The 288,358-nt window shown below is 41.2% G+C and overlaps 5 protein-coding genes and 1 long non-coding RNA gene across 10 annotated transcripts; 4 read left to right on the plus strand and 2 right to left on the minus strand.

Moving 5' to 3' along the window:
* The first annotated feature begins 23,369 nt into the window (after positions 1–23,369).
* On the plus strand, positions 23,370–81,364 carry LOC117507061 (LIM domain and actin-binding protein 1-like). 2 transcript variants are annotated; one of them, XM_034166814.1, is made up of 10 exons: positions 23,370–23,473; positions 39,318–39,452; positions 41,959–42,004; positions 63,781–64,194; positions 68,813–68,864; positions 69,018–69,124; positions 71,549–71,621; positions 74,226–74,257; positions 74,368–74,501; positions 79,518–81,364. In XM_034166814.1, exons 2-10 carry the CDS (start codon positions 39,331–39,333, stop codon positions 80,587–80,589), a joined length of 2,052 nt encoding a protein of 683 aa, XP_034022705.1. In that variant the 5' UTR covers positions 23,370–23,473; positions 39,318–39,330; the 3' UTR covers positions 80,590–81,364. The 2 variants fall into 2 exon arrangements, with proteins under 2 accessions (XP_034022705.1, XP_034022706.1); XM_034166815.1 differs by having other exon boundaries at positions 69,018–69,115.
* Positions 81,365–89,890: 8,526 nt separating this feature from the next.
* Positions 89,891–140,237, minus strand: LOC117507062 (SPRY domain-containing protein 3-like). Its single transcript, XM_034166816.1, has 11 exons — positions 140,123–140,237; positions 136,835–136,981; positions 136,553–136,628; positions 132,081–132,205; positions 120,734–120,869; positions 120,346–120,534; positions 104,812–104,961; positions 101,403–101,460; positions 95,636–95,755; positions 91,327–91,442; positions 89,891–91,226 (listed from the first exon to the last, which is right to left on the minus strand). Exons 2-11 carry the CDS (start codon positions 136,960–136,962, stop codon positions 91,092–91,094), a joined length of 1,233 nt encoding a protein of 410 aa, XP_034022707.1. The 5' UTR covers positions 136,963–136,981; positions 140,123–140,237; the 3' UTR covers positions 89,891–91,091.
* Positions 96,977–112,609, plus strand: LOC117507063. Its single transcript, XR_004559611.1, has 3 exons — positions 96,977–96,989; positions 108,087–108,093; positions 112,448–112,609. It is a non-coding gene; the product is annotated as an uncharacterized LOC117507063 (long non-coding RNA).
* Positions 140,238–146,217: 5,980 nt separating the features above from the next.
* LOC117507791 (insulin-like growth factor-binding protein 6) lies at positions 146,218–150,513 on the plus strand. Its single transcript, XM_034167591.1, has 4 exons — positions 146,218–146,548; positions 150,062–150,090; positions 150,177–150,296; positions 150,400–150,513. The coding sequence occupies exons 1-4, from the start codon at positions 146,218–146,220 to the stop codon at positions 150,511–150,513; spliced, it is 594 nt and encodes a 197-aa protein (XP_034023482.1).
* An 8,717-nt stretch (positions 150,514–159,230) lies between these two features.
* LOC117507943 (phosphatidylinositol 5-phosphate 4-kinase type-2 gamma-like) lies at positions 159,231–180,590 on the plus strand. 3 transcript variants are annotated; one of them, XM_034167697.1, is made up of 9 exons: positions 159,231–159,510; positions 159,588–159,685; positions 161,217–161,313; positions 162,425–162,557; positions 169,556–169,702; positions 173,674–173,787; positions 179,793–180,036; positions 180,178–180,281; positions 180,432–180,590. In XM_034167697.1, exons 2-9 carry the CDS (start codon positions 159,634–159,636, stop codon positions 180,510–180,512), a joined length of 972 nt encoding a protein of 323 aa, XP_034023588.1. In that variant the 5' UTR covers positions 159,231–159,510; positions 159,588–159,633; the 3' UTR covers positions 180,513–180,590. The 3 variants fall into 3 exon arrangements, with proteins under 3 accessions (XP_034023588.1, XP_034023587.1, XP_034023586.1); XM_034167695.1 differs by having other exon boundaries at positions 159,233–159,510; positions 162,408–162,557; XM_034167696.1 differs by lacking the exon at positions 180,432–180,590 and having other exon boundaries at positions 159,232–159,510; positions 162,408–162,557; positions 180,128–180,241.
* Positions 180,591–215,028: 34,438 nt separating this feature from the next.
* Positions 215,029–285,921, minus strand: LOC117507064 (arf-GAP with GTPase, ANK repeat and PH domain-containing protein 1-like). Of its 2 annotated transcripts, none has more exons than XM_034166819.1 (20): positions 285,129–285,921; positions 283,495–284,671; positions 256,448–256,506; positions 251,501–251,588; positions 251,319–251,404; positions 250,966–251,107; positions 250,747–250,881; positions 247,552–247,673; positions 247,306–247,458; positions 244,050–244,133; positions 243,711–243,815; positions 242,301–242,460; positions 240,216–240,344; positions 240,001–240,138; positions 238,132–238,191; positions 229,457–229,608; positions 221,149–221,239; positions 219,983–220,205; positions 219,585–219,888; positions 215,029–216,360 (listed from the first exon to the last, which is right to left on the minus strand). In XM_034166819.1, the coding sequence occupies exons 2-20, from the start codon at positions 284,582–284,584 to the stop codon at positions 216,100–216,102; spliced, it is 3,582 nt and encodes a 1,193-aa protein (XP_034022710.1). In that variant the 5' UTR covers positions 284,585–284,671; positions 285,129–285,921; the 3' UTR covers positions 215,029–216,099. The 2 variants fall into 2 exon arrangements, with proteins under 2 accessions (XP_034022710.1, XP_034022708.1); XM_034166817.1 differs by having other exon boundaries at positions 283,495–284,795.
* Positions 285,922–288,358: the final 2,437 nt, after the last annotated feature.

Below are 288,358 nucleotides of genomic sequence, written 5' to 3' on the forward strand. Positions count from 1 at the left end.
GATTGTGATATGGATCTGTGTGCCTTACTGGGAAATCCGGTACCAAAACCAGAAGTGACTTTGTTGGTAAATGGACGACCAGTGACATTCCTTTGTGATACAGGAGCATGTAGAACCACATGTAATGACAACATACCTGTCCATCAACTGAGCAACGAAATTTTTAGGGTTCGCTCTGCAAATGGACAAACATCAGACGTCCCTATCACTAAACCCATAACGTTGACAGATCCATTTGGCCTGACATGTACTATGTCAGTGTTGAACATGCCACAATGTCCAGTTAACCTTTTAGGACGAGACGGATTGACTGCATTGGGCTTGTCCATAATTGTGGAACAAGGGAAATTAGTTGTTGAACGCAAAGGAGGTGTTAACATGGTAAGAGAAGAAAGCGATGACCCCACATTCCACTATTACTATACATTTGACATTTCAGAAGAAGATGCTGCAGGATGGGGTAAAGATGTCGTCTTGCAAGCGACAGCCCTACTAAAAAATCCTGAACAAAAGATGTCACCACCTGACCTGCATGTCACAATGTGGCATAAAGATCCTCCAGGTCCGGATGGTGACTATGAAAACAAATTGAAAAATGTTTCACCTGTGAAGCTGACAATGACCGATTTGATTCATGATGGCAACTCAACAGCTGTCATAACAGTGACAGATGCCACTGAAGACATTTTAAAATTGAGATTCACAGGTATGCCTTTGCATGTGTCACTTTGTAAGCCATATTTGACAGAATGGCAAGAATTGGGACTGACAGTCATAACAGCTTTGTCAGCTACTGATTGGAGCAGAGTTGGACCACGAACGGAGTTCAGTCCATCAACTAAATTGTATAAAGTGCCAGTTAATGTCTCATTGGTGCTGACAGCTGGAACACACATTGATGTGTCCACTTCACAATCCTGAGTGTTTCAGTTGAGTCCTGAAGAAGATGATTTTCTCTCTTCGGTACCATCAGGATTGTGGACAACAGGTCCTTCAGACGTAGGACTGATAAAAAATGCACAACCTGTAGTTATAAGACCAAAAACAGAATACAGACCATGTGTAAGACAGTATCCATTGAAACCTGATGCAATTGAAGGAATCAGGCCAGTAATAGAGAATTTATTAACAGCAGGAGTAATAGTGCCATGTCCAGATTCACCATGTAACACACCCATATTTCCTGTGAAAAAGGCTCCGCCCTCAGTGGGGTGGAGAATGATTCAAGATCTGCAGGCAGTAAATGCTGCTGTGATTAAAAGAGCACCATGTGTCCCAGATCCACACACCTTGTTAAATTCGCTGAGACCAAATTCTAATAGTTTCTCAGTAATTGACATAAGTAATGCATTTTTCTCTGTGCCAGTACACCCAGATAGTCAATTCTGGTTTGCTTTTACCTTTAAAGGACAACGATATACATTCACCAGATTACCGCAGGGTTACGCAGAGAGTCCAACTATTTATTCTCAAGTCATGTCAGCATGTTTAGCCAATTTCGTTCCACCGGCAGATAGCCAACTATTGGTGTATGTTGATGACATCTTGATTGCCTCTGACACACGAGAAAATTGCATAACTGACACAGTAGCATTATTATGTTTCTTATTTGATAATGGCCACAAAGTGAGTAAAAACAAAGTTCAGTTGTGTAGGGATAAAGTAAAATATTTAGGACATGAATTATCAGCCACAGGGCGCACAATCCTGTCTGACAGGAAGGAAGCAATTTTGCACGCTCCAAAACCACAAACCAAAAAGAAGATGATGTCATTTCTTGGACTGACTAATTACTGCAGGGCATGGATTCCCTGCTATGCAGAATTGACTAGTCCACTTTCTGATTTGATGTACAAGGATGATATTTCAATGTCAACCGTGTTGGAATGGAACAAAGAAGCTGAGGAAGCTTTTGTAAAAGTAAAACAAACATTAGTGTCATCCACAGTTTTGGCACTACCAGATTATAGTAAACCTTTCATTCAAACAGTTGATTGTAAGAATAAGTTCATGACTAGTGTTTTGGTTCAAGTGTATGGCTCAAAATTGAGGCCAGTTGCCTACTACTCATCTAAATTGGATGCAGTAGCAAGTGTTTTACCACCATGCGTACAGGCTGTTGTTGCAGCCTCTATGGCTGTTCAAAGTAGCAGTAACGTTGTTCTATTCCATCAGTTGACACTGAAAGTTCCACATGCAGTTTCTGCACTTCTGTTGCAGACAAACATGAGCCTTTTGTCCCCAGCAAGACATCTTTCGTGTATGTCCTTGCTATTATCACAACCACACCTTACGGTAGAGCGCTGTACAACATTGAACCCGTCCACATTGATACCCTTACCTGAGGATGGTGAGCCGCACAATTGTCTTGATGTAGCTACAGTCTGTACGAAAGCACGCCCAGACCTCCAGGACACACCCATCCCAAACAGTACAATTGTGTATGTGGATGGTTCTTCCACTAAAAATGCTTATGGACAACCACAATCTGGATATGCTGTTGTCACAAATTCAGAAGTATTGGATTCTGCTTCATTGCCATCGTCATTTTCAGCACAAGCAGCTGAATTAGTTGCTTTAACTGCAGCTTGCTATCTGTTTAAAGGTACGGCTGTAACAATTTATACAGACAGCCAGTACGCTTTCAGCGCAGTGCATGTGTTTGCAAAACTGTGGGAAGAGCGTGGAATGGTGACATCATCTGGAAAGCCAGTGACTCATGCCACACTCCTAACTGCACTACTGAAGGCTGTGAAATTGCCTAAACAAATTGCTATATGCAAATGTGCGGCTCACACCAAAGGCTCTGACAGTATTTCAAAAGGAAATGATTTTGCTGACAGAGCAGCAAAAGAGGCAGCAGCAGCTTCTTCTATTTTTGTTATACAGGACACTACTCCAGATTTGCATTTAGGTCATACACTGCTTGCTGACATGCAACAGCAGGCAACTGAAAGAGAAAAACAGATGTGGATAAATAAAGGAGCTACGTATGCAAATGATTTGTACGTGTGACCGCAAAAGAAACCCATATTGCCAAAAAAATATGTTTAAATGGGCAGCTATTATGAGCCATGGCGTGACGCATGTCTCATCAGGGGGTATGATATCGCAATTGCAATCTATTTTTTGTCTTTATGGGTTCGATGCATATGCAAAACAGCATTGTAGAGCATGCATGATATGTGCAAAACACAACTCACAAGGCAATTTGAGACCCCAAAGAGGCAAATTTCCAACACCACAATATCCCTTTCAAGTGATTCATATGGATTATACACAGCTGAGTAAACATGAAGGGAAGGAATTTTGTTTAGTCATAATTGATGCCTTCTCAAAATGGGTAGAATTGTTCCCTACAAAACATGCAGATGCACTTACAGTGGCTAAGGCATTGTGCAAAGACATCATTCCACGATTTGGAATACCAGAAACAGTCTATTCAGATAATGGAGCGCATTTTGTTAATACAGTAGTGCAATACGTAGGAGAAGCGCTACAGGTCAATCTCAAAAATCATTGTGCTTATCATCCACAAAGCGCTGGATTAGTGGAAAGGATGAATGGAACAGTAAAAAACAGACTTAGAAAGACAATGGAGGAAACAGGCAGACCATGGACACATTGTGTAGATTTGGTAAAAATGTATATAAACATAACTAGTACCATGGGGTTGACACCGTATGAAACATTGTTTGGCAGAAAATATCGATTGCCATATTATGGGCAAATTTGGGATGTACCTGAGGAAGCCAATTTGGCGGATTACATGAGAAAAATGTTAGAAGGACAACGAGGGAGAGTTCCAAACACTGATGATCCCATTTCTCCACAGGAGGACCCTAAAGTGGTACCTGGAGACTGGGTGTTGATAAGAAGCATCAAGAGAAAACACTGGCATTCACCTAAATGGGAAGGGCCCCATCAAGTACTACTCACAACACCCACAGCCTTGAAAATTGGGGAAAGAAGTACATGGATTCATTTGACTCACTGTAAGAAAGTCATTTCTGCAGACACAGACAAACAGTAAGAACAGTAGGACAAGACTAGTAATAGTGTGTGAGCTTGGTGTTAAGATCCAGGTTAGACACGAAAGCTAGCAGAAGACATTAAGAAGCCACTGTTCTGAACATAGGTGTGCTGTAGTGTGCAGAAATGGCGAAAGAAAAAAAACAAAAGAACGAGGGTTTCTGGACCCCATGGACAGTCCTTGTTATGCTACTTTTCTTTTTTGGATTGGGCTTATTATTAAAAGCCATAAGCACGGGACATGATAAGGATCACCTCCGCAGATTGCAGAGACCAAAAAGAAGTAACGAAGACCCCAGTCCGATAATAAATGCCACAGTACATAGCTGTGATAGGAACAATGCGTACCGATTTGGTGTACAAGCCTGCATTCCTAGAAATGCTTCTGTGGTCATTTCTGTACCATATAGTGCTCTTACCCATGGAATATGGGATGGTGGGGATGGTGACAGAGGGACTAATTACGGAAATAGTTTCTCATGGTATATGACCAATGATCAACAAGATAAGAGATGGGAAACGTTGGTAGCCGATGAATGGAGTAGATGGACACCAAGATGGGCACAAACCGAGTGGGCTAAGTACCAGAGTCAAATTCTCAAAATGTATCAAACAGATGATAAGCTGTCTATAGTGGTGAATACCACAGAAAAAGGAACCATATTCCCACCTGATATAGAGGGAGACTGTTGGTTGTTCCTCCTTTGGGTATACAAACCAGGAAAAGATCCGTATTTCCATTTTTTCCTCTGTGAAACAGATAGAGTACAGCAACCAATATTGACAGAATTAAGTACGTCAAAGGGGGTGTCCATACAAGCAAAGGGGGTGCCCATACAAGCAAAGGGGATGTCCGTACAAGGCACAAAAGACATGAAGGCAGATGACTGGTTCCTAGTAACTACAGGAATTAGTGGACAAAATAACAATTGGCTTTTAATGGCAGAACAAGCAGGACTAGCAGCAAAGAAGGACTGTGTTGTATGTATGGGACCCAGACCTATATTACAGGTGATACCGGCAGCATTACCCAAAGACTGTCTGCTGACTGTTATGACACAGACATACATTGCAGCAAACAACAATTGTTCTAAGTGGGACAAGATCTATCCATTGACCAAATTGACTAAGATCAAACTTTTATTTTCAAGCAAAGTTGGGCATGCTAACCATACATGTGTACACTTGACAGGGACAAGTAAGACTTTGGGTAGCTTAAGCCACACTGCCTGGTGTAAGAATGTGGTCCGTAGTACTCCCACATTCAAACCTGTCGGGAGGAGTGACGTATGGTGGTGGTGTGGTGATAACAGAATCTTTGACAGACTGCCACGAAATGTGTCAGGTTATTGTGCATTAATATCATTATTGTTACCAGTTAAAGCCATACCCATGACCCCTGAAGACGTTACGACATATGCAGCCTCTCTTATTCCTGAAGATTGGCAGAAAGGCATAGCCAGACATAGAGTAAAAAGAGAGTGGAAAGGAGTAGGAAATCCAACATATATTGACGCAATAGGAGTCCCCAGAGGAGTGCCTGACGAGTATAAACTGGTTGATCAAATAACAGCTGGATTCGAATCTTCCATCTGTTGGTGGTGTTCAATTAATAAAAACGTGGACAGAATAAACTACATCCACTACAATGTACAGAAATTAGGAAATTGGACTGAGGAAGGATTTAAGGCTGTCCATTCACAGTTAGAAGCCACGTCCCTTATGGCCTTCCAGAATCGTATTGCTCTGGATATGTTGTTGGCGGAGAAAGGAGGTGTTTGTGCCATGTTCGGAGAACAATGCTGCACATTCATTCCCAACAACACGGCTGCAGACGGCAGTCTCACTCAAGCCATTGACGGGCTGAGGACGTTGAACAGGAAGATGAAAGAGCACAGTGGAGTAAACACCGAAGGCTGGGATTGGTGGCTGGAAGGGATGGGAAGATGGAGGTCTTTGATTTCTTCACTATTAGTGTCTATAGCAGTATTTGCTGCAATTCTAACATTGTGTGGATGTTGTTGTATTCCATGTCTCCGAGGCCTTGTAAATAGAATGATAACCACAGCAATAAGTCCAGGACCAGGAGGGGGACCAGCATCATATCCACTCCTGGGGCAAGACGACACCGAGGAGGACGATGACTCCCATGACCTGTACCCAGACCAATGGAAGTATGATGACCCAGACACCGATGATGGTGACAATGATGACATCACCTCTGGGGTGTAAGCCTATAGAACATACCATGATGAACCTCTTAGTGAAAATCTCAAAAAGAAGTGCTAAGCTAGGTGATAACTACTACTGTATGTTTAACAGGCGATAAACAGGAGGGGAATGTTAAAGATTTTGCATATATGTTATCACTGTTAAACATTTGGACCTTTGTCTTCTTTCTCATGAGAACGGTGTTGTGCTGTTTTGCACCTAACCCTAAGACTGTATGTGTTATTCAACCTTGTTTTAGCATGCTGGGGTCAATCTGAACTGGGAATGAAGAGCTGGATGTACTTATTATTATTATACAACTTGTTTTTGTAGCCGCTAACAACTGGGAGTGAAGCATGACGGGGTCAGTCATGAACTGGGAGTAATAGACCTGAAGGTTGTGTTGACTGTTGTGATGTGATGCTTAGTGTGAAGACCAGGACACTCCAGGCAGATGCACAACAGCTGATAACTGCAACAGACGAACGAGATGTGCTGACCTCCGACGATAAGAGTAAAAGAAAGAAACTGTTTTTCCTTACAGCTGCGCTTATTGACGTATGTGTTTATGTTACGGGAAGAAACTTGTCTCGCGTTGTCCCCCCCCCCCCCCCCCCCCCCCCTTAGGACAAGTTTTATGATGTAATGAGGGCTTCTCTAATAAAAAGAGCGGGAGCACAGGCCAGACTTTAGTGTAGCCTTGGTGTACAGCCTGGCCGCACTCCGCGCGTGATTAATTTGACTTTTTGTCTCACTGGTGTTTCTTGACTCTGTTTGTCTTATCAAAGGTTTTAAGAATGTTTGGAGGAGAAAATACCCAACAGTTATGGCCCACCCTTAGCCCAGTCTCTAAGGGCGGGCGTTGTAGTTTGACCGTTTGGGCAATTTCTCTATATATGCTCAGCTCCGCCACAGGAAAAACACCTCTGTTGGAAGCCTTAAGGACAAGTTGGAACATGTCCAGCTGTTAAACAATTTCTCATATACTCACTCCACTGAAAGCCATCAAAAGCCGCCTGGATTTTACAAATGGTTATCAACACGGAGGTGTTTTTCCTGTGCCGCCGCACCGCGCCGGCTGCGTCCCGACGCGCGGACCCGTCCGCACATCTTTCATTAAAAAAAATCTCCTTTAACAGTGGAATATCCGGATAAAATGCTGAAACCGACTTCTTCTGAAACGTCTCTGTTCTCTCATGACGTCCTGGATCAACAGAGCCTGAAATGTGGAGGTTTTCAGCTTGAAACAGGCTGATGACGGCGCCTGAGAGCGCTGCACGACGTCTCACACCGTGGGAAGTCCTTAAAGCGACAGTATCACCTCAAAATCTCTCATCAGCCGTTAAAATTTTCCTTGAAAACCAGCTTAATTTTTCGAACCGTGTCCACTTCGATGTGTCTCACAGGTTTAGAAAAAATTTTGATCAAACAAAGCGCCAGTCTCTCAGCAACTTCTCAGACAAAGGAATTCCGACGAGGGGCTGGACGACTCCTCCCACAAGGAGTGCTCACAGGCGAATGATGTCACCGACAGGCGTGGAAAAACTCACGCATGTGCACGAGGGTTCAAGCATGTCTGACGTAAAAACATATGAATGAAATCCATATAGTTTTTGAAAAAAATAAAAAGGACCTATACTTTATGGACAGACCTCGTATATATATGTATATATATATATATATATATATATATATATATATATATATATATATATATATCAGGTCCATCCTCTTTTCACTGGTCATCCTTGAGAAATTTACACAGCTTAGTTGGAGTCCACCTGGGGTAAATTCAGTTGATTGGACATGATATGGAAAGACACACACCTGTCTACATATAAGGTCCCACACAGTTGACAGTGCATGTCAGAGCACAATCCAAATCAAAGGAAGTCAAAGGAATTGTCTGTAGACCTCTGAGACAGGATTGGGCAAGGGTACAGAAACATTTCTGTTGCTTTGAAGGTCCCAGTGAGCACAGTGGCCACCATCATCTGTAAATGGAAGAAATTCAGATTCACCAGGACTATTGCTAGAGCTGGCCGCACGCCTAAAGTGAGTGATCGGGGACAAAGGGCCTTAGCCAAAGAGGTGACAAAAGAACAAAATGGTCACTTTGTCAGACCTCCAGCATTCCTCTTTGGACAGAGAAGAACATTCCAGAAGGACAACCATCTCTGCATCAATCCACCAGTCAGGTCTGACCTGTATGGTAGAGTGGCCAGACGGAAGCCAGTCCTTAGTAAAAGGCATGTGGCAGCCCACCTGGACTTTGCCAAAAGGCACGTGAAGAACTCTCAGACCATGAGAAACAAAATTCTCTGGTCTGATGAGACAAAGATTGAACTCTTTGGTGTGAGTGCCAGGTATCATGTTTTGAGGAAACCAGTCAACATTCCTACAGTGAAGCATGGTGGTGGGAGACTATAGTCAGGATTGAGAGAAAGATGAATGCAGCAATGTACAGAGACATCCTGGATGAAAACCTGCTCCAGCACGCTCTTGACCTCAGACTGGGGGGTAACAGTTCATCTTACAACAGGACAATGACCCTAAACACACATCCAAGGTATCAAAGGAGTGGCTTCAGGACAACAGTTACCTGCAGTAGCTCAGCCAGAGCGCAGGCCTGAATCCGACTGAACATCTCTTGAGGGATCTGAAAATGGCTGTGCAGTTATGCTCCCCATCCAACCTGATGGAGCTTGAGAGGTGCTGCAAAGAGGAATGGGGAAAAATTGCACAAAGATAGGTGCACCAAGCTTGTGGCATAATTTTCAAGAAGACTTGAGGCTGTAATTGTTGCCAAAAGTGTATCAACAAAGTACTGAGCAAAGGATGTGAATACTTACGTTCATGTGATTTTTTATTTCATTAAATTAAATAATAATAATAATAAAAAACTCTTCCATCTTGTCATTATGGGGTGTTGTGAGCAAAATTTTGTGGAAAAAACATGCATTTACTCTGCTTTGGAATAAGGCTGTAAGATAACAAAATGTGAAAAAAGTGAAGCACTGTGAATACTTTGTGAATGCACTGTGAGTCAAATCAAGTCTGAGAGCATGCGCTGGTGCTGTACTTTGCCACATCTGCACCATGAAACCATCCAGGCAGACAACCGATCCGTTTCAACATCTACCATTCAAGATAAAATCACAAAGCGCTGTACAAGAATTTAAGAACACAGAAATAAAAATACAGAAACAGTAATGACATAAAACTAGTTAAAAGCAAGTCTGTACAAATAGGTCTTGAGCTTCTCCTTAAAAGTTCCAACAGAGTCCACAGAAGGTAGGTGTAGTGGCAGTGCATTCCACACTTTGGGTGCCATGGCCTCAAATGCACAGTCTCCTTTGGTCTTCAGCCTTGACCTTGGTACAACCAACAGGTTCTGGTCCAAGGACCTCAGAGACCTGTTTGTCACATACAGGTGCAAGAGTTCACTGATGTAAAGTGGCATTTGTCCATGCAGAGCTCTAAAAGTCATCAGCAATATTTTAAATTGCATTCTGAACTGAAATGGGAGCCAATGCAAAGAGGACAGAATGGGTGTTATGTGAGACCACTTAGACGACCTTGTAAGGAGCCTTGCAGCCACATTCTTGTCCATTTGTAGGCAGTCCAGGATTCTTAATCACTAAGGGAACAAACTCCTCAGAGGCCTACAAGGACTACAGTTTTTTGTGTATTAAGTGACAAATAAATAGCATCCATCCAGTTTTAATTATGACATCAATACACTTTTGAAGAACAGATACCCTAGAATCATTTTGTGGAGAGAAGATGTACAGCTGTAGGTCGTCTGCATAACAAAGATATGATACATCATTAAAGGCACTCAAAATATGTCCAGGTGGGAGCAAGTACAATGCAAATAAAATAGGTCCCAGAGCGGAACCTTGGGGCAGGACAGAATGGCAGAAGAGGATGTATATTTAGCTGCAGCAACTGAAAAACTTCTATTAGACAGATAGGATAAAAACCAATCTAGGGCTGACCCAGAAATGCCCACCCATGTCCTTAATCTCTCAATTAAAACACCATGATCAGCAGTGTCAAAAGCTGCAGACAGATCCAAAAGTGCAAGTACTGAATATTCACCTGCATCTCTGTGGATTAAAATATCATTTGAAACTCTAAGAAGAGCTGTTTGAGTCGAATGCAAGTGACGGAACACAGGTTGAAATTTGTCAAGAATATTATGTTCAGGTAAAACGTCGCTAAGCTGTTTGGCCAACACTTTTTCTAAAATTATGGAGATAAAAGGCAATTTTGAAATTGGTCTAAAATTCTGAGGAAGAGAAGGGTCAAGATTAGTCTTTTTTAATGAATAACAGCCTGTTTAAAATACTGAGGGACACAGCCAGAAATACTGGGGTCCTCAACACTCAGCGACCTGCATGCTGCATGCTGCATCAAATCAAATCAATTTTATTTATATAGCGCCAAATCACAACAAACAGTCGGCCCAAGGCGCTTTATATTGTAAGGCAAAAGCCATACAGTAATTACAGAAAAACCCCAACGGTCAAAATGACCCCCTATGAGCAAGCACTTGGCGACAGTGGGAAGGAAAACTCCCTTTTACCAGGAAGAAACCTCCAGCAGAACCAGGCTCAGGGAGGGGCAGTCTTCTGCTGGGACTGGTTGGGGCTGAGGGGAGAGAATCAGGAAAAAGACATGCTGTGGAAGAGAGCACAGATCAGTCACCAATGAATGAATGAATTACAATAGTCCAGCCTAGAAGAAATAAATGCATGAATTAGCTTTTCAGCATCACTCTGAGACAAGACCTTTCTAATTTTAGAGATATTGCGCAAATGCAAAAAAGCAGTCCTACATATTTGCTTAATATGCGCATTGAAGGACATATCCTGATCAAAAATGACTCCAAGATTTCTCACAGTATTACTGGAGGTCAGGGTAATGCCATCCAGAGTAAGGATCTGGTTAGACACCATGTTTCTAAGATTTGTGGGGCCAAGTACAATAACTTCAGTTTTATCTGAATTTAAAAGCAGGAAATTAGAGGTCATCCATGTCTTTATGTCTGAAAGACATTCCTGCAGTTTAAGTAATTGGTGTGTGTCCTCTGGCTTCATGGATAGATAAAGCTGGGTATCATCTGCGTAACAATGAAAATTTAAGCAATGCTTTCTAATAATACTACCTAAGGGAAGCATGTATAAAGTGAACAAAATCGGAACAAATTCGGTCCTAGCCAAGAACCTTGTGGAACTCCATAATTAACCTTAGTCCGTGAAGAAGACTCCCCATTTACATGAACAAATTGTAATCTATTAGATAAATATGATTCAAACCACTGCAGCGCAGTGCCTTTAATACCTATGGCATGCTCTAATCTCTGTAATAAAATTTTATGGTCAACAGTATCAAAAGCTGCACTGAGGTCTAACAGGGCGAGCACAGAGATGAGTCCACTGTCTGAGGCCATAAGAAGATCATTTGTAACCTTCACTAATGCTGTTTCTGTACTATGATGAATTCTGAAACCTGACTGAAACTCTTCAAATAGACCATTCCTCTGCAGATGATCAGTTAGCTGTTTTACAACTACCCTTTCAAGAATTTTTGAGAGAAAAGGAAGGTTGGAGATTGGACTATAATTAGCTAAGATAGCTGGGTCAAGTGATGGCTTTTTAAGTAATGGTTTAATTACTGCCACCTTAAAAGCCTGTGGTACATAGCCAACTAATAAAGATAGATTGATCATATTTAAGATCGAAGCATTAATTAACAGTAGGGCTTCCTTGAGCAGCCTGGTAGGAATGGGGTCTAATAGACATGTTGATGGTTTGGAGGAAGTGACTAATGAAAGTAACTCAGATAGAACAATCAGAGAGAAAGAGTCTAACCAAATATCAGCATTACTGAAAGCAGTCGAACATAAAGATATGTCTTTGGGATGGTTATGAATAATTTTTTCTCTAATAGTTAAAATTTTATTTGCAAAGAAAGTCATGAAGTCATTACTATTTAAAGTTAAAGGAATACTCTGCTCAATAGAGCTCTGACTCTTTGTCAGCCTGGCTACAGTGCTGAAAAGAAACCTGGGGTTGTTCTTATTTTCTTCAATTAGTGATGAGTAGTAAGCTGTCCTAGCTTTACGGAGGGCTTTTTTTATAGAGCAACAGACTCTTTTTCCAGGCTAAATGAAGATCTTCTAAATTAGTGAGACGCCATTTCCTCTCCAGCTTACAGGTTATCTGCTTTAAGCTGCGAGTTTGTGGGTTATACCACGGAGTCAGGCACTTCTGATTTAAGGCTCTCTTTTTCAGAGGAGCTACAGCATCCAAAGTTGTGCTCAATGAGGATGTAAAGCTATTGACGAGATAATCTATCTCACTCACAGAGTTTAGGTAGCTACTCTGCACTGTGTTGGTATATGGCATTGAAGAACATAACAAAGAAGGAATCATGTCCTTAAACCTAGTTACAGTACTTTCAGAAAGACTTTTACTGTAATGAAACTTATTCACCACTGCTGGGTAGTCCATTAAAGTAAATGTAAATGTTATTAAGAAATGATCAGACAAAAAGGGGTTTTCAGGGAATACTGTTAAGTCTTCAATTTCTATGCCATATGTCAGAACAAGATCTAAAGTGTGGCTAAGGTGGTGGGTGGGCTCATTTACATTTTGAGCGAAGCCAACTGAGTCTAATAATAGATTAAATGCAGTGTTGAGGCTGTCATTCTCAGCATCTATGTGGATGTTAAAATCACCCACTATAATTATCTTATCTGAGCTAAGCACTAAGTCAGACAAAAGGTCTGAAAAATCACAAAGAAACTCACAGTAACAACCAGGTGGACAATAGATAATAACAAATAAAACTGGTTTTTGAGACTTCCAATTTGGATGGACAAGACTAAGAGTCAAGCTTTCAAATGAATTAAAGCTCTGTCTGGGCCTTTGATTAATTAATAAACTGGAGTGGAGGATTGCTGCTACTCCTCCTCCTTGACCCATGCTTTGAGCATTTTGACAGTTAGTGTGACTCAGGGGTGTTGACTCATTTAAACTAACATATTCATCCTGCTGTAACCAGGTTTCTGTATGGCAGAATAAATCAATATGTTGATCAATTATTATATAATTTACTAACAGGGACTTAGAAGAGAGAGACCTAATATTTAGTAGACCACATTAGGTTAAGGATTGTTAAGAATCTGCATTCTTGCATCCCCTCTTGCTTGCCTCTACTGGTGGTTGGCTCTCACTGCGGTATTGTATCACTTCCTGTTCCGGAGCACAGCGGTGTTTTTTTGTATCTTTTAGCTGTTTAATCTGCGCAGTTAGATTGATCTAGTTATCTAGATTACGATTTGTTTCCCAGTGTAATCTTTACGTGCCTTAACTAAAGCACTCCTGCTGAATCACCTCTAAATTATTTACACATTATTCACTTTGCGTGTTTTTAGGAATCCACTAGCTTAGCGTAGCTACTAGCTCTTAGCCAATTTAGCATGGCGGCTTCTTCTGTCTCTCCCGCACTTTTCTGCTCTGGGTGTGAAATGTTTAGTTATTCCTCGGCCTCCTTTAGCAGTAACGGTACTTGTAATAAGTGTAGCTTATTCGTAGCTTTGGAGGCCAGGCTGGGCGAATTGGAGACTCGGCTCCGCACCGTGGAAAATTCTACAGCTAGCCAGGCCCCTGTAGTCGGTGCGGACCAAGGTAGCTTAGCCGCCGTTAGTTACCCCCTGGCAGATCCCGAGCAGCCGGGAAAGCAGGCTGACTGGGTGACTGTGAGGAGGAAGCGTAGCCCTAAACAGAAGCCCCGTGTACACCGCCAACCCGTTCACATCTCTAACCGTTTTTCCCCACTCGACGACACACCCGCCGAGGATCAAACTCTGGTTATTGGCGACTCTGTTTTGCGAAATGTGAAGTTAGCGACACCAGCAACCATAGTCAATTGTCTTCCGGGGGCCAGAGCAGGCGACATTGAAGGAAATTTGAAACTGCTGGCTAAGGCTAAGCGTAAATTTGGTAAGATTGTAATTCACGTTGGCAGTAATGACACCCGGTTACGCCAATCGGAGGTCACTAAAATTAACATTAAATCGGTGTGTAACTTTGCAAAAACAATGTCGGACTCTGTAGTTTTCTCTGGGCCCCTCCCCAATCAGACCGGGAGTGACATGTTTAGCCGCATGTTCTCCTTGAATTGCTGGCTGTCTGAGTGGTGTCCAAAAAATGAGGTGGGCTTCATAGATAATTGGCAAAGCTTCTGGGGAAAACCTGGTCTTGTTAGGAGAGACGGCATCCATCCCACTTTGGATGGAGCAGCTCTCATTTCTAGAAATCTGGCCAATTTTCTTAAATCCTCCAAACCGTGACTATCCAGGGTTGGGACCAGGAAGCAGAGTTGTAGTCTTACACACCTCTCTGCAGCTTCTCTCCCCCTGCCATCCCCTCATTACCCCATCCCCGTAGAGACGGTGCCTGCTCCCAGACTACCAATAACCAGCAAAAATCTATTTAAGCATAAAAATTCAAAAAGAAAAAATAATATAGCACCTTCAACTGCACCACAGACTAAAACAGTTAAATGTGGTCTATTAAACATTAGGTCTCTCTCTTCTAAGTCCCTGTTGGTAAATGATATAATAATTGATCAACATATTGATTTATTCTGCCTTCCAGAAACCTGGTTACAGCAGGATGAATATGGTAGTTTAAATGAGTCAACACCCCCGAGTCACACTAACTGTCAGAATGCTCGTAGCACGGGCCGGGGCGGAGGATTAGCAGCAATCTTCCATTCCAGCTTATTAATTAATCAAAAACCCAGACAGAGCTTTAATTCATTTGAAAGCTTGACTCTTAGTCTTGTCCATCCAAATTGGAAGTCCCAAAAACCAGTTTTATTTGTTATTATCTATCGTCCACCTGGTTGTTACTGTGAGTTTCTCTGTGAATTTTCAGACCTTTTGTCTGACTTAGTGCTTAGCTCAGATAATTATAGTGGGCGATTTTAACATCCACACAGATGCTGAGAATGACAGCCTCAACACTGCATTTAATCTATTATTAGACTCTATTGGCTTTGCTCAAAAAGTAAATGAGTCCACCCACCACTTTAATCATATCTTAGATCTTGTTCTGACTTATGGTATGGAAATAGAAGACTTAACAGTATTCCCTGAAAACTCCCTTCTGTCTGATCATTTCTTAATAACATTTACATTTACTCTGATGGACTACCCAGCAGTGGGGAATAAGTTTCATTACACTAGAAGTCTTTCAGAAAGCGCTGTAACTAGGTTTAAGGATATGATTCCTTCTTTATGTTCTCTAATGCCATATACCAACACAGTGCAGAGTAGCTACCTAAACTCTGTAAGTGAGATAGAGTAACTCGTCAATAGTTTTACATCCTCATTGAAGACCCCATTCCTACCAGGCTGCTCAAGGAAGCCCTACCATTATTTAATGCTTCGATCTTAAATATGATCAATCTACTTTGTTAGTTGGCTATGTACCACAGGCTTTTAAGGTGGCAGTAATTAAACCATTACTTAAAAAACCATCACTTGACCCAGCTATCTTAGCTAATTATAGACCAATCTCCAACCTTCCTTTTCTCTCAAAAATTCTTGAAAGGGTAGTTGTAAAACAGCTAACTGATCATCTGCAGAGGAATGGTCTATTTGAAGAGTTTCAGTCAGGTTTTAGAATTCATCATAGTACAGAAACAGCATTAGTGAAGGTTACAAATGATCTTCTTATGGCCTCGGACAGTGGACTCATCTCTGTGCTTGTTCTGGTAGACCTCAGTGCTGCTTTTGATACTGTTGACCATAAAATTTTATTACAGAGATTAGAGCATGCCATAGGTATTAAAGGCACTGCGCTGCGGTGGTTTGAATCATATTTGTCTAATAGATTACAATTTGTTCATGTAAATGGGGAATCTTCTTCACAGACTAAAGTTAATTATGGAGTTCCACAAGGTTCTGTGCTAGGACCAATTTTATTCACTTTATACATGCTTCCCTTAGGCAGTATTATTAGACGGTATTGCTTAAATTTTCATTGTTACGCAGATGATACCCAGCTTTATCTATCCATGAAGCCAGAGGACACACACCAATTAGCTAAACTGCAGGATTGTCTTACAGACATAAAGACATGGATGACCTCTAATTTCCTGCTTTTAAACTCAGATAAAACTGAAGTTATTGTACTTGGCCCCACAAATCTTAGAAACATGGTGTCTAACCAGATCCCATATTGGCCTCTCTTCATCGGCTTCCTGTTAATTCTAGAATAGAATTTAAAATTCTTCTTCTTACTTATAAGGTTTTGAATAATCAGGTCCCATCTTATCTTAGGGACCTCGTAGTACCATATCACCCCAATAGAGCGCTTCGCTCTCAGACTGCAGGCTTACTTGTAGTTCCTAGGGTTTGTAAGAGTAGAATGGGAGGCAGAGTGTTATGTGTCGGACGCAGCCCGGAGAACCGACCAGCGTTTGAAGGACCCAGTATAAAATAAGCAGAGCACGGTACAAAGGATAACAGAGTTTAATGAACATAACAGTGCTGTGAAAAATATAAAAGTGCGCGGTCTGGCGTGGTGGATTGCGGTGCGCTCCCAGCAGCGCTAACGGTCCGGAGCCAGAACTGGTTCGGACCCAAGGACCCCGCCGACACCCCCCAGGTGGCCGCGACAAACCGAGTCTGTGAAAGAAGGAATCATTATGTGAGTCCACACTCAACACACAGAGAGAACGCTCAAAGGTGCACAAACAGCAAACACTTCCTGGCTTAATTACTAATCAGCTTCCCACCCTGCAGGCATAGAACATCCAGTTCACAAACTCACTGCAGCGGAAGCTGATTTAAACGACCAACATACAGCTCAATATAATAAGGTGTGAGGGACACCACATTTACTGACTGTATAAATGTTAGTCACAAAATCTAACGTACCTCAGGAAGTGTGCTGACGAGCGTGAGACCTCACCCTCTCCTCTTTCACAGACCATGCATCAAACCTGGACGTTCTCTGCATCCACTGATGATGAGATGGCTCCCGAGACGACGATCTCACCCGTCTGGTCACAAGGTCGAGTCTCTGGCAAATACACACTGTGTACTCCAGTCTTAAATGCCACCATGTTCCAATCCATGTAGATGCACCACAGCTGTGAGTCCTGATGAGCCGCAGGTGATCAGCCTCAGGTGATCAGGGTGAGGTCCTGATAAACTCAGCTACACAGCCACTCAGTCCCAAATGCAAGCCACCTGGAAGGAAAAACAAAAGACAGAAACAAAAAGGCAGCCAGGCCCCCCAGCCATACAACACAGAGCCTTCAGCTTTCAGGCTCCTCTCCTGTGGAACCAGCTCCCAATTCAGATCAGGGAGACAGACACCCTCTCTACTTTTAAGATTAGGCTTAAAACTTTCCTTTTTGCTAAAGCTTATAGTTAGGGCTGGATCAGGTGACCCTGAACCATCCCTTAGTTATGCTGCTATAGACGTAGACTGCTGGGGGGTTCCCATGATGCACTGTTTCTTTCTCTTTTTGCTCTGTATGCACCACTCTGCATTTAATCATTAGTGATCGATCTCTGCTCCCCTCCACAGCATGTCTTTTTCCTGGTTCTCTCCCTCAGCCCCAACCAGTCCCAGCAGAAGACTGCCCCTCCCTGAGCCTGGTTCTGCTGGAGGTTTCTTCCTGTTAAAAGGGAGTTTTTCCTTCCCACTGTAGCCAAGTACTTGCTCACAGGAGGTTGTTTTGACCGTTGGGGTTTTACATAATTATTGTATGGCCTTGCCTTACAATATAAAGCGCCTTGGGGCAACTGTTTGTTGTGATTTGGCGCTATATAAAAAAATTGATTGATTGATTTAACTGTTTTAGTCTGTGGTGCAGTTGAAGGTGCTATATTATTTTTTCTTTTTGAATTTTTATGCTTAAATAGATTTTTGCTGGTTATTGGTGGTCTGGGAGCAGGCACCGTCTCTATGGGGATGGGGTATTGGGGGGATGGCAGGGGGAGAGAAGCTGCAGAGAGGTGTGTAAGACTACAACTCTGCTTCCTGATCCCAACCCTGGATAGTCATGATTTGGAGGGTTTAATAAAATTGGCCAGATTTCTAGAGATGAGAGCTGCTCCATTCAAAGTGGGACGGATGCCGTCTCTTCTAACAAGACCAGGTTTTCCCCAGAAGCTTTGCCAATTATCTATGAAGCCCACCTCATTTTTTGGACACCACACAGACAGACAGCATTTCAGGGAGAACATGCGGCTAAACATGTCACTCCCGGTCCGATTGGGGAGGGGCCCAGAGAAAACTACAGAGTCCGACATTGTTTTTGCAAAGTTACACACCGATTCAATATTAATTTTGGTGACCTCCAATTGGCGTAACCGGGTGTCATTAGTGCCGACGTGAATTACAGTCTTACCAAATTTACGCTTAGCCTTAGCCAGCAGTTTCAAATTTCCTTCAATGCATGAGGAAGCCTGGATAACCCCTGCCTGTGGTGCAAACACATAGTAAATTTTGCTGAGTAAAATTTACTCTGCTGGGATAACATTTGATCCCAGTCTAAATAGAGTAAAAACACTATTACTGTTATATGGCTGGGGGGCCTGGCTGCCGGTTTGTTTCTGTCTTTTGGTTTTCCTCCCAGGTGGCGTGCGTTTGGGACTGAGTGGCTGTGTTGCTGAGGCTGTCAGGACCTTACCCTGATCACCTGCGACTCGTCAGGACTCACAGCTGTGGTGCATCTGGATGGATTGGAACATGTTGGCATTTAAGACTGGAGTGCACAGTGTGTATTTGCCAGAGACTTGACCTTGTGACCAGACGGGTGAGATCGTCGTCTTGGGAGCCATCTCATCAGCAGCGGATGCTGAGAACGTCCAGGTTTGATGCACAGTCTGTGAAAGAGGAGGGGGTGAGGTCTCACGCTCGTCAGCACACTTCCTGAGGTACGTTAGATTTTGTGACTAACAGTTATACAGTCAGTAAATGTGGTGTCCCTCACACCTTATTGTATTGAGCTGTATGTTAGTCATGTATCAGCTTTCACTGCAGTGGAGTTTTGTGAACTGGATGTTCCATGCCTGCAGGTTGGGAAGCTGATCAGTAATCAAGCCAGGAAGTGTTTGTTGTTTGTACACCTTTAAGTGTTCTGTGTGTAGAGTGTGGACTCACATAATGGTTCCTACTTTCACAGACTCGGTTGTTGCGGCCACCTGGGGGGTGTCGGCGGGGTCCTTGGGTCCGAAACACCTTCTGGCTCCGGACCGTTAGCACTGCTGGGAGCGCACCACGCCAGGCCGCACCTTTTGTTGTTATATTATCACTGTTATGTATTAAATTCAGTTAGCCTTTGTACCGTGCTCTGCTTATTTCATACTGGGTCCTTCAAACGCTGGTCGGTTCTCCGAGCTGCGTCCGACACATAACAATTACAGAGTGAAATCAGTTCAACCGTTGTCGCCAACCGAACGGTTCCCCTCTCCCCCCAAACATCAGTCTGCCCCGCCTCCATTGTGCATGCCTCATTTTGGAGCTCAGCAGCTCGTCTGAGACAGACTCTCTTCACCCAAAGTGATCAAATGGATTAATGGGATTATTACCCATCAGATGACAAGGTAAAACCTCTTAAGTCATTCTAAAGTCAGTTTTAAGCAGAAACAAGGCTGTTGTAAGCAGGAAAGAGTCATTAATTCGTGACGCTTTGAAATGGTGGACGGTCAGTGAATGCAACAGCTAGCAGCTCTTGTAGCTGCTGCACTCTGATCGCTTCCTCCATCTTTTCTGATGAAATAATGCTGAATTTATGTGGAGATGATTGTTGTACAGAAGCTTCAGATATCTTTCGCTGAGAGAGATGATGACTGGAGTGCAGTTTTAAGCAGAAATGAGGTGATAATTGGTAAACTGTGGCTGATGACGCATGCACAGTGAAGGCAGTGCGGACTGATTTTTAGGGGGGACTGTTCGGTCGGCGACACCGTATAGTCAATGCAAGTGGTTCTACTCCAATAAGAGCTGATTTTACACTATGTTGAGTTGATTTAGCCCCGTGGTAGAGTATATTTAATTCTATTTAGACTGGGACTGTTATGTGGGCTGCTGAAGAGGAGGTACTGCTGACCACCACCAGATGGCGTCCTACCACACTGGCACTTTTTGGTCCTTAGAGGGCGCACGGGCCGGTGGGCCTCTCTGACTTCTCCAGGTGCACTCGTAGGCTGTCAGCAGTTGTTCATCATCATCATTCACTACACCCATAAAAGCTTGGAAGAGACATCATAACTCTGCCGAGTTATCAGCTTACCACACAGGTAAACTTACTCAGTCTTTTGTGCTGTTCACGCCTTCATTGTTACTGAAGTCTTTGCAGTTGTGATTATATACTTGCAGCTTGGAGCCGAGTTTGTGGGAAGTTTGGAGGAGTTGGCGTCTCCACTCCTCACCTCTTACTTACTAAGTATAACAATTGACACTGCACGTTTTCCAGTTTTCCTCTGCACTCTGGGAGTATCTGGATTTATTCCTTCAGGAGGATTTCTGTGAGTTGCTGACTGTTTGCTGGGTGAACACTCACCCACCTTAACCTGTTTTTGCTCCTGCCAGCAGTACCGGTCCGACAGCCTCGAGCGGTGGTCACCTGGGGAATCAGGTCTTGGCGGCTCTGGTGGATTGCAGGCCTCCGATTGGCGGTGGGGCTTCGTGGGTTCCGGCTCCTCTCTGGATAGGCGTCTCCTACCCTCGGGCCTGCCCACGTGTCACCATTTTGTTGTTAATTGGACTAAGCATATTTGACTTTGTTTGTACATTGCATAATAAATTGTTATTTATTTGAACTCCTATTGACCATTCATTTACGCCCCCTAACGTGGGTCCGTGCATTCACTTTCCCAACAGGGACCAAATGTTATCCCAGCAGAGTAAATTTTACTCAGCAAAATTTCCTGTGCACCTGCATGGACTTTTCATTAAACAATTTTTTTTCTTTTGTAAATTTGTGTTATTTGATTTCCTGTTTTCAGTTTCTTCAGCTTTGTAAAACTTTGCAAAAAAACTTTGTAACTGTTAGAATGGTCTAAGCAGTGGGTCACCCGTTTGAGTCTAGTCTGCTTGAGGTTTCTTCCTCAATATCATCAGAGGGAGTTTTTCCTTACCACTGTCACCTGTGTGCTTGCTGTAGGGGTGGGTAAGGTTAGACCTTACTTGTGTGAAGCGCCTTGAGTTAGCTTTGTTGTGATTTGGCGCTATATAAACAAAATAAATTGAAAGTGAAATCTTCCAAGATGCAAGACAGCTCTAACAAAAACACCCACATGATCTCTAAATGTTCTGAGATCTGCAGGTTTCCCCAAGGCCACAACAAAGGCCATTCCATCAATGACCAGGCAGGGTTCTTCAAGTGTTAATTCTGCTGGACACACAACATCCTGGTAATCCTCCCCGGTTCTTATTGTAATACTGTCCCTCACAATGTACAAACTCAAACTATTTCACACTTATAAATTTATTCAAAGTCACAGTGGAAAAATAAAATCCTTTCCTTATTGATCCCCGTGGGCATTTAAGGAAGATGCCTGAGCCCTGCCCATAGTCCGCGTGATAACGGGACATATGATTTATATTCTAACCTCAATCTCTTTGTTCTAAGTGGTTAAACCGGTTCAACCCAGTTCGACATGCACATTCAAACAAATAACAGACTAAAAGTTTATCAAACTACAATATCATTTAAATAAAGTAATTACTTAATACCAAAACAAATAGCAAAGAAAACAAAATAATAGCTAAACACACTAATATATCTAACAATCCTGTGTAATCATTTCAGCCAACAGTGCTTTGTTGTAGAGGTGGGCGGATTGATCCTAATATCAATAATATCAATACCAACGCTGGTATTGATATTGAATGATCCTCGTGTAAAAAGATTGATACTCAAACTTTTGTCTCTCCCGCACGCACTGACTGCTGCGCATGCAGATTCATCAAAGTCTGCTCTCTGTCTGTAAGAGCAGCGTTGTGCTGTGTCACACAACACGGAGCAGCGCACCCTCCCCCTCTGGTCTTTTGTTGTTGCGCCGTCACGTGGCTCAGCAGCGCCAGCCAACAGCCATGCAGGTAGGCTCAGCCTGGCCCGCCCACTCAGCGCTCTCCTTGAGTTAGCCCTCTACGTCAGGAGATTTTGTTTTAAGTTGTGTCGAGTGATATTTTTTTAAACAAAAATGTTGATTGTGATAATAAAGTATTTTGTTGTCATGTACAATGTTTGGTGAAATTCTATCCCGGGTCTTTTGGATCCTTTGGATCTATGAAGCTTCAATATGAAAAAGTATCGGTATCAGTATCGATATCGGCGATACTGGGCCTGTATTTACTTGGTATTGGATCAATACCAAAATTCCTGGTATCGCCCACCTCTAATTTGTTGCCACCTTGCAGTTCTCCATTTGTCTCTGCAAGTGACATTTGAACAGGCCCATTAAGAAACCAAAGTGAGACATTTTTAGGAAAAGCTGACAGACACTTTTTCCACTTTTAAATGATTGTAATAATGTAGTGGAGAATGAAAAGATGCCTATTAAGAAACCAGACGCTAGAATGGCTTCTGAAAATATAGTAATTTTATTCCTTGGCTTTGAAAATGTATGTTTGGACCCCAAAAGCAGCTCTCTATCACTTTATTGTACTGAGATAGGCGATTCTGATTATTGGTGGCCATTTTGTTTTTTACTAATTTGAAACCTTAAATGGCAAAAATGACGGGGACAAACAAAATAAAATCACAGTCAGCACCCCAAAATCCTTTGGAAAAAAATCTGTCTGCTTTTCCTCAAAAATGCCTCCAGGGTTCACTTTTGGCAAAATGGGCCTCGTCTACTACAAGGTAATGGCTGAGTCCAGTTGTTGTTGGTCTTTTTTTTTATTTTCTATCCTCCCTGCTCTTCCCTCAGAAACTTCTGTGTTCATGGAAATGAATACACACGGGGAATGTGTGCGAGCGTGGACGAAACCAGGTAGGAGACAGGTAGGTCCGGAGCTGATTGGTGCATAAAGATCACGTGATCAGTCTCTTCCACTCCGAGGAGGACACCTTGGTGTTCCGCTCCACCTGGCTCGAGCCACACCGCGGTGACGCACGAGGCGCTCAGTGTCAAGTGTCTTCAAGTTGCACCGAAAGGAGTGACGCGACAAACTTCCAACAGGTAAGACAAAACTCACATTAACCACTTTAAAACACCAGAAGTACGCGGTAACTCCAGCCAGTATATATTTTTTGAAAGACGTATGTACAAAGCTGTATCTTTGTCGCCGAATCCGGTCCAGTAATTGAAAATACCGCCAGATAGCATTATCTGGAATAAATCACAGTCATTAAAAACAAAACAAAACAGATTAACTGTATTTTCTCTCCTACAAGCTTCAGATGTATCTCGACAACTATTTATCAAAACATTTCATCTAGTTCACCAGTCAGTGTTATAAACCTGTAATTAAACTTCATAAATATTGGTCCTTGACGCTTTATTGTTTTATGGCGTCATGACGCATACCTATTTTCCCCAGCTGTACGAACGTATTTCCTCAAAGCATTTTATTAAGATTTTTTGAATAATCGCACAGTAATATTCCTTTACTGAGCCATACGTAAGTGTTTATTGTTGACTTGTTTTTATTTAAGTTTTAGTGGCCCTGTAAGTTGAACAAAAAAATAAATCATAAATGATTTATGTTTTAATTGTGTTCAAATTGGCATACTATTTGTATTTTTATTTATTATTTATTGCCTTGATGTAATAACATGTTTAAGATTTTTGTTGTTATTTAATAGTAATGCCAGTGGTACCTTTCACTGTAAAGAAATAGTAAGTCCCTTCGGCTGCTCCCTTGTTTGCACTCGGGGTCGCCACAGCAAATCCAAGGTGGATCTGGATCTTCTGGATCTGCATGTTGAATTGGCACAGGTTTTACGCTGGATGCCCTTCCTGACACAACTCCATATTACATGGATAAATGTGGCAGGGGTGGGATTTGAACCCAGAGCCTTCTGAACTGAAACCAAGCACATTAACCACTTGGCCACCACCCCTGGTTTCACTGTAAATGATGGAGCAAAATGCTAACGTTCAGATTATCTTAAGATCATATAATAGTAGTTTGTAAGGGTTTTACTTTTCCAGTGTGTGCCTCACCTCCTGCTGAAACAGCATGACCGTTGTGTCTATACGTTTGGTTTGATATATTTGTATGAACATATTTATAAATATAAATATAAATGCTCTACTGGTGGTTGGCTCTCACTGCGGTATTGTATCACTTCCTGTTCCGGAGCACAGCGGTGTTTTTCTGTATCTGTTAGCTGTTTAATCTGCGCAGTTAGATTGATCTAGTTATCTAGATTACGATTTGTTTCCCAGTGTAATCTTTACGTGCCTTAACTAAAGCACTCCTTCTGCTGAATCACCTCTAAATTATTTACACATTATTCACTTTGCGTGTTTTTAGGAATCCGCTATCTTAGCGTAGCTACTAGCTCTTAGCCGATTTAGCATGGCGGCTTCTCCTTTCTCTCCCGCACTTTTCTGCTCTGGGTGTGAAATGTTTAGTTATTCCTCGGCCTCCTTTAGCAGTAATGGTACTTGTAATAAGTGTAGCTTATTCGTAGCTTTGGAGGCCAGGCTGGGCGAATTGGAGACTCGACTCCGCACCGTGGAAAATTCTACAGCTAGCCAGGCCCCTGTAGTCGGTGCGGACCAAGGTAGCTTAGCCGCCGTTAGTTCCCCCCTGGCAGATCCCGAGCAGCCGGGAAAGCAGGCTGACTGGGTGACTGTGAGGAGGAAGCGTAGCCCTAAACAGAAGCCCCGTGTACACCGCCAACCCGTTCACATCTCTAACCGTTTTTCCCCACTCGACGACACACCCGCCGAGGATCAAACTCTGGTTATTGGCGACTCTGTTTTGAGAAATGTGAAGTTAGCGACACCAGCAACCATAGTCAATTGTCTTCCGGGGGCCAGAGCAGGTGACATTGAAGGAAATTTGAAAGTGCTGGCTAAGGCTAAGCGTAAATTTGGTAAGATTGTAATTCACGTCGGCAGTAATGACACCCGGTTACGCCAATCGGAGGTCACTAAAATTAACATTAAATCGGTGTGTAACTTTGCAAAAACAATGTCGGACTCTGTAGTTTTCTCTGGGCCCCTCCCCAATCGGACCGGGAGTGACATGTTTAGCCGCATGTTCTCCTTGAATTGCTGGCTGTCTGAGTGGTGTCCAAAAAATGAGGTGGACTTCATAGATAATTGGCAAAGCTTCTGGGGAAAACCTGGTCTTGTTAGGAGAGACGGCATCCATCCCACTTTGGATGGAGCAGCTCTCATTTCTAGAAATCTGGCCAATTTTCTTAAATCCTCCAAACCGTGACTATCCAGGGTTGGGACCAGGAAGCAGAGTTGTAGTCTTACACACCTCTCTGCAGCTTCTCTCCCCCTGCCATCCCCTCATTACCCCATCCCCGTAGAGACGGTGCCTGCTCCCAGACTACCAATAACCAGCAAAAATCTATTTAAGCATAAAAATTCAAAAAGAAAAAATAATATAGCACCTTCAACTGCACCACAGACTAAAACAGTTAAATGTGGTCTATTAAACATTAGGTCTCTCTCTTCTAAGTCCCTGTTGGTAAATGATATAATAATTGATCAACATATTGATTTATTCTGCCTAACAGAAACCTGGTTACAGCAGGATGAATATGTTAGTTTAAATGAGTCAACACCCCCGAGTCACACTGTCAGAATGCTCGTAGCACGGGCCGGGGCGGAGGATTAGCAGCAATCTTCCATTCCAGCTTATTAATTAATCAAAAACCCAGACAGAGCTTTAATTCATTTGAAAGCTTGTCTCTTAGTCTTGTCCATCCAAATTGGAAGTCCCAAAAACCAGTTTTATTTGTTATTATCTATCGTCCACCTGGTCGTTACTTTGAGTTTCTTTGTGAATTTTCAGACCTTTTGTCTGACTTAGTGCTTAGCTCAGATAAGATAATTATAGTGGGCGATTTTAACATCCACACAGATGCTGAGAATGACAGCCTCAACACTGCATTTAATCTATTATTAGACTCTATTGGCTTTGCTCAAAAAGTAAATGAGTCCACCCACCACTTTAATCATATCTTAGATCTTGTTCTGACTTATGGTATGGAAATAGAAGACTTAACAGTATTCCCTGAAAACTCCCTTCTGTCTGATCATTTCTTAATAACATTTACATTTACTCTGATGGACTACCCAGCAGTAGGGAATAAGTTTCATTACACTAGAAGTCTTTCAGAAAGCGCTGTAACTAGGTTTAAGGATATGATTCCTTCTTTATGTTCTCTAATGCCATATACCAACACAGTGCAGAGTAGCTACCTAAACTCTGTAAGGGAGATAGAGTATCTCGTCAATAGTTTTACATCCTCATTGAAGACAACTTTGGATGCTGTAGCTCCTCTGAAAAAGAGAGCTTTAAATCAGAAGTGTCTGACTCCGTGGTATAACTCGCAAACTCGTAGCTTAAAGCAGATAACCCGTAAGTTGGAGAGGAAATGGCGTCTCACTAATTTAGAAGATCTTCACTTAGCCTGGAAAAAGAGTCTGTTGCTCTATAAAAAAGCCCTCCGTAAAGCTAGGACATCTTTCTACTCATCACTAATTGAAGAAAATAAGAACAACCCCAGGTTTCTTTTCAGCACTGTAGCCAGGCTGACAAAGAGTCAGAGCTCTATTGAGCTGAGTATTCCATTAACTTTAACTAGTAATGACTTCATGACTTTCTTTGCTAACAAAATTTTAACTATTAGAGAAAAAATTACTCATAACCATCCCAAAGACGTATCGTTATCTTTGGCTGCTTTCAGTGATGCCGGTATTTGGTTAGACTCTTTCTCTCCGATTGTTCTGTCTGAGTTATTTTCATTAGTTACTTCATCCAAACCATCAACATGTTTATTAGACCCCATTCCTACCAGGCTGCTCAAGGAAGCCCTACCATTATTTAATGCTTCGATCTTAAATATGATCAATCTATCTTTGTTAGTTGGCTATGTACCACAGGCTTTTAAGGTGGCAGTAATTAAACCATTACTTAAAAAGCCATCACTTGACCCAGCTGTCTTAGCTAATTATAGGCCAATCTCCAACCTTCCTTTTCTCTCAAAAATTCTTGAAAGGGTAGTTGTAAAACAGCTAACTGATCATCTGCAGAGGAATGGTCTATTTGAAGAGTTTCAGTCAGGTTTTAGAATTCATCATAGTACAGAAACAGCATTAGTGAAGGTTACAAATGATCTTCTTATGGCCTCGGACAGTGGACTCATCTCTGTGCTTGTTCTGTTAGACCTCAGTGCTGCTTTTGATACTGTTGACCATAAAATTTTATTACAGAGATTAGAGCATGCCATAGGTATTAAAGGCACTGCGCTGCGGTGGTTTGAATCATATTTGTCTAATAGATTACAATTTGTTCATGTAAATGGGGAATCTTCTTCACAGACTAAAGTTAATTATGGAGTTCCACAAGGTTCTGTGCTAGGACCAATTTTATTCACTTTATACATGCTTCCCTTAGGCAGTATTATTAGACGGTATTGCTTAAATTTTCATTGTTACGCAGATGATACCCAGCTTTATCTATCCATGAAGCCAGAGGACACACACCAATTAGCTAAACTGCAGGATTGTCTTACAGACATAAAGACATGGATGACCTCTAATTTCTTGCTTTTAAACTCAGATAAAACTGAAGTTATTGTACTTGGCCCCACAAATCTTAGAAACATGGTGTCTAACCAGATCCTTACTCTGGATGGCATTACCCTGACCTCTAGTAATACTGTGAGAAATCTTGGAGTCATTTTTGATCAGGATATGTCATTCAAAGCGCATATTAAACAAATATGTAGGACTGCTTTTTTGCATTTACGCAATATCTCTAAAATTAGAAAGGTCTTGTCTCAGAGTGATGCTGAAAAACTAATTCATGCATTTATTTCCTCTAGGCTGGACTATTGTAATTCATTATTATCAGGTTGTCCTAAAAGTTCCCTAAAAAGCCTTCAGTTAATTCAAAATGCTGCAGCTAAAGTACTGACGGGGACTAGAAGGAGAGAGCATATCTCACCCATATTGGCCTCTCTTCATTGGCTTCCTGTTAATTCTAGAATAGAATTTAAAATTCTTCTTCTTACTTATAAGGTTTTGAATAATCAGGTCCCATCTTATCTTAGGGACCTCGTAGTACCATATCACCCCAATAGAGCGCTTCGCTCTCAGACTGCAGGCTTACTTGTAGTTCCTAGGGTTTGTAAGAGTAGAATGGGAGGCAGAGCCTTCAGCTTTCAGGCTCCTCTCCTGTGGAACCAGCTCCCAATTCAGATCAGGGAGACAGACACCCTCTCTACTTTTAAGATTAGGCTTAAAACTTTCCTTTTTGCTAAAGCTTATAGTTAGGGCTGGATCAGGTGACCCTGAACCATCCCTTAGTTATGCTGCTATAGACGTAGACTGCTGGGGGGTTCCCATGATGCACTGTTTCTTTCTCTTTTTGCTCTGTATGCACCACTCTGCATTTAATCATTAGTGATCGATCTCTGCTCCCCTCCACAGCATGTCTTTTTCCTGGTTCTCTCCCTCAGCCCCAACCAGTCCCAGCAGAAGACTGCCCCTCCCTGAGCCTGGTTCTGCTGGAGGTTTCTTCCTGTTAAAAGGGAGTTTTTCCTTCCCACTGTAGCCAAGTGCTTGCTCACAGGGGGTCGTTTTGACCGTTGGGGTTTTACATAATTATTGTATGGCCTTGCCTTACAATATAAAGCGCCTTGGGGCAACTGTTTGTTGTGATTTGGCGCTATATAAAAAAATTGATTGATTGATTGATTGATAAGTTGTTATTAAGTGCTTAGGCAAATAGGTTGATATTACACAGTATTACAAAAAATTCCTCAGTGGTCTTTACTATGTGTACATTATTGCCCTTAGAATGCTTATCAGATGAGGACAATTTGACACAATATCTTCCTCATAATGGAATGTGCTAAAAACAGAAACAAATTACAATTTTTTCCTTGTCATTCTTATTCTCCAGTGTCATCAAAAACTATTGCTGAGTTCATTGTATAGAGGGTTTTCATGTGACGTATCGGTCACGTCATTTTGTGTCCCGCGGTCATTCTGGATTACGACATGATGCCGCTGTGATACTCTACATGCATTTGGCAAACACTTGCAGAAGCTTCAACGTCAGTGTGAAGAAGCCTCATGGCACCGTGGCGCTGAGAGAGATCCGCCGCTACCAGAAATCCACTGCTCCCAGAATTTTATTTTATTTTATTCGGCAATAAAATTATATAAGAATACATAAAAATACAGAGATAACACAAGAACGCTTCCAATACGGATGCTTATTTACATTGTGGTCCTCGAGTACCGAGCTGCTGATCCGCAAGCTGCCCTTCTAGTGCCTGGTGAGAGAAATCGCTCAGGACTTCAAGACGACTTCCACATTCATAGCTCCGCTGTGATGCTCTGCAGGAGGCCGGCGAGGCTGACCTGGTCGGCAGCTTCCTAGTTCACAATATCACAGTGTGACACTGTCGGCCAGTTCGTTACATCACCACTGAATTCACTATCTGGTACAAGATACGGATCCACTGAACCAACTGCTACACATCTATCATGATAAATAGCTTTACCTCGAGGATTTAAAGCATCATAATAACCATACATTCTCTCCATTTTTCTATCACGCGCCAGCCTCCTTGTAATCCAAATCAAATCAAATCAATTTTATTTATATAGCGCCAAATCACAACAAACAGTTGCCCCAAGGCGTTTTATATTGTAAGGCAAAAACCATACAATAATTACAGAAAAACCCCAACGGTCAAAACGACCCCCTGTGAGCAAGCACTTGGCGACAGTGGGAAGGAAAAACTCCCTTTTAACAGGAAGAAACCTCCAGCAGAACCAGGCTCAGGGAGGGGCAGGCTTCTGCTGGGACTGGTTGGGGCTGAGGGGAGAGAATCAGGAAAAAGACATGCTGTGGAAGAGAGCAGAGATCAATCACTAATGATTAAATGCAGAGTGGTGCATACAGAGCAAAAAGAGAAAGAAACACTCAGTGCATCATGGGAACCCCCCAGCAGTCTAAGTCTATAGCAGCATAACTAAGGGATGGTTCAGGGTCACCTGATCCAGCCCTAACTATAAGCTTTAGCAAAAAGGAAAGTTTTAAGCCAAATCTTAAAAGTAGAGAGGGTGTCTGTCTCCCTGATCTGAATTGGGAGCTGGTTCCACAGGAGAGGAACCTGAAAGCTGAAGGCTCTGCCTCCCATTCTACTCTTAAAAACCCTAGGAACTACAAGTAAGCCTGCAGTCTGAGAGCGAAGCGCTCTATTGGGGTGATATGGTACTATGAGGTCCCTAAGATAAGATGGGACCTGATTATTCAAAACCTTATAGGTAAGAAGTAGAATTTTAAATTCTATTCTAGAATTAACAGGAAGCCAATGAAGAGAGGCCAATATGGGTGAAATATGCTCTCTCCTTCTAGTCCCCGTCAGTACTCTAGCTGCAGCATTTTGAATTAACTGAAGGCTTTTCAGAGAACTTTTAGAACAACCTGATAATAATGAATTACAATAGTCCAGCCTAGAGGAAATAAATGCATGAATTAGTTTTTCAGCATCACTCTGAGACAAGACCTTTCTAATTTTAGAGATATTGCGCAAATGCAAAAAAAGCAGTCCTACATATTTGCTTAATATGCGCATTGAAGGACATATCCTGATCAAAAATGATTCCACGATTTCTCACAGTATTACTAGAGGTCAGGGTAATGCCATCCAGAATAAGGATCTGGTTAGACACCATGTTTCTAAGATTTGTGGGGCCAAGTACAATAACTTCAGTTTTATCTGAATTTAAAAGCAGGAAATTAGAGGTCATCCATGTCTTTATGTCTGAAAGACATTCCTGCAGTTTAAGTAATTGGTGTGTGTCCTCTGGCTTCATGGATAGATAAAGCTGCGTATCATCTGCGTAACAATGAAAATTTAAGCAATGCTTTCTAATAATACTGCCTAAGGGAAGCATGTATAAAGTGAATAAAATTGGTCCTAGCACAGAACCTTATGGAACTCCATAATTAACCTTAGTCTGTGAAGAAGACTCCCCATTTACATAAACAAATTATAATCTATTAGATAAATATGATTCAAACCACTGCAGCGCAGTGCCATTAATACCTATGGTATGCTCTAATCTCTGTAATAAAATTTTATGGTCAACAGTATCAAAAGCAGCACTGAGGTCTAACAGAACAAGCACAGAGATGAGTCCACTGTCTGAGGCCATAAGAAGATCATTTGTAACCTTCACTAATGCTGTTTCTGTACTATGATGAATTCTAAAACCTGACTGAAACTCTTCAAATAGACCATTCCTCTGCAGATGATCAGTTAGCTGTTTTACAACTACCCTTTCAAGAATTTTTGAGAGAAAAGGAATGCTGGAGATTGGCCTATAATTAGCTAAGATAGCTGGGTCAAGTGATGGCTTTTTAAGTAATGGTTTAATTACTGCCACCTTAAAAGCCTGTGGTACATAGCCAACTAATAAAGATAGATTGATCATATTTAAGATCGAAGCATTAATTAATGGTAGGGCTTCCTTGAGCAGCCTGGTAGGAATGGACATGTTGATGGTTTGGGGGAAGTAACTAATGAAAATAACTCAGACAGAACAATTGGAGAGAAAGAGTCTAACCAAATACCAGCATTACTGAAAGCAGCCAAAGATAACCATATGTCTTTGGGATGGTTATGAGTAATTTTTTCTCTAATAGTTAAAATTTTATTTGCAAAGAAAGTCATGAAGTCATTACTAGTTAAAGTTAAAGGAATACTCGGCTCAGTAGAGCCCTGACTCATTGTCAGCCTGGCAACAGTGCTGAAAAGAAACCTGGGGTTGTTCTTATTTTCTTCAATTAGTGATGAGTAGTAAGATGTCCTAGCTTTACGGAGGGCTTTTTTTATAGAGCAACAGACTCTTTTTCCAGGCTAAGTGAAGATCTTCTAAATTAGTGAGACACCATTTCCTCTCCAACTTACGGGTTATGTGCTTTAAGCTACGAGTTTGTGAGTTATACCACGGAGTCAGGCACTTCTGATTTAAGGCTCTCTTTTTCAGAGGAGCTACAGCATCCAAAGTTGTCTTCAATGAGGATGTAAAACTATTGACGAGATAATCTATCTCACTCACAGAGTTTAGGTAGTTACTCTGCACTGTGTTGGTATATGGCATTGGAGAACATAACAAAGAAGGAATCATATCCTTAAACCTAGTTACAGCGCTTTCCGAAAGACTTCTACTGTAATGAAACTTATTCCCCACTGCTGGGTAGTCCATTAAAGTAAATGTAAATGTTATTAAGAAATGATCAGACAGAAGGGGGTTTTCAGGGAATACTGTTAAGTCTCCAATTTCCATACCATAAGTCAGAACAAGATCTAAAGTATGGTTAAAATGGTGGGTGGACTCATTTACATTTTGAGTGAAGCCAATTGAGTCTAATAATAGATTAAATGCAGTGTTGAGGCTGTCATTCTCAGCATCTATGTGGATGTTAAAATCGCCCACTATAATTATCTGAGCTAAGCACTAAGTCAGACAAAAGGTCTGAAAATTCACAGAGAAACTCACAGTAACGACCAGGTGGACGATAGATAACAATAAATAAAACTGGGTTTTGGGACTTCCAATTTGGATGGACAAGACTAAGAATGAAGCTTTCAAATGAATTAAAGCTCTGTCTGGGTTTTTGATTAATTAATAAGCTGGAGTGGAAGATTGCTGCTAATCTTCCCCCTCGGCCTGTGCTACGAGCATTCTGACAGTTAGTGTGACACGGGGGTGTTGACTCATTTAAACTAACATATTCATCCTGCTGTAACCAGGTTTCTGTAAGGCAGAATAAATCAATATGTTGATCAATTATTATATCATTTACTAACAGGGACTTAGAAGAGAGAGACCTAGTGTTTAATAAACCACATTTAACTGTTTTAGTCTGTGGTGCAGTTGAAGGTGCTATATTATTTTTTCTTTTTGAATTTTTATGCTTAAATAGATTTTTACTGGTTGTTGGTGGTCTGGGAGCAGGGACCGTCTCTACGGGGATGTGGTATTGGGGGGATGGCAGGGGAGAGAAGCTGCAGAGAGGTGTGTAAGACTACAACTGTGCTTCCTGGAGCAGAATGGAGACAGCACCTGTCCTGCAGCAAATCGGTCATGTGATTGAAAACCCTCTATAGTCATATTCTAATGGTAATTGGATAATTAAAATTACCAAAATTTAGATGGCTTACTTCTTTCTTCAACTGAATATGGAAAAACTAAAGTTCTTTGTGCCAGCATTGTAACTACAGTGATTGAAAAGCTTGGCTGTATTTCAACCTCAGTTTGTCCAACTGTCACATGTGTAGGTGTTATATTAGACTGGGCCTTCAGTGTAGATAATCATGAAAATTGTTTCATACAATCTTGTTTCTCTTTTTTTTCATTTAACATTGCCTACCTTAAGCTTTTTATACCCCATAATGAATTGAAAATTATTTTTGTCATGTTACGTCAAGATTATTGCAATTCATTGTTTTTCAGTCTTCTCTAAATTGCTTACAAATAATTCACTTTTTTTTTTTTTTTTTTTTTTTACTTCAGGGCTTCTAATGAGGCCCTTCCATCAGGTTCCGTGTGATAGAATTTTGTTTTGTTTACACATGCTTCTCTTAAAGCTGAGACTTCATTGTAAGATTTTAGTGATCACTCATGATTTAATTGGAGTCCACCCGGGATAAATTCAGTTGACTGGACATAATTTGGAAAGGCACACACGTGTCTACATATAAGGTCCCACAGTTGACAGTGCATGTCAGAGCACAAATCAAACATGAAGTCAAAGGAATTGTCTGAAAAAATTGTCTGAGGCACAAATCTGGGGAAGGGTACAGAAACATTTCTGCTGCTTTGAAGGTCCCAGTGAGCACAGTGCCCCCATCATCTGTAAATGGAACATAAAATGTGGTAAAAGTGAAGTGCTGTGAATACTTTCCATATGCACTACGATCAACTCTGAGGCACAATTATGACAATGCATAAGGTCTAACACAGAGAGGGTACCAATAGCACCTTAAGAGTTACAAAATATAAAACAGAGATCTTTAACACTCCAGGTTTTGCTGTATAACCTGCCCTGTCCCCTTTTGAGTTTCCAGTTGTTCTTTTAATGAGAATTTGCAAGGTTTTCTAGCTTTCTTGCACAGTTCAAGAACATGCAAATCTAGACCTGAGACTTTAAATTCATTCTGTCTGTATTTGCCTTTGGTTGATCAGTGACATTCAGGGTGTGCCCTGCCTTTTCAACCTGTCTATTAACTTGCAGTGACTTTGTACTTTGCAGTGTAGACAAAGGTGTCCAATAATAATTTTACATAAGTTTAGCATTAGACAACAAGGTATGCTAACTAGCGTGACAGACCACAAAACCTTAGGCAACAATAAAGCAGCACTTGCTTGAGCACTAGTTTGACGTTGATATTTTATAGTGCTTACGTAATTTCCTTTTGAAATTTCTGTCCTGTGTACGCATACAACCCTAAACATTACCAGACAATACATGTAATGACATACCTGTAAATATTATGCATTTGATATACAACCCCAATTCCAATGAAGTTGGGACGTTGTGTGAAATATAAATTAAAAACAGAATACAATGATTTGCAAATCCTCTTCAACCTATATTCAATTGAATATACCACAAAGACAAGATATTTAATGTTGAAACTGATAAACCTTTTTGTTTTTGTGAAAATATTTGCTCATTTTGAAATGGATGCTTGCAACACATTTCAAAAAAGCTGGGACAGGTGCAACAAAAGACTGGGAAACTTGATGAATGCTCAAAAAGCACCTGTTTGGAACTTTCCACAGGTGAACAGGTTAATTGGAACCAGGTGAGTGTCATGATTGGGTATAAAAGGAGCATCCCCAAAAGGCTCAGCCGTTCACAAACAAAGATGGGGTGGGGGTCACCACTTTGTGAACAACTGTGTGAAAAAATAGTCCAAACAGTTTAAGAACAATGTTTGTCAACATTCAATTGCAAGGAATTTAGGGATTCCATCATCTACAGTCCATAATATAATCAGAAGATTCAGAGAATCTGGAGAACTTTCTACACATAAGCGGCAAGGCCGAAAACCAACATTGAATGCCTGTGACCTTCAATCCCTCAGGTGGCACTGCATTAAAAACCGACATTGTGTAAAGGATCTTACCGCGTGGCCTCAGGAACACTTCAGAAAACCATTGTCAGCTAACACAGTTCGTTGCTACAAGTGCAAGTTAAAACTCTACCATGCAAAGCGAAAGCCATACATCAACAACATCCAGAAACGCCGCCACCTTCTCTGGGCCCGAGCGCATTTGAAATAGACAGACACAAAGTGGAAAAGTGTGCTGTGTTCTGATGAGTCCACATTGTTACCAGCACAAAGTTCAAAAGCCAGCATCTGTGATGGTATGGGGGTGTGTTAGTGCCCATTGCATGGGCAACTTACACATCTCTGATGGCATCATCAATGCTGAAAGGTACATCCAGGTTTTGGAGCAACACATGCTGCCATCCAAGCAACATCTTTTTCAGGGACGTCCCTGCTTATTTCAGCAAGACAATGCCAAGCCACATTCTGCACGTGTTACTGGCCTGCCTGCAGTCCAGACCTGTCGCCCATTGAAAATGTGTGGCGCATTATGAAGCACAAAATAGAACAACAGAGACCCCGGACTGTTGAACAACTGAAGTCTACATCAAGCAAGAATGGGAAAGAATTCCACGTACAGTTAGTGTCCTCAGTTCCCAAACGCTTATTGAGTGTTGTTAGAAGGAAAGGTGATGTAACACAATGGCAAACATACCACTATGCCAGCTTTTTTGAAATGTGTTGCAGGCATCCATTTCAAAATGAGCAAATATCTGGGCAAAAACATTAAATATCTTGTCTTTGTGGTGTATTCAATTGAATATAGGTTGAAGAGGATTTGCAAATCGTATTCTGTTTTTATTTACATTTTAGACAATGTGCCAACTTCATTGGAATTGGGGTTGTATCTTCCTGGGTATGATTAGTGAAATGTGTTATGAAATCATTGCCAAGTGTGAGGATGTTTGTCCTCATCGATAGTTGGAATCCAAACAAATCAGTGTAATATCTTAAAGGAAAACAGGCAGTGAAGACGTACAAATGAAATATTTGTGTTTTCTCTTGAAATCCAGTTCAGACCAAAGTTCTCACAGCTCACTGCATCTGAGTGACGATGTAATAGGTGCACCAGATATTCAGAGAAACATTTGTTGGTGAATGTTGTCAGCTGTCCACAGCAGTGATTTATCCTTAAAGTCAGCTTTATAACTTACTGTTTGCATTAAAAAGAGATCCATGACATGACTTTACAACCCTACAAGACTCAGAAGACCTATTCAGAGGCTCACAATCTGACTGTGGCACTTCTTTAAGTATGGGCTTGTCAGAGGAGAATGAAAGCTAAACTACAGCTGTGGGTTTTAAAATGTGTGTGGGTGTTAATCAGTCAAGAGTGTTGCTATGGCACACTGATTTTTTTCATGCTCTGTGAGTTGGCAGAATAATAATATGCTCAGATTCTGATAATAACTGTTTCACTGCTTGTACTTTGTGTTTCTAGATAATAATCAAGCTACACAAGCTGTGGTACAAGTGTGATCATGTCAGTTTGACCACAGGCTGGAATTTGTACATGGCATCAGTATTTTAGCAGTGCAAGTGCAACGTTCAACAAAAATGCCTTTGTCTGTGTTGGTGTTTCCAGCTGTGTCTGCTGTTTCGGGCTATAGATTTAAGTCCATACATATTTGCCTACACAGTGAATTGGAAATAAAAGCAAATAATGAAGCTGAGATCATAGGGCAGACCACCAGCTTTGATTTCATTGTAATTGCATTCCAGTCAGTGAGCAGTGTGGTGTTTTGTATTTGTGTTTGGATGGCGGTACCCCGGTGTCATAATCATCATGTGTGCTCATCAGTACTCCTTTATTTGAGTGACAACTAACAAGTTAAGGGAAACAAAATAATGCAATAGCTAATAGAAACCTAATATGGAAATAATGCAATAAAACAGCAGTGGTGGGCACAGCTAACCAAAAAGTTAGCTTCAGTAGCTGTTAATCCACAAACTGAAAAGTTAACTTTCATAAAGCTAAACCGATAAATCCCTAAAAAGTTTAGCGGAAGTTACAGATAAAAGCTAAACTAATAACTTTCAGTACTGACTTCAGTACACGGCAGCTACTCACACAAGTGAGTACTTCTGTCTCAGATCAGCCTTCTCTCATCAAAAGAGACCTAGTGACCAGAGAGAAAGGAGGGGGAGAGAGAGAGATAGAGAGAGAAGAAAAAAAATATAATTTCTCTTCATATCATACAGACCTGGCCGTCATTTCACTGGAGTCTTGCACAGGGAGACGGTGTTGACTTATGGTTATAATTTTGAACAAACTAATTGTGGACAAGTTATTGAAATTAACATCACGTCTGTCATTTTACAAGGTGAAAATATCAGCTATATGTTTTAGTTTTAAAGTAATGCACTAATTTTGAAGGTTTTAGCATTTAGACACACATGCCGCATTGCATTATGGGTACATTAGTTTCCTGACGTCAGTGGTTGGCTGGTATGGGTATAACACACTGAAACGTGTGGTGGGTTAAACAAATAAATCTGTATTTGTAAATATGTAATTTTTTTCATTTGTAAAAAAAAAGAAAAAGCCAATTTGAAAACTGAAAATTCTGTTTGTTAAGTCCGTCACTTTTAGCAAATGTGTGGCTGCTCACATTGCCATGAACACTGCCATCTATTGGTAACTGTCTGTTATACCAACCAGCCAACCACTGAGATTGTTAGTTTCTTATGTTTTCAGACTCATGGCTGTCTGTTGCTACAAAACATATAACAGACAGGCACTAAAATCTTTCATTTCAGACTTTACAAATGTTTTTAACTGTAAAGCTTTATTCACTATGCCCATGCCCGCAAAAATATGTTAGCGGTCTAAAAGTTATCGGAACTAAATTTATCAGAAGCTAATTTGTCCGCTGATGGTTTTCAGAGTTATCTGGAAAGCTAATCTGCTCATGCAAATGTTAGCTTTGATAATTAGCAGTTAGCGGATTAGCGGAACTGTGCCCACCACTGTAAAACAGGAAGGTAAAACCACAATTAAAGAATGGATATAATGTGTGGCTGGCGATAATATACCAGAAGGTTTCATCGATACTGCAAATCAGTGATGGCAAACTTTCAGTGCTATTGCAGAAAGTTTTGAAACCTGTGCAACATGTTTCAGAACATTGTTTCGGAGTCTGTATCAAAAGGAAGAGATCACATGCTGTGCTATGTGACCTCATTACATCATCAACTGTTTCAAAATAAATATGTTAAAACCTTTGACACCAGCCACCGACACCAGCTTGTTACGGAGTTACTTGTGGGAATTATATGGGCTGATTCACTGAATCACTAATCATCTGTGTCAGTCATCGTGACATCACAAACACCTTTCATAAAATAGAGATCTGCTTTTTGAGGAAATCATGTTTGGATGTTGTAGAGTGACAGGCAGGACTCTATGGCAACATCAATTCTTCAGGCTCAACCATATATCGTTGTTTTCTGCAGATTTGTCAGACATATTACGTAAGGGTGGGAGTTATTTCTGACACCAGAAAGAAGAACTTGGCTTGTTTTGATTTCTGTGAGTTTAAAGTGAAGATTGTCATGAGTGCTGCTTAATTTTCTCCTGCTGAGAACACTGTGAGGGAAATATGGTTGTCACTGCTTTAGAAATGAAGCATTACCACAGATGTGGTAACACAGTGGCTTAGTGATGGGTGTGTGTTTTTCAGGTAGTTCCCAGAGATGGCAAGCGGTCCATTCAATCGACGATCTTTTGCGACGCAGTCCCTCCGTATCACTGCGAAGGAGCTGTCTCTGGTCAGTGGTCGAGGAAAAAACAGTGCCATTGCTGAACGCTTCTCCAAGTGAGTAGTAATGCCACAGTTCCTCTTGTACTTAAAGGGGAAAGCTCTGAAACAAAGGGTGTTACTACAGTGCAAAACAGATGATTGTAGCCTACTCACGGTTTCAAGTGTTTAGAAAATTGTTGATAACATAGAAGATTCTGATCTTGTATTATTTATGTGACTTTAAAAGTGCCCTACTTCGTCATTGTTAAAGGGCAAAATAGCACTTGAAAATCTATCCACTGTGGCCTTATTTTTGGTTGTAAGTGGACATATTGTATATTGTTTCAAAACAGAAGCAGTGACATGAAACCAAAATTGTTGTGAAAGTGTCGTGACATGGACCCACAACAGGGGGGCGGTAATGAACGGACAATGGGACAATGGATAAGCCAAAAACTAGCAATTTAATGTTGTGAATCGCACAACGAAGTACAGACAATAACAATATGGTGGAATGTCAATTATACACAAGGTGACGTGTGGGCAGGCTCAACGATAGAAGACGTCTGGCGAGAGAAGACGACAGCTTCCACCACCAATGGATCTGAAGAACACCGGAGCCAGCAAGCCCTGCGCCCCAGGTGGCCACTGTCTTCAGCAGTCAGACCCGGTACTGCTGGCAGAGAACAGAAACAGTATTGATGAGTACGAGTTCGCATACTCAGTAATCCCACAGTCTGTGTTTAGTTAGGAGGGAGCACCGCCACCTCCAATCACACACTCGTGCAGCTCCTGTTTAATCACTTATCTGGTTTGGGGTGTGAGGCGAAGCCGTCGCAGTCCACACCAAACGCCAATCCCACAGATAAGGACACACCACAGGAAAACGGCTGCAAAGAAGTTCAGATTATTACTCAATGTAAGTCAGCAGAGAAGTTACCTGAATGGTAGCTGATTTCTCGGCGGGGAGGTGGAGTTGCAGTCCGGCCTTTATGGTGATGGTGTTGAGTAGTGGATGAGTGACAGCTGGTACGGATGATGAGTGACAGCTGTCACTCCCGGTCGCTCCGACGCCCTCTCGTGCTTGAAGCCCGCACTTCAAGCAGGGCGCCATCTTGTGGTGGTGGGCCAGCAGTACCTCCTCTTCAGCGGCCCACACAACAAAAATGTCAGATTTCTAGGTGCTACTTTGCACTTGAAAAATTTTGAAGGTGTGTCCCTTGATGTCAGATTGTTGGTTTTGATATCTGTACTGATTAATTTTATAGCCGTAAGAAGAACAACATTAAATAGTGAAAGAGTGGTGTTTTGAATAGGGTAATGTCTTCAGAGTTTCAAATAAAGGCAAATAAAAATACAGGAAAGAATTTGACTTTACTAGGCTTTACTTCCATTTTGATTGTGCTCTACTACTTGAAAAGCAATGTCCAGAGTGTAGTACAAAGCAATGTAATATTTGTCATTACTCTACTTCAAATACGGGAAGATAAAGTTAAAACAATCCAATACTCGGCTGAGGTCCCCCACCTATTATGCAATGTACATATGATGTGTACTTTCAGGTGCTAACTAATAATTGTGGGTAGTGAAAACATTAGTTTCGATAGAATGATATGCCAGACAGAGGCACTTTCATTGAAGAGAACAAATCACTGCTGAAATTGAAGTGCATGTGTACTGTTAAGTTTAATTTTTACTTAAGACCAAAATGTGTGTATAAAAGTGAAAATAACCATTTCTGGGATCAGACGGTGCCTTTTTTCACTAATTGTCATGTTTGACATTGACATTGAGGTCCAAGGTCAAATGCAGTCAGGTCAATGTAGTCGGGATGCATGATTTCCAATGGGTGTTCAATACAGCTGTAAGCTGTAGATGTAATATTTGGAGAGCTACAGTGACAGTCTGGGGTTAGGCAGTGAGTTTCGTTGACAGCCATTATCTTGGATGGCCTTGAAAATCTGGGCCAAGGTCATATGTCACATTTGTGTCTGTGTACAATGTAGTATGGGTGTGTACTATGTATGCAAGGGGTAAGAGGGAAATGTAGAGCACTCAAAATGGAACAGCCAGACAGACGCAAGGACAGAATCCATTTCAATGGTCAGCTTATTTCATAGCGGGTGACAAAAACTACATCAGAGATATGAACTTGAATAAACTGCCATAAAGCGCAGGGTAGTTAAAACCACTATTTACTTGTTTGCTTTATAATTCAAGAAAGAAAAGCTATTGACAAGCTATGAACAAGGCTGAACAAGGCAGAGTTCTTGGCAAGAATTTCTGCCTTTGATAATGTCTTGTGTAATGCTAAAATGTAGATGTCCCTACCCTGTTAAAGTAAATGTTTGGTCAGATGGTATTTACTTTTTTTGACATATTTAATTTTAGACACACTGTATTAAAAAATATATGAGAGAAAATGTAGTGATTGATTGATTGATTTCGAAATCTCATATAAAACATAGATGCTTTTTGTAGACGTTTTTTGTGACGTATACACAAAATGTAACCTGCTTTATTCGTTCACTGAATTTTCTTATTTTTGATCACTAAATGGATGTGTTATTTTGTCTCTTAGGTACCAGAAGGCTGCTGGGGAGTCAAATGCAGAGAGAAAAAAAGCAGTAAGTGTTTCAGTTATTACAAGTGGTGGATATAGTACTGAAAAAAAATAAAAGTACAATTACTACAATAAAAAAAGACTCAAGTAAAAATAAAAACCTGAAGTAAAAAAACAACAAAATACCAAGTTAATAAATGACTCAACAAACAAGTTGGTTTTTCTTTTTACAATTGTTTTGTGAAAACTCTAAAACCTGGATGTCTGGCACCCCCCAGCCCCTCTGTTTCTGCCATCTGTGTAAGTGCATATGTTGCCTGACTCCAGTGTGGGCTATTACCCGTAAAGAAAGGTAAAACATTTATGTGTGTGTTATCGCAATGCACATGCCCGTGTGCACCGGTTGTGCTGCACTAATGTACTTTGCACTTGTGTCTGAATATTTACAACAGAAACACGTGTCGTGTGGTTGACTGAACTTTGTTTCAATGCTGATGTGTTGAGTCTTAAAACTGCAGAACGCATTACACATAACACCCGCTCTCTGCTTGTGTATGCATATTTATATTTTAGTGGACATTTGAGACTTGATTGCGTGCACTACAGCTCGACAGTAAATATGCAATATTCTACTCTGCTTAACGTCTGAGGGGATCAGGTGTACAGAGCAGATTGCCTGCACATAACAGTTTTGTGTGGTTTTCGTTATTAAGATTTTGGAATAAAAACTGTTTTCAGATGTGACCAGAGTTTGTTACTAGCTGCTTCTTCTTTCATTTCATACCACTTTGATCGGTTCATCAAGTGGATCTTCTCTTTCATTCACACAGCGTATCTCACCACCTGCGAAAGTGCGGTGTGCTTTCTCCCTCTGGTTTGAAACAGACTGCTGTAATGAAAGCATTATGGCAAAAATACTGAAGCAAAAAGTAGACTACTAGCTCAAAGAACGACTTGAGTAAGAGTTGAAATACAGTTTTAAAAAAGGAATGTGAAAAGTGCTCGATTGCTCCAAGGTAACATTATCATTGGTAAAAGCTGACCAAAAGAAAATGTTGCAGTGGTGTTAGATATAAAGAAATTAATTTAATTAATTCATTTTAAATGTTGGCTTGTGTAGAAACTACTAAAAGCTTAACTATTTGGAAGGATTATACTAACTTCTTCTTCTTAGCTGCTTGCTTATGTGTCAACACAGCATCTCATCATCATACTGTCATAGACTGGACAAATAAATTTTAGCACAATGCTACAACCTCAATTCCAATGAAGTTTTGACGTTGTGTAAAATTTAAATAAAAACAAAATACAATGATTTTCAAATCCTCTTCAACCTATATTCAGTCATATACACCACAAAGACAAGATATTTAATGTTCAAACTGATAAACCTTATTGTTTTTGTGCAAATATTTGCTCATTTTAAAATGGATGCCTGCAACACATTTCAAAAAAGCTGGGTCAGTGGTATGTTTACCATTGCGTTACATCACCTTTCCTTCTAACAACACTCAATAAGCGTTTGAGTGCAGGTGTTCTTCACATCTTTTTCATGTAAAATTTGTTTTAAGTTAGCATCGCTAACAGACGCAAACCCGTCTTCTGCCATCTTGTCAACAAATTGACAGCCAAAGTAGGCATTGTATCGCGTTATCTGGTTGGTTGTTATCGATAGAAGGCGTCCTTCGATTAGCTAGCGCTATGCTGCACGTGAGGTGTACTCGTTTCGCACGCGCGGTCTACTCAGCTCCACCAGCGGTCAACTCGGCATGTGGTACAGCTCAGAAATTGGCGAATGGGCCAATCACAAGTTGGCAAAATCCCATACTATATAATAACAGTTATTATTGACTAGTTACTTTGCGGAGTAACATCACTCCGCTTAGCGTCGTGGTGTTTTAGACTCCGCGTTGTGCATTCAAACCGTACAATGCACAGCTTCAAGTTGTTTAATCCTTACTTGATGAATGCATATGTTTGTATTGATTTTAAATGTTATTTGTACAACTAACTGACAAATTGCTTCACCTTTGTGTGTGTGTGTGTGTGTGTGTGTGTGTGTGTGTGTGTGTGTGTGTGTGTGTGTGTGTGTGTGTGTGTGTGTGTGTGTGTGTGTGTTGGGGGGGGGTGTTGGAGAAGCCCATGAAGTTTCGTGAAAAGAAGTTATACTACATGCCTATTCCATTAACAGTGTTGCAAAAGAAATAAAATCTGATTGTCTCATCAATTAAATTATTAAATACTTCTGTTTGTTGTAAGCCAGAAAAAAGATCATTTCAGTAAAGGTTTGTCATTGAGGAGTTCACGCATGCACACACACACGCATGCGCACACACACACTGTCTGGCCCAAGTTTCACATCCTGACTGTCTGACTTCTCATTGGCTACTTGTTGCATGGACCTGGCTATCAAACCTGTAATCCTGCAGCACTGTAATCCTTCATCAGGTCTCTGCAGGTCCATCTGCAGTTTATCACTGCTTAAAACTAAACTAAACTTGCACTGAGATTAAATTATCCGCTGATCATTTGACATCATGGAGAAATTGAAGGTAATGTTATAATTTGGTATTTAATAATAATATTAATAATAATATGGTATTAAGTCATTCAGAGTTTGAACTGTAATGTCTGTGATGTTGAGAATGTTTTTACTCCAGTCGTTCATTCATATGGTCTAAAGTATGTGTTCAGTGGGAAGTTCAAAGACACTCAGATGAAAATTTCTGTCAGTTCAGGTCAGTAGGATCAATTTTTTCTGTATTAACGTACAGCTGCCTGATTCATCATGTTCCAATGGTGCTCTGAGCCTAGTTTAGATGATCAGTGTAACACTGTACTGTCAGACAGCGCGTGAATCTGTCTGTGTGTTTGTCATGGCCCCTTCACACATAGTGCGAAGTTTGGACGGTGTTTGGACGAAAACGGTGAAACAGCATGAAACAGTTCGAAATTAGCACATGAAACATCGCACTGACAGGCAGGCGTACATGAACCCGGTGCGAGAGTTCGTGCACGCGCCATTGTCTTTCGAGCAGGAACAGTGCCAGATGCAGCATATGGCGCCGCTTATGTGGTATAAATAAAAAAATAAAACCAGCCCCAGTACCTGTGGAACTACATGGCACTGCTTATGTGGTATAAATTAAAAAAATAAAAACCAGCCGGTACCTGTGGAACCACATTGCAGTGCTTATGTAGAATAATAAAAAAAGAGAGAAAAACACACCACCCACTGGACGCGAACTTGCACCTTTCAAAAGCTTTGATTGCCAGTCAGCGACATTACCACTGAGCTATGGAGCTGTTCTTTGAAAACTGCAGGAATCTGCCACATATCAGGAAGGACATGGAAGTATTACAAAAAACACAAAACACTGCATTTATCAAGCGAGCAATACAAATATCATCTGTTCTGTTCCTCTGGTGATGACCCATGGTCAGAGACATACAGTCATGAAATGACATGAATGAGAAGCAGTTTGCTTGTCTCATTCATGTCCACATCTGCTCGCGTGTCTCCAACCGGCCGCACGCATGTTTTGTGGATGGCGCACCGCAGGACACCGTGTCGTGGCACAGAGCTCACGTGGGTGACGTGACAGTCAGAACACCTGCTTTGTGTTTTGATCTGATGGTACATTTCAACCATGTGCGCGCACTCATTTGCTGCAGCATGTCGCCACAGTGATATATGGGTGATTCTTAGACTACGGGCACTTATGTCCTTTGATCATACTGTATGAAAAACAGAAAAAAGGGGAAATTTCACACTTTTATAGTTATCTTTACAATGAAAGTGTGTTAAGAAATTTGTTCTAGTAGTCTGTGATGACTTTTTCACCTTTTTTCACCATCATTATATGCAAATATTGCCGTTTTGTGCTTGTCCCACACCCAGACTTTTGATCTTCAATGATAAAAATGAATGGTAAAGAAATGTTTTTTCTAATGTTTTAAAATATCTCTGAATAAAATATCAGTAAAATAATCAAAACATAATTGGGGTATTCAATGTCATACAACTGTTGTGATTTTTTTAAACAAAATGTAGTTGTCCCACACTATTGCCGTAATTTCCACCACAACACTGTAATGTCCCAACAGTTTGTATGAAAGATTGTTTGGGTAGTTTCTGTGGAGATAAACAGTGACATCAGAGCACATGTATATAGCGCCAAATCACAACAAACAGTTGCCCCATGGCGCTTTATATTGTAAGGCAATGGTGTGGTGGAAATTACATTTACAAGGCCAATAGTGCCCGTAGTTAAAGAATCACCCATATGTTTTTATTTATGTCCACTTGATAACAGCAAACAGATACGAGGTCTGTCCGTAAAGTATAGGTCCTTTTTATTTTTTTCAAAAACTATATGGATTTCATTCATATGTTTTTACGTCAGACATGCTTGAACCCTCGTGCGCATGCGTGAGTTTTTCCACGCCTGTCGGTGACGTCATTCGCCTGTGAGCACTCCTTGTGGGAGGAGTCATCCAGCCCCTCGTCGGAATTCCTTTGTCTGAGAAGTTGCTGAGAGACTGGCGCTTTGTTTGATCAAAATTTTTTCTAAACCTGTGAGACACATCGAAGTGGACATGGTTCGAAAAATTAAGCTGGTCTTCAGTGAAAATTTTAACAGCTGATGAGAGATTTTGAGGTGATTCTGTCGCTTTAAGGACTTTTCATGGTGCGAGACGTCGCGCAGCGCTCTCAGGCAGTGTCATCAGCCTGTTTCAAGCTTAAAACCTCCACATTTCAGGCTCTGTTGATCCAGGACGTCGTGAGAGAACAGAGAAGTTTCAGAAGAAGTCGGTTTCAGCATTTTATCCGGATATTCCACTGTTAAAGGAGATTTTTTTAATGAAAGACGTGCGGGCGGATTGCAGCGTCGGCTTGCAGCCGCCGCGACGCTCCGCCACAGGAAAAACACCTCTGTTGGAAGCCTTGAGGACAAGTTGGAACATCTCCAGCTGATAAACAATTTCTCATATACTCACTCCACTGAAAGCCATCAAAAGCCAACTGGATTTTAACAAATGGTTATCAACACGGAGGTGTTTTTCCTGTGCCGCCGCGCCGCGTCGGCTGCGTCCCGACGCGCGGACCCGTCCGCACGTCTTTCATTAAAAAAATATCCTTTAACAGTCGTCCAAACTTCGCACTATGGGTGAAGGGGCTATTAGCATGCATTGTGTGTGCATGCATGCGTGCGTGCGTGCGTGTGTGTGTGTGTGTGTGTGTCGTATCCTACCAAGGACATTTGATTTTTTTTTACCTGTGTCTCGGTTGGTTGGGTTTTATTACTGAAAAAGAAAATAAATTATTTAAAGAATAATTGGAGATTTTGGGGCCATATAAAGCAGCACATTAACACCACATGCTTCCACAAATATATTGCTGCATCTAGTAAGAATGACACCTTAGCACTAGACCCATTATCACCCTCATGTTGTTTCAAATTGGGTAAATGTTTCTGTAGTTCCTGGAATTCTAATCCTATCACCAGCCACTGTTTAGGGCCCATTCACACATAGTGCAAATTTGGACAAATTGCACATGAAGTGCGCATGAAGCAGGAATTGTATGCAATACGTGTAAAATCGTAGCTGCCTCCAATGCCTCGTACACCTGTTGCTACAACTATTTGTGCACACCAGCAGCTGAAAGACACAGTGCGTGCTGTGAGAGCCCATTGAACCCTCTCATGGCAAATGTCGGCCAAATTCCAGGTGACTCGCATGAACATCTGACACCGCTTGCTTAGCACTTAGAAAATGTGTGGCCATTCGCACTTTTAGCACGAAAACAGTCAGGAGACCATCACTGTTGAGCTGGATGTGAAATTTGTCTAAGTTCTCCCACGAGTTTGGCTGTGCAAACAACAACACACATGTGGTCTGCATGTGTATCACACGTGTACGCATGTGTCATGATGCCCTCCCCAACACATGTGGTGGGCCGGTGGGAGCACACTTGCATAAAATGCTGATATATATGCTGCACAGACATGATCACATGGGGACCGGACAGGCAGGTCAGAGCGCACACAGCACGTGGAGGTGCCTGTCAGCTGCTGACCACAGACTCACTGACAGCTCACATAACACAGACACAGTGACACGTTGGTGTGTGCATTGAAATGACAGGGGGTGTGGCTGCCGACAGAAGCTGCTGTGGAGATTTCTGGTTCTGGACGTCAAAGCTGGAGAACACATACTGTATTTCGACGGACATGATCTAACAACTGTCCACTGTGATGCGCATGTCTGCTCGCTGTCCTTACGTGGACATACATAAAAACATACATCCCTGTTGCGACGAGCTGCAGCGAGGGAGTGCATGGCGTGCACATTAACAGGCTACCCCAGGTGAAACGGACCGTCAGATCATAACATGCAGCAGGCGATCTGAATATCACGTCACCCACGTGAGCTCTGTTCCACATTACACAGTGTCAGTCCTGCGGCGCGCCATCCACAAGACACACGTGTCGGGCTGGACACGCACATGGGGCCGACTGGACACACCGGGCCAGCAGATGTGGACATGATAGGAGCGCCCTGCTCCATTCTTGTCATTTCATGACTATATGTCTGTGACCATGGGTCATCTACAGACGAACAGACGGTTCATACTTGTTTTACCCACTTGATAAGAGCGATTCAATAAAATGCGGTGTTTTTATATGGTGTGTGGTTTTATTTTTTTTAAATACGTCCATGTTCTTCTTGATATCAGGCATTTTCCTGCACCTTTTACAGGAAAGCGATGGTAGCTCAGTGATAAAGTTTCTGGCTGGCAATCATAGCTTTTGGAAATTGCAGTTTTGAATCCCGTGGGTGGCATGTATTTTTTTATTATTTTTATTTTCATAGTAGCTGCACGATGTGGGTACACATGCTATTGTTATGCATTTGGCCTGCCCATTGGCTCGATGTTTTTGTGGTTCGCTCATACAAGCTGTTCTGCCATGATTCGCCCTGATTTGTGCTTATTCATACTATGTGTGAAGAGGCACTAATAAACCTCCTCTTCACACATAGTATGAATAATGGTGGCCCCATCCTCAGCATCCTTCTCCCTATATACCCTGGGTCCCATCTCTGCACATGTCCAAACCATCTCAGTCTTACCTATCTGACTTTGTCTCCAAACCGTCCCACCTGAGCTTTCCCTCTGATATGTTCATTCCTAATCCTGTCCATCCTCATCACTCCCAAGGAAAATTGCAAAATCTTCAGCTCTGCCATCGCCAACTCTGCCTCCTGTCGTTCTGTTAGTGCCATAATCTCTAACCCATACGACATAGCTGGTCTCTGTATTTCTTGTAAACTTTGAAATCACTCCTGCCAACTTTCTCCACCAACTCCACCCTGCCTGCACTGTCTTCTTCACCTCTCTACCACACTCTCCATTACTTTGGACAATTGACCCCAAGTATTTAAACTAATTTACTTTCACCACCTCTACTCCTTGTAACTGCACTCGTCTGCTGGTCTTCCTGTCATTCAACCGTGACTATCCAGGGTTGGGACCAGGAAGCAGAGTTGTAGTCTTACACACCTCTCTGCAGCTTCTCTCCCCCTGCCATCCCCTCATTACCCCATCCCCGTAGAGACGGTGCCTGCTCCCAGACTACCAATAACCAGCAAAAATCTATTTAAGCATAAAAATTCAAAAAGAAAAAATAATATAGCACCTTCAACTGCACCACAGACTAAAACAGTTAAATGTGGTCTATTAAACATTAGGTCTCTCTCTTCTAAGTCCCTGTTGGTAAATTATATAATAATTGATCAACATATTGATTTATTCTGCCTTACAGAAACCTGGTTACAGCAGGATGAATATGTTAGTTTAAATGAGTCAACACCCCCGAGTCACACTAACTGTCAGAATGCTCGTAGCACGGGCCGGGGCGGAGGATTAGCAGCAATCTTCCATTCCAGCTTATTAATTAATCAAAAACCCAGACAGAGCTTTAATTCATTTGAAAGCTTGACTCTTAGTCTTGTCCATCCAAATTGGAAGTCCCAAAAAACAGTTTTATTTGTTATTATCTATCGTCCACCTGGTCATTACTGTGAGTTTCTCTGTGAATTTTCAGACCTTTTGTCTGACTTAGTGCTTAGCTCAGATAAGATAATTATAGTGGGCGATTTTAACATCCACACAGATGCTGAGAATGACAGCCTCAACACTGCATTTAATCTATTATTAGACTCTATTGGCTTTGCTCAAAAAGTAAATGAGTCCACCCACCACTTTAATCATATCTTAGATCTTGTTCTGACTTATGGTATGGAAATAGAAGACTTAACAGTATTCCCTGAAAACTCCCTTCTGTCTGATCATTTCTTAATAACATTTACATTTACTGTGATGGACTACCCAGCAGTGGGGAATAAGTTTCATTACACTAGAAGTCTTTCAGAAAGCGCTGTAACTAGGTTTAAGGATATGATTCCTTCTTTATGTTCTCTAATGCCATATACCAACACAGTGCAGAGTAGCTACCTAAACTCTGTAAGTGAGATAGAGTATCTCGTCAATAGTTTTACATCCTCATTGAAGACAACTTTGGATGCTGTAGCTCCTCTAAAAAAAGAGAGCTTTAAATCAGAAGTGCCTGACTCTGTGGTATAACTCACAAACTCGTAGCTTAAAGCAGATAACCTGTAAGTTGGAGAGGAAATGGCGTCTCACTAATTTAGAAGATCTTCACTTAGCCTGGAAAAAGAGTCTGTTGCTCTATAAAAAAGCCCTCCGTAAAGCTAGGACATCTTTCTACTCATCACTAATTGAAGAAAATAAGAACAACCCCAGGTTTCTTTTCAGCACTGTAGCCAGGCTGACAAAGAGTCAGAGCTCTATTGAGCTGAGTATTCCATTAACTTTAACTAGTAATGACTTCATGACTTTCTTTGCTAACAAAATTTTAACTATTAGAGAAAAAATTACTCATAACCATCCCAAAGACGTATCGTTATCTTTGGCTGCTTTCAGTGATGCCGGTATTTGGTTAGACTCTTTCTCTCTGATTGTCCTGTCTGAGTTATTTTCATTAGTTACTTCATCCAAACCATCAACATGTTTATTAGACCCCATTCCTACCAGGCTGCTCAAGGAAGCCCTACCATTATTTAATGCTTCGATCTTAAATATGATCAATCTATTTTGTTAGTTGGCTATGTACCACAGGCTTTTAAGGTGGCAGTAATTAAACCATTACTTAAAAAGCCATCACTTGACCCAGCTATCTTAGCTAATTATAGGCCAATCTCCAACCTTCGTTTTCTCTCAAAAATTCTTGAAAGGGTAGTTGTAAAACAGCTAACTGATCATCTGCAGAGGAATGGTCTATTTGAAGAGTTTCAGTCAGGTTTTAGAATTCATCATAGTACAGAAACAGCATTAGTGAAGGTTGCAAATGATCTTCTTATGGCCTCGGACAGTGGACTCATCTCTGTGCTTGTTCTGTTAGACCTCAGTGCTGCTTTTGATACTGTTGACCATAAAATTTTATTACAGAGATTAGAGTATGCCAGAGGTATTAAAGGCACTGCGCTGCGGTGGTTTGAATCATATTTGTCTAATAGATTACAATTTGTTCATGTAAATGGGGAATCTTCTTCACAGACTAAAGTTAATTATGGAGTTCCACAAGGTTCTGTGCTAGGACCAATTTTATTCACTTTATACATGCTTCCCTTAGGCAGTATTATTAGACGGTATTGCTTAAATTTTCATTGTTACGCAGATGATACCCAGCTTTATCTATCCATGAAGCCAGAGGACACACACCAATTAGCTAAACTGCAGGATTGTCTTACAGACATAAAGACATGGATGACCTCTAATTTCCTGCTTTTAAACTCAGATAAAACTGAAGTTATTGTACTTGGCCCCACAAATCTTAGAAACATGGTGTCTAACCAGATCCTTACTCTGGATGGCATTACCCTGACCTCTAGTAATACTGTGAGAAATCTTGGAGTCATTTTTGATGAGGATATGTCATTCAAAGCGCATATTAAACAAATATGTAGGACTGCTTTTTTGCATTTACGCAATATCTCTAAAATTAGAAAGGTCTTGTCTCAGAGTGATGCTGAAAAACTAATTCATGCATTTATTTCCTCTAGGCTGGACTATTGTAATTCATTATTATCAGGTTGTCCTAAAAGTTCCCTAAAAAGCCTTCAGTTAATTCAAAATGCTGCAGCTAGAGTACTAACGGGGACTAGAAGGAGAGAGCATATCTCACCCATATTGGCCTCTCTTCATTGGCTTCCTGTTAATTCTAGAATAGAATTTAAAATTCTTCTTCTTACTTATAAGGTTTTGAATAATCAGGTCCCATCTTATCTTAGGGACCTCGTAGTACCATATCACCTCAATAGACCGCTTCGCTCTCAGACTGCAGGCTTACTTGTAGTTCCTAGGGTTTGTAAGAGTAGAATGGGAGGCAGAGCCTTCAGCTTTCAGGCTCCTCTCCTGTGGAACCAGCTCCCAATTCAGATCAGGGAGACAGACACCCTCTCTACTTTTAAGATTAGGCTTAAAACTTTCCTTTTTGCTAAAGCTTATAGTTAGGGCTGGATCAGGTGACCCTGAACCATCCCTTAGTTATGCTGCTATAGACGTAGACTGCTGGGGGGTTCCCATGATGCACTGTTTCTCTTTTTGCTCTGTATGCACCACTCTGCATTTAATCATTAGTGATCGATCTCTGCTCCCCTCCACAGCATGTCTTTTTCCTGGTTCTCTCCCTCAGCCCCAACCAGTCCCAGCAGAAGACTGCCCCTCCCTGAGCCTGGTTCTGCTGGAGGTTTCTTCCTGTTAAAAGGGAGTTTTTCCTTCCCACTGTAGCCAAGTGCTTGCTCACAGGGGGTCGTTTTGACCGTTGGGGTTTTACATAATTATTGTATGGCCTTGCCTTACAATATAAAGCGCCTTGGGGCAACTGTTTGTTGTGATTTGGCGCTATATAAAAAAAAAATTGATTGAAATTGATTGAATTGACATGATGCTGTCATGGTTTAAAATCTTGCAGGGCAGCAAGGTCCCCCTGCTCAAGCCAGCACATGTCCAGGCCCGTTTGAAGTTCACCAGTGACCATCTGGATGATCCAGAGGAGGCATGGGAGAAGGTCATGTGGTCAGATGAGACCAAAATAGAGCTTTTTGGAATCATCTCCACTTACCATGTGTAGAGGATGAGAACAACCCCAAGAAAACCATCCCAACCGTGAAGCATGGGGGTGGAAACATCGAACTCTGGGGGTGCTCTTCCGCAAAGGGGACAGGACGACTGCACCATATTGATGGGAGGATGGATGGGGTCATGTATTGTGAAATTATGGCAAACAACCTCCTTCCCTCAGTAAGAGCATTGAAGTTGGGTCATGGCTGGGTCTTCCAGCATGACAATGACCCCAAACACACAGCCAGGGCAACTAAGGAGGGGCTCTGTAAGAAGCATTTCAAGGTCCTGGAGTGGCCTGGCCAGTCTCCAGACCTGAACTCAATAGAAAATCTTTGGAGGGAGCTGAAACTCCATACCTGAAAGATTTGGAGAAGATCTGTATGGAGGAGTGGACCAAAATCCCTGTTGCAGTGTGTGAAAACTTGGTCAAGAACTACAGGAAACGTCTGACCTCTGTAATGGCAGACAAATGTTTCTGTACCAATTGTTAAGCTCTGTTTTTCTAGGGGGTTAAATTACTTATTTTATGCAATAAAATGCAATTTAATTATTTAAAAATCATACAATGTGATTTTCTGGATTTTTTTTTTTTTTTGATTCTGTCTCTCACAGTTGAAGTGTACCTACGATTCTTTGTAGATGGGAAAACCTGCAAAACAGGGATTCAAAAATATAAACGCAACATTTTTGGTTTTGCTCCCATTTTGTATGAGATTAACTCAACGATCTAAAACTTTTTCCACATACACAATATCACCATGTCCCTCAAATATTGTTCACAAACCCGTCTAAATCTGTGATAGTGAGCACTTCTCCTTTGCTGAGATAATCCATCCCACCTCACAGGTGTGCCATATCAAGATGCTGATTAGACACCATGATTAGTGCACAGGTGTGCCTTAGACTGCCCACAATAAAAGGCCACTCTGAAAGGTGAAGTTTTGTTTTATTGGGGGGGGGATACCAGTCAGTATCTGGTGTGACCACCATTTGCCTCATGCAGTGCAACACATCCTTCGCATCATCCGTGAAGAGAACACCTCTCCAACGTGCCAAACGGCAGCGAATGTGAGCATTTGCCCACTCAAGTCGGTTACGACGAGGAACTGGAGTCAGGTCGAGACCCCGATGAGGACGACGAGCATGCAGATGAGCTTCCCTGAGACGGTTTCTGACAGTTTGTGCAGACATTCTTTGGTTATGCAAACCGATTGTTTCAGCAGCTGTCCGAGTGGCTGGTCTCAGACGATCTTGGAGGTGAACATGCTGGATGTGGAGGTCCTGGGCTGGTGTGGTTACACGTGGTCTGCGGTTGTGAGGCTGGTTGGATGTACTGCCAAATTCTCTGAAACGCCTTTGGAGACGGCTTATGGTAGAGAAATGAACATTCAATACACGAGCAACAGCTCTGGTTGACATTCCTGCTGTCAGCATGCCAATTGCACGCTCCCTCAAATCTTGCAACATCTGTGGCATTGTGCTGTGTGATAAAACTGCACCTTTCAGAGTGGCCTTTTATTGTGGGCAGTCTAAGGCACACCTGTGCACTAATCATGGTGTCTAATCAGCATCTTGATATGGCACACCTGTGAGGTGGGATGGATTATCTCAGCAAAGGAGAAGTGCTCACTATCACAGATTTAGACTGGTTTGTGAACAATATTTGAGGGAAATGGTGATATTGTGTATGTGGAAAAAGTTTTAGATCTTTGAGTTCATCTCATACAAAATGGGAGCAAAACCAAAAGTGTTGCGTTTATATTTTTGTTGAGTGTATATATATTCCATCTGGATTCGCCACTGCTTTGGCGTTTGAGCACAAAGAATGGATAACATTTATTTATGCAGAAAACATGACCAGATTTAGGTAAGAAAGTTTTATTGTGTTTTCACATCATGTGGTCCTCAGAAAGAGAGTTTAGGTGCATTTGAGTGGAAAATAGTGTTAGTTGATGACACGTCGCGGAGGATCAGCTGTTTTTAACGAGATGATACGGAGTGGCTCAGCTCAGAATTCTAAATAAAGGAGAAAAATAAAGCATAAAAATGACTTTGTAAAGCTCAGTGCAGGTGTGCTGTTTTCACCGCACTTTAAGAGGTGAGGACGAGTCGTAGCTGATGAAAAGCTCACAGCTCGCTTAAAGTGAGCAGTTCAGTCGAACCCCGACCCCCTGCCCATGGACCAAGTTTAATGCTGCTGTCGACCCACAATGCAAAAATAATAGTAACGCACAGTGACTTGGAGAAGTAACTTTAATCTGATTACTGATTTGGAAAGATTAACGCGTTAGATTACTCGTTACAAAAAAAGTGGTTAGATTAGAGCAACGCGTTACTCTAATCTAACCGGCATCACTGTGTGTGTATATATATATATATATATATATATATATATATATATATATATATATATATATATATATTTGAAATGGGACAGTGCATATTAATGGACATAGTTACATGTAAATATGCTGGATTATAGCAAGGTGCTAATTTCCATCCGTAGTCCCAACAATTTTATTAATCAATCTGGTTTGAAACTCCATTGCTATCTCTAGAGATAAAATGAGAGATGAGATAAGATTTATTGTCATAGTAATTACACGAGTGCAACAACAACGAAATTACATTTACAGTCTAATTACCTCAAACAGAATACAGCAATTAATCCACAATTATTACTAGTTGAACATAATAATGGCACACATCAGAATTAAAGACAACATATATACATTTGACATTGTTTATGTGCACTCAACTTGAAGCAGTCCTTCATCTGAAGTGAGGAAAAGTGGGTGAAGGCCGCAGCGGGGGGGCCTGCGCCGCCCAGCTTAGGGAGTTGAAGACTACAGCAGTAAAAACTGGGCTGTCTTCAGGGTGGCAGGGAAGAAGTCAGGGTGAGGGGAGTGGAGAGACACAAGGGGGTAATAGGGATGGAGGGAGGGAGATGTATGTTGTGTGCAGATGAGTTAATTTTGTGTCAGTTTCTGTCCGTGTGTGCGTAAAGTCTAACATTGCTAAGCAACAGCAGGCTGGGGGTGAGTAGATAGATAAGAAGGGGGAGCTGAATTCCTTCACCAAGGCCGTAAATCCTTCTGGGGGAAGAGCAGGGCATTTGACCTTCAGGAGCCGATAAGGCTGCCATATTGATATTTGGTGGAGAGATACAGAATTCCATTTACTGCTCCTCTGACCATCTAGAGTCTGAATTTATGAAGAACATTCTCCGGTCCTCAGCAGCACATTCCTTTTGATTGCATCAGCCAAGCTTGAACCTTCGTGCGCATGCGTGAGTTTTTTCACGCCTGTCGGTTGCGTCATTCGCCTGTGAGCAGGCTTTGTGTGAGCAGTGGTCCACCCCTCTCGTCGTTTTTTTATTGTGAATAAATGTCTGAACGATTTGGAGCTTTGCTGCATCAATTTTTTTCCAGAAACTGTGAGAGACCTCCAGGTGGACACCGTTCGGAAAATTAATATGGCTTTCAGGGATGATTTTATGGGGATTACACAGATTAAGGAGTGCTCCAGCCAGAGTAAAGACCGCCCACAACTGCTGAGAGTGCGCTGCGCTCCGAGTGCTCTTCGACAGGCTCACACCCCGCTGAAACAACCAGATCATTTCCAACGTGAAGGCTTTGTTGATCCGGGACGTCGTCTGACTTTCACAAAAAGGCAGAAGGCGTGGACATCAGCACTTTTTCGGCACATTCCACTGTTACAGGAGTTTTTTTCATGGAAAGAAAAGCGGAGGGACGCGTCACGGAGCCGTTCATTATGCGGCACAAAACCATCTCCATGTTGGTCTCTCAGGACGGCTTTCAGGTGGATTTCAGATGGCTGTCGGTTGCTTTTCAGTCGTGTGCTTATCCGAGAAATTGAGCATGAGCTGGACATGCCCCAACATGTCCTGTGAGGCTTCATCACGGCGTTGCTTTGCGCCATGCTGCTCCACCGCGACGCGCGGAACTCCTCCGCACGTATGTCTCAATGTGCCGAAAAAGTGCTGATGTCCACGTCTTTTCACAATTCCTGTGCTAGTCAGACGACATACCGGATCAAGACAGCGTCCAGTTTAGAAATGAACGGCACATTCCACTGTTACAGGAGTTTTTGTCATGGAAAGAGGAGCGGAGTTCCGCGCGTCGCGGTGGAGCCGCATGGCGCAAAGCAACACTGTGATGAAGCCTCACAGGACATTTTGGGATATGTCCAGCTCATGCTCAATTTCTCGAATAATCACACGACTGAAAAGCAACCGACAGCCGTCTGAAATCCACCTGAAAGCCGTCCTGAGAGACCAACACGGAGGTGGTTTTGTGCCGCGTAATGAACGGCTCCGTGGCGCATCCCTCCGCTTTTCTTTCCATGAAAAAAACTCCTGTAACAGTGGAATGTGCCGAAAAAGTGCTGATGTCCACGCCTTCTGCCTTTTTGTGAAAGTCAGACGACGTCCCGGATCAACAAAGCCTTCACGTTGGAAATGATCTGGTTGTTTCAGCGGGGTGTGATCCTGTCGATCGGCGCTCGGAGCGCGGCGCGCTCTCAGCAGTTGTGGGCGGTCTTTAAACCGTCTGGATCACTCCTTAATCTGTGTAATCCCCATAAAATCATCCCTGAAAGCCATATTAATTTTCCGAACGGTGTCCACCTGGAGGTCTCTCACAGTTTCTGGAAAAAAATTGATGCAGCAAAGCTCCAAATCGCTCAGACATTTATTCGCAATAAAAAAACGACGAGAGGGGTGGATCAGTGCTCACACAAAGCCTGCTCACAGGCGAATGACGCAACCGACAGGTGTGAAAAAACTCACGCATGCGCACGAAGGTTCAAGCTTGGCTGATGCAATCACACGTGATTCAAATCCATATGGTTTTTGAAAAAAATAAAAAGGTGGGATACTTTTCTCACAGACCTCATATATATATATATATATATATATATATATATATATATATATATATATATATATATATATATATATATATATATATATATATATTAGCTTAAGTAGTTTACAGAATTCAGTTTACGGATCAATTACTTCAGGAAATCTTGATTGCAAACCCTATCGCTGCAAAAATATTTATTTACTTATTTATTTTTGTGTTGTGGGGGGATCACTACAGCCGGTGAGGTGTGGAGGTGAGCCCCAAGAGGGCCTCCAACAACCTCCAAAGTATTTTATCTGTTTCTTTCTATATTTGTGTTTGCCTTATCTATAGCCTTTGCTAGCTGTGTTTTAAGTGTAATTCTATGCTTTAATAACAATTTAGCATTATCTCCAGAAAACATTTGTGAGCTGAAAATGTCAAACATGACGCGTAGTGAACAAAGCGTTAACTTTTCCTGAATGTATCATTTCCTGCTCTGGTTTCCTGGGTTTCTCTCTTTCTCTCTTCCAGTGGGCAGGGCTTACTCCTTTGTGCAGAGTTTTGTGTAGCACCGGTTAACATCTGGCAAATCTCTCACTGTGACCTGTAAAGAAGACGGACTTTCACTTTTCCTGCTGCCTACTCGGGTTATACATTGTTTGACCTCTCCATCCTGCACATAGAGGTTTATTTTTTTAAATATTTCTTTTTGTTGTTGCTGCCGTTTTCTAAAATCCAGGAAAAGTGGAACAATCTTGTCACTGTCTAGCTCTTTTCATTCACTCTGGTCTTGCATCACAAAAACTGCATTTGTGCCTTTCTGTTTAATTTGGAGTTTTGCTTCCTTTTCTTCAGTATTTTATTGTAAACTGTTTTCTGCCTGTATTTATGTTAAAATGACTTATTTTGGGATATACGAGATGTGCGAATTAACCGAGGGTCTTAGCTTGATCATTATATCTGTTAAGGTTGTTCATATCATAAAATAATAATGTGTGATACTGTTAAAACTATAAAAGTATACTTAACAAAAGTTTTGGTTTTTGACAAAATAATTGCTCCATTGTTTAGCAAAACTCAGTTAGAAAGCTTTCATGACAAACCTCCTATTGTTCACTCAGATGTAGCTGGTGATTAGTTGTCCTCCATCACAGCCATTGACTCTCATTTCCACGTCTTCTTCCTTCTATAATTTAAGAAGTTCCTGTGGGCACACAGCAGAAATAAATGCCCCTGTTGTGCAGCTCAGTGTGTTTTTGATGTTTTGAGTAGCTTAGGGGCAAACAGTGAAGTTAGGTAAAAGGAATGTTTGTCAAAAATCTGCCGGTTCAGCTTTGCTGTCTGCATCCTCTGTCAGTTCTTCACCTCACTGGCCACAGCAAAGGTTCAGTCTCCTTCTGCAGCTTCGCACAGCTGTTCCCTAGATCTGCTGGTGAAGCCTGGTTTAGCTCTTTATTTCATTTTGCAGCAGTTGTGGTTTTACTTGTGTACTGCAGGGTTCCATATTATGTGCTTCTGGAGCAAGCTAATAACTGTCTTAAGGACCGGTCACACGGCACTTAACAAAGGGAAACAAAGCCCAAATGAAATAAGAAATCTGGACTTTCATTGACTTTCGTTGGCATCGTTTAACCTTTGCTTAGTTTTGGTCCTGCAGTTGGCGCTTTGTCAGGATTTTTAAACTGTTGAAAAATTTGAACGAATGCTACCGAAAACCTCAATTCGTCCATATTTTGTTTTACTGTAGTTCTTGACGGTTTATTATTGTTTGCTTAGTTTTTGTAACGTTAGTGTTTAGTTTGACTTCGTTCGACCAGCTGAATGTTTTCATACAGTGCAGAAGCCGGTTTGTGATCGCTGCTACTGCCGCTGCGTTCAAGTACCGTTGGAAACTACAAGGCAAACTCAGCCAGTTTGCTTAGATTTGTTTATGGGGGGGGGGGGGGGGGTCAGCTTCACTGGGTCCAGGCACCTTATATAGACCAGAATTAATCTTTTGTGTGGATACAATAAATTATTTTACCAAAAATAAAATGAAAACCATGATCCTGCCACAAGCAACTGCTGAATTGGAAACAACAAAGTCGTGTAATTTCTGATGGTGCTGAATGCAGCTTCAGCAACAGCAGGCAGCAGCAGCGATTGCTTTCTGCGTGCACTTATTATTTTTACCTCCACCAAGGTTATGTTTTCGGTCGCGTTTGTTTGTTTGTCTGTCTGTTTGTCAGCAGGATAACTCAAAAGGTTTTGAATGGATTTTGATGAAATTTTGTGGAGTGGTTGGAAATGACAAGAGGAACAAGTGATTAAATTTTAGTGGTGATCCAGATCACGATCTGGATCCAGGAATTTTTTAAAGGATTCTTCACCATTGTGGGATAGGGGGAATTTTGACATTCTAGTTTCTAACTCCACAAAAACAAGGCAGAAAGGCTTGAAAAAAAGTAGGGTGTAGTATAGTCAAATGTTCTATCAAACAACAAAGTTTGGTGATGATCGGATCCGGATTCCGGATCCGGTGATCCAGAATATGCAAAAATATAGGGAAAATAGAAAATGTGTCAGTGTGAGGTGACAAATGAAGTTAGAGATGCACAACTAACACCAAATTGCAGCTGAATCTGTACTGATTCAGTAAGGTGTCATCAGATTTGATGTAGCTTCAAATGTTATGGAGCTAGATCCAGAAGAAAACTGCCGTTACCGAAAAATCGTTTTTATACAATAACTTTTGAACTAATAAAGACATAAAAGTGATTGCAAGTTCTAGTGGTATGTTTTCATGGTCAAGGATGTCAAATATAACAGAAAGAAAAGTGTATGTATCATCGTTTTGGTTGTAACACTGAATTGCTGAATAGATCACTGTGCCAAGGAGGGAATCTCTTTAGGGTCAGTGACCCTATGGCCTTGTTTAGAGAAGTGTTTCATAAATGTTAAAAAATTCATATATTTGCAGTTTAGTTGAATAATAAATTGAATTTTGTCTCTTATTTGTTTTTGTCTATAAGCACATGCAATATCAGTATCAGTGCTCAGATGACAGTAGCTTCTGGGAAAGGTGCAAGTTGCAATAAACTGTGATGCCAAGCGCTAAGGATACATGCTATCCAGTCACAGCAGATGAAACTTTTTTTTTACTATTGAGCAAACATCATTGTTAGACTTTTTCAGAAATACAAACAGTGTAGTACTTCATAGTAAATCTGTCATATAGGCAGTTCTCAAAAACTAAATGTCCATGCTGGAAGGAGACAAGTGAGGGAAGCCACCAAGACACAATTCTGGAAGAACGTTTGGCTTCTGTGAGTGGAAAAACTGGGAATAGTGCAACATTTTTAATTTCATCTTCATTACCTCTGCCAAGGAGGTTATGTTTTCAGTCTTGTTTGTTTGTTTGTCTGTCTGTCTGTTTGTCAGCAGGATAACAAAAAGTTTTGAACGGATTTTGATGTGGAGTGGTTGGAAATGACAAGAGGAACAAGGGATTAAATTTTAGTGGTGCTCCGGATCACGATCCGGATCCAGGAATTTTTTAAAGGATTCTTCACCATTACGGATAGGGGGAATTTTGAAATTCTAGTTTCTGACTCCACAAAAACAAGGCAGAAAGGCTTGAAAAAAATTAGGGTGTAACATAGTCAAATGTTCTATCAAACAACAAAGTTTGGTGATGATCGGATCTGGATTCCGGATTTGGTGATCCAGAATATGCAGAAATATAGGGAAAAACACCAAATTGTAGCTGAATCTGTACTGATTCAGTAAGGTGTCATCAGATTTGATGTAGCTTCAAATGTTATGGCGCTAGATCCAGAAGAAAACCGCCATTACCGAAAAATTGTTTTTAACAATAACTAAGTTCTAGTGGTATGTTTTCATGGTCAGGGATGTCAAATATAAAGGAAAGAAAAGTGTATGTATCATAGTTTTGGTTGTAACACTGAATTGTTGAATAAATCACTGTGCCAAGGAGGGAATCTCTTTAGGGTCAGTGACCCTATGGCCTTGTTTACAGAAGTGTTTCATAAATGTTAAAAAAAATTCATATATTTGCAGTTTAGTTGAATAATAAATTGAATTTGGTCTCTTATTTGTTTTTTGTCTATAAGCACATGCAATATCAATATCAGTGCTCAGATGACAGTAGCTTCTGGGAAAGGTGCAAGTTGCAATAAACTGTGATGCCAAACGCTAAGGATACATGCTATCCAGTCACAGCAGATGAAACTTTTTTTACTACTGAACAAACATCATTGTTAGACTTTTTTAGGTTCAATGATTCCACGGCGTGTAGATGTTATGGCGTCAGTGACCCCATGGCCTTGGCGGAGGTTTGCACTCTCTGAGTGCTTCTAGATTATTAAATATAACAATATGAGTGTAGCAATGACAGTCCAGCCCTTCTGTATATGTGGCAACAGGTAGATGACTCAGATGATTATATAAGAGCTGTTCTGGAAGGCAGAATTCATGTTGTGGATCCGTGGCTAGTGAAATAACCGCAGTGCGCGGCATTCACATGGACTAATCACTTTACTGCTCTGATATATTCAGTCATCTTTACACTTATATTTATTCCCCCTTTTGACAGTTTTCTGTTATAAATCAATATATATGGCTTAGTAACGTAGTAAAAGTAAGTCCCTTCGGCTGCTCCCTTGTTTGCACTTGGGGTCGCCACAGCAAATCCAAGGTGGATCTGCATGTTGAATTGGCACAAGTTTATGCCGGATGCCCTTCCTGACGCAACTCCACATTACATGGAGAAATGTGGCAGGGGTGGGATTTGAACCCGGAACCTTCTGAACTGAAACCAAGCGCATTAACCACTTGGCCACCACCCCTGCATATGGCTTAGTAACGTAATACAGCGAAATAGCTGCCAACACGGCAAACCAGCGTTTTTGTTTTTGTTTTTTTTTAATTGGAGCAAGATGGAGCACGCAATGCACCATCAGTCTGAAACAGATAGTGAGGATTCTGATGAGGAGTTGATCCCTCTTTTGTTCTGGACGAGGGACCAGAGCAGGATCCACCGACATGTGCACAGGTCTCCACAGTTGCAGTTTCTCTAGGACTCAGGCACTACAGAGCTCTGTCCCAACGCTGAGTCCTGGAACGCAGAGATGCAGACACACTGCTCCAGCAGTGGCTCCAGGCTTTTGTTTAAAGCATGGAGATCAACGTTAGCTTCGTTTTTTTTTTTTCCGCTTTCGTTCCCTTTACGCTCTTAATTTGCAGGCTAGTCGGCAATAAAGCTTGTTCGTCGACCTTTTCTCAATGATTTGTGACTTTGTGACTTTTTTCCCTTTGTTCAGGAATTGTCGTGTGCCATGTGTCCGAGCCATTAAAAAGCCTTTAATGTCTGTAACCACAAAACAGTGCATAGAACCTGTGTGAAGGTATCATAAATATGTTTGCATTACTCCGTCTCTCACAGACCATGTGGTCGCGTCATACAGAGCAAGTAGCAGTTGCGATATGTGCTTCTGTGACTTATGTCAAAGATGTTTAAAGTGAGCCATTTCAGTCCTTAATTTAGTTTACAGGGTAGTTTCTTGATGCAAAGTCTCATAAATTAGCAACTTTGAGAATGCTTAGCATAAATTCCCAAACATATTTAACTGTCATCACAAGATTAAAAAAACCAAACAGTTTTGCACATTAATGACTCATTTGCAGTCTGACTGCAAATTAATTTCATGAGTTTGTAACATTCACTGCATAACCACTTTCATCTTTTCTTCCTCATAGTGTTTGGAGAGTGTGAGCCATTCCCTGAGGTCTGGTAACTTGAATGTTTTGAAGAAGCGCTGGGAGCAGGAGGGAAGCTCCACTAACCAGTCCAGCTCCCGTGCTGCACCTCCTGCCCTGCGACGGCCTTCCCCACTCACAGAGCACTGCCCTCCACTAAAGAGCCCTGACCCGCTGACTGCTGCGAGAGGTCAACAGACATCCAGCTGCTCCCCACAGCCCTCAGCAACTCCAAAAACACCCAAAGCTGAAGAACAGGGAGGGATGGACAGAGATGAGCTGACACACAGTAAAAGACCTGAAAAACCTGAACAACTGGTTCCAACCAGCCCCCGTGCCACTACTGAAAAAGCCAGTGTACCATTAAACAGCCTGAAGATGAAGTTTGAGAGGGGAGAGGATACCACAGCAAAGGTATATAAGTAAATAAGATTCATAGTGTGAAGTTAAAAAAAAAAGAAAGAGAAAAAGAAAGGTATTTGGATTTAGTGAAACAATATTCACAGTCAAACAAGCATCACATGCTCTCTTTCTGATTATCTTGTTGGTTTTGAGAAAACATAATAATATCTAAATTCCCAGGAAATGTCATTACTTTTATAGACCAAATTTAAAACAACTTCCACTGTTCAAAATTGGCTAAAGATTGTGAATACATAAATAAACATAAAATTATTGCAAATCACAAAATCCTGTATATTCTAAGCAATCTGTCAGATTGACAAATTAATGTTGGAATTACAAAAACATACAGTACTATGAAAAATTATAGCCATGATAAAAAAAAAACATGCTACGAAAAGGATGAAAATCTTTAAAGTACCAAATTGTACAAATTTTCATAGTTTAATATGCTGCTTGCTTTAATAGAATATCCGAAATTATCTGCATAACAACAAACACTAACGCTTTTTTTTGCCCCCCAAAATATGCCTAAAATCTCTTTGTGAGGATGGCATGATGTAAAATGTAGCTCTTAAGTAACCTACCTATAAATAATAGGTAGGTTACTTTAAGAGCATTGTTCTCTTTTCAGGCACACCTTGTTCACACATGCACAGTTTTTCCACATTCATTACTCTGCCTGTAGTCTAATTGATTAGGTTGCGCTTTCTGAATAAATACATAAATTCTTGATTGTTCCTGCTTAGAGACTGCAAACCAGGGGCAAATGCAGACGGAAAGAGGTTGTTCTAGGGGACACCCTCCTTAACACCCCTTGATTAAAAGTCCACTTTTGAAGACACCTAAGTTTTGCTATAGTTCTGGGTTCTAGCTTTAAAATCAGGTCAGTTAGGATGAGGGAAGCCAAATATATGAAAATGATTATGGCTCTTGTGTTTGGTGATCTTATCAAACAAACATGTAGGTTGTGATATCAATTTTGGTAAAAGGCAAAGAAAAGGTGAAAATGTGCAAAATACAACAAACATTAAGCAGTACAACTAAATTGGGGGGTGTTGTGGAGGGCATGTCCCTCTAACAACAGCCCTTAATTAAAGGTCCACTTTTGAAGACATTTTTTATAGTACTACTACTTCAAAATGATAATAATAATAATAAATAAATAAAATAATAATAATTTTAACAACTAAAATGTTTAAATCAGTTTTACTATAGTATACCAGGCTTCATCTCTCTCTCTTGCTGTGGCTTTTCACCTTGGATCACAGGCCTCGGTAACGAATGTTCCTGAATTCCTCAGGTTCATTTTTCTAAGTCTTATCTCTGTCTTTTTCTGACTTTATATTTGGCAGAGTTTGCTGTGGAATGTTTTCAGCACAATTGGGGTATTGCGTTTTAGGCGTGCATATGGTGTTTCTGCACAGCTGTTACACAGATTGCGTGGCATGATGTTCTTGAATGATCTTATTAGGTTTGTTTCTTTTACAAGTGTTTGAATGTTTTCAGAACTTTTTTGATATCGACCATCTTTTCCTGTTATTTCTTCAGTGAGCACTCTTTTGTACTTTCGCCACAGTGTTAGCGTGTCAGTTGTGCAAGTTGTCTTCAAGAATATTTGTATGACTAACACTGTTAACCTCACCACAAGGACAGAAGATCCGAGTGGAAAAGAGAAGTGCAGATGTTAAATGCCTACGTTGTCAGTATTTCATGTATTGCAGGATACATTTGCAGCAAGTGATGCTTTCGGTTGCCATTTAGATTTGTAGACAGAATCACAAAACAGCTCCAGATTACTTCTGGTTATTAACAGGAACTCTTATTTTACTTGAATTGGACCACATTTCCCCAGAGCCTCTTCAGGCTAAAATAGTTTTTTATTCACAAAATAAATCTGAGTTAGTTTTTATTTAACCTGTAAAGGGTCCAAGTGAAAAAGTGGTAGTTTTTAAGGGACTGTGGTGATCATTTTAGTGTTTGTGTTTAAAGCATACAGTACAACATGTACATTACACTATTGGCATCCATTTTGCAGAGATGGAGTAGTTTAAAGCATGTTCACCTTCCTTTTCTGGGTGTCACTGGCCTCACTTCATTCTGGCTCACCATTAAAATCATCAAAGTCTTCACATTTTAGTGTGACATAGTTGAAGCATTTTGTTTTTGAACTCTTTATTACAAAGTAACCTACCTATAAATAATAGGTAGGTTTCTTTAAGAGCATTGTTCTCTTTTCAGGCACACCTTGTTCACACATGCACAGTTTTTCCACATTCATTACTCTGCCTGTAGTCTAATTGATCAGCCATTGATCAGCTCCATTGAAGCAGATGTTTTGATGAACGTGAGCTGGGTGAAGTGCTGTTCTTTCAATTGTCCTACCCACAAAATCTGCTGGTTTGACAGTTGAATTGATGACCTTTGGCTTTAGCTGAATTTGCAAGATTTATTGTGATGGCCAAGAAGTAATCCTTAAGGGCCCCTTCACACAGAGTACGAATAAGTACAAATCAGGGTGAATCACGGTGGACAGCTTGTATGAGCGAACTATGCAAACATTGAGCTGACGGGCAGGCGTGAACGATCCCGCTGCGACGGTTTTGTGCACGCAAACACAGTGTGAGCAGCTGGAGCATGTGTAACCACATCACACAGTTGCTGTGAAAAAAAAAAGAAAAATACATGCCACCCCAGGGATTAGAACCTGCAAAGCTCTGATTGCCATCCAGAAACTTTAACACTGTGCTACCATCACTGGCCTGTAAATGTTATGGAAAAATGTCTGAAATCAACAAGGACACAGATGAGGTGCACTCTGTGAGGCCGCTGCAGCCCGGCTCAAAGGCAAAAGGCTTTTTATGTATTTCCATGCGACGACAGCAGGCAGAGACACATGCCTCACGGAGGAATGTTGTAAGTTCATGCCCTTCAAAACACAGTACAAGTTCTCCAGCTGGGACGTCCAGGAGCAGAGATCACAACAGCAGCGGCTGTGGGTGGACATGCCCCCCCTTGTCCGTTCAGTGCCCAGACCAGCATGTCACTCTGTATTATGTGGGCATTCATTTTTGTTATTTATGTAATTGCATATGTCGGTACTGTCGTAATTATTTATATACCTGTCCTGACGGTGGTTTCTGTGTTATTAATGTGTGCACTGAGCCGTCATCCAGCTGTCAGTGTGCTGCGATTAGCTGACAGGCACCTCCCCTTGCTGTGTGCGATCAGACCTGCCTGTCCAGCCCCTATGTGATCAGATCTGTACATACATATCAGCATTTTATGCCAGTGTGCCCGCCCAGGCATGCCATATGTGTTGGGGGTGGGGGCGACACACGCGCATGTGTGTTACTTTTTGCAACTCCAAAGTCAAGTTCACATCCAGCTCGACAGTGATCGTCTGCTGACTGTTTTCATGCTAATAGTGCGAATCACCACACATTTTCTTTTTCATGCTAATAGTCCGAATCACCACACATTTTCTAAGTGCCAAGTGAACGGTGTACATGTTCATGTATGTGACCTGGACCGCGAGAGGGTTCGATGGGCTCTGACAGGGCACACTCTGTCTTTCAGCCACTGGTGTTGGGGAAGTGTAATGACACGGACCCACAACAGGGGGCGCAAATGAACGGTCAATAGATAGTCCAATAAATACAATTTATTGTGGCAAATGTGCACAACAGGTCGAATACTGCTTTTAGACAGTCAATTATAAAATACAACAGGTGACGTGTGGGCCGGCCCGAGGGTAGGAGACGCCTATCCAGAGAAGAGCCGGGGCCCACAAGGTTCCGCCGCCAACGAAGACCTGCAGTACACCGAAGCCACCAAGTCCCGAGTCCCCAGGTGGCCTCTACTTCAGCTGTCAGATCCGGTATTGCTGGCAGGAACAAAAACAGGTTAATGGTGGGTGTGTGGACACCCAGTAAGCAGTCAGCAACTCACAATGTTTATCCACTTGGAGGGAACACCTCCACCTCCAACTCTGGAACCAGTTAACGGCAGAGCCTGAACTACTACTTAACGTAAGTGGAATGAGGAGTGAAGATCGTCACTCCCCCACCGTCCACAAACCCAGCTCCAGCTGTGAGTTCCAGGTACTCCTGCAAAAAGTTCAGAACAAACAAGGTATGTGCGTTCGGCACAGAAACAATGGCTGAGAGAATTACCTGAGTGGTAAACTGATATCTCGGCAGAGATGTGGTGTCTCCTCCAGGCTTTTATGGTGCAGTGATGATGATTACTGACAGCTGGTAGTCCTGGCTCCTGGGTGGTGACTGCGCCCTCTGGTGCCTGAAACCCGACTACAGGCAGGGCGCCCTCTGGCGTTGGCCAGCAGTACCTCCTCTTCAGGCGGCCCACATAACTGGTGTGCACAATTAGTTGTAGCAACAGGTGTACGAGGCATTGGAGGCAGCTACGATTTTACATGTATTGCATAGGATTCCTGCTTCATGCGCACTTCATGCGCAATTCGACCACATTCATACTATGTGTGAAGGGGCCCTAAGTGACAGTAATGATGATCGTAAACAGATGTAGCAGCAGATTTTGCCATCAGTAAAACTACAGTACACATACTTGTGTAAACAGACGTGATGACAAAAATGTTTCTCTCTTTCAGGGTGGCCACACAGCACTCTGCAGTACTTCATCAGAGGACATGGACTATCATGGTATTAAACAAACAAACAAACAACAAAAAAACACCTGCATTTTAGTGACTTTATGTACATAACACACCTAAGTGAACCCTTCACATTCACATTCACATGGTCATAATTTCAAAATAGTTAAAGCTGTCTGTGCAAATCGCTCTTGTATTTTAGGTCCGTCTGTGACTGACAGGGTGTTGGAGAAGATGTCTCTGAGGGACAAGATGAACAAATATCAGGCAGCTGTTTCCAAACAAGGTGTCACACGATCTGCAAGATCTGTGAGTGTGTAAATATATATATATATATATGTGTGTGTGTGTGTGTGTGTGTGTGTAAAGAAGCATGACTACAATATAACAGCTTCTTACAATACAGAGGAGATATTTAAAAAAATGTATCCACTTATGCACTACTTTAATGAAAGGATGAATGGCCTGTATTATTAACGGTTTGCATGTTTTAAATTTGATTTACTCACAGAATGAGCTGATTGTGTCTTTCAGATGTGCAAAATAGCAGGTGTTGTCCAATTAGTGCATTTGCCTTCATGAATACGCATTTTGGGGTTTATTCAGTTGAGTGCGCAAACATACAACATGCAAATTGGTCAAGGTCAAAGGGAAATTTAGTTTGTGCTGATGACATTTGCATTATGTAAGTTTGAAATCTTGGCATTAAAGGACATTTCGCACCAAAATCATAACAATTTAGAATTAGGTTGTTAGTGACAATCCGATGATCCACCGGGATCACTTTGTGCACTTCCGTGACCAGTTTCAAAGTATACGGCATTCACAACAAACAACTACGGAGACGTCCGAAAACAAAGTACTCGTGAGTACTCGGGTGTTTCCGACAAGTGGCGTCACTACTAGAAGCGTCCCAGTGTACACTTCAATGGAATGTAGCTGCTAACGTTAAGAATGGAGACACAGATTAATTCCAAAGTTGACATAAGTGTGATGTTGTGTTATGATGACTCATTTTTAAGTAATAACTGTTAATTTTGATGCAGTCATGGTAAAAGCTGCAGCTCAAGCTGCAGCTCTGTGAAGGTTTCTGTGCACCTGCAGTCACAAGTCATAAATGCAGCCTGTGATTAACCATCTCTGCTCCACGATCAGTTTTGTGCACAATTAATTATGAGTGTTGTTACCAATTAATCTATAAAAAATACATCTGCTGCTGGGGCAGAATGAGTGTCTCGTCAGCTGCACAGCGCGCGCGTGCACACATACACACAGCAAGCTTTGCAGTGCACATGTCCAAATTCACTCTCTCAGAGTAAAAAAAAAATACAAATTTCGCCACAAAACACAAAAGGGGTAAAATCCTGAACATGCTAGACTCACTGTCGTGTTATGGATTAATTCCAAATGTAAACTCCACGAGAACAAAGGTGCACGTGAGAGAGAGAGATTGCCGGCTGCAGCTCTGCCTCGATTGGGGTATGTAAAATTACGCCCACTAATTCTTGGAAATAATGTATTCTGACTTTTTCCAGTGTAACAAATCCATTTCCGTGTCCAGGCAGTCTGATAAAAACAGTGTCAGATGTTCCGACGTCCACATCAGCGTCAGTAACCAGCATTCACACAAACAGCGCATCACCACACTTTAAGCTCCAACATCCAACAAGCATTTTGGGGTGAAGCGTGCCATCTCCTCTCTGTAAATCCGAGCCATCACTTTCAAACGGCAGCTCAGAAGCTTTGTTTTTGGATGGAGTAGGTTCGTTTCCCTCTGTCTGTCAGTCACTGGGATGTTTCTGCTTTGCTAATAAGGACGTCACACACTGAAAAATGCAGAAGATTGCCGAGTGAGACGTTTTCCGGAAATGCACCTAACGCTCAGAGTGAGAGGAATAAAATACATCAGAGATCACTAATTACACTATGTAATACAATTTTTGTTCCTGGCTTTTAAGTGTTATATTTCAACTGCTTATGTCTAAAGTCTGTGGAAAAATGACTACATTCAGCACAAACTTTGATTTTATTTTATTTTTTTTACGTTCTAGAAAGTTCTAAAAGTTTCTTGAAATTTCTAGATAATTCTGGAAACTTCTAGAAAATTCTGGACAGTTCTAGCAGTTAAAGAATATTCTAGAAGACTACTCAGTAGTAGTGAAGGTGAATCGAGAATATTCTTAAAAACAGACAAATTTCAAAATATCGTTGTCCTGATCACAGAAGCAAAGTTTCTGTGGAATAACAGCTATTTTCTATTTATTTAAGGCATAACAGGTTAGGAAAACACACTGTGTACCCAGGAACAAAACAAAAATAAAAATTTGTTACATAGTGTTATTAGCACATGTGTGCAGAGAGACTTACATTCATGAATACTTTTTTGTTGTCTTGCTAACTGGGACATTAAAAAACGTGAGACATGTCCTTTAACTTATTTTGTTTGTCAGATTGCTACTCCAGCAGCTGAGACACTGCTATTTCCTCATACACAGAATAAAACCACTGACATTGCATATATATTTTGTGAATTCTCCAAATGATGGAGTTGTGTGAGTCCTTCAGTAGTAGTAAAAAGTCATGTTACATATTATAAATATGTGACATACTGTATAAAGTATGAGTTATATATAGTAAACAAGTAATGTTTGTGGCTATAAATTTTAGGCTAACATACGTATAGCGAGTGTGGCTGTTCATCCTTGTTTTTTTTTCACTTTGTATTTCCTCCAGGGTTTGTCTGCAGATGGACCAAAATCACCTTCACCTGTCCTGCATAAACAGACGTTTGCTCCTGACTGCAACGGTGAGTCTCAGTCTTCATGAATATATTCCTATATACATTTTAGTCATGCATTATTGGCAGTGTTACATTTCTGTATTAATGTGTGATTATTAATTCTCTTATGTTGCTTTAAAGCAACAGTAGAATGTGAAACCTGTTGTCAGATTTAATCTACATATTACTATTAGAAATTGTTTGGTCTCAGATGTCAGTCATCAGCTCATCATACATTGCATGTTTCTTTGGCACTGAGGACTATCATCCTTTACTTTTTTTTTTCTACTTTTTAGTCAAATTGTTTTCAATTTCAATTCCATTCATTTATATAGTGCCAAATCACAACGTAAGTCGCCCCAAGGTGCTTCGCATGCCTGTTGGCGACAGTGGTAAGGAAAGGAGTGGTAAGGACAAACATTTCATTTTAAAGTTAAATAACTGTCAACATATGTACTATCAACATATCAACTATCAACATGTGTTTTTAAGTCTCACTTTAAAACACATCTTTTCTCTAAGGTGTTTCAAAATTGTTCATGTTCTGATCAGTGTTAGTCATGTTGGTCACTTTTTAACTATTTTTTTTGTTTGTTTTATTTGTGTTGTATTTTATTAATGCCCTGTTTGTAAAGCACTTTGTCAATACTTTGTTGTTCTTTTAAAGTGCTCTATAAATAAAGTTGGATTGGATTGGATTGGAACATTGTAAATGAAATCACTTCTTAATATTTTATTTAATTTACTTTATTTGGTGATGATATGTGACAGGTTTTATCCAGAGGGTTTATCAGTATCAGAGAAGTGATCCAATAGGCTGTTTTAGTCCTTCTACCCAAGACTTGAGAACAGGGCTGCCAAATTTGGGGCCTTCAGGCCATATTTGGTCCATTATGGCAGTTGACAAGCTCTCAGCAAACTAATAATATGTTTTTATTATTTTTAATTTTTGTTGTAGAATTAATTATAATTTAATGGTATGTTTGGTATTTATATACATCAACACTTATTTTAGGTTGAGGACTCTCCCCCAAACGTATTGATGGCTCTTCAATGGAAAGAATTTGGGCACTTCTACCCAACAATCCTGTAACTCAGAATTTTAACTCTTGAAAAGGAGACAACCTTTTACCATGTCCATGTTAAAGAGAGTAATAAAAGAAAAAAAATTAAATTATTCCTCCCTGACCCAACAACCATCCACATTTTTTAAAACAATTAGTTGACTGCTGGGATGGGCTCCAGCCCCCCGCGAACCTTAATTGGACTAAGCGGTAGAAGATGAATGAATGAATGAATATTATTATATTTTTGTAACAAATGGCTGAGCACAACACCTGGTACAAGTATATATCAAAAGAAAAACAAAAGAGCATGGTTTGGTCCAAGATAAAGCAAACAATACACAGCACAAAAATCAAGTAATCAAGTGGTAATGGGTGAAACCAGCAGAGACATTAATGTGAACAAGCACAAAAGATTTTCAGTCTTGATGAAATGTGAAAGTATCGAAGTGACTGAAGAGTTTGTAAAATGAAGATATGGAGTCCAAATTGTCACAAATTGTCCCTTTGAGGAATGAAGCAAGTAAGTCAAATATTCCAGAGGAAAGCATTCCATAAGGATTTTGTGGCAGGTTGTTTTATTAGGTTTCTCATTTATCCAAGACATGAAATTTTTTTCTTGCAGCATACGCAAATATATCATACAGTCTTTTCAAACTGATGCTGACAATGATGTCCTGACTTGGATGTTGCAGGAATAGACATAGAGGGTCCAGTTTCAAGGATACTCTGAGTATCTTTTCTTTATCCTGCAAAATGTCCATCCAGTAGGATTGAATTTTACCATCCACATTTTTTTAAATGCACTGATTGAGGTGTCTCACACACAGACAGATGGGTGATACCTCCTCTGCCGATGCTTGAGGAAATAATTACTGCACAGTATATCAATAAGGAAACAGATATTAAAGTTTGAAACCAAAAATACTTCAACACACTTAAAAAATAAAATAAATCAAAGACCCGTCATGCATCACACCTTTGCTCTTTTGAAAGGGGGTCATCTCTCTAGCTGCATCCAATTTCTCTGAAGTGCATCCCTCAGTCATATCTTTTAATATCTGTACATTAAAGCCACTCCCACAAAATATATGAGTGAGGGATATAAGAAAAAGATCTGAGTTTTCTAAAAGAAACAAGACATCCTTTCTGAACCATCAGCTCTCAGTTTGATCTGAAGCTCTGAAGTGTTAACGACATCATACACACAGTTACTCCAACACTATTACTTTATTGTTTCATGATTAAATGCATGAAGCCAGTAGTGAAACACTTCCCTCTGCAGGTTACCTCTCAAACTCATCTACACACTCATTAATGTTAGTTGCCTGATTCACAGGAGCTCCAGCAATGTGATGTTTTCATTGATAGAGCTTCATTGTTATCTTTCATTATTACGTACGTTACTGTGAAAGAGAACAGTCAGTACAACACTAAATAACCAGGACTCACAAACATTTGCATTTCAGTCTGTTTTTAATGCCTGATTGCTTTTGTTTTGATGTGCACAGAAAGTTGGTTCTGAGCTGCAACAGAGATTGAAGATGTGTATGATTTTGTGTTTCAGGGGAGAACAGCGAGTCAGCCAAAGCATCCAGGGTGAGTCAGCATCAACAACAAACCCACGTGTGTGTGTGCGTGTGTGTGTGTGTGAGATATGAGTGTCCTATTTCAAATAAAACTGTTTGTTTTTTTAAAAATCTCCATAGAAGTTGCGTGTGCCGCTGAGGGAGACGTGTGTGGCCTGTCTGAAGACGGTGTACCCACTGGAAAGCTTGGTGGCTGATAAGAGTATCTTCCATAAAGGTTGCTTTTGCTGTACTCACTGCTTTGCTAAGCTTAGGTTTGTCACTTCACACATACAGCTCGAATATACTTTGCATCGATATATTAACTATGGTGCATCTGATAAATATTCACAGTGCTTCATTTTATCCACATTTTGTTATGTTACAGCCAGTGGTGGGCACAGCTAACCAGAAAGTAAGCTTTGATAACCACTAATCCACTAACTGAAAAGTTAACTTTTATAACGGTAAACCAATAAACCACTAAAAAATTTTGCGGATGTTACAGCTATCTGCTAATTTTTAGTATTGATTCCAGTACACTGGCAGCTACTGACAAGCCAGTTTTGAGTTTAAGCACCACCAATGCTTGAGTAAAATCAAAAGTGATAACAAATCCAACACAAACGAGTCAGAGCTTACGTCTTTGTACACCCTGCCCACTGCTGTAAGGAAGTGTCATTTACTTTCAACATGGAACAGTAGACGTGTGGCAGGAGACATCAAAAGCAAGGCAATTTTCACTGATGGTTTTGATTTATAAACAAAACTAATTCCTGACAGTTCATTGTCATTCATGTCAACTCCATCATTTTTACAAAGTGAAAATATCGCACGTATGTTTTAGTTTTAAAGTAATGCGCTAATTCTTAAGGTTTGAGCATTAACACACAGATGCCAAAAGGCATTGTGGGAAAATGAGCCTCCTCTGATCACTTCTTGGTTGATTTATTTATTTGTAAAAACGAACACACAAGTTACTGTAATGTGTGTGTTCGTTTTTACAAATAAATGTGTATTTTTAAATATGTCATTCTGTTCATTTGTAAAAAATAAAAAATAAAAAAAATAAAAAATAAAAAAGCATTTGCAAAACTGAAAATTCTGTTTGTTAAGTGTGTGATTGTGAAAAAAGTGACAGTGTGACCGGTGGTTGCTATTCACACTCCCATCCAGTAGATGGTCAAAAGGCATAGAACACTGCCATCTGAAACCTTCAGAATTAGCGCATTACTTTAAAACTAAATCATATGTACGATATTTTCTTTGTGAAAATGACACAGTTGATGTTAATGTTGATGAATTGTCTGAAATTAGTTTTGTTTATAAATCAAAACCATACGTGAAAACTGTTTTGCTTTGATGTCTCCTGCCACTCATCTGGGGCACTGTACGTTGAATGTAAATTACTTTTTTCCCCTGCAGCGTGGCAGCCAGGCCCCTTCTGCAGAGTAGAGTTGAGCTCTGCTCCTCACAGTTGCCTCACTGCTGCAAAACACATAACAGACAGGAACTAACATATAATTTTAAGGTTTACAAATGTTCTTGGCTTTACTAACTATGCCAGCAAAAAAAAAAAAAAAAAAATGTTAGCAAAATTTAGTGGAACTAAATTTAGTGGAACATAATTGGTCATCTGATGGTTTCCCAAGTTAGCTGAAAATAGGGTTGCCAACCGTCCCTTGAAAAACGGAATCGTCCCTTATTTGGAAATAAAAGTGTGCGTTCCGTATTGACCTGAAACGGGACGCAGTTTGTCCCGTATTTTTGTGAGAATCAAAAAGTCTGTAAAATGTCAATGGAATTGACTGGCGCTTTATATGGAAACTTACGGTAAATTTGATCCCAGCCTCTCTCCTGCTTTTCACCAATGAGCTGACAGACACGAGTTGACAATACAGAATCACTCTTATCTCATTGGTCGAGGGACATCTGCTCGTAAGAAGATACCGACGTCATGAGCCGACGACGGTCACTGGACGACAATAACAAATCAGCATGGCTGATATCGATACAGACACCGACACTGGCACTGCAGATATGCCTACGGACAGCAATGTCTGTAACGTCGTTACTACTCCTCCTAAAAAAAAACAAACAAAGAATGCAAAAATACAGGGGAGAATGAGAAAAGGAAAATGGCTGGGTGGAAAAGGTGCGCGACAACAGTATTGTTTACTTTTCAGACTTTATTTTTTTGCACTTTTTATTACACTAAATGTGTAAATGTGCACTGTTACATTGTTTTGCACTGTTACATTGTTTTGGATGATGCAAATTTTCTATTGTTTTTTTTTTGTTAATTTATACAATTTTAAGTTAAGCAATAGCACTACAGAGATTTATTTTTAAAGAAGACAGAATGCTCATATTGAAATTGTGAGTGAAAATAAAATAAATTGCTAAATAATAATTTGTTTTCCACGTGTTCATATCAGAACAAATGCATGTATGCATCTACCTAAATTCAGGGTCAAGTCAACAGTCAAATGGTTAAAAATCGTTTCACACAGACGCTGGGAAGGGTGAAGGCAATGGTCAGTCGGCTGGTCGGCCCTGGCGGTGAGGTGTCCCTTATTTATTTTTCAGAGAGTTGGCAACCCTAGCTGAAAAGCTAATAACAAACAAAAAAGTTAGCTTTGCTAATTAGTGGAACTGTGCCCACCATTGGTTGCAGCCTTATTCCAAAATGGATTAAATTAATGTTTTCCTCAAAATCTTTCTGGAAAAAAGTTTTTTTTTTTTTTTAAGATATTTGCAAATTTATTAAAAAGTAAGTTTCTTCGACTGCTCCCTTGTTTACACTTGGGGTCGCTACAGCAAATCCAAGGTGGATCCGCATGATGAATTGGCACAGGTTTTTTAGTGGATGCCCTGAATTCCTGACGCAACTCCACATCACGTGGAGATAATTTATTACAAATAAAAAAACTAAGACATCACATGTACACAAGTATCCACAGTCAAATGAATTGTCTGTAGACCTCCAATAAAGGACTGTGTTGAGGCACAAATCTGGGGAAGGGTACAGAAACATTTCTGCTGCTTTGTAGGTCACAATGAGCGCCATCATCCTTAAATGGAAGGAGTTTGGATTCACTAGGATTCTTCCTAGAGCCGGCCGCCGTCTAAACTGAGCTATTGGAGGAGAAGGTCCTTAGCCAGGGAGGTGACCAAGAACCTGATGGTCACTCTGTCAGAGCTCCAGCATTTCTCTGTGGAGAGAGGAGAACCTTTCAGAAGGACAACCATCTCTGCAGCAATCCACCAATCAGGCCTGTATGGTAGAGTGGCCAGACGGAAGCCACTCTTTAGTAAAAGGCATATGGCAGCCTGACTGGAGTTTGCCAAAAGGCACCTGAAGGACTCTCAGACCATGAGAAACAAAATTCTCTGGTCTGATGAGATGAAGATTGAACTCTGGTGTGAATGCCAGCAATCATGTTAAGGTTTGCCACCAGGAACTGAATCAAGTCAAACCCCAAAACAGGACAGTGAAGACACAAAGGATGAATTTCCAAAACTTGCCAAGATTTAATGAACAACGAGAGTGCAACACACAAGGACAAGAATATGAAGGGTTCAAACAGAAATATAGTCTGAACACCTGACTTAGGGTTAGGAAGTGCGGGATCAAACAGGTGAGGGGAAAGTTCTAACAAAAATACAGTCTTTAACCCAACACTGGGTGAGAAGATAAAACAAATGACAAAGATAAAGGAGTGAAACATCAAAGACCAAATACTTGCAACCCAAGGGGATCCAGGGGAAAACCCGCAACAAAGAATCAGTCACATGAGCGACACGAAGCAAACAACATACAATAAATTTATTAAACATAAAAAAAAAACCCTAAGAAATCATACGTCCATAAGTATTCACAGCCTTTGCCATGAAGCTCAAAATTGAGCTCAGGTGCATCCTGTTTCCACTGATCATCTTTGAGATGTTTCTACGGCTTAACTGGAGTCCACCTGGGGTAAATTCAGCTGATTGGACATGATTTGGAAAGGCACACACCTGTCTGCGTATAAGGTTCCACAGTTGACGGTGCATGTCAGAGCACAAACCAAGCATCAAGTCAAAGGAATTGTCTGTAGACCTCTGACGCAGGATTGTGTTGAGGCACAAATCTGGGCAAGGGTACAAAACCATTTCTGGTGCTTTGAAGGTCCCAATGAGCACAGTGGCCTCCATCATCTGTAAATGGAAGAAGTTTGGATCTACCAGGACTTTTCTTAGAGCTGGCTGTCCATATAAACTGAGCAGTTGAGGGCCTTAGAGAAGGGCCTTAGTCATGGAGGTGACCAAAAACTCGATGGTCACTCTGTCAGAGCTCCAGCGTTCCTCTGTGGAGAGAGAAGAAATTCTCAGAAGAACAACCATTTCTGCAGCAATCCACCAATCAGCCCTGTATGGTAGAGTGGCCAGACAGAAGCCACTCCTCAGTAAAAGGCACGTGGTAGCCTGTCTGGAGTTTGCCAAAAGGCACCTGAAGGACTCTCAGACCATGAGAAACAAAATTCTGTGGCCTGGTGAGACAAAGATTGAACGCCAGGTGTCATGTTTGGAGGAAACCAGACACCATTCCTACAGTGAATCATGGTGGTGGCAGCATCATGCTGTGGGGATGTTTTTCAGCAGCAGGAACTGGGAGACTAGTCAGAATTGAGGGAAAGATGAATGCAGCATGATGATGCATGTACAGAGACATCCTGGATAAAAACCTGCTCCAGAGCACTCTTGATCTCAGACTGGAGCAATAGTTCATCTTTCAGCAGGACAATGACCCTAAACACACGACCAAGATACTAAGGGAGTGGCTTCAGGACAACTCTGTGAATGTCCTTGAGTGGCCCAGCCAGAGCCCAGACCTAAATCTGATTGAACACCTCCTGAGAGATCTGCAAATGGCTGTGCACTGACGCTCCCCAACCAACCTGATGGATGAAGACTTGAGGCTGTAAATGCTGCCAAAGGTGTATCAACAAAATATTGAGCAAAAGGTGTGAATACTTATGTACACGTGATTTCTTAGTTTTTATTTTTAATAAATTTACAAAAAAAAAAAAAAAAACTTTTTTCATGCTGTCATTATGGGGTTATTGTATGTAGAATTTTGACGGGAAAAATTTATTTACTCCATTTTGGAATAATGCTGTAATGCATCAAAATGTGGAAAAGTGTCATGCTATGAATACTTTCCAGATGCACTGTATGGTTTGTGTGCACCAACAGAATTTGTCTCCTAATGCTCCGCTGACGTTTAGCCACTTTGCTGCTGTTTCTAGCCTCGGAAACTACGCCTCTCTGCACGGTAATGTCTACTGCAAGCCCCATTTCAGCCAACTGTTTAAATCCAAAGGGAACTACGATGAGGGCTTTGGCCATCGACCTCACAAGGAGTTATGGGAACCACGAGCCAATGGAGAGGAAGGTGAAGAAGTGGGGAAGCCAAAGGAACACCAGGTTTCAGCAGCAGTGACATGTCCAGCTGAGAAGGTCTCACATGGTGGAGTATCACCTGTGGCAACATCTCCACACACAAAAGTCACCGACCTGACTGCCTTACTGGAGACTCAGGCGCAAACACACATGGCCCCACGTGAGAAACCTCCATCCTTTCAGAGGGCAGCTGAAACACACAGGCTGAGGATCGCCTGGCCTCCTCCATCTGCAGAGGGGTGCTCTGGGACAGCAGCGCTGGGTTCTGTTGTGGAAGGCGGTACTTCAGGCCGGCCTTGGAAAGCCAAGTGGCCACCAGAGGAAGAGGTGTCATCATCATCATCCTTTCAGAGTTCAGAGCGAGCTGAACTGAAGAATCTGAGGAGGAGTGCTTCTCTAAAGGAGCGCAGCCGACCCTTTACAGTCGCAGCAAGAACCAGCCCCGCATCCAATCTGGCTCCTCGGGAGCGTCGCCCTCTGAAGGCCCAGCTGGAGAGGAAGTTGTCACTGGAGGAAATGCGCTCATTTGAAAAAACGCTGAAGGAAAACACACCAGAGCAACCTCCGGTGGCACAGCATGACAAGGAAGAACATATGACGCCTCATTTACCAAGTGAAGTTCCAGTAAGTGGCAGTAAGTCTGTCTCAGAAGAGACCGTGGAATCTGTGCCTGAAAAACATCAACAAGAACAGAGAGAAAGTAGCTCAGCAGAAAAGATGGCAGCAGAAGATGGATCTCCGAGAAGCATCTCCCCAAGCAGCTACAAGTCACCATCTCCACCTTTGCAGCAACAACATAATCACATGTCTCAGGATGTGGGCTCCTGGGACAAGGAGAAAGAAGCAAGTGATGCTGAGGAGGAGCTGACAGCAGAGGAGATCATCAAGAGGAACCGCTACTACGAGGACGATGACTGAGAATCAGGAAATTTCATCAAACTGCCTTTGATTTACTCAGTTTACATTTTCTAAGGTGTAAATCTTATCATAAAAAGAAAATATTTCATGTGTACATGTGTACATACAGTATGTGATGTGTGCACATAAAATATTAACTCAGTAACTACTAATGTGCAACTACTAATTTTTTGTATTATCTACTTAAAAATATTTAATACAGCTTTTACATTAATTATAATCATGAAATTGGATATTGGTATTCCATTAAATTTTAATTATATTATCAGTTGAGTATTACATATATTTTAAAATACTCATTCACTCATATTCAACCGCTTACTCCAGTTAAGGGTCGTGGGTGGTTGGAGCCTATTCCAGCAGTCACAGGGCGTGAGGCAGGGTTCACCCTGGACTGGACACCAGTCTGTTATTTTAAAATACTCTTTGTGGCAATACATCGAGAACACCTAAAATATTTTGCTTGTTTTAAAAAGGTCTGCCAATGCTGTATTTTTTGAATTTGTGTGAAAACAAATGTGCAATTGGATTGTACGAGTATTTTAAATACAGTCCGCTACAGTTGTGAAAATTAATTTTTAAAACTGCTCCAGTTAATTACTTTTTATGGGAGATAATGAAGTTTATTAAATATTTATAGGTCTTGTCTTGGCTCAGGGACAAAGTCATCACTGTCCTTATTCCTCTGTGTTCAGCTGCACTTGTTTTGTATGTACTCTTAAAATTCAGGGCTTTAAATAAAAATAAAGTTTGCCTTTATCAGAGGTGTAAATTCCTTCACAGGAAGCACAACTTGTGAATTTATTTGTTGTACCCACCTCACGTGGGACCCGAAAAATGTAGAGACAAGTTGTACCAGCTCTATTATGCAATGCCAGTATGATATCAGCATTGAGTGCATTCATTGTATAATCAGTGTACTGTATACTAATCTTGCTTTGATCGTAAATACTGTTAATTTTATTCTGTATGTAAAGCACTATTTTGAAATATGTGCAGAAAAACATGTATATCTCCATTCAAAGAGGGCATGCCAGCATGAGCATACAACTCACAGTGGTGACTGGGGCGGCTACAACCAGTGATGAATCAATGGATGAAAGTCCTCCTTTGTGCCAATAAATGCACAACCCTAATAAAGTGGACCTTCTGATATTTGGGCAAGTAGCTCAGTGGTTAGCACTGTGTGTGGGTTTCTTCCCACTATCAAAAACATGATTATTTAGGGTCTTCTCCTTTCTCTGCCCCTGACCAAGGCAGCATCTCTAGGTAGGTCCCCGGGGCACCGGACTGTGGCTACTCACTGCTCCTAGTGGTTGGAATGTATCTACAACCCCTGGCAATAATTATGGAATCAGCGGCCTCGGAGGATGTTCATTCAGTTTAATTTTGTAGAAAAACAGATCACAGACATGACACAAAACTAAAGTCATTTCAAATGGCAACTTTCTGGCTTTAAGAAACACTGTAAGAAATCAGGAAAAATTTTTTTGGCAGTAACGGTTACTTTTTTAGATCAAGCAGAGGGAAAAAATATGGACTCAGTTCTGAGGAATAAATTATGGAATCACCCTGTAAATTTTCATCCCCAAAACTAACACCTGCATCAAATCAGATCTGCTCATTAGTCTGCATCTAAAAAGGAGTGATCACACCTTGGAGAGCTGTTGCACCAAGTGGACTGACATGAAACATGGCTCCAACACGAGAGATGTCAATTGAAACAAAGGAGGGGATTATCAAACTCTTAAAAGAGGGTAAATCATCACGCAATCTTGCAAAAGATGTTGGTTGTTCACAGTCAGCTGTGTCTAAACTCTGGACCAAATACAAACATGGGAAGGTTGTTAAAGGCAAACATACTGGTAGACCAAGGAAGACATCAAAGCGTCAAGACAGAAAAAGCAATATGTCTCAAAAATCGAAAATGCACAACAAAACAAATGAGGAACGAATGGGAGGAAACTGGAGTCAACGTCTGTGACTGAACTGTAAGAAACTGCCTGAAGGAAATGGGATTTACATACAGAAAAGCTAAACGAAAGCCATCATTAACATCTAAACAGAAAAAAACAAGGTTACAATGGGCTAAAGAAATGCAATCATGGACTGTGGATGACTGGATGAAAGTCATATTCAGTGATGAATCTCGAATCTGCATTGGGCAAGGTGATGATGCTGGAACTTTTGTTTGGTGCCGTTCCAGTGAGATTTATAAAGATGACTGCCTGAAGAGAACATGTAAATTTCCACAGTCATTGATGATATGGGGCTGCATGTCAGGCAAAGGCACTGGGGAGATGGCTGTCATTACATCATCAATAAATGCACAAGTTTACATTGATATTTTGGACACTTTTCTTATCCCATCAATTGAAAGGATGTTTGGGGATGATGAAATCATTTTTCAAGATGATAATGCATCTTGCCATAGAGCAAAAACTGAAAACATTCCTTGCAAAAAGACACATAGGTTCAGTGTCATGGCCTGCAAATAGTCCGGATCTTAATCCAATTGAAAATCTTTGGTGGAAGTTGAAGAAAATGGTCCATGACAAGGCTCCAACCTGCAAAGCTGATCTGGCAACAGCAATCAGAGAAAGTTGGAGCCAGATTGATGAAGAGTACTGTTTGTCACTCATTACGTCCATGCCTCAGAGACTGCAAGCTGTTATAAAAGCCAGGGGTGGTGCAACAAAATACTAGTGATGTGTTGGAGCGTTCTTTTTTTCATGATTCCAGAATTTTTTCCTCAGAATTGAGTGATTCCATATTTTTTCCCTCTGCTTGGTCTAAAAAAGTAACCGTTACTGACTGCCACAATTTTTTTTCCTGATTTCTTATAGTGTTGCTTAAAGCCAGAAAGTTGCCATTTGAAATGACTTTAGTTTTGTCTCATGTCTGTGATCTGCTTTTCTTCTACAAAATTAAACAACTGAATGAACATCCTCCGAGGCCGGTGATTCCATAATTTTTGCCAGGGGTTGTAGTTAGGCTGGGTTAAATATACAGTGCCTTGCAAAAGTATTTGGCCCCTTGGTAATTCACATATTTTAATTTGTTTATGCCATTTAAAATAAAGTAAATCAGGCTTCTCAATATAAAAAATTCTAAAATTATCTTCTTTAAACTCTAACTAAAAGCATATCTCTACAACTTGATATAAATTAATTAAAAATGTAAAAGTCAACATGATGGGTTGCATAAGTGTGGGGCCCTTTTAGTATAATACCAGTACATAATCAGTTTTATTGCCAGTTTTCTTCGGACAAGTCGGGATGGATACATGAACATTTCCAAGTCACTGAAAATGTCTTGGACTTCATTTACATCAATTATGAAGAAATACAAACAGAATGGCACTCTATGGTAAATCTGTGTAGACAGCTATCAAAAACTGAGTGACTGTGCACGACGGAGAAGAGTGAGGAAAGCCACCAAGACACCCACACAACCCGGAAGAAGTTATAGGCTTATGTGGCTGTGATTTGAGAAATTGTGCACAGTACAAGCTTTGCATTTTGCATCACCACTCTTAGCTTCATAGTGGAGTAGAGTGGAGAAGGATATTCTTTCACCAAAACAGATCAAATCCAGGCTTGCATCTCAGATGCACCGTCTGGCAATTTGTAGCTAAACTTCTATGTCTTCTTTTTAAGACAATTCTCCTCTATACCACTTTATCATTAAGCTGTATAACTGGTGATGCACAATGCAAAATTGGCAGTGTGCACAATTTCTCCAGTCACAGCCACATAAGCCTATATCTTCGTCTGGGTTGTGTGGGTGTCTTTCCTCACTCTTCTCCTTCTTGCAGTCACTCAGTTTTTGAGGACTGTCTACTCCACACAGATTTACCAGAGTGCAACACTGTTTGTATTTCTTCGTAATTATTGTAAATACAGTCCAAGACATACTTAGTGAATTGGAAATGTTCATGTATCCATCCCCTGACTTGTCTAAAGAAAACTGGCAATAAAACTGATTATGTACAGGTATTATACCAAAAGGTTCCCATACTTATGCAACCCATCATGTTGGCTTTTATATTTTTAATTCATTTATATCAAATTATAGAGATTTGGTTTGAGTTTAAGGAAGACAATTTTAAAAATGTTTATATTGAGAAACCTGCTTTTCATATTTGAAATGGCATAACCAAATTAAAATGCACTGGAAGCTATAGGCAGCCATTTTAATTTGGCTAGAAAGCAAGTATCCTGGGTTTTTATCAGCTATAACATTGTAACCACCTGCCTAATATTGTTTAGCTCTACTTTTTCCACCAAAGAGCCCTGACCTATTGAGACACTGTGTTGTGACACCATTGTAAGAGAACCAAGAAACGTTTTCATAAAATTGATCAACAATAGCTCTTCTGTTGGATTGTACCACACAAGGCAGCCTTTGCCTCCCACATGCATCCACCCATGACCCTATGGCTGGTGCACCAATTTTCTATCATAGGACAACTTTTGATAGTTACAACTGACTGGTGTCAAACAAAATTCCTGACCTGTGACACAACTGAAGCAAAGGAGGTACGCATATGCACTCGTCCAGCTACGAACATCATACTTCAGATATTTTGCAAGCGGTGGGAGGCAGGATTAGACATATGGCACAGTTCTCAGTGGGCCACTGTGTACACACGTCCCACTCCCCTTGCATGCCACTCAATTAACTATGCAGACAAGTCAAGCATTTTGCTGCAGTGACCTGTCCACTAGGCCTGATCAGATACTTCATAGTAGTCATAAATTTCGCTTGACACACTGGAAGCATGCCATATGAGCTGCAGTTTTGAAGATGTGGTGGCCAAGTAATCTAGCTATCACAATTTGGCCTTTGTCGAAGTCACTCAGAGCTTTATGTCTCCACATTTTTCCTGATTCCAACACATCAACTTCAATAAAACATCCCACCTAACATACCCCCACTTAACTGAGAGGAGCCATTGGAATGTGATAATGTTAACTTCACCTGTCAGTGGTCACAATGTTGTGACTAACTGATGTGCATAGTGAGTACAATTCTGTTTTCATGCAGCATTTATAGTTGGACTGTCCTACAGTAATTTAACAATCTTTGCGCCCACAATGTTGAACTATAAAAACCTGTAATTGAAGTATTTTTCAGTCCAGAATCTGAATGTTTGTAACTGAAATGTTGCCAACTTTTCCAGTGAAACTCAGTCAGACATAAACCTCAGAAAAAGAAGGCTCAACAATATTTAATGTACATAATTATTCATGGATTTAAACTGTTTCCTTGTTTTTACACCTGCCTCGATAAATAAATAAATAAAGGCCAGCAGATGGCACAAATCTTTATTGCATTGGCATGTTGGATTACAGTAAAAACAGAGAAATAAAAAAGTATTTGAAGAAATGACCACAGAGAACAGGAATGGGGGTATTCAAGGTCACTGACACTATGAAGCTACTGTGATGATGTGAAACTGTGATGCACTGTGGACAAAAGTGTTTACCAGATGTATCACAGCAACAATTCCACTCCTGTGACTTAAGGTGATGATTAACAGAAATGGACAGCAATGAAAAGTGACATTACAGCATGTTATGCTGATGGCATGGAAAACATAAATACCATAAACACAGTGTGCCGTGTCTGCAGCACAGACCCATGTGACACGGGCAGTTCATTACATGATGGCTGTGGATTACTTATTTAAACCTGACTGCTGACCAGCTTCACCCTGAAAACCAGTTTGTCTTTTTAGTAGTGGAGTTGACTGTCGTCAGGGAAGCTTGGATCCAGAAAGGTGACACTGTGTTTGGATTGTTCTGTCCATCTTGGACACACAGCTACAGGTGGTTTGCAGAATGAATGACCCACCACGAACATGAGGCATGGATCAAAATTTCCAACATGTGCTTCAGTCCTACTAGTTGTACCAGTGCTGACATGTCAGTTATTTAGAAGAGTCTTTCTGACAGTCTGGTTTGTACTGTATGCACAATCTACATATCACTGAAGAATTTACAGCAGGTTAAATCTGAACGAATCCCCCTCAATTTGCACTAGGTATCATTTTTAGATAACAGGTCAAAGTGCTCGGTGAATCAAAAACATCCAGATTATCACAGTCATAATTTCATTTCCCATTTAAATCATTATGACTGATAGGAGTCCTGCTTAAACCAACAATGAAAAATCCTTTGAAATTGACAATTGAATTGTGTGTAAATTAACAGATTTCACAGGAAAATACTCAAGAGTTAATGACCCAAATTTTTCTTAAATAAAACACTAGCAAACTGACAAATATACAGGAAAATATACCTGAGCAGAGCAAATCATTATGGCTTTATTCTGTCCATGAACATTTTTCAGTTTGGAATCATTCCTGACACAAGTTTGATATTGTCATCTTATCCCTGGGGGGTGGGGTATCTTTTGGCATGATCATTACCCGTTTATAAAAAGAAAGGAGAAGCCAGTCCTATAGGCTCCAAGGCCCACTAGTGCTTAACTCCAGATTATGTAGCATGAAGTGGACGAGAGCTACGACTCCCCCTGGATGGGACACCAGTCTGACACAGATTAACTTCCCAGTAAAGGACAGTGCCCACTTACAGCTGGGTGGACTGAGACAATCCAGATTAAGTGTCTTGTCCAAGGACACAGACAGTGTGAGCAGGATTTGAACCCAGGTCTACATATTGGCAGGCCAGCTCCTTATCCACTCAGCTACCTGCTCTGTATAAAAAGAAAGCATTTGTCAAAATACAAAAATCTAATTAATTAATTAATACAGTACAATAACAGCACATTAGTCTTAACAACATCAGATTCCAAGCCTGGGTAAATGAGGAGGGTAGAAGTAGTACACTAATTTCTTTCAAATAATCAGCCATATTGGGTGCACAAGCTAGTGCATTTGGAGAGCCGGTCCTGTTGCATCACAAAGTGCATTTAACAACAGCCGTCACCTTTGCTGTCAGGGTGCTGGCAGAAAATGGGCAACTGTTGGGTGAAGAAGAAGAGGAAAAGAAAATGTTCAAAGACAGTGGGAGGAGAAACATTACAAGTGTGAGAGTCGTGACTTTGAATGTTGGCGGAATGACTGGTAAAGGGAGACTGTTGACTGACATGATGGATGAGAAAGGTTGAAATACTGTGGTAAGAGAGACCAAGTGGAAGGGAAGTAAGGCTAGGAGCATCAGTGGTGGGTTCAAATCGTGTGTGGATGGAAAGAGAATTGGTGTTAAGACTTCTGTAGGAAGAACATGTTCGAAATCCAGTGGAGGTGAAGTGAGTGTCTGACAGGGTGATGTGTGTCAAGTTAGAAATTGAAGGGGTGATGACTAATGTAATCAGTGCATATGCCCCACAGGTTGTGAGATGTAGGACAAAGCTTTCTGGAGGGAGTTAGATGAGATGGTAGAGTGTAGCCAAGCACAAAACACTGGTGATTGGAGTAGACTTCAATGGGCATGTTGGTGAAGGGAACAGGTGTTGAAGAAGCAATGGGTGTGTGGGTGTGTCAGTGTCAGGAATGTGGATGGGCAGATGATCGTAGATTTTAGCAAAAAAAAAAAAAAAAAAAAAGGATGAAAATGGCTGTCATCAATACTTGCTTTCGGATGAAGGAGCACAGGGTGATGCACAAGAATGAATGAAGGTTCACATAGGTGAACTATATCCTATGTAGGAGATCCAACATGAAGGAAGTTAGGGACTGTAAGGTGGTGACTGGGAGTGTTGCTAGAAAGCATCAGATGGCCATTTGCAGAATGACTTTGGTGGTAAAGAAGAGGAAGCGAGTGAGAGCTGACAACGATCAGGCTTGGAGGTGGGGGCGCCAACAAAAAACAGGGAAGTTGCAGAGCTGAAGATGCTGCAACTTTCTTTGGAAGCAGCAGGGATGGACAGAGAGTATGAATGAGTTTGTCTATATGTGTTGTTGGCCCCGTCATAGGCTGGTGGCCTCTGCAGGGTGTACAATGCCTCTCGAGCACTGACTGCTGGGATAGACTCCAGCCTCCTCTGTGACACTTAAAGGACACGTCACACAGAAATCATAACAAATATCACAGATCTGATCACATGTCTGATCAGTTCTATGATATTTCACATCCATGTACAAAGCTGCAATGAACAGCTGAGATGCGTGTAAAAACAGTGCGCTGTTTTACAGACCAAGACCCAAATTCCCGTTAGACTCTCAAAGTAAAATAATTTTTTTAAACTTTCATTAAAAGCTCCATTAAAAGGAACAGAGAGCAAAAGATGAAAAAATGAACAAGACATTCACCCAGTTATAAAGATCAAAGAAGCCACCATGCAGCATCACACATGAGCCAGAGAATGATGTCTAATCGCAGCTCTGCCTTCAGGTCAAGTTCTGTCATGATTGTGGCACCTTAGAGAGTCCATTATCTCCTGAAAATAACATCTACTGACATTTGTCCAGTATGAGAAATACATCTGCATTTTCAGGCAGTCTATAAAAACAGCATGATGGAGACTGTGCACGTCCATGATCAAGCTGGCAGTAAAACAGCATCCTGACACACAAACAGCGTGTCACCATACTTTGGGTTCCAAACTTGACAGACTGAAAAGTTAAGAGTTTCGGGGTGAAGTGTGTCGTCTCCTCTCTGTAAAGCCGAGCCATTACTTTCAAATAAAAGCTCAGAAGCTTCGGTTTCGGGCATAGCAGGTTCGTTTCGCTCTGTCAGTCACTGGGATGTTTGTGCTCATTCTAAAATGTACATCACACCCGAGAAATGTTGACTAAGACGTTTTCTGGAAATGCACTTGCTTATGCTCAGAATGAGAGAAATAATTACCAATAAAATACATCGACCATTAATTATTAGTGCATGTGCATGGAGAGACTAAATCATGAGTACTTTTATGTTTTCTTGCTAACTAGGAAGTTAAAAACGTGCAACGCGTCCTTTACTTAGAATAAGCAATTCTAGAAAATGGGTGGATGGACAAGATTATGAATGAACTTATCAGAGGGACAGCACAGGTAGAATGGTTTGGAGACAAAGTCAAAGAGGCCAGATTGAGACAGTTAGGACAAGAACAGCGAAGGGACCTGGGGCTAGATCCCTTCTCTGTTCTTGTCCAAACATCTAAAAGATGCAGGACACAGGCCCTCGAGGACTGGAGTTGAAGACCCCGGACCTAGGGTATACAGGAGACGGATAATCTGGTGTGACGAACCCTAACAAAAGAAAACCCCCCAAAAACCAAAAAAAAAAGAAAAGAAAAAAAACCTGATGTATAATATTGCTTTTCAAACAGTTAGCAGCAATTTAAAAAAAACAGTTTGTCAAGTTTCAACATATTTAATAGTCCATACTTTCCTCAAATGTGGCTTTATTTCTTTTAAAATGATTGTCATAAATATGCTGTAATGACATTATGTCAGAACAAACATGCATGCAGAAGCACAAAGTACTCAGTGAGTTCTAATGACGTGCACTCACACAAAGAATGAACAGAGTGCAAACACGTGGCCCACGGGCCTTTCTCACAGCGCGCAAAGGTCACTCAGCAAAAGTATCCATGTGACTGATAACAGTCATGGCCCTGCAGGTGTGCCTGAAACCTGTCACAGAGTGGCAGCGTGCACAGCAGCAAGGCTCTGAGGTCCCACACCTCAACTGACCGCAGCCTGGAACAGCTGTGCACTTACAGCTGTGGGGTGTCGAAAGACAGCTGCGTTGTAAAAAAAAAAAAAAAAAAAAAAAAAAAAACAGGTTCATGTCATTGTACATTTCTGGAAGACTTCCTGTGAATGGCTTTTCCAAACTACCGTTCTCACCACTGGGTGTCAGTAATGTGTCATCTGTAAGTGAACAACAATGAGAAGCAGCTTTCAGAAACACCCGGTAACGAGCGCAGTCTGCCTGCAGAGGCTGCACACCGTCACAGTGACACTGACACAAATTACTGCTGATATCACTCCTCTGGTGAGAACAGACGAGGCTCATTATTTAGGTGCAACCCACGGTACAGGTTCCAGTGCGAGGAAAAAAAACAAAAAACAATACAGCCCATCGATTTAATTAGCGTTTGATATCAGAATTAAGCTGTCTGAACATGGCCTCTGTGAACCATGTATTGTTTCAGTGTTGCAGTTTTACTTAGTGTGTTGACACCATATTTTGTATTATTTAATTATCTTTATGTGATTTAGTTGTCAAAAAGTGTCTTAACCGTCAAATATTGCAGAGTGAATTTTTCTATAAAATCTATTGCATCACAAAGGCTTTTTTGGCACATCTATTACTGGCATTCATAGTGATCATTGAAGAAGAAAAAAAAAAGCATTTCAAAATAATAGCGCCACAGTCGACAGCTATACTGGAGTGTATTTTTTAAATAGCACATTGGAGTTTGCCGATAAAGAGAGGTAGTGTCAGATCTCCAAAAAGGTCTTCATGCCTTTTTCTTGTGAAGACAGTTTTCAAGCTCATTCATCCCCGTCCCCTCCTGTGCTTTCACCTCTGCCCCAGTCAGCCACTGAGGGGGTGCAGGTCCACCCGGACCTTCTCCCCACTGCTCATCATGCCAATAGTGGGGTAAAAGCCTCCCAATGGTAAAACCACTTCTCTCCGGCCCACTACTTTTCCATTTCGAGTGAAGAACACCTGTTCAAACAAAAAGGAACACAAAGCAAAATATAAATCATTTACAATTAGGCTGTTAAGAATTGTTTGTTTCCATTTTGAGATTTCAATAGCATCTCACCGTGACCTTCTGCCCTGCCAAACCATCTCCAGCATCCTCTTCATCTTCATTATTTGCAAACAAGTCATTCTGAATTTCATTAGGCTTCATGTCCACATCCCAGTCCTCTGTGTCATCTGAAACGCAGAAGCCGAATGCAGACAGACAGAGACGTTACACGTGACACAGCACAGTGTGCTCTGAATCTTAAAAGAGTCAAGTCTACACAATGCACCCCACAGCTTCAACAACATCGGTAACACATTACACTGACATTAGCATTAACTAAAGGATTTAGCAATAAGCTATTAATGTGGTGCTCATGTTAATGCTCATTACTGCATTAATTAAGAATTTTCTATTCAGTAGTAAGTTATCAATGGTGGTGTTCAGGTTAGATTACACAGAAATAAGCACTAACTAACAGTTAATAATAATGTTAAAATTGGTAACTAGTGTTTAGTACTAATTTATTACAGTGCCAATGAGTTATTTTTTTTTACCCGAGGCCAAAATATGGCCATCGGGTACTATGAAGGCCTTGCATCCGTCCATCTGTCTGTGCTCAGCATCCAGTCCCATTACTGCCAGGGTCTTCAAATTCACAAGGAACATTCCTGGGACGCAGACCTTGGACAAGTTCAGAGCTGGCTAACTTTGATCTATTTTAAGAGGTCAAAAGGTCACATTGTTTCCTACTGTTATGCTCATGGCCAACAGCATGAATCATGTTGGGATTCTGGGAAGAACACAGTGACAGCCAATCAGAGTAGAGAGGCACTGTGATGTCACTGCTGGTCTCTCTCTGGCTGCTAATACAACATGGCGGAATCCGCTCCCAAACCGCAGTGTTTTTGTGTAAATATAACATGTTTCTCATATAGTATGTAAAAGCTAGCAAAAATAAACACTTCTAAAATGGAAAACAGTTTTTGTAAGCTGATAACATCTCTGGAGTGATTTACAAGACAGCTTGCTGACGTCAGCGTGCATGGGCATCAGACGCGCTCAAAGGTAACTTCCGGTCTTTTCAAAAGCTCATGTGTATGCGCACAAGCACGCCTTCTGCATACGCCATTAAAAAGGTACATACTCATACAGCTGAGGGTACTTTAGAATTGCATTATGTTTAAGTCATGAAAAGAATTCTCTCTGGCACCACTAGAATTTTATTCCACTGTATTAGATGAAGGATTCATAATATGATCTTGTCAATATGATCAAAATTCCTGCTGTCTGGAAACAATTTAGAATTTCAACGTCTCAGGAGGAGAAATTCAAGGGATCAGATGCTATGACCAACATTTGGTAGATTTGGAAGCAATTTACAAGAAATGTTATGGATGTTAATGTCAGATGGGTCGCAAGTAATCTCAAAACCTCACACGTGCACACACACCTTCTGTACTTAATTTGCATGACAGCAATTAATGAAAATATTCACTATGAATTTCCCTCCAGATAAATATGACCTATTCATTAAAATGAGCTGTGATTTTGCAACATGTTACAAAAATAAACCTACATTATCTTGCTTGGACTTCTTTAGAAACTACATTTTCTCAGTTATGTGAAATTTTAGTGATGTTCATGTTAGTTATGCAGTAAAAGGAATTTACAGAGAATTAAGATTTAATTAATGTTAAGTAATCATTTATTAATGTGTTCATATTAATGAAGCAATAAGCATTATATAACAATTAAGCATCAAGTAATGTGTTTCATAATATATTTATTAATGGTGCTGTTCATGTTAGTTAATGCTTATTACTGCATTAACTAAGGTAATTAAGGGCTAACTGTGTTTAGCAATGATTTATTAAAGGTATTGTCAGTACATAAATGAGGTGTTTAAATTAGTGCTGTTAGACAGTACAAATTTTAATCCAATTAATTACAAACAGATTAATAAATCTAAATTAATCACATGTATAACCGTTTTGACCTATATATTATAATAGGCAAGTGGCATCTGTGTGTGCGTGCGTGCATATGGCTTTGATCATGCAGAAACAGAGGAGAGCTGGCATTTGCCGTTTGGTATGCTTATATATTTTGGGTCAAGAATGAACGTTGATAGGACTAATATTTTTGAGAAATTAGCGATTTTAGCTAACCAGTGCAGAGGTGGTGGCCCAGTGATTAGTGTGCTTGGTTTCAGTATGGAAGGTTTCCTGTTCAAACCCCATCCCTGCCACATTTCTCCATGTAATGTGGAGTTGCATCAGGAAGGGCATCTGGTGTAAAATCTGTGCCAAATCAACATGCAGAATTACCTTGGATTTGCTGTGGTGACCCCAAGTGAAAACAAGGGAGCAGCCGAAGGAACTTACTAGTAAACAATGGACGTTGTGCTGCAATGCACCATAGAAGCACAGGTTTTAAATGTTATTGTGGTGCATGTTAATTTAACAGTGTTGTTAGTGTTACTGATTTAGGTGTTTTTGTAGTTCAATTGGTATAGTCAGTTTAGTTAAGTGTCATGCTGCTGTTACTATGACTGAGTTAAGTGTCGTGTTTTTAGTACCATGAGTGAAATGTGTATTGCATTTGATGTCTTCTGTCATCATATCTGTGTCTCAGAATAGAAGCATCTGCTTGCAGAATGTGGAAAAGACAAGAACGTCTCTGTGTGTGCGTGTGTTTCTAACTTTGATCACAGACAAACTGAAGACAGCTGGCATTTGCCGTTTGGTATGCTTATGTATTTTGGGTCAAGGATGAACACTGCCAAAACAGAACGCTAATAGGAATTATATATATATATACATATATATACATATATATATATATACACACATTTTTTTTTTTTTGGAGAAACTATGAATATTAGTTAACGATGCTAATTACATTCTGGAGTAACACGCCATTCCAGCAGGGGGTAGTACATCATCTTTATATTAAAAATGTGAGTGTGTGCGTGTGAGATTTGATTTACTAAGTTCAATGTAAGTACATAATACAATTGTAAACATGTTAAAAATACATGGATGACGCAGGAAAGTGAAAATATTGATTTCCTTTGTGGTCCATAAAAAAAAAAAAAAATCAAATGACAAAATAGAAGTAAAAAAAATAAATAATGATAATAATAATAATAACAATAACGATAATAATAAGAGCCATCAGAGATTTCTGTTGTCTGCCAATCCGGATCCAAAATTCAGTAGAGTCTTCCATGTGCTAATATCTATCTGTGGTGCAAAACTGGTGAGAATCCATAGAGTAGTTTTGATGTTATCCTTCAAAGCCTATATAAAGTGAAATCTTGATCCAGAATCCGGATCCAGATCACCTCCAAAATTAAGTGGAGTCTTCCATGCCCTAATATCCATCTGTGGTGCAAATGTGGTACGAATCCGTGAAGTAGTTTTGAATTAATCCTTCAAACCCTACATAAACTGAAACTTGATCCAGAATCCAGATGACCTCCAAAATTTAATGGAGTCTTCCTTGGTCTAATATCTATCTGTGGTGAAAATTTGGTCAAAAATCCATGCAGACAGACCAACAAATAAATAAATAAATGCAGCTGATTTTATTACATCCTTGGTGGACGTAATAATGATGATAATAATAGTGCACATGATAACAAAAACCTAAACAATTTATAAATACATTAAGACAGTAAATTAAGATTCAAAAAATTATGTAATTAACAGGAAAAAAAAAAGGGTTGAACTGCTGATGTTGGAGTCTTGTTCTCTGAATAACAGGCATCACCACTGTCTTGTGGTGATGTCTCCACTCTTTGAGAAAGACTAGCTTAGTTCTCTGGAGTTTAATTTAGTTGCAGCGTGGGTGCACAGCAGAGATGTCCAAAATAATATAGAAGATGACAGGTGGCTACAACAAAGCTTTCCTTTGGCATCTGTAGCAGGATAGTATCTTATCCAAACTGTCCACTTCTAGCTTCATGACACTAACGAAGAATGGTGCCTGGCCCTGACCACTGACTCTTCCTTCTTAACACTGAATGCTCATGAATGCCAGATATCCCCACCTTTTTTTAAGGTATGAAGGTGCTGCGTAATTGTTTGCAACAGAGAGAGCGACAGGACATGATTAGCCAACCCTTTGGTTAGAAACTGAGGTGGTAGCTCTGGTTCCTTGGCTATGTTCTGCCTAATAATAATGCAGAATTTTTCTTTTACTAAAAAGATTGTAAAAACCTGATTAAATACAACCCAATTTTGTTCTGAATTTTAGGAGAACATTTAAAAACTTTTTTCTCCTTAAAGAAGTATTGTATTTTTTTAAAGCTGAAAAGTGGTCACACATTTTAATGGGACAAAAACATTTGCACATTGCTGTATGTAATCATGAACACCTTCATCATCAAGGTTGTAGTCACGTGGAAACATGATGCCACAGCCCATAATGTCTCCTTCAAAGCAGCGTGGCCCAAAAGGATCGCCAACACCGCTGCCCTGGAACAGCTTTCCATCATCTACAAAGAACATCAAGAAAGCCGATTTGTACTTAGTGTCACCATCCATGAGAAGCCGTTAGATGGAGATCAAACCAAGAAATGGAAAGTTATTTTATAAAAAGAATTAATTCTGATGACACGCTGTTGCCAAGAAATTAATACCCCGTCACACATAGCCGGAATCACGCAGAGTGGTGTCAGACTTATGAATTGGCGCACGTGTGAAAAGTGTGCTGGAAATGTCGATTAGATGACAAATGCATAATCCACCTCTGGTATGAATAAATCCCATGTAAAGTGTCGTCCCACAATGATAATCCAACTACAGTTGTGTTAAGATGCATATCAAGTGAAATGACCACAAAAAAGAGTTTAAAAAAAAGAGAGAAGAGAAAGTCAACTGGCTGCATCTGAAAGTTGCGCACATGTGGGAAGTTGGTGCACTGCCAGCACAGTTCATCAGCAGTTACGGAGTCCAGCCGGACAAGTAAAATCTAGCAATGCAAGTATATACCGATCAAACACCTAAAGGGATTTTTCACCGGACTAACAGAAGGCGATTACTGACAGCTGTCAGCCTGTTTGTGTGCTCTCTGGATGGACAGCTCCTGTACTAGCGTGTGCCCCATTTGCGCACGTAGAGTGGCTGTCACAGCGTTTATGAACACATGTACATGCAGCTGAGAGAACATTTCGGCCACACACTCGCACACTGCTTTGATCACCTATTCTACACAAGCAGGCACACGCGCGTGTGTAGAACAGGTAGTGGCTCTTTCAGCCATTGTGAATACACACGTGCAGCTGAGTGGACACACACTCATCACTCGGATCACCTGTTCTATGCACATACACGGGCGCACTCTGTCATGTGAGACACACACTGATGAGAGGTCAGGACAAGCGGAGATTTGATTGCGTGGGTGAGTGACAGCTCCAATGCCAGTGTCATCTGACAGCACTCTGTGTCATCTGACTGTTGTCTGAAATATGTTTGGGCTGCATTCTGCAGGTGTGCACAAGGCAATCCAGATGCATTCGGACCATGGCTGACCACGCCTCTTTTCTTCCCGACTGCGTCAGATTATGGCAATATTTGCAGTGTCGGAACGGTTCCTCCACATTCTTGCTATGTGTGAAGGGGGCTTAAGAATTTATGTAAGAAAAAAACAAAACAAAACAAAAACATCCAAATGTTAAAAACACAAATTACTTTTCATCAACAAAAAGTACAACAGAGCATTAAACACTGGTGGGCAGAGCTAACCAAAAACTTAGCTTCGATAACTGGTAATCAGCTAACTGAAAAGTTATCTTTTATAACGTTAAACCGATAAACTGCCTAAAAACTAACCGGAAGCTACAGCTAACCGATAACTTTCAATTTTGCCTCCCATACACTCTCAGCTACTAACAAGCCAAATTTGAGTTTAAACACCACCAAAGCTTCTAACAGAATCAAAGGCGATCACAAACTCAAACACAGCCAATGAGCCAGTGCTTCTGTCTTTGTGCGCCCAGCGTCATTTACCTTGACAGGATACAGTGGTGCAGCGATGAAGCAGAGGTCTTGAAACAGAAAGCAGGTTTGACTTACGGTTTTGATTTATAAATCAAATTATTCTGGATAGAATAACTACATTCATGTAAACTCTTAAAATGATAGAAAGTGATATATAACACATATCTGTTAATTTTAAAATAATGCACAAATTCTGAAGATTTGAACATTAACACACAGATGCCCAAAGGGATTATGGGTAAACTTAGGCTCCGCTCATACTGATTGGTTGATTACTTACACAAGTGAATCAATGTAACATGTGATGGTGTTTACAAATAAATGTGCTTTTGGAAAATAGGTAATTTTTTTCCACTTTTATATATATATATATATATATATATATAAAGAAATTTTCAAGATCCCGCTAGACAGCACCTAAGCGCACGCCTGATGACATCACAACTCTATCCGGTTATGGAGACAAGGTTTATTTCAATAACAAGAACTGTCAAAAAACTATCTCGTGTGTGGTTGGAGTTGTGTGGCCATAGGAATCACCTTTTGAATGCTTGAATAATGATGTCAGTCGCACAAAGAAATCAAATAATAGTGAAAACATGTTCACTGCGCCCAGAATGTTGGTATTTTGGTCGTTGAACTTTGCTGTGCAGTGCGATAATAACGCATCAATCAGTCGCTCCGTGCGGTGTCATAACATCCGATTGGTTAGCAGCTCTGTGCGGTGTCATCCATGAGGCGTCGTAACATCCGATCAGTTAGCGGCTCGGTGCAGTGTCACAACGGATCAATCAGTCGCTCCGTGAGGCGGAACATGTTAGCGGCCTAAAGTTATCGGAACTAAATTTATCGGAAGATAATTGGTCCGATAATGGTTTTAAAACTTATTTGAAAAGCTAATCTGTTAACAAAAACATTAGCTTTAATAATTATCGGTTATCGGATTACCTGAAGACTGTCCACCACTGATTAAACATGATTATTCAACATTTAGTTATTTCGATTCAATATGAGCAATGAGATGCAACTTCCAACATCATCACTGTCAAAAACACAAAGATAAAAAACACGCAATGGTAGTTAAGATTTACAACCCCTGGCAAAATTTATGGAATCACTGGCCTCGGAGGATGTTCATTCAGTTATTTAATTTTGTAGAAAAAAAGCAGATCACAGACATGACACAAAACTAAAGTCATTTCAAATGGCAACTTTCTGGCTTTAAGAAACACTATAATGCCGCGTTCACACCGGGCGCGATCAGACGCTACAAATTCGCGTGGGTCATCAGGCGACGGACGCGCCTCCTTCGCCCGGTGTGTCGCTCTGCTTGGGTGGACTTTCGCTGCGAAAATTCGCCCCGGTGCGTCATCAAATAGGAGGAGCTTCCATTCGGCTCGCCGGCTCCGGTTGTCAGTCAAGGTAACATGACAGACCTTGATCACATGGAGCGAGTTGTTGTGGAAAGCTCCCAATACAGAGAGTATCATTATTTGCTGCAGGAGCTGTGTCTGGGTGACGGCCGCTTTCAGCGGTCCTTCCACCTCTGCGGGACCCAGTTTGAGGACCAACTGTCCCGTTCACGCGTGCACATGTAAACAAGAAAAAAAAAGAAAAAAAAGAAACTCCGCTGCTTGCTGCAGCTAGCTCTTCCCCCAAAAACTATCAGAATTGTGTTTAGAAACCAGTCACCATTTGTTTTATTATACATCTGTGTAGTTATTTAATAAAATATTCTCTACAGATGATTCGTGCGCACGTAAAAAAAAAAGAAAAAAAAAAAAAAGGAAAAAGCTCCGCTCCCTGCTGCTGCAAGCAGGGCTGCTGCTCGCTCCAAAAATTCTGTCATAATTGTGTTTAGAAACCAGTCACCATTTGTTTTATTATACATCTGTGTAGTTAATTAATAAAATATTCTCTACAGACGATTCGCACGCACGTTAAAAAAAAAAGAAAAAAAAAAAAAGGAAAAAGCTCCGCTCCCTGCTGCTGCAAGCAGGGCTGCTGCTCGCTCCAAAAATTCTGTCATAATTGTGTTTAGAAACCAGTCACCATTTGTTTTATTATACATCTGTGTAGTTAATTAATAAAATATTCTCTACAGACGATTCGCGCGCATGCACGTAAAATAAAAATAAAAAGAAACTCCGCTCCCCCTGCTGTGGTGCTGCTGCTCGCTCCAAAAACTCTGTCATGATTGTGAAATAAAGGACAAAAGAGACATAAGTCCTGCTCACAGGCTGCTACCAGATAGAGGACATGTTCACATCTTCAGTCAAACTCCAGACATCTCCACGTCACTACATATTCAGTCCCTATTTGGTCATCGCGGCGTGACGAGACAAAAAAGTTCAGATTTTTGAACTTGAGGAGGAGGGCAACGCGACGTGACGCAATATCGCGCCACAAATGCGCAAAACGCTCAAAATCGCTTCACTTGCGTCGCTTCATTCGCGTCGCGCTGCACAGTTTGGCGCGAAAACGCGTCCTTACATAGGGATTACATGGCAACCTGTGGCTGCAGTCGCTCGCGTCGCGCCCGGTGTGAACGCAGCATAAGAAATCAGGGAAAAAAAATTGTGGCAGTCAGTAACGGTTACTTTTTTAGACCAAGCAGAGGGAAAAAAAATATGGAATCACTCAATTCTGAGGAAAAAATTATGGAATCATGAAAAACAAAAGAACGCTCCAACACATCACTAGTATTTTGTTGCGCCACCTCTGGCTTTTATAACAGCTTGCAGTCTCTGAGGCATGGACTTAATGAGTGACAAACAGTACTCTTCATCAATCTGGCTCCAACTTTCTCTGATTGCTGTTGCCAGATCAGCTTTGCAGGTTGGAGCCTAGTCATGGACCATTTTCTTCAACTTCCACCAAAGATTTTCAATTGGATTAAGATCCGGACTATTTGCAGGTCATGACATTGACCCTATGTGTCTTTTTGCAAGGAATGTTTTCACAGTTTTTGCTCTATGGCAAGATGCATTATCATCTTGAAAAATGATTTCATCATCCCCAAACATCCTTTCAATTGATGGGATAAGAAAAGTATCCAAAATATCAACGTAAACTTGTGCATTTATTGATGATGTAATGACAGCCATCTCCCCAGTGCCTTTACCTGACATGCAGCCCCATATCATCAATGACTGTGAAAATTTACATGTTCTCTTCAGGCAGTCATCTTTATAAATCTCATTGGAACGGCACCAAACAAAAGTTCCAGCATCATCACCTTGGCCAATGCAGATTTGAGATTCATCACTGAATATGACTTTCATCCAGTCATCCACAGTCCACGATTGCTTTTCCTTAGCCCATTGTAACCTTGTTTTTTTCTGTTTAGGTGTTAATGATGGCTTTCGTTTAGCTTTTCTGTATGTAAATCCCATTTCCTTTAGGCGGTTTCTTACAGTTCGGTCACAGACGTTGACTCCAGTTTCCTCCCATTCGTTCCTCATTTGTTTTGTTGTGCATTTTCGATTTTTGAGACATATTGCTTTAAGTTTTCTGTCTTGACGCTTTGATGTCTTCCTTGGTCTACCAGTATGTTTGCCTTTAACAACCTTCCCATGTTGTTTGTATTTGGTCCAGAGTTTAGACACAGCTGACTGTGAACAACCAACATCTTTTGCAACACTGCGTGATGATTTACCCTCTTTTAAGAGTTTGATAATCCTCTCCTTTGTTTCAAATGACATCTCTCGTGTTGGAGCCATGACTCATGTCAGTCCATTTGGTGCAACAGCTCTCCAAGGTGTGATCGCTCCTTTTTAGATGCAGACTATCGAGCAGATCTGATTTGATGCAGGTGTTAGTTTTGGGGATGAAAATTTACAGGGTGATTCCATAATTTATTCCTCAGAATTGAGTGAGTCCATATTTTTTCCCTCTGCTTGGTCTAAAAAAGTAACCGTTACTGACTGCCACAATTTTTTTTCTTGATTTCTTATAGTGTTTCTTAAAGCCAGAAAGTTGCCATTTGAAATGACTTTAGTTTTGTGTCATGTCTGATCTGCTTTTTTCTACAAAATTAAACAACTGAATGAACATCCTCCGAGGCCGGTGATTCCATAATTTTTGCCAGGGGTTGTAAATTTAATGCAAACGTTTACAAAACAAACAGATAGTAAGACTTACCTGCATGATAAGCTATGGAGCCTCTGCTCCAACCTGGGTGTCTGTTTTTGGGGTAATCCTGGGAATCAAAAATGAATGAAGCCTGAGTAGCTGAAAAGGGTTTGAACCCAGGTTAATCAGTCAGTCTGTAGATTGATATCATATAGGTAAGACGCAACAGTACACAGTTTTCTGATGCATCAGCCAACTTAATATCCAACATCTCTGTAGTATGACGAGGACACTCTGAAGATGGCAAACACAAAGTTTGCCAAAATGCAGCCTTCACCCAAGATTACACTACATCTCACCCAAATGATCTCCACAGACATAAATGCTGTGTCCACATTACATTTATGTAGCTTCGGGTTAGCCAAAATCTCAAACACATTTTTCTTTAATGGTATATTAAAATAACAGAGGTGGACCACTAAAAGTATCATTGTGATACTTTTAGTGAGAATGAAAGAATGGTAATTTTTAATTTTACCTATTTCTAAAGAATGTTTCATGTATTACAAAATTATAAATGACCAGAGTCCAACACAAATGGGAAAAGACCTCAAACTGGATTTTTTGTTGGGGGGGGGGGGGGCAACCAAGGGATTTCTGTCCCTTACTAAGTAGTCTCTATAGGAGTTCACACGTCATGCTGAGTTTTCAGACTGCTTTAGAAAAAAATCTGATTCAAGGTTTGAGATCATTTAAAGGGGAAGTTTGACATTTTTCACCTTGGGCTTTATTTCAGATGTTTTGGTCATCTTTTTATTGGGGACAAAAATAAAATCAATTGGTGTAGTAGCTAGCCTATTGATTTAGCACTGTCACTCCATGTCAGGCTAACTCGTTACATAATGTTAGTGAATAGGGCAAGCTTAAAACAACAACAACAAAAAACCCTGCATAAACCAAAGGGTGTGAATCAGAGTCAAGTTTTGCTGTTGGACGTCTGTGCTGGTCATGGATTGTCTATAACAAACACATTGTTCAACCACAAGGATGTTCTTAAGTACACGTGGTACTAGAACACCCTAGATCAAAGGTTGATCAATTTTGTAATCGTGTCATCAGACCTGCAACCGTGTGTCTTGGACACTCTGCTGAAGAGGGGGTGGAGCTGTGAACTGATCACCAACTGGTGATGAGTAGGGTCAGATGGCTGGGTATGCCACTAAGTCCACCTGGAAGACCTAAACCCATGGTGAGAGTTTTCTGGGGATGTTTGTTGTCCAGATGGCCTTCAACTCACACCGCCAAAGAAACTTGTCCCACATCCTGATGGAGGTTTGGGACATAGAAGTGGAAGTTCAAGGCCTCTCTTGCTGAGGCGGCTGCTTGGAGCTGTGGTCAGAAGGTTGTCAGTGCTCGTCATGGCAGCAACCTAAGAACCCACTGGCATACCGCAGTAAGGGAAGCTGTCAGGCTGAAGAAAGAGACCTTTCATGTCTGGTTGGCACAAAGGTCTGTGGCATCAGAGGGCAGGTACTGACAGACCAGAGGGACTGCAGCCTCAGTGGTGGCTGAGGCAAAAACATGGGCATGGGAGCAGTTTGGAGAGGCCATATAAAATGACTTTCAGTCAGCATCAAAACAGTTCTGGCAAACTGCCAGGTGCCTCAGGAAAGGGAGGCAGTTCATAGCCCAGACTGTGTTCAGCAATGAAGGAAAGCTGCTAAACTGGACTGAGGATACAGTCAGGCAGTGGGAAGAACACTGAAGATCTCCTCAACCCTTCTGGCATGCCCTCCATTACAGAGGCAGGGGTGGAAGCCTCTGGTGGATCTGGTCCATCACTCTGGAGCAGTGGTCGCCAAAGTATTCCAGAAAGGGCCAAGAGGGTGCAGGTTTTCTTTGCAGTCACTGACTCCAGCAGGTGATTTTACTAATGAACTCCTCCTCATCTGCTCAAAGTGATGTTAATCAGTGAAGCCACTTCCTGGAATCAGTAGCTGCAAAGAAAACCTGCATCCTCTTGGCCCTTTCTGGAATACTTTGACACCAGTCCCCAAGAGGAAGTCAGCAAGGTATTCAAAAACTCCTCAGTGGCAAGGTGTCAGGAGCAGATCAGATTCATCCTGAGATGCTGAAGTCTCTGTATGTTGTTGGACTGTTATGGATGACACACTTATACAATGTTGCATGGAAGTCAGGGGCAGAACCTCTGGATTGGTAAACTGGGGTGGTGATCCCTATCTTTAAAAAAAAAGGAGACCAGAGAGTGTGAAAGGAGTGTATGTATGACCTGGTTGGATGTAGATGTTGCAACAAAGACGAAAGATTGCCCTGCAGCTTAGAAACAGAAAACAAAAGAATGCACCAGAAACACATGAGCTAGAAACTGACATTTACCAAACATGAAAGACACCTTTGGTTTGATTTTTAGAGGAAGTGGGAAAGGTTCCCATCAGCTGACTGATGTGCAATGATGGAGATGACTGGAGGTGGAATGAAAGCCCAGGAACAACCATTTGATGGATTTATAAGGCTCCACCAAAACCACAGACACTTTGAGAAAAAACAGTTCCTGGAAAATAATCCATGAAATAACAGAGCTGCTTTCTTTACACCGTCTGACCTGAGGGCATGGCATGCCCACACAGGAGTAATGGCAGAAGACTCAGGTGGAGCTTAAAGTAAAGCGGAAAACCAACGAACAATAATAATGTGACCACCAAGGGTGCTGTGGACTCAGGCAGCATCGATGTCACAAAGAGAATATCACTGCATATCCCAGTGAGTGAAATGCAGTAAAATGTGAACAATATTTCATTTATATCAATGAAATATTACACCACGACATATGAAGATGTGGGCTACACAAATGAGCATTCTGTGCGAGACACTACTGATGTGGAAACATTAAATAAGTCCTCCTATACAAAAATGTTACCAGATCACAAAATTTTGGATTATCAAATGTTGTTTTGACACAATAACACATGAATGAACCAAATGAATTTAGAGACCATGCTTAAATTACCTGATAAAATCCTGCATACCTTCAATATAGTTCTACTTTATTTTGCTGGTGCATGGTCTCATGTGTCTATGCAAACTGGAAGATGAATTAGGAAACAATGGAAAAAGAACAAGTCACACTGAAAGAAAGTGCAATCAGAGGCTCTAATCTTGTATAACTAACTTTCCCACACTCAAAGCAGCACAATATTGTGTTAACATAGCAGATTAGCCTACAAATGGAACAATTTTGTTTCTATGGAAAACCAGAGGAGGGGTAAAATGAGTCAATATTTACTCTGTAAGCTTTTTCTCCATCGCTCATCCAATAATCAGACTGGAAACTGTGAGAGCAGCAGTGTTTATGAGACATGACGATGTATAAGGAGGGGAAAAGAAATGTTCTTTGATTGATAACTGTAAGTACATACTGTGAGTGACAGAGAATAACGATGTGTGAGCTGGAACTTACCCTGCGTGCCAACCCCAGGGCAATGTAACATTTCTCTCCAGCATCTGTAATCTCTAGTTCAAAGTAGTGGAAGCGGGTATTTAGAGGTCGACGGGCCAGAGCCAAGCCGACGTCCACAATGCTTTTCCCTTTACCCACATACTCCAGCAACTGAAGACACAACAAGGTACATACAAGCCATCACTGCATACATGTACTATGAGGTTATTTGAAAAGTTTCAAGCAGTATTTGATTAATGTGCAGTTCAAGTTCTTGTTAAACAAGTTTGTTTCCCCATTCATCCTTCATTCCACTTTTTTTCCTCATTAACTGGATCAGAATGGAAATACAATTAAGAATGGTGGCTCAAACATCCAGCTCATCCAGAGGACCTGAGGGCCACCTGGGATACTAAAACACTTTATTCCATTATGCTCTCCTAGCTGTACACATCAGACAATGTCCAAAGGAGAGTTCCTTTGGACACTGGGAGTCAAACAAATACCAGATCAGTTATTGAAGCAGGAGATTAGCCCATTCACTAGGATTTGGACTCCAATTTTTCTTCAGCACATATTGGCATTCAGTAAACAGTTCCCTGGATGTAGACCTTTCTTTATAAGCTTGCATGCATATTGATACATGGCCTGTTATTCAGATATGAGATATCAAGAATTCAGCCTGCACCTGACTGCTGCCCTATTTGTTTTCAACATATTCCATTAAGCCTTGGTCCCACCATATAATAAAGCCATGAATAATGAGCCCCGTATGGATTTGTCAGTGATTATTTGAATAATGATCCACGTATAAATCACGTATGCGGTACTAAGGCGCTTCTATGTGCCTCTAAGTACCTCGCATGTGCCAGGTATCAGCCTCTAGTGAGCCATGACCGACCTGTCATTTGAGCCCCGTCCAGCCTCAAATGGCTCATGTCGCCGCATATGATCCATGTCAAGCCACATATGATCCATGTACCACCATGTAATGCGACGCTGGTGCACGTTTAGGCATGGGTTTGGTCCAAACCTCCAGTCCTCCCACACTCGATCCCATTAAAGTGTGGGTTTTCAATTCACAGCATCCATTCAAGATGTTTTCACATTTTTTAAACGCAGTCCAAAAAAAGATGCTCCTGTACAGTCCCGTCGGTGTGCACATCCCAGCGTGAGGCTGCAGTTCACCTGTGTTCCAGAGTCATTAAAGTCAGCAGTTGTGTGTGTTCACTCAGCTCTCTGTGACCACAAAAAAAAACAAGGACACTACAATGAGGTGGCCACTTTAATTATATACATGCGTGACTGTTTGGATCACTTCCATGCCCCCCAAAAAACAAAACATCCATAGACCAGCTAGAACCAAACCACAGGTTCCTAGACAGTCGCCTCTGCGCTTCTTCTCACTGGCTTTATTTCCTCCGCGGCTTACAGTCATTTTAATACCGTGATCCAACTTTTAACTTTGTGTTTGTCCGTTATTGTCTACAAAATTGCTCTTTTGCGCGCTCAGGTTCTGCGTAATTGCTCATCTTGAGTGCGAATCATTGTGTCAGAGCGCACAGAGCACACGCTTCATCTGATCTTATAACAAGACATTAAATAAATCATAAACATACTTTTACAGCTGCTTATAGAGAAGGAATGAACATGCAACTGTTTTACCAAGCTATTAAAATATAAACATTACAAATAATTACCTTTCAGGCTGTTCCAAATATGTTCTCCACCTCAGCGCATGAGACAGAGAGGAAAGAAGTTCCAGCTGAAACGGTCCTCTGTGATTCCAGATGTGATCAGAGGTGTTTTCAACATCCAAACTGAAGAAAATTATTAATCCGCTACAAAATAATTATTTTATATACAGCGTCCAGCGCACAAAGCAGGTGGGATTGTAGTGCGCAAGAGGGCTGAGCCAAAATAGTTTCTCCTGTCCTCGTAGCTGCCAGGTGCTCGGATAATCGGCTTTTAACAGCATCGTCCTCACTACAACATACCTCTAAAATCCTCGTTTGTCCTCATAGTACCTCGTACACAAACTGCCCCACACATTATTCGGTGGGACCAGGGCTTTACTCATTAAGCTTAACGAGTAAATTCTTCAGTTTTACAAAGTTCCTATATGTATATGTAGTCCCTGCAATCAGCCAATGAAGCTTGTGACTACTTTTAAGCATCCTGGTAGCTTCCCTCAAAGTGCACTGACACGAGCATGCCCGTGACTCATGCAGTAGCACGAACGTCGTCGTGACGATCCCACCCACTGTGTTCACAGCTGGATGCCATTCTTTGTTCCACCGGCTGCCACGTGCTCTGCGCTGGATGCTGCTTATATAAAATAATTATTTTGTAGCGAATTAATCATTTTTTTTCTGCAAATTGGCCATTGAAAACGGCTCTAATCGCATCCTGATTCACAGAGGAGGCTGCAGCTGGAGCCATTCACGCTTGCACCTAAATACCTGCAGAAAGCATTTTGAGCCGTCTAAAAAGGTAATTATTTGTCACGTTTACATTATCATGGCTTGATGAAACAGTTACCTGTTCTTTCCTTCTTGTGTGCAGCTGTTAAAGTATGTTTCTAACAGATTTAACTTCTTGTTATAATCCATCAGACGAGCTGCGCTCTGATGTGATCTGCTGATGTCACCACTCGCTCTATTCACCGCTTGTTTACTCTACTTGACAAGCTGCACGTAGTGTTGGAAATTAGATCGCGCCACACACCATAACATTTGTGTGTGAAAGATTTTTTGAACATTTCAAAATTCTCTGTGCACAGTAGCATGCACCGGGGCACCCCTCTCGCGTCCTGTCTGCACTCGTTAAAGGCGAGTTTACTCTCCAGTACGACACAACACAGGTCGTGCTATTGTGTGAATCAAAGGCATGCTCATGTCAGTGGGCCTTCAGTCTCATTCACACAAGCAGTCTTTGAGGACTTTTGCTCTTGGCAGAGTTATTATACTGTGACCCTTTGAATTTTTTAAAATAACAGATTAAACTGAGACACCAGGGGTTTAGTGGTTAGCACTGTTGTCTCGCAGCAGCAAAGTCTTGGTTTTGAATCAGACCTGGTCCTTTCTGTGTGGAGTGTGCATGTTTCCACCATGTTTGTGGTTTGATGAATTGCAAACTCTGTAAATCGCTTGTGTGCGTGATTGAGATTGTATGAGTGTAGGCAATGTGATAGACAAGTGCCCTGTCCAGAGTGTACTCCACCTTTTAGCCAAGCAAGCTGTCTTTACTTGTTACTTTGTTACTTAAAATGGACAAAATCTGTTATATGTATGTAGCACATTAGTTACAGTCAGGAGGCGCCGAAAAAAAAAAAAAACCTCCTGCCTTAAATAAGCGCCAAGCATTATGTGCTAGGGCTGGGCCAATTATCAGCGACTCAGCCAATTCGGTCTATCCCTATTATGTGCATTAAAAAGATTACATTTGGTCGAGTCACTCTTTTTTTCTAAGCCTGCTGGAGAGTGGCACTTTAAAATCCTAAAGCCTGATTTATGCTTCTCCAGCTCCGTAACTCCGTGGCCATGCAATGACGTTGATGCGTGTGTCAGCTTTTTAAAATCTTAAAGCCCTCTTAATTCACTTCACCACAGGAGCACTGGCTTTTTCTGGATTCATTTGTCCCTCAAAGAGCTCAACTTCCTTATACAAATCATCAACCTCCAAACCAACAATACAGTATGTACAATTTTCCTCCATGAATTGTGACTCCATGTTGTGAAGTTGATCATTTGCGGACTTTTCTGCCAACATATTTGATCCATGATCAAAATGTAATTGGTGGACACACTGAAAAAAAAACTTTTAAAATATGACAGGAGAGGAAGGAGTGAAACCGGAAAAGTGAAAAAAATTACAGCCTTTTGCGGTCTCCGTCATTTAGCAGGTGCATGGGTTCACAGCCATGCAGAAGGCTCTGATCTAAAGTGGTTTGGTTCATCATACCCAGGGATGTGTGTGAAACGTAACACCGTATTACAGTGCCAGCAGCAAGCAGCAGTTTGTTAATAATCGCCCGCCTTGTTTAGGTGCCGGGTCTGACCACGGTTTCAAAAAAAATAAACACCCTGCTTTTAATCAAGGAAATACAGTCCCACTTTCCTCGAATCGGCGAGTGTCAGTGCTTCATTTCATACCTCTGTTACTGGGCACGTCCAGACTGCTCTGTCCGGTATACGGGAGGGGATTTAATGAAAATGCATTGTGATCGGACATATCACTTTGTCCGATGTGAGCAAAAATCCGTTCTACAAAATCCATTATATACGGTGTTTATTACATGGAAAAATCATACAAAAGCATTGGGACTTTTGTTTTTGTCCGGTGAGTGTGAATTTTCGGTTCATACGATGATGGTTTAGGTAAGTTTTATTGTATATTACTTTTCAAAATGAACCTACTGAGTCACACTCTGCATTGAAAAATATAAATGAAAAGGAATTTTCTGTGATGCGCCTTACGTCAAATGATATGACAATATGTGTATTATCAACGTATAACAAGGACTTATACCAAGTTTCACAAAATTACTCTTAAAAATATGAGAGGAGTTGATTTCAGAAGGCTTATACCCTTTTTGGAAGGGAAGGACAGATGGACAGACAGCCCTATGACATAATCGACATAACCCCTCTTCGGGCCTTCGGCCAGCGGGGTACAAGGTAAGCACTCCAGCAGAATCATCCAGTATAATATGCAGGGGGTTTTTTTTAGAGACAGTTTGTAATGTAGATTGATAATCCTGGTTGATACAGAATCTGCTTAATATCAAGAACATCACCTATACCAGTGGTTCCTAGCCCTGTTTCTTGCCCCCCACATTTTCCATCTCTCTCTGTTCTGCCACAAGCTGATTAGCTCACTGAGGTATCTGCTCACTCTTGATTTTCTAAGCACACTTGAAGAGGGAGAGACGGAAAAGGTACAGGTTGGGGCGCCTGAGGACAGATACTGGACCACTGACATTTACTGGTGCTGTCTGTCAAACATATGTATGCATCTTGTTGGACTGTGGAGTCCTCCTGAGGAAACTCAGATAAATGCCTACCATAACTTAAAATGAGTGACACCCACTCACAAAGTCGCACATCCACAAATCACACAAAAGATTCACTCTTTGAAAAGCAAATGTTTAATCTACCAGTATGCACTGATGTGTCTTGGGATGAAACACAATGTTCAGGTCAGAGGCAACAGTGGTATTTGCTATCTACAGCTGATCGACATCGGCTCAAATACTTTTCCACTGACCTCAGAGTAAAACATGGAACACACAGGCTTGCAATATGGCCATGAAAATCTCTAGGAAAACAGAACTTCTCCCTAAAACACACATCATCCATTAATGCCGCGATTAATTTAGGAGTAGTTAGTTTTTTTTTAAATATATTCCTCTATGGAAAGTATGTAAACACAACAGTCTCTCAGATGAAGCAGATTAAAGCAGATTCAACTGCTGGCAGTGTTTTTAAAGCAATTACTGATGTTTGTATGCCTTAAAGCACAAGGAAAAATTTAGCTGTTTATAATTCTGTTAAAGTCCTGTGACATCACATGACTTCCATTATTAAGCTGCAGTTATAAGAGGTTATGAGAGTGTGTGTCTGTAAAGGACTCAAAATACACCATTTATTTTGACAAAACATTTGTGGAGAGATAGCCCTTGGGTTAAGGATTAGTTGAATACATACTGAGGTGGAGTTAGATCTGATTAGATGCCTTTTATCCCTCTCTTTTTAAATCATTGTGAGATGGGCTTTCCTTTGATGTTCCACTTGGTATTTTACCAACCGGTACAAAACTACACACTTCTTCCTACTAACAGAAATCTGTCATTAATCACAGGCCATGGGCCAGCATGGTCCTGCGTACACCCCCTCGCCCAACCGTATAAATTTGGTATCATTAGAAAGCTTGGAATGTCGAAATTACAAAAATAACTGTCCATCCATCCATCCATTTTCTTCCGCTTTATCCGGAGTTGGGTCGCGGGGGCAGCAGGTCAAGCAAAGCCGCCCAGACCTCCCGATCCACACACACCTCCCCCAGCTCCTCCGGGGGAACCCCAAGGCGTTCCCAAGCCAGCCGAGAGATGAAGTCCCTCCAGCGTGTCCTGGGTCTTCCCCGGGGCCTCCTCCCAATGGGACGTGCCCGGAACACCTCTCCAGCGAGGCGTCCAGGGGGCATCCGGAAAAGATGCCCAAGCCACCTCAACTGACTCCTTTCGACGTGGAGGAGCAGCGACTCGACTCCGAGCTCCTCCCGAGTGACCGAGCTCCTCACCCTATCTCTAAAGAAGCGCGCAGCCACCCTGCGGAGGAAACTCATCTCGGCTGCTTGTACTCGCCATCTCATTCTTTCGGTCATGAGGATCGGAACGCAGATCGATCGGTAAATTGAGAGCTTTGCCCCCTACTCAGCTCTCTTCACCACGACGGTCCAATACAGCGACCGCATCACTGCAGATGCTGCACCGATTCGTCTATCGATCTTACGCTCCATCCGTCCTTCACTTGTGAACAAGACCCCAAGACACTTAAACTCCTCCACTTGAGGCAATGACACTCCACCGACCTGAAGAGGGCAAAGCACCTTTTTCCAGTCGAGAACCATGGCCTCGGATTTGGAGGTGCTGATTTTCATCCCGGACGCTTCACACTCAGCTGCAAACCACCCCAGTAAACGCTGAAGGTCCTGATTTGACGAAGCCAACAGAACCACATCGTCCGCAAACAGCAGAGACGAGATTCTGTGGTTCCCAAACCAGACCCCCTCTACACCCCGGCTGTGCCTAGAAATTCTGTCCATAAAAATAATGAACAAAACCTGTGACAAAGGGCAGCCCTGGCGGAGGCCAACGTGCACTGGAAACAGGTTTGACTTACTACCGGCAATGCGAACCAAGCTCCTGCTGCGGTCGTACAGGGACCGGATAGCCCTTAGCAAAGGACCCCGGACCCCATACTCCCGGAGCACCTCCCACAGGGTGCCCCGAGCGACACGGTCGAACACCTTCTCCAGATCCACAAAACACATGTGGACTGGTTGGGCGAACTCCCATGAACCCTCGAGCACCCGATGGAGCGTGCAGAGCTGGTCCAGTGTGTTGCAACCAGGACGAAAACCACACTGCTCCTCCTGAATCCGAGGTTCGACCATCGGTCGAATTCTCCTCTCCAGTACTCCGGAATAGACCTTACCGGGGAGGCTGAGGAGTGTGATCCCCCTATAGTTGAAACACACCCACCGGTTCCCCTTCTTAAACAGAGGGACCACCACCCCGGTTTGCCAATCCAGAGGCATTGTCCCCGATCGCCACGCGATGTTGCAGAGGCGTGTCAGCCAAGACAGTCCCACAACATCCAGAGACTTAAGGTACTCAGGACGGATTTCATCCACCCCAGGAGCCTTGCCACCAAGGCGCTTTCTAACCACCTCGGTGACTTCGGCCTGGGTAATGGATGAGTCCACCTCTGAGTCCCCAGTCTCTGCTTCCTCTTCGGAAGACGTGACGACAAAAATAACTGGTAACAGTAAAAATACTGGGCTTCACTATGATTACATTGGATTAATACACTGTCGTTAACCACCCTATTATGGAATACAAAACTGTCAAAAGAATGCCTGCTAATAGCAGAAGAGGCCACACATGAAGTAGGTCAAGCATATGTCATTACAACCTTCGACATGGGGGTTTGTATGAAGGCATACCCTCTGACCTGAAGAAGAAAGCTGTGAACACAATTCATAATGTAGTCTATTCTATATAAAGACACTTGGTGTCTTATATGTCCCATTTGCTTAAAAGATGATTTGGTAACTATGTTGTGTGGAAAGAAATATCAGATGCCACAATCGGACATTTTCTTTTGGCTAGGGTAGGTCAATAAAAGTGCTCATACGTCATAGTGAGGCCTAGTATTTTTACTGTTACCAGTTAGTTTTGTAATCCAGAAATCCTAGGTCAAGGTCAAGGTCAGGTTTATTTATAAAGCACATTTACAAACAGTCAACACTGCCCCAAAGTGCTGTACAATAAAAGGAATTAAAATTATATCAAGTTAAATACAAGAACAAAATAAATCAACAAAACAGTAAAAAAAAAAAAAAAAAAGTGGCAGTGTTCAGCTCATCTTGTATTAAAAGCCAGTGCAAAAAGATATGTCTTTAAAAGAGTCTTAAAAGAGTCAATTGAAGGAGCCAGTCGGACATTCAATGGCAGAGAGTTCCAGAGCTTAGGCCCTGCAACAGCAAAGGCTCTGTCTCCCCTGGTCCTTAGCTTAGATCTGGGACAGACCAATAAACTCTGGTCCGCCGAGCGCAGAGCTCTTCCTGGAGTGTGCAATGACAGCATATCAGATAAATAAAATGGGGCTTGACCGTGAATTGATTTAAAAACAAGCAACAAAATCTTAAAATCAATTCTAAAAGCAACAGGCAACCAGTGCAGTGAAAATAAAACAGGAGAAATGTGTTGGTGCCATTTTTGCACCATCTGGAGACGATGCAGAGACGACTGATTAAGACCAACATACAAAGAATTGCAGTAGTCTAAACGAGACGTGATCAAGGCGTGCACAACCTGTTCCAGCTGATTTGGGGGCAGGTAACGCTTGATTTTACTTAAAAGTCTAAGCTGGAAGAAGCTTGTTTTGACCACTGTGTTGATCTGCTTCTCGAATTTAAAAGAGCTGTCTATAAAAACACCAAGGGTCTTAGCAGATGAACGACAGTAGGAGGCGAGTGAACCAAGGGCAGAAAGGTCAAGGTCACCAAAGACCACAATCTCTGTTTTGCTTTCATTTAGATTCAAAAAGTTTAAAGACATCCAGTCTTTGACTTCTTGAAAGCAAGTCTGTAGGATGGCAAATGAGTTTGTTTTAAGGTTCAGAGGTAGATAAATCTGCACATCATCAGCAAAGCAGTGAAACTGAATGTTATATTTCTTAAAAATTGATCCTAAAGGAAGCAAATACAGCAAAAATAGACTGGAACTTTTCAGTTATGTCAAATACAGTAAGGTGCGACTGTAGTTGAGTATAGACCACCTTTTCAAGTATTTCAGATAAAAATGACATCTTAGAAATGGGTCTATAATTAGAAAAAATAGCAGGGTCCAAATTGTGTTTTTTTAGAAGGGGCTGTATCATGGCCTGTTTAAAGGAACAAGGAACGACACCTGAAGACAGAGAAGCATTAATCAGCTGTAAAATACAAGGGCCAACTGAATCAAGGACTTCTTTCAAAAGCTTAGCAGGAAGGAAATCCAGTGCACAGTCTGAAGGCCTTAAACTTTGAACAGTTTTAGATAGTTCACACAGAGAAATAGGCTTGAATTGACTAAAAACAGCTGTGCACTCAGGAATGATGCAGGGGTCAGCGATGACAGTTGGCAAAGAAGATCGAATGAGTGAAAGTTTGTCACTGAAAAATTGACAAAATTTTTCACACAAAGAAACAGAGGGAACAGCACCAGTTGAATCAATAGGGTTAACAATCTTGTTCAAAACATTAAAAAGAACCTGGGGTTTGTGAAGATTTGTAGACAATATTTGCCATATACTCTGATTTTGCAGTCTTAACAGCATCTTGATAATTCGCAAGTGAATGTCTTAAAATCCCCAGTGATACTTCAAGTTGATCTTTCTTCCATTTCCGTTCTGCACGGCGGCATTCCCGTCTGCGTGCGCGCGTAAAGTCATTGTGCCATGGCTCTGAGCGTTTTGCACGCCGATTATTGAAAGGGGCGACAATGTTGAGAATCTCTGAACACGTAGTATTGAACAAGCTAACCAACTCATCAATATTTGTATTAGAATCGTAAGACGTGAATTCAGAAGCATGAAACGCAGCAGAAAAGTGGTGCAGTAGCGGGGCAGATAGTGCGCCGCTGGCGCACCGGAACGCATTGTTTCCTAATGGTGGAGGACACCACGACAGGAAAAAACCACAGGAAAATGGTCCGATATGCCTGCGTTACAGACCTCTATGACGTTCACATTTAGACCACTGAATAAGATAAGGTCCAGAGTATGACCCTTGTCGTGGGTCAGGACATTTACTGCCTGCTAAGATTAAAAGAGTCCACAACATTAAGAAAGTCATTGACTAAGGGCTTGGATGGACAACAAACATGAATATTAAAATCCCCAGCAATTAAAAATGCATTATGATTAAGAGCAATACCTGCCACAAAGTCAGAAAAGTCATTTATAAAATCTTTGTTAAATTTAGGAGGGCGATAGATGAGTGCGCACAAAACAGGTATATCCAATCTGATTTCAAAGAGCTGTAGCTCGAAGCTCGCATAGGCTTTAGCAGGAAGCGGGCAGCAAACAAAGTCAGATTTAAACACTGTCGCCAAACCACCGCCTTTGCCTGTAATGCGAGGGGAGTTGAAGAAGGAGCAACCCGGGGGAAGTAGCTCCGAGAAGGGGAAGGACTCACCAGCCCGAAGCCACGTCTCTGTTAGAAGCATAAAATCCAGCTTCCGGGATGTGAAAAAGTCACTGAGAATGAAAGTTTTATTGCTCACAGACCTTGTGTTCATCAGAGATAGATGAAGGATGAAGTCGTCAGCCGTCTGTGAACATAGTTCTCGGGAAAACAATAGAAGATTCGTAAAATCCACACCGCGGTCTGGAACTCGACGTCGCCGAGGAAAGTACTCCAGCGCCGTTGCGCACTGCTCCACAACAGTGCCGTCACAAGCGACGGGAATAATCCAGCACGTTACCGGAGAGGCTTGGTTTGCCGGAAAGAGACAGCGGCACTGCAGTTCAAAATTATGCCCATGAAGGGACCGAAAATAAGCCCTTACTCTCACGAGTACTCCACCTCATTTACCCCGTCTCCTCGGTCGTTTCTTCCGGGGTACAACTGCGGGTGCATGCCTCAGGTAATCTGGCACCGCAGAGAGAAAAGGTGGTAGTGGGCATGAAGTAAAATCATCAAAATATACTTGCTTTAAAAATCTCTCATGATCATCACGAATACTTAAAAGTAACTGGCGATCATACACCATGAAAGCTGAAACAGTGACAGAAAACTGAGAGCTGAGAGACGCTTCGCCGTGCACACTGCTGGCGCCATCTTCCCCTTCCTGTTGTCCTATCCTAAAATCCTAAACTTTCTAATGATACCAAATTTATAAGGTTGGCGGGAGCGGTGGTTTGCACACGGAACCATGCTGGCCTATGGCCTTTCAATGCATGTCTTATGACATCACAATGAAGTACATACCCAGGTTATAAACTGCATTCACATCGGGCGCGACGTGAGCGACAGCAGCGACGTTGCCATGTAATCCCTATGGAACGAAGCGTTTTGGCGCCAAGTCACGTAGCGCGACGTGAATGAAGCGACGCGAGTGAAGCAATTTTGAGCGATTGGCACGTTTGTGGCACGATATTGCGTCGCATCACGTCGCGTTGCCCTCCTCCCCAAGTTGAAAAATCTGAACTTTTTTGTCTCTTTGCGCCGCAATGACCAATCAGGGACTGAATATGTAGTGACGTGGAGATGTCTGGAGTTTGACTGAAGATGTAAACATGTCCTGTATCTGGTAGCAGCCTGTGAGCAGGACTTATGTCTCTTCTGTCCTTTATTTCACAATTATGACAGTTTTTGGAGCGAGCAGCAGCACCACAGCAGCGGGGAGCGGAGTTTCTTTTTTTTACGTGCGCGCGCGAGCAAATCGTCTGTGGAGAATATTTTATTAATTGACTACACAGATGTATAATAAAGCAAATGGTGACTGGTTTCTAAACACAATTATGACAAGAGTTTTTGGAGCGATCAGCAGCCCCGCAGCAGTGGGAATGGAGTTTCTTTTTGTTTTTATATTCTTCGTGCGCGCGCAAGCGAATCGTTCATGGATATTATTTTACTTATTAACTACACAGATGTATAATAAAGCAAATGGTGACTGGTTTCTAAACACAATTATGACAGAGTTTTTGGGGGGAAGAGCGAGCTGCAGCCCCATAGCAAGCAGCGGAGTTTCTTTTTTTTTTTTTTTCTTTTTTTTTTTTTTACATGTGCACGCATGAACGGGACAGGAGGTCCTCAAACTGGGTCCCGCAGAGGCAGAAGGACCGCTGAAACCGGCCATCATCCAGATGCAGCTCCTGCAGCAAATAATGATACTCCCTGTATTGGGAGCTTTCCACAACAACTCGCTCCATGTGATCAAGGTCCGTCATGTTAACTTGACTGACAACCGGAGCCAGCGAGCGGAATGGAAGCTCCTCCTATTTGATGACGCACTGGGGCGAATTTTCGCAGCAAAAGCAGAGCGACACACCGGGCGAAGGAGGCGCGTCCGTCGCCACACGACCCCCGCGAATTTGTAGCATCTGATCGCGCCCGGTGTGAACGTGTTGGTGGACAAACTTGGAGTTGACACCATTACCCAAAAACTGAAAACCTAAATACTAAAGAACACTGCTTAAAGTCCATTCTGACCAACTTGCTGCTGGATTTCAAAGATTATTTGTTTGGGGGAGGGGGCGGGGGGTGTTTTCTTGTAGAGGTGAATGTGCACAATTAATGACTGCTAGAGATTTCAGACAGGGGTTTGAGGATACTCTCATTCATACAGAATTTTTTCAATTTATTTCATTTATATAGCACCAAATCACAAAAAAGTTGCATCAAGGCGCTTCACACAAGTAAGGTCTAACCTTACCAACCCCCAGAGCAAGCACACAGGCGACAGTGGTAAGAAAAACTCTCTCTGAGGAAAAAACCACAAGCAGACCAGACTCAAAGGGGTGACCCTCTGCTTGGGCCATGCTACAGACACAAATTACAAAACAATTCACAAAACAGAACAATACCAAATTTGTGTGGCTGGCATGCCCAAGAGCTGTTCACCTGCAGGTCCTCCCACCTGTCCCCAAACCTCTCAATTTAAATGTCTGTGTACATCGGCCACCAAGTCAGACAGAAATGCTGCAACCTGCTCTCAAACGAAGAGATGATATGACTTCAATAGAAGAAACACGAAAACAAGGCAAGGAGCAGGACTGTCAAGAATTCAGATTATTACATTATATGGATTACTGTGCATTTATCAACACTCCGATATGATTTTGTTGTCTGTAAAATCAAACTGCCATAAACACAGTAACTAAAGCTGAATGTCTGAATCATAATGACAAAGTGACCATCACAGAGTGCTTATAAATGTAAACCATTACAGGATAGTAATGTAGTAGAACAAACGTAATACCAGAATTAAGTCATTACAGCATAAGTGGTTAATGAGAACTTATATCACACCGGTCAAGTTGAACCGTTGGTCCCCTGACATTCCAGATACCTGCATTAAGCGCCTAGAAGAAAAAGGTACTCTGCTTCACTATGTTAGGGAATGACCAAAAGTACAAAGGTATTGGAAAGCAGTTGTTCGTACAATTTCTGACATTGTTAAATTGACAGTACCTCTCCAAGCCAAACTGTATTTTAGGTATATATATCCAGACAACTTTAAAGTGAATTCAAAGTATCGACTTGAACTGATTTTGGACTCCTGCAAGCCAGGAGGATGATAGCTTTATCTTGGAGAAAAATGGTTACACCACCAATAAGTGTATGGGTGAAGGAGATGGCATCCTGTATTGCACTAAAGAAACTCAGTCACATAATCAGAGGAAGAGCAGAAGAATTTGACTGTGTATGGAAACAGCTGTTTGACTTTCTTGAACAACAAACAGTTTTAAGATGAGATGCTGTATGTTGAGCATTTTGGTAGTTGTTTGTATATTTGTTATGCTGTTTTTTTTTTTAAATACTTTGTTTGCTTGTTTGTACAGTGTTAAAAAGCTCAATAACAATATTGTAAAAAAAAAACAAAAAAACATATATATCCAAAATTTACAATTGATTGATGAGTTTGTGTACAGAAATGTGCAAAATAAATAAATAAAAATTTCATGAGCAGCCAAGACAGAATTCCACTTACCAGGATGTAGACTGTGACTGTTTAATTTTTTTGTTTTTAAATATTGAAAGAAAAACAAAAACAAATAAAACAAACCAATTTTTATCATTTATTTTTTTTGCTGAGATATGGTTCTGTTGGTTTGATCAAACACTGACGTCTGATGTGAACCGGGCAGGTTTGAGGCTGTTTCTAAAGCGACTGGGGTGATGATCAGCACCTCCGAATCTGAGACTATGTTCCTCTGTTGGAAAAAGCTGAATTGGCCCCTCTGGGTCAGGGGAGAGTTACTTTCCCAAGTGAAGTTCAAGCATCTCAGGATATTGTTCACTAGTGGGGGTAAGATGGAACTTGAGATCGATAGATGGGACTGGGGCTGCGTCAGAGGTCCTGCAGACACCGTATCAAACTGCTGTGGTGACGAAAGAGCTGAGCCATATGGAGAGCAGTTGATTTATATGCTCCTATACATGGTCATGAAATTTGGATAATTTGGATAATGAAGAACAAGGTCGTAGATACAAGCATCAGAAATGAGGCTCCTCCGTAGGTTATCCAAGCTTACACTTAGGGACAGGTTGATAAGTTTTATTATTATATGGATATGATAGCACACATGCTCAGATTGGTGATTTCCATTACCATGACAATTGGTCCGGACTGCATATCAGATGTGTGACTTTGTTTACAATTTTCACGGCGCAAAATGTGACATTTTCTCTCGTTAAACAAGAAATTTAAAATCAAAATAAAACAAAAAGGAAACAAAAATTATGAGCGACGAAGAGGACCATTCGCTGAGGGAATTTCACTACACTGATGAGTCTGAACTGGAGGAATTAATAGCAAACGAGCTTGAAGTAGACATGCAAAAGGATGACTAACAAGATGAAAACACAGCTCCTAACAGCCAAGAACAGACTGAACACTCTGTTACAAAACAGAATGCTGAAAACACGATTAGAAAAACCAAGCCGGACATGAACATACTCCATAAATATCTATTAAATTTTGTTGACGCAGCTAAAAAAACAAAAAAAAACAAAAAAAAAAACAGCCATATAATAAACAATTTATTAACCTCCCTTGCTTATTAGTACAAGAAAATATCAGACATCAGTCTTTTTTGTGAAAAAAAAAAAAGGGGGGGAAGGAAGTCTGGGGTCCCCTGCTAGAGCTGTTGCCCCCGTGACCCAAACCCGGAAAAGTGGTTGAAGATGAGTGAGTGAGTCTTTTTTGTATGGACCGAGCTCAGCAAGTCACGGCAGACCCCGGCCTGATATTTTCCCGTACAGACATCACGTCCGGTTCATAATCCTTTAATATCTAGGAGACATTCCGAGTTGAACTGCTGCTCCCTCACATCGAAAGGAGCCAGCTGAGGTAGTTCGGACATCTGTTGAAGATGCCCCCTAGTAAAGTATTCCAGGCAAATCTCGGACAGAGTAGAGTAAAATTCCCTCCTCTGGTGACTCAAGCCACTGATACTACAAACTTTTATTTCAGACATATTGGCCCACAAGTTCATGTTATTTTTAATGTACTTCCCAATCCTAATGTTTTGTGTTATTTTTGCTACACAACTTACGTACCATGCCGGTCACCTTAATGTCATGGAGACGACCCCAATCTTCTTCATGGCTATCCACTATCATTTGTCCATCATCGTCGTCCATTCCCCATTCAGCATGCAGGTCCAGGAGTACCTCTTCACCGAGAGAGTGCATTCCCACTGCAGGGTAGAAAGCATCCGGAGATGCTGGGATCTCCACACAGCCTACCTGGACACACATTCACATACAGCCTTACTATTAAGTAAATGGGAAGGATGACCTGAACGAGGTAAATTCATCACAATAACACAACGTATATGTCTCCAACGAGGCCAAAACTCAGTTAACATTTCCAAAATCTCCAATGAACATTTTTAAAAAGAGGTCCAAAGTAGACTGAATAATACAATGGCAACAGCATACTCACTTCCTTTCCATTTTTGGTAAAAAATACTGTTATCTGTCCATCATCTGAAGTGTCCAGAGATATTCCACAGCCAATCCTATCACCTCTGCAGCATTTTGGACCAAACTGCTGTCCCACAGTGTTGCCATTATACAGCCTGAGGAAGCAGTTAAAGGTTAAAAGGATGAGCAAAAACAGTGCCTGGATCTCTCAGACATTTATAAAGCAGATAATATATCCATATTTTCCCTTAATGCCCATTACATTATGAGCATGATATACGATATTTTCTGGAGTATGTATACGCAAGTCATTGGTTACCAGAGGCCACATCAAATATGGCCATCAGGTACTGTGAAAAATTTGTGTCCATCTGTGCTCAGCATAAGTCCAAATTCACAGTTCAAAGTTCAGGGAACATTCTTGGAATACAGACGTTGGACAAATTCAGATATGGCCAACCTTGACCTATTTAAAAGGTTAAAAAGTCACATTCCATTTCATTCTGTTCTGTTTTTTTTTTTCCTGAGGGGTGAGGGTGACAACCAGAGTAGAGCGGCACTGTGACGTCAGTGGCCTGTGTAGCTCGCTGCAAACTCTATTTCATTTGTGTGTAAGTGTAACCTCTTTGTCATATACAGGCGCTGTCATATATGTAGAATATCATGAAAAATTTGATTTATTCCAGTAATTCCATTGAAAAACTGAAACTTGTATATTATATTCATTCATAACACACAGACTGATATATTTCAAATGTTTATTTCTTTTAATTTAGATGATTATAACTGACAACTAATGAAAATTCCAAACTCAGTATCTCAGAAAATTAGAATATTACTTAAGACCAATACAAAAAAAGGATTTTTAGAAATGTTGGCCAACTGAAAAGTATGAACATGAAAACTATGAACATGTACAGCACTAAATACGTAGTTGGGGCTCCTTTTGCCTGAATTACTGCAGCAGTGCGGCGTGGCATGCAGTGGATCAGTCTGTGGAACTGCTCAGGTGGTATGAGAGCCCAGGTTGCTCTGATAGTGGCCTTCAGCTCTTCTGCATTGTTGGGTCTGGCATGTCACAACTTCTTCACAATACCCCATAGATTTTCTATGGGGTTAAGGTCAAGCGAGTTTGCTGGCCAATTAAGAACAGGGATACCATGGTCCTTAAACCAGGTACTGGTAGCTTTGGCACTGTGTGCAGCCAAGTCCTGTTGGAAAATGAAAATCGGCATCTCCATAAAGTTGGTCAGCAGCAGGAAGCATGAAGTGTTCTACAACTTCCTGGTAGATGGCTGCATTGACCTTGGACCTCAGAAAACACAGTGGACGAACACCAGCAGATGACATGGCACCCCAAACCATCACTGACTGTGGAAACTTTACACTGGACCTCAAGCAACGTGGATTCTGTGCCTCTCCTCTCTTCCTCCAGTCCTTTTTGTCTTTAACCCAGGTAAGACGTCAAGTCAGCAGTCTTCCCCATGATTGTGTAGCCTACAGAACTAGACAGAGACCAGTTAAAGGCCTTTGCAGGTGTTTTGACTTAATTAGCTGAGTGTGCCACCAGGTGTCTTCAATATTGAACCTTTTCACAATATTCTAACTTTCTGAGATACTGAAGTTGGGATTTTCATTAGTTGTCAGTTATAATCATTAAAATTAGAAGAAATAAACATTTGAAATATATCAATCTGTGTGTAAAGAACGAATTTAATATACAAGTTTCACTTTTTTAATGGAATTACTGAAATAAATCAACTTTTTCATAATACTCTAATTATATAACCAGCACCTGTATTATGTAAAAGCTAATGAGAAATAAACATTTCAAAAACTGAAAATGCTGTCTGTCGAACCTGGTAACACCTCTGAAGTGATTTATAAGACATTTTGCGAAAGTTAGCATGGTGACGTCACAGGCTGGACCAGCTAGCTGCAAATTCCACTTTGTGTGTAAATATAACCTCTTTGTCATATATTATGTAAATGCTAGCAAGGAATAGTAAGTCCCTTTGGCTGCTCCCTTGTTTGCACTCGGGGTCGCCACAGCAAATCCTAGGTGGATCTGCATATTGAATTGGCACAGGTTTTACGCCGGATGACCTTCCTGACGCAACTCCACATTACATGGAGAAATGTGGCAGGGATGGGATTTGAACCCGGAACCTTCTGCACTGAAACCAAGCGCATTAACCACTTGGCCACCACCCCTGCGCAAATGCTAGCAAGGAATAAACACCTTAAAAACTGAAAATGCTGTTTTGTAACCTGCTAACACCTCTGGAGTGATTTACAAGACATTTTGCAGATGTCAGCGTGCACGCAAACGTCCGCTAACTCAAAGCTAAGTTCTGCTCGTCAAAAGTTCATGTATGTGCACACGCATACACCCTCCTGCAGATGCCGTTAAAACAAATATTGTTTATGATTGACTGATAGAGGAGCTTTACTGAACATGTACAAATTGTACGTAAGACAAAAGGATCTTAAAAATGAATGAAAATAATAACTGTGTGTATATATATATATATATATATATACACATATATATACACATACACACACACACACGAGGTCTATTAGAAAAGTATCCGACCTTATTATTTTTTCAAAAACCATATGGATTTGAATCACGTGTGATTACATCAGACATGCTTGAACCCTCATGGGCATGCGAGAGTTTTTACAGTTAGGAGGAGCCGAACGATCTAAGGGGAATCCTGGAATGGGGCCTGCCTCATTTAATGACCGGGTGAAAACTTAAAAAAAAATAAATGCCTGCCTTAAATAAGCGCTGGACCTTATGTGCACTAAATGATTACATTTAATCAAGTCATTCTTTTTTCTAAGTCCAATGTGGAGTGGTACCTTAAAATCCTAAAGCCTGCTTTATGCTTCAGCAGATCTGTAATTCTGTGGCCATGCAATGATGTTGAAGTGCACGTTAATCTTTTAAAAGTTCTCCATTGCATCTTTATGCAATTTGCAGCAGGAACAGTGGCTTTTTCATTTCAGCGTCTTTTTCCGACTGTGTTGTAAAGTTGGTTATATTTGCAGACTTTTCTGCCAAATGTATTTGATCCATGATCGAAATGAAATTAGCGTGCGCACTGCAAAAACTTTTAAAATATTATGGGAGAGGAAGCAGTGAAACCAGAAAAGTGACAAATCACAGCCTTTTGCAGTGTCCAATATAGCAGGTGTGTCAGGCTCTGGAGAGCCAGGCAGAGGGCTGTCATCTAAAGCTCTTTGGTTCGTCACACCAAGGGATGTGTGTGAACCTTAACACCATATATGAATGAATGAATGAATGAAAACTGTTTATTTCGAACATTTGATACAACAACAATTACAAGATAGATCAGTAAAGACAACAACAAAAAAGTTCCTACTGTGTACCCAACATGTCCGAAAAGGGGTAGGGTGAAGCATCAGCTTATTTATCCCTACCCCTTCTTCCCCACAACCAGTAATACCCTTTGCCACATATACACATAGATTCCTACACACCTAAATCGATATCAATATATATATATATATATATATATACATATATACATATACATACACATATATATATACATACACACATCAACATACATACACATATACATATATACACATATATATACACAAACATAAATATACACCTTCACATACCTACTTACATACAAAATACTATATATTTACAAGCCGAAGGAAAAAACAAAAACACCCTAACCCTCATTACCCTTCCTCCTCCCTATACCCAGAAAAAACCATATTTTTGTACCGCTGTTTGAACTGGTTCATGCTTGGACATTGCTTGAGCCCCACTCCCAATCTGTTCCACATCCTCACCCCACAGACAGAAATACAGAAACCTTTTAATGTTGTTCGTGCCCACTGATGCTTTAAATTAAATTTCCCCCTCAGACTGTAATCCACTGATCTGTTAAAAAACATATTTTTAATATTTGCTGGAAGTAAATTGTTTATTGCTTTATACACAATTTGTACTGTTTGAAAATGAACCAAGTCTGTGAATTTTAAGAATTTGGATTGTAAAAATAGTGGATTTGTATGATCTCTATAGCCAGTATTATGAATAATTCTTATAGCTCTTTTCTGCATTACTGATAGTGATTGTGTTGTACCTTTATAAGTATTACCCCATACCTCTGCACAGTACTGTAAATATGGTAAAACCAGTGAGCAGTAAAGAATGCGGAGTGAGTTGTGGTCCAGAATATGTTTCGCTTTGTTTAGAACTGAAATGCTTCTTGACAGTTTACTTTGTATATGTTTTATATGAGTCTTCCAGTTTATCTTATCATCTATTATCACCCCCAGAAACTTATTTTCATGTACCCTTTCAATATCTACCCCCTCGACTTGTAACTGAACCTGTATGTCTGTATTACAATAGCCAAATAACATGTATTTTGTTTTACTTAAGTTTAATGATAATTTGTTTCTGTCAAACCATATTTTCAATTTTCCCATTTCTATACTGATCCTCCTCAGTAACTCCTGCAAATCCCCCCCCTGAACAAAAAATGCTTGTGTCATCTGCAAATAATACTAATTTTAATATTTTGGAAACATTGACAATATCATTTATATAAATTAGAAACAGTTTTGGACCCAATACTGACCCCTGTGGACGCCACAAGCATTGTCCAAGCATGATGATGTATATTCCCCCAACTTCACAAACTGTTTTCTGTTACTTAAGTAGCTTCTCACCCAGTGCAACACCAACCCCCTAATCCCATACTGTTCAAGTTTATTGATTAATATGTCATGATTAATTGTATCAAAAGCCTTTTTAAGGTCTATAAATATTCCAACTGAATGTAATTTGTGGTCTATGGCGTTTGTAATCTCCTCAACTGATTCTATTAATGCAAGTGATGTTGAACTATGTGCTCTGAATCCATATTGACTATCAGTAAGTAATTTATGTTTATTTATGAATTTGTCTAATCTATTATTGAATAACTTTTCTAATAATTCGGAAAATTGTGGAAGCAAAGAAACAGGTCTATAATTTGTGAAGTGGTGTCTATCCCCAGTCCTTATACAGCGGCACAACCTTAGCTATTTTCATTTGATTGGGAAATTTACCGGTTTGAAATGATAAGTTACAGATGTATGTTAATGGTTCTACAATCCATTCAATGACCTGTTTTAACCACCACCATATCAATTTCATTTAAATCGGTAGATGTTTTATATTTACAATTATTCACAATGTCTATAATTTCATTTCCATCCACTGCTGTGAGGAACATTGAACAGGGATTTCTTTCTATAAGATTATTATCCCAATCCTCAGATTGGGAATCGGGAATTTTTCTGCCAAGCTTGGTCCAATATTTACAAAAACATTATTAAAACCGTTGACTACCTCATCCTTATTTTCCTTCTTGACATTATTATCAATGAAATACTGAGGGTAACTCTGTTTTTTATTACCATTTTGATAATGCTATTTAATATATCCCATATTCCTTTAATATTGTTTTTGTTATTATATAATATGTTACTATAATATTCCTTCCTACATACCCGTATAATATTAGTTAATCTATTTTTGTATTTCTTATATCTATTTTCTGCCTCTTTAGTCTTTAGTTTTATGAATTCTCTATACAGTGTATTTTTCTTATTACATGCATTTCGTACCCTTTCGTCATCCATGGTCGAGCTTGGATTTTTTGTTTTCTGTAGTCTTGTTTAATTGGACAATTTTTATCATATAATGATGTAAATATTTGTAAAAAAGTTTCATATGCACTATCAACATCACTTTCACTGTATACCTTTTCCCAGTTTTGCTCCTGTAAATCCTTCTTTAGTGTGTTCATGTTTTCCTCTGTCCGCACATCGCCTGTATTTTATTTTCTCCTCTGGCTGATTCCGCCGATGGTTTCTATTATAAACGATGAAAACTGGTAGATGATCACTAATGTCATTGATTAATAATCCACTCACAGTGTTATTCTCAATATCATTGCTGAATATATTATCAATTAAGGTAGCACTATGGGATGTAATTCTGCTTGGCCTGGTGATTTTTGGATATAAACTCATACTGTACATTATACTGATAAATTCATCTGTTATTTTATGCTTATTTGGATTGAGCAGATCAATATTTAAATCACCACAAATGAACAGTTTTTTGATTAGTTTTTGAGAACATTTTTCCCATACAGTCAGTGAATGTTTCAATACTAGATCCTGGTGCTCTATATATACAGCTGACTAATACATTTTTGCTTTTTTCTTCACATATTTCAATAGTTATACATTCTAATAAGTTATCAATCACAGTTGTCATATTGTCTACTATTTTATAATCCATGTTCTTATCCACATACACAGCCACTCCTCCTCCACTCTTATTTTTTCTGTTTACACAATTAAATTCATATCCATCCAGTTCAAAATCCATTCCTTTATCTTCATTGATCCATGTTTCTGATATAGCAATTATGTTAAATATTTTTTTAAACTGACTTAAATATTCTTTAATGTTGTTAAAGTTTGCATATAGACTTCTGCTGTTGAAATGGATTATTGATAATTTGTTATCCGTTCTAATGATCCGATTAAACTGTTCATCTGTATAATAGCAACAACTGTCATTGATATTTGAGAAGAAATTATTGTCCGGGTCTATATCGTGCTCCAAGTCCAGTACATTGTGGTCTGTGTATTTAAATGTTCTCAGTTCTACTTTTCCATGATCAGCAATCCTTTGAGTTATATCCTTCTTGTCTCCAGATGTAGATGAATAGGTTCCTCTGGTCTGTGTCATGGTGTTGTGATGTGTTTGTGTCCTCATACCTTATTGGTCATATTTGTCCAGATCCTCGCTTTAAGAAACACTATTGTTCATATTTGTCCAGCTCCTCGATGTTCCTTATTGCCATGACTTTTGCTTGTTCTGGTGATCCGTTCAGTTTGATGAATATTTTACAGTTTGAAGTCCATGTGTGCTGGATTTTTCCCTGTTTCTTCAAGAAGCGTGCTTTCCCTGGCGATGTCGGCATTCCGTTTGGTGAGATGTTCATTGATGAATACGTTTGTCCCTTTCAGTTTTCTTCCTTGTTTTAACAGTGCTGTTTTGTGTTTTCTGTTGATGAATCTCATGATGACGGTTCGTTTATCACCGTCATTTCTCCGGGGCAGAGGGTGGCACGCTTCAATGTTATTTAAATCCATTTCTATACCTTTAGATAGGAGGAAATCAGCAACCTGTTTTTCCACAGAGCTGACCTCCTGTTCACTGGGCTCCCCTCCGCTCTCATCTGTTACCGCCCGTGCGTAGGACCGTGGTTTGATGTGAAGACCTGTGATGATGACGTCGTTAATTCTGGTGTACTGCTCCAATTCAGCCACTCTATTTTCCAGCTGCACCAGATGCCGGTCTTTCCTCGGCATTCTGGAGCCGTAATGCCTTCACCTCCTCCACCAGATCCATGATTGATTTCTGTTGCTGCTTCACAACAGAAATCTCCTCTGATAGAAAGTCCAGAGATTTTTTAATATCGTCACCTTCCTCCGCTGTCAGAACCTTCTTAGGCCCCATGGTCGGCTTATGAGCAGCTTGTCGATCGCCGATGTTAACAGCCTGCGTTGTTTGTCACCGGGATGGATCTGCACTGCGCTGGTGCCCGCGCGGCCTCGGTGTTTCCGCGCTGATGGATCCGCGGTGGCTGCACGAGGCCTCGGGGAAGCGGCACTCGTGACGCGCGGCTCTAATGACGCAGCGCGCGGCCTCAGTGAATTCACCACGTTGGGCGGGCCTCGGACGTTGTTGCTGTCCAGTCGCGGGGCTAAGTTGCCGGTTGAGGTGGTATTCCCACTGTCCGGGTTGGCAAACACCGGCGTGGCAGATGGCAACCACAAACACCACCTCTGAAAACTCAGGTACAAACTTTTTGCAGCTCGCTCTGACGACACGCAGCTCTGACTGACTGTGACTGAGGGCAACACTGCAGGCAACAAGGTCCCGTGTTTGAGCAGTTTGAAAAAAATAAATGGCCGGTCTTTAAACCACGGAAATGCAGTACCCACTTTCCTTGAATCAGCGAATGTCAGTGCGTAACTTAATTTCATACCTCTGTTACTGTGCACTTCCAGACTGCTCTGTCCGGTATATGTGTGGGGTTTTTAATGGAAATACATTGCGATCGGACGGGACGTTATGTCCGATGTGAGCGAAAATCAGTTATACAAAATCCGGTATATATGGTGTTTATTACATGGAAAACCATACAAAAGCATTGGGACTTTGCTTTCGTCAGGTGAGTGCAAATATCTGGTTTATACGATGACGGTTTAGGCGAGTTTTACTGTATATACTTTGTACACAATACTCATATGACCGAGGGTATTTTAGCATTGCGTTATTTTTTTTGATACTTTTCTGGGATGTCCTGTGACTTATACACCCATGCAACTTATATACGGAAAAAACACATTCCTTACTAACAATAATTAGAATGACTATTTACAAAAGGCTTTTGGGGCAGGGGTGGTGGCCAAGTGTATTTATTTTCAGAGCGGAAGGTTCTAGGTTCAAGGCCACTCCTGCCCATTCTTCATGTCATACGGAGTTGCATGAGGAAGAGCATCCAGCATAAAACTCCATTTCAGATTTGCTGTGGTGACCCCGAGTGAAACAAGGGAGAAGCCGAAGGGGTTTACCATTTATACAGGACTTTCACAGAAATTAAAAGCATTACACTAAACAAAATTAACTCCAATAATGAAAGAATAAATGCCAATAAAAATGCACTACAACAATGTACAAAGAGCTGATTATGTTGAAATAAGGTGCAATTTATTCTCCAGTGCAACTTTGGATAGGTGCCATTTATACTTACAGTATATACTTATACGTATACTTACAGTAATTACGATGTCTGTTAGAAAAGTATCCGACCTTTTTATTTTTTTCAAAATTTGATGGATTTGAATCACGTGTGCTTGCATGAGCCAACCTTGAACCTTCGTGCGCATGCGTGATTTTTTTTTTACGCCTGTCGGTTGCGTCATTTGCTTGTAAGCGGCCTTTGTATGAGGATGGGTGGAGTCTTTCGTCGTTTTTTTCTTTGCAAGGAAATGGCGGAACGACTGGAGCAGCGCAACTGCATCAAATTTTGCCAGAAACTAGGCGACAGCCAGGTGGAAACCATTCGGATTATTCAGACGGCTTTCGGTGACGATCCTCTGGGCATCACACAGATTAAGGAGCGGTACAACCGGTTTAAAGTCGGCCGCACAACGGTGGAGAGCGCACTGCGCTCCGGTCGGCCATCAACATGCTGAAATGACCAGATCATTCCAAAGTGAACGCTGTGGTGATGTGGGACCGTTGTGTGACTATCCGAGAAATTGTGGAAGAGGTGGACATCAGCACTTTTTCGGCATATTCTACTGTGACAGAAGATTTTGCCATGAAAAGAGTTGCAGCGAAATTCATGCCGATGGCTTTGGCACGAAGCTGATGGCGCAGCAAAAGCGCCACCATGTTGAAGCCTCACAGGACATGCTGTGACATGCTCAGCTCGTCCACAATTTCTCAGATAGTCACACGACAGAAAAGCCACCGAAAGCCGTCTGAATCTTCCGAATGGTGGGAGAGCTGGGCATGTTCATCATCAGCTTCGTGTTGATGAATTTCGCTGCAACTCTTCATGGCAAAATCTTCTGTCACAGTGGAATGTGCCGAAAAGGTGCTGATGTCCACCTCTTCCACAATTTCTCAGATAGTTACACGACGGTCCCATATCACCATAGCATTCACTTTAGGAATGATCCGGTCATTTCAGCATGTTGATGGCTGACCGGAGCGCGGCGCGCTCTCCACTGTTGTGCGGCCGTCTTTAAACCAGTTGTACCGCTCCTTAATCTGTGTGATGCCCAGAGGATCGTCACCGAAAGCCATCTGAATAATCCGAATGGTTTCCACCTGACTGTCGCCAAGTTTCTGGCAAAATTTGATGCAGTCGCGCTGCTCCAGTCGTTCCGCCATTTCCTTGCAAAGAAAAAACGACGAGAGACTCCACCCATCCTCATACAAAGGCTGCTTACAAGCAAATGACGCAATCGACAGGCGTGAAAAAATTCACGCATGCGCACGAAGGTTCAAGGTTGGCTCATGCAAGCACACATGATTCAAATCCATCAGGTTTTTGAAAAAAATAAAAAGGTCGGATACTTTTCTAACAGACCTTGTATATTCTGATAGCAATAAGCCTAAATGTGTAATGAGTGAGAACATCTAGCGTGTTTTTTGTAAACCATGTCAGAGGAGGAAGTGAAACAGTTATTTCAGAAGGTCTACAGGTACTGCAAGAAGGAAAACACATTTAAGTGGCACAAGTAATAAGCAATGTGTTAAGGATTTTATATATATATATATATATGTTATCACTGTTAAACATTTGTACCTTCGTCTTCTGTCTTATGAAAACGGTGTTGTGCTGTTTGCACTTCACCCTGAGAATGTATGTGTTATTCAACCTTGTTTTAGCTTTGTCTTCTTTCTCATGAGAACGGTGTTGTGCTGTTTTGCACCTGTCTTAACCAAGCCTGAGAATTCAATTTTGTTTTAGCACTCTGGGGTCAATCTGAGCTGGGAATGAAGGGCTGGATGTACTTATTATTATAATATAACTTTGTTTTCGCAGCCTCTTAACGACTGGGAGTAAGAGAACGTTTTGACTGTTGTGATGTGGTGCTTAGTGTGAAGGAGTGTGAAGGACAGGACACTTCAGGCAGATGCAGAACAGCTGATAACTGCAACAGACGAACGAGATGTGCTGACCTGTGTAAAAGAAAGTGTCCTTCCTTACAGCTGCACTTATTGACGTATGCGTTTATGTTACGGGAAGAAACTTGTCTTGCGTCATCACCCCCACCCTTAGGACAAGTTTTTTGTTTATGTGATGAGGGCGTCTCTTAATAAAAAGAGCGGAAAAGCAGGCCAGACTTTAGTGTAGCCTTGGTGTACAGCCTGGCCGCACTCCGCGCGTAATATTTGACTTTCTGTCTCACTGGTGTTTCTTGACTCTGTTTGTCTTGTTAAAGGTTTAAAAATGTTTGGAGGAGAAAATACCCAACACAATGTCAAAAAAGAAAAGCCCATGAAAGAGACGTCTTCAGAAGTGGAACTTGTGAACACCCCTGCAAACACTGGGATTCTGAGTACTTCATGATAAAAGTGGCTTTTTTTGATACAAAAACATCCTCCTTCCCAGTCAATCATTCTTATGTCAAAAACATATAAAAGTGTGCATTTGCCATTTCAGAAGATCTAACAAAAAAGACCATTTCAAATTTATGACTGGTATCTCACATACTTGCCATCATCAGCATGGAAAGCCACAGAATGTGGAAGCCAGCCTGGCTGATGATCCAGCTTGTAGAACTGAGGCACCAAACCAACAGCGATCATCCCCCTCACACCTGTATCAATGATTGTCACCTGCAAAATCCAGATACAGTCATGCTCAGAATTACTGGCGACCCCTAAATTTTTGACTTTCACGGCTAAATTTCTGAAGCCAAATCAGAGGGTGAACAGTACACAGACATTTCCAAGTCACTGAATATTCTTTAATATTTCTTTAACCTCAATTACTAAGATGTACAAACGTTACAGAAAATCTGTCTGGAATACACAATTTTCAAAACATAAGTGACCGTGCAAGAAGATAACTAGTGAGGGATGCTACCAAGATACTCAGACAACTTTGAAGGAGTTATAGACTTTTGTACATGTAATGCAAGAGACAAAAATTGCACTGCACAGCTTCACCAGTCACAAGTTTTAGTGACTTGGAAATGTTCAGGTAACTATCCAAATCTGCCTGTTAAAGTCACTGTTTACTGTAAATTCATCAAACTGGACTCCCTTCTGTAAAATCATTGAGTTTTTTTAAACAGGGTAACAGGAATACTGTGTACTCTTAGTTTTGGTGTGCATCCTCCCACCAAAATGCCACTTTTAATGACATAAGTGATTAAAATGGGGAGGGGGGGCAGGCTGTTCTGGTAAAGGCTGAAGTGGTGTTAGATTACCAAATACATTGGACTTTGTATTTCTTAATGTGACTGGTGAAAGTCAAGTCCAATACATATTCAGTGACTTAGAAGTATTCATGTATACATTTTCTGACATGTCTAAAGAAGCCTGACTGCAAAAGTGCTAATTTGAATATACACTAATCAGTGTGTCCAATTATTTATGGGCTCTGTAAATAGAGAGCCTTTGTATAAAAGTGGCTATAATTCCCAAATAGTTAAAAACCTTCTTCGAACATTTCTGTTAAAAGCCTTGAATTAAAGAAAAAGGTCTACAATAAAAGCCCATCTTATTTCATTTCAAAACCACTGTGGCGGTAGTGCTGTGGTGGTGGTGCAACATTACAAAAATTATGCAACTGTCTAAATATTTATGTACCTGACTGTAGTATTACAAGACCATACATTTACCATATCGCAATCCCAATATTTGCCAACGTGAATACAATGACTTTTTCATCAAATTGTGCAGCGCTAACACTAACTAAACTGGACCCCTCATCTGGACAAGCAAAACAAATGGATACTGTAGAGATCTGTGCATAAAACAAATAGGTATTTTCAGGCAAACTACTTAGTATCTCACAAAAAAAAAAAAAAACACGAACAGTTGACTTTCAAGTGAGCATTTTACATATTTTAAGTAGGGAAAAATTATGCAAACTTAAAATGTGAGTAAAGCCAGATTTGTTTAAACACAGTTTATTTTAGCTGTGCATTACAGCATCATAATACTGAAATCAAAGAAATATAACCTTGGAGACCTATCATTTTAGAGAGGTGGCTATTCTAAATGGAAAATGGACCAAATTCATGGTTGTTAATCTCAAAGAAAATTCTCCAATTTGATGCTATCAGTGATGTTTACTATTCCGGGTGCAAAATAAAAATATCATGGGGAGGCTCTTTTGTGAAGCACAAATCCCATCACAGGCTGCACAATGGCTTAGTGGTTAGCACTGCTACCTCACACCAAGAAGGTACCAGGTTCACTTCAAACATGGTCCTTTCTGTGTCGACTCTGCATGTTCTCCCAGTGTTTGTAGGGGAACCCTCTGGGTGCTCCAGCTTCCTTACACTTCCGAACACACTGACCCGTAGGTGTGAATGAATGAGTTGGTCTGTCTACCTGTGTTGGCCCTATGACAGACTGTTGGCTCCAGAACCCCACTCCCAAAATACCCCTAACTAGAATAAGCATATTTAGAAAATGAACGGATGCAAGGGGTGGTGGCCAAGTGGTTAAAGCGCTTGGTTTCAGTTCAGAAGGCTCCGGGTTCAAATCCCACCCCTGCCACATTTCTCCATGTAATGTGGAGTTGCGTCAGGAAGGGCATCCGGCATAAAACCTGTGCCAATTCAACATGCAGATCCACCTTGGATTTGCTGTTGCGACCCTGAGTGCAAACAAGGGACTTACTAGAAAATGAATGGATGTAAGCACCACCACAGGAATGTTACATATTCTATAATTTGAATTTAAGCAATATAATATTTATTCACCAGCCTGACAGAGCAGCTACTGTACATGTATATATCTGACTCATACAGTGAGGAAAATAAGTATTTGAACACCCTGCAATTTTGCAAGTTCTCCCACTTAGAAATCATGGAAGGGTCTAAAATTTTCATCTTAGGTGCATGTCCACTGTGAGAGACAATCTAAAAAAAAAAAAAAAAAAAAAAAAAAAAAAAAAAAAAAAAAAAAAATCCGGAAATCACAATGTATGATTTTTTTAATAATTTATTTGTATGTTACTGCTGCAAATAAGTATTTGAACCCCTACCAACCAGCAAGAATTCTGGCTCTCACAGACCTGTTAATTTTTCTTTAAGAAGCCCTCTTATTCTGCACTCTTTACCTGTATTAACTGCACCTGTTTGAACTTGTTACCTGTATAAAAGACACCTGTTCACACACTCAATCAATCACACTCCAACCTGTCCACCATAGCCAAGACCAAAGAGCTGTCTAAGGACACTAGGGACAAAACTGTAGACCTGCACAAGGCTGGGATGGACTACAGGACAACAGGCAAGCAGCTTGGTAGAAGACAACAACTTATGATTATTTATTAGAAAGTGGAAGAAACACAAGATGACTGTCAATCTCCCTCGGTCTGGGATTCCCTGCAAGATCTCACTTTGTGGGGTAAGGATGATTCTGAGAAAGCTCAGAACTACACAGGAGGACCTGGTCAATGACCTGAAGAGAGCTGGGACCACAGTCACAAAGATTACATTAGTAACACATGATGCTGTCATGGTTTAAAATCCTGCAGGGCAGCAAGGTCCCCCTGCTCAAGCCAGCACATGTCCAGGCCTGTTTGAAGTTCACCAGTGACCATCTGGATGATCCAGAGGAGGCATGGGAGAAGGTCATGTGGTCAGATGAGACCAGAATAGAGCTTTTTCAACTCCACTTACCATGTTTAGAGGATGAGAACAACCCCAAGAAAACGATCCCAACCGTGAAGCATGGGGGTGGAAACATCATACACTGGGGGTGCTCTTCTGCAAAGGGGACATGCCGACTGCACCGTATTGAAGGGAGGATGGATGGGGTCATGTATTGTGAGATTTTGGGAAACAACCTCCTTCCCTCAGTAAGAGCATTGAAGATGGGTCATGGCTGGGTCTTCCAGCATGACAATGACCCCAAACACACAACCAGGGCAACTAAGGAGGGGCTCCTTAAGAAGCATTTCAAGGTCCTGGAGTGGCCTGGCCAGTCTCCAGACCTGAACTCGATAGAAAATCTTTGGAGGGAGCTGAAATTCCAAACCTGAAAGATTTGGTGAAGATCTGTATGGAGGAGTGGATCAAAATCCCTGCTGCAGTGTGTGCAAACCTGGTGAAAAACTACAGGAAACATTTGACCTCTGTAATTGCAAACAAAGGCTACCGTACCAAATAACACTGATTTTCACAGGTGTTGAAATACTTATTTGCAGCAGTAGCATACAAATAAATTATTTTAAAAAAATTAAAAAAAATCATACATTGTGATTTCCGGGTTTTTTCTTAGATTATGTCTCTCACAGTGGACATGCACCTAAAATGAAAATTTCAGACCCCTCCCTGATTTCTAAGTGGAAGAACTTGCAAAATCGCAGGGTTATTATGTTGATGTACATAAATATCTGAACAGCGAGAATATTTGACATTTTACCCTTGTACACACCATAAAGGAGATGAAATTAAACAATCATTACAGCCATTTTTATACATAGTCCCTACATTTTAAGAGGTCCATAAGTAATTGGGCAATTGACTGACTCGTGGTTTCATAACCAGGTGTGTGCCCTCAATATTCCATAGCAAATGAATTAGTTAAAAAGCCCCAAGTTGATTCCAAGTGTTGAACGTTATACAGCAAATAAACAGATAAGTGTATGACTTGCAATAACTTATAACCTTTGCGATTTACCACACGCCAGTGGTGGGTATAACTTAAAAACTATTTCAACACTTCATGTAAAATGTTTGCACAAGGAAAGGTGTCAGCAGGGCATGATCAGTCAAGATTATCCAGATTCAAGTCTGGAACCGGATTTTCTAATTTTGTGACATTTCTGTTTCAGCATAGATGTGTTTTTGGATTATCTGGAAATTAGCAAAAATATATTACATTTTTATGATTTTATTGTAGTATACATATATCTTCTCCTAAAGAAATGCAATGAGAAGTTTTTCTTTTGTTTTTTGCAAATTAACTTATAAATGAAGGATAAATTTTTTTCCTCACTTCAAAATAGTTGTTTCTCTTTGATAACGGTCGGGCCGCCACGTAACACCCAACTTCATCTGAACTTCCTTGATACCTAAAAGAAGATTATTCATATCAGAAAATACACAAAGATGAAGAATAAATGAGCAAAACACATTTCTATGCACATAAATGTCGAGTAATTAGCATTTACATCAACCACAAGTAAAGCCCGAACATGACTGACTGTAACTGTGACTGTGGTTAACAAATGCAATATGACAGCTGGGTGTGTGGGAGTGGACGTGATTATTATGTTACCTGAGTATGTCCCCATCTCTCATCATCCTTTTGAGTCGCTCGCGGTATCGTACTGCTCGTACTTCACGGATTTCTCTGATTCGCCTCCTCCAGTTCAGAAATCGATAATGAATGTTTATGTCGTCCATGTCTGAAACTCATTACAATCTAACACACAGGAAAACTAATCAAAATGTCATCTCAGATACAATATATTAAGAAGATAATTAGAAAAGCCTAGCCAGCTAAGAGAGAAATAGAGTGACAACTAAGTCCTCAGCCCCACTGGTACCAGTGCTTATCCCCAAACACTTTAGCGTAAAGCAGGCAAGAGTCTATGACTATCCCTGGAAAGGTCATCAGTCCATCACAGGTTTCTTCCGCAGCCAGAGTTGGCAACCATTGACAACTGGCTGACCAGCACAATGCAGATGAAGTGTGTTGTCCAAGGACAGACAGACAGTGTGGCCAAGAAATGAACCCTGGCCTATATACTGCTCACCCATTATGGACAGCCAAGCTTCTCCATGAGCTGTAGCAGCAGCAGGTAGAGGAAATGGTTGACACAAAGAAAAGGCTGGAGAAAGGACAGCACAGAGTCTCTGATCATGGCAGCACAAGAACAGGCCCTGAGCTCCAGATACATAGAAACAGGAGTCTACCACAGCCAACAGGACCTAAGATGCAGGCTGTGCAAATGTGTCCCAGAGACAGTCTAGCACATAGTAGCCTGATGCAAGCAAGCACAATGTACAGACAGAAGCACAACCAAGTGTCTGGAATAGTGCAGAGCAGAGGTCTCAAACCAGTTCCAGAAAGGGCCGAGAGGGTGCAGGCTTTCTGTGCAACCACCCACTCCAGCAGGTGATTTCACTGATTAACATCACTCTGAGAAGGTGAAATCAGTTAATCAGTGAAATCACCTGCTGGAGTGGGTGGTTGCACAGAAAGCCTGCACCCTCTCGGCCCTTTCTGGAACCGGTTTGAGACCTCTGGTGTAGAGGAACATCTGTGCTGCATATGGATTGGAAGTCCAGATGGGAAACACGTCCAAAGGTGGTTAAGAATGACTGGACTACATTCCCATGGGACTTCAAATTCCAGACAGATAAGCAACTACTGTCCAACCAACTGATCATAGTGGTGGTTGGCAAACAAAAGAAGACAGCAGTTCTGATAGATGTGGCAATCCCAGCCAACAGTAACATCCAAAAAAAGGTGCATGAGAAAATCAAGAAGTACCAGGTGCTGAAGGTACAACTGGAGTGAATGTGGAAGGTAAAAAATCCAAAGTGGTCCCAGTAGTAATAGAAGCACTAGGACAGGGGTGCCCAAGTTCGCTCCTCAAGATCTACCTTCCTGACAGTCTTAGATAATGCACAGACGTACCTGGAATGCCATCCTGTTTGTGTATAAGCTGCACTGCCCACAGAGCTATAAAGCTTAAATGTAGTTCTTCATCTACAGCCATGAGATCACTGTTGTTGTTTTCATAAGGACTTGGGATAGATCCTAAGGCCAAATCATTCTAGCATGGAACTGGCGCATTTGTGAATTTCCAATTATTTTCTGCTCATGTGTAAAGGCCTGGATGGAGATTGGAACTTTCCAACAGCCATAAATAGGAGTCCCTTATCCCTTTGACAATCAGGTAAAGAGCTAAAACAATGAATTCATCAGTTCCATAATAAAAAATAACTATTTCAATAATCAATTATTTATATCATTACCACAAAAAACTAATCACAGTATGAATTTTATCTAAATATAAAACATGAGTTTTTCTTTTTTTTTTCTTTTTTGTGTGTGTGTGGGGGGGGGGGGGGGGGACTATTTTCACAGCTTTTAAACAGTTTTATACAAATGATTTGAACTTCAAATATATGTAACATTTAATGAGCAACTTTTTCTTCAATGCCATAAAAATACCTCTAATTAACCCACAACAAAACATCTTAAACTGGTCTGACTATTTTACAAATCATAAATTTGAAATCATCTTTAAAATAATGTCCACTGAGGACAGACTGACTTATGTTTTAATATCACTGAAATCACTTGTAAACTAGATTATAATTGGTTACAAACTGGACTTAATGGCAAAATGGTCCACATTGGATTCCAACTTGAGTTTAAAAATGACTTATCACTGGTTATTAAGAAACATTTTGATATCTTTGTACAGACAATTTGGCACACGCAAGTAATCAGAAGACATGTCTGTGTTTAAAAATTTTACTAATTTACAAGTTTCTGACAAACTAAATCTACCTATCATCTATCATAACAATATTCAACTAGGGACCTGTGATCAAGCTCTCAAAATGATATCCCATGCTCTGCCATACTACGAGGGTCGGCTGAAAAGTTCTCTGTGATTATTTCAATAACAAGCAAGATACTCTTGAATCACACATCTGCTTAAAGCTTGTAATGTCTATCTGGCAGTGTGACTACTGTTCCACAGAGCCACCTTCTCTTTCCATATACTTATGGCAGTGGTGTCCAAAGTATTCCAGAAAAGGCCAAGAGTGCAGATTTCTTTGCAGCCTCTTACTCCAGCAGGTGATTTCACTGATTAACATCACTTTGAGCAGATGGGATGAGTTCATCAGTAAAATTACCTGATTAATGACCAAATAACAAATGTCACTGGCAATTTCATGAGACTGTCACGTCCGTTACAGCTTTCAACAGTACTGTTGTGATCCAGCCTTCCCAGAGAATTATGGTTTGTCCAGTAATTTTTTTTTTATCTTATTGAAAATGAGAACTCTATGGATATAGCACAGCAGGGCCATTGAAAGTGCTAACAGACATGACATTCTCATGGAATTTCCCTTATCGCTTATTCATTTCAAGTAGTAAATTACCATATTAAATCTCTATATTTTCCCATCAAAATCAGAGAACTGTCATTATACTACAGCAAAGTGGATCATATTTTTAATCATAGATGTTACCTCTTGCAATGTAAAATAAATATAGAAACTGAATTGATCAAATACATCTGACTCATAGTTAAAGATGGCATTTTAGATCCTTTAAATCTACTGGATCAAATATTAGCCTCGGCGAGCTGTGGTCAATATACAAAACAGCTGCGTGGATATTCGTCGTTAATTTCCGAGCATACCGCGAACGCAACATCACTTTTCCCAAACTACAGAAAGGAGTCGGCTGTCCGGCTAGCTACCTTAGCGTTAAAAACTGTCGTACGAAACGGTTAATAGTTTAGTACAGAGATAGGCACACAACGTCTCATAACCGCTTTACACAAAGCCGCTTTGTCTTGTATCGATTCCTTACTGTTTAATAAGTTGGTACGCGTCGCCCTTCGCTTTCGTTTCTAATTTTAAGGCGATGAAGTTTGTTACTTCGGTTCCAACCTGCGCTTCCGGAAGTTCTGCCTTCTCAACCAATCACAACAACACAGCCTGACTCGCGTGCGGACCTATGCGGTGCATAGGTGGAGATATAAATTCATTTAGTCTGTCACATTGTGAAGACAAAAAGAGGCTCCTTTCAAGGTTGTCAACAACGTATATCGGTAATGACTCTGGTTGGGGTGAAGTTAATGTTAGGTCAGGAAGCGTTTCGGCAGTTTGTCGTTTGGCTTCCCAAATTGGGGGTGGAGAGACTTTCGCAGTGCTACCGTAAGGGGGCGCCCAAACCTGTGGACTTCCACTGTAGATTCCTTATTTATTACACTGTAGAGTCCTTATTTGAGTAAAGTGACTTGGGCCAAATTTGTTGTGATTTGGCGCTTTATATATATATATGTGTATATATATATATACACATATAATTATGCATGAATTGAAGTGTAATTGAATATTGAAGTGTATGTATGTGTGTTGATATGTAGTGTGTTGTGAATTTGTGTTTATGTTATTATGACTGTTGTTGGACTTGTACGAGCAGGGGTGGGCGTTGATAAGCTTTGCTTCTGCCCACACCCTTTCGGACTCACAGGCTTTGTTTATATAATATTTATGTTATTTGTATGTTTTTGTTCTTTCGGATTTGTGTGTGCGTGCTGAATAAAATCATTCATTCATTCAAATCGCAACAGAGTTGCCCCAAGGCGCTTCACACAAGTAAGGTCTAACCTTACTAACCCCCAAGAGCAGCAGTGGTAAGGAAAAACTCCCTCTGAGGAAGAAACCTCAAGCAGATCAGACTCAAAGGGGTGACCCTCTGCTTGGTCCATGCTACAAACATATTCCAGTTGAGGGTCACAGGGGATTTGCAGCCTGTCCCAAGAGTTTATAGCTAGAGAATAACCCCCGTGTGTCTGATGATTCGCGAACGTTAATGCTGGAGTTACAGTCGTAAATTGAGTTTTAGTGGCGATGCGTTAGCAGAACTGGTAAAATGGATATTTGCGACCGTAAAATTGCATTAACGTCCGCAAATCATTAGACACAAGGGGGTTATTCCCATTATAATCCAATTCCATAGTTTGCACAGTTTATTTTTCTGTAAGTAATTCGACCTGGATCCATGTTTTCAGCGAAAGGCCGCTTCACTACTGAAGGCTACATCTAAACCTGCATAATAATACAGTTTGATAAAACTGTTAACGCACACCGTAGTTTTCGGGAAATGTTGCTAGATTCCTGGTCCCGAGTCGTCAAATAATCACCGTTAGTATTGTATTTATCTGTTATATTCACCCATTTCGGCATCGTCGCTACCAGTTCCTCTCACTCTCAGATGACAGTGCCATTATTGACATCTGTGTAGCAACATGCTTAGGGCGCAGAGTAACACATCAAATGTGAAACCATCAAATATTTTGCCGCCGTCAATGCTATATTTTATGGTCGGAAATCTCACACAATTATCCAATCAGATTTGCGGAACAAATGTAATTGGATTACAATTTACAATAAGTTTATAGTTTCCAAACCAACTAACCTGCATGCATTTAGAAGTGGAAGGAAGCCAGAGCACCTGGACTGAACCCACACAAACAGAGAGAGTATGCAGTCCACACAGAAAGGACCAGGTGGACCTGGCTGTGAGACATCAGTGCTAACCACTAAGCCAACATGCTGCCTTCACAAAGAATACACAGTACATGCAGGCACCTAATATGGCAGAACAGGCGTGTTATTTTATGTGTATAATCACAGATCTCTAGTTATTATTGTAAGTGCTATTTTGATCATATGGTGGATTATTATAACTTTGACATCTGCCCTGTTCACTCTCATTATTCCCTTCCTAAACAAATTTTGTGAAAACCATATTTCTTTTTTTTACCACAACATTTTATTGAAGGTTTTGTCCATGACAGTACAACATCATGAGTTTCTCAGTACTTTTAATTTTGTTACTTGATTGTACTACATGGCATTTTTATATTAAAACAAGAACATCAAAAACACCAACACACACACAAGAAGGAAATAATAAAAAAAAAAGAGTAAATAAAAATAAAATAACCAAAACTTCTCTTGGCAACTAAGGTAATTCTTCAACTTGGCCTAGAATACTAGAATCTGATCTCAGAAAAAATATGGGTATACAGTATACAAGTATATTTACTTAAGCCATGGAACTGCATAGTGTACATTCTTAGTAATCCACAGTTTCATCTGTTAGGCCCACATCCCTTATACAATTAATAAAGGGTCTCCAGATCTTCTGAAACAGTTGTTGCTTGGATTTATGGATATATGTGATTCTTTCAAGTGGTAAGCTAGTTAACATCTGCTTTAACCACAGGGTGGCACTAGGTCTCCTGACGTTTTTCCAAGTCAAGGCTATGCATTTTTTTGCTTTCAAATCATTGAGATCTATAAATGCACATCAGTCTTGCTATAGTTATGTTTCTCTGGGTATAATTTCAATTTCAATTTATTTTCATTTATATAGTGCCAAATCACAACAGAGTTGCCTCAAAGCACTTCACACAGGTAAGGTCTAACCTTACCATGGTATAGAGCCATCAGAAATAATTTTAGGTCTAGCATAATTTGTTTAGAAATGATCTTTTCAATTATATTCTTAACCTCCTCCCAAAGTGTTTTTATTTGCCTGCATTGCCACATACAGTGTATTAATGTTCCTCTAGAGTCACACTTTGTACACATCCAGTATGTTTTTATTGTATTTATTTAATTGCACAGGTGTAACATATGTACGCATGAGCCATTTAAATCTAAGACGACTATTTATAGACATTGTATGAGCTTTAGCACATGCTTTTCCCCATTCTTGCTCGCTTAAAATTTGTGTCAAATCTTTATTCTAGGACATTCACGTATGTTTTGAATTCTCTGGTGAGTTAGAAATCAAAATGTTATAGAAATATGATATGATGCCTTTTCTTAAGTTATCTTTAACCATCGCTTTTTCCAGTGGAGAATGTGGACATTTGTTAAGATTGCTTAGATTTGTTTTCACAAAACTTCTCACTTGAAAATATTTAAAGGAGTGTTTTTTTTTTAATACAGATTAAACTTAAATTGTAATTCACCAAAGGACATACATATATCAGACTCTGGTGGATAGAGGAAAACCATATTTCTCGTATACGAAGCAATTGTCAGTCTTGAGTAGAATACTTGGAGGCTTGATTCATAGCAATGTATTCATATGACTAAGGTTGGACAAAACTGAACTTATTCCTATAAGATGAGCTGTTCTGGAGTTCCTGTGAGTGTTGTAACAGTTTAGTGTGTGTGCGCGCGTGTCAGATCGACCCAGTTGTCGCTTGCGTTCTTTACTTTCAACAGTAATTGGTGCAAAGATGAAAAACGTGTCAAACATGTTCTTGACGGCTCTCAGGCCAGTTAAAGTGACAAAAATATTTTATTATAATAAATCTTATCAACTCATAAAGAAATACTCCAAAGCAGTCTGTTTGTTTCACTTAAAACAACATTTGTCGAATGTTTGACATTTGATATATTGCAACGAGGAGGATGTTCTGGTTAGAAGTCTTGTGAATATTTGTTAGTATGTGAAGAAAGTAACAAACCATAAACCCCCCATCACACATAGCAAAAATGTGGAGGAGCCATTCCCACACAGCAAATATTGCCATTATCCAACGCAGTCGTGAGAAAAAGAGGCGTGGTCCGAACACATCTGGACTGCCTCGTCCACACCTGCACGATGGCATCCTAAGCGCATGTAGACAGCAGGTGGATGACACCGACTGCTGTCAGACAGCCATAAAAGGCACTGCAGACTGCCCGTTCTCCAAATGTCTGCAAGGCAGACCGGAGCACTGTTTTCCCTCACGCACACGTCCACGTAGGGGTGTGTTGTGATTTGGCGCTATATAAATGAAATAAATTGAATCATATTTTTTAGATCTTGATTACGAAGTTGAGCAGAGGTTATGTGGACATTTGAATTTAATATTGAAAAGCCCATTTGTTGTACATTTTGCATTATATCTCAATCAAAAGTGCCTCAGTCACTCTCATTTTTCTGTTATGGATTTACCTACACCACCAAAATTCCGATGGAGGTTCCAATTTTATGCCTGTTTGTCTTCCAGTTATTAGTCAGGAACCAAGTGCCAAAAAGCACTGACAAATTGTGCACAGCAGAGATAGCCAATGTTCTGTGAAAATTATCTGAAAAAGAATTCAGAAACCAAAAAAGTTGGAAAAACAAAGAAAAACCTGACAACACCACAAAAAAACCTTGATTCAAGTGCATCTAATTTAGCTCATGAAAAGCAACTTCTAACAGGACTTTGACCTTCAAAATTTTTTCCAAGATAAAATTTTTTTGGAATTATCAACTAGTGTTGGCGGAGGTTTGTGCTCTCTGAATACGGTGCTCTAGTTTGTTATGTTATGAAGATTTTATTTTCACCCATTTGTTTGTTTTGAACAGCCTGTAACCCACAATTTTTCATATATCGTTATGAAATTTTTACAGAGGATTCATATCATGATAGGAAAGAACTGATTCAATTTTCATGGTCAAAGGTCAAAGTCATGGAAAAATCCCTATCCTTTAACATTGAGCAAATTTTCAAAAATTCATAAATCTGTCAAGAAAGATCGAATTTATTTTACATTTGAAAGCATTATGTAGGATGGTATTGTTTATCGACTGACAAAATCTGATCCAGATTACAGATTTTGTGGCCATTTAAATTTAACATTGAAAACCCCATTTAATGTATATTTTACATTATATCTTAATCAAACATGTCCCAATCACTCTCATATTTGAAAGTCAGATGCAGACTGGCACTCACTATCACCTGACAAAGTTTGATCTGGATCTGCTCCAGATTGTGGATTTTGTGGACATTTGAATTTAATATTGAAAAGCCTATTTGGTGTACATTTTGTATTATATCTCAATCAAATGTGCCCCAATCACTCTCATATTTGAAAGTCAGGTGCAGACTGGCACTCACTATCATCTGACAAAGTTTGATATGGATCTGCTCCGGATTTTGGATTTTGTGGACATTTGAATTTAATATTGAAAAGCCCATTTGGTGAACATTTTGCATTATATCTTAATCAAAGGTGCCTCAATCACTCTCATTTGTGACAATGAGGTGCAGACTGGCACTCTCAATGAATAGACTAAGTTTGAGCCGCATCTGATCCATATTGCAGATTTAGGGGATATTTGATTTTAACACTGAAAAGCCCTTTTGATCTATATTTTGTATTATATTTTAGCTGATGAAACACCACTTCTAACAGGATTTTGACCTTGCAAATTTTTGCAAGGTAAATATTTGTGGAATTGGAAACTCATGTTGGCGGAGTGCCCTAGTTTCTGATTTAGTCTGGGTACCTGTGTGGAGTGAAAGACTTTTCCTCTTGGTAACTATCAGTTTAGTCATCAAAACTTACATATCAACCTCTGTCTACATAATAATAAGATCAATTCAAATATTGGACACACAGATCATATAAATCTCTTCCTGTATGACCATGATTGGTAGGTTTATATGCGTCACCTTTGGAAAGAAATTATACTCCTGAGTAGGAAAAGGCACAGCAATGGAGCAATGTACACAGCAATCATTTGTGATTTATGTCAGTGAATAACACATTACAGGATGACAGACAACAAATGGTATGCTTGACAGAGACGGGGGCGGGGGGGGCGACGAGACGGAGTGTACTCAGCTGTGTGGAAATGAAAGGGAATACTAACATTCTCCATCACGTACCCTCCCATACCTTTCCTCACTGACGTTGGCTGCTTAAAAGCTGCTCTCAGTGGTGTCTGTTAGGCTCATTATCACTTTGCCCTGGCTTGAGGATTTTTCTACCCTGCGTGCCTTTCATCAGACCTCTGTAAATGCAGAATACTAGAAAAGAGAGAACAGAAGTGGGGATTAGAATTGTTCAGACCCAGAATTGAATTGCAGTTTGGAGATTGGGCTGGTCCTGCCTGAGATGTTTCTGTACTTAAATCTCATGACATTGCTCCTCCTGCAGCCGGTCATTTCGAAGCCAAGGCTGCTCGATACTGTGACTGCACCACCCAGAGAGTGTCTCACTTGCGAAGGAAACACCTCACAGAGTCAGCCATCTGGAGAGTTAACTGCCACTGATCTGTCTGTAGGAGCACCATGTGGGGTCTATACTCAGAGGTGCATGCGTGGTTTGCGTTGCACACCTCCACTTAATGACCCCCGGCCTCTCCGGGCCCTGCTGGAAGGCAGAGGCATCTGCAGCAGCAGCACCAGCAGCAACATCAGTCCGACTGAAAGAATCCAGACTGTAGGTAAGATTACAACACTTGAGACAGTGAGGATGAATGAGTGAATGAAGCATAAACCTGCTAGGGTTGCTGCAACTGAGCTTCCTGGTATGTGGATTTTCAGTACCAGAAGTCACCTTTGTCATCTTTTTGACAGGATTATATTATAACATGGCATCAGTCACTCATCTTCAACCGCTTATCCGGGATCAGGTCACGGCAGCAACAGCTCTAGTACGGGACCCCAGACCTCCCTTTTCTAGGCCACATTGACCACCTCCGACTGGTGAATTCCGAGGTGTTCCCAGGCCAGTGTGGCGATATAAGCTCTCTACCTAGTCCTGGGTCTTCCCCAGTGTCTCCTCCCAACTGGATGTGCCTCGAACATCTCCCTAGGGAGGCGCCCAGACGGCATCCTTACCAGATGCTCAAACCACCTCAGCTGGCTCCTTTCAACGTGAAGGAGCAACGGCTCTACTCCGAGCTCCCCACAGATGACTGAGCATCTCACCCTATCTCTGAAGGGAGACACCAGTCACCCTAGGAAGCCCATTTTGGCCACTTGTACCCACGATCTAGTTCTTTCGGTCATGACCCAACCCTCATGACCATAGGTGAGAGTAGGAACGAACATTGACCAGTAGATCGAGAGCTTTGCCTTTTGGCTCAACTCCCTTTTTGTCACAACAGTATGGTAGAGTGAATGCAATACAGCCCCTGCTGCGCCGATTCTCCGGCCAATCTCATGCTCCATTGTCCCCTCACTCAGCGACAGACCACTGCATAAGTTCCTTCGAGATTAATAAAGTATCTGTCTATCTATCTACTCCTGAACAAGACTCTGAGGTACTTGAACTCCTTCACTTGGGGCAAGACCTCATTCCCTACCGGAAGTAGGCGGTTTCCTGCTGAGGACCTTGGCCTCAGATTGAGAGTATCTGATCCTCATCCAGCTGATCCACACTTTGGCTGCGAACTAACTCAGTGAGTGCTGGAGGTCTCAAGCCGATGATGACAACACACAGTAAATTTTGCTGAGTAAAAAATTTGTTCCGACTTACTGCCAAGGACCCGAACACAGCTCTCACTTTGTGAGTACAGAGATTGGATAGCCCTGAGAAGGGACCCCCTCACGCCATACTCCTGCAGCACCTCCCACAGTATCAATGAGTGAGTGGTTAGCTCTAGTTGTTAGCTAACCAAACAGAATAATGTATTTAACCCTCATGCGACTGAGTGGGGTAATTTATGACCCCGGGCATATATTTTTGTGCACCATTTTAAAAATTTTAGTCGGAAAAAGTTTTCTACCATGAATTTGTCAATCTACACTCAACAAAAATATAAACGCAACACTTTTGGTTTTGCTCCCATTTTGTATGAGATGAACTCAAAGATCTAAAACTTTTTCCACATACACAATATCACCATTTCCCTCAAATATTGTTCAGAAACCAGTCTAAATCTGTGATAGTGAGCACTTCTCCTTTGCTGAGATAATCCATCCCACCTCACAGGTGTGCCATATTAAGATGCTGATTAGACACCATGATTAGTGCACAGGTGTGCCTTAGACTGCCCACAATAAAAGGCCACTCTGAAAGGTGCAGTTTTATCACACAGCACAATGCCACAGATGTCGCAAGATTTGAGGGAGCGTGCAATTGGCATGCTGACAGCAGGAATGTCAACCAGAGCTGTTGCTCGTGTATTGAATGTTCATTTCTCTACCATAAGCCGTCTCCAAAGGCGTTTCAGAGAATTTGGCAGTACATCCAACCAGCCTCACAACCGCAGACCACGTGTAACCACACCAGCCCAGGACCTCCACATCCAGCATGTTCACCTCCAAGATCGTCTGAGACCAGCCACTCGGACAGCTGCTGAAACAATCGGTTTACATAACCAAAGAATTTCTGCACAAACTGTCAGAAACCGTCTCAGGGAAGCTCATCTGCATGCTCGTCATCCTCATCGGGGTCTCGACCTGACTCCAGTTCATCGTCGTAACCGACTTGAGTGGGCAAATGCTCACATTCGCTGGCGTTTGGCACGTTGGAGAGGTGTTCTCTTCACGGATGAATCCCGGTTCACACTGTTCAGGGCAGATGCCAGACAGCGTGTGTGGCGTCGTGTGGGTGAGCGGTTTTCTGATGTCAATGTTGTGGATCGAGTGGCCCATGGTGGCGGTGGGGTTATGGTATGGGCAGGCGTCTGTTATGGATGAAGAACACAGGTGCATTTTATTGATGCCATTTTGAATGCACAGAGATACCATGACGAGATCCTGAGGCCCATTGTTGTGCCATTACATCCAAGAACATCACCTCATGTTGCAGCAGGATAATGCACGGCCCCATGTTTCAAGGATCTGTACACAATTCTTGGAAGCTGAAAATGTCCCAGTTCTTGCATGGTCGGCATACTCACCGGACATGTCACCCATTGAGCATGTTTGGGATGCTCTGGACCGGCGTATACGACAGCGTGTACCAGTTCCTGCCAATATCCAGCAACTTCGCACAGCCATTGAAGAGGAGTGGACTAACATTCCACAGGCCACAATTGACAACCTGATCAACTCTATGCGAAGGAGATGTGTTGCACTGCATGAGGCAAATGGTGGTCACACCAGATACTGACTGGTATCCCCCCCAATAAAACAAAACTGCACCTTTCAGAGTGGCCTTTTATTGTGGACAGTCTAAGGCACACCTGTGAGGTGGGATGGATTATCTCAGCAAAGGAGAAGTGCTCACTATCACAGATTTAGACTGGTTTGTGAACAATATTTGAGGGAAATGGTGATATTGTGTATGTGGAAAAAGTTTTAGATCTTTGAGTTCATCTCATACAAAATGGGAGCAAAACCAAAAGTGTTGCATTTATATTTTTGTTGAGTGTATTTGTCCTGCATTTGTTCATATAATTTTGCACAGCTGGTCCATGTGGCAAGTATAATCCACACTTTTGTGAGGTAATTTATGACCCCAGGAAGATCTATGAGCTTTTCGACATTGTAGCTTCAGATGGTAATTTGCCAACTCTAATCATTATATTTTAGTGTTTTGCAAGGAAGCATGGTCAACAGACCAAGAATAGCAAGATTTACTGCTGCACAAGCATTAAAACTGATTCTTGATGCCCAGAGTGAGCTCATGATTGTCACAAAGGACGACTGATGGGTTCACTGAAATTTGTGATAAAGTATTGGCATATTTGCTAGTCACCGGTTCTTCTATATTTGATGCTATAATTATCCTACCATATTAGGCCCTAAAATAGCTTGGTCACTTGAGGGTCAAACATTATCCAAAAGGGGGAAATGTGTGTGTGCGTGTGTGTTTTGTACAGCACTTTGGAAACTATGTTTGTGAAATGTGCTATATAAATAAAGTGGTATGGTATGGTATGAAATGTTAAGCATGCATGAATGATATAATTGTTGATGTCACAGTAATATGTACTCTGAGTCTTTTTAAACATGCACCATGCAGTTGTAAGTGATCAGTGTTATTTTTTTTGTCTTAATCTCAGATGTTGCAACTACCAAGTATACAGAGGAGGTAAAAAAAAAAAAAAAAGCTTCTCCATCTGTTGGCAAAATAATTCCTAAAAGGTGATTTATGTCATATCCGCTGTCTTTTTCCAGGCTCCGTGTCGTAAATTGCTTACTTTGCTTGTCAAAGGTCTTGATCTGCATCTGTTTAAGTCACATCATGATATCTACATGCCCAACTGTGACACACGTGGGTTCTTTAGAAAGAAGCAGGTGAGTACACACAGAAAACTAATTTGCAGAGCTTCATCCTTTTGTAATCTGGCATATATGGCTGTATTTGTTTATTGCTGTATTATTTATTTATTTGTCATAGTGTTGGTCATCTCGAGGCAAGATGCGTGGGAAATGCTGGTGCGTGGATGAGAATGGGATGCCATTTCCATCATATATCAGACAGAAAAGTACCCTGACATGTCCAAATGCATGAATCATGGATTAAACCAGATGAGTTTGAAACTTCGTCAGCAATGCAAGCTATGGTTGAAGCAAGACTGTGCAACTATAAGGTTACTCAGAGAGTGCATACCTCGACCAAGGTCCAACAGTCTTCTGATTAGGTCTCTGGCAGTTTGCTTTTGTCACTTTCTTTACCACTGTGAGAGAGTTACTGCTTTGATGTCTTCTCTAAGGGCCCCTTCACACATAACACGATTGAGGCTGAATGGTGCATGAAGGAGGATTTGAATGCCACTTGTGAAAAGTCAGAGCCACCTCGAATGCCTCGTACATCAGTCGCCACATCCATTCGTGCACAGCGCATGCACTCTACATTCGTGTGTCGCTCACGCTGGAAACCCATTTGAATGGTGGGCAAGATGAGGTTGCACTGCCATCTGATAGTGCTCGCAACATTCGCACGGCATGTCGAACACAGGACAAATCGTGCTGTGATCAGCCAGCCGACGAGGCTAATGTCACATTCACCATGTAAGTTATAATCCACAGAAAGAAAGATTTGAAAAATAAATAAATACGTACATACAATAAGGGGAAAGGCGTGAACTCAGTCATGTGTGATCGCTATGCTCTTTGTGCTTTGGACAAGGGGGCGTGTCAACTCACCGCAAGCCAGTGACTCACTTTCAGCTAGCTGGCACTGACAGAGTGAACACAATGTGTTAATTTAAAACAAAGTGAACAGAGAGAGGGAGGAAAAATAAATAAAATAATACAGTAAATAAATAAATACATAATTACATAACAAATACATAACTAAAATAGAACAATGATTAAATACATCAATAACTAACACACAAATAATATAAGGGAATGAAATTAATAAATAGGGTAAAAATAAAATAAATCACAGAAAAAAGGGACAGAGGGAGAGGACCACAGTGCTCCTCCTGACACGCCCACCCGCTTGCCTTGGTATCATGCCGTCTTCTTTTTACTCTTTATTTATTTATTTATTTTTATTTGTCCTGTTTGGTACTGTGCAGACTACCTGCAATCTGCAGTTGCTGCATGCCGAATATGCACGAATCATTCGAGGGGGCTTCACACACAGTCTGGGTCTGCTCATGGCATTTGTACATATTTTGTACATGGCTGGCCGACTGTCTGTCCCTCCTGAATGAGGCTCGACTTTTTCAGGTGTGGCTCATTCGACCTGAATCGGCCTGTTTCGATCACATGCGTGTTATGTCTGAAGGGGCCCTAACATTGTTAGATTGTGATTGGTGACCTTTGATCCTGATTGCTCATATTTGGTCACCTAGCTTTAATCCTGATCTTTAAACCTGATCTTTTTTCTAATCACTCATCTTCAATCCTGAGCTTTAATACTGATAACTGATCTTTGATCCTGATCACTTATCTTTAATCAGTGAGCTTTAATTCTGCACTTTAATCTTGATCTTTGCTCTTGATCATTAATTCTTGGTCATGCTGGTGAATCTTTGAGCCTCACAGAGGAAGTAATGTTTTTGTTGCTGTTTGTCTGTGTGTGTGTCATTTTATTCCTGATTACAGGATCAAAGGAATTAGAATCACACTCAGAAACAAAGGTCAAGTCAGCTCAAATGAGTCTTTTAAATGACTACTTTACCGGTATTTATTTACTCTTAGTTACACATACATTAACCAGTTACAGTTACACAGAACTGTTAGTCTTAACTTCCTTAGTTACTCTAAGTCATTATAGCTAAACCCAAGGGCGTAGGTTTGGTCTCAGCTTTGGTAGGGACAATACCACCCCCCCCACCCGCCCCCCCTGCTCACCACCATCACCCCCTAACCCACTCATACCATTAGACGCACAAGTACAGCATAATACATAACATATGACGACATAATGCTGAATAATTTAACACTGTTTACAATATTAAGTGTGTAGGCAAACAAACAAATAGCTTAAATAACAAAATTGCACCCAAAATCACGAATCTATTCTATAGGCCTACACCTGAGAGAACAAGACAACAAAAAAAATACTTGTGGAGCTAACAAAAAAAAAAAGTTTTTGCAAACAAGATGTATAATCTATTCTCTTCATCAATAATGCAGTTGTAGGTATCTGGCAACCTAATTTGCCAAAAAAAAAGGGATTTCCAATGATATATATGGTGTATTACGGTAAACGTAAGCCTGTGATGTCATAACGCAGAGGAAAAACACGGAAGTTTCACACTAGTGCGCCGCTGATTCTCATTACCGTAAGTTCTCATGTAAGCTCTCACTCTGAAAAATTTCAACACTGACAGCAAGCCAAGAACCCGTGCTTTCCAACAGTATGCTATATGTTGCATATATTACGGTAAAGTGCGTTCGGTGACTTTTGAAACGAGGGAAAAGTATGAAAAAGAGCGCAAAAGTGACAGAAAAGTACATAGACAGACAGCAAACATAAATGTATTTTTTAAGGAAAAGGCAGGATGTTAGTGTCATTTGTGAAGGTGTGTGTGCGTGTTTGTGTGGGTGTGCAGTTTATTTTAAGTGTGGCGCACAGCATTGTTGGCAAGCCCCGCCCTTTTTGTTTTTCTGCACCGGAGCAGTGTTGCCAGATATGAAATATGAAACTATCGTACCAAAACCTCAAAATTATCGTATTTTGGGAGATATTATCGTACACAAACAAAACGCATACAACGTAGCTATTTTAGCGTTGTTTTTTTTTTAATTTACAAAGAATTTTATGTCACATTTTAAACAGTAATTATATTAATGGGGAAACTATGGCACAAAAAGAACGCAAATGCACAAGCAAGACTGTGAAGTAACACAAACGTGTTAATTACCAGACTAGAAAGAGTCGAATTCAACCTCGAGGTCGCTGTCGTCATCCGATGCCATGGACACTTGTGCAGATTTTGTTGAACACAGAAAAAATGTTGACACCTCCATAAGGAACTTGAACTTTTTTTTTATTTTTCTTGTATATCTCTTTGCTCTTGTGTTTTGTTCGTTTGTTATTGCATTTGTTGAAATACAGTTTCGAAAAAAAAAAAGATGTTGGTTGGGGAATCTTCCTGTCCTGTCCTGCAGAGATTGGATGGGAACTCATTACTTTGTATAGAGAGGGGGCGGGCTTTCAAATGACTGTCCCGGCAGCCCAAAGCCAGCAGCAGCCCTGTGTGTGGTGTGTCTTTGATGCCGCCTGAGTGCAACGCCTGCAAAATGATTCTTGGGTGTCAGAGAGAGATGTGTGTTTGGGCAACCAACTGAAATATCGTACATATTGGACTTTTTTCCCATTATAGATCGTACATCGTACAGAGGGCAAAACTATCGTACAAATACGATAATTATCGTACATCTGGCAACACTGCACCGGAGCCACCCATCCTCTGCGCTCCGGGACCTCCCACTTTACAAATGAAGCACTGCCTGCCACGAGATCCCTTACCAAAAAATAGTACTGATAAGTATATAAAAAGTAAACTAGAAGTATACTTGAAACATACTTGAATATACTACTTTTTGGTAAGGGATGCGCTTTGTTTACGTCCATGTGAGAAGAACGTGAGCCAATGAAATTGCAACATGGTAACCCTGTCACTCTGGCACGTCGAAAACACAAAACGTGACGACTAAAATTATAGTATCGAGTTCGCAAAAAAATAGTGAATGATTTTGTTATATAAACAAAAATGCTAAATATTGGTAGGGACTATTTTGCCATCCCAAAATATTGGTTGTGACTTGTCCCTATGGTCCATATGCAAACCTACGCCCCTGGCTAAACCCAAGTGATGCATTTGCTTTTATCTCGGTTACGTGCATTCAGTCAGTTACTTCACTTCATTGTTTTCTTACTTTTATAAATACCCTACTTCATTCAGTAACTATTCTTTTGTAAGGTATTTGCTTTTGATTAATTACTGAAGACCAGAACTGTCCCTTGATCTGGATTCCCCCCAATGGCCCAAGTTCTACCTCTCTATCAAATTTTTATTGAAAACAGTTCATGTATTTCTGAGATGTCTTGTTGGCAAACAAACAAAAGTTAAAGAAAACATACCCCCTCTGTGGAAGTAATAATGGAACTGAACATTTTATCACTCTTACTTCTCAGCTTCTCAAATTTTCATCAATGAAACAATTGTTTTTTTAAGCTGTCTCTTTGCACCTCTACTGAACATAATAAGACCCTTCTTTTTCTTCTGGTTATAATACTACTACTGCTACTACTACTAATAATAGCATCACTCACTCATCTTCAATCGCTTATCCGAGGTCGGGTCACAGGGATAATAATACCATTCTTATTATTATTCATACTAGTAGTACTAGTATTTGTATTATTATTTGCAATGGTATAGAATATAACAGTTGTACATTATGTGAAAGTATTCAGACCAGTCATATTCTTTTAAGACATAACGTCAAATGTAACGAACTGTTTCTGAACATTTTCTCAGAAAGTCCATGATTATAGCCTTGATTCTATTCAAATCTTTTGCACTATTGTATTTATGATCATATTAATGCTTTGAACAAGTAACTGAATGATGTTTTAGATGTCGGCACATTCTCTTTCAAGACTGACAAAGACTTAGTTGCACACTGAGACAAGACTATTCATGAGAAAGTTGTTTGATCCTTTTTGAATTCTGTAGATTTAGTGGCTTGCTATATTTAAACATTGTCATTGTTCTTAGAAATAAAAATGGCTTTACTCAGGAAGAAAATCTGCCTTGTTCTTTAATCCAACAGTGGAGAATATAACCTGTACGTGTAGCTCAACAATGTGTAAGTGGTCTGCACATTTTGCATTAAAAAGGTCATAAACTATTAACATGTAGTTATTTTGAAAAACCTTATTGGATGCAGATTCTTTTGGCTGCAGTAAGTCTTTGATCACAATTCACTGATTGGTTAATTGCAGCTACAGAAAGCATCAGGAGCACCAGCTTCTTGAAATCATACTCATCATGCAAAGGGAGAGTTCAACTGCCAAACAAATAGCCACATAAACAGCTAATATCCAAAACACATGCACTATCGCATACTGAGGGCAAACTAGGACAACCCCACCCTCTCACTGTCCGTTTTTATTTAAATCATATGGTAACGCTTTGCATGTCATTTTTGGCTTTTCTATTGTTACAAGGATGTGCAGGAATGATTAAACTACACCTGCCTCCACCTAATGTACACGTGTCCATAAAGTGTATGCAGAGGGTTTTATTTGCCTGTCTCTTATTCTGTGAACTCAGCAGGATAGACTCACAAGAATCTCTACAGAGCTGGGTTGGATTAGTCGGTTCTTTCTTATCATCCTTGAAGTTAGAGAGGTTATGTTGTTACTCTGTTGATGCACGGAGAGTCCCAAATACTAGGGGATGATCAGGATTTGTTTTGGGTAACAACAAGTCATTGAACGCTTCAGTAGAAAGTCTGAAAAACAGCAGGGAAAAAAAAATCATAAGCCAAGAGGTTCGGCTTCATCAGAGTTTTCATTACCATTTCCACTCACACTTTCCTGTAGAGCCGTTTCCACATTTATATCATGTGTTCGCTGTGTTGTCCTGGTAACTCTTGGTCATGATGACCACGTGATGCGCTTACAGCTGCTTGTGAACGAGTTAACTTTGTCTTCCCTGTGTATAAATTAATCTGAACCCTACGATTAACCCTGCCAGCTCACTTACTCATCTTCAACCACTTACTCCAATGAAGGGTCATAAGGGGCTGGAGCCTATCCCAGCAGTCACAGGCTGTGAGGCGGGGCACACACTGGACAGGATGCCAGTCTGTCACAGGGCCACATATAGACAAACACATTCACACGCACACTTTAAAGTTTCCAATCCGCCTTTAACCTGCATGTGTTTGGATGTGGGAGGGAAGCTGAAGCACCCGGAGGAACCCACGCAAACATGGGGAGAACATGCAAACTCCACACAGAAAGGCCACAGGTGGGAGTTGAACCCATGACCTTCTTGCTGTGAGGCAACAGTGCTAACTACTGTTCTACCCCACCCTGCCAGCTATACCTAAATAAATATATCCCCAGTAATGTGTCATATGCTGCCACCTACTGGACACTGCTTACATGCAAATTACCATAACTCGTGCATACATGAGGATGTTGATTGATGTAGGTCCTGTGTTTAAGTCGAGATTATTTATTATTCATTGTGAGACTACTGCTAACAAAGCTTATGCCAAAATATATTTTTTGCACTATCTCCATTTAACTTAAAAAAATATTCAGAGTAGAAGAAGACTTCTGGTGTATGATGATGTATGACTTAATTATCTTGTTTACATCCTGCCACCTGAGCATGTACATTTGTCATTGTCATTTTTTTTCTATTTTATGTCACTTAATGTATTAATTAAATGCAAATGAAAAAGTGTCTTTACACCATAGACTTGTTTCATTTGCAAGTGTCAGGTGATAGAAAGGCTGGCTGACGCTGATCAGCAGCCTTAAAGTAACAGCGTGTAGGATTTAGTATCATCTAGTGATGAGACTGCATATTGCATTATGCTGTCACTGGTCACGATATCATTTCCCTTCATGTTTTTGCTTTCAATGGCGACAGATTCATGCTCCCTTGTCTTCTCTTGTGATAAACAATATGTATGATCCTCCATTTCACAAAAACGAGAGTTCTCAAACTTGATAGCCTGCACTAGCAACAGACAGTGTAAAGACGAGCAGCTACTGATTCCTCTTCTTCTTTCTTTAATTTTACGGCCCTGCTCCAAAATGCAAAAAACAGAGTAAGTATGTCCCTTTAGGCTACTGTATCACAATGGTGCCTCCATTTGCCCAATTGAGATATCCCATAATCCCTTGCACACCAGAGAGGCGCAGCAGTCAAAACCAACATGGAGAAACCACATGATGACAATTGCGAAATGACATTACATTACAACCAAAATGCTAATTTTTAGACCTTTTATCATATTTCTAAGAGGACTGCATGTATGAACCCCTGAACACTTGCTAAAACAAATATTCCAAATATTCCGTGTCTGCTACGTTTAACCGCCATGGAATTTAATAAACGCAAACCAAATTTCAGACATCTTATATGTATTACTCTGGAACAGACAGTACAAACAGTGTTGTAAAGGACAATATGCTAAGAGAGCATATTTCACTTTTCCCCAGAATGACATGAACAGGAAGTGATCGCGGCTCACAACGATTCCCATTGTAAACTTGAAGCACTCAGGAGTGCAACCTCCTGCCAAGGCCATGGGGTCACTGACGCCATAACATCTACACGCCGTGGAATCATGAACCTAAAAAGTCTAACAATGATGTTTGGTCAGTAGTAAAAAAAGTTTCATCTGCTGTGACTGGATAGCATGTATCCTTAGTGCTTGGCATCACAGTTTATTGCAACTTGCACCTTTCCCAGAAGCTACTGTCATCTGAGCACTGATATTGATATTGCTTGTGCTTATAGACAAAAACAAATAAGAGACAAAATTCATTTTATTATTCAACTAAACTGCAAATATATGAATTTTTTAACATTTATGAAACACTTCTGTAAACAAGGCCATAGGGTCACTGACCCTAAAGAGATTCCCTCCTTGGCACAGTGATCTATTCAACAATTCAGTGTTACAACCAAAACTATAATATATACACTTTTCTTTCCTTTATATTTGACATCCTTGACCATGAAAACATACCACTAGAACTTGGAATCACTTTTATGTCTTTATTAGTTCAAAAAGTTATTGTATAAAAACGATTTTTCGGTAATGGCAGTTTTCTTCTGGATCTAGCTCCATAACATTTGAAGCTACATCAAATCTGATGACACCTTACTGAATCAGTACAGATTCAGCTACAATTTGGTGTTAGTTGTGCATCTCTAGCTTCATTTGTCACCTCACACTGACATATTTTCTATTTTCCCTATATTTTTGCATATTCTGGATCACCAGATCCGGAATCCGGATCTGATCATCACCAAACTTTGTTGTTTGATAGAACATTTGACTATGTTACACCCTAATTTTTTTTCAAGCCTTTCTGCCTTGTTTTTGTGGAGTTAGAAACTAGAATGTCAAAATTCCCCCTATCCCGCAATGGTGAAGAATCCTTTAAAAAATTCCTGGATCCAGATCATGATCCAGATCACCACTAAAATTTAATCACTTGTTCCTCTTGTCATTTCCAACCACTCCACAAAATCTCATCAAAATCCGTTCAAAACCTTTTGAGTTATCCTGCTGACAAACAGACAAACAAACAAATGAGACCGAAAACATAACCTCCTTGGCGGAGGTAATAACGGAGAAACAACCTAAGCTTCTTGCACGTTTACATAAAACAAACACAATAACAATGTCTAAAAACCAAGATGCCATATTAACGAGAGTTTTAGGCAAATTATACAAAGAGTTTTACCTTGTGATGTTGATGCCATTATCTGTGTACAGCAGTTAAATTGCAACGTTATCTGACTGTCTCAGTGCATTTCTCACTGTTGTTGACATCTCACAGAGTGGCGAATTGTCTGAGATTTTGCGGGATTTGAAACCACAATATGGCGAATGAAGGTGCCCACTCTCATGTAAATATAAAGTGCTCATTCTAAGCTTATAAAAACACATCAATTAAGTGTTGGAGGTTTAAACGTTAATGAACAGATGCGTTTGAATGCTGTATTGCATTCCTGCTAATAAACGCCTCTATGTCCTACACACTGTAGCTTTAATGCAGCTCTGCTTGTGTAGGACTCTGCATGGGATTGTTTTCACTCAGCCTGAGAAGGCAGACCTCAGCTTACTCGCCACACATGACAACAAACAGGCAAATGAGACGGACAAACTCCTCTGTGTCTGTTTAAGTGACATGTCGTATCCCAGCACCGCCTCAGTCCCTCTGAATATTCTGGCTCCCAAAAGGAAGACCAAGAAGAAACATTTTGTGCAGCAGAAAGTGGAGGTTTTCCGAGCAAGCAAACCTGTGCTGAGTGTGCTGATGTGGGGAGTCAATCATTCAGTAGGTATACACAGTCTAAAATGTGTGGGTCTGTGTAAATATGTGTATTTAGCTATCTGTCCATGCATCATTTGCAGATGAATGACCTGAGCCAGGTGCCTGTTCCTGTAATACTGCTTCCAGATGACTTCAAAGCCAGCACCAAGATCAAAGTTACCAACCACCTCTTCAACAAGTACAGTGCACCGCTCACATCTGTCTGCTTTCTGTGAAGATCATCCTGCACCATCATCCTGCTTTGTGTGGTTGTCCTTCTGATGATTTATTTCTTATGTGTTTATCAAAGATTGCAGACATTTTTCCAGCAGAAAAGTGAAAAATTACAGCCACCACTCCTACCACCCGTTAACTAAAACAGGGTTAAATCTACACTGCAAACTGATATCTAAGAAAGTAAAAAAAAAGAGACTTGTTTAAAGAAAACTTGACTTTATTTTTGTTTAAATAAAAAAATAATCTTGTCAAGCATTTTTTTTTTTTTTTTTTACATAAGAAAAAAAAAGTTTTATTTTGGGAAAATGTATCTTACTTTTTCCAGCTAATCTCAAGGAACAAGATTGTTTTCCTTATTTTAAGACAGGGGCTAATCTTAAAAGAAGAATTCTGTCTAGTTTGAAGACACATTTTGATTATTCAGTGCCTAGACATTTTGCTAGTTTTGAGAATTCTAACCAAGTAAATTTTTCTTACCCCACTGGCAATTTTTTTTTCTCAATAAAAGACAATTGGCTAGATTTCGGATTATTTGCCTTATTTTGAGAGTGACAGTTTTTGCAGTGTGGTCAGTCTGTAACGTGCAGAGCTGTGCCGTGTTCAAGATACTGAACACCAAGGATGGGAATGGAATAAATCAAAATTCACGCTGTGACTGGGATTACCGGGTTTCAGGACCCAACAAAGGAAACAGAATTTAGTTCTATTAATGGATTTTTGTGGTGGGGCCGAGTGGGTGGGTGGCTGTAGGTCAGTTACAAAACAATAATAATAATAACCTGTGAATGTGGAGCTTTGTGCCACTTCTGGTGTGAAGTCCAGCTTCTATACGGACTGAGTCTCCAGAACCTGTGGCTTCAAAATAATCCTTTAATCCATTCAGGAATCCGGGTCGGATAAAGACTTAAACACAGGTGCAGAAGGACAGTAAAATATGTTTGTTTCTTTTAAATGGAAGTGCTGTTGCCAAAGTGACACTTTACTCAAGGTGTTTTTGGCAGCTACTCCCACGAAGTGGCGCAATGATAAATAGACCAACCAAATTCAGTCATTGTTTGAATTTTATATTTGAAACATGAGCAAGGATATGATTTTCAGTTTGTAATATTCCAAATTCTATGCTTGCATTCTGCAGAAGAGCTTTAAAAAACCAAATTATTAAAAACATTTTTATAACACTAATTTTAATCAATCATTTCTGCTCCAGGTTCCAGTGAGCACAGTGGTTCATTGTATAAGTGTTTTGTGATTTGAATGAGGACATTTGCCTTTCATCTAGATGAACACATGCTGACATTTGAATCCCTGCTTTGGAGTATGTTTGTGCTGTGTAAGAGCAGCGTTTCACCAATACAGAGAAGATGTCTCCATTAAAGTTCAGCCTATTCTTTGGCAAATGTGTAAAGAGTAAATTTAAATATTTGTATTACAATGCAATAAATCAAAATGCGTTATTTGCATTTTGTTGAAATCCTTTGCTTTCTCCTCTCCAGAGAGAATCTTCCAGCACAGTTTAAATTCAAAGAGTACTGCCCGCAGGTGTTCAGAAACCTCAGAGAGCGCTTTGGAATTAAGGACCAAGACTACCAGGTATGAATATGAATTCTTTGAAAATCAATAAAAATGACAAAATGCCAGTTTTATGCTGTGAGGGAGGAATCAAGAAAACACAAACACATAGCATGCAAGATTTTAAGTGATGTCTTTACTCAGAAAAACTGGACTTGTTTGTGTCCAGTGATATGTGGCCATCTACATTTGCATTGATTTGTGTAATATTTGCATGTGCCAGGTGGCTCAGAAGTTATCAGCTCTGCACACATTAGCATAGCACACATTATGAAGTGTCCCGTGTGTGTGTGTGTGTGTGCGCGCGCGCTACAAAGCAATGCAAGTTAGCAGAGATACAGGAATTAAAAAAAAAAAAATCTTAAATTGCACCATGAATCAATATAAGTGTGTTTTGAAGAGCCTGTAATTAAATCAATCAATCAAGATCTTTATTGTCATTATGCAGGCATAACGAAATTTTGCACAAATTTAGCATTATAGGATACATATTTATAATTTTAAATAATTATTTATTTATTTTACCAAATTGGGGCCTTGTACCACAGTTTGAAAGATTATTTCACTTATCTACTGCACAAATCATAACAGCCAAAAATAAACTTCACCAACTGCTCAGATCAAAGTAACCAGTAGGTTTTGGGCTTAAATTACTCAGAGACCCCAAGTTTCTTGATCCAATTATATATTTTTCTCATAAATGCTTGTTAAAATAATTGTTTTGACCTTTGACCCTTATTAATGGACCTCTTGCTGGATTCATTTACAAAATAAAGAGAAGTAAAGATGTACAATTGAATACCGAGCTTTCAATCTATGGTAATGTAATGCAGAAAGGAAATGGTTTTGTTTGCTGGGAATAATTTGCCAACTAAATCCCAACTATACAATCATGTGCTTGGGGGAAAGGGATGTTTGAAGTCTGTGACAGATCAAATTTACATTGTTCAAATGTACTGGAAAATACATAGTCCACTAAGGTAACACATCAACTAATTCATGACTTTCAGTGATATTCTTTTGCATTTTCTCCTTTTTCTCTGCATAATTTTAAAGTCTGTATAAACTTTAATTTTGTAGACATAAATGATGTTACAGGTCTCATTCACAAACAGGTATCTGTGACCCGCAGTCCTCCAGTCAAAAATGAAGAGAGGCAGACAGCCGGACTGCTGCTGACCACATTTGACCGAAGTTTGGTTGTAAAAGAAATCTCCAGTGAGGAAGTTGAGGAAATCCATAGCATCCTCTCTGAGTATCACCAGGTACCTCTGGCATAATGTGAAATAATTTTACTGGGGTTGGTGTCTTAATTTCTGAATTTATCTGTTTTAATGAATCTGGTGTTACATAATATTTTTAAAATCTGTACTGAAGTATTTACGTTTTTCAGATATTTGTTGAATTGGTAGCAGAAGGCAATAAGCCATCTTCATGTTGCATGACGTGAAATAGAAACCTTTGAGGTGGGTCAGCACAAAGCACAAAGGCTTGTACCACTACATCTGTTGTCCCATGTTTGGTGCATTAGGAAAGTATACAGCTTTATTCCAAAATGGATGAAATTTATTTTTTCCCCTCAAAATTCTATATGTAGTCCCAACTAAATGGATGTGCTTTTTTTTGAGTTGGGGCTACATATATTTATTAGATGGAAATCTTGCACATAATTAAATTGAGTTCATCCAATGAGTCTTTTTTTTTTTTTGAGTATTCAATACCCCATAATGACAATGTGAAAAAGTTTTTATTTATATATATATATATATATATATATATATATATATATATATATATACACATATCTTTGCAGAGTATTTGAACACCCTGTGATTTTGTAAATTCTCCCACTTAGAAATCATGGAGGGGTCTGAAATTTTCATCTTAGGTCCATGTCCACTGTGAGAAACATAATCTAAAAAAAAAAAAAAATCTGGAAATCACAATGTATGATTTTTTAATAATTTATTTGTATGTTACTGCTGCAAATAAGTATTTGAACACCTGTGAAAATCAATGTAAATATTTGGTACAGTAGCCTTTGTTTGCAATTACAGAGGTCAAACGTTTCCTGTAGTTTTTCACCAGGTTTGCACACACTGCAGCAGGGATTTTGGTCCACTCCTCCATACAGATCTTCTCCATATCTTTCAGGTTTGGAGTTTAAGCTTCCTCCAAAGATTTTCTATTGAGTTCAGGTCTGGAGACTGGCCAGGTCACTCCAGGACCTTGAAATGCTTCTTATGGAGCCCCTCCTTAGTTGCCCTGGCTGTGTGTTTGGGGTCATTGTCATGCTGGAAGACCCAGCCATGACCCATCTTCAATGCTCTTACTGAGGGAAGGAGGTTGTTTGCCAAAATCTCGCAATACATGACCCCATCCATCCTCTCTTCAATACGGTGCAGTCGTCCTGTCCCCTTTGCAGAAGAGCACCCACAGAGTATGATGTTTCCACCCCCATGCTTCACGGTTGGGATGGTTTTCTTGGGGTTGTTCTCATCCTCTAAACATGGTAAGTGGAGATGATTCCAAAAAGCTCTATTCTGGTCTCATCTGACTACACGACCTTCTCCCATGCCTCCTCAGGATCATCCAGATGGTCACTGGTGAACTTCAAACGGGCCTGGACATGTGCTGGCTTGAGCAGGGGGACCTTGCTGCCCTGCAGGATTTTAAACCATGACAGCATCATGTGTTACTAATGTAATCTTTGTGACTGTGGTCCCAGCTCTCTTCAGGTCATTGACCAGGTCCTCCTGTGTAGTTCTGAGCTTTCTCAGAATCATCCTTACCCCACAAAGTGAGATCTTGCACGGAATCCCAGACCGAAGGAGATTGACAGTCATCTTGTGTTTCTTCCACTTTCTAATAAATAATCATAACAGTTGTTGTCTTCTACCAAGCTGCTTGCCTGTTGTCCTGTAGTCCATCCCAGCCTTGTGCAGGTCTACAGTTTTGTCCCTAGTGTCCTTAGACAGCTTTTTGGTCTTGGCTATGGTGGACAGGTTGGAGTGTGATTGATTGAGTGTGTGAACAGTTGTCTTTTATACAGGTAACAAGTTCAAACAGGTGCAATTAATACAGGTAAAGAGTGCAGAATAAGAGGGCTTCTTAAAGAAAAATTAACAGGTCTGTGTGAGCCTGAATTCTTGCTGGTTGGTAGGGGATCAAATACTTATTTGCAGCAGTAAAATACAAATAAATTATTTAAAAAAATCATACATTGTGATTACCGGATTTTTATTTTTTTTATTTATTTTTTTTTAAGATTATGTCTGTCACAGTGGACATGCATGAAAATTTCAGACCCCTCCATGATTTCTAAGTGGGAGAACTTGCAAAATCGCAGGGTGTTCAAATACTTATTTTCCTCACTATATATATATTAATTGCTGTATCTTGTCTCTGGTAATTGGAGTGTGGATGTAATCTTGTTGTTGTTGCACTCATGTAATGACAATGACAATAAATCTCATCCATCCATATATATATATATATATATATATATATATATATATATATATATATATATATATATATGAAATCTCATGTACACAAGTATTCACAGCCTTTGCCATGAAGCTCAAAATTGAGCTCAGGTTAATTCGAGTCCACCTGGGGCAAATTCAGTTGATTGGACATGATTTGGAAAGACACACACCTGTCTACTGTACATACAGTATAAGGTCCCACAGTTGACAGTGCATGTCAGAGCACAAACCAAGCATGAAGTCAAAGGAATTGTCTGTAGACCCCTGAAACAGTATTGTCTTGAGGCACAAATCTGGGGAAGGGTACAGAAACATTTCTGCTGCTTTGAAGATCCCAGTGAGCACAGTGGCCAATGAAAGAAGTTTGGATCCACTGAGCGATCAGGGGAGAAGGGCCTTAGTCAGTGCAACAATCCACAACTCAGGCCTGTATGGTAGAGTCGTCAGACGGAAGCCACTCCTTTGTAAAAGGCACGTGGCAGCCCGCCTGGAGTTTGCGAAAAGGCACCTGAAGGACTCAGACCATGAGAAACAAAATTCTCTGGTCTGATGAGACAAAGATTGAGCTCTTTGGTGTGAATGCCAGGCATTATGTTTGGAGGAAACCAGGTGCCATCCCTACAGTGAAGCATGGTGATGGCTACTGTTGTGTGGGCCACCAGAAGAGGAGGTACTGCTGGCCCACCACCAGAGGGCGCCCTGCCTGAAGTGCGGGCTTCAGGCACGAGAGGGCGCTGCCGCCACGGACACAGCCGGGAGTGACAGCTATCACTCATTATTTCCTGACAGCTGTCACTCATTCTTCATCATCTCACTCCATAAAACCCAGACGTCATCTCCACCTCATCGCCGAGATATCGTACTTCTATGGAGGTAATATCCTCAGCCATTTGTGTTTACCTTATAATCTGTATATTGTGAGTGTTGCAGGCGTACCGGTCCCCTTGTTTTGTGGAAGCTGAGTGAGTGCAGGACGGCACTCTTTTCCTCTGAGGGATCATTGCATACCTCATCAGAATGTTGAGTGAGAGGTGGAGGTGGCATTCCCACGTTGTTGTTACGGGGTGTACACACACCCACACTTGACTGTCTTTGTTCTTCACCGGCAAGTACAGATCCGACAGTCAGGGACGGTGATCACCTGGGAATTCGGGACTTGGCGGCTCCAGTATTCACCAGGTTCGTTGGCGGCGGAAATCGTGTGGTTCCGGCTCTTCTCAGGACAGACGTCTTCTATCCTCGAGCCTGTCCACACGTCACCTTTGTGGATTGACTGTTATCATATTCTGAGATTGTCTGTGTATTCGTTGTGCACCTTCACAACATTAAATTGTTACTTTTTGGCTCATCTATTGACCGTTCATTTGCGCCCCCTGTTGTGGGTCCGTGTCATTACACTTTCACAACAGGCAACATCATGTTGTGGGGATGTTTTTCAGCGACAGGAACTGGGAGACTAGTCAGGATTGAGGGAATCCAGCAATGTACAGAGACATCCTGGATGAAAACCTGCTCCAGAGCGCTCTTGACCTCAGGAGTGGGATGACTGTTCATCTTTCAGCAGAACAGTGACCCTAAGCACACAGCAAAGATATCAAAGGAGTGGCTTCAAGACAACTCTGTGAATGTCCTTGAGTGGCCCAGCCAGAGCCCAGACCTGAATCCAATTGAACATCTCTGAAGAGATGTGAAAATGGCTGTGCACCAACGCTCCCCATCCAACCTGATGGAGCTTGAGAGGTGTTCCAAAGAGGAATGGACAAAAACTGCCCAAAGATAGGTGCACCAAGCTTGTGGCAATCATATTCAAGAAGATCTGAGGCTATAATTGCTGCCAAAGGTCATCAATAAAGTATTGAGGCAAAGGGTGTGAATACTTATCGTCCAAGTAATTTCTTCGATTTTTGTTTTTGATAAATTTGCAAACAATTTCCAAAAATAAACTTTTTTTTTCAGAAGTTGTGAGTAGAATTTTGAGGAAAAAATTAATTTACTCCATTTTGAATGACTGCAACATAGTAAAACGTGGAAAAAGTGAAGCATTACCAGTGAGGCTTCAGGACAAACATTGCACTGAAACACTCTTAATCAGGGGGATCCACAAGGCTCAGTCTGTAGACCTCTCTTACTTTATTGATGACATCATAAAGATGTGTGGCTGTGTGGTGTCGCAATCCAAGCTGCCCAAGGATTAGCACTACAGTATTTTGGGATTTGATATTTGCCACCAATTCATTCAGGGTATTTACACTTTTATGGAATGTAATATACTATATAGGCCACTACATTTAATGGAATCAATAACCAGCGCCCACAATCATGGTGGATACATGCTAAACAGTGAAAAAACTGGCGTCAAAGAATTTTTAAACTGACTAGTAACATGATGTGGGCGGTAGAGCGAAGCATATTTGCACAGGACTCCATTGTTACAGCAAATAACGAGGGGCTTAAAGGATAATCTTGCCTAGTTGATCTGTGGAGAGGAAAGTAGTCAGAATGAGTGTCATTTGTTTTTACTGAAGCTTTAGAAGAGGAACAGAGCAATTTAACCAGGTGATAAACTTATGACAGAAACTGAATTTGTATAAGGTATAAAAAAGGCAGCCCCACTCCACCCGCTCAAAAGCATTCTCTGCGTCCAGCGATATTAAAGCTTCTGAGACACTGGAAGTGGATGGGTTATAAATTGTGTTGAATAATCATCTTGAAAAAGGGGGAGAAAAAAAGGGAGAAAGAAATGTCTATGACTGTTCAATTCTTAATTTTTATTTTTATTTTTTTTGCATTAAATACAACTGAGAAAGGGATTCTCCATGATGTTCATAACCAAGTCATAAATTGCTTGTGAGATTACAGCAAACAGTCACCTTTTGAAATGCTAATGTGCAAAACATGCTTGTGTGTGGAATTTAGGATGCGTTTGCACAGGTTGGTTGTATTTGAACAGTATATGTCAATATATGAATATTCTTTTTAATGCTTTTCCACATGTGTATTAATACCTGCCTATGTTGGCCTCATTTTGATGGAAATGCATTTCTCTAAAAATCACTCAACCTTATCAACAAGTTAAGAAATGTACATGCAAATAATGCAAGATTATGAGATGTGTGTATTATTTGTATAATATATAACACTAGCATGTTGCCCGTGACAATATGCGGACTCTAGATTGGATAGTGTTTATAAAATAGGAAGCTGACATTTTTCAAGGGTGGTAATAAATTATGCAGTCTCTATAATGAGTTGTAATGGCATGTGAATTCAGAATGTGTTTAGAACGTTAGACCTCAGCAGTTTTTAGAAAAAGAACTCAACCTTTTTATTTCTTTTTAATTACGTAATTTTCATTAATTTATGTAATTAGTTTAATTTACTGACTTAATGCATTTTTAAATTGTTGAGGTTCTCGTTATCATATACACACCCTATTAACATTATTATTATTATTATTATTATTACTATTTATTTTATTATTACTTCTATTTTGTCATTTGATTCTTAAATGGGCCACAATGGAAATAAATGTTTTCACTTTCTTGTACATCCATGTGTTTTTAACGTATTTACAAATATATAATGTACTTACATTGAACTTAATAAAATCATGCACGCACGCACACTTTTAATATACAGCTGATTTACTGCCCCCTGCTGGATTGGCATGTGAATCCACAATGTAAATACTGTTCAGGGTCCTTAGCATATTAGTCCCATCAATTTTCATTTTGGCAACGTTCATCCTTGACCCAAAATACATAAGCATACCAAACGGCAAATGTCAACTCTCCCCAGTTTGTCTGTGGTTGAAATTGCACGCACGCGCGCTTTTATTTTCACACATCCACAAACAGAAACAGGTGGCAGAAGACATCAAATCCACAATCCTTCTCACTTATGGTAACGGCAATATGACACTTAACTAAAGTGACTAAACCAATTGATCTACAACGTCACAATAAATAATAACACTAACAACACTGTTAAACTAACATGAACCACAATATCAACATTTAAAACCCCAAAACTCAAATGGTGCCTTACAGCACAATATCCATTGTTCACTGTTGTTAACTAATATCACTAATTTCTTCAAAAATATTAGTCCTATCAACTTTCCATTTCACAGCGTTCATCCTTGACCCAAAATGCATAAGCATACCAAACTGCAAATGTCAGCTCTCCCCACTTTCTCTGTGAAACTGCCACACGTGCACATGCAGAGGCCACTTGGCTATTATAATATAGATGTCATTTAATTTTTAATTTCCCTTATGAAGATTGTTTTATTACATTACACAACACTGGAGACTGAGTAAAGTTGTTGTAATATCAAAAATTAAAATAAGAGCTAGGGAGCCTGTCCAGATGTGATCATAGGGTTGCACTGTATATGACAGCAGGTAGCTCAGTGGGATAGGATTTGGGCTACCAGTATTGTAGACCTGGATTTAGTTCCTAGGCACACAAACTGTCCTTGGGCAAAACACTTCATCTGCATTGTCTCAGTCCTTTACTGGGGAAGTAATCTGTGTCAGACTGTTGTCATGTCAGTGGGAGTCATAGACTCTCATATGCTTCTTGCTATATAATCTGAGGATAAGCACCAGCCACATTCACCCCCAGGGCTTATATGGGACTTATTTTTATGTATTTGTTCATACTATATAAAGAAAAGCAGCACTTTGGGTTAAATACACCCCGTGTTTTTGGATTGATGCTTTGGTGTATAGATCATTCTTGTCCTTGCACCACTGTTCCTCTTTCAGCACATTGCCACCTGCCACGGCAGCACGTTGCTTCCTCAGTTCCTGGCCATGTACAGAGTCACAGTGGAGAGCGAGGACACTCATTTACTGGTTATGAGGAATGTGTTCAGCCACAGACTGCACATTCACACAAAGTATGTCCTCAAGGTAAAATGTCCTTTGATTTACTGAGAATTCAGGTGGGTATTGAGCTATACAGTTGTCATTAAATACAAAACACAAAATACAAAACTTCTGTGTTTCTGTAGCTGGGCTGATATTTTACATCTCTGCATTATTCTGTTTTTGTTTTGTTTTGTTTTTTCTTTTTTCTTGTTTTGTCCTGGACAACTTTTTGATGCATCGACCAAATTTCTCAGAGTTTCATAATGGTTCATTGTTGTCAGGAATATGTGAAAGGAGATATGTAAGAAAACACTGCCAATGACACATCATTAACCACATTAAACAAGTGTAATAATTGTAGTATGAAATACTCTAATAAGTACGTGGCAGAACAAATATAGCACTGAAGCATTCTTAATCAGGATCACACACACTTTCTCCCAGCAGTATATTTCTGAAAACCTCTTGCTGAGTGTCCACACTATCCTTCCCCCTTCCATGGCAGTTTCTTGAGAAATAGAGTCTCTATATAGAAAAAATGAGAAGAACCATCCTGTTCCAAGTAATGGTCCACCTAACCATCTCCTTGTCCCAGATTCAGCCCCCTCCCAGGTCCTCTAGAGGATTCACACTTTACAATTTGCGTTCTACCCAGAAAACTCTGTTGTTGGTATGGTAACAATTTTGGTGGCCTACAATGGACACTGACACTATTCCTATAGCCAAAAAAGCATGCTAGCATAGTATATAGTAGACAAAAAGAAGTATGCACAATCCGTAAGGAATGCTCAAGAGCCATGCGGTGCAAACGGATGACACTACACTACCTCAACATGGAGCTGGAGCCTAGTAACCGAAGAACAACTTTCTGGGAAAATTCTAAGCAAATAGTGGACATGCATGAAAGTGGTAGCGCCATCCAAGGGCCTGTGGCATTTTACACATACTAATCAGGAGCCATTTAAAAAAGTCTGCTGTTGCAAAACAGAACTTTTTGTGGTACGTGTGGGTATGTGCTTATCTATAATCTGGAAACATCCGAGTCAAAGACTCATATTGCTGTGTACTTTGTTACTAGATTTAATTTGATTTTATTTATTTGATAAACACTTACTAGTAAGTCCCTTTGGCTGCTCCCTTGTTTGCACTCGGAGTCACCACAGCAAATCCAAGGTGGATCTGCATGTTGAATTGTCACAGGTTTTACGCTGGATGCCCTTCCTGACGCAACTCCACGTTACATGGAGAAATGTGGCAGGGGTGGGATTTGAACCCGGAACCTTCTGCACTGAAACCAAGCTCATTAACCACTTGGCCACCACCCCTGCTGATAAACACTTACTGTTTTTACAAAATTTACAAACTTATATATACACAATATGTATATGCCAGGATTGCATAAATTTGTAAAATTTATTTGTGATGTCTCATTGAGACACTGCTTAGGGCCCCTTCATACATAGTATGAATAAGTACAAATCAGGGTGAATCATGGCGAAACAGCTCGTATAAATGAACCATGAAAACATTGAGCTGATGTCGGGAGGAACACGTAGGGCAGGCATGAACGATCCTGCTGCAATGGTTTCATGCACAAAACCATCGCAGCAGGAAGAGAATGTGAGCAGCTGGAGCATGTGTGACCACATCGCGTAGCTGCTGTGAAAAAAAAAAAATATGCCACCCACGGGATTCGAATCTGCAATTTACAAAAGCTTAGATTGCCAGCCAGAAACTTTACCACTGTGCTACCATCACTGTCCTATAAGAGGTGTGGAAAAATGCCTGAACTCAACAAGGAGATAGACGTATTTAAAAAAAATAAAACCACACACCATAAAAACAACACTGCATTTTACTGAATTCCTCTTATCGAGCGAACAATACAAGTATGGGCCGTCTGTTCCTCTGTAGATGACCTATGGTCACAGACGTAAAGTCATGAAGTGACATAAATGGAGCAGTGTGCTCTTATGTCCACATCTACTGGCCTGTCGTGTCCAGCTGGGCCCCACACACGTGTGCGGCCTGACGTGTGTCCTGTGGACAGCGTGCCGCAGGACAGACACTGCATCATGTGGAACAGAGCTCACATGGGTGACGTGACATTCAGATCGCCCACTGTGTGTTATGATCTGACCGTCCGTTTCACCTGGGGCAGCCTGTCAATGTGGACGCCGTGCGCTCGCTCGCTGCAGCCCGTCGCAACAGTGATATATGTTTTTATGTATGTCCACGTGAGGACAACAAGCAGGCACACGCGCGTCACAGTGGACAGTTGTAAGTCCATGTCCATCCAAACACGGTACGTGTCCCCCAGTCATGACGTCCAGAACCAGAGATCTCAACACCTGCAGCTGTCGGTGGACACACCCCCTGTCAGTTCAGCGCACACACTGTGTCACTCTTTGTTATGTGATCTTTTTTTTTTAGTTATTTGTTATGTCATTGTGTATGTAGGTACTGTAGTACTTATTATTATTATTATCACTTACTGAGGCGTTGCTGGGCCGGTAGCATAGATTAACATTTACGCTACCTAGCTATACCTGCCCACAGTAATGGCAGGTATCCCAATACCCGCCCGCTGTGCATAAACTGATGACGTCATAGGGCACAGCCCAAGAACTGTCCGCAGACGAAAATATGAAAAGGCGAGAAGTGTGTGTTGGTCCCAATATGGATATTACAGATGATTTTCAAATCAAATCAAAATCAAATCAATTTTATTTATATAGCACCAAATCACAACAAACAGTTGCCCCAAGGCGCTTTATATTATAAGGCAAAAGCCATACAATAATTACAGAAAAACCCCAACGGTCAAAACGACCCCCTGTGAGCAAGCACTTGGCGACAGTGGGAAGGAAAAACTCCCTTTTAATAGGAAGAAACCTCCAGCAGAACCAGGCTCAGGGAGGGGCAGTCTTCTGCTGGGACTGGTTGGGGCTGAGGGGAGAGAATCAGGAAAAATTTCCAAAAATCAGGAAATTTTCTCATGGATAGTCCGACAATGAACAGCAGCCAAAGCAGCCAGCTTGATGAAGATGCACTGGCGAATTTGGAGAGCAGCGCGGTACCAGCCAACACGACAAAAGTTAAACAGAGCCAACTTTTTATGTATGCGTTTGCTGGGTGTCGTGCGTTTTGAAAAACTGTTAATGTGATTCCACGTGTTGTATATCTCAGTAAGTGATAATAATGCAAATAACATGCGTTGTTGTGCAGTATGCATTTTCAGAGGCCCGACGTCCATGCCCAGTCGCCCAAAATGACCGATATTCGCAGCAAATATCGGCCATTTTGGGTGACTGGGCATGGACGTCGGGCCTCTGAAAATGCATACCGCCCTCCATAAGCATGTTATTGTATTAATATACCTGTCCTGGCTGTGGTCTCTGTGTTTGTACTGTGACATGGCCTGTGAACTAAGCAGTCATTTGTGTCTCTGGTCAGCAGCTGGGAGACACCTCCTGTGTTGTGTGCGCCCCCCCGCCACATGTGTAGGGGGAGTGGGGGGGGGGACACGTGCACCACATGTGCGCTACTTTTTGCAACGCCGCACTCATGAGGGCATTTAGACAAATTTCACATCGTTTGAAAGTGATCGTCTGCTGATTGTTTTCGAGTTAACAGCGCGAATGGCCACACATTTTCTAAGTGTCAAGTGAGCCGTGTTGAATGTCCGTGTGTGTCAGCTGGAATTTGGCCGACACCTGCCATGAGAGGGATTGAATGGGCTCTCACAGGGCACTCTGTCTTTCAGCCACTGGCAAATAGTTGTATTGACAGCTGTACGAGGCGTTAGAGGCAGCTCCGATTTTACACAAATTGCATACGTTTCCTGCTTCGTGCACAATTCGACCACATTTGTACTATGTGTAAAGGGGCCCTTACTATTGTGGATCATTTTTCTAAGATTTGCATGCATGTTTTAAAAAAGAAAATAAAAGACGTTATCCAGTAATCTCAGCCTAAAAGTACTTTTGTTAACCTTTACTATGCCTTCTCAGGTGAAAGACCTGCCAACTTATAAGGACAATGACTTCAAAAATAGCATGCAAAAAGTTTATGTGAGTGATGCGGAGAAGAAAAAGTTTATGGACAAGCTCATCAGAGATACTGAGGTAAAAAGCTGTCTGCCTGTCTTGTCAATAACAATGCGACTAAGGTTATAATAATCACCTGCATCTGTCCATTTGTTAACAATATTACTCAGAATGTTTTTATCTATTGTTTATGTAAATTAGTAGAATCATCAGTCTTATCCAAGGGAAGTGCCCATTATATGTAGATTTTGTTTTCACCTGTTTGTTTGTGAACAGCCTGAAACCCACAATTTTTTATATAGCGTTATGAAATTTTTACAGAAGATTCATATCCTGATAGGCAAGAACTGATTAAATTCTCAAGGTCATAGGTCAAAGTCAGCAAAAATCTTGGAATTAATGTACAACCCCAATTCCAAAGAAGTTGGGACGTTGTGTGAAATGTAAATAAAACAGAATACAATGATTTACAAATCCTCTTCAACCTATATTCAGTTGAATACACCACAAAGACAAGATATTTAATGTTCAAACTGATAAACTTTATTGTTTTTGTGCAAATATTTGCTCATTTTGAAATGGATGCCTGCAACACGTTTCAAAAAAGCTGGGACAGTGGTATGTTTACCACTGTGTTACATCACCTTTCCTTCTAACAACACTGAATAAGCGTTTTGGAACTGAGGACACTAATTGTTGAAGCTTTGTAGGTGGAATTTTTTTCCCATTCTTCCTTAATGTATGACTTCAGTTGTTCAACAGTCCGGGGTCTCCGTTGTTGTATTTTGCACTTCATAATGTGCCACACATTTTCAGTGGGCGACAGGTCTGGACTGCAGGCAGGCCAGTCTAGTACCCGTATTCTTTTACTACGAAGCCACGCTGTTGTAACACGTGCAGAATGTGGCTTGGCATTGTCTTGCTGAAATAAGCAGGGACGTCCCTGAAAAAGACATTGCTTGGATGGCAGCATGTGTTGCTCCAAAACCTGGATGCACCTTTCAGCGTTAATGGTGCCATCACAGATGTGTAAGTTGCCCATGCTATGGGCACTAACACACCCCCATACCATCACAGATGCTGGCTTTTGAACTTTGCACTGGTAACAATCTGGATGGTCTTTTTCCTCTTTTGTGCGGCGGACATGATGTCCATGATTTCCGAAAACAATTTGAAATGTGGACTCATCAGACCACAGCACACTTTTCCACTTTGCATCTGTCCATTTCAAATGAGCTCAGGCCCAGAGAAGGCAGAAGTGTTTCTGGATGTTGTTGATGTATGGCTTTCGTTTTGCATGGTAGAGTTTTAACTTGCACTTGTAGATGTAGCGTCGAAATGTGTTAACTGACAAAGGGTTTCTGAAGTGTTCCTGAGCCCACACGGTAAGATCCTTTACACAATGATGTTGGTTTTTAATGCAATGCCGCCTGAGGGATAGAAGGTCACGGGCATTCAGTGTTGGTTTTTGTCCTTGCCGCTTACGTGCAGAAAGTTCTCCAGATTCTCTTCTGATTATATTATGGACTGTAGATGATGGAATCTCTAAATTCCTTGCAATTGAACATTGAGAAACATTGTTCTTAAACTGTTGGACTATTTTTTCACGCAGTTGTTCACAAAGTGGTGATCCTCGCCCTATATTTGCTTGTGAACGGCTGAGCCTTTTGGGGATGCTCCTTTTATACCCAATCATGACACTCAAATGTTTCCAATTAGGTGTTCTTTGAGCATTCATCAACTTTCCCAGTCTTTTGTTGCCCCGTCCCAGCTTTGTTGTGTATTCAGTTGAATAGAGGTTGAAGAGGATTTGCATATCATTGTATTCTGTTTTTATTTCCATTTTACACAACATCCCAACTTCATTGGAATTGGGGTTGTATATATGTTATATATGTTTATATATTTTATGTATATTTGAAATTATATCTTAATCAAATGTGCCCCAATCACTCTCATATGTGAATGTGAGGTGCAGATTGGCACTCACTACTGCCTGACAAAGTTTAATCCAGATCTGATCAGGATTGCGGATTTTGTGGACATTTGAATTTAATATTGAAAAGCCCATTTGGTGTACATTTTGCATTATATCTCAATCAAAAGTGCCTCAGTCACTCTCATTTATCTCTTTGGGATTTAACTACACCACCAAAATTGAATTGAGATTCCAATTTTATGCCTGTTATCACTTGGAAACCAAGTGCCAAAAAGCAATGACAAATTGTGCATAGCAGAGATAAGCAGTGTTCTGTGAAAATTATCTGAAAAAGAATTTGAATCCAAAAAAGCTGGAAAAAACAAAAACCTGACACCACCACAAAAAACTTTGATTCAAGTCCATGAACTAAATACATTGTCCTGACAATTTAAGAGTGTATCGAGATTATCGCTGTGAGGAAACGGTGCTAACCTTGCTAAGTACATATACAACTAAATATACAAAATAGAACAAAAAATAATTACCCAAAATATATTCAAGCATGTGAACTCTCAGTACAAAATAATGATAGAAGTAATATATTATAATTATGTGGAAAATATTCAGAACACTTAATAACAATTATTAACAGTCTGAACAACAGAATTTTCTGTGTTTTACAGAATTAAGTTCACTTTTGAATGAATATGATGGTTTGCGGACTATCTCACTGGGCTGTGACAGCCTGTGAAGGGCAATTGCGAGGGAAATTTCTTGATTTTGTGTGATGTTTGCTGGGTGGCACTCTTCCCTCGCTTCACTCGCGGGGCGTCGCCAGCATCATGCCTGGATTTTGACCTGTTCAAAGTTGGGCAGGCAACAAGGCTGCTCCCAGTATGCTCCTAGAGCCGTTGCTGGTGTTGTGCAACTTTCTGAATGTACTTGCTGGGACTCCTAAAGTGAGAGATTCATGTGTGTGTGTGTGTGGGGGGGGGGGGGGGGGGGGTGGAACTACACACTCAAGCTGCTGGGGAGCACGCCAAAATGGCGGATATGATCGGAGAAGAACAGTCCCTTATGGAAATGACAGCTGCTGCCGCAGTTGCAGCAGACACCAAGACTCCCGTTCAAGTTTTCTAGAGTTATACATTTAATGTTCTTTTATTTTTTTTGTCTTCTTTTTTATTGAGGAACACAATTCTGCAGGTGCCTAGCACACAGTGCTGTGTCATTTTTAGTCTTTTTTTTTATATGGAGCACTCTCTCTGTCCCTCTACCTCTCTCCCTCTCTGAGCATGTGTCCTGGACTTGTTTGATGTGTTCATTGGGAGGACAATGCACAACCACTGAAGAAATATGATGTCAGGCTTCCATTAAATGGCACACTCTGCTCAAATCCAGCGCTTCCACAGTACACATAGTAGAGCCAATCTTCGACTGGACTGGGACTGGACTGGCGCCCTCTCTGCTGTGCTGGTATAGCCTTTTGTGTAAATTGTTGCTTAGTCTCACCTATGTAGTGTTTGTTACAGTTTTCCTGACATCTGATAGAGTACACTACATTGCTCTGTTTGTAACTAGGGATCCTGTCCTTAGGGTGAGCTAATTTCTGTCTCAAGGTGTTAACCGGTTTAAAGTAAACTGGGATTTTGTGCTGTCTGAAGATCCTCTGTAGTTTTTCCCCTACTCCTGCTAAATAAGGGAGAGACACTCCTCTTCTTCTTGTCTCTGTCTTCTGTCTATCTGGTCTCTTTGTTCTCTGGGACTTCAAGTCTTGAAGACTTGAAGTCTTGAAGAGGGCGCCAGTGGACCTCAGTCTGCAGTTCATCTCCACCTTAAAGACACTAACCACACGTTTGAGGACAAGGAAGTTAAAATATTAGCCAGAGAGAAGAAATGGTTTGAGAGAGGGGTCAAGGAGGCATTCTTTGTGAAATGTTTGAAACCCAGCCTTAACTGGGGAGGGGGTCTGAGACACGCTTTATCCCCTGTTTACAATGGGGTACTCAGATCTAAGCAGTTTCAGTCTTTTGTTCATGGTAACGAGTCATTCACATCATCAGCAGAGTCATCAAGGGAGCCATCAGGAGAGGGACAGCTGCCCTGTCATTAGGAGGGTGCTAACTAGAGCACAATAGGTGCCAATTAGAGCTATTGTTTAGTCACTAGCCTATAGCAGTGTGCCTCTCGGTAGGAGGGGTCTGGTTAGGTTCAAAACTCCAGCTTTTGTGACTTCTTGATTATTCTTCTCTACAAGAGTCAAGACAGAAGTCAGACCACCAGAGCAAGAATTTTAGCTGAGGAAGCTTCTGTGATTTGAAGCGAAATGTCCTCGTGTCAAGCAACCCAGTCCAGTCAAAGATTCAAGCTTCTCTACTATGGAAACCACCTGGACAATTGAGAGCCTACACAGAAACACAGCACACGTGTCCTTAACATGGGAAAATCTGTTGGCTAAATGCTGTGCCATGGAAACATGATGACATCTGTCCATCAGTGTCAAAATGGAGGAGGACGAAGGTGGATGTATCTGTGCCAAATGCATGTTGGATCTGCTGTGGGGACCCCCAGTGAAAAAACAAGGAAACACCCAAAAGGACTCACAATGTTATTGTGAATAATTCAAATCAAATCAAGGACATACACCCCCGAAGTGCTGCTGGACATTGCTGCTTCACAGAGAAGAGGCTAGTCCGGTGCATGGGAGAGTACTGCACACGGATCTCAGAGCCAAGGAGAAAAAGGATCATATGAGCAGGGGATTATATACTGGACATGAAAGAGAGGACAGTACATCCAGCGGGGAGATCATCCTGAAAGTCAGTGAGTGTGCTGTACACACTGTCATCCCAGTGCCCCCCTCCATCTCTGTTACACTACTAGGCTTTATTATTATTATTATTATTATTAATTTTTTTTGTAATTTATTGTTATTTTAAAATGTACTTTATTTCATTTTGTCATTACTGGGTACAGTCAGGGGAATTTCCACAGTCTATTCACATGGATAATAGGCAGCTGGTCTGTTCTGTGTAAGCCTGATCCCATCAGATCTCAGAAGCTAAGCAGTGTATCATCTGGTAAGTACTTGGATGGGAGAACTCTTTGGAACACCAGCGGCTATGTGTGTTTCTCCAGATAAAACTGGAGTTGCGTCAGGAAGGGCATCCGGTGTAAAACTTGTGCCAATTACCAATGTGGATCTGGCTGTATCCACTGTGGTGACCCCATCCTGAGATGGGAGCAGCCAAAATGACAACACACACATTCACATGGATAATAGCAGGATAATAAGATCTTAACACTTTGTGCGGATACACATCATTATTTGAGCTGTGATTGGCCACATCAGTGAGAGATCAACTCTGAAATTGTTTGTTCGTGTGTTTGGTCACTAATTCACATCTCCAACTGCTCTCCAACAGTTACCGCCCAGTGAAATAGCACCCTTTCAAAACAGGTCTGAACAACTTTTCATTTTTTTGAAGTAATGTAAGATACCTAATCCAAAGAGGTCAACCATTCAGTGGCCTAACTGCAGGTAATTTAGTGATATTCCTGCTACTGTAGTCTTGACTGATCTTCAAATAATATCATAAATCAACTCATCGATATCCAAGACCAAGACAAGGCCACATCAAATTTGAGACAAAACTGGTGTCACTTCAAAACCTGGTGTCAAGACAGCATAGTGGATTAGTGGTTAGCACTGTTGCCTCACAGCAAGAAGGCCATGGAATCAATTCCCACCTGTGGCCTTTCTGTGTGGAGTTTGTATGTTCTCCCCATGGGTTTCCTCTGTGTGCTCCAGTTTCCTCCCACATCTAAAGACATACAGGTTAGGTGGATTGGGACCTTTGTAATTGTCCAGGTCTCCCTTGTAAAAGAGATCTCGATCTCAATGAGACTAACCTAAATAAATAATTAAATAATCAATAAAAGGTTATATTAAATAAAGACGATCTCAAGATAAAGACCAATTTGGAGGACTACAAAACTAGTGAAACCTTTCAGTCATAGCATATGGCCATCAAGTATCCAAACCACACTGGGATAAAGATGAAATGAATTACAATAATATTATAAAGTCTTTTTTCTTTTTCCCTTTTCTTTTTGGTCTTCCTATGGATAGATATTTCCAGTTTTCTCTCTCTTTTTGCAGTTTCTGGTACGAATGCGGATCATGGACTACAGTCTCCTGCTGGGTATTCATGATGTGGAACGGGCAGAAAAGGAGGAGGAGGAGGAAATGGAGTCATCCTGTGAGGAGGATGAGAACAGTCTGGCTCTTAATCCGGGTTCCCTCTCACCTGAAGGGATCGCTGGATACATTAACTCATTTAAGCCCATGGGCCCTGGAGAGTTTGATCCTTACGTCGATGTATATGCCATTCAGAGCACCGTAGGTAAGTTGTGACAGTAAAGGCATCTTTATGAGCTTTAGTAATGGAGCTTTGTGTCTCCTGATGTGAGATTGTAGCACAGAAATCTCAACAGCTTCCAATCACTCACTAAAAATAATATGAATAACAGCTGCTCTTATGTAGGTGCACCCCAGAGGGAGGTGTATTTTATGGGTCTGACTGATGTGCTGATGCATTATGACACCAAGAAGAAAGCTGCTCACGCTGCAAAGCCTGTCAAACATGGGGTGAGAAGGGACTGGTTAGCACAAATATTCTTTAATTTCCTTGTCCCCTTAAAATAAAAATCAATATATCCTCATATTGTGCAGACTCTAAAGGCTGCTTTCACTTTCTGTTGACTCTTTTCTAATCCACTCTACGTGTGTGTTTTGCAGGCAGGGGTGGAAATCTCAACAACTCACCCTGAGCAATACACAAAACGGTTCAGAGACTTTATCCCTAAGATCTTTGCTTAGTTCAGTGGTTCAGGATGCAGAAGGCTTTTTGCTGTCAACAGAGAAACACAATTTTATTCCTTTTTTTGTAGTGATTTATGTGGCTACTATCCCTGCATGTGATTTCAGACTGCAGGTTGAATGTGCATTTATTGTGAGTAAAGGATTCATAATCAAAGAATGAAAATGTAGACTGCTGATAATATATCATTAAGATGACCATCACAGCATCAAAGTGAACAGTTTTTACCTTATCGTTAGTAGTGCTGTAAGTATCTCATGTTGATGTGGACTTTGGTCTTTGGGGAGGTGATGTCTAGTGGTTAAGCGTTGGGCTTGAGACCAGAGGATCCTCGTTTCAAACCCCTGTCTGGTTGGAAAATCACTAAGGGCCCTTGGGCAAGGTCCTTAATTGCCAAGTTGCTCCCGGTGTGTAGTGAGCACCTTCTTGCATGGCAGCACCTTGACATCGGTGTGTGTGTGTGAATATACATATGTGTGGTTGACATTCTACCTAACCAGTTGCTCTCACTGTGTCCTGTACAATAACATCACCTCAAACCTTGTTCCACAGGGGTCCGTTTTAGGCTCTCTGCTTTTCTCCTTTTATATAGCACCCCTTGGGCAGATACTGCCATGCAATGGGATTGCTTTTCACTGTTACGCTGATGACACTCAGTTGTACATGCTGATAACTGCTGGTAAGCTCATACACATCAAGACTTTAGAGGATTGCTTTGCTTCAGTGAAAAGCTGGATGTTGAGCAATTTCTTACTTTTAAATTTGGAGAAGAGTCAAATGATGGTACTTGGTCCTGCGAGACATAGACATCAGCTTGACCAGCAGGCGCAGAGCACACAGTGCTTAACCTAGACTTGTGCATCATACATCACACTGACAAAGTGAGGAACCTCAGGGTAATTTTTGATCCCACACTGTCCTTTGACGTACACATTAGAGAAATCACTAGGACTGCTTTCTGCCATCTTCGTAACATAGCAAGGATTTATCCATCCTGTCTAAGGGTGATGCAGAGACTCTGCATTGGTCTCTTCTAGATTGGGTTATTGCAATGTCCTGTTCACTGGTTTACCGCAGTCCAGCATTAGCGGTCTCCAATTGGTTCAAAATGCTGCTGCCAAGAAGCAAAACGAAGCAGAAAATCTGACCACATTACACCAATTTTGTCCTCCATTCACTGGCTTCCTGTCTCCGTGACATCTGATTTTAAGGTGTTATTATTAACTTGTAAAATTATTTGCGGACTAGCATCTCCTACCTAGCCGACCTAATTACACCCTATGTAACAGCCCATGCTCTGTGTTATCAGGACGTGGGGCTACTTGCTGACTTTTTTAGAACCTTAGTTTTAAAAAAATCAGCAGGCCACTGAGCCTTCTCTTATTGTGGGCCTGTCCTTTGGAATGATCTCCCTGCAGAGATAAAACAGTCAAAGTCAGTGGAGTCATTCAAGTCCAGACTAAAGGCGCATCTATTCTCCCTCTCGTATAGCTAGCATACCAGTGTAGTATGGAATTATGCTTCCTTTGCTTTTAAATCATATTATTAGCAATGGAACAGGCCTCAGCCTCACTACATCTAAATTCTGAGTGTGTCAGTGAAGCACAGGGCTAGCTGCTCGTGACCACTTTAGTACATAATCTCTTTGCCTCCTTGTTGATGTACTGCTCCTGGTGACCACTTTAGTACATAATCTCTTTGCCTCCTTGTTGATGTACTGCTCCTGGTGACCAAATACCTTAGGTGCTGGTAATTCCAGCCAGCTGATCCTGCTCTTTTTTCTCTGTGTCCGAGACATTGACAAACACTTTAAGAACGCTAGCCCTAAATCCAGATGACCAGACAAATCTCTCCTTTTCCTTGAAATCTGCTACCAGAAGGATTCAAGACCTGGAGGCAGAGACTGGGCACCAAGCTGGACCATTTATATCTCAATAACTCACTCTGTTTTTGTTATTCTTCTGCTAGCTTTTTTTTTTCTTTTTCTGTTTTTTCTCCCCATCTTTTGTAAAAGCCCAGTAACTGTTAGACTGGCCCAAGCAGAGGGTCACCCCCTGAGTCTGGTCTGCTTGAGGTTTCTTACTCAAAAGCACCAGAGGGAGTTTTCCTTACCACTGTAACCTATGTGTTTGCTCAGGGGGGTTGGTAAGGCTAGACCTTACCTGTGTGAAGTGCCTTGAGGCAGCATTATTATGGGCCCCTTCACACATAGTGCGAATACGTACAACTTCAGGGCGACTCATGGCGAAACAGCTCGTATGATCGAACCGCGAAACATCACGCTGACAGCAGGCATGCACAATGCCAGTGCGATGGTGTCTTTCGAGCAGGAACACAGTGCAAGCTGCTGCAGCTGCTCACACTGTGTCCCATGGGAAGAGGTGCACCACATCGCACCACTACTGTGCATTTTATTTTTTAAATAAAAACCAGCTGGTACCTGTGGAACCAACTCATGCTACTGCTGTGGAATAAATAACGGGATTCGTACTTGCACTTTACTGATTGTCAGCCCGAAACTTTACCACTGAACTACCATCGCTAGCCTGTAAACAGTGCTGGAAAATGCCTGAAATCAACAAAGAGATGGACTTATTAAAAAAATAAATAAATAAAACCACACACCATACAAAATGGTGCTATTTAAATAAAAAATAAGTAAATAAATTTAAAAAAAAATTTAAAATGTAAGGCATTCCTGTAAAACACTTTGAGCTTCTGATTCAGATGGAAAAGTGCTATATAAATGCAGTCCATATATGCAGTCCATTTCCTAATCTTTCTATTAATTCAGTGAATGTAATGTGATCAGTGAATAATGTTCAACACAGCCATGTATACAAAATATGCTAATCCAACTGTCACAGCAGTCACTACACTTCCGTCATTCATATAGTAGTTTTACCTGCTACACGAGTGCTCAAAATTGTTCCCTCGCCAGAAAACCTCTTACTTCTGAGTGTAGCCTCTTAGTAGCAATGTGGAAGAAATTCACATACCTGTTTCTTAATGAAAATGACAAACACTGGAATTGATGGATTTTCTCTTCTACTATCAATACACCCGTGACTAATTAGTTGACTTTATCCAGCTCCTTTCTGACAGTACCCTGGTGTGCACTGAGATTTCATGCTGCTTGTAACTGCTCCTAATGTTTGAATGCATGAATACATGCTCATACAGATTTATTAACTACATTTCCTTACAGCAAACACTGTGAAAAACGTCAAAATAAAATATCAATTTCAGCATATTGTCAAAATGAATGCTTTCATCCATAGTCTTTTTACAAATTGACTTCTGTGACCACAAGGCTCTTCTTAGCCATGTGCTCCATTAAAGAATAAAATAAATTACAATAGGTAGAACAAAACAATTATGGACCATGTGAGTCTTCTCTCCAGAAATGTAAAAGTTGTCACCTAAACTAAACACACCGTTACATTTGTCTCTGCTTCATCTCAGCTGTGAAATCTTTCTTTCAAGAAGGTCTCAAATGTTCTACGTCTGGAAGCTTCCACATGCTTGCTTAACCACTCCCCGTTCACATGAAAATTCAGTAAGGTGTATCTTATATATTATATTCCAATTCTAAGGTGGAACTATGCCAGTATACAAAGGTATATCTAAATATCTAAAAAGGAAGAGTAAAATAGGAGAGTAGAAAAGAGTAGAGTAGAGCCACTTAGGTGCCTGGTCTTGAGAACCAGGGATGGTAGGTTAAAAAGCTTTTTTATCCCATGGGAACTCTCCCTACCCACCCAAGCAGCTCAAGAAAAAGGTATATATAATATAATAAGTAATAAGACATAAGAAGGATAAGACATCACAGGAGAAGATTGTAGTAAAGGTAATTAGTATGTAGACTAGTAGTGAAATCAAATATAGTTAGTAGGCTAAGCTGTAGAAGCAGAAGCTGGGTGTGTGAGTGTACTGATATCTAAAGTAACTCTGTTAGCATACTATAGGAAAATAAAAATTATAATCATTATGCTATCAAATGGAAACCTAAGAACGTAGGTACTATATGTTGATGTCTTTAGAGGAACACATAAACTGATGAATCATTAAAAATCTACACCATGTAAAATAGAATTGTAAATGGTAAAAATAAGCTAGTTATGGTAGAAGAGCTAAATTAACCGTAAATAAGCCAACCGTACTCAGCAAGCTAACACGATAAACAAAAACGGTAATTAGTGTATAACGTATAATAGCGTAGTTAAACCTACAGTAACGGTATTAACAAATACATATAAAAAATAAATGACCACAGGTGGCCTACAATACACAATTCACTTAACTGAATAGCAGGTGTCATCAACAACCAAAAAAAAAACAAAACAAAACAAAACACAGGCAACTCATTATTCACAATAATATGATTTGCATAACATAAAGATATAAACAAAAGGGCATTTCTTCTGTGATAGCTTCACTGCTTAAATAACCAAACCATTTATAGACCAAGCTGTTGTAGAACACAATTTTTAATTGTTGATATAGGGACCACAATGTTAAAGATATGTTTGAAAAATAAATGTCAAAATGAATTTAATGCTTTGGGAGATCTTTAGCCCCTAACCCTCATGATGAGTAATGTTTTAATTCTCTTCTTCTTTTAACACTTCTAAGAGGATGTCATGATGAGCACAATCCTACAAATCAACGGTTAGGCTTGATTTTGAACACATTCTATAACTAAATGATCTCTCCCGTATTTTATTTTCAGTTTTCTTTCTCTTTTAGCAACAAAACAACACCACCAAAGAGAACATGTATATGTGATTCAAAAAGTAAAATAAAATCAAATAGGAGCTGCCAGCCAAATTGCAGTGTATGATGAGTATGCACAACATTTCTCAAAATACCACGTCTACTGAACAAGGACCTGGACTCTTCTGTGTCTCATCTAAGTGGATAAGGAATGGGCCACAAATGTCTGTGGGTGGGGGGGCTTGATGATGACTTGCATTCCCTCAGAATCTGTTTCTTGGCAACAGTCATCCCCTGCATCGGGGCTGGTTGAACGGCTGCGGGGAAGTGCAGGGTCGACTGGGAGCATTCAAGCATGGCGAGTTCAGCATCCATATTAATGTCTCCTTTGTAGACCTTTGAGTTCCCGCCTAATATTTTAAGCCAAAATCCGTTGAATGAGGAGCAGAAGCAGAAAGCATGAGACAGTGTACGCTCTGCAGCTCGACATTTGCTTCACAGTGGTGAAACAGAAAAAAAGATCTTATGGAATCTCGATTTAGAATAACAGAGATGGTTTACAATTGTAAACTGAATCAGATGGTGCTTGCTGTTGGTGGTGTTGTGTGGGCCGCTGAAGAGGAGGTACTGCTGGCCCACTATCAGAGGGCGCCCTGCCTGGAGTGCGGGCTTCAGGCACGAGAGGGCGCTGCCGTCTCACAGGACAGACGAGAGTGACAGCTGTCACTCATTAACTCCTGACAGCTGTCACCTATCATCAACTTAACCACTCCATATAAGCCAGACGACATCTCCACCCCACTGCCGAGATATCGTTTGCCTTCGAGGTATTTTCTCAGCAGTGTTCAGTAGGTGCTACTGTTAATTGTTATTGTGTTCCTGTTTTGGAGGTGGAGGTGTCTTACCCACCATTGAGGAACTGTCGCTGTGTGTATTGCTGGGTGTACACACACCCACACATAACTGTTTCTGCTTCCTGCCAGCAGTACCAGATCCGACAGCCAGAGACGGTGGCCACCTGGGGACTCGGAACTCGTCTTCTATCCTCGAGCCTGCCCACACGTCACCTTAGTACATCTGACTCTGTCCAAATTCTGTATTTTCTGTATTTCGTTGTGCACGCTTCACAACAGTAAAGTGTTGTATTTTTGGCTCAACTATTGTCCGTTCATTTATGCCCCCTGTTGTGGGTCCGTGTCATTACACTTTCACAACAGGATATCTCGGCCAACGTCATGGATCCCGAGGGGCGTCAACCATCTGTTGGACAGCCAATGGAAGAGCAGGGTGCACAGGCGTCTGCAGGGGGCGTGATCGGTGAGTTGCAGCAAATCCTCTCCGCCTTTACTGCTCGGTTGGATTTAATGACCAAGCAAAATGTCATCCTCAACCGTAGGATGGAGGCTCTCACCGCGCAGGTGGAAGCGCGCGCTCAGGGCGCGGCTGCAGCTTCTCCTTCTGTTGACCCGGTGCCGAATATAGACGTTCCACTGGTCATCCAACGAACCCCCCCACCATCCCCTGAAGCTTACATAAGTCCTCCGGAGCCGTACGGAGGTTGTGTGGAGACGTGCGCAGACTTCTTAATGCAGTGTTCGCTCGTCTTTGCACAGCGTCCCGTAATGTACGCTTCAGACACCAGTAGGGTGGCTTATGTCATTAATTTGCTTCGAGGTGAGGCACGCGCTTGGGCTACAGCTCTTTGGGAGCAGAATTCACGGCTCCTTACCACTTACACTGGGTTTGTGAGGGAGTTCAGAACGGTTTTTGATCACCCTAACAGAGGCGAAACCGCTTCGACAGTGCTGCTGTCTATGAGACAGGGACGTCGGAGTGCAGCTGAGTATGCAGTCGACTTCCGCATTGCGGCTGCAAGGTCCGGCTGGAATACGGCTCCGCGCCGCCTTCATAAACGGACTGTTGTCAGTCCTGAAGGAGCACCTGGTGGCAAAGGATGAGCCGCGGGATTTGGATGGTCTAATCGATCTAGTTATACGTTTGGACAATCGATTAGCGGAACACCGTTGGGAGCGAGACAAAGGACATGGCCGGGCACACGCCGTCCCTCTCCCTTCCGGTTCTGAAAAGGTTCCGCCCTCCCCACGCTCCACAGCCTCTGCGCTTCTTGTGGCAACAGCTCCCCCTGCTGACGATGCTATGGACACGAGCAGGGCCAGATTAAGATCATCTTACAGACAGAGGAGAATGGCCCGCGGGGAGTGCTTTTTCTGCGGCTCAAATGAGCATCAGCAGAGAGACTGCCCCAAATGGTTAAACACAAACGCCCGCCGTTAGAGACTGGGTTAAGGGTGGGTCCAGACATTCACGTGGGACGTACACGTATTTCCACACGTCTCCCAGTCACGATCCTGAGCGGGGATTTAACCCTTCAAGCCCCAGCACTGGTGGACACGGGGTCAGAAGGGAATCTGCTGGACAGCAGATGGGCAAGGGAGGTAGGGCTCCCTCTGGTGGCGCTTCCTTCACCTTTGAAGGTACGGGCACTAGATGGCACCCTTCTCACTTTAATCACACACAAGACACAACCAGCAGTTCTGATGGTGTCTGGGAATCATTGGGAAGAGATAGAGTTTTATGTGACTCCTCCTACTTCCCGCATGATTTTGGGCTTCCCGTGGATGGTAAAACACAATCCCCGGATTGATTGGCCGTCTGGGGTTGTGGCTCAGTGGAGCGAAACCTGCCACCGGGAGTGTTTAGGATCCTCGGTTCCTCCCGGTTTAAGTGCTAATGAGGAGGTTACAGTTCCCCCCAATCTGATGACGGTGCCGGTGGAGTACCACGATCTTGCTGACGTTTTCAGCAAAGATCTGGCTCTCACCCTTCCCCCCCACCGTCCGTACGATTGTGCCATTGATTTGATTCCGGGCGTTGAGTACCCGTCCAGCAGGCTGTAAACCTCTCACGTCCGGAGCGCGAATCAATGGAGACCTACATCCGGGACTCATTAGCTGCCGGGCTGATCCGGAACTCCACCTCCCCGATGGGTGCTGGTTTCTTTTTTGTGGGCAAGAAAGACGGCGGACTCCGTCCATGCATTGACTACAGAGGGCTGAACGAGATCACTGTTCGCAATCGATACCCTTTGCCCCTGTTGGATTCAGTGTTCACGCCCCTGCATGGAGCCCAAATCTTTACAAAACTTGATCTTAGGAACGCGTACCACCTGGTTCGGATCCGGAAGGGAGACGAATGGAAGACGGCATTTAACACTCCGTTAGATCACTTTGAGTACCTGGTCATGCCGTTCGGCCTCACTAACGCCCCCGCGACGTTCCAAGCTTTGGTAAATGACGTCCTGCGGGACTTCCTGCATCGATTTGTCTTCGTATATCTGGACGATATACTCATCTTCTCCCCGGACCCTGAGACTCATGTCCAGCATGTACGTCAGGTCCTGCAGTGGTTGTTGGAGAACCGGCTGTTTGTGAAGGGTGAGAAGTGTGAGTTCCACCGCACTTCTTTGTCCTTCCTGGGGTTCATCATCTCCTCCAACTCCTTTGCCCCTGATCCATCCAAGATTGCGGCGGTGAGAGACTGGCCCCAACCGACAAACCGTAGGAAACTACAACAGTTCCTCGGTTTTGCAAATTTTTACCGGAGGTTCATTAAGGGTTACAGTCCGGTAGTCAGCCCCCTGACCTCCCTAAAAGTCCCCTTCACCTGGTTGGATTGGTGCGAAGCCGCGTTTCGGGAGTTGAAACGTCGGTTCTCGACTGCACCAGTTCTGGTGCAGCCCGATCCTTGCCGCTAGTCTGTGGTTGAAGTGGACGCCTCTGACTCAGGGTTAGGAGCCGTGCTGTCCCAGAGCGGGGAGTCCGACAAGGTTCTCCACCCTTGTGCCTATTTTTCTCGCAGGTTGACCCCGGCAGAGCGGAACTATGACATGGGCAATCGGGAACTTCTTGCGGTGATGGAGGCTCTTGAGGAGTGGAGACACCTGTTGGAGGGAGCTTCGGAGCCGTTCACGGTTTTCACGGACCATCGGAACCTGGAGTATATCAGGACCGCCAAGCGGCTGAACCCCAGGCAAGCCCGCTGGTCACTGTTCTTCGGGCGTTTTGACTTCCGGATTACCTATCGCCCCGGGACCAAGAACCAGAGGTCGGACGCCTTGTCCCGGGTACACGAGGATGAAGTCAAGGCTGACCATTCAAGAGCCCAAGGTCTGCTGCAACCGCTCCCGGTGCCTCATTGCCCCTGGTCCCACATCGGCCTGGATTTTGTCACGGGCCTCCCGCCGTCCCAGGGCATGACGACCATCTTCACGGTAGTGGACCGTTTCTCCAAGGCGGCCCACTTCGTGGCCCTCCCGAAGCTCCCAACGGCCCAGGAGACTGCAAACCTCCTGGTTCACCACTTCGTGCATCTGCATGGGATACCAACAGACACTGTCTCGGATCGTGGTCCTCAGTTCTTCTCCCAGGTCTGGAGGAGCTTCTGCAGAGAACTGGCGGCGGCTACCGTGAGCCTCTTGTCCGGGTATCACCCACAGACGAACGGACAGGCAGAGCAGGCCAACCAGGAACTAGAACAGGTCCTCCGGTGTGTTACATCTGCACACCCGATGGCCTGGAGCAACCACCTGGCCTGGATCGAGTATGCACATAACAGCCAGGTGTCCTCTGCCACCGGCCTCTCCCCTTTTAAGGTGTGTTTGGGGTACCAGCCCCCATTGTTTCCCGTGGTGGAGGGAGAGGTCGGTGTGCCCTCGGTCCAGGCCCACCTACGAAGATGCCGTCGGGTGTGGCGTTCCGCCCGTTCTGCCATGTTGAAGGCCCGGACGAGGGCTAAGGCCCATGCAGACCACCGGCGTTCCCCAGCCCCTGCATACCAGCCCGGGCAGGAGGTGTGGTTGTCCACGAAGGACATTCCTCTCCAAGTGGACTCCCCGAAACTGAAGGACAGGTACATAGGCCCCTTCAAAATCCTCAAGGTCCTCAGTCCGGCCGCAGTGAAGCTCCAACTCCCAGCTTCACTGCGGATCCACCCGTGTTTCATGTTTCCAGGATCAAACCGCACCACACCTCACCCCTCTGTGCTCCCAGACCGGCGCTGCCTCCTGCCCGGATCATCGACGGGGAGCCCGCGTGGACAGTCCGCCGGCTCCTGGACATCCGTCGTATGGGCCGGGGGTTCCAGTATTTGGTGGACTGGGAGGGGTACGGACCCGAAGAATGCTCCTGGGTGAAGAGGAGCTTCATCCTGGACCCGGCCCTCCTGGCCGACGTCTGTGACCGGCACCCCGACAAGCCTGGTCGGGCGCCAGGAAGCGCCCGTTGAGGAGGGGGTCCTGTTGTGTGGGCCGCTGAAGAGGAGGTACTGCTGGCCCACTATCAGAGGGCGCCCTGCCTGGAGTGCGGGCTTCAGGCAGGAGAGGGCGCTGCCGTCTCACAGGACAGACGAGAGTGACAGCTGTCACTCATTAACTCCTGACAGCTGTCACCTATCATCAACTCATCAACCACTTCATATAAAACGGACGACATCTCTACCCCACTGCCGAGATATCGTTTGCCTTCGAGGTATTTTCTCAGCTGTGTTCAGTAGGTGCTACTGTTAATTGTTATTGTGTTCCTGTTTTGGAGGTGGAGGTGTCTTACCCACCATTGAGGAACTGTCGCTGTGTGTATTGCTGGGTGTACACACACCCACACATAACTGTTTCTGCTTCCTGCCAGCAGTACCAGATCCGACAGCCGGAGACGGTGGCCACCTGGGGACTCGGAACTTGGCGGCTCCAGTATTCTCCGGGTTCGGTGGCAGTGAAAATCGTGTGGGATCCGGCTCTTCTCTGGATGGTTGTCTTCTATCCTCAAGCCTGCCCACACGTCACCTTAGTATATTTGACTCTGTCCAAATTCTGTATTTGTCTGTATTTCGTTGTGCACGCTTCACAACAGTAAAGTGTTGTATTTTTGGCTCATCTATTGTCCGTTCATTTACGCCCCCTGTTGTGGGTCCGTGTCATTACACTTTCACAACAGGTGGAGTAAGATTGTGTTGTCCAAAGTTCATATAACTGAATAATCTTTGTCTGCTACTGTATGTAGAATAAGTTCTTTGAAGCTACAGTGTGTAGGACTTGACATCATCTAGTGCCGAGGCTGCAGACTGCACTATGCCATTGTGGGTTGTGATATTGTTTCCGTTCTCCTTTTAGCATCTTTGCCTACAGGGATTCATGCCCCTTACTTTCTCTTGCGATAAACAACATGTATGTATTGCATTTCACAAAAATAAGGGTTCTCAAACTTGTTAGCCTGCACTACCAACCAGTAGACGGTGTATGGGGGAGCAACCACAAATTCCTCTTCTTTTTCTTAAGTCTTCTGGCTGCACTGCAAAATGTGAATGACGGGTATGTATGTCCCTGTTGCCTCCTGTATCAAATTGTAGCAAATGTTCCTTACTCCCTTTTTCTTTGCAGCCAAGTTAATGTAAAATCTCTTCTGCTGGGTGGTGTTGATGTAGATTATGTTACATTTTGGAACTTAACAACTGCTAAACAATCAGAGTGTATCTATTTACTTACTCTTATTACCTTTGCCAATGAAGTTGGAGGAGGTTATGTTTACACCCCTGTTTGTCTGTTTGTTTGTGAACAGCCTGGAGCCCACATTTTTCATATATTGTTATGAAACCTTTACTGAATATTCATATCCTCATAGGCAAGAACAGATTAAATTTTTAAGGTCATAGGTCAAAGGGCAAGGTCAGGAATCTTGAAAAAATCCCTATCTTTAACATTGAATGAATTTTCCAAAAGTCATATCTCTGTCAAAAAGATCAAATTTCTTTTATATTTGAGTGTTATGTAGGATGGTATCCTTTATCGACTGACAGTTTGATCTGGATCTGATCCAGATTACAGATTTTGTGGCCATTAAAAATTAACACTGAAAACCCTACTTATCTTAATCAAACATACCTCAATCACTCTCATATTTGAAAGTGAGGTGCAGACTGGCAGTCACTATCACCTGACAAAGTTTGATCCACATCTGATCCGTATTGCAGATTTAGCGGATATTGGATTTTAACATAGAAAAGCACTTTTGATCTTTATGTTGCATTATATTTTATTTTATGAAAAGCCACTTCTAACATTTTAACCTTGAAAATTTTTTTTCAAGGTAAAAACTTTGCGCTCTACGAGCGCTGTGCTCTAGTTTAGTAAATTTCTGTGTGGAAATGTCTCCCTTTCTAAATGACAATCACACCTGCTCCTAATCCATCATCAATCTGGCATCCACTAACCACCCAACAGGTGGCAGACACGTCTATGAGATATTACACAGGCAAAACAAAGTTGCTTTTTTGGTTGATCTGGTGCATCAAAGTCCACCAGAGGCAAAAGTGTTGGTCCTCAATTATGTCCTTTTATAACAGTGAGAAACTAATATGATTTAATGTTTTTAAAGTAGCCTTATTAATAAACTGGAGGGGATGGACTCATTTATTTATGTATTCAGCCGTTACATATCTTATTACCTCTGCCAAGGAGGTTATGTTTTCGGTCGCGTCCATTTGTTTGTTGGTTGGTTGGTTTGTTAGCAGGATTACTCAAAAAAAATCCTCAATGGATTTCAATTAAATTTTTACCAGGAGTGTATCTTGGCGTAACTCAGAAGTCATTAAATTTTGGTAATGATCCGGAACACAGTCCAGATCCAGTAATTTTTTAAGGATTCTTTATCATTGCAGGATAGGGCCAATTTCCACATTTTTGCATCTAACTTCATGAAGACAGGTCACAAAGGCTGAACAAAAATTAAGTTATGACACAACAGTAATTTAGCTTTTGGTTCTCCTCATTAAATAAACTTATTAGAAAATAAAAAAAAAACTTGTGTAGTTCATGCAGTTTCTCTGTATAAATACATCTGCTGAAGATCTAACGGTTTAACCCTCTGGGGCCGATGCTGTCGTATACAATGGCTAAGATCAAGCTTTACTAAATTATAAATAACTTTTTAATGATATGAGATAGAAACTTACTTTTTTTTGGCTGAAAAGTTAACTCCGCAGACTTTCGAGCCACTGTCCATCATCTTTGTACTCCTCATAGAAGCTTTGTGATGACGTGAGCAATGTGAGTGTCCAATCGAAATTGGTTCACCGTCACATGGTTTCCCAAAATCCAGTCATAGGGCAGATTTACCTCACGTGACACACCAAGGATTGTTTTTAGGAGTGATGTGTTACTAGTTGGCCCATTTGAATAGCCCCCTGGCAGCTCCAATGCGCCCTGCACCATTATGCATAGTGAAAGTGAAAGTGAGCAGACAGTGCAGACGGAGAGCATCTCATAGAATCTCACATGCTCAAACAGTGTGTGAGTATCAGGATTGCTTGACTAGTTTTCCTGTGAATGTTACTGGATAAGCCTGTGGCAAGCTCTCTTGCTCTGGCGTAAAGCACTGTTTACCATATCAGTGGAGCGAGGGGGAGGGGCCGCTCCTCAAACTGAATGAGCCTCGAAGTGTGAATGTTGCTTTCAGAGCAGGAGAGAACAAACACACAGTCAACTTCATAGAAGGAGAAGTTTGTGATGTGACTTTTGTGTAATAGCAGACAGAAATTGCTTTGAGATGAAGACAAACAAAACGCATAGACCATTTTGTATATATTGTTCAAAATGTGCATTTGTGTTTATTGTTTGAACCTTTTTGTCGTACAGTCTTTCACACAAGAGCCCAAATTACCTTTATAAAGTGTCAAAACAGTTGTTTATTATAGTTTGCTGTGTGTTTTGAATAAATGTGTGTGGAAAATTATTTTCCCCTTTACTTTTCCTTTCTTATTTCTGATTGTAAACCTTTATTACACTTATAAAATACAACTATAGCATATATATTTTGAAAGTACAGGTTGTCCTGCAAAAAGAGACATAAAACTTGATTGTGCGATGCAGGGAGAGTTGTTAACAGCAATAATAAATCATTTATGCCAGGCGAGTGACCTGTCCAAAAAATGCCCTCGGACCCCAGAGGGTTAACCACTGAATCTGAAACATGACGGTAGATGCGTGAAAAGTCGTGGAATAAGTTTCTTTGCCAAAGGGTATTCCATGTGATGTCAGTGACCCTATGGCCTTGGCGGAGGTTTGCGCTGTCCGAGTGCTTCTAGTTTCATTTACTTCTGCAAACACTGACTTTGTACATGAAGCCTACAACTGTCTTATAGCTGAGTAACACAATCACAGTTTTATCACCATGTTCAGTAATTAAATTCTGGTGTCACTTTGAATCATGTGAAAAGCATCTCAGTACAGAGAAGACTGAAGTTGTGGCTCAGCTCATCAATGTTAAAATGCCATATGATGTATACAGTCTGACATATAATAAAATTTTTAGCTTTGATTCATATTAATTATGAATCACAGACTAAATGATCACACATTTAATAACATGTAAGCCTGGGTGAAATGCTTTACTGCTAAAAATAATTTTCAGCAGTAAAGTGTTCATTTCTGGCCTTATTTTGTCCTTTCTGATGTTCCAGTCATCATGACACACATTCCAGGAACTCCTGTTCAGATTGTCATGAGGATAACACTTTTGGTTTAGCTGAGCTTGAAAGTGAGGTGCAGACTGGCACTCACTATCACCTGACAAAGTTTGATCCACATCTGAGCCATATTGCAGATTTAGCCAGGGGCGTAGGTTTGCATATGGACCATAGGGACAAGTCACAACCAATATTTTGGGATGGCAAAATAGTCCCTACCAATATTTAGCATTTTTGTTTATATAACAAAATCATTCACTATTTTTTTGCGAACTCGATACTATAATTTTAGTTGTCACGTTTTGTGTTTTCGACGTGCCAGAGTGACAGGGTTACCATGTTGCAATTTCATTGGCTCACGTTCTTCTCACATGGACGTAAACAAAGCGCATCCCTTACCAAAAAGTAGTATATTCAAGTATGTTTCAAGTATACTTCTAGTTTACTTTTTATATACTTATCAGTACTATTTTTTGGTAAGGGATCTCGTGGCAGGCAGTGCTTAATTTGTAAAGTGGGAGGTCCCGGAGCGCAGAGGATGGGTGGCTCCGGTGCAGTGTTGCCAGATGTACGATAATTATCGTATTTGTACGATAGTTTTGCCCTCTGTACGATGTACGATCAATAATGGGAAAAAAGTCCAATATGTACGATAATTTCAGTTGGTTGCCCAAACACGCATCTCTCTCTGACACCCAAGAATCATTTTGCAGGCGTTGCACTCAGGCGGCATCAAAGACACACCACACACAGGGCTGCTGCTGGCTTTGGGCTGCCGGGACAGTCATTTGAAAGCCCGCCCCCTCTCTATACAAAGTAATGAGTTCCCATCCAATCTCTGCAGGACAGGACAGGAAGATTCCCCAACCAACATCTTTTTTTTTTCGAAACTGTATTTCAACAAATGCAATAACAAACGAACAAAACACAAGAGCAAAGAGATATACAAGAAAAATAAAAAAAAGTTCAAGTTCCTTATGGAGGTGTCAACATTTTTTCTGCACAAGTGTCCATGGCATCGGATGACGACAGCGACCTCGAGGATGAATTTGACTCTTTCTAGTCTGGTAATTAACACGTTTGTGTCCCTTCACAGAAAAAAAATATATTTCTAGTCTGGTAGTGCATTTGCGTTCTTTTTGTGCCATAGTTTCCCCATTACTATTATTACTGTTTAAAAATGTGACATAAAATTCTTTGTAAATTAAAAAAAAAACAAAATGCTAAAATAGCTACGTTATATGTGTTTTGTTTGTGTACGATAATTTCTCCCAAAATACGATAATTTTGAAGTTTTGGTACGATAGTTTCATATTTCATATCTGGCAACACTGCTCCGGTGCAGAAAAACAAGAAGGGCGGGGCTTGCGAACAATGCTGTGCGCCACACTTAAACTGCACACCCACATTCACAAATGACACCCTGCCTTTTCCTCAAAAATTACTACATTTATGTTTGCTGTCTGTCTATGTACTTTTCTGTCACTTTTGCGCTCTTTTTCATACTTTTCCCTCGTTTCAAAAGTCACCGAACGCACTTTACCGTAATATATGCAACATATAGCATACTGTTGGAAACCACGGGTTCTTGGCTTGCTGTCAGTGTTGAAATTTTTCAGAATGAGGGCTTACATGAGAACTTACGGTAATGAGAATCAGCGGCGCACTAGTGTGAAACTTCCGTGTTTTTCCTCTGCGTTATGACATCACAGGCTTACGTTTACCGTAATACACCATATATATCATTGGAAATCCCTTTTTTTTTTTTTTTTGGCAAATTAGGTTGCCAGATACCTACAACTGCATTATTGATGAAGAGAATAGATTATACATCTTGGTTGCAAAAACTTTTTTTTTTTTTTTTTGTTAGCTCCACAAGTATTTTTTTTTGTTGTCTTGTTCTCTCAGGTGTAGGCCTATAGAATAGATTCGTGATTTTGGGTGCAATTTTGTTATTTAAGATGTTTGTTTGCCTACACACTTAATATTGTAAATAAAGTTAAATTATTCAGCATTATGTCGTCATATGTTATGTATTATGCTGTACTTGTGCGTCTAATGGTATGAGTGGGTTAGGGGGTGATGGTGGTGGGCAGGGGGGCCGGGGGGGGTGGGGGTGGTATTGTCCCTACCAAAGCTGAGACCAAACCTACGCCCTTGGATTTAGCGGATATTGGATTTTAACATAGAAAAGCACTTTTTATCTTTATTTTGCATTATATTTTAGCTTATGAAAAGCCACTTCTAACATGACTTTAACCTTGAAAATTTCTTTTCATTGTAAAAACTTGTGGAATTGGGATGGGACAAGATGGCGCCAGTGGTCTACCTGCTCTGCGTTTTCTGTTGGCTATTGCTGTATTGTTATTTATTCTGTGTGAAAGCATCACTGGATTGCTAGTGTATGATCGCCAGGCACTCATTGTTCTCAAACTTTCTCACGAGCTGGTTTTAAGGAACAGTTTTGGGGACCAAACATCCAGACTCCCTCCTCCCTTGAGCTCTGTACCTGCTTACCTGCTGCGCTCACCTGTCTTCACGCGGAGGAAGTGACCCAGAAAGCGCGGGAAACGCGGAGGTGTCCTTGTGAAAATTAAGGCTCACTGGAGGTCCAACCGTGGAATTCTCCCTCTCTTCAGGACTCCTGGATTCCCAGTAATTAGAAGATCGTATGGGTTATGATGGATCCAGCCCGTGTTCCCTGCGTGTTTGGACACCGGCCTGCGTCATCTGCCGCTTGCAGCACCTCAGCTCAAACTCCGGGCGAAGCGCCGCGGAGGTGGATTTTGGCGCCCTCCGGCCGCTGCTCCTCGCGGGTCTGTGAAACTGTGTCATTACGCCTTGGCCTGTTGAATGCTAGATCGCTAGCTAACAAAACATTTTTATTGAAAGACTTCGTTACATCGCGCAAACTGGATATAATGCTGCTCACAGAGACCTGGCTCCAAGTCGTCGAGTCTTCACCTTTCTCTGAGCTTTTACCCCCTGCATGCCTTTACTTTAATACACCTCGGATGACTGGTAGAGGCGGTGGGCTCGCTACTGTATATAAAGAAAGCTACACCTGTCGGCAGGTACCGCCAGATGTGTTCTCCAGCTTTGAACTGCAGACTTTTGTGATAAGCTCTGATATTCCAGTCCTGTGCGTGCTGGTGTATCGCCCTCCAAAGCCAAATAAAGACTTCATTCAGGACTTTACTTTGTGGCCAGTTTATCATTGAATTACGATCGCTTTCTGATTGTTGGGGATTTTAATATCCACGTCTGTTGCGAATCCAAGCCGATGTTTAAAGACTTCTTGGATTTGATTGACACACTGAATTCGCTCATTAATCCTCGTGCGAGCAATATTGCTGTGCCCTTGGCCAGCCTTTGTGAAGATTTTCTTATTTCAGAGATAAAATCTCTGATCTTAGATCATCTCCTGTATTTGAGGTGGAGTCAGCAGATCCATCCATGTGTCATGCTGTTTTTGATTGTTTTAATCCTGTATCTATTTGTGAGCTGACTAAAATTGTTAATCAGCTTAAGTCTTCTTCCTGCACTTTGGACATTGTTCCAGGTCATTTGTTTAAAGATGTTTTTCAGTGTATTGGTCCATACATTGCTGAACTTGTGAACGCTTCTCTATCAAGTGTCTGTTTTCTGTCAGCTCTTAAACATGCTGTAGTCCAGCCGCTCATCAAAAAGAGCATTCTTGACCCAAATGTCTTGTCCAACTATAGACCAATCTCTAAATTGCCATTTGTGTCTAAAGTCTTAGAGAAAGCTGTTTATGACCAATTGCAGGCTTATCTGGATCTTAATGAAATAGGGGAGAAGTTTCAGTCTGGTTTTAAATTAAGACACAGTACTGAAACAGCCCTTTTAAAAGTTTTTAATGTCCTTCTTTTAACTGTTGATGCTGGGAACTCTGCGGTTCTTCTGCTTTTAGATTTATCTGCAGCCTTTGACACAGTGGACCACAGTGTCCTTGTGACTTGCCTCAAGACGCACATAGGTATTAAGGGTTCAGCGCTAAATTGGTTTCGGTCCTATCTTTCCAACAGAAGTTTTTCTCCTCTTAAATATGGCGTGCCCCAGGGCTCAATTTTAGCACCACTTTTCTTTGCTTTGTACATGATCCCTCTTGGGTCTGTTTTTAAAAAGCACCATGTCTGTTTTCATTGTTTTGCAGATGACATTCAGATTTACCTTCCTGTAATTTCATGTGATACCCAGGCTGCTGTAAAAATACTACAGGACTGTCTGAATGATGTACAAGTCTGGATGAGAGCTAATTTTCTGAATCTTAATAAAAATAAAACTGAGATTTTAGTGTTCGGGCAAAGTAACCCTCTACAAGGACAAGACAGTGTTATTGTTCCTCTGTCCACTTTTTGCCGCCCTTTTGTAAAAAATCTAGGGGTGATAGTTGACCCATTGTTCAGATTTGATAAGCACATTAGCTCTGTCATCAGGGCCAGCTTTTTTCAGCTGATGACTCTTTCCAAGATTAAATCTTAATTTACTCAAGTTGATTTTGAAAGAGCCATCCATGCATTTATAACGTCACGTCTGGATTATTGTAATGCTCTCTATGTTGGGCTGGACCAGCGCTCCCTACAGTGCCTGCAGAGTGTACAGAATGCTGCAGCCCGCCTTTTGACTAAAACAAAGAAGCATGAGCACATCACCCCTGTGCTCTGCACCTTACACTGGCTCCCTGTCGGCTTTTGTGTTAAATATAAAGTTTTGCTGATTGTTTTTAAGTGTCTGCACTGTATAGGCCCGATGTATCTGAGCTCTTGCAGCCGTACACTCCACATAGGGCTCTGAGGTCAGCTGACCAGCTTCTCCTGGCTGTTCCTAAAGCCAGCCTTAAATCCAGAGGTGATAGAGCCTTTTCTGTCAGTTTAAGTCCAGACTGAAAACTCATCTCTTCTCCCTGGCTTTCAACACTGGCTAAGTTATGCTTTGCTCTGTTATTTTGCTCTGTATTTTTAGATTATTTATTTATTTATTTATTTTTATTTTTTTCCTTTAATATTTTACACTTTTGTATTGCTATTATTGTGAAGCACTTTGGTCAGCTGCAGCCATGTTTTAAATGTGCTATATAAATAAATTTGAATTGAATTGAGCTAACAAACAGAGGCAGAGTTGAAGAATCAGTAGACCTGAGTCTTATGAAGTAATCTTGAAATAAACCAACATGTCTTATTAATTTGTGTGAGAGTACATAAAAATCAGGGATCAGAAATAAAAAAGTGGCTGCTCAGTTTCCACATGAGGTTTTAAATTATAAAGGTGACATGTGACATATATTTGATGAATGTTTTTGCAATTTACTGTGGATCATCATATTCTACTTGATAGGCTGGAGAATCATTTTGGGATTAGTGGGAATGCCCTTGCGTGGTTGACGTCATACCTGACCAATCGTTCTCACTGTGTTTTGTACAATGACACTAACTCTAACCTTACTGACATCAAATTTGGGGTTCCACAGGGGTCTGTCTTAGGCCCCCCTGCTTTTCTCCCTTTATATAGCACCCCTTAGGCACATACTGCGGCATTTTGGGATTAACTTTCACTGCTATGCTGATGATACTCAGTTATACATGCCGATCTCATCCACATAAAATCCTTAGACGATTGCCTTGTGTCAGTGAGAAGCTGGATGTCTAGAAACTTTCTACTTTTAAATTCGGATAAGACTGAAATGATGGTTCTTGGTCCAGTGAGACATCAGCATCAATTTGACCAGCTAACGCTTAGCCTAGGCTTGTGTGTCATACATCACACTGACAAAGTGAGTGATCCTATGTTGTCTTTTGCAGGACAACAGGTGCAGGACTACTTTGTGTCCCTAGGGTGAATAAAAAGTCTGTGGGTCACAGAGTTTTCTCTTATCATGCCCCTGTTCTGTGGAATGATCTCCCTGCCTCAATAAAACAGTCAGATCAATCAGTCAACAACTTTGTTAATCCCACAAGGGGAATTTCATTTGAGCAGTCCGTTTGAGAGAAAAAAAAATACAATAACAATATATAAACAATAAAACTAATAAAAAAAACCATAAAACAGACTTAAGAAGTTAAAATGAACAGCAAGAATAAATAAATAGAAACATGGCAGACCTACGGAGCATTTAAAAGTCGAACTGCCGAAGATATAAACGACTTTAAAAACCGGTTGGTTCTACACACCGGGGAAACATAACGGCGTCCTAAAGGAAGCAGAGAAAACTCTCCTAAAAGAAAATGACCTGACATAGACAAGATGATTTCAGCCTTCCGGAGGATCTTTTGATTACAAAAAGAGTGTAAGTCTCTGTTTCACTCCGATAATCTTTGAACAAATTTTAACAATGTCGTTCAGGCTGTTTCTGTCTTTCACTGAGAGGCTGTGAAACCAGCAGAAAAATGAAAAACACAAAAGACTCAATAAAAGACTGATAAAAATGACAAAGGATTGCAGGTCTAACAGAAAAAGAGTTCAGTTTACAGAGAAGATAAATTCTCTGCTGTCCTCGCTTCACAATGGCGTCTGTTTTCACATCAAACTTCAGCTTGTCATCAAAAATAGTCCCCAGATACTTATATGATGTGACAAGTTCCACTTTTTCATTGTGTATGATACTCTCCTTGGCCACATCCCTGTTACGTCTGAAGTCAATGATCATTTCTTTAGTTTTGGACACATTTAAATCCAAAAAGTTATCACACCAACAAATAAAATCTGATAAAACAGCTCTGTGGTCTGATTCCGAACCATGAAGAACAGACAACAGTACAGTTTCTGTAGAGACTTTCAAGTCCAGACTGAAGCCGCACTTATTTTCCTTCGTATGGCTAGCATACTGGCATAGTATGCTACTTTTAGTGAAGGTTAGGGCTAGTGGCCGGCAATCACCTTGGTAATTCTTTTGTTCTTCTTGTTGCTTAATGCTGACAAATTACACTGTATTTGTTGTCTTTCTGATGGTTGATTCCGTTTTCTTTTTTCTCTCTGTTTGAGCTGCGGCTCCATCCAGATGGGTGTGGTGTCTGTTGCTGAAACCTTCCTGTCCTGTGCACCAGCAACATTTCCTGTATATTCGTTTTGTGAATTGTTTTGTAAATTGTGTTGGTTTTGAGTCTGGTCTGCTTGAGGTTTCTTCCTCAAATCATCAGAGGGAGTTTTTCCTTACCACTGTCGCCTGTGTGCCTGCTCTGGGTGTTGCTAAGGTTAGACCTTACTTGTGTGAAGTGCCTTGAGGCAACTTTGTTGTGATTTGGCGCTATATAAATGAAATAAATTAATTATAATGAATTAAAATAATTCAATACTGTATATTTTGAGATGATAATGGGCATTGAGTTGTTTCAAAACTCATTCTACTAGAGGTTTAACTCGGGTGCATTGATCTGATATTTTGAATCAGTATTGATCTGATATTGATCAAAATTCCTGGATTCGGTATCAAAAGATAAACAACTATCCATTTTGAGTCTTCTGTTGTATGTCTGAATCATGTTGTGGCGCTTATATATTTTCCTGTTGGGATGCAGAACACTTGTTTCACAGTTTGAGCTGATTTTTTTGCATTATGGCTAGGTTAGCAAAGTGCATCCAGAAAAATGTATTTATTAACAGATTTACGTTGTTTTAAAACAGGAGAAAAAATTATCAGTTTGGCATCTGTATCTGTTATGCCATCCTTAGTTTTATTCATTTGAACCAACTCATCGAAATGGTGATTCTACATGACTGAATTTTCAAGGTCACCCAAGGTTAAATGTCATGTAGCCAATAGAAAGGTGGCATAAAATTTTATGGTTATACGTAACAGTAATTACAGGTATACAAAGACATACAAACCAGTTTCTTAAAATATCCTCTTTAAATAGCATAGGTACATGGGGCAACATTTTGACCTTTGTCTGTGACTTTGACTTTCAATTAGTTTTTCTCTAAATCAAATCGCTTTGTGTTATCGTCAAATATTTCACCAATTTTGGTCAAAATCAGATCAAAACTCTGGAGTTATTTTGTTCATACAGGTGGGTGGACAGATATATGGAAACATAGGACCAAAAAAGTACCCTGCATTAGCTACCAATGCTTGCAGGTGTAACAAGAGCAATCAGAGATTTCTGACATGCACAATCCAGATCCGGATCACCACCAAAATTCAGTGGAGTATCCCATGCCTTAATATTTATCTGTGGTGCAAATTTGGTGAGAATCCGTGAAATAGTTTTGAAGTATTCATTCAAAGGGTATACAAAGTGAAATCTTGATCCAGAATCTGGATCCAGAGCCGGATCATCTCCAAACTTCATTGGGTTCTTCCATGGCCTAATATGTGTTCATTGTGAAAATTTTGTCAAAATCTGTGCAGTAGTTTTGATGTAATTCTGCTAACAGTATTCCTTCAAAGCCTATATAAAGTGAAACTTGATCCAGAATCCAGATCCGGATCACCTCCAAAAATGAAAGGCGCCTTCCTTGGTCTAATATTTATCTGTGGTGAAAATGTTGTCAAAATCCGTGCAGTAGTTTTGATGCAATCTTGCTAACAGACAGGGGTGATTCTTTAACTACGGGTACTATTGGCCTTGTAAATGTAATTTCCACCACACCATTGCCTTACAATATAAAGCGCCTTGGGGCAACTGTTTGTTGTGATTTGGCGCTATATACATGTGCTCTGATGTCACTGTTTATCTCCATAGAAACTACCCAAACAATCTTTCATACAAACTGTTTAAAAGGACATTACAGTGTTGTGGTGGAAATTACGGCAATAGTGTGGGACAACTACATTTTGTTTAAAAAAATCACAACAGTTGTATGACATTGAATACCCCAATTATGTTTTGATTATTTTACTGATATTTTATTCAGAGATATTTTAAAACATTAGAAAAAACTTTTTTTTTAACCATTCATTTTTATCATTGAAGTTCAAAAGTCTGGGTGTGGGACAAGCACAAAACGGCAATATTTGCATATAATGATGCAGAAAAAAGGTGAAAAAGTCATCATAGACTACTAGAACAAATTTCTTAACACACTTTCATTGTAAAGATAAGTATAAAAGTGTGAAATTTCCCCTTTTTTATGTTTTACATACAATATGATCAAAGGACATAAGTGCCCGTAGTCTAAGAATCACCCACAGACAGACAAATAAACAAGAGCAATCAGGGATTTCTGACGTCTGCCAATCTAGATCAGGATCACATCCAAAATTAAGTGGAGTCTTCCATGCCCTAATATCTATCTGTGGTGCAAATTTGGTGAGAATCTGTGAAGCAGCTTTAACGAAATCCTTTAAAGTCTACATAAAGGGAAATCTTGATCCAGAATCTGGATCACCTCCAAAATTTCAATGGAGTCTTCCATGCGCTAATATCTACAGTATCTGTGGTGAAAATTTGGAGAGAATCCGTGAAGTAGTTTTGACGTAATCTTTCAAAGTGTATATCAAGTGAAATCCTGATCCAGAATCCGGATTCAGATCCAGATCACCTCCAAAATTTAATGGAGTCTTCCATGGCCTAATCTGTATCCGTGGTGAAAATGTGGTGAGGATCCATGAAGTAGTTTTGATGTAATCTTTCAAAGCCTAAACTGAATCTTGATCCATAATCCGATCCGGATCACCTCCAAAATTCAGTTGCGTCTTCCATGCTCTAATATCTAACTCTGATACAAATTTCATGAGAATCCATGAAGTAGTTTTGACATAATCCTTCAAAGACTATATACAGTGAAACTTGATTCAGAATCCGGATCCAGATCACCTCCAAAATTTAATGGATTCTTCCATGGCCTCATATGCATCTGTGGTGAAAATCTTGACAAAATCTGTGCAGTAGTTTTGACGTAGTCCTGCTAACAGACAGACAGGCAGACAAATAAATAAACGCAGATGATTTTATTATGTCCTTGGCGGACGTAATAGTAGGCTGACACCAAAGTAACTGAGCTCTCCAATCCACATTTGAGCGGACGTAACTTATTTCAAAGGGCACTAATGAAATAATAACAAAACTATCTGTAATAAAAGAGGTGTATGTTAGGGCACAAATACTCTGTGTGTTAACCTCTGTGGTGCTTTTACCAGAACGCCTCAGTATAGTACCATTGTGTACCTTCTCACAACTCTGTTGTGCACCTCACGGAGCCGCTGTGCATCTCATGGGACTGTGCTAATCTCCCCCCACTCCCTCAGTGCACAGTTATTGCACACTGCGGCACACGATCACTCTGCTCGAAAACAGAAGACTAGCTGCACTGTATTTTAATTTCAGCCTGTTATTTTAAACCTCACATCAAAATAATTACAGTAGTGTTCAGAATAATAGTAGTGCTATGTGACTAAAAAGATTAATCCAGGTTTTGAGTATATTTCTTATTGTTACATTGGAAACAAGGTACCAGTAGATTCAGGAAATTCTCACAAATCCAACAAGACCAAGCATTCATGATATGCACACTCTTAAGGCTATGAAACTGGGCTATTAGTAAAAAAAAAAAAAAAAAAAGTAGAAAAGGGGGTGTTCACAATAATAGTAGTGTGGCATTCAGTCAGTGAGTTTGTCAATTTTGTGGAACAAACAGGTGTGAATCAGGTGTCCCCTATTTAAGGATGAAGCCAGCACCTGTTGAACATGCTTTTCTCTTTGAAAGCCTGAGGAAAATGGGACGTTCAAGACATTGTTCAGAAGAACAGCGTAGTTTGATTAAAAAGTTGATTGGAGAGGGGAAAACTTATACGCAGGTGCAAAAAATTATAGGCTGTTCATCTACAATGATCTCCAATGCTTTAAAATGGACAAAACAAACCTGAGACGCGTGGAAGAAAACAGAAACCAACCATCAAAATGGATAGAAGAATAACCAGAATGGCAAAAGCTCACACATTGATCAGCTCCAGGATGATCAAAGACAGTCTGGAGTTACCTGTAAGTGGTGTGACAGTTAGAAGACGCCTGTGTGAAGCTAATTTATTTGCAAGAATCCCTCGCAAAGTCCCTCTGTTAAATAAAAGACATCTGCAGAAGAGGTTACAGTTTGCCAAAGAACACATCAACTGACCTAAAGAGAAATGGAGGAATATTTTGTGGACTGATAAGAGTAAAATTGTTCTTTTTTGGGTCCAAGGGCCGCACACAGTTTGTGAGACGACCCCCAAACTCTGAATTCAAGCCACAGTTCACAGTGAAGACAGTGAAGCATGGTGGTGCAAGCATCATGATATGGGCATGTTTCTCCTACTATGGTGTTGGGCCTATATATCGCATACCAGGTATCATGGATCAGTTTGGATATGTCAAAATACTTGAAGAGGTCATGTTGCCTTATGCTGAAGAGGACATGCCCTTGAAATGGGTGTTTCAACAAGACAATGACCCCAAGCACACTAGTAAACGAGCAAAATCTTGGTTCCAAACCAACAAAATTAATGCCTCGCAGATGTGAAGAAATCATGAAAAACTTTGGTTATACAACTACACTCAACAAAAATATAAACGCAACACTTTTGGTTTTGCTCCCATTTTGTATGAGATGAACTCAAAGATCTAAAACTTTTTCTACATACACAATATCACCATTTCCCTCAAATACTGTTCACAAACCAGTCTAAATCTGTGATAGTGAGCACTTCTCCTTTGCTGAGATAATCCATCTCACCTCACAGGTGTGCCATATCAAGATGCTGATTAGACACCATGATTAATGCACAGGTGTGCCTTAGACTGCCCACAATAAAAGGCCACTCTGAAAGGTGCAGTTTTATCACACAGCACAATGCCACAGATGTCGCAAGATTTGAGGGAGCGTGCAATTGGCATGCTGACAGCAGGAATGTCAACCAGAGCTGTTGCTTGTGTATTGAATGTTCATTTCTCTACCATAAGCCGTCTCCAAAGGCGTTTCAGAGAATTTGGCAGTACATCCAACCAGCCTCACAACCGCAAACCACGTGTAACCACACCAGCCCAGGACCTCCACATCCAGCATGTTCACCTCCAAGATCGTCTGAGACCAGCCACTCGGACAGCTGCTGGAACAATCAGTTTGCATAACCAAAGAATTTCTGCACAAACTGTCAGAAACTGTCTCAGGGAAGCTCATCTGCATGCTCGACGTCCTCATCGGGATCTCGACCTGACTCCAGTTCGTCGTCGTAACCGACTTGAGTGGTCAAATGCTCACATTCGCTGGCGTTTGGCACGTTGGAGAGGTGTTCTCTTCACGGATGATGCGAAGGAGATGTGTTGCACTGCATGAGGCAAATGGTGGTCACACCAGATACTGACTGGTATCCCCCCCCAATAAAACAAAACTGCACCTTTCAGAGTGGCCTTTTGTTGTGGGCAGTCTAAGGCACACCTGTGCACTAATCATGGTGTCTAATCAGCATCTTGGTATGGCACACCTGTGAGGTGGGATGGATTATCTCAGCAAAGGAGAAGTGCTCACTATCACAGATTTCGTCTGGTTTGTGAACAATATTTGAGGGAAATGGTGATATTGTGTATGTGGAAAAAGTTTTAGATCTTTGAGTTCATCCCATACAAAATGGGAGCAAAACCAAAAGTGTTGCGTTTATATTTTTGTTGAGTATAAATACTAGTTTAGTGATTCACAGGATTGCTAAAAAAGCAGTTTGGACATAATAGTTTTGAGTTTGTAGCGTCAACAGCAGATGCTACTATTATTGTGAACACCCCCTTTTCTACTTTTTTTTTTTTACTAATAGCCCAATTTCATAGTCTTAAGAGTGTGCATATCATGAATGCTTGGTCTTGTTGGATTTGTGAGAATCTACTGAATCTACTGGTACCTTGTTTCCCATTTAACAATAAGAAATATACTCAAAACCTGGATTAATCTTTTTAGTCACATAGCACTACTATTATTCTGAACACTACTGTAAGTAGCCAAATCCACATTCAAGCAGAAATTACTTTTTTGAAGATGCAGCAATGAAATAAAAACCAAAACTGTTTGTAAAATTAAAGTAAAAGGCACATATTACCACCAACCCACACAAATTACATGCTTTGGACTCCGGCGAGGGCGGTCACATCTCCCCGTCTCTCCTCTCTTCCTGTTGTCTCTATCTCTGTCTCCAACCTTCAACGTCCCGACTTCACCAGACTGTGAATTCTTCAAAGTGCATTCGGAATAACCACGGAATTGATCAGCTGGTCTCTCAACGCTATTGACACCAAAACAAGGAAATCAGGGCTGGGGGAACCTGCGTGCCCAGAAGGAACCTATCCCATGGGCTATGTTCTCGATGCCTGGAAGGAGTGACACGTGGTGTGCTTGGCACCACTCTCTGTGGGAGACGTTGATGATTTATTCTTATTTGTCTTTATGGTAGTTGAGTTTATGCTGTCAGGATTATGCGCTGCCCTGATCTACCGGAAAAGTGGCAAGACAGCTGACAACCAAAACCACAACCCCACGTCTGTCCATCATGATTATCGAGGTTGGCAAGTCTGTACAGTCTCAGACTCCGTTGACTCTTGAACTGAAACTCAAATTGGAATTCATCTCAGAGCAGCTGTCTGCCCTGCAAAGGTATTGATGTTGGAGACCATTGAATATTCATTTACACAATTGGATCTGGACAGTTAAGAGAAGCTGCATTTGGCTCTGTGCTTCTCTACCTAACCTAAACACGGCAGCCTTTTCGTCTACCGAAGGTCAAAATGCCCCGCTTGTTTTTCCTCCAGAAGATTTCAATGGCCCTGGTGACGCACACGGCTCCCCTTCTCATCTGCCCTCCCCCATAGACTCTACACATACACAGACAGAGGCTGATATGAACCACCAGCAGACATGTACGCACCCCCACCCCCCCAGTGTTTCTGCTCCCTCTTGGCCTCTGCACTTGCCACTCCTCCTTCCCCCTCCGGGAGGCCGCCTGGCACTTGTAACTGCAGCAGCCCCCCAAGCTCGGCTGCACTGTATTTGTGCTGTGGCCTACACTCACTTTGCCTCAATTCGGATGATGGACTGTTTCAAGTTTAGCACACATAAACAATCAAATGTATATGTGCAGTTGTTTTAATTCTGATGTGTGCCATTATTACGTTCAACTAGTAATAATTGTGGATTAATTATATTTTTGTCTGAGATGATTGGGTGTGATAATTTCATTGCACTTGTAATGACAATAAATCATTCATTCATTCATTCATACACTGGATTATTCACTTTTTTGTTCACAGTGTGTCACTACATCACAAATTTTTGCAACATGCTAAAAATTTTCGTGATTGGGCACTACATTGTGTAACACTACTACTAGCACAGATTACACACATTTTCATGTCCCAAATGAGTATCTGACTTTTTTATTTTTTGTAGCAAAAATTTATGTACACAATCGGCTGTCAGAAATTGGCAATTGGCTTTAATGAAGACTGCAGGCAGACCAAAAATCTGTGGCAAGGCAAAATAAGAGGTACTGGGGGAGAATGTGCCTGATTGATATTCGGTTGCTCTGTAAAGTGTGGCACTATTGCACTTCAGTCTGCGGAGTTTACATCATCCATTATAAAGGTCTGAGGACAGTCAATGTCATGTTGTGGACTTTAAGACAATTCATTGCTTTTGGACAAAGTGCTCCCTTAAGGTATGACGACATATTCCTCTTTTTCGCTGTTTTTACCTCTATTGAAAGCCGAGGCAGACAGGGAAGGAAAGAGCCAGTCCCCAGAGAGACCTAGATCAGGCACATTGCATGTATGTGGCATCAGTCCCAGATCACTCAGCTGTTGATTTTTCTTTTCATGCACACTGAACCGGTTAAAAAAAAAAAAAAAAGAACAGTGTTCAGTGCTCAGCAGAAGAAGAGTCTGTGGCTTCCATCAGGAATAAGTAGGACATAGCATGTACTGATCACAGGCAGTTTATTCCGAAACTGACACATACGGGTAAGAGCTCACCAGTGGTTACTGGACCTTACCTGACAAGAAAAAGGCTGACAGCCTAATATAAATATGAACTCTGTGAAATTCTGAAAATGTGATGCAACTTGTGCTGAGTGCTGCTGCTTTCTGCGGCAGCCTCCCCTCACCCACCCTGTACGGAGCAGAATCAACATTAAAACATCACACCACTTATCAAATGAGCCAAATCTGGACAGACATTGTGCATATGTGTAAATACAAGAATCTAAATCATATAGTTCCATCAATTTCAGGGTCTGATTTGCTATGATCACAAAATATGTATATGTTGCGAACATGAACGAGTAAAGCTCTTCAACATCTCATGACATGCCACGTCCTTCAGACTTTTTTTTTCCAGTAAATGCTTCTGGAGAACACTAGTATGGCTAAAAATCTTCAGCTTTTGGGGGCTTTGCTCCCCCAAATCCCCCTCCCCCTTTTAAGCATTTTCCTTATTTGCAGCTGACATGCCTGGAAAAAGTCTTCCATGTCATTTAGATCTTTCAGAATTTTTTTATTTTATTTTTTTTTTTTACAGTAAATGCTTCTGTGAAGCATTAGCTTGACTAAAAATCTGCAGCTTCTGGGGGGCTCCTCCGAGCTACAGCCCTCTTAACCCCCTGCCACTTTAAGCGTTTTTTTTTTTTGTTTTTTTTTTAATGTAGATGTAAATCCATATTCAAACTTTTCAGCTGGCTGACAGTAGGGCTGCACAATATGGCTAAATTAGCTGAAATTTCAGGTCTTCATTTTAAGAAAACCCTCCTCTACACCACACTCCATCAAGAAGCTGTATTTTATATTTTTAATTAAATTTATACCAAGTTGTAGAGATTTGCTCTAAGTTTGAGTTTAAGGGAGATCATTTCATAATTTTTTTTATTGTATCTGAAATGGCATCAATGAATTAAAATGTGTGAAATACCAGTACTTTTTTTGAGAAACAATTGAGAAACACTCGGGCAGCATCTTACATCTCAAGGAAGCAAAAGGAGCATGAATCAGCTGCTGCCTGCTCATTTTATTGATCTAAAATCACAGGAGAATCACGTATATATAAGGCAACCCGAATTAAAGGAGAAATGCTGCTTTTAACAACCTGGACCTCATTTCTGGCATAAAATACGGCTGTTTACTCACCAATATAACTTTGGTGGAGAAAGGAGTCCATGGTTCAGATGATGTGTTCAGTTTCAAATCTTGCTCAAAGATTTTTCTTCTTCTACTAAGGTGGATTAGAACTTTTTTGTGGAACACAGTGCCAACTATTGTATAGGAGGGACCTAGCAGTCAATATATGACACTGATTTCAAAATGGCTCTTTCCACCAGATGTGCGGTGCTGTGACATGTCAATCATCTGGGTGGCACCTGGTGTGTCCAATCAGATTTCAGGGGAATCCAGTGCAACCCAGCTACACCCATGCCAGAAAGTGTTCAACATTTGACATTTCCTGTTTCACGGTGGACTCAAAATTTGGCACTTCCTCTTTCAATCTCAACTTGCCACTGAATTCCTGCAAGATCTTCTTTATTGTCAAACCAGGAAGTGTTGATCCAGGAAGTGTTCAACATGACAGTTTTTATTATTATTATTATTATTTGATGAGACAAAATGTTACACAGAAACCTTACAAAGAACAGGTTTAACTAAAAAAAAAAAAAAGATGAAAACTAGGGGGAATTATTAAAAAAACCTTTCCAAAGTTAAACACATTTGACATTTCCTGTTTCACTGTGGACTCAAAATTTGGCACTTCCTGTTTCAGTGTGAACTTGCCACTGAAATCCCGTGAGATTCCACGAGCTCTCGTTGACCGTCAATCCAGGAAGTGTTCAACATTTGACATTTCCTGCTTCACAGTGGCTTCACAGCCACTGCATGGCGCTTCGCTCGTATAGTGATTGCTAAGTTGCTTGGGCATTCCAAACTTTTGCGCATTGGGTTGGCAAATGTTTTGCAGGTGATTGTGCACATGACAGTAGGTGGTGACCTGACATAGACAGGAGTAGGTAAATGAGGATTTTGTGTGTGTTCATGACCATAATTGCACAATGAAATTCAATCATCCACTTGCATCTATGCCCAACAAGACACACATTTTAACTGCAAATGTCATTTATCAAACATTTACCATATCAAAAAAGTGTGCCTCAAGAGGCACTCATGAGCACAGTGGTTTCTATCATCCATAAATGGAAGAAGTTCAGATCCACCGTGACTCATCCCAGAGCTGACCACACGTCTAAACTGAGTGATCGGTGGAGAAGGGCCTTAGTCAGGGAGGTGACCAAGAACCCAATGGTCACTCTGTCAGAGCTCCAGCTTTCCTCTGTGGAGAGAGGAGAACCTTCCAGAAGGACAACCATTTCTGCAGCAATCCACTAATCAGACCTGTATGGTACAGTGGCCAGACAGAAGCCACTCCTTAGTAAAAGGCACATGGCAGCCCATCTGGAGTTTGCCAAAAAGGATCTGAAGGATTCTCAGATCAAGAGAAACAAAATTCTCTGGCCTGATGAGACAAAGAATGAATTCTTTGGAGTGAATGTCAGGTGTCATGTTTGAAGGAAACCAGGCACCGTCCCTACAGTGAAGCATGGTGGTGGCAGCATCATGCTGTGGGGATGTTTTTCAGCAACAGGAACTGGGAGACTAGTCAGGATTGAGGAAAAGATGAATGCAGCAATGTACAGAGACATCCTGGATGAAAACCTGCTCCAGAGCGCTCTTGACCTCAGACTGGGGCGACGGTTCATCTTTCAGCAGGACAATGACCCTAAGGAGACAGCCAAGATATCAAAGGAGTGGCTTCAGGACAACTCTGTGAATGTCCTTGAGTGGCCCAGCCAGAGCCCAGACCTGAATCTGATTGAAAATCTCAGGAGAGAAAATGGCTGTGCACCGATGCTCCCCATCCATCCTGATGGAACTTGAGAGGTGCTGTAAAGTGGAATGTGCAAAACTGTCCAAAGATAGGTGCACCAAGCTTGTGACATGTTCAAGAAGACTTGAGGCTGTAATTGCTGCCAAAAATGCATCAACAAAGTATTGAGAAAAGGGTGTGAAAACTTATATTTCTGAGATTTTTACTTTTAATAAATTTGCCCCCCCCCCCCCCAAAAAAAAACTTTTTCATGTTGTCATTATGGGGTGTTGTGTGCCAAATTTTGAAGAAAAAAAATGAATTTAATCAATTTTGGAATAAGGCTGTAGCATAACAAAATGTGGAAAAAGTGAAGCGCTGTGAATACTTTCCAGATGCACCCTCTCTCTTCCTGGCCAGTTTCAGTTTTATCACTATATTCTGTGAAAATGGGTCATTATTTGTTTTTAAACATTACTAATTAGAGTAGCACCCAGTGGAGTACTGACATGCCTTACGCACATTATGCAATTACTTAATTTGTATGTAAACTAATTGAACATCACAGAAAACAATTTATATGGGCAGAGAACATTCTGTCCCTTTTGTCGTACGCTGTGTGTTCTTGGCAGCATCTCGTCATACCAGCAACTACAGCAGCCAAGTCAGGTGCACATGGATTAATATCAGTGACAGTGAATGCTGGCAAAATTTGTAGTAATATTACAACAAACCTTAACCAGGGTCCCTGATACAGTGAAATTATTTATTTGATTACATTTTTTGTCTAATTTGGCTTTGTAACATTGCATTTTGTTCTGTAGTACTGTGACTGTTGAGTTAGTCTGAAAAAAACTGTACAAATGTAAGTTCTGCATGAATTTTTTAAATTATATCATAATAATGTAGGTTTTACATTATGATAGAAATTGTCACAATGTGAAAAGTATAAATGAAAGTATAAAAGTAAATTAAAAGTACTAAAGTTTTAAAAGTTATAATTTATATTCTAATAATCTTTTAAGTTTCACATTATTGCAATACTGTATAAATTGTCATGACATGAAAAATATACGAATATAAAAGTAAATTAAAACTATGAAAAGTGTGAAAATGTATTTCAGAAAGTTTTGAAAGTATAAATTATATTGGATTAATATGGAAAGTAATTCCAAGAATTTACTTTTCTGGTGTGGCAGCAATACACTTCTGCAGACCGAATTAAACATTTTTTTCCTCGGTCTTAGATCTTTTTACACACAGTCATTATTAATAATTCAGGTATTTTTAGAATTCAACACGGACACAGAAAAAGACACACAGCTGTAAGAAAACTTGGGTAGCAGTCGTACTGTATTGATAATGAATACTCTATGAATTACTGCATGGGTTAAAAAAATACAAATGAAAGGGATGCTTACATTACAGACATGTTCACAGAGTGGAAAAACACAGTTCTGCAGGATTGTTAATGTCATTTTAAAAATGTCAGGAACATTCTTCTATTTAATTCTCATATGCACCCTCTTAAAAATTATCACACCAACTTTTCTGGGTCAGAATATTTGTCATGTTTTTAAGCTCAACAGTTTTGACCTATTAAGCTACACGTTTACATTCTGTATCGTCACAGCAGGAATGTTAATCGTTTTTAAATAAAAGGCCTCGATAGTCAACCAAAACATGGATAACAAACTGTATCTCCTGGATTTATGCTAATAGCATCCAAAAAGAATAATGACTTCAAACCACTGATGCATTCAGCCAAAAAAAACAACAAAACAAAACAAAAAACAAACAACAACAACAAAAAACAATGCGGGCAACGTGATTAGTACCGTACTAGAATTTCAGCAATGTTTCGTGTGTTTGTCAGGTCTTTGTCAAATTTCCACTAAACGTGGTATGTGGATGAAGGTTAATCCAAAAATTGCTCTTAATGGATTAATTTTGGCACATGTAAAGGTCATTGGGGGTCAAAGGTCAAAATTTAGATTTTTTTTTTTTTTCACTCTTTTGGAATTGCCTCGCCGAGATCAAATTAACCAAACGTCAATGTTGGGCTCAAGTTCATTGCAGTCAAAGGTCAAAATTTAAGTTTTTCATTCCAATGTAACCCAGTCTTGGTACACACATGGAAGGAGGTTCTGGAATGCTCCAGGTGAGGTCATACTTACAAATGTCAATCACTAGGATTGAGGCCCTTGGGGGTCAAAGGTCAAAATTTAAGTTCTTCTCTCCAATTTGCATTAATCTTGGCATACATGGAAGTACGTTCGGGAGTTGACCAGCAAGGTCAAACTTGACAAAGGTCAATCACTGGGATCAAGATAATACCTGCCTGTCTGTTTGAATATTCCTCCCAGGTCCTTTTGCTGATTTCTAATGAACTATGGATGTATGTCAATGAAGGCTGACCCCAAAACTGCCTTGAAAGAACTCATTCTGGCAACGGTCAATGAATTTGATTTTCAACATGATTTGGACCAAATCTGGCACACACTTCAGAAGATTTCAGAATTGCTCTGGAATGGTCACCCAGAGGTCAATGATTTGGATGAAGGTCAAGGTCATTGGGGTCAAATGTCAGATTGCCGTAGCCCTTGCTGTCTTCATACCCACAAATAATATGACCTAATTACACTAAAGTGACAATGACCCGCAGTTAAGTCATTCCTTCTCCAAATACCAACATCACGTACAGTGCCTATGTCACACACAGCGATACAACCATACCAGTTACCATACCTAACATAGAAATCTCAGATAATCAAGCGATGACCAAAACAAAGCCAATCTGTAAATCTTTGAACAGTAATCTTTTTAGATTTATACACAGAATTAACTGTACACTTCATACATTATTCATCTGGAAAATTAAGCAACTTTAAAATTTTCCAGTTCTAGTAATACTGTTTTATCAGTGCAATTCTATACAGTTACTTTGATTCTCTTTACAACTGATTCCCTGTTCCTTTAAAATCAACTTACACTTTTAAATGGCTGAATGACCAGCTGCATTAATCCACAGTATATGTATTTAGAATTTATAGTGACTAAACTTAACCACTGATATCTTTAATGTTGAGATTTCAAGCAGACGGAGCAACACTAACACAGAGACGTCCGTCTGTCAAACAACAAACTTATTGCAGTTCTTCACTTCTTATGCTCTGATAAATTTGAGGCTAAAGGTGATTTGGCCTTCTTAACCGAGCGGAGGAGAATGATAACTGAATTTACATGTACTGCATGAGGAAATATGAATGATATCTTTTTTCTGAGTTTACGAAGCACAGTCAGGAAATGTTAAACCACAACAGCAAACTGAGTGTGTCCCTGTGACACGTTTCAGTGATCTTTGAAATCATATCTGGCTTCAAGAGGGCAACATCTGGCATTGTGCCAATCTGTCCCGCAGGCCTGTGTGAGCACACGGGACACGACGTAGGCAAAGAGACTTGCTGGGAGACGGACACGAAGCTCACACTCAGGAATCTGTGCCGCGGCACATCTGGATTACGACACCGCTCTTCTGGAGCTGCTGTAGCTCAAGCTGGTGCCACCGCTTTTATGCGAAACCTTTAGTGTTGTGGCAACCGTCAGGCTTGGCGTCACAGCAACAGAAAAGCCAGATGTTGCAACTGCTGCAAACGGGGTTGGTTCATTTGGATAACCACACTGGAGTAAGATGTCAATGCACTCCTGGCTGCCTACGCTTCGTGCCACAGCCAGTGCCGTCTGCCCCTGAGCATCCCGGTATTGAACATCACAACCGTACTGAATCAAGAGGGGAAACACAGAAAAAAACTTCATTAAAATTTAATTAAGTCATCCATCCATCCATCCATCAATTCCTGCTTACTCCAACTAAGAGTCATTGAGGGGAAGGGATTCGAGTTTTTCTTCCCAAGAAGTTTTATTTAGCATACAGTGCATCTGGAAAGTATTTACAGCTCTTCACTCCCCCCCCCCCCATTTTGTTATGTTACAAGCCTTATTCCAAAATGGAATAAATCCATTTTCCCTCAAAATTCTACTCACAACATCCCATAATGACAAAATGGAATTTTTTTTTTTTTTTAGGCAAATTTCTAAAAACAAACTAATAAATCACATATACATAAGTGTTCACACACTTTGCTCAATACTTCGTCGATGCACCTTTGGCAGCACTTACAGCCTCAAGTCTTCTTCAATATGATGCCACAATCTTGGTGCTCCTATCTTTGGGCAGTTTGTCCATTCCTCTTTGCAGCACCTCTCAAGCTCCATCAGGTTGGATGGGGATTGTTGGTACACAGCCATTTTCAGATCTCTCCAGAGATGTTCAAGCTGATTTTCAGGTCTGGGCTCTGGCTGGGCCACTCAAGGACATTCACAGAGTTGTCCTGAAGCCACTCCTTTGATATCTCGGCAGTGTGCTTAGGGTCATTGCCCTGCTGAAAGATGAACAGTTGCCCCAGTCTGAGGTCAAGAGTGCTCTGGAGCAGGTTTTCATCCAGGATGTCTCTGTACATTGCTGCATTCATCTTTCCCTCCATCCTGACTAGTTTCCCAGTTCCTGCCACTGAAAAAAAAACCCACAGCATGATGCTGTCACCACCATGCTTCACTGTAGGGATGGTGCCTGGTTTCCTCCAAACATGACACCTGGCATCCACCGCAAACATTTCAATCTTTGTCTCATCAGACCAGAGAATTTTGTTTTTCATGGTCTGAGAGTCCTTTGGGTGTCTTCTGGCAAACTCCAGGCAGGCTGCCATGTGCCTTTTACTAAGGAGTGGCTTCTATCTGACCACTCTGCCATACAGGCCTGATTGGTGGATTGCTACAGAGATGGTTGTCCTTCTGGAAGGTTCTCCTCTCTCCACAGAGAAATGCTAGAGCTCTGACAGAGTGACCACCAGGTTCTTGGTCACCTCCATGACTAAGGCCCTTCTCACCTGATCGCCCAGTTCAGACAGGTGGGTAGCTCTACGAAGTGTCTTGGTTGATCTGAATTGCTTCCATTTACAGATGATGGAGGTCACTGTGCTCATTGGGACCTTCAAAGCAGCAGAAATGTTTGTCCCCTTCCCCAGATTGTGCCTCAATACAATCCTGTCTCAGACGTCTACAGACAATTCCTTTGTCTTCATGCTTGGTGTGTGCTCTGACTTGCACTGTCAACTGTGGGACCTTATATGTAGACAGGTGTGTGCCTTTCCAAAACAAGTCCAATCAACTGAATTTACCCCAGGTGGACTCCAATTAAGCTGTAGAAACATCTCAAGGATAATCAGTGGAAACAGGATGCACCTGAGATCAATTTTGAGCTTCATGGAAAAGGCTGTGAATACTTATGTACATGTGATTTCTTATTTTTTGGTTTTAATAAATTTGCAAAAATAAAATAATAAAAAAAACAGAACAAAACAAACGTCTTTCACATTGTCATTACAGGTATTGTGTGTAGAGGTTTGAGGAAAAAACAAATTTAATCTATTTTGGAATACTTTGTGGATGCACAGTACATTAGCATGAAATATATTTTTTTAACTCTTAAAAAACAAACAAACAAACAAAAAAACAAAAAACAAACCTCTGAAATCCTAGGTATATAAATTTGAGTCCATTGCCTCCTGATTATTAACATGATACCTAAAAACATTAAATATTATCATCTTGTAACTGATCAAATACAAAAGGCATATACTGAGCATAAACGGATTAAAATACCGTTAACTTTGATGTACTAGATCAGTCCAAATAGCAACTTTGCTTTTCTTATGCAATATCACATAGACCTGCTTGCCACATGCTGACCATGTACATCTGCTGGATGGTTGGTGGATGCTGAACAGATGATGGAAATCAGGAGCAGGTGTGGCATGTTACATATAGCTTGTCTGCCACCTGCTGGACATGTCTTGTTGCAGGGAACAATCTTATAATCGCATGATGAAAATTAAGAGCAAGTGTAGTTTTGAAGTCACATGAACCAGCTCCCAATTCAGATCAGGGAGACAGATACCCTCTCTACTTTTAAGATTAGGCTTAAAACTTTCCTTTTCGCTAAGGCTTATAGTTAGGGCTGGATCGGGTGACCCTGGACCATCCCTTGGTTATGTTGCTTTAGACGTAGACTGTGTTTCATAATTATTGTATGGCCTTGCCTTGCAATGTGGAGCGCCTTGGGGCAACTGTTTGTTGTGATTTGGCGCTATACAAGAAAAAAGTTGATTGATTGATGTAGTTTGAAATGAACTCACTATATTAAAGCCTTATCTACAGCCTCCTCAGTCCTATATGAATGAGCCTTGAGGGCCGTTGATGCCTGTTCTTATCCCTGGAGTCTGTAGAGTGGTATGACTTGCCCTGGATGAGAAACCAGTTCATCACCGGTTACTTCCTCAGCCATGAGCAGTTACAGGTAGTTGAGCTGGGACAATGCAGATTTAGTGCTCTTGTCCAAGGATGCAGACAGGCAGTGTGATTGGGAATCGAACCCAACTCCTTAACCCACTAATCCACCTGCTCTGCTTTATTTACATCCATCAATAAAAAAACAGAAACTGTATGATCCTGTAAGGTATTTAGTGTTGGCTGTTCTAAAAAAATAAAAAATAAAAATAAAAAAAGGAATGGTTGAGCAACAAGGACACTAGTGAGGGAAGCCACCAAGACACTCATAACAACTCTTTTGTGGCTGTGATTACAGAGTCTGTACATACTGCAGCTTTGGTCTGTTGCATCCCCAGTTACACAGCCTCATGGTGGAGTGTAACAACGAAGGAATTTCTTAAAAGGAAGATATGAAATTTCAGCTAGTTTGCTAGAAGACACATGGGAGACTCACATATGCACATACATACAGTACCTGCCAAAAGTTTAGACTCTGTCTGGACTGACTTGACAAACTTTTGACTGAAAGGCTACATGGCAAAACTTAATGAAACGGACAAACACCTGCTGAGGTCAACCAGAGCACAAGCAATTACAAAAAGAGGGAAGAAACACACCCAAATGAGGAGCTGTGTCATGACCACGTCAGCCTGCTGACAGGCAGCGTGAAGGGCAGAGCCAGGCAAGCGCAGCGCGAGGAGCGACCTGGAGGAGAGACCTAGGCTCAGAGGGGCGTTAATGTCCTCCTTAGTGCAGTGGGCCAGAAGGAGCAGCAGCTTTGGAAGGTTGTGACCCATCACTGCCAAGAGAAGTCGACCAGCCAGCGTGAGGTCTGGCACCTCACTGGGAGTTGGAGGAGGCAACGGCGCCACAAACAGTTTCTGCTCATATTTGGCCCGGATCCATGATTCCCGCTCCTCTCTGCACACGACAAGCAAAGCCACAGGACGACAATGAAAGAAAAAAAGGCACCTCAAATTGATGTTACTATTAAAACACTTCACGGCCACCTTACCGTGTTGCACCAGGTGTTGGTTTACGGTGGCCCAGCGTGCACGCCTCCCATATACTGTTGACCATGTGGTTACCGATGGCACTGAGCACCAGCGTCAGCTCCCGAGGCAGGTCATCCAGGTCCAGGGAGCGAACCCGCGACACATGTGTCCCCAGATTTCTGTGAATCCCAGAACACTCAATGCAGATGAGAGCGCCCAGGTTCAGACTGGCCCAGGTTGGATCTTGAGGGTCAGAGCCAACACACAACAAATTAGTCTCACACCTCATTTACAAATTCAGTGATACACTTGATAGCTTGTTTTCTTTGAAATTTTCTAGCCAGTGTGAAAAAGAGCCATTTTTCATCTTATACTAAAAATCTGTTATGCAAAATACTGTTTGGACAGATTTAAATGCAGGGCTGGTAATGTTGGTTAGTCTGCTAAACATTATATCCACATCAAACACCGGCACTTCATTCAGTAAAACATTTAGTATTTGATATGCTTTTTAGAAGACGAGTTACAGTGCCCTCCACAAGTATTGGGACACTTGGTATTTCATACATTTTAATTTGTGCCATTCCAAATATAAAAAAATACAAGAAAAAAAAATTCTAAAATTATCTTCCTTAAAGCCAAACTGAAAGCAAATCTCTACAACTTGATATCAATTAATTAAAAATATAAACACCAAGATGATCGGTTGCATACGTAATGGAACATTTTGGTATAAAACCTGTAAATCACTTTTATTGCCAGTTTTCTTCAGACAAGTCAGGGGATGGATATATGAACATTTTCAAATCACTGAATATGTCTTGGACTTTATTTACATCAGTTATGAAGAAATACAAACAGTATGGCACTCTATGGTAAATCTGTGTGCAGTAGACAGTTCTCAAAAACTGAGTGACTGAGCAAGAAGGAGAAGAGTGAGGAAAGCCACCAAGACACCCAGGCAACCCAGAAGTTACAGACTACTCCGGCTGTGATTGGAGAAATTATGTATAGTGCTTGTTTTGGATTTTGTATCCCCAGTTATACAGCTTGATGATGAAGTGGTTTAGAGGAGGGTTTCTTAAAATGAAGACCTGAAAGTTCAGATACAATTTGCCAGAAGGTACATCTGAGATGCAAGCCTAGATTTGATGTTTTTGGTGCAAGAAAAACCTGTGTTACTGACTTGGAGCGTCACAGTCAACACAGAAGTTGTTGCCCTTTGCGTTTCGGATCGCTTGCAGAGCCACCGCTTCACTCTGACTGTTCTTACGAGCCTGTGGAAAAACACAGTGAGTCAAAAATAAAGGAAACAAAGTTTATTCACAGATAAGGAAATAATGAACATGTAGCCACCAATTAGAATAGAATAGAATGCTTTTTTATTGTCATTATACACAAGGTACAACAACTCAGCCACATGGGGTGTGTAGCCAGTACATTCTGAGTGCCGGTCCCAAGCCCGGAAAAATGAGGAGGGTTGCGTCAGGAAGGGCAGCCGGCATAAAACAAGCCAACCCAACTATGCAGACTCAGAATCGAATTCCCATACCGGATCGGTCGCGGCCTGGGTTAACAACGTCCGCCACCGGTGCTATTGCCCAACAGGGTGCTGGTGGAAATTGGGCTACCGCTGGGCGAAGACGACGAAGAAGAGGAGGAAAACGTTGCCACGAACAGCGGGAGAAGAAGAAAACTAGAAGGGTGGAAATGAGAGTGGGGACTTTGAATGTTGGTAGTATGACTGGTAAAGGGAGAGAGCTGGCTGATATGATGGAGAGGAGAAAGGTAGACATATTGTGTGTGCAAGAGACCAAGTGGAAGGGAAGCAAGAACATGACATCTGGACAGTGGAAGGAAGACAAGGAGACTTGGTGGTGGAATGAAGAGGTCTAGGAAAGCATATGGATAAAGAGGTTGGCAAAAAAGTTTTGGGATAGTCGGAGAGATGAAGAAAGTAGACAGGAGTACAAGGAGATGCGGTGTAAGGCGAGAAGTGGCAAAAGCAAAGGAAAAGACATATTGCGAGCTGTACAAGAAGTTGAATAGTAAGGAAGGAGAAAAGGACTTGTACCGACTGGCCAGACAAAGGGACAGAGCTGGAAAGGATGTGCAGCAGGTTAGGGTGGTAAAAGATGCACATGGTAATGTGCTGACAAGTGAGGAGTGTGTGCTGAGAAGGTGGAGGGAATATTTTGAAGAGTTGATGAATAAAGAAATGAGTGAGAGAAAAGGCTGGATGATGTGGTGAGAGTAAATCAGGAAGTAAAAGAGATTAGCAAGGAAGAAGTGAGGGCTGGTATGAAGAGGATGAAGAGTGGAAAGGCAGTTGGTCCAGATGACATTCCAATGGAGGCATGGAAATGTCTAGGAGAGATGGCAGTAGAGTTTCTAACCAGATTGTTTAATAAAATCTTGGAAAGTGAGAGGATGCCTGAGGAGTGGAGACGAAGTGTGCTGGTTCCTATTTTCAAGAACAAGGGTGATGTGCAGAGCTGCAGTAACTACAGAGGCATAAAGCTGATCAGCCACAGCATGAAGTTATGGGAAAGAGTAGTAGAAGCTAGGCTTAGAAAACAGGTGAAGATCTGTGAGCAGCAGTATGGCTTCATGCCGAGAAAGAGCACTACAGATGCAATGTTTGCTCTGAGAATACTGTTGGAAAAGTACAGAGAAGGACAGAAAGAGTTACATTGTGTGTTTGTGGACTTAGAAAAAGCTTATGATAGGGTACCAAGAGAAGAGCTGTGGTATTGTATGAGGAAGTCTGGAGTGGCAGAGAAGTATGTTAGGGTAGTGCAGGACATGTACAAGAATAGTGTGACAGCGGTGAGATGCGCAGTCAGAATGACAGACTCATTCAAGGTGGAGGTGGGATTACACCAAGGATCAGCTCTGAGTTCTTTCTTGTTTGCAGTGGTGATGGACAGGTTGACAGATGAGATCAGACAGGAGTCCCCATGGACTATGATGTTTGCAGATGACATTGTGATCTGTAGTGAGAGTAGAGAGCAAGTTGAGTCTAGTCTGGAGAAGTGGAGATATGCTTTGGAGAGAAGGGGAATGAAAGTCAGTAGAAGCAAGACTGAGTACATGTGTGTGAATGAGAGGGAGCCCAGTGGAATAGTGCAGTTACAAGGAGTAGAAGTGGTGAAAGTAGATGTATTTAAATATTTGGGGTCAACTGTTCAAAGTAATGGAGAGTGTGGTAGAGAGGTGAAGAAGAGAGTGCAGGCAGGGTGGAGTAGGTGGAGAAAGGTGGCAGGAGTGATTTGTGACCGAAGAATATCAGCAAGAGTGAAGGGGAAAATTTACAAAACAGTAGTGAGACCAGCTATGTTGTATGGTTTAGAGACGGTGGCACTAACAAAAAGACAGGAGGCAGAGCTGGAGGTGGCAGAGCTGAAGATGTTGAGATTCTCTTTGGGAGTGACAAGAATGGACAAGATTAGGAATGAACATATCAGAGGGACAGCTCAGGTGGGACGGTTTGGAGACAAAGTCAGAGAGGCGAGATTGAGATGGTTTGGACATGTGCAGAGGAGGGACCCAGGGTATATAGGGAGAAGGATGCTGAGGATGGAGCCACCAGGCAGAAGGAGAAGAGGGAGACCAAAGAGGAGGTTCATGGATGTGCTGAGAGAGGACATGCAGGTGGTTGGTGTGACAGAGGAAGATACAGAGGACAGGGTGAGATGGAAACGATTGATCTGCTGTGGCGACCCCTAACGGGAACAGCCGAAAGACAAAGAAGAATACACAAGGTACAACGAAATTAAAAGACAACTCCCGTAGTGCAAAGGTGTAAAAGTAAATATAAAAAATATAAATATAAAAAGACATAAGAATATATACATGTATTTAGAAGGGAGCCAGTAGGTGTATATAAATAGAAGTCTGCGCTATTCATTGCATTCACCTTTATAAAAGAGGGTGAATGCAATGAATAGCATTATTTTGACTGTCTACAAATGCACATTATAAATAAAAACAAATAAATAGCATATATCCATATATCCAATCTACAGAGATGGGTGTCCTTCTGGAAAGTTCTCCTCTCTCCCCAGAGGAATGATGGAGATCTGACTGACCATTGGGTCACCTCCCTGACTAAGGCCCTTCAACCCCAATCGCTCAGTTTTGATGGGTGGTCAGCTCTAGATGTCCTAGTGGATCCAAACTTCTTCCATTTACAGATGATGGAGGCCACTGTGCTCATTGGGACCTTCAAAGCAGCAGAAATCTTTCTGTACCCTTCCCCAGATTTGCACCTTGAGACAATCCTGTGTCAGAGGTCTACAGACAATTCCTTTGACTTCATGCTTGGTTTGTGCTCTGACATGCACTGTCAACTGTGGGGCTTTATATGTAGACAGGTGTGTGTCTTTCCACATCATGTCCACTCAACTGAATTTACTCCAGGTGGACTCCAATTAAGCTGTAGAAACATCTCAAGGATGATCAGTGGAAACCAGATGCACCTGAGCCCAATTTTGAGCTTCATGACAAAGGCTGTGAATACGTATGTACATTTGATTTCTTAGGTTTATTTTTTTATTTATTTTTTTTAATAAATTTGCAAAAATCCAAAAAACTTTTTTCACACTGTCATTATGGGATATTGTGTGTAGGGTTTTGAGGAAAAAAATTAATGAGTGCTGTGAATAGTTTCTGGATGCACTGTACAGTAAAAATAAAACTTTTAAAAATCAAATCAAATGTATTTGAGCCCTTAAGAATGGAGGACCCTACAACAAAAAATGGTGTCATTTTGCTATTCCCGTTAGGGGTCGCCACAGCAGATCAATCATTTCCATCTCACCCTGTTGTCTGTATCTCTGTCACACCAACCACCTGCATGTCCTCCCTCAGCACATTCATAAACCTCCTCTTTGGCCTCCCTCTTCTCCTCTTGCCTGGTGGCTCCATCCTCAGCATCCTTCTAACTATATACCCTGGGTCCCTCCTCTGCACATGTCCAAACCATCTCAATCTCACCTATGACTTTGTATCCAAATGATCCCACCTGAGCGGTTCTTCTGATATTTTCATTTGTAATCTTGTCCATTCTCATCACTCCCAAAGAGAATCGTAACATATTCAGCTCTGCCACCTCCATCGCTTTCTCCTGTCATTTTGTTAGTGACATCTCTAAACTGTGCAAAATAGCTGGTCTCACTACTGTCTTGTAAACTTTCCCCTTCGCTCTTGCTGATATTCTTTGGTCACAAATCACTCCTGCCACCTTTCTCCACCCACTCCACCCTGCTTGCATTCTCTTCTTCACCTCTCTACCACACTCTCCATGACTTTGAACAGTGACCCCAAGTATTTAAACTCATTTACTTTTGCCACCTCAACTCCTTGCCACGGTACTATTCCACTGGGCTCCCTCTCATTCACACACATGTACTCAGTCTTGCTCCTTGCCAACCTCTTTCTCCTTATGCTTTCCTGGACCTCTTCGTTCCACCACCAACTCTCTTTGTCTTCCTTTCACTGTCCAGATGTCACACCCAGTACCTTCCTAGCTGTCTCCTTCACCACATCTGCAGTACTTTTCCAGTTGTCCAAAATTGCTTCTCCTCCAACCAGTGCCTCTTTCATCTGCTCAATGAATTTCTCACAACAGTCTTCCCCCTTCAGCTCCCACCATCTGATCCTTTGTTGAGCTCTCACTCTCTTTGTCTTTACCTCTAAAGTCATCCCACAAACCACCATCCTATGCTGTCTGGCTACACTCTCTCCTGCCAGCACCTTACAATCTCCCATTTCTTTTAGTTTGCATCTGCTACAAAGAATGTAGTCCATGTGTGTGAACCTTCCTCCACTCTTATATGTTACCCTGTGCTCCTCCCTTTTCCTGAAGTAGGTATTCACCACAGTCATTTCCATCCTTTTTGAAAAATCAACTACCATCTGTCCTTCCACATTCCTGTCCTTGATACAATATCTACCCATGACTTCCTCATCTCTTCTGTTCCCTTCACCAACATGCCCATTGAAGTCTGCTCCTATCACCACTCTGTCATGCTTGGGCACACTCTCCACCACCTCATCTAACTCACTCCAGAAATCTTCTTTCACCTTCATTTTGCAACCTACCTGTGGGGCATATGCACTGATGATACAACAACTTGAACCCACCGCCTGTGCAAACTGCAGCCTTGTAATGACATGAAAATGAAATGTTTCAAGATGATGATTGATTTATTACCAGCAATTAGTACTTTCAGAGGTTATTGGACTATTTCCATGACAGGATGAACAGACAGCGCCATAAACCCGTTCGTGAGATGAGACGATATTTTAGTGGTCAGGCTCCAGTAATCATTAATTAAATTATGTCCCACTTAAAGGAAGCGGCAGTAAAGACAGAGGAAAGAATTCAGGGTGACTTTGTCCCAAGCTGCAAATATGTAACACCCAAATGATTTTATAACAATCCAAACGTATTTCCCGGGGTAGCAAATGTCACATTCTAAATTTAACATGCAATAGTAAAATCCTGCCACTCTGCTCTCTGTGTGCGATAACACACACGAGTCATTAAATCCTGAAGAAATTGTAACAATTGCTTTTGCATGTGCAAGATGATTCTATTTACTGTAATATTTCTACTTCAACTCTGGAAGTAATGTAAGCCAATAAGTCAGTTTAAGTACAAATATAATAAATAGAAAGTAATTTTTGTTTGGATTTTTTCCACGCTAGTCTGTCGGCTCTCCACCTTGACATTGTGGGTGCAAAACTTGTGGCTCAGAGTGGTGCAAATGCTGCACACAGCATAGTGTTGAGAAAACAGACACAAGTGAAAGATTTTTTTTTTTTTCCCTGTCATGAACATCATTGCTTCACTTTACAAACTTGCATCTCAGATGCTGATGCCAAAAGCACAAATCAGTGAGATGCAACAGCTTTTAACACCGGCTGCATATTGTCATAATATTTACCAAGTGTTACCTGAATGCATAGATTTGTTTGTGTGTGTGTGTGTGCGCGTGTGAGAGAGCAATATTTCCTCCCTTCTATCATTGTTTTTCTCTTGCAGTGACCACAATACTCTGTCATACTAATAAGCTGTTGCAAAAAACTGGAGATGATATGTGCAGGCAAGCAGGGTGCATGTGGACTGTGAACCCGCTTTATAAGGCCCATCTTCATGTTAAATGGTAAATGGACCGCATTTATATAGCACTTTGCCATCTGCATCAGAGCTCAAAGCGCTTTACAGCTTTACAGATAATGCCTCACATTCACCCCGATGTGAGGGTGCTGCCATACAAGGCGCTCACTACACACTGGGAGCAACTAGGGGATTAAGGACCTTGCCCAAGTGCCCTTAGTGATTTTCCAGTCAGGCTGGGATTTGAACCAAGGATCTTCTTGTCTCAAGCCCAACGCCTTAACCGCTAGACCACTACCTCCCCTAATGTTGTGCTCTTTAAATAAAGAAATACATATCATCAGACTATAGAGCTAGGTTTTTTCAGATCTAAAATGCAAGCGGTTTATGGCAACATGCAATAATACGAGGTCTATTAGAAAAGTATCCGACCTTATTTTTTTTTTCAAAAACCATATGGATTTGAATCACGTGTGATTGCGTCAGACAAGCTTGAACCCTCGTGCGCATGCGTGAGTTTTTCCACCCCTGTTGGTAGCGTCATTCGCCTGTGAGCAGACTTTGAGTGAGGAGTGGTCCAGCCCCCTCGTCGGATTTTCATTGCCAGGAAATGGCGGAATGATTTGGGCTTTTTTTCTATCAGAATGTTTTCAGAAACTGTTAGAGACTGGCAGCTGGAAACCATTAGAAAAATTTATCTGGCTTTCGGTGAAAATGTTACAGGCTTGGTAGAGAATAAGGAGTGTTACTGTCGCTTTAAGGACGGCCCCCAGCGGCTGTGGGGCGCGCTGCGCTCCGAAGCCGCCATCGACAGGCTGAACAACCATTTCATTTCTAAACGGATGGCTGTCTGGATCCGTGACCATCATGTGCCTTTTCTCTGGTTATCACAAGAGCTGGACATCAACCATTTTCCGGCAGATTTCACTTTTAACAAGAGATTTTGTCATGGAAAGCCGAGCGGAGGCTTCGCGCATCATGATGGATTTGCTACTGGAGCGAGACAAAACCACCTCCGTTTTGGTCTCACAGGACGGCTTTGAGATGGCGTTCAGACACTTGTCGGTGGTTTTTCCATCAAGTGATTATCCGAGAAATTGTGGATGTGCCTGGACATGCCAGAACATGTCCCGTGAGGCTTCATCACGGCGTTGCTTTGCGCCATGCGGCACCGCCGCGACGTGCGGAATTCCTCCGCACGTCTGTCTCAATGTGCCGAAAAAGTGCTGATGTCCACGTCTTTTCACAATTCCTGTGCTAGTCAGACGACGTCCCGGATAAAACACAGCGTCCAGTTTGGAAATGAACGGCACATTCCACTGTTACAGGAGTTTTTGTCATGGAAAGAGGAGAGGAGGCTTCGCGCGTCGCGGCGGTGCCGCATGGCGCAAAGCAACGCCGTGATGAAGCCTCATGGGACATGTTCTGGCATGTCCAGGCACATCCACAATTTCTCGGATAATCACTTGATGGAAAAACCACCGACAGGTGTCTGAACGCCGTCACGGATCCAGACAGCCATCCGTTTAGAAATGAAATGGTCGTTCAGCCTGTCGATGGCGGCTTCGGAGCGCGGCGTGCCCCACAGCCGCTGGGGGCCGTCCTTAAAGCGACAGTAACACTCCTTATTCTCTACCAAGCCCGTAACATTTTAACCGAAAGCCAGATAAATTTTTCTAATGGTTTCCAGCTGCCAGTCTCTAACAGTTTCTGAAAAAATTCTGATGGAAAAAAAGTCCAAATCATTCCGCCATTTCCTGGCAATGAAAATCCGACGAGAGGGGTGGACCACTCCTCACTCAAAGCCTGCTCACAGGCGAATGACGCAACCGACAGGCGTGGAAAAACTCACGCATGCGCACAAGGGTTCAAGCTTGTCTGACGCAATCACACGTGATTCAAATCCATATGGTTTTTGAAAAAAATAATAAGGTCGGATACTTTTCTAATAGACCTCGTACGTAAAAGTACCACCTCTCTACCTCATTTCAATATCAAGACACCCATGGGTGCACATATGAGCACATGGGGACATGGTCTTTAAAGATCGTGGGCACTGGGTGTGACAATGACAACTTGAGTCAGGTGGAAACTAGAAGTTGCAACTGCGTTGCGTTGTGTGCCACTTTGTGTCAGGTGGACAATAGCAGCTTATGTTAAATTTCAGTGGACCAGCTGATCCTCAGAAACAAGCTCACATCTGAGACAGCGCCCACCTGGACACTAGGAAATGCATTTGATGAACTAAAATGACATCCTTTGCTCACTTTGTGGTGTCATGATAAAGATGTATTGTTTCCTCTTTAATGCTGTAAATGACTGTGTGTGCTGTCTGAGTATCCCAAAATGACTTTTTGCTGTGTCTTGCCTTGTTTTTGCTGCTCTCACACAGCTGCAGGCTGGCCAGGATCTGGCTCTCAATGGCTTGGACCCACGAGTCTCTCTCTTCCACACTTTGGGCTTCAAAGTGCCATGTCTGGCCCGTGCTCGACACAATCAGGAAATCAAAGTTGTCCTCGTCTGACACAAATGCATTGAACAGTTTGTCAGTTAAAAACCAAATAGCAACCCATTTTCTAAAATTTGCTTGCACACAGATAAATAAACTCGAATAGCACTCAGAGTACCTCTCTCTGCCAAAGCCAAAATTCTAACTCTAACAACTGCAAGCTGGCAGGTCCTTTTCACCAGGTCTGATGAAAATCTCTTCAGGAGCTTGTTTTATGTTCAGATTTGTGTCTCCATTTGTCTATTGGGATATGCCCCAAAATGTAATGCTTTATATTCCAGGCCATGTCTAATCAACCAGTAAAGCTGAAAATATATCCTCCTGACTTCCAGGACACATACACACACACACACACACACACATACATATATACACTCAACAAAAATATAAACGCAACACTTTTGGTTTTGCTCCCATTTTGTATGAGATGAGCTCAAAGATCTAAAACTTTTTCCACATACACAATATCACCATTTCCCTCAAATATTGTTCACAAACCAGTCTAAATCTGTGATAGTGAGCACTTCTCCTTTGCTGAGATAATCCATCCCACCTCACAGGTGTGCCATACCAAGATGCTGATTAGACACCATGATTAGTGCACAGGTGTGCCTTAGACTGCCCACAATAAAAGGCCACTCTGAAAGGTGCAGTTTTATCACACAGTACAATGCCACAGATGTCGCAAGATTTGAGGGAGCGTGCAATTGGCATACTGACAGCAGGAATGTCAACCAGAGCTGTTGCTCGTGTATTGAATGTTCATGTCTCTACCATAAGCCGTCTCCAAAGACATTTCAGAGAATTTGGCAGTACATCCAACCAGCCTCAAAATCGCAGACCACGTGTAACCACACCAGCCCAGGACCTCCACATCCAGCATGTTCACCTCCAAGATCGTCTGAGACCAGCCACTCGGACAGCTGCTGGAACAATCGGTTTGCATAACCAAAGAATTTTTGCACAAACTGTCAGAAACCATCTCAGTGAAGCTCATCTGCATGCTCGTCGTCCTCATCGGGGTCTCGACCTGACTCCAGTTCGTCGTCGTAACCGACTTGAGTAGGCAAATGCTCACATTCGCTGGCGTTTGGCACGTTGGAGAGGTGTTCTCTTCACGGATGATGCGAAGGAGATGTGTTGCACTGCATGAGGCAAATGGTGGTCACACCAGATACTGACTGGTATCCCCCCCCCAATAAAACAAAACTGCACCTTTCAGAGTGGCCTTTTATTGTGGGCAGTCTAAGGCACACCTGTGCACTAATCATGGTGTCTAATCAGCATCTTGGTATGGCACACCTGTGAGGTGGGATGGATTATCTCAGCAAAGGAGAAGTGCTCACTATCACAGATTTAGACTGGTTTGTGAACAATATTTGAGGGAAATGGTGATATTGTGTATGTGGAAAAAGTTTTAGATCTTTGAGTTCATCTCATACAAAATGGGAGCAAAACCAAAAGTGTTGCGTTTATATTTTTGTTGAGTACACACACACATACATATATATATATACATACATATATATATATACACATATATATATATATATATATATATATATATATATATATATATATTTTAACTCTGTCCAGTTAAAATCCAGGCTTGCTTGTCTGGTGAAGACTGCTATGAAAGTGGTAGGGAGGACGGGAAACTCTTCCCTGCAGTCCATGTATGAACAGTCTGTTCTCAAAGGAGCGCAGCGAGCTTTGTCAGATCCTTCTCACATCCTGTATCCTGAGTATGAACTCCTACCGTCTGGTAGGTGATACAGAGTCCCTCAGTGCAAATTGAATCGCTTTAAAAACTCATTTGTGCCTACATCAATTAGAGTCTTAAATATGGTTCCTGGGATAGGTAGTAGGATTGTGCGTTAATGACATGGTGGCATTGTTATTTTAGTGTTATTTATTCACTGTTAGTATTTTCCTTAACCATATGTGGGAGATGGCTGTGCAATAGGGGTATGTGTTTTTAGGGATATGTGCAATATGCATGAATTATTATGGGAGACCGCTGTGTAATACGGGCATGTGTAATTTGGATATGTGTATTAGGGATGTGCAATATGTATGATTGATGTGTGTATTAAGTTATGTAATTTGTATGAGTTATGTAATTATGTCATGGCAGTTTTACTTTTACTTGTGCAGCTCTTGGAGTCTAAGACAAATTTCCCGGAAGGGACAATAAAGTGTATCGTATCGTATATGTGTGTGTGTGTGTGTGTGTGTCCTGGTAGTCAGGAGGATATAACCTCCTTGATTTTCAATTTCAATTTATTTTCCTTTATATAGCGCCAAATCACAACAGAGTTGCCTCAAAGCGCTTCACACAGGTAAGGTCTAACCTTGCTAACCCCCAGAGCAAAACTCCCTCTGAGGAAGAAACCTCAAGCAGACCAGACTCAAAGCAGTGACCCCCTGCTTGGGCACAGAACAATTCACAGATGAATATACAAGAATTGCTGTTGGTGCACAGGACAAGAGGATCGCCAACACAAACACAACTCCCATCTCTGGATGGAGCTGCACCTTAAACAGAGAAAAAAACAGAATCAGGCATCAGGAAGACAAAAAATACTGTATATTTTGCCAGCATTAATCAACAGGAAAAACAGAAGAAATACTAAGGTGATCACCAGCCACTAGCCCTAAGCTTCACTAAAAGACCCAGAATTTAGGTAAAGTTGAGGCTGCGGCCCGCTCCAATTACTAATAACATGAATTAAAAGAGTAAAAAGCATAAAACAAAACTGTACCAGTATGCTAGCCATATGAAAGGGAAAATAAGTGCGTCTTAAGTCTGGACTTGAAAATCTCCACATAATCTGATTGTTTTATTGATGCAGGGAGACCATTCCACAGAACAGGGGCACGATAAGAGAAAGCTCTGTGACCCGCAGAATTCTTATTCACCCTAGGGACACAAAGTAGTCCTGCACCCTGAGAACGTAAAGCCGGGGCTGGTACGTAAGGTTTAATTAGGTCAGCTAGGTAGGGAGTTGCCAGTCCATGAATAATTTTATAGACTCGTAGCAGAACCTTAAAATCTGATCTCACTGGGACAGGAAGCCAGTGAGGAGACGCCAAAATGGGTGTAATGTGGTCGAACTTTCTGCTTTGTGTCAAAAGTCTGGCTGCAGCATTTTGAACCAATTGGAGAGGCCTAATGCTAGACTGCGGTAAACCAAAAAAAAAATAGAACATTGCAGTAGTCCAATCTAGAAGAGATGAATACATGGATCAGGGTCTCAGCATCAGCCATAGACAGGATGGGACGAATCGTCGCTATATTTCGCAGGTGGAAGAAAGCAGGCCTAGTAATATTTCTAACATGGAGGCCAAAGGACAACGAAGGATCAAAAACTACCCCAAGTTTCCTCACTTTGTCAGTGTGACGTATGACACGCAAGCCTAGGCTGAGTGTTAACTGGTCAAATTGATGCCGATGTCTCACTGGACCAAGAACCATCATTTCAGAGTTTAAAAGTAGGAAGTTTCTAGACATCCAACTTCTCACTGCTGCAAGGCAATCTTCTAAGGATTTTATGTGAACGAGATTACCAGCAGTTATCGGCATATATAACTGAGTATCATCTGCATAGCAGTGAAAGGTAATCCCAAAATGCCACAATATGTGCCCAAGGGGTGCTATATAAAGGGAGAAAAACAGGGGGCCTAAGACAGACCCCTGAGGAACCCCAAATTTCATCTCACTAAGGTTAGAGGTAGTGTTACTGTACAAAACACAGTGAAAACGACTGGTCAAGTATGACATCAGCCATGCAAGGGCACTCCCAGTAATCCCAAAATGATTCTCCAGCCTATCAAGTAGAATATGATGATCCACTGTATCAAATGCAGCACTGAGATCTAACAGCAGCAGAACCGTAGTGGTGTCCGAGTCCATTGTAAGCAGAAGATCATTCACCGCTTTAGTGAGAGCCGTCTCAGTGGAATGATATTTTCTAAAAGCAGACTGCAGTGGCTCAAAGAGATTATTCTCAGTAAGATACTCTATGAGCTGTAGTGACACCACTTTTTCCAGAATTTTAGAGCAAAATGATAGATTTGATATCAGCCGATAGTTTTTCAATACACTAGGGTCAAGATTAGGTTTCTTAAGTAGTGGTTTAACCACTGCAGATTTGAAACTTTTAGGAACAGATCCAGAAATTAAAGAAAGATTAATCATTTCCAGCACAATCGGCCCAAGAGTGGGCCACAGGTCCTTAAACAGTTTTGTTGGTACAGGATCAAATAAACAGGTTGTGCTTTTTGTTGACATTACGAGTTTTGTCAGCATGCCTAGAGAGATACTATCAAATTCTGTAAATCTAGGTAATACCTCAATAGTGGCGCCCACCTCAATAGCAGAGTGTAGTGGCTGGGTTAAGGCATGCTGGGATATGTTCAACCTAATGTCATCTATTTTCTTCTCAAAGTAATATAGGAAATCTTGTGCTGTAAAAGGAGAGTGAGCTACAGGTGGTTGTCCATGAATAAGTGTTGCCACGGTGTCGAACAAGAACTTTGAGTTATGCTTGTTTTTGTTGATCAAATCAGAGTAATAGGTCCGCTTAGTAGCCAATAATGCATGCTTATAGTCTAAGATAGCATCACGCCACACAAGGTGGAATACTTCTAATTTTGAACTACGCCACTTCCGTTCTAGACCTCTTGCTTTATGCTTGAGGTCACGCAGGTAATCATTGAACCAAGGTGACTGCGATTTGGGGGAGCGCGGTTTCAACACAGGTGGTGCAATCATGTCGAGTGTAGTTTTGAGCACTGAGTTTAAACTATCCACAAGTCTGTCTACTGACTGGGTATTTGTCAAAAGTGAGGCTAAGACATCAGGCAGTCTAGCTTCTAGTTCAGTCTTAGTTGAGGAGTTGATGCATCACTGCAGTGATAAATAAGGTTGTTGTTCTACTAAACACGGCAGCGAAACTATAAACTTAATAAGTGAGTGATCAGAGACCACTGATGTAAGAGGCATGATGTCAATATTCGTGACAGCAATAGCACGTGCGAGAACCAGATCCAGGGTATTTCCACTAATGTGCGTCGAATCCCAGATGCATTGCTGAAATCCTAATGCATCCACAATTTCCATAAATGATTTGCAGAGGGGACCAGAAGGCTTATTTATATGAACGTTAAAGTTACCAATGATCAGAATGTTATCTGCACTAGTTTACAAGTTAGAGATGAACGCACCAAATTCATCTAAGAATTCAGAATATGGGCCAGGAGGCCTATATACAGTGACAAAGTAATACGGCTGATTTTTATTCTTCTGACCTTGGCAATGCGTAATATCCTGAGCGGAGCGGAGAATCAAATGCTCAAACAAGTTATATTTGTGACCCCCAACAGCTAATAAGCTAAACCTAGATTTATAAATAAGAACAACACCCCGCCTTGCTTCGCATCACGAGGGACGTGACTAAATGTATATGCTGGTGGGCAGGCTTCATTTAAGGGGAGGACAGCTGTAGGTTTAAGCCAGGTTTCACATAACCCAATCATATCTAAGTGATGATCAATTAAATCATTAATCAACAACAATTTTGAGGACAGTGATCTTATGTTAATGAGACCCAGTCTAAGGACCTCAGTGGGGTTGACAGTTGAACTGTTTGGGTTTAGGGGTGGTTCCAGAGTACCATATATAAGATGCCTAGAAGTAGGTTTAGGTTTTAGACATTCCACGTGCGTTGTAGGTAGCAGACACAAAATCTTTGCTATTACTGGAACAACCACTGGGCCATCCTCAATTTCAACATGATCCAATATAATAATGGGTATTAAGTTTGCAAAGCATATCCGTCTATGATTTTTATGGACACGTCTACGGGAGCAGGCCACAGTCTCAACTTGTTGAATTCCCCTCTCTGGCAGATAAACTGCACTATCACCATAGTGGATTTTCTGCAGTAATTTCCCCGCTAAGCTAATGGATTCCACACCCACATTTGTCATACACCTTGTAGGGTCTCTAATCACCTGCTCCATGGCCTGCTGTAGATTCCTAATGTTACCCTCCCTGTAGAGCTCTATCTATGTTCGCAGACAAGATGGCGGCACCTTCCCCAGTAGGATGGAGGCCGTCCAGCATCAGCAAGCCACAGCGGCCCCAGAACAAAGGCCAGTTATCAATAAAACTAAAGCCTTGCTGTTGACAAAACTGCGCCAGCCACCTATTTAATGTCAGCCTGCGAAACGCCTCATCAGTACCCCAGGAGCGGAGGGGACTAGAGACTATTAATCGATGCTGACACATCTTTCTGGCAAGGTCACAAGTCCTCTCTATGTCCATTTTTGTGACCTCTGAGTGCTTCATCCTGATATCATTGGTGCCGACGTGAATAACTATGTGACTATATCTCATGTCATGTTCCTTCGTCTGTCTTCCCTTCTCCAGCGTCAGCACCCTAAGATGGGATGCAATGTTGGAAGCTCTGGTCCCAGGAATACATTTACCGTCAGCCGGCATCTGTAACCTGACTTTGCAGGTGATAGAATCCCCTTGATGAATGTAATCAGCATATACAGTTTGAATGTCAGCTGAAATTTGGAAATAACAGAATTGTTCAATCTACTGTCATGCAATGGGTGATATGACATCTTCATGCAGCAGATACAGTACATGTAGAAATCATAGAGTTGATGAGATGATACAAGCACCAAATTTGGTATAAATGCTTCTGAGAAGTCCTTTCCTTCAAATAAATAAATAAATAAATAAATAAAATAAATTTTTTGAAACAATGACTTCACAACATTATACCCCTATATATACCCCACATGTGTAGAACTCAAAAAGAATGATAGGTTGAGTTTTCATTTAAAAAACAACTGCAGTGTGGTAAAATGTATTCATAAATATGAAAGAACAGGCTCTTAATAATTATTAACTATCGCATACTGTATTTTTTTCTCAAATTTTTTTTTGGCATAAGTTTGAAAAAACAACAGATCATAAGTTTAGGATAAATTACTTATTATGAATTTAATTTTTGAAGTGGCACTATTGACAACACTCACACTGAACATAATTTCACTTGCACTTTCACTTGGAGATCAAGCAATAACTGCAGATGGGCTTTCTGAGGTCCCAGATAGCTTTTCTGATTTCCTTTTCTAACTTTCAGAATTTAGTAAATTAGCATATGGTCCACTGATACTTATGTGTAGACACTAGTCCCTAGAGGCAACTATTTTTGGTGTCAAATCTGGGCAAATGCAGTCCCAGAAAATCCCGAATGTAACAAACAAGAAACAGGTGTTGTAAACAAGTCAATGCTGCTAAAAATACAAACTTGCAGAAACAAAGATACTATTCTGACATGGTTTTGCACATAAGACTGGCATAGCATGTTTCAAGTACACACATATATGTCAGAGGGTGGGGGTGGGGCATACCATATTCTGTCTCCCCTGGTTGAAAAGGTGGGGGGGACATGCCCCCCTATCCCCCACCAAATTGCGCCCATGGTAAGCGGTAAGGACTAGTGCTCTTCCAAAGGACATGGCTGACTTAAAAGCAAAAATACTACTAAACTCTTACACTGCAAACATCATTGTGTGCTCTGCAGCATACACAATTTTCAGCATATCCGTTCTACAGCATGCATGTACACTTATTAAAAACACATACAATCTATCTAAAAAGAATGAAAATATTGCCTGAAGTTAATCTCAAATCTCCATGGCCCACAGTACAACATTGGAATAAACCAAGATTGTACAAAATATATGACAAAATATATATTTCCATTGTGAAAGAAATGGCTGCCATCTTGAAAATTGAAGTGGCTAATGGTGTTTTTGTAAAAAGTAAACTAAGAAATACCATTGTGCCAAATATGATGCTTGTATCAAAAAAATGAAAGATTCTTATGATACAGTATATGCATTTACCTGCTGCACTATTTAACGAAAAGTTATGTATGACAGTTCAGGCATAATCCTATGAATGTCCAAGTGTATGTGCAATGATTGTGTTGCAATGTGTTTAACAATAAGCATTCGGAACCTAGGGTTAGGATTATGGTTCAGGTTAGAATAAGAACAAGATAAACAGACCCTCTTTTTGTCACAAGATTGTCTTTTCTTCTTTTTTTGTTTGGTCATGTGATCACAGTCTCCCAGCTGGCGATTACGTGAGTCATATATGAAGGATTGTGCATCACTTTTTGTATGTTTATGAATGACTCATGAGAACAGCGATTCTAATGCACAATGAAGTAAGTTAATTTCAATTTCAATTTATTTTCATTTATATAGCGCCTAATCACAACAAGGTTGCCTCAAGGCGCTTCACACAAGTAAGGTCTAACCTTACTAACCCCCAGAGCAACAGTGGTAAGGAAAAACTCCCTCTGAGGAAGAAACCTCAAGCAGACCAGACTAGTTAGTTCCCAAATGTAACAGGGAGCAGGAGTAGAACAACATGCCACATTGACTTTTACAGTAGGTCAGTCAGATATACAACATGCACTATGACAGAACAGCATTACCTGTCTTACTGACGTTCCTCAAGCTGCCAAAGCTTTTTAGTTTCCACATTTTGCGCTTGGCTACATGAGATGATGAACAACACCAAAGAAAATCCAAAGACAGCAGAGGGAAAACACTAAAGTAAAATATTAGTAATAAATGATTAAATATGAACTCTGATCTATTCTAAAACATATAAAAAATATCTCAAAGAGGTAAAATTATGCATATTTTTACAGCAAGACACATCACTGTAGTGTAATATACAAATAATGAATGTTTATGAGTTCAATAGTACAAATATTTCATGAGGTGAAAGATGGAATGTTCCATTCAATGAGGTCCATTGAAAGAATGAAAAAACATTCATTATTTGTTACCCAACAGCTAAAATAGATCCTTGTCATTTGATATTTTATTAATTTGTAAACAACAGAAAAGGGACTTACATTTTGGTGTGTGTCACTGGTGCTTTGTCATCAACAGTCCAACACGAACTTTAAATAGGAGTCCAAAATTGTTCTCAGTCATCTTGAAAAAATAATTCTGACGATGTAGACCATGATGCCATGTGCTGACTTTGTGTACTTCCTCAGTCCAGTGAAAAATCACGTCAGAAATTTGTCCACCTTTTCATCCTAACGGCTCTTCATGTCTCCAGACAGCTTACGGCGTAGTGGATTTGTTATTTTGTGTTAGAGGAATTAGCACCATCAATTAGCTCCTTCAAATAGTCGTCCATCAGCAAAACAAACGCCGCCATGTTCAGCTAAATCCCGGCCCCACTAGTGTGTGCATGTGCGCAGTTGTCGCAGCGTGCAATGGTACAAAACGTATGGAACCAAATTTGCACAATAAATGGAACACAACACGAATGGGATGAATAATCCATGTCACATGACATACAAAGTACCAATCAAATGACAAGGATCCACTCAGCTGTTATATATAAAACTGCTATATAAAACAGATTATGCAATGGCTGAGTGAATCATTTGATTGGTGCTTTCTATGTCACGTGACATGGATTATTCATCCCATTTGTGTTGCATTACATTTACAGTGCAATTTGGTTCCACGAGGGTGCAAATTTGGTTCCATACGTTTAGTACCATTGCATTCTGGGCACACGTACAAACACGCACACACAACGCACGCACACACACACGAAAAAAATCACTGTGCTGTAAGCTGTCTAGAGGCATGAAGAGCTGTTAGGAGGAAGTTAGAATGAGAAGCTGGACTAATTTCTGAACGTGATTTTTTCGCTGCACTGAGGAATTACAGTCTTCTTTTTTGGAAGCACACAAAGTTGGTGCATGGCATCACAGACGACATTGTCAGAATTATTTTTGGACTCATATTTAAAGTTCGTATTGGATTGTTGATGTCAGATGTGAGTTTTCGCTGGAGTGAGGAGTGTACACAAACTCTTTTCTTTTTCTGGAAGTACAGAAAGTCAGTGCAGTGATGCACCAAAATGTAAGTTCCTTTTCTGTTTAAAAATTAATATAATATCGAATGACATGAAACAAATAATGAATGTTTACATTCTTTCAATGGAACAAATATTTAATTCAGTGAAAGCTGGAACATACCATTCAATGAACCAAATTTAATATTTGTACCATTGAACTCAAACATTCATTATTTGTATACCATTTCATGCCATAATTTTTCTCAGAGCAACATAGTTTCTACAGAGTCAGAACTGTGGGACTTGAAGGATGTTTAAACACAAAAACCCCACCACATAAAACTATAAACACTGATTTTACACACTTTCACTCTTTCACAGTTAACATTACATTAAAATGATCTGCATATTATTAGACAGTTCCTGAGTATTATAATACAGGTGAAGGAATTCTAAAATTATAAATATTTACCGTCTGCTTGGCCAGTGGCTACATCTCCTTTCAAGTTAACACTCTTCTTTCTGCGATGCTTCTTTCTGTCTGTCAGCGGGGAGGCGGAGCCTACATCTTTGGTAGATGAGGAGCTGGATACGCCCTCAAATGCAGAGTCTGGACACAAGGTCAAGAGTAAACATTCCGATGGTGGATTTGATAACTACATTCATAGATTAAGGTGCTTTTCTCACCGACACTTTGAGCATGGTTAGACAGTGTTGACGGGCATCGCTGCACTCTTCTGTTACTCTGCAGAAACAGCGCTCCGCTCAGACCTTCCATTTCCTCCATGTGCAGGAGGCTGCTGGTACTCAGAGGGACTAAGGAGACACCAGAGATTCACAAACACATTCATGATGCACTCATTTTGCCAAGGCACTAAAGATGCACAATGACGCGAGTAAAATTTTAGGTGCATTGTAAAGCAGATTATGTATGAGCACCAGAGAACAAAACCTTTGCACAAGTGTTTGAAATTCCACTTTTATTCCTTTTTTTTCCCTCTATGCTTTTTAAGTAAAGCGGGGCTTTAATCTAAAGGCTTTCAAATTCTTTCCTCTGAAGAGTCATATATTAACCCGAATGGAGGGCCGTGGGCCAAAAACAAATGTATGTCTGTGACTGGCATATATTACAATTAAATGGATATTTTATAAATTAACATTCTAAACCAAAAATAACATTTCATAATGATATAAACACCGCTCAATCTGCTTAATGGTAATTTAGTAACTTGCAGAGACAGTTTCTTTGGTAGACCAAAACAAAGGAAGTGAGGACCAAATGTGGCCCGTGGGCCCCAATTCGGGCAGCATGGTCCAGTTTATAGATGTGGATTTTGCAGTACATATTAAGTGTGTTATACACAAGTCAAGTCAGGGAGCATGTACTGGTGCCGCGCTTAGCCGCATACATGACATCTCTCAAATAATCATCTATCTGCTGTAGGCAGGTTATTTATGCTACACAGTTGAGGTGGGCAGATCAATCCTAATATTGGTAATATCGATACCGACGCTGGTATTGATACTGAACGATCCTCGTCTGCGCACGCAGATTCATCAAAGTCTGCTCTCTGTCTGTAAAAGCAGCGCTGCGCTGTGTCACACAACACGGAGCAGTGCACTGTCCCCTTTCTGGTCTTTTGTTGTTCCGCCGTCATGTGGCTCAGCGGCGCCAGCCAACAGCCATGCAGGTAGGCTCAGCCTGGCCTGCCCACTCAGCGCTCTCCTTGAGTCAGCCCTCTACATCAGGAGATTTTGTTTTAAGTTGTGTTGAGTGATATTTTTTAAACAAAAATGTTGATTGTGATAATAAAGTATTTTGTTGTCACGTACAATGTTTGGCGAAATTCTATCCTAGGTCTTTTGGATCCTTTGGCTCTATGAAGCTTAAATATGAAAAAGTATCGGTATCGGCGATACTGGGCCTGTATTTACTTGGTATCAGATCAATACCAAAATTCCCGGTGTACACAGTTATATTAAACAAATTATTTCTCAAAGTAAATGTTAAACATAGCGGTTCACTCAAAAATGTTTTTTTCTTTTCTTTATGGTTCTATCTCAGGAGATCTTTTATTTTCATTACACACTATTTAACAGCAGAATTCTCACAATCCTCTGCTGAGGTGGCGTTGGTTTGCACTTGCTTGAAATTTGAATTTCCCCCGAGCATGGACTGGGTGAATTTGCTGAATCACAAAGTGAACAGACCAATCACAGCTCAGTCCAATTTTGAACAGGCCAATGGCAGGCACAGTGTACAGGGCTTCAGGATTTGTTCAATTATCTTTGTGTTTTTCAGGAAGGGGACAGAACAAAATACTTTCAGGTTGCTTTTTGGTGTGTAATTATTTGTCTTTTGCTGACCACATTGGCAGCAGTCCTTGTGGCAGTAGAGTACATTCATAAAGTAGTCAAGTTATTTATTTTTGTTATTTGAAAATGAAGTTTGTAACATAATTTATCAGTTTGTTTAAGGAAGTTAGGGGAAAGAATATCACCTTTGATTTCTGACAATTATGAATGGAGAATTCTAAACTCTTTGCACTGAACTTCACTTTGAGATAATTGTACTTAGTATTTGTGAGGCTTTTCACGCAGCACTTGGGAAAGTGTCTCAATTTAAAATGAATGCTGTTATGTTTTATGTTTATGTGCAGAATTAAGTAAAATGGTTTATTCATACATATGTTTTTGGATGATCAAGTTAAATAAACGTTCCAGTTTGCTCTCATGGTGTGCATTGCAGCCGATAAGGTGTTAATTATTGACCTTGGCTGACACCCTCAGGTCCGAGCACATCTTTGACCTGCCCATTGAGCCCAGCAGGAGGGCCAGACGTGGGTACGGCACGAGGCGGCCTCTTTCCCGGCACCTTCACCGTCACTCTCAGCAGGTCCATTTCTTTCCCAGGGACATTCAACATGTAGTCCTGCAAACCCAAACATCGACCAACTGCATCAGCCACCAGCAGCTGTCAGTGATATATCTGAGGCAACAGTACAGTGGCCTCTTTCAGCCACAACGCTTTCAAAGTAACAACACTAGCAAATGCAGCAGCACACAGCTCCAAATATAAAGAAAATAAAAAATAAATACCTGCATCATTTGCATTAAAAATCATCTTGTGAATTATGAAAATGCAAATGCAGACCACAGAAACAAATATAATCTGCAGCACATGTAACACTTTAATTTGATAATGATTCTGCTGCAAATTCACACAATACATACAAAAACAGACATGCTGCAAATATCCATAACAGAATGACTGACAATACACAAGCTCCTGCCTGAGGAGTTTTTACTAACAGACCTTTCAGTGCATCGCCACGCTCTATTTATCTATTATCTTTGGGCGGTAGAGAATACCTGATTGGCAGATCTGATTAAGTTAGTTTATTTTACTGTTATTTTACTCTTATGCCAGCTGTATTTTTGCATTGTATTATTACATCTGCCAAAGATGTAATAAAATCATCAGCATTATGTCTGTCTGTTGGCAGGATTATGTCAAAACTACTACGCAGATTTTGACGATATTTTCAACACAGACACACATTAGGCTCCATTAAAGTTTGGAGGTGATCCGGATCTGGATACGGATTCTGGATCAAATTTCACTTTATATATGCTTTGAAGGCTTACTGTTGGCAGGATTATGTCAAAACTACTGCGCAGATTTTGATGATATTTTCAACACAGATACATATTAGGCCATGGAAGACTCCATTAAATTTTGCAGGTGATCCAGATCCGGACCCAGATTGTGGCTCAAGTTTCACTTTTTATACGCTTTGAAGGGTTACGTCAAAACTACTTCATGGCTTCTCACCAAATTTGCACCACAGATAAATATTTTATTTGCGATGCATTTAAGAGTCTGTTCATGAACCTCTTTCTGTGTTGTTTGTACTTCTGTTGTATTGTGGAGCTTAAGTAATGCATCTGTGACTTGCCTATATTTTGTGTGAACATGCAACATATGTTATCATACAGTACTTAACTATTGTATGTACTGCAGGTTATACATCTTTGTGTTCTCTGTGTGTTTTTGTCAATTTGTAAGCTGTTTTTCATGCAGCTGGTGTTTTTATTTTTGTATTTTCTGCATTTGTTGGAAGTGTTGTGGCCTTTCATGGCCACCGTACTTCAGAGCACTGTGGCAGCACACTGACTCACATTGACACTGGAGTAATAGGACAGTATGCCGTCGCTGGACAGCGTGACATACTTCTTCTTCCACTCTTTATTAAGCGAATTCCCACTGCGCTTCAGCAAGATGCCCTGGTGGAGTTGACAACAGGAGAATTTAATTCTAATATCTTATATGTTCATCTCACACATTTTAAACAGCAGGGCTCCAGACTGCCAACACACCCACAGTCTGTTGATTAGTGATCACAGCACTTCATCACATCACATGATAAAACTGCCTTCACGCATTTTATTTAAAGTCGCCTGTTGTCGGTAATTAACTGCGTCGTATGTTTTCTGCAGATTCTGCCATTTACATTGTACCTGTTTGATGGGAATGGAGCGTCCAATGCCCAGATCACCTTTACTGTCTACACTCCTTCTGTTTGAATCACTGCCTCTCCGGCCCTAAATCAAGAATAAGACATACACAACAGCAGCAATGTAAACAGTTACAGCACAACTCATTGTTTTAGAAATGGAATACCATCTTATAAAATGCTCTATAGTAAATTAAAATGCTATTGTCCTGATGAGTAGAATTTCTCTCACCAAGGAAGTAATCTCTCAGTTACTTAAATATACAGTGGCTATAAAAAGTCTACACACCCTTGGGCATTTGCACATTTTAATTACTTTATGCTATTTTTAAATCCCTATATTTAAATTTCAAAAATTATCCCCTTTAATCTCAAACAAAAAACAAATCGACAACAGGATATGAATTAAATAATAAATATCAAAGCCAAAATAATGGGTTCCACAATCAATGGCATCCTTTAGTACAACCCCAATTCCAATGAAGTTAGGATGTTGTGTAAACTGTAAATAAAAAGAGAATACAATGATTTACAAATCCTCTTCAACCTATATTCAATTGAATACAGCACAAAGACAAGATATTTAATGTTCAAACTGATAAACTTTATTGTTTTTGTGCAAATATTTACTCATTTTGAAGTGAATGCCTGCAACACGTTTCAAAAAAGTTGGGACAGTGGTATGTTTACCACTGTGTTACATCACCTTTCCTTCTAATGACACTCAATAAGTGTTTGGGAACTGAGGACACCAATTGTTGAAGCTTTGTAGGTGGAATTCCTTCCCATTCTTGCTTGATGTACAACTTCACTTGCTCAACAGTCTGGGGTCTCTGTTGTCGTATTTTGCGCTTCATAATGCGCCACACATTTTCAATGGGCGACAGGTCTGGACTGCAGGCAGGCCAGTCTAGTACCCGCACTCTTTTACTACAAAGCCACACTGTTGTAACACGTGCAGAATGTGGCTTGGCATTGTCTTACTGAAATAAGCAGGGACGTCCCTGAAAAAGACGTTGCTTGGATGGCAGCACGTGTTGCTCCAAAACCTGGATGTGCCTTTCAGCATTGATGTTGCCATCAGAGATGTGTAAGGTGCCCATGTCATGGGCACTAACACACCCCCATACCATGACAGATGCTGGCTTTTGAACTTTGCACTGGTAACAATCTGGATGGTCTTTTCCCCTCTTTTTTCTGGAGGACACGATGTCCATGATTTCCAAAAACAATCTGAAATGTGGACTCATCAGACCACAGCACACTTTTCCACTTTGTGTCTGTCCATTTCAAATGAACTCGGGCCCAGAGAAGGCAGCAGCGACGTTTCTGGATGTTGTTGATGTTTGGCTTTTGCTTTGCATGGTAGAGTTTTAACTTGCACTTGTAGATGTAGTAATGAACTGTGTTAACTGACAATGGTTTTCTGAAGTGTTCCTGAGCCCACGCGGTAAGAGCCTATACACAATGATGTTAGTTTTTAATGCAGTGACGCCTGAGGGATTGAAGGTCACAGGCATTCAATGTTGGTTTTCGGCCTTGCCGCTTACGTGTAGAAAGTTCTCCAGATTCTCGGATTATATTATTGACTGTAGATGATGGAATCCCTAAATTCCTTGCAACTGAACATTGAGAAACATTGTTCTTAAACTGTTGGACTATTTTTTCATGCAGTTGTTCACAAAGTGGTGATCCTCACCCCATCTTTGCTTGTTAACACCTGAGCCTTTTGGGGATGCTCCTTTTATATCCAATCATGACACTCACCTGTTTCCAATTAACCTGTTCACCTGTGGAATGTTCTAAACAGGTGTTCAGACTCCGCTGCAGGAACAGATCCACTGAGTGGCTCTGAGTGACTCCCCCCCACCCCGAGGGTGGACTGGACGCTTCCATGGACTCTCATCAATTGTTGCTGTGTTGTGTTCTGTACTGTAAACCTTTTTGGTGGAATGGCCTAAGCCAGGGGTGCCCAAGTTCAGTCCACGAGATCTGCCTTCCTGACACTCTTAGTTGTCTCTCTGTTCCAACACACCTGAATCCAGTGAAAGACTTGTTAGCAGGCTTTTAATGAGCCTTTCATTGGATTCAGGTGTGTTGGAGCAGGGAGACAACTAAGAGTGTCAGGAAGGTAGATCTCGAGGACCGAACTTGGCCACCCTGACCTAAGCACTGGGTCACCCCTTTGAGTCCGGTCTGCTTGAGGTTTCTTCCTCAAATCATCAGAGGGAGTTTTTCTTACCACTGTCACCTGTGTGCTTGCTCTTGTGATCTGGTGGTGATATAAACTAAATACATTGAAAATAAATTGAACAAGTCAATGTATATATTTTATACTTCATTCACATCAGTTAGTAAGAAACACAAACAGTATGGTACTCTATGGTAAATCTGTCTGTAGGCAGTCCTCAAAAACTGGGTGCCAAGTGATGGACGCCACCAAGACACCCGCACAACTCCAAAGGAGTTAAATTCTTCTGTGCCTGCGATTGGAAAAACTTAGAACAGTACCGCTGTTTGTATCAGGGCTCCTTTTAAATACATACCAACTCATAACTCCAGCCACATTTTAGACCAATAATCCAATCCAACAAAACTATAAAATGTGTTAACCATTGAATCGATCATAAAACAGGTTGTTTCGTCTGGTTTTTGAGAAAATTCTTAATCAAGTCTCCACCATCAAACTCAGTGGAATGATCAGGTTTGTAAGACTCATTAAATGATGGCATATTCTGGATGTTTTCATTAGTTCTTTAATACAGCTAACTAGGGCATCTGCAGGTCTTGGCAGACGTTTGTAATGCTCAAGTGTCCCGTCTAGTTCTCCCACTGATTAATATCAAAGCATGTTATCAATGAGGCTCTGATTTACCAAAACATGTTTCTTAGTGATACTCAAATCCCAGACCAAGGTATAATTACTACACATCCTACATAGAATCTTCCCAGAGTGCACTGTGTTCCAACTGCTCCTCTGTCAATCTGTGCTTTAGTGTAAATGCTGCCTCAGAAAACATTTGTCATACATCTTCATTTTTTTGTCAAATTATTTGCAACACACACGTTTCTACAGGGTCAAATGGGGCACTTTTGTCAGAAACATCAGACTTTAGCCACCACTGAAGTTTGAGTTAACTGGTGTTGCTCTTTCAATGGGTTTTTGAGGAACCTGAAGGAATTTAACTTTCAGAAGAAACAGAAAAACACAAAACATCAATGCTATGTACTTTAAAAACAATCATATGACGAGTGTGTACCGCAAAACGTGGAGTACGTCTCCGGGTGGCACTGCGGATTGATCCAGGTGTGGCACTGTCCTGTTTGTCTCCTCTTGCTGTGTCTTTATGACCAATCACAGGCGTGGAGGGAAGTGATGAGGAGTAGTCGCTGCTCTGACCGCCATTACTGGCCTAAAGGGAAGAAGGAACTGGAGCAAGTCAGCAGAGCTATGATTGTGCTGAAATGGGAGATAATTGGGTGGTTGAGGGGGAGAGGGGGGTTACCTGACCAGGAAAGACTCCTGACACTGGAGTGGAGCCTCCAGAATGATTGGGGGAGTTCGGCAGAGATTTACAGGAGGCGAGAAGAGCAGCTTGTCTCTTGGCTGTCATGATCTTCTGAGCAGCTGTGGCATGGACAAATAAATTTAGACTTCATCTGCAAAAATAGGTCGGGGTGGGTTTAGAAAAATCATTACAGATTTATTGCTTTTTATTGCATTTGTAAGATATTGTTTGTGATTATCAAATGAATCTTCTGCCCTCCACCACCACAAATGCCAGTGCCTTTGTGTTTTTGACAAGACTCAACCTTCAGTGCTGTAAAATGATGTCAATATGTAACTGCCTAATCCTGCAGTTACGGTGCATGCAGAAAGTATTCACAGTGCTTCACTTTTCAATATTTTATGTTACAGCCTTATTCCAAAATGGATGAAATTCATTTTTCCCCTCAAAATGCTACTCACAACACCGCATAATGACAACATGAAAATTTTTTGTTTTTATTTAATTTTTTTAAAATGTACTAAAAAACTAAGAAATCAAATGAACATAACTATTCACACCCTTTCTTCAATACTTTGTTGATGCACCTGTGACAGCAATTACAGCCTGAGGTCTTCTTGAATATGATGCCACAACCTTGGTGCACCTATCTTTGGGCAGTTTTGTCCATTCCTCTTTGCAGCACCTCTCAAGCTCCATCCGGTTGGATGGGGAGCCATTTTCACATCTCTCCAGTTCAAATCGGATTCAGGTCTGGGCTCTGGCTGGGCCACTCAAGGACATTCACAGAGTTGTCCTGAAGCCACTCCTTTGATATCTTGGCTGTGTGCTTAGGGTCATTGTCCTGCTGAAAAATGAACCGTCGCCCCAGTCTGAGGTCAAGAGCGCTCTGGAGCAGGTTTTCATCCAGGATGTCTCTGTACATTGCTGCATTCATCTTTCCCTCAATCCTGACTAGTCTCCCAGTTCCTGCTGTTGAAAAACATCCCCACAGCATGATGCTGCCACCACCATGCTTCACTGTAGGGATGGTGCCTGGTTTCCTCTAAACATGATGCTTTTCATTCACACCAGAGAGTTCAATCTTTGTCTCATCAAACCAGAGAATTTTGTTTTTCATGGTCTGAGAGTTCTTCAGGTGCCTTTTGCCTTTTGTCATGATCTACAGGGTGAAGAAGAAGTCAGCGGGTCAAAGAGCTTTTTCTCATCGTGCTCCCACCCTGTGTAACGGTCTTCCTGCGACTGTGAGGCAGTCAAAGTCTGTGGACATTTTTAAGTCAAGACTTAAAACCCATTTTTTATTCTCTTTCTTATGAATAGTTTTTTTTTATCTGTTTTATTCTTTTACTTCTGTTTTAATTATGTATTTGATTTTTTTTTTCATTTTAATTATTTATTTAATTTTTATATTGAATTGTTCTGTGTGAGGCACCTTGAGATGGCTTTTGTTGTGATTTGGCGCATTATAAGATGATTAAATTGAAATTGACTTTTGCAAACTCCAGGCAGGCTGCCATGTGTCTTTTACTAAGGAGTGGCTTCCATCTGGTCACTCTACCATACAGGCCTGATTGGTGAATTGCTGCAGAGATGGTTGTCCTGCTGGAAGGCTCTCCTCTCTCCACAGAGGAACGCTGGAGCTCTGACAGAGTGACCAAAAAAGCTGTAACATAACAAAATGTGGAAAAAGTGAAGCGCTGTGAATACTTTCTGGATGCACTGTACTTGAATAGTCACCTGAGGCTGCCTCCAAAAGACAGTCACGCCTCATCCGCACCTTTCCAGGTTTGAAATCCCACAAAACCTCAACATTGAGAACTGCACTGAGACGCTCTGATCGGGCTGCACTTTAACCGCACACAGACAACACCATTAACATCGCAACATAAAACTATTTTTATATTGTGCCTAAAACTCTCATGAATATATTCTCTGGGTTTATACGTAGACGTTGTTATTGTGTTTGTTTTATGTAAACATGCGAGAATCACAGGCTGTCTCTCTGTTATTTTCAGTGGGAGCTGCTGTGAGCTACAATCGCGTCCTGATCATGTCGTTCTGGGGGAAATGAAGTTTGTTCTTTAACGTCTTGATTATTGTTCTTTACAACACTGTTTGTCCTCTTTGTTCCAGACTAATATATATGTCTGAAATTTGGTTTGCATTTATTAAATTCCACGCAGATTAAGTGTAGCAGACACGGATTATTCGTTATAATTGTTTTAGCAAGTTTTCAGGGTATCATGCAGCAGTCTCTTATTAACGTGATGAAAAACATAAAAAATACATTTTTGTAGTATAATATTTATTTACAATTGTCATCATGTGGATTCTCTATGTTGTTTTGACTGCAGCGACTCTCTGGCGCGCAAGGGTTTATGGGATACATGAAAACCCTGGATAGACACCAGTGTTAAACTGCCCAGTTATTCAGCAGAAATAAACATGTTTACAACCTTGGACTCTATAGCTAACTTCCCCTTTCATGGCAACTTTACAGTTGACGTTATTTTAACCTATAAAGTTATGAATAATTAGCAGTGTGCTCACGTTGAGCTACAGCAGTGTGTCAGGTCCATGGCCCCGCTAGCAGAGATCGAAAGCTGTTGTGGACTCGACCATGTTTGTTCTTTCTGAGGTATTTATGAAAAATATCAGTGATAGTATGATTTACTGTGCAGTTAATTATATGAACGGATCATCTAAGAAGTTGGTGCTCTGGTACTTCTCTTGAATTAAATTTTAGTATTTTTTTATTTGTATGTTAGCAACATTAGCACTTATTAGCAGGTACTGATAGCTTGATGACATTAACTGATGTTGTCATGGTTACTAAAACAATATGCCTGTCATAGTTTTTAGTACCCACACACAAGCCACCTGTTATGAAAACAAATGCCCAGTCTCTAAAAATATGAATTAATCAAACACCAGAGCCAAAGTTAGCCTGTTTTGTAAAAACAAGATGGGGTGCATATTCAGGCTTTATTTGTACTGGTGGTCTTACCCACGCTCTATATCTTTACCTATTTATGGCTTGGATGGGAGTTAGGCAGAGTCAGCTGCTGCCAAGATAGCAAGATATGGAGTTGCCCCATTTGAGCTTCAAGCCCTCTCTTCACAACACTTATAGGTGACCTCAAGGAGGGTTTGTCCAGTGTATATACAGTCTACGAATGAGGGCATGCATACCATCGTTGAAGACTCTGTTCACATTGAGCCCGTATGTGGCACAGGTTTCATAATAAGTGCAGCGTCGCACATCCGAGCAGAGTTGTCGGGCCCTGGCATCGTCGATCACTCTGGGGTTGCTGCTGCTGATCTTATCTATAGCACAAACAAATCCCAAATTCAACTGTATTTGTTTCCCTGTATCAGCAAATATGTGTCTCAAAGTAAGTGCTGTCTTACCCTGAGTGCCCACCACGACAAACGGTATCTCGCTAACAGGCCTGTGGAGAGCAAGCTGGTGGTAGAATTTGTAAACTTCCTGGAAGCTGGCCTCATTTTCCAAACTGAAGACCAAAATGACAGCATCCACCCAGGCAGCAAACTGACCACAGGAGAGAAGGAGGAGAAAAACTCAACCTCACTTAATGGACACACTTATTGGAGTACTTTGACTGATGAGAAAGAAGGCTGAGTTTACTTTCCAGCTTCCCAGCCGCTTTAAATGTAAAGCAGGATGTTACTCGCGACTGACAGAAATAATGTAAGGAGAGTTTTTAATATTATTCAAGTTCTTTTGTCAAGTGCAAACCCACCTGAGCACTTGGGAGCTCAGTTTCCTCTCTGATTATCAACAGGTGGCTGTGTCCATCAATAAGTACGTCTTTAATGTACTGACGTCCTGTTAGGTGATGAGAATGACACACAGTTGTCATGTTCATGTGTGTGCACTGACAGTGCCACAGAAAGGTTGGAGATGAAGAAGTCTGAAACAAACCTTCAGCATTCTCCAGTGGAAGATAACTGCCCGTCAAGTGTCTGTGGACCAGAGCAGACTTCCCACTGCACAGACCTCCCACGACACCCTGGAGAAGTGTCCAGTGTAACCACACACAACAGCTTGTGAAATCAACAACATCTTTGGCCCTATTTTGACAATCTATGTACTATGGTACACAGTCTAAAGTCCAAAATGCAAATAAGTTTGGGGAATGACCACCTCCATTTTGTTATTGACAGCGTATAATCTGAAGGCAAAGACACAGAACACAAAGGGGTTATATTTACTCTATTGATTACCTCCGCCAAGGAGGTTATGTTTTCGGTCGTGTTTGTTTGTTTGTCTGTCTGTCAGCAGGATAACTCAAAAGGTTTTGAACAGATTTTGATGAAATTTTGTGGAGTGGTTGGAAATGACAAGAGGAACAAGTGATTAAATTGTAGTGGTGGTGGTCAAGATCCGGATCCTGATGCTAACGCGTTAGCGTGTCTATGGCATTTTCAATGTTAAAAGTTAGCATTAAGCAGTTGCAGCTGTCATCACGTTCAGGTGCATTTGTTTTCAAATTGTAATATTTCTTAAAATTATTTTTGTTTATATATTAATAATCTAATGATTATTATATACAATTTTAGAGAAAGAGACAAAAAGAAATAGATCACTGTGCCAAGGAGGGAATCTCTTTAGGGTCAGTGACCCTATGGCCTTGTTTAGACAAGTGTTTCATAAATGTTAAAAAAATTCATATATTTGCAGTTTAGTTGAATAATAAATTGAATTTTGTCTCTTGTTTGTTTTTGTCTATAAGCACATGCAATATCAGTATCAGTGCTCAGATGACAGTAGCTTCTGGGAAAGGTGCAAGTTGCAATAAACTGTGATGCCAAGCGCTAAGGATACATGCTATCCAGTCACAAGAGATGAAACTTTTTTTTTACGACTGAGCAAACATCATTGTTAGACTTTTTTAGGTTCAATGATTCCACGGCGTGTAGATGTTATGGCGTCAGTGACCCCATGGCCTTGGCGGAGGTTTGCACTCTGACTGCTTCTAGTTACAACCATGTTTTTGGCATAACATGAGCTATATCAATCAGATTGTCATGTGCCATTCCCTTTCAGAGACTTAGGTGAGCTGGAAATTAGCATGCTTGTTGTGTGTTGGGGGGGTTTGGCTGGACAAGGTTGGGTTGTTTTGTGTTTATTTTCCTTCCCAGGTGATTTGGGGCTGTTCTCTGAGGAAAATGTGCTGCAGAAGAGTCTCTCTCCTCTGTTACGATGATTGGCTGCACCTGTTGCATTCTCGTGCGGCTCTCTATCAGGACAATCCACGACACCTGTGATGTTCACGTGCAGATCTGAGGACTTCCAGCTGGTACCAATGTAGTGATGAAGAACTACATTTAAACCAGCAGTGAGTTGGATAAGATTGCCGGAGAATACGACCGTGTGGGGACGCTGAGGGCCGTTTCAGAGTCTGACATCGCGCCTGTGAAGGAGGACGAGGGTGAGAGGCAAAGGTTGTCAGCACACGACAGAGTACAGTCTGGGAAAGTCACCTGGGGGGGGGGGGGGGGGGGGGGGGTGTTGGCGGAACTCCTGAGTCCTGAACGTTCGGACTCCGACTGAGACGCTGAGAGAGCGCGCCGCCTTTTCACCTCACCAGAACTTAAATTATTTAGTATTTCATGTATAGCACAAAGGGAGAAAAATAAATGTTTTCTTTTTGGAACTGCTTCTGATTATTTCATGCTGGGTTCAGTCAGATACTGGACCGCTCCTCAATCTGCGTCTTATCCATAACAGAATTCTCCGGCCAAACCAATATGGACCCAGCGGCAGAAGCAGTTCCATTTCAGGTGAAAGTCCAGAAGCACCTGGAGATGAAAACAAATGCCGTGGTTCAACGATTGCTGAACCTCCGACAGGGGCGACGAAGCGCAGCTGATTATTCTGTGGATTTTCGAGTCTTTTCCGCTCAGTCTGGTTGGAATGCTGCTGCTTTGAGGGGGGTGTTTGTAGACGGGTTGAATGACTCCCTGAAAGATGAGCTAGCCGTCCGTGACGAACCGAAGGATTTAGATGAGTTAATATCCGTGGTTATTCGTCTAGACGATCGGATTAAGGAGCGTGGACGAGAGAGAGGGCGAGTGTCCGAGCGGGGTGTTTTGTCTCGGGGTTTTCCCCGACACAAGTCCGGACCGCCTCTTCTTCGTTCCTCTGAGACTCCTCCGACGGGACCTCTAGCTCCTCTAGTGGACGAGCCAATGCAACTTGAAAGGGTCAGAACAGCCATATTTCCCCGGTTAAACGAGCGTCAGGAGACAGCATCATAACATGGCTCCAGGTGTTTTATGGACATTTTTGTGGGATAAATGGGAGTTTTTGTAAACCAGGTTTTGTGTATAGCACTTGAGGTAGTTCTGGTGGGGTGAACAGGCTGGCTGGTCGGAGTTCGTTTGGACTCAGGTAAGCGTGTGTTTTTTTTTTTTTTATTGTTTATAGTTATTTAATTTTTGTTAGCGGAATGGGTCGTTTTATTTTGTTGTTTTTTATTTCTCTGTCCCCTAACCCCAGCCTCACACACTTCTGGCCGTTCGTCTTTGGTGTTGTGAGGAGGTGCAGGTTGGTTGCTGGGCATTCCCATGAGGACCTCTGCACCTGGGGGGGGGGGGGGGGGGGGTCCAGGGCTCTTTTCTTAGATTTAGTTGTTTCCCGGTTCCTCTCCAGCCTCAGCGTGCCTCTGACCGTTCGCCATTGGCATTGCTGAGGTGTCGGGCAGTGGGGATATACTCCAGTCGGAGCGGTGGGGCCGATCAGTGCCGTACACCTTTTCCGCTGCCCACCCCTCCCGGTAGGCTGGAGTATAGTCGGGGGGTCGACACCGGCCGTCTTGCCGGTTTTCCCCTGCCCTTGGGGGTGGAGCTGGGTTGTGTTTTTCCTATTGGCTTCTCCGGGTTAGTAGTCCTGTGCCGATTGCCACAACGTTTTTCCCGACGGACCTGGAGGGTCTTTCGGGGTGCTGGGGAGGTCAATGGGGCTTTCTGTAGTTTTTGTTTGCTCTTGGGGTGGTTTTTGGAAATCCCTGGGGGTTTGGGGTTTTTGTTTCCTCCTGTTTCCCCCCGGGGTTTGATGGGATGGTCCTCTGGGGGGAGGTTGACTGTGGGGCCGACCGGCCGTGTTGGGCTGGGGTGGGGTTCCTGGGTTGTGGGGGTGTCTCCTGGGGTTTGATGGGACGGTCCTCTGGGGGACGTTAAGGCTCCCATGTATGCCTGGGGATTCCTGGATGGCTCCTGTCGTGGTCGTTGCTCCTGGGGTTGACGATGAGGTCCCCTGGGGGAAGTCGGGCTCCACATGTTAGGGGAGGGCATTGTTTGTTTTTTCCTTTGACCTGTGTTCTAGTGTGTTGGGGGGTTTTTGTTGGGGTTTTTGGGTTTGTGTGTTTTTTGTTCCTCCCCAGGGTTTGATGGGACGGTCCTCTGGGGGGGGGGGGGGGGTTGGGTTGGGTATTGTGTTTTTCTTTTGTGTTTACCCCGGTGTGCTTCCCTGGGGTATGTTTGTGGTACTATCTGGGGTGGATGCTGGGGGCCTTTTTTTTGTTTTGTTTTTGTTTGGGGTTGTTTTGGGATGATTTTTTTTTGTTTTGATGCCGGCCAGCCTTTCTGCCGCATCTCCCAGCTTTGCTGCCTGCTGTGATCTCTGACCTCCTCCTGGTTTGGCCTTTGATGTGTGGGGTGGCTTTTGGGTCTGGTTTGTGCGGTCGCCGGGAGGCTTCCCGTTGAAGGGGGGGGGGTTTGGCTGGACAAGGTTGGGTTGTTTTGTGTTTATTTTCCTTCCCAGGTGATTTGGGGCTGTTCTCTGAGGAAAATGTGCTGCAGAAGAGTCTCTCTCCTCTGTTACGATGATTGGCTGCACCTGTTGCATTCTCGTGCGGCTCTCTATCAGGACAATCCACGACACCTGTGATGTTCACGTGCAGATCTGAGGACTTCCAGCTGGTACCAATGTAGTGATGAAGAACTACATTTAAACCAGCAGTGAGTTGGATAAGATTGCCGGAGAATACGACCGTGTGGGGACGCTGAGGGCCGTTTCAGAGTCTGACATCACGCCTGTGAAGGAGGACGAGGGTGAGAGGCAAACGTTGTCAGCACACGACAGAGTACAGTCTGGGAAAGTCACCTGGGTGGGGGGGGGTTGGGGGTGTTGGCGGAACTCCTGAGTCCTGAACGTTCGGACTCCGACTGAGACGCTGAGAGAGCGCGCCGCCTTTTCACCTCACCAGAACTTAAATTATTTAGTATTTCATGTATAGCACAAAGGGAGAAAAATAAATGTTTTCTTTTTGGAACTGCTTCTGATTATTTCATGTTGGGTTCAGTCAGATACTGGACCGCTCCTCAATCTGCGTCTTATCCATAACAATGCTGCCATTTAGAGAGCATGCAAGAGGTTTTCTGGTGAGTTAACAAATTGGTGCACAATAATTCAAAGTGTATGAACAGAGAGCGACCAAAGCTCCCTGAGGTGAAGCAGTAAGGTGACTTTTTTATTTCTCCATTAGTGATTACATTTTTTCTTTTGTTTTCTATTCAGTTTTGACATTTGTCCACCAGGATGTATGTGCATGGTGAATTGGCCAATGTAAGGTGTACATGAATACTGCACTGTATAAATAGCAGGAAAACTGTGTAGTTGACTTTAAACTGGGTTTTTATCACTTTCCACTGTCTCACGATTGTAATTCTCCAAAACTGCACATGGCCATATGTCACTGTAAGACCAAAATGGCCATGAGCATACACGAGTACAAGCAAATACACTATTTGAAAAATGTTGGCACAGAAGCATGAAAATGACAATTACACTGACTGGAAAGTAGCAATGACACTTGCGCTGTGTGCTGCTTTCCTCCAGGTGGAAGATGGGGTTGGTAATGCTTACCAGGTGAAGCTCTTGTACCATTTGGCTGATGGTCCATTCCTGACTGCTCGTGTACACAGCTGAATCAGAAAATGAAGAAAAAGACAGCAAGCAAACTCAAATGTATAATTAGCATTGAAATATGGATAAATTACTTATTAGGCAACAAGATATGTTTTTGAGGGGCAGACTGGTCCTTCACCATTCACTAGAAGTCACCACTGTACTGCTTAAAAAAAAAAAACAAACATTTCATGAGGCAATCGTTTCCTTTAGTCTTTTAAAAGAACAGGTTTCTGACAAAAGAGGCTGATCTATGATTTTAAGAATTTTGTAAGACTAAATTATTTTCTGAAGCAACTTGATTTACTGTGTTTCAAGACAATTTCAAATCAATTTTATTTATATAGCGCCAAATCACAACAAACAGTTGCCCCATGGCCCTTTATATTGTAAGGCAAGGCCATACAATAATTACGGAAAAACCCCAACGGTCAAAACGACCCCCTGTGAGCAAGCACTTGGCAACAGTGGGAAGGAAAAACTCCCTTTTAACAGGAAGAAACCTCCAGCAGAACCAGGGTCAGGCAGGGGCAGTCTTCTGCTGGGACTGGTTGGGGCTGAGGGAGAGAACCAGGAAAAAGACATGCTGTGGAGGGGAGCAGAGATCAATCACTAATGATTAAATGCAGAGTGGTGCATACAGAGCAAAAAGAGAAAGAAACACTCAGTGCATCATGGGAACCCCCCAGCAGTCTAAGTCTATAGCAGCATAACTAAAGGATGGTTCAGGGTCACCTGATCCAGCCCTAACTATACGAGGTCTGTCAATAAAGTATAGGTCCTTTTTATTTTTTTCAAAAACTATGGATTTCATTCATATGTTTTTACGTCAGACATGCTTGAACCCTCGTGCGCATGCGTGAGTTTTTCCACGCCTGTCCGTGACATCATTCGCCTGTGAGCACTCCTTGTGGGAGGAGTCGTCCAGCCCCTCGTCGGAATTCCTTTGTCTGAGAAGTTGCTGAGAGACTGGCGCTTTGTTTGATCAAAATTTTTTCTAAACCTGTGAGACACATCGAAGTGGACACGGTTCGAAAAATTAAGCTGGTTTTCAGTGAAAATTTTAACGGCTGATGAGAGATTTTGAGGTGATACTGTCGCTTTAAGGACTTCCCACGGTGCGAGACGTCGTGCAGCGCTCTCAGGCGCCGTCGTCAGCCTGTTTCAAGCTGAAAACCTCCACATTTCAGGCTCTGTTGATCCAGGACGTCGTGAGAGAACAGAGAAGTTTCAGAAGAAGTCTGTTTCAGCATTTTATCCGGATATTCCACTGTTAAAGGAGATTTTTTTTTAATGAAAGACGTGCGGACGGATTGCAGTGTCGGCTCGCAGCCGCCGCGATGCTCCGCCACAGGAAAAACACCTCTGTTGGAAGCCTTAAGGACAAGTTGGAACATGTCCAGCTGTTAAACAATTTCTCATATACTCACTCCACTGAAAGCCATCAAAAGCCGCCTGGATTTTACAAATGGTTATCAACACGGAGGTGTTTTTCGTGTGCCACCGCACCGGCTGCGTCCCGACGCGCGGACCCGTCCGCACGTCTTTCATTAAAAAAATCTCCTTTAACAGTGGAATATCCGGATAAAATGCTGAAACCGACTTCTTCTGAAACTTTTCTGTTCTCTCACGACGTCCTGGATCAACAGAGCCTGAAATGTGGAGGTTTTCAGCTTGAAACAGGCTGACGACGGCGCCTGGGAGTGCTGCGCGACGTCTCGCACCGTGGGAAGTCCTTAAAGCGACAGTATCACCTCAAAATCTCTCATCAGCCGTTAAAATTTTCACTGAAAACCAGCTTAATTTTTCGAACCGTGTCCACTTCAATGTGTCTCACAGGTTTAGAAAAAATTTTGATCAAACAAAGCGCCAGTCTCTCAGCAACTTCTCAGACAAATGAATTCCGACGACGGGCTGGATGACTCCTCCCACAAGGAGTGTTCACAGGCGGATGACGTCACCGACAGGCGTGGAAAAACTCACGCATGCGCACGAGGGTTCACGCATGTCTGACGTAAAAACATATGAATGAAATCCATATAGTTTTTGAAAAAAATAAAAAGGACCTATACTTTATTGACAGCCCTCGTAAGCTTTAGCAAAAAGGAAAGTTTTAAGCCTAATCTTAAAAGTAGAGAGGGTGTCTGTCTCCCTGATCTGAATTGGGAGCTGGTTCCACAGGAGAGGAGCCTGAAAGCTGAAGGCTCTGCCTCCCATTCTACTCTTACAAACCCTAGGAACTACAAGTAAGCCTGCAGTCTGAGAGCAAAGCGCTCTATTGGGGTGATATGGTACTATGAGGTCCCTAAGATAAGATGACAATTTCACCATTTTGAAGCACAGTAAATGAACCAAATGACCATGTTCATGTGCTGACAGTTACAAAAAATCTCTTATTTCATAAATTTAATCATTGTTCCATCCACAGTATTTAAGGAAAATAATAATTATGGTGGGCTTACCCTTTGGAATGCACATAGACAGCTGTGCACACAATTTTCTGCATTCCACCGGCAGAGCACAGCACAATTATTCACCAGTTTGCTTAAAAATCCTGAATATAAAAATAATTACATGTCTAAAATAGCAGATTGATTTTTGTTTATTTGGTGTAATCCTTTTATGGTAAAACACATTAACTCTAAGTTACATTTTTATATGACAATTATTCAGGGTGCTCACTTAATTTGTATGCATTTTAAAGAGGTACAGTGTACACTTTCAATACAAGTACAATATCACTGTGTATCTCACTCCACATACAGTGCATCCAGAAAGTATTCACAGCGCTTCTCTTTTTTCCACATTTTTTTGTTTGTTGTTGTAGTGAATTTGGCAACAGGCATATCTTTACAGAATCAAATGCTGCCTTAATTTTCCACTTTTAACAAAGAACTGACTTTCCAGATACTTATAAGGGCCACTTCACACATAACACGATTGAAGACGACTATCACACGGACGAATTGCATGCCATTAGTGAAAATTCAGAGCTGCCTGCAATGCCTCATACACCAATCGCTACAACTATTCATGCACAACAGCGGCCGAAAGACAGCCTATTCGATCCCTCTCGCGGCAGGTGTCGACACACACGAACATCCAACACAGCTCGCTGGACATTTAGAAAATGTGTGGTCATTTGTGCTGGTAGCATGAAAACAGCGAGCAGATGACCACTGTCTAGCCGGCTGTGAAATTTGTCTAAGTGCCCCCACAAGTGTGGAGTTGCAAAAAGCAACACGTGGTGTGCGTGTGTATCACACGTGTGCGTGTGTGTCGGTCTGGGCTCTTGCTGGGCCACTCAAGGACATTCACAGAGTTGTCCTGAGGCCACTACTTTGATATCTTGGCTGTGTGTTTAGGGTCATTGTCCTGCTGAAGATGAACCGTCACCCCAGTCTGAGGTCAAGAGCACTCTCGAGTAGGTTTTCATCCAGGATGTCTCTGTACATTGCTGCATTCCTCTTTCCCTCAATCCTGACTAGTCTCCCAGTTCCTGCTGTTGAAAAACATCCCCACAGCATGATGCTGCCACCACCATGCATCATTGTAGGGATGGTGCCTGGTTTCCTCAAAACATGACACCTGGGATTCATGCCAAAGAGTTCAATCTTAGTCTCATCAGAACAGTGAATTTTGTTTCTCATGGTCAGAGTCCTTCAGGTGCCTTTTGACAAACTCCAGGTGGGCTGCCATGTGCCTTTTACTGAGTGGCTTCCGTCTGGCCACTCTACCATACAGACCTGATTGGTGGATTGCTGCAGAGATGATTGTCCTTCTGTAAGGTTCTCCTCTCTCCACAGAGGAATGCTGGAGCTCTGTCAGAGAGACCATCAGGTTCTTGGTCACCATCCTGACTAAGGCCCTTCTCCCCCGATCACTCAGTTTAGATGGGTGGCCAGCTCTAGGAAGAGTCCTGGTGGATCCAAACCTCTTCCATTTATGGATGATGAAGGCCACAGTGCTCATTGGGACCTTCAAAGCAGCAGAAATGTTTCTGTACCCTTCTCCAGATTTGTGCCTCAAGACAATCCTGTCTCAGAGGTCTACATGCAATTCCTCTGACTTCATGCTTGGTTTGTGCTCTTACATGCACTGTCAACTGTGGGACCTTATATGTAGACAGGTGTGTGCCTTTCCAAATCATGTCCAATCAACTGAATTTACCGCAGGTGGACTCCAATTAAGCTGTCGAAATATCTCAAGGATGATCAGTGAAAACAGGATGCACCTGAGCTCAATTTTGAGCTTAATGGCAAAGGCTGTGAATACTTATGGACATATGATTTCTTCCTCTTCTTTAATAAATTTGTAAAAACCTAGAAAACCCCCCAACTTTTTTCACATCATCATTATGGGGTATTGTGTGTAGAATTTTGAGTAAAAGCATGAATTTCATCCATTTTGGAATATGAAGCTACGCGAATACTTTCTGGATGCACTGTATGCGTTCATCACAATTATTTTCAGAAAAAAAATTATGTTAACTTCTTTAAGTGAGGCTGTTTTGCATTAAATGTCTATAAATATTCACAAATGCTACACAAACAGCAGATTTCACACAACAGAACTTTATACTTCTATTTCAAAAGCAAGAAATAACCGCCATCCTCAAAAACAAATGAAAACCACAAGACGACTCTAGAATGCAACTTTAGGTGCAAATATAACAATAAATAAAAGCTGTTATGTGAACATATTGTGCTATGGTGAAAATATGGTAAATTGCAAGTATTTTACACTTATACTCAACAAAAATATAAACGCAACACTTTTGGTTTTGCTCCGATTTTGTATGAGATGAACTCAAAGATCTAAAACTTTTTCCACATACACAATATCACCATTTCCCTCAAATATTGTTCACAAACCAGTCTAAATCTGTGATAGTGAGCACTTCTCCTTTGCTGAGATAATCCATCCCACCTCACAGGTGTGCCATATCAAGATGCTGATTAGACACCATGATTAGTGCACAGGTGTGCCTTAGACTGTCCACAATAAAAGGCCACTCTGAAAGGTGCAGTTTTGTTTTATTGGGGGGGGGGGGGGGGGAATACCAGTCAGTATATGGTGTGACCACCATTTGTCTCATGCAGTGCAACACATCTCCTTCGCATAGAGTTGATCAGGTTGTCAATTGTGGCCTGTGGAATGTTGGTCCACTCCTCTTCAATGGCTGTGCGAAGTTGCTGGATATTGGCAGGAACTGGTACACGCTGTCGTATACGCCGGTCCAGAGCATCCCAAACATGCTCAATGGGTGACATGTCCGGTGAGTATGCCGGCCATGCAAGAACTGGGACATTTTCAGCTTCCAAGAATTGTGTACAGATCCTTGCAACACAGGGCCGTGCATTATCCTGCTGCAACATGAGGTGATGTTCTTGGAAGTATGGCACAACAATCGGCCTCAGGATCTCGTCACGGTATCTCTGTGCATTCAAAATGCCATCAATAAAATGCACCTGTGTTCTTCGTCCATAACAGACGTCTGCCCATACCATAACCCCACTGCCACCATGGGCCACTCGATCCACAAGATTGACATCAGAAAACCGTTTATATTTTTGTTGAGTGTACGTGAACTGTGGGAGCATTCATTGTTAGCAAGAACTTTAGCAGTGTCATCCATTTCTTATTGCACAGCAGTTGTTTTCAAGTGTATATTTGAATTTTGATTTGGAGAGTTTGTTCTAGTTTAAAACTCGTGTGTAGGATTTGGTGCAGTTTATTAGCAGAAATGGAACGCAGCATTCATAATCCGTTCATTGTGTATAATTAATAACCTCTAAAAATTTAGACAACTAAGCCTTGAATGATTCCTTCATATCAATCTGGGAACATGTCCCCCTCATGGATGCCACCATGTTGCTAAAGTTGCCCAAAAGGAACATAATTACTCTGTTTTTCACATTTTACAGCATGGCTGGAAAGCTGAAGAAAAAATAAGAGGAATCAGTAGTTGCTCCCTAACACACTAAATATTGGTTGCTGGTGCAGGCAACATCTGAGAATCCTCAGTGTGTTGGATTTAGGATGTGCACATCTGTTGCCCAACAGCTTCACTCACGCATTTGGGGTTGATGGGAACTGCTAAAGGGCACGTTACTTGTGCAAATAAGGAATTTTCCCACCAGACTTACTCTGTTGGTTGTGGAAATCCTTCCCTGCTTCAGGTGAACAACAAGGTCTCCACACTGCACACATCAGTCAATCCTTGTCTTGTGCTCTACTTGCACACGTGTTCAATATATGACTCAAGTAAAAAAAAAAAAAAGAAAGACAAATAGGTAAATGTCTCTTTCCTCCTCCATGGATCTACAAAGCACTGAAGACGGCAATTATACTGTTGCTCTTCTGTAATTCTGCACATATCTACAAATCTGCTTCACAAAATGTTGCAGTGCTCCTTTACAGGAGACAGCATTGACTGTGGGCCAGACTTGTGGATACTGCAGAATGCGGTGAGCTGAGTCCAAACCTCCACACTGCATGCATACAGACAGGCCACAGCGGTCAGAGCCGTGCACGCCAAAATGCTGTCTGCGGCTGGTTTTAGGAGGAAATATTTACCTCACACAAAACACATTGTTAACCTGCAGACGTACTCTAAGGACTCATATTGTACAGAATCAGTTCTGTTTATCTTTACATCTTAATTTGTTAATACCTTGCCCCCCCCCACTCCCACAAAGTACAGACTGATCATCCCTGCACTGAAAGATACTGTACAGCTGCAGCTGCATGCCTTTGCACAGCCCCATTCCACTTCGTTATATTTATTTGACAGTGAACGTAGCTTTGCTTATTTGTCTATTTGACTGGGTCTCATCAGCAACGATGATGACTCAGCCTACAGAGAGGAGGTACACCATCTCATCAACTGGTGTGACATCAACAACCTGCACCTCAATGTCAACAAAACAAAGGAAATAACTGTGGACTTCAGGAAGAATCACAAGCCTCACATACCTCTCACCATCAATGGCAGTGCTGTGGAATCAGTGAAAAGCACCAAGTTCCTGCGGGTGCACATCACTGATGACCTGACATGGGCAACCAACACCACCTCCCTTGTCAAGAAAGCACAGCAACGCCTCCACTTCCTACGCAGGACGAGGAGAGCCAGTCTCCCCCACTTCAGCACTCACCACCTTCTACAGGGGTGCCATTTAGCGCATCCTCACCAGCAGTCTCTCAGTCTGGTATGGCAGCTGCCATGTTGTTGACCAGAAAGTGCTACAGAGAGTGGTGAGAACAGTAGAGAAGATCACAAGGTCAGCCCAACCATCCACACAGGACCTGTACCCATCCCACTGCCACAGAAGAGCCATCAATATCATCAAAGACCCTACCAACCCCTCACACAAACTGTTTACCCTCCTACCATCTGGCAAGCGCTACAGCAGTATGCGCTGCAGGACCACCAGACTCAGCAACAGCCTTTTCCCACAGGCCATCAGACTGCTAAACTCACTCCCAAAAGCAAGAGCATACCCCCCACCACACACACACACTAAAGACCAAACTACTTTTACGCACATTCATTTGCACAAAAAAATGTTTACAAACTTATTCATCTCCATGCTGCTACTCTGCACTCTGCACTTTTGCCACATTGCACCTATATTGTTGTACTCAGTACTATTGCACTCCAGCAACACACCTCAACTGACTACATTCTGAAACACTGTGACAGTCTTGGAAATGTATGCTCACTGTTGTCTATATGTTGTGTTGACTGTTGTTCTGTTACTGATATTTATTTGGATTTTATATCCTAGTGATGTCTCATGTCCACTTTATATTTAGTTGTATGTCTAATTTAGCCTCTGTTACTGCACATTTGGAGTTTGCGGAAACGCAATTTCAGTCTTCTGTGTCTTCTTCTTTGACTTTGACTTTATTTCTTACAGAAGTATTTTTTCCTTTTCTTTTTATTGTTGTTTATGCACCAATGACACCAAATCAAATTCCTTGTATATAATAAATTACTTTGCAATAAATTCAGTTCTGATTCTGATTCTAATAGTTTTATGCTAAAATTCCTCTTTTCCAAGACACCCAGACAACCCACATAAGATGTTATAGGCTTATGTGGCTGTGATTGGAGAGACTGTGCACAGTGCAAATTTTGCATTTTACATCACCACTCTTAGCTTCATGGTGGAGTAGAGCCTGAGGAGGATTTTCTTTCACCAAAACAGATCAAATCCAGGCTTGCATCTCAGATGTAATTTCTGACAATTTGTAGCTAAACTTTCAGGTCTTATTAAGAAAATCCTCCTCTGTACCACTTCATCATAAAGCTGTATAACTGGTGATACAAAATGCAAAATTTGCACTGTGCACAATTTCTCCAATCACAGCCTCATAAGCCTGTAACTTCTTCTGGGTTGTCTGGGTGTCTTGGTGGCTTTCCTCACTCTTCTTGCACAGACACTCAGTTTTTGAGAACTGTCTACTCTACACAGATTTACCATGGAGTGCCATACTGTTTGCATTTCTTTGTAATTGATGTAAATAAAGTCCGAAACATATTCAGTGGCAGCTTTACCATCAGAGAGCCTCGTCCACAACTACCACAAAAGACTCCAAGCTGTCATTGATGTTAAAGGGGGCAATACACAGTATTAATAACAGGGGTATGTAAACTTTTGATCAGGTTCACTTGGGTAGTTTGTGTTGTCATTATATTTTAAAAAGAGTAAACACAGTTGTTTGACAATAAATGGCTTCATCCAACCACTAACCATGAGTGAAAAAAAAGTTTTTGTGTTGTGTTATTCATAATCTCTGAAAAAATGGCCACACACACATTATATATATATATATATATATATATATATATATATATATATATATACTGCCAGGGTATGAAACTTTTGAGCACAACTGTATATAAAGCTTTCCTTCAGTGCACCTTTTCCATGCTGTTATAGCATTTATATTATGACATTTACTGGCTGTAATTTATTGCAGATTCAAATCTGAAAACCTCTGTGTCTGATTTGTTGCTTCTTTTTTTTTAAGTGATCAAATTCATCACACTGGCAGTGACAACTGAATGACTCACATATTGTGTTCCATGTGTCGTGATGAGAAATAGTTGCAAAATTACAGCTGAATGATGTAGTTCATTGGTTAACTGTAGTCATAACGATCCTCCTGCTGTGCTGCTGTATTTATTACTTTCAGCAGTCAGTTCAGCAGCTGAATTATTGTCCTTTTCCCTCATTTTATTTGAGTTTAATTTTGAAGTTGGCACAGAAAACGTTACCTGTATATAAACGTGTTAATGGTGTGTCTGTGTGAAAATTACTGCAGTGCAGCTATAGTTTAACTGTGTAATAAATCTAATTAATTCTGAGGTTATGACTGCACTCCTTCACGTGGATCTGCGTAATCGTAGTTCCTTACTTTATTTCGTGCAATCTGTAGCCTGTCATGTTGGTTGAGATGCTGACATTCCCAGAGTGCCCTCAGGCCGACTTCACCCCACCGCCTGAACCCACTGCTGTCGGCACACCTGTCCTCGTTTCACTCATTAACCCCAATCGTACACTCCCGACACTCACTGGCCTCCCTGCCAGATTATTTCTGTTGCTTTGTGCAGAACATCACAGCGATTACTTCTTGCATGTTTTGATTTGGGCTGCTGCCTGAGTTTAATTACTGCCGTGTTCTCTTTGCATCCTGCCTGCTTTCAAGCTGTTTACACGCCTCTGACCTGATGTAAAGTTTAATTTATTCAGTTTTACACTCTGACTCATGAATCTGCTTTTTTGTATGAACCCAAATACATAACTAGTGCGTAGTCGGTGGGGATCCACAGGCCCTAAATTGGGTAGTGTTTATAAAATAGGTAGCTGACATTTTTCAAGAGTGGTAATAAATTGTGCAGTATTTCTATAATGACTTGACATGGCGTGTGAGTCCAGAATGTTTTTAGAACCTTAGACCTCAACAGTTTTTAGAGGAAGAAGTCAACCCTTTTATTTCCTGTTGATTACATACATTTTTATGTTCATTTACTGTCTTAATGTATTTATAAATTGTTTAGGTTCTTGTTAACATACACACAATATTATTAAAATAGTCCCTACCAATATTTAGCATTTTGTTATATAACAAAATCATTCACTATTTTTTTGCGAACTCGATACTATAATTTTAGTCGTCACGTTTTGTGTTTTCGACGTGCCAGAATGACAGGGTTACCCATGTTGCAATTTCATTGGCTCACGTTCTTCTCACATGGACGTAAACAAAGCGCATCTCGTGGTGGCAGGCAGTGCTTAATTTGTAAAGTGGGAGGTCCCGGAGCGCAGAGGATGGGTGGCTCCGGTGCAGAAAAACAAGAAGGGCGGGGGGGCTTGCCAACAATGCTGTGCGCCACACTTAAAATAAACTGTACACCCACACAAACACGCACACACACATGACACTAACACCCTGCCTTTTCCTCAAAAATTACTACATTTATGTTTGCTGTCTGTCTCTGTACTTTTCTGTCACTTTTGCGCTCTTTTTCATACTTTTCCCTCGTTTCAAAAGTCACCGAACGCACTTTACCGTAATATATGCAACATATAGCATACTGTTGGAAACCACGGGTTCTTGGCTTGCTGTCAGTGTTGAAATTTTTCAGAATGAGGGCTTACATGAGAACTTACGGTAATGAGAATCAGCGGCGCACTAGTGTGAAACTTCTGTGTTTTTCCTCTGCGTTATGACATCACAGGCTTACGTTTACTGTAATACACCATATATATCATTGGAAATCCCTTTTTTTTTGGCAAATTAGGTTGCCAGATACCTACAACTGCATTATTGATGAAGAGAATAGATTATACATCTTGGTTACAAAAACTTTTTTTTTTTTTTTTAGCTCCACAAGTATTTTTTTTTGTTGTTGTCTTGTTCTCTCAGGTGTAGGCCTATAGAATAGATTCGTGATTTTGGGTGCAATTTTGTTATTTAAGCTATTTGTTTGTTTGCCTACACACTTAATATTGTAAATAAAGTGTTAAATTATTCAGCATTATGTCGTCATGTGTTATGTATTATGCTGTACTTGTGCATCTAATGGTATGAGTATTCTCTCAGATTGTTCTGTCTGAGTTATTTTCATTAGTTACTTCATCCAAACCATCAACATGTCTATTAGACCCCATTCCTACCAGGCTGCTCAAGGAAGCCCTACCATTATTTAATGCTTCGATCTTAAATATGATCAATCTATCTTTGTTAGTTGGCTATGTACCACAGGCTTTTAAGGTGGCAGTAATTAAACCATTACTTAAAAAGCCATCACTTGACCCAGCTATCTTAGCTAATTATAGGCCAATCTCCAACCTTCCTTTTCTCTCAAAAATTCTTGAAAGGGTAGTTGTAAAACAGCTAACTGATCATCTGCAGAGGAATGGTCTATTTGAAGAGTTTCAGTCAGGTTTTAGAATTCATCATAGTACAGAAACAGCATTAGTGAAGGTTACAAATGATCTTCTTATGGCCTCAGACAGTGGACTCATCTCTGTGCTTGTTCTGTTAGACCTCAGTGCTGCTTTTGATACTGTTGACCATAAAATTTTATTACAGAGATTAGAGCATGCCATAGGTATTAAAGGCACTGCGCTGCGGTGGTTTGAATCATATTTATCTAATAGATTACAATTTGTTCATGTAAATGGGGAATCTTCTTCACAGACTAAGGTTAATTATGGAGTTCCACAAGGTTCTGTGCTAGGACCAGTTTTATTCACTTTATACATGCTTCCCTTAGGCAGTATTATTAGACGGCATTGCTTAAATTTTCATTATTACGCAGATGATACCCAGCTTTATCTATCCATGAAGCCAGAGGACACACACCAATTAGCTAAACTGCAGGATTGTCTTACAGACATAAAGACATGGATGACCTCTAATTTCCTGCTTTTAAACTCAGATAAAACTGAAGTTATTGTACTTGGCCCCACAAATCTTAGAAACATGGTGTCTAACCAGATCCTTACTCTGGATGGCATTACCCTGACCTCTAGTAATACTGTGAGAAATCTTGGAGTCATTTTTGATCAGGATATGTCATTCAAAGCGCATATTAAACAAATATGTAGGACTGCTTTTTTGCATTTACGCAATATCTCTAAAATTAGAAAGGTCTTGTCTCAGAGTGATGCTGAAAAACTAATTCATGCATTTATTTTCTCTAGGCTGGACTATTGTAATTCATTATTATCAGGTTGTCCTAAAAGTTCCCTGAAAAGCCTTCAGTTAATTCAAAATGCTGCAGCTAGAGTACTAACGGGGACTAGAAGGAGAGAGCATATCTCTCCCATATTGGCCTCTCTTCATTGGCTTCCTGTTAATTCTAGAATAGAATTTAAAATTCGTCTTCTTACTTATAAGGTTTTGAATAATCAGGTCCCATCTTATCTTAGGGACCTCATAGTACCATATCACCCCAATAGAGTGCTTCGCTCTCAGACTGCAGGCTTACTTGTAGTTCCTAGGGTTTGTAAGAGTAGAATGGGAGGCAGAGCCTTCAGCTTTCAGGCTCCTCTCCTGTGGAACCAGCTCCCAATTCGGATCAGGGAGACAGACACCCTCTCTACTTTTAAGATTAGGCTTAAAACTTTCCTTTTTGCTAAAGCTTGTAGTTAGGGCTGGATCAGGTGACCCTGAACCATCCCTTAGTTATGCTGGTATAGACTTGGACTGCTGGGGGGTTCCCATGATGCACTGAGTGTTTCTTTCTCTTTTTGCTCTGTATGCACCACTCTGCATTTAATCATTAGTGATTGATCTCTGCTCCCCTCCACAGCATGTCTTTTTCCTGGTTCTCTCCCTCAGCCCCAACCAGTCCCAGCAGAAGACTGCCCCTCCCTGAGCCTGGTTCTGCTGGAGGTTTCTTCCTGTTAAAAGGTAGTTTTTCCTTCCCACTGTCGCCAAGTGCTTGCTCACAGGGGGTCGTTTTGACCGTTGGGGTTTTTACGTAATTATTGTATGGCTTTTGCCTTACAATATAAAGCACCTTGGGGCAACTGTTTGTTGTGATTTGGCGCTATATAAATAAAATTGATTGATTGATTGATTGATGAGTGGGTTAGGGGTGGTGGTGGTGGGCAGGGGGGCCAGGGGAGGGGGTGGTATTGTCCCTACCAAAGCTGAGTCCAAACCTACGCCCTTGTATTAGGGCATGGAAGATTCCACCAAATTTTGGAGGTGATCTGGACCCGGATATTGGATCAAGATTTCACTTTATATAGGCTTTGAAGGATTACATCAAAACTACTTCATGGATTTGCACCAGATTTTCACCACAGACAGATATTAGGCCATGGCAGACTCCACTGAATTCTGGAGGTGATCTGAAACCGGATTGGCAGAAGTCAGAAATCTCTAATTGCTTGTTTTCTTCATTGATTTTAGTGTGAAATCTACAGTCTTGTGTATAAGGAAAGGTGCTTTTCTCAAATAATTTTAAAATAAGCCTCATGTAACAAAAAAATAAAAGTTTTTTTTTTTTTTAAGGAGGGCCGTAACACCTTCAAATTCAAACTAGTAACCCTATTACACTGTTTTTTTTTTTAAGTGTGAAAGGGTTAAGTGTGATAACTCTAATACAATATTTTAAGATCACACTTCATGTGATCTTAAAATATTGTGAGGCTGAAGCGTAATAACTAAACTGTATTTAGTTTTTTTTTTACTGTAACCAGTTAACTCTAATTACATTGTATGTGTAATATCACCTAATATCTAAAACCTTATTTAAGATACATTATTACAAACTGTGATCATTAAGGATATCTTTCAAACTGTGATCTTTAAGGATAGCTTTCATTGGTATTTTGACTTGCAAAAACTGAAATGAATACCTGGAATATAAATTATAGATAATTAAAATCAAATTATACATCATATTAACTATCTGCTTGATTCAACTCATTGATCCCAGTTAAAAAAAAATGAAAAATTTATTTAAAAAATCCAAAGCAGATAAGGCATTCATACATTTCAGATATTCATCACATAAATTTAACATATGAAACAGCTCACCATAATCAACTTTTTTTTTTAATGTCATGAAAAACAATGAATAAACATGGTGATTGTACCAGTGTTTATATACTTTTCAAACAATTAGCTCTAGATTAATGTGACCTTCTCATGTACAGCCTATTCGGAAAATATTCACAGCGCTTCACTTTTTCCACATTTTGTTATGTTACAGCCTTATTCTAAAATGGATAAAAAAAAAATTTTTTTCCTCAAAATTCTGCTGCACGGTGGCTTAGTGGTTAGCACTAATGCCTCACAGCCAGAAGGTCATGGGATTGCTTCCTGCCCTTTCTGTATGGAGTTTGCTTGTTCTCCTCGTAATTAGGATGGGTTAAATGCAATGAGAAAAAGTAGCTTTTGGTAAAATTTTATATATATATATATATATATATATATATATATATATAGTGAGGAAAATAAGTATTTGAACACCCTGCGATTTTGCAAGTTCTCCCACTTAGAAATCATGGAGGGGTCTGAAATTTTCATCTTAGGTGCATGTCCACTGTGAGAGACATAATCCAAAAAAAAAAAAAATCCAGGAATCACAATGTATGATTTTTTTTAAATAATTTATTTGCATGTTACTGCTGCAAATAAGTATTTCAACACCTGCCAATCAGCAAAAATTCTGGCCCTCAAAGACCTATTAGTCCGCCTCTAAAAAGTCTACCTCCACTCCACTTATTATTCCAAATTAGAAGCACCTATTTGAGGTCGTTAGCTGCATAAAGACACCTGTCCACCCCACACAATCAGTAAGACTCCAACTACTAACATGGCTAAGACCAAAGAGCTGTCCAAAGACACCAAAGCAAGATTGTACACCTCCACAAGGCTGGAAAGGGCTACGGGGCAATTACCAAGCAGCTTGGTGAAAAAAAGATCAACTGTTGGAGCAATTACACTATGTAACAAATTTTTATTTTTGTTTTGTTCCTGGGTACACAGGGTGTTTTCCTAACCTGTTATGCCTTAAATAAATAGAAAATAGCTGTTAGTCAACAGAAACTTTGCTTCTGTGATCAGAACAATGATATTTTGAAATTTGTCTGTTTTCAAGAATATTCTCGATTCGCCTTCACTACTACTGAGTAGTCTTCTAGAATATTCTTTAACTGCTAGAACTGTCCAGAATTTTCTATAAGTTTCCAGAATTATCTAGAAATTTCAAGAAACTTTTAGAGCTTTCTAGAACGTAAAAATAAATAAATAAATAAAATCAAAGTTTGTGCTGAATGTAGTCATTTTTTCATAGACTTTAGACATAAGCAGTTGAAATATAACACTTAGAAGCCAGGAACAAAAATTGTGTTACATAGTGTTATTAGAAAATGGAAGAAGCCAAACATGACTGTCAATCTCCCTCGGACTGGGGCTCAAGATCCGACCTCGTGGCGTAGCAATGATTCTAAGGTGAGAAATCAGCCCAGAACTGCATGGGAGGAGCTGGTCAATGACCTGAAGAGAGCTGGCACCACTGTTTCCAAGGTTACTGTGGGTAATACACTAAGACATCATGGGTTAAAATCATGCATGGCACGGAAGGTTCCCCTGCTTAAATCAGCACACGTCCAGGCCCGTCTTAAGTTTGCCCATGACCATTTGGATGATCCAGAGGAGTCATGGGAGAAAGTTATGTGGTCAGATGAGACCAAAATAGAACTTTTTGCGTCAGACAAGCTTGAACCCTCGTGCGCATGCATGAATTTTTTCACGCCTGTCGGTTGCGTCATTCGCCTGTGAACAGGCTTTGAGTTAAGGAGGAAACAATACATCTTTATCATGACACCACAAAGTGAGCAAAGGACGTCATTTTAGTTCATCAAATGCATTTCCTAGTGTCCAGGTGGGCGCTGTCTCAGATGTGAGCTTGTTTCTGAGGATCAGCTGGTCCACTGAAATTTAACATAAGCTGCTATTGTCCACCTGACACAAAGTGGCACACAACGCAATGCAGTTGCAACTTCTAGTTTCCACCTGACTCAAGTTGTCATTGTCACACCCAGTGCCCACGATCTTTAAAGACCATGTCCCCATGTGCTCATATGTGCACCCATGGGTGTCTTGATATTGAAATGAGGTAGAGAGGTGGTACTTTTACGTACGAGGTCTATTAGAAAAGTATCCGACCTTATTATTTTTTTCAAAAACCATATGGATTTGAATCACATGTGATTGCGTCAGACAAGCTTGAACCCTTGTGCGCATGCGTGAGTTTTTCCACGCCTGTCGGTTGCGTCATTCGCCTGTGAGCAGGCTTTGAGTGAGGAGTGGTCCACCCCCTCGGCGGATTTTCATTGTCAGGAAATGGCGGAATGATTTGGGCTTTTTTTCCATCAGAATTTTTTCAGAAACTGTTAGAGACTGGCAGCTGGAAACCATTAGAAAAATTTATCTGGCTTTCTGTGAAAATGTTACAGGCTTGGTAGAGAATAAGGAGTGTTACTGTCGCTTTAAGGACGGCCCCCAGCGGCTGTGGGGCACGCCGTGCTCCGAAGCCGCCATCGAGAGGCTGAACGACCATTTCATTTCTAAACGGATGGCTGTCTGGATCCGTGACCATCGTGTGCCATTTCTCTGGTTATCACAAGAGCTGGACATCAACCATTTTCCGGCAGATTTCACTTTTAACAAGAGATTTTGTCATGGAAAGCCGAGCGGAGGCTTCGCACATCACGATGGATTCGCTACTGGAGCGAGACAAAACCACCTCCGTTTTGGTGTCACAGGACGGCTTTGAGATGGCGTTCAGACAGCTGTCAATTTTTCCATCAAGTGATTATCCAAGAAATTGTGGATGTGCCTGGACGTGCCAGAACATGTCCCGTGAGGCTTCATCACGGCGTTGCTTTGCGCCATGCGGCCATGCGGGTGAACAGTGAAAAACAAATTCATCTTAATGTACTACTGAGTTCACATCATTAGAACTGGATGTGCGCAGTTCATACTGGAGCTGGTGGTCCATGCTGTGGCCGGGCGGGGCCGTGCCGTCTCTCTGCTCTCTGGGGACACACTTTTTAACTTTAAGACCCTCCACTCGCCTTCATCCACATCTTTGGGCAACGGCCCATGCCCAACTTCCCAACCTTCCCCCAGCATCAACAGCTTCACGCCACAGACCAAATGGCATCTTTCATGGCTTGCTGTTGCTATGGCAACTCCGTTTTCCAGAAGCCTCCAGCTTGGGTCTCTATACAATACATGGTCTCTCATGGATACAGTGACATGTGTGAGTGGCATTTGAGAAATGATGTCCACCTGTTCTTATATGGTGCAGAAACTGTGGTTTTTGTACATTTGCAAAAACACGTTTTCTAAATCTTGCCAGAACGGTGGCATAACACGCTGAAATCAAAGGCTCAACGTGACACCATGTAGAGCACTGCTTTAACACAACACACTCCAAACAAATGAACAGGCTGCTTTCAAAAGGCTGACTAACTCCAAGCAGAGGCAAAGCCATCTTATTTACATAACCTTTCTTTACACATAAATTTAAAGCCCTTTACATTAAAATGCATAAAGCATTTTGGGCACCAGTTTTCTGCTCTGCTCACATCTCCTCTGGCCGTGCTGTGATGATGAACACAGCTCTGTGTATCCCAACATTAATTATTCCTGTCCCACTTACTCCAGACAAATTATTCAGGGTCTAATTCATTGCCACATGGAATAAAGATTAAGTATTGATAAAGTTGAAATGCATCCTTTACTTCATCTCGTGTGAATATGTCATGAATATTTATTACTTTCTGACAATATTTAATTAATCTCTTTGTCTTATTGCCAGTTTGGGGAATACCTCAAGAATATGGTGATCCAAAACTTCAGTTGTGCATAATTTTTAAAGTCAAATCATATATTTTTCAAGTATTTGCTGCAAAAGTGCAATGGGGTCATATTAAACATCACAGGCAGCAGAGTGGATTAGTGGTTGGCACTGCTGGCTCACAGGGAAAAGGTCCCAGGTTTACTTCCAGCCTGGTGCTTTCTGTGTAGAGTTTGCATGTTCTTCCTGTGTTTGAGTGGGTTCTGTCTGTGTGCTCTGAAAATGTCCTTGAGTGGCCCAGCCAGAGCCCAGACCAGAATCCTACTGAACATCTCTGGAGAGATCTGAAAATGGCTGTGCACAGACGCTCCCCATCCAACCTGATGGAGCTTGAAAGGTGCTGCAAAGAGCAATGGGCAAAACTGCCCAAAGATAGGTGCACCAAGCTTGTGGCATCATATTCAAGAAGACCTGAGGCTGTAACTGCTGCCAAAGGGGAATCAACAAAGTATTGAGCCAAAAAAACAAAAAACACTTTTTTCATGTTGTCATTATGGGGTATTGTGAGTAGAAATTTGAGGGGGAAAAAGAAAGAATTTACTCCATTTCAGAAAAAGGTTGTAACATAACAAAATGTGGAAAAAGTGAAGTGCTGTGAATACCTTCCAGATCCACTGTCGGTCAGAGTGGGAGTGTATGTAGCCAGGGCCCAGAGCATGGGGTGGGGAGGCACAAAAAACTGGCATTAAATACATTTTTGTGTTGCATGTTCTTAATGTCAATACAATTCATGTTGTAAAAGAATATGATTAAAATGAATGTATAAATGATGCAAAACATAATTCTGCTCTAACAATAATATTGAAAGATCTCTGACGGCCCTTCCACCCCTGCACAGTTGTACAATGGTTTAGCCCAGGCGGCACACTGCCACACACACACACACACACACCCCAAACAAGATCTGACAGAAAGAGGAGAGATGTTTAGTAGAGCTGAAACAACTAATCGAGATAATCGATTCAAATCGATCATTAAAATAGGTGTCAAATAATTTAGTCATCGATCAGTTGCTACATAACTTTGTTTTACCGCAAATGTTTCATTTCTTCCATGTAATCAACCGATTCTGCAGCACGGCTTTGCTTTGAATCTTGAACCAATGAAGCAGTGCTTCGATCTGCTGCTTCCTTGGTTCTTTGTTTTATTATGCTTTTATCGTAATTTTTCCCCACTAAAACCCTAATGAGCATATGTCTGAGTAATATTTACCTTTTTTTATGTTAAACCGACCTGTTATGGTCTTCTGAAACAGTTGATAGATGTACTTTATAACTTAAAAACGTGACCGATGCTAACGTGTTAGCATGTCTATGGCGTTTTCAATGTTAAAATTAGCATTTAGCTGGTGGCATCTCAGCACGTTTGTGTGCATTTGTTTTCTGTATAATAATTAATGGCTCAGCGTTTGTTGTCATAAAAGAGTCAAATGTATTACAAACTAATTTTTTTAATTTATATATTAATCAATCAATCAATCAATTTTTTTATATAGCGGCAAATCACAACAAACAGTTGCCCCAAGGCGCTTTATATTGTAAGGCAAGGCCATACAATAATTATGTAAAACCCCAACGGTCAAAACGACCCCCTGTGAGCAAGCACTTGGCTACAGTGGGAAGGAAAAACTCCCTTTTAACAGGAAGAAACCTCCAGCAGAACCAGGCTCAGGGAGGGGCAGTCTTCTGCTGGGACTGGTTGGGGCTGAGGGAGAGAACCAGGAAAAAGACATGCTGTGGAGGGGAGCAGAGATCGATCACTAATGATTAAATGCAGAGTGGTGCATACAGAGCAAAAAGAGAAAGAAACAGTGCATGATGGGAACCCCCCAGCAGTCTACGTCTATAGCAGCATAACTAAGGGATGGTTCAGGGTCACCTGATCCAGCCCTAACTATAAGCTTTAGCAAAAAGGAAAGTTTTAAGCCTAATCTTAAAAGTAGAGAGGGTGTCTGTCTCCCTGATCTGAATTGGGAGCTGGTTCCACAGGAGAGGAGCCTGAAAGCTGAAGGCTCTGCCTCCCATTCTACTGTTACAAACCCTAGGAACTACAAGTAAGCCTGCAGTCTGAGAGCGAAGTGCTCTATTGGGGTGATATGGTACTACGAGGTCCCTAAGATAAGATGGGACCTGATTATTCAAAACCTTATAAGTAAGAAGAAGAATTTTAAATTCTATTCTAGAATTAACAGGAAGCCAATGAAGAGAGGCCAATATGGGTGAGATATGCTCTCTCCTTCTAGTCCCCGTCAGTACTCTAGCTGCAGCATTTTGAATTAACTGAAGGCTTTTTAGGGAACTTTTAGGACAACCTGATAATAATGAATTACAATAGTCCAGCCTAGAGGAAATAAATGCATGAATTAGTTTTTCAGCATCACTCTGAGACAAGACCTTTCTAATTTTAGAGATATTGCGTAAATGCAAAAAAGCAGTCCTACATATTTGTTTAATATGTGCTTTGAATGACATATCCTGATCAAAAATGACTCCAAGATTTCTCACAGTATTACTAGAGGTCAGGGTAATGCCATCCAGAGTAAGGATCTGGTTAGACACTATGTTTCTAAGATTTGTGGGGCCAAGTACAATAACTTCAGTTTTATCTGAGTTTAAAAGCAGGAAATTAGAGGTCATCCATGTCTTTATGTCTGTAAGACAATCCTGCAGTTTAGCTAATTGGTGTGTGTCCTCTGGCTTCATGGATAGATAAAGCTGGGTATCATCTGCGTAACAATGAAAATTTAAGCAATACCGTCTAATAATACTGCCTAAGGGAAGCATGTATAAAGTGAATAAAATTGGTCCTAGCACAGAACCTTGTGGAACTCCATAATTAACTTTAGTCTGTGAAGAAGATTCCCCATTTACATGAACAAATTGTAATCTATTAGACAAATATGATTCAAACCACCGCAGCGCAGTGCCTTTAATACCTATGGCATGCTCTAATCTCTGTAATAAAATTTTATGGTCAACAGTATCAAAAGCAGCACTGAGGTCTAACAGAACAAGCACAGAGATGAGTCCACTGTCCGAGGCCATAAGAAGATCATTTGTAACCTTCACTAATGCTGTTTCTGTACAGTGATGAAATCTAAAACCTGACTGAAACTATTCAAATAGACCATTCCTGTGCAGATGATCAGTTAGCTGTTTTACAACTACCCTTTCAAGAATTTTTGAGAGAAAAGGAAGGTTGGAGATTGGCCTATAATTAGCTAAGATAGCTGGGTCAAGTGATGGCTTTTTAAGTAATGGTTTAATTACTGCCACCTTAAAAGCCTGTGGTACATAGCCAACTAACAAAGATAGACTGATCATATTTAAGATCGAAGCATTAAATAATGGTAGGGCTTCCTTGAGCAGCCTGGTAGGAATGGGGTCTAATAAACATGTTGATGGTTTGGATGAAGTAACTAATGAAAATAACTCAGACAGAACAATCGGAGAGAAAGAGTCTAACCAAATACCGGCATCACTGAAAGCAGCCAAAGATAACGATATGTCTTTGGGATGGTTATGAGTAATTTTTTCTCTAATAGTTAAAATTTTGTTAGCAAAGAAAGTCATGAAGTCATTACTAGTTAAAGTTAATGGAATACTCAGCTCAATAGAGCTCTGACTCTTTGTCAGCCTGGCTACAGTGCTGAAAAGAAACCTGGGGTTGTTCTTATTTTCTTCAATTAGTGATGAGTAGAAAGATGTCCTAGCTTTACGGAGGGCTTTTTTTATAGAGCAACAGACTCTTTTTCCAGGCTAAGTGAAGATCTTCTAAATTAGTGAGACGCCAACAATTAATTAATAACAATAGTAACAACAACAATAATGGTAATAATAACTAATAATGCTACAATACAATTTTACAGAAAGAGACAAAAGAACTTGATCAAACAAAGGGGTTATATTTTGCTGGATACTGCAAACATGTACCTAGCAATATTTCACCGTATCTCACTGATTGGCTAATTCAAATGACATCATCGTAGAGTTTATTTCAACATGGCGGCGCCCTCGGCAAAGTTGAACTGGACTACTGTTTTCAGGGGTAGACTGATTGAAGGTTTTGCAGACATGACACTGACAGAGAAAAAACAGGATAAACACATGTGCCGACGTTTTTATTCTGTCTTGAATTTGCAGGTTTTGTTCATCATCCCCACCCTACACAGAAAATTACCAAGAATGCAAAAATTATTTCCACCGTGCCCAAAATTATTTCCACCGCGTGGCAAAAAGCGCCGGTGTACATAATTTTGGGCATGGTGGTGAAAATAATTTTGGGTACGGTGGAAATAATTTTCACGACACGGTGGAAATAATTTCAGACATGGTATGCCACGTTTTTGAGCTGCTTTTAGTGTCCGAGAATCCCTCGAGCTGCTTTTAGCGTATGAGAATCCCGCCGCCAGTAGGTGATTTTCTGTTCTAATTCAAACGACTTTATGGCACCCAAAACGGCATTTAAAGATGATAAATTAGCACCAACACTCAATGCCGAGGGTGCTGTTTTATTTAAATTTAATGGCAATTTGTTTCAGTCAAACCACATCTAAGCTGTTTTTTTACATAAGAAAAAAATAAAATGTAGTTAACTGCACATTTGTACCTTTGTTCATGAAAATATCTTATTAAAGATCACAAATTACACTTTAGTCAGGCCTTTAAAATACTTTCGTGGACTCTTGCTGTAATATGTTGTCAGTGGTTGAGATAGTTGCTGTAGGCATCTAAAAATGCTCATAATCAGGTGAAACCTGATGGAAATCTCTTTGTGGTGTGTCGGTGATGTATGTATGTGCAAAATAAAACAAAACACTACTCCAGGTATGTTTTTGACGAGAATACGAGTATAACATCATAACTTTGTTACAACTCAAACGATGTTGCGTGATAAAGGCCTTTTAATAATAACTAACTTCAAGAAATAATGGCAAAACTCACATGCAGGTTAAAAAAAATTAATAATAACAGAAAAAGTAATTGACCTTTAGCAGTCGATATCAATCGACTGCTAAAATAGTCGTTAGTTGCATCCCTAAATAAGACATGTCTTTCCTAAAAAACAAAAAAACAAAAATCAAAGTCCGGATTTCAAAAAAGAAGAGAAAAAAAGGACAGGGAAAGAAAACTAAATGAGGGAAAACAGCTTCTAACCAAATTCTTTGAAAAGAGAGGTGAGCTTGAAAACTAGCTACATTGAGTTGGTGCAATGTGTTCCCCCAGACCCCCCATTTTCTAGAAAAATGGTGTATGACCCATGGTCACAGACGTATAGTCACGAAATGACGTGAATGAAGCCACACACTCTTATGTCCACACCTGCTCACCCCGCGTGTCCAGCCAGCGGGCCCGCATGTCCAGCCGATCCCAAAATTCGCAAAATTCTGCCCATGCTTGTAGAAAGTATTCTGCTCTAATAAACTATATTTAGACATTAAAATGGCTTATTTTAGCCTTCTATTACACACGTGTCTCTCAATAAATAAATATGAACTGTTTAATTTGACCTAACATATGAAAACAATGTTTAAAGTCATATCATTATAGTGGGTGGTACAATGTGGTGCACAGCTTTAAATAAATACAAATCTAAGTTCCAGCTGGTTTTGCAACAGTTCATTTATTGATGGCTAACTCTACCATCACTCTATTTTCTAACAGATGTCTCACAGCAGCAGACATTAGCGTATATCAGCAAGATTTGGTTTAACTTTTATTCCTGATATTGTGAAAACAATATATAAATCATGATAACCACCGAGTCCGAGTTTGGATGAATAATTTCTCTCCTGATGTAATAAAATCTGACAAGCTGTCCCATCACTATTGCGTGTGTCCATTTTGGAGCAAGGCTAAAAGTGTTTCACATACTAAATGCTGATTTCTCCTACTCCTGCTGAGACACGCTTGTACTTGTATGCTCCGATTGTCACGATTATATTAATCTAGATTGAAAAATAAAATGCAGTCCATCTACTGATTTTTAAAACTGATTATACATCTTTTCTGCAGGCTAACAGATCATTAGGTGCTTTAAAATATTAACATCTTAAGACCTGACCTTGAACTGGAAGTGCTTTTTGGAAAAAAATGTGGATGTAGGGTCTCAGGAGGTTAAAGCCTATAGGCTATAGCACCAAAAATACCAAGGAGTGAGGTGACACTTCTACACTTCAACCCAATTTACTGTGGATTCTGAAAGATGTAAGAAATTCATTTTCCCCACTTATAATTCTACATACAATACCCCATAATGACAATGTGAAAAAGATTTTAGTTTAGATTTTTGCAAAACTGCGGGACGAGTCAGGATTGAGGGAAAAATGAATGCAACATTGTACAGAGACATCCTGGATGAAAACCTGCTCCAGAGCGCTCTTGACCTTGGACTGGGGCAACGGTTCCTCTTTCGGCAGGACAATGACCCTAACCACACAGTCAAGATATCAAAGGAAAGGAGTGGCTTCAGGACAACTCTGTGAATGTCCTTGAGTGGCCCAGCCAGAGCCCAGACCTGAATCCGATTGAACATCTCTGGAGAGATCTGAAAATGGCTGTGCACCAATGCTCCCCATCCAACCTGATGAAGCTTGAGAGGTGCTGAGAAGAGTAATGGGCAAAACTGCCCAGAGATAGGTGTGCCAAGGTTGTGGATCATATTCAAGAAGACTTGAGGCTCTAATTGCTGCCAAAGGTGCATCAACAAAGTTTTGAGCAAAGGGTGTGAATACCTATGTACATGTGATTTCTTACTTTTTTATTTTTAATAAATTTGCAAAAAAAACCAAAACTTTTTCATATTGTTATTATGGGGTGTAGTGAGTGGAATTATGAGGGAAACATGAATTTACTCCATTTTGGAATAAGGCTGTAACATAACGTGAAAAAAAGTAAAGCTCTGAATACTTTCAGGATGCACTGTAGGGTCTAGTTAAAAAACAAACAAAAAAATTCTGTGCCTGCTGCTTAAAATAGAAATAAACTGCTTCTTGCCACACCCCCTCATCTCAACCTTTCAGAAAGAGGGCACATAATTAGACCCAGTAGGTGTGTATCACAAAAGTGAGCACAAGCACATACAGTAGTGTTCAGAATAATAGTAGTGCTATGTGACTAAAAAGATTAATCCAGGTTTTGAATATATTTCTTATTGTTACATGGGAAACAAGGTACCAGTAGATGCAGTAGATTCTTACAAATCAAACAAGACCAAGCATTCATGATATGCACACTCTTAAGGCTATGAAATTGGGCTATTAGTAAAAAAAAGTAGAAAAGGGGGTGTTCACAATAATAGCAGCATCTGCTGTTGATGCTACAAACTCAAAACTATTATGTTCAAACTGCTTTTTAGCAATCCTGTGAATCACTAAACTAGTATTTAGTTGTATAACCACAGTCTTTCATGATTTCTTCACATCTGCGAGGCATTAATTTTGTTGGTTTGGAAACAGGATTTTGCTTGTTTACTAGTGTGCTTGGGGTCATTGTCTTGTTGAAACACCCATTTCAAGGGCATGTCCTCCTCAGCATAAGGCAACATGACCTCTTCAAGTATTTTGACATATCCAAACTGATCCATGATACCTGGTATGCGATATATAGGCCCAACACCATAGTAGGAGAAACATGCCCATATCTTGATGCTTGCACCATCATGCTTCACTGTCTTCATTGTGAACTGTGGCTTGAATTCAGAGTTTGGGGGTCGTCTCACAAACTCTCTGCGGCCCTTGGACCCAAAAAGAACAATTTTACTCTCATCAGTCCACAAAATATTCCTCCATTTTTCTTTAGGTCAGTTGATGTGTTCTTTGGCAAATTGTAACCTCTTCTGCATGTCTTTTATTTAACAGAGGGACTTTGCGGGGGATTCTTGCAAATAAATTAGCTTCACACAGGCGTCTTCTAACTATCACCGCACTTACAGGTAACTCCAGACTGTCTTTGATCATCCTGGAGCTGATCAATGTGTGAGCCTTTGCCATTCTCATTATTTTTCTATCCATTTTGATGGTTGTTTTCCATTTTCTTCCAAGCGTCTCTGGTTTTTTTGTCCATTTTAAAGCATTGGAGATCATTGTAGATGAACAGCCTATAATTTTTTGCACCTGCGTCTAAGTTTTCTCCCTCTCCAATCAATTTTTTAATCAAACTACGCTGTTCTTCTGACCAATGTCTTGAACGTCCCATTTTCCTCAGGTTTTCAAAGAGAAAAGCATGTTCAACAGGTGCTGGCTTCATCCTTAAATAGGGGACACCTGATTCACACCTGTTTGTTCCACAAAATTGATGAACTCACTGACTGAATGCCACACTACTATTACTGCGAACACCCCCTTTTCTACTTTTTTTTTTTTTTTTTACTAATAGCCCAATTTCATAGCCTTAAGAGTGTGCATATCATGAATGCTTGGTCTTGTTGGATTTGTGAGAATCTACTGAATCTACTGGTACCTTGTTTCCCATGTAACAATAACAAATATACTCAAAACCTGGATTAATCTTTTTAGTCACATAGCACTACTATTATTCTGAAGTCTACTGTATAATATATGGACTTCAAAGATACATGCATGCTGTTCAGCAATATGTATTTTACAGTGTGAAACAAATTTAATATAGATTGGAGCACTCCAGATTTAGGGTTTTGTTTTGTTTTTTTGGTTCCATGTATAAATATAATGTGATTCTGTAAATCAGGTTAATGCATAACTATCTTTATGCAACCAGATGGCACACTTATGTGTGAACTGGAACATCAAATGTGATAGCCTCTTCCTCCACAAAGGATCAAAGAATAGGATCACATCTCTGCTACAGACTTGATCATTTTTATGCAGCATTATGTCACAAAAGATTCTTCCAGTAGTGTTTTAACTTCAAAAATGAGTTTAGATTTTGACACACATCAGTATGTTACCAGGATAAACTCATGAACCATTTTTTATAAAATCTTGGTGATAAGTCGAGCATATCTGTGGACAGGAGCCTGTACAACATCAGAAAATGTTAAAAGACACTCCGTGGATCATAATTTAGTCGATCTATCATAAATCTAACATGTATGCCATTGCCATGCATGTGGGAGGCCTTACCTTCCTCCTCACTGGAACCCCTCTCCACAGCTGTATAGAGGGGAGGGGCAGCACTGGGCGGCACAGGTGTACTTTTAGTGAAAATTCCACTAATAAACTTGAGCATCTTGCGGTCCCTAGGAGGAGCTCGCTGGGTTGTTCCTCCCTGCTTCCCTTGCCTGAGGTCTTCAGACAGACAATGTAGGTCACTGTTGTCCAGGGTACGGCTTGTACCTTTCCTCTGAGGCCTGGTCACCTCTGCAGCAGGAGGGGCAGGTAAGGATGCAGAAACTGTCTTAAACCGCTCCCGCTGAGGGCTGTCTCTGCTCATTACACTCGTAAATCCTCCACTTACGGGAGCCCCCGGGCGGATGAGTGTGCCCCTCCCATCACTTGCGGCCCAGGATGCTCTGTAAGGCCCCAAAGTAGTAGCTGCCATTAACGGGGACTGGTCCCCGACACGATTGTCCCTGCGATCCAAAGTCTTACCAGAGGTGAAAAAACTCTGGTTGGCCTCTCTGAGATCCCTCCAGCATGCGGTGTTGCCTCCCGCGTGCGACCTCATCACGACTTCAGGACGCTGGCTGACCTGCGGTGGGATGGAAAAGGGGAGGCTGGAACGTGAGCGGCTGCTCAAGTCTGCTCCATTTTCACCCTTCTGGAATAACGAGGGGGGCTCCCTGTACAGCTCCGTCTTTGGGCGAAGGACATCTGACCGAGGGCCCTCTCTGCGCACCCCTCCCTCAGTGTTGGTTCCATACGCCCTCACCAGTTGTTTGACAGGCGGATGCACAAAAGTAGTGTCTTTGATTTTACCAACTGTTGCACCGTGTTTTAAGTTTGCATGAGCGTCACCTCCCTCAGGCTCACTCCGGATCTCAACAGGACTGTCACATTTCACCGTTACCTGCTCCATTTCATCCGGCTGTGCGCGCTCTTTCGCCACCACTTCTGCACATTTGGGTGCTTCCTCCTCACGCTTAGGAGTCCCTTCCCCCTCTGGCAGGGCCTCCTTCTGTACTTCTCCATCCTCTGGCACAGCCTCAATCTTCACCAGGGTGAGGGAAATGAGGTAGGTTGTGCGTCTCTGGGGGTTGGCTGCCTTGCTCATTGGGATGGCAGACTGTAGCGCACAGTGGCACCTGCTGTCTGACCTAGCTGGAGCAAAAAATCTCAGTCATGGCAACCAGGATGAAGGCTGAGGCAGAAGAGAAAGAACATCGCAGATCAGGATCAGACCGTGTTCTGTCTTGTGTGAGGACTTCAGGAGGATCCCACCACTTTCTTTAAGCTTTTAAGCCCTTACTGAATGTGGGACAAGCCTAAAAAAAAAAAAAGTGCTGTGAATTGCAAATTTCCAGGATTCAAAAGGCTGACCTAGCAATGAAACAAGTCTAGACTGTTGTTTTTTTTAATGCCTGCATTAGCCCTGTTCAATGCACGCATCTACTACTGCTCCATGCCACCGATTCATTCATGATCTTTTCCTCTCATTGCTTGGCTTTCTGTCTTCCCTCATCTATTCATCAGATAACTGACATGACAGATGAAAGGATTCCTCAGATTTCAGGCTAGAATTATGCAACAGTCAATAAATACATTCAATCAATAATGAATTAATATCAGCTTATGTGAATAATGAAACCTTATCTTACCGTCATTTTCCCTGCAGAATATCCATTACACAGCTGCTTGTACATTCTGTTTGTGCACACATTAATTGATTTCAGCATCAGATTACCACATCATCAAACGGCATATCAAAAGAAAAAAAAAAAGCCTTAGAAAAAGCTTCAATGGATTCTTCCAAAGGGGTGGAAAAACAACAGGTGGAATCGGCCGAAAAAGCATCAAAATTGAAATCTTTCACTTGTCGTGAAGCATCTGGCAGCTGGAGCCTCCATTCCACAATGTCATGCATAAAATTATCAACGCAACAGTCAGAGGGTCAACGTGAGCGGCTGTAAAACATCCGTTACATCCCGAGAAAAATGAAATCAAGTCGCCGGATTTATGCAACACAGGAAACAGTGTATCTTCAGTGGAGAGCATCTGCTCTCGGTCACTGCATCCTCAGCGCCTCATCCAATTAGCAAGTCAATAAAATGTGTCTGTGAGGGAGAGGAAGCCCACCAGCTCAATGCAGCCCCTCCTCCTTTTTTCCTCTTCACACTGCCACACAGCCTCCTGCTAGCTCCCGCTAGCGTGCCACACCGCTGACTCTATGCTGGAATCAGATCAGGAGAACAGGAGAGATGCTCGCAGAGGCAGCAACGGTAGTCCTCTTCCATGGTCAGGTTTGCATCCGTGCTGACAACAAAGAAAGAGGAAAGGAAGGGGGAGGGAAGAAAAAAATCCACAGCCCTCTCCTGCTAGTGCATCTTCTCAGTCTCTCCTCTCTTCTTCCTCCAGAGCAATTTATGTGCAGCTCCTGCTTTGCTCTCCCTGCAGCCTCAGTGTCGATCTGAGGTGAAAAGATGCAGAATCGAGATGTGCACGGACAGCTGCAGCAAGAAATGACAGAAAATGCAGAAAACAGTGTGCAGCTTCGGTCAGTAAATCTGAAAGAAAAACAAAAATGGTTAATTAAAATAAAACTGCAGCTCTGGAATCTTTAGTATTGAGGAGAAAGTAAAGTGACATCTGCTCATCTCCTTACACATTCACTAAAATCATCAGCAATCGTGGTCCACACATCAAATTTGCAGTGATTTGCTTTGATATGTATAACAAATTTGTCATCAATTCACTAGTACCTTTCGTTGATTAATAGGCTGGCATTTATTTTTTCAAACCGTGTGCAGACCCGGTGCCTAAACGAAGCAGGGCGTAATTCAAGGTGGGCGAGTATTAACAAAATGCAGCTTGCTGCCCCCTCTGTAATTTATGTTTCACATATACCCCTGGGTGTGGTGAACCAAAGACAACTGCTTCACATCTATCATGTAGCGTCGAGCTAGACATGCTCAATATCTTATAATCAGCTTACCTTGTAATATTACAATAGTTTTGACCATTTGAAGTGTAATTCCTTACTGGATGGTGATTTCTTCTTCTGGAGTGATTCGGGATCTTTTCTTCTTCCTCCGCTTGCTGCATGTCAGCGATGAGGAGTTCGTCTGTGCAGGTGATTCAAAGTTTTTGGATGGAACTCTGTTGATCCTTACTGCCACTTCTGATTGGGCCAGAATTTATACACGCTACACACTCGCCCACCACATCCATCCAGAATCGTCTGCGCTGACGATACCTCCCAAAAACGGTCAAATCAAAATGTATTTTTATACAGTAAATTTTTGGGGTCCACAAGTTGACCACGAGTAAAACCAAGTTGCAACTTATGCATGTGCAAGTTAAGGGGGCTCACCTTAATATTTTATGGCAAATTATTTTTTCTTCAAAGATGAAGAAAAAGATCTAACACTTTGCTTCCTTTGCTTCATTTAATAACGATAACTAATTAATTTTAAACTGTACGTAGTTTCCGCTTTTTTTTTTTTTGCCAACTGCAACAGCTTGCAACTGTTATGTGTCGACGCGGGTTGAGGAGCGGACCTGCGTCAGACAGAACCCAGCGCTACAAATAACCAGAAAAGCGGTTCCAAAAACAATATATTTATTACACCCGCTGTGCATAAAAAGTGTAAAAACAAAAATAGCGTCCTTCTGGTGGAGTGACTGTTGGTACGCTCTCCAGCGCCCGCAAGGATCAAAGCCTGGCGCTCCTGGACCCACTACCACCGCCAAACACCCCCCAGGTGGACACGACAAACTGACTCTGTGAAGCAAAGAAGAGGTAAGTCAGCAGTTACAACAATATCTTTCAAAAGACACACGCTATCAGCAACACATTCAGGTCTGTATCTTTTTTAACTTTATGCAAATAAGCAGCTTCTCACAACAGGTGGAGGATCACTTATCCGCATGCCACAGCAGTGAGAAGCAAGCTGCACAATTCTCATCACAATTCAAGTATACTGTGTAACAAAACACCAAGTTACTATCAACAATTAGTCAAACACTTAATTACCTTTAATGTGTGCTGACAGCATGTGTCCTCACCCTTCCTTGCTTCACGGGCTCGATGTGTCAAACACAGGCGCGGTCCTCAGCGTCTCACAAACGAACATCACAAGGTCGAGTTCCCGGCAGTTCTGCTTGAATCACACGACTTAAATGCAGAACGCCATCCAATTATCTGCTTCAGCTGAAAGTCTTTAAGGTTGCATGTGAGCACCCGTCACAGGTGCTACACATGATGTTGATGAGGGTGAGGACTCTTCAGCCAGCACCTTCTCCACAGACAAATCAGTTTCCATGCCACCTGAAGAGCAAAGAAAAGAAAAGAACACCAAAACATCCAGCCACACCCCCCAACACACAACAGCAACTTTGTCTCGACGGTGTAGGAACTGGACTTCCTTTTTGTAACATCACTGGCAGAAGCAGTTGCTCTGTCAAAAGTCAAATTAACAGTATATTGTCCGTCAGTACACATGCTCGAGCAGGAGGCTGAGATTTGGACCCGTGATTGCTCACACAGATAATCAGCCAGGCAAAGACGTCTGGCGGCAAACATAAGTGACCCCGCCTTTAAACAAGACCAGCACGTATTTGAGGCATTTATTTTTTCCTGGCAAAGTTTTGATCTGGCAACTAAATGAGGCAGGCCTGTTAATATATACCTTCGAAATACGTATGTTATACAACCCCTGGCAAAAATTATGGAATCACCGGCCTCGGAGGATGTTCATTCTGTTGTTTAATTTTGTAGAAAAAAAGCAGACCACAGACATGACACAAAACTAAAGTCATTTCAAATGGCAACTTTCTGGCTTTAAGAAATACTATAAGAAATAAAGAAAAAAGATTGTGGCAGTCAGTA

The sequence above is a fragment of the Thalassophryne amazonica genome, chromosome 3 (genome assembly GCF_902500255.1).
Source record: "Thalassophryne amazonica chromosome 3, fThaAma1.1, whole genome shotgun sequence".
NCBI classification, from domain to species: Eukaryota; Metazoa; Chordata; class Actinopteri; order Batrachoidiformes; family Batrachoididae; genus Thalassophryne; species Thalassophryne amazonica.

Excerpts from the sequence above, each read along its gene's own strand:
- LOC117507061 (XM_034166814.1), top strand. The coding sequence starts at position 39,331 with ATGGCAAGCGGTCCATTCAATCGACGATCTTTTGCGACGCAGTCCCTC. Across the intron at positions 74,258-74,367 it reads AGTCAGCCAAAGCATCCAGG|AAGTTGCGTGTGCCGCTGAG; the intron begins GTGAGTCAGCAT and ends AAATCTCCATAG. Across the intron at positions 74,502-79,517 it reads CACTGCTTTGCTAAGCTTAG|CCTCGGAAACTACGCCTCTC; the intron begins GTTTGTCACTTC and ends TGCTGTTTCTAG.
- LOC117507943 (XM_034167695.1), top strand. The coding sequence starts at position 159,361 with ATGTCGTATCCCAGCACCGCCTCAGTCCCTCTGAATATTCTGGCTCCC. Across the intron at positions 162,558-169,555 it reads TCCTCTCTGAGTATCACCAG|CACATTGCCACCTGCCACGG; the intron begins GTACCTCTGGCA and ends TTCCTCTTTCAG. Across the intron at positions 180,282-180,431 it reads CAAAGCCTGTCAAACATGGG|GCAGGGGTGGAAATCTCAAC; the intron begins GTGAGAAGGGAC and ends TGTGTTTTGCAG.
- LOC117507064 (XM_034166819.1), bottom strand. The coding sequence starts at position 284,584 with ATGAGCAAGGCAGCCAACCCCCAGAGACGCACAACCTACCTCATTTCC. Across the intron at positions 250,882-250,965 it reads TGTCGTGGTGGGCACTCAGG|ATAAGATCAGCAGCAGCAAC; the intron begins GTAAGACAGCAC and ends TTTGTGCTATAG. Across the intron at positions 240,139-240,215 it reads TAACCATGCTCAAAGTGTCG|ACTCTGCATTTGAGGGCGTA; the intron begins GTGAGAAAAGCA and ends CCTTGTGTCCAG.
- LOC117507791 (XM_034167591.1), top strand. The coding sequence starts at position 146,218 with ATGTTTCTGTACTTAAATCTCATGACATTGCTCCTCCTGCAGCCGGTC. Across the intron at positions 150,091-150,176 it reads CTACCAAGTATACAGAGGAG|GCTCCGTGTCGTAAATTGCT; the intron begins GTAAAAAAAAAA and ends GTCTTTTTCCAG. Across the intron at positions 150,297-150,399 it reads GGTTCTTTAGAAAGAAGCAG|TGTTGGTCATCTCGAGGCAA; the intron begins GTGAGTACACAC and ends TATTTGTCATAG.
- LOC117507062 (XM_034166816.1), bottom strand. The coding sequence starts at position 136,962 with ATGGACGACATAAACATTCATTATCGATTTCTGAACTGGAGGAGGCGA. Across the intron at positions 120,870-132,080 it reads TTCCATGCTGATGATGGCAA|GCTGTATAATGGCAACACTG; the intron begins GTATGTGAGATA and ends CTGCTTCCTCAG. Across the intron at positions 101,461-104,811 it reads CCCTGGGGTTGGCACGCAGG|GATTACCCCAAAAACAGACA; the intron begins GTAAGTTCCAGC and ends TTTGATTCCCAG.